This window comes from Lonchura striata, chromosome 5 (assembly GCF_046129695.1).
Source record: "Lonchura striata isolate bLonStr1 chromosome 5, bLonStr1.mat, whole genome shotgun sequence".
NCBI lineage: Eukaryota > Metazoa > Chordata > Aves > Passeriformes > Estrildidae > Lonchura > Lonchura striata.
The window spans coordinates 44955478-45243835 of NC_134607.1; the positions used below are offsets into that span (position 1 = coordinate 44955478).

Consider the following 288358-nt stretch of genomic DNA (forward strand, 5'->3'; position numbering starts at 1 on the left):
TTCAAACTCGGAGCAGATGAGGGATGTCATGGGAGAATCCAGGGGCATTTTAGATCTTTATCCATAATCTCTGCTATAAATGTAGCCCTTTGACAGGGGTCCAGCACAGACTGCTGAATTTGAAGGACTGTTTTCAACTCAGTAGGCGCTGCAGGATGCAGGTTGGGAAGTGCAGCGGGGAGGTAGCCCAGGTCTCAGTTTCCAGACTTCCACTTCCAAGTGTGTTTTGAGGGATTTGAACAGAACAAAGACATCTGCGAGGTGTGAGAGTGCAGAGCTCTCCATGCATCTGCTGTGCCCACCCAGCCCCGGTGCTGCCATCTGGGTTTCCCTGTCTGCAGTTTGCTTCTGGGAATGCTCCTCACTGGGTCAGCTGTGGTGCCATGCCCACAGGAGCAGGTATGTCTACAGAGGGCTGCCACACAGCTCAGCTCATTCCTCACACAGCACAAAAGCATCCATCAAATGTGTGTTATCCCGTCAGAGTCCAGCTGGGAAATGTGGAAGGGGAAACACTGGTCAATGTTTAAAACCTTTTAATAGATAAAGTGGTAGAGCTTCAGTATTCTTGAAGAAGTGTCTAATTGAAAAATGAAGACTATTTAAAATTGGCAATGGGTATGATCTTACAGATCAACAGTGTGGATTGCCTGTGAGCAGAGGGGAAGTGCTGTGCAAGAATCTTTGCTCAGCACTGCAAATACGGGAGCTGCCTGTCAAATCAGGGCTTCTGCAAACTTTAGTCTAAATGGCCAAAGTATCAAGAGCAAGCACATGGAAGAGGAGACACCTAAACCAGTGTTTAATCAGAAAAGAAAAACACTCCTGCCATGGCTTATATTTCAATAATCAGATGAGAGACAGCACAGCTGAATTTCTAATTATGACACCTATTATATCATGCAAATACGGTCTTTCAATCCCTGATAGAAATCCCATAGCCAGGGTTATCAAAAAATCAGCTTATTCCCATGTGTGGCTTTCCCTGAGAATCAAAGCCTGTTTGGTTTGGGGTTTTTTTGCCCCTCAGCGTGGAACAGCTGCTGTTCCTCCATTAACTTTCAATCAGAAACCAACCGCTTCCCTTTCTGGCATCTTAAGAGGCTGCTGTGCTGATCTGTCAAGCTAACAATCTTTGCTGCAGAAAGCATGAGCAGGAAAACCTCTGAGGGAATATGTGTGCAATTAATCATACTGCCTTGTCAGGTCACAGACCCACTGAATGAATCAGCCCCAAAGTTTGGTATTTGAGAGACTGCACAATTGCCCTTCTGGTTTGATAGGTGAGCCCAAATGCTTAATTCACAACTCTTTGGTGGTCTAATGGTTTGAAGTCTGGTAAGCCAAAAAATCACTCTGTCTGCATTGGATACATGACTAGAGATGCTATAAAAAGAAAAGAGAATAGCTTATTACACTGTATAGCTGCAATTTGCATGTAAAATTAAATTATAAAATGTGTTAGCGTGGCTGTAAAATTGCATACACACCTACAGTACACAGTCTCCAAACAGCACATACAGCAATCAATCAAAAATAACTCTTCCAGAAATTCAATAATACTTCTGACACTGCAAAGCAAATGCTGTAATTTAATTTAATGAGCTAATGGAGCTCAAACCTTACTTTTAATAATATAACTTGTTCCTAATGTTTCAGCTAGCATAAGTTCTATCCTTGTTTTTATTTGCATGCCAATTGCCATCTACTAAAAGCAGTTGGAAAAAAATCAACCCATAAGCTCCTTCACATAACTGCTTGCTCAGCAACTGAGGGTTTCTGGACAAAACACTTCAAATATTTGGACCCCATACAGCAGAATCAGTTCCTTTCCCCTCTTGCAGCAGGCTGGTTTGTTTTGTGGTACCCACAGGAGAGGGAGCAGGGCAGCCACCCTCTCTCCACTGCTGAGTCCATCCAACAGCATCTCTAGGATGTAACATCTGGCATTTGCCAGGGGCCTGGATATCAGGAGCACTGCTGGGGTGTCGACAGTGGGGAGGGAGCATGACCCAGGGGCATCAGGGAGAGAGCTCCTGCCTAAGGCAAATGGGAAATTTTGGAAGGGGCATGGGTTTGGCAAAGAATGAAATCTTCCATGGAATCCAAAGGGCTGAACTATATTTTCCTGCTCTATTCCTCTGAAGAATTGTTTGAGATTATTTAAAAATTACTCTGAAATTTTCAGGAAATCTGTTCATAGGTAGGGGGAGAGTACTTTAGAAGGACCAAGTACACAACAGCACACCTAAAGAGCAGGAAGTCTAGAGGCTTACTATTTTTTTTCTGAAAAATCATTAAAAATGGGTCTGATACAAAAGGAAAAAATATATGGAGATTATGGAGTTAGCTAGTGTCTCTTCCTTTTGTTGGAATAATTTTAAATCCTTATAAAAAATACAGAGCATATGTTATGAATCTGCAAGTATCTGGAAAAGTGAATCTCAGGCAGTAAATGATTCTGCTTTATTAAACATAAATAGTGTCCTCTGAACTTCCCTGCTTTTTTGCTAATGGGACATGTACGAGAAGCAATAAATCATGAGAAGCATTTAAAATATTATCTCAAGATCTTATTGATAAAGTTAATTTAGTTCAGGCTGGCAACAACAGAGCAGACACTGAAAATGGGCTGCAGAATTGTCAACAGAAAGCAATAATGAAGAGCAAGCTGCCAAGCACAGGTGTGGGATGAGGTGTCTCAGTAACTATTTTTCATGATATCAAATGGCAAGATAAAGGGCAAATTAATTGCATTTTTAAAAATATGCCAGATCAGGACATTTATGAGCTTCAGTTTGATGGGCAGGTGATTCAATAACAAATATAAGGAGCTAAGAATACTAGCAGAATAATAAAATGTCTTGTCTATTCTTGGAAAATATAAGGTAATAAATAAAGATAAAAGGTACAGACCAAATGTTTTGGTGGGAGGAAACATCTCAGCAAGCAAAACTGTGACTGTAAAACCTTCAGATAGCTGCTAAAAACCACACTGGTGCTAGCTCACCCTGGGGTTTGATGGTATTTAGCTGATGTTTTGGGGCTGGAACTGTAGCCTTTTCTCCAGTAGCTGTCACTAGGTGACATTTTGGGGACATGTGCGGGTGCCATGTTTTTTAACCTATTTCAACCTGCTTTTTGACCTCTTTTGCTTAGAGAAATATATTTCCCATTCTTTTTTGTGTTGAAGTTTCTGGTAAGTTGAGAGCAGTGTTGCATATTTTGCAGCAATTTGGATGTTTTTTGGTGCCTGAGGAAGGATGTGAAGCAGATAGAACCCAATGGAAATAGCCTCATCCTGTCTGGGTTCAGGTAAAGCAGAGTAGCAACTTCTACTACCAGCTTCAAGCTCTGCCAATGCAGCATCAGAACCACCACACTGATTTTTGTTTCCAAAAAGCAACACAATTCTGCTGCAAACCCATGCATGGCCAGAGGACCCCTGCCTAAACTCTTGCCAGGGTAAGGAAGCTTGCACAACTGGATGCAGCAAGCAGGACCTTGCTGGGGGTGAACATCTCATTGTTCACTGGTGTCAGTGTCAACAGGTTTGGTGCTAGGTGGGGTTTTCCTCCCAACTTATTTTGGGCATAAGCCATATATTCATGCACACAAGCTACTCAACAGTAACCTGTCTTCCTCACTGACAGGACATGCATGTGTGCCCACAGAATTCTTGCTATGCCAATCAAAACAAAATTGAAAATGATTTAGGCAATACTCCATGTTTCAAGTCAGTTTCTAAATTATGCCTTGACCTATACTGAAACTTTGTGGGAATTATTTGTTTCTGTTTATAGTACCTATATATACAGCCCATTTTATAGGAATAGAGCAACTAATGCACAGTGGAAGCTCATTGCAGGGCTAACTGTGCCTCAAAGTAAGATGGATTGGAAGTTCTTCCTTCCCTGCATCCTGCTTTTGGAGTGAGACACACATGCTTTACTTTCCCTCCATTGCTTCCTTGTTAAGCACCCTCTCTCCAGGCACACAAATACATATGTATTGTGCAGTAAGTGTTTACCAGACTCATCATTATTCTGCATTCATGCACACTGAGCTGTCTTTCTCAATAATTAGCTTTGTAATGATCAAAGACATTCTGTGCCGACTAGCATTCCTCCTTGTTTTATTGTTCCTCCATCGCTCCTCTCTAACTCGTCTTATGTTACATTTTCAAGGTTGCTTTTATTGATAGCCAAAACAAAATGGCAAAATTAAAAATGAAAAGCCAGATTGATTACCTTTATATTTATTTTGCAAAGACATATTAAAATGAACTTTTTTTTTTTGGATGTACATTCTGTGCTTTGCTAAATAACCTTGAAGACTGTGCTGCCAAGTCAAGAATCAAGAATGGCTATTAGCAATACTCATTATGTGGTTCAAAAGTGTTTTGATAATTTGTCCCTCTACATTTTTGAGGAAAAAACTACATAAGAGCTGCAGTCTTGTTGACCATGAAGCATTCACTTCCTCTTTCACAAGAGTAAATTTCTGGCAAATGTATCATATTAAAATGTGCTCTGTCCTTGTATGAGTAAGAGGGCTGGTAGTAGAGTTATTAATTAGAGTTGGGTCTCCTCACAACCCCAAGAAGCCAGAATTTTTTACAGGAAGTTGAATTGCTACATGCAGAGGTTAGATTTTATATGCAAGTCTGGACACTGAAACAGACAGATATGAACTGCAGGGATCCTGATTCCTCAACCTCTGCCTCAGAGACTAGCCCAGTTCGTGTCCCTTGCTGGAAATATCTGTGGGAAGACTCAGGTTTTGTGGAGCAATTCAGTGTTTCTGCACATCAGCAGCCCAGTTAGGTGCCTAAAGTGCTCTGGGGAAACCAGCTGTGCAGGCCAGGGTGTGAGGCTATGAGTGGCAGGGCTTGCTGCTACTTCCACTGGATGCTAGCTTGACAATGCAGATGTGGTTCTCCATGTTGGCAGGGGTTGGTGCTCACACATCTGAGGGAAGGGAGACAGCTTTTCCTCCCTTTCCATCCCTCCCCCCCTTGCTTTACCCCTTACTGTTCCTCTGAACAATATCCTCGCAGTTTGAACTAATTTTCTTTGAACTGCAGGCACTGCATAACTCATGCTTCTGCCTGTTATTCCATCCCTAAACATCTGCCATTATTTATCTGGATGGTTTAAACTCTTTATGTTCAATTTATTAATCTCTCTGAGAATTACCTCCAGCTTTGTGTGGAAATATGTTCAGCAGTGGAAACAGCTGCAGGGCTCCCCAGCTCCTCTTGTGAGGGATTCCATTACGAGGAGACCTCCACCATTCAGAGGGTGGGATTTGATGACTGTGCCATTTTCCTGGACAGAGGCCATAGCCCCATCCAACACAAGCTAGAGCAACCTCTTTTACCACCTACGTGTTGAGTAAAGATGCTCTTAAAGCAGATCCAGAGGCAAATGTTATTGGTGAACACCTTTCCTCAGTTATGTTGGCAAAAGAGCTCCTGTTCTGTCCTGCTGGACGTGCTGCAGTGGGCTCCCACTGCACAGAGCTCCTCCAGCATGTCTGGGGACATGGCATCTGTGCTGCCAGCAGCTGTGGCAGCTTGTCCTCACCCAGCCTTGCCCACCGTGGTCTTAAATGTAAGTGAGATGGGGAGAAGGGGCTTAGAGCCTCACACAGATTAATGATCTCTTGTTTTCGGTGTATTTTCCCTTTACATTTCAGACTTGTGCCAGGCTGAAATGCTTGCTTCAGGGCTCCATCTTGTACAGATCCCATATTTCCTACCATTGTCAGTTACCAAGGACCAGGTTAGGTCACACTATATTCTGCGGCAGATTAGACCAGCTACAATGGTCATGGAATAACTTGATTTGGATACTTAATTGTGAGTATCAAGTTGAGGGCTGGAGGGCCATACATTCCTTCTGCTTAAAGGTCATTGCAGAAGCAGCCTTTGAAGTTCAATTACTTCAGAGCCCATATACCACCCAAATCTGTCTGTGTCTCTGCTGTAAGGTTTAAAATGCACCACTGTTTTCTCTAGCATCTTGCATGCCATCTGTTTTCCAAATCACTTTCCTAAGCTGTATAATTTAATTACTGAAGATAAGAACTGGGGGGGGGGGAGGATATGGAGAAAAATGGGAAATTTGTTTGTGAATCCTCTGCATTCAATTCTCCCTTTCAGTGTGTGGGTACTAGAAGATGTAAAGTAGCACTTCAGGAACAAAGGGGACTTGGTCACACTAACAAGGCTCTCAGCTTCCCCAGAAGGTTGATGCAGGGAACAAAGTCTCACCATGCCAGGATTTCATGTGCCTGGCATAATACAGGGCATGAACCAGTATCCATTCTCCTCCTTCGATCCAGAGCTTTTCCTTCACTTTCGCTGGTCCTTTCCTCTTCGAGGCTGGTCATACTGTGACCAATGGGAAAGTCAGTGTTAAACTAGCCTTTTTCAAGCCCATCATTCCTGTTCCTCATGGGGATAGGTGACAGTCTGGAGGCTGAGGTGGGCTGGAGTCTCATTTTCTGGGGACAGCCTGGAGGGACTTGTGAATGGAGATCATGTTTGGCCAGAGCAGCTGGACTAATGGAGTGGGAAATGATCTCAGAAATGAAGAGAGTGATATCTGACAACTCATGTCCTGTGAGCCCATGGCTGCGTAAAAACATCTGACTCTCTCCCAGAGCAAACTGGGGAGATTAAAAATAGCTATTTGTTTTTGTTGATGACAAGGTAATTTAACACAGGTCACTTACCCAGTCTGTTGCACTGAGTGGCAACACACAGAGAGATGTGGGAACAAGTGGGCAGCACAAGGGCTGCAAAGGAAGAGGTGGGAGAGAGCCACTTCCTTGGGGACAGCAGCTTCCCACACAGGGAATTCCAGTGCAGCTTTCCCTGGAGGCTGAGCAAGGAAGGAGAAATGGGCCTCCCCTTGGTGCAAGGATCTCATGGGAGAGGTGAGTGTGCTCCTGCACTGTGTGAGCTTGTCAGCTGAGCCCCCCACTCAGAGCACAACAGAGACTGTCCCCTGTGATCAACCATATGGTCCTTCACAGGCTTTTCTTTTCAGAGAAGAGGAAATAAATAAAAGATGTCACCACAATACTGCTGGAGGTCTTTGGTGGCTTTATCCTTCTTCTTAGCTGCCTTCCTATCCCAGCATGGATACATGTGTGTTTTCCCCCACTGAAATGGATCAATCTTCCCTAGACAAGAACAGAAAAATTCACACACCATCTTTTCTGTCTTCTCTTTTTTTTTCTGTCATGGACTCAGTGCAATAAGATGGCTAGATCTAATCCCAGCAAAGAAAACACAAATCCATGGTGAAGAATATTGCCAGGTCAAGGATCTGAATACATACTCGACACTACCACTTCTTTTTGGTTTTTCCCTTTTCCAGTTTTGTAATTGAAAGCTATGGCATTTTAGAGGCAAGATTTCACCCTGGGAACTGCTGGAGGATGCTGGGGGAGTTTCTTGTTCATCAGAATGTTTACAGAAAATTTGTCACAGCCTGACCAGATCTAATTGGCTTGATGTGTAAAGAAACAGGCTCCTTGGATATTTTTAGTACTCTTCAACCTTTCTAGCACAGAACTGTTGGGCGTTAATTAATTCCAGTTGTCTGACAGTTCATTCTTTCAAAGTTGAATTCTGACAAATAATTTAGCTCCAGGTGTCTTTCAGATCCAATGATAAGACAACAGGATGCTGGCATTTATCATGTGCAGTATCTTGAGCATACATTTTCTCATGTTTGATACTTTGGACATTATATATCTCTTTATTGCCTTTGCAACTATCCATCTTTTTCTCCTAGTTGTTTCATTACTGGAGCTTTAGTCATTGACAGGCAGGAGAAATGCCCCCAATTAACACATGGACCTTTTGGTAGCTGTCTTTTATTTGTACATTTTTTCCCTAGCTAAGATGCATGGAGCATTCTGAACATCTTCACTTTGCTTTCTGCATCCAATTATTTTTACTCTGTGTTTTTACAGTGTAGCTCCATTCATACCAAACCTATTTGGGTAGCTTTACTACAGGCCATATGGTCTCTATTTGATTTTCCAGGACGTCTGGATGTTCTTATCCAGAATGCCCCATGTCTCTTCTTTAATTTCAAGATTCTTTACCCTCTGTGGTATGGAAAACAGAATTGGAGGGCCTTCTTCCTATGCTGGCCACACTACAGCCTCAAGCTCAATTTGGGCAAAAACTAGATACATTTATCTTATGTATCCAACAAGACTCAGATTTTGTGATTACAGTGGAAAGAGTTAATTTTTAAAAATTCTATTACTAAGTTTTCAAAGTAAAAATTTCTGAGCTGGAACAGGAGACAAGGATTTAAAAAGAAAGAAAGAAGTACCAGATCAAAGCCAAATTTATGCTCCTGATAACTCACCAAAGGGTGGTTTTTTTATGATGCTGTTACAGTAGCCTCATATTCAGCTTTGTTTAGCCCAAGTTTTGGACCTATGAATGAGGATGCACTTGGGCATTGCTTAGTAAAACATAGATAGTTTTAATGCTTTGTGCAAACCAGCTCAGCCTAGACAGATACATAGAAAAACATCCATGAGATCCAACCTTTGAAAAAGGGCTGCTGGGATACATGGACCCCCAGGAGGGGTTCACCCCTTTATGCCTGCCCTGTCCTTTGGAAAGAACAGTTCCTCTTATTGAAAAAAAGGTTAAGATTTGTACGGGCAGAAATACCCAGGTTCGGGACCCTTCCTGTCCTGAGAGGACTAAAATTGCAGGTCTCAGGTGTCCCCTGTGAACAAGGTTTTGTGGCCTCATGGATGTTGGGAAATCTCTGCCTTTATCCTTGGTAAGAAGCAGCTGCTCCACCTGCTACTGGTTTGGTTTGGCACATCAGCAAACAACCACCAAAGGCAAGCAAGGACACTGTGTGATTTGGCAGGGATTTTGGCATGAGTGTGCAAAAAGCTGTGTGTACAATGATGTCTGGCCAAGCTGCCACAGCACTTGCCAGCGGTGCTTGGAGCCTGGCATTCGGCTGCTGCACAAGGCCATGGCTGTTGTCTTCTTGGCCTGGCTCTTGGCACTGAGCACGTGCTTTGGGCCTCCGGAGCGTAAGATCCCTGTGAGCCTTGGGATGGGGACACTATAGAGCTGGTGTGTCCCCACCACGCGCCTCTGCAGTCCCCACCATGCGCTCAGTCACTGAAGGTCTCAGCATGGAGGGAGGAACACACCAGTGCTGAATGCCAGCTGGGCTACCTCAGTTTCCTCTCTCCTTGAGCCCTGAAACTATGTGCACCAACCTGGAGCACTCTGTTGGCCAGGACATACTTCTGCCACCCTTTCTGACTGGGAATTTGAGTCAGGAAGGGTGGGGAGGGCATCATCCAATTGGGCTTGGAGCATACTCTCCCTATGCTGACAGTGGGGACCCTTCCTGGTCAGTGAGAGCCCTCAGGGGAATTTTAGCCTCTTTGGGAGGCCTTGGGACCTCTGCAACAGCAAAGCTGTGGGTGCTGAGGTGATGCTTTCCCTGGAGACTTAAAGGCTTTGAGGTTCACAAAATACTTTGCCCTCTTGGACCAAGGTGCCTTTGTGCCTGCTCCATGCTGCTGACTACTACTCCAGATCTCTGCAAGCTGGGACCACCTCTCATCCCAAGAAAAGCTGCTCATTGTAGCGAGGTTCTACACAATGCAGTAAGCACCCAGCTGGGGTATAAAGAGGATGCCAGGCACCTGCAGGAGCCAGACCCCAAGAAGCTGCAGCTTTGGCCTGAGGAGAACCAACAGCTGGTCAGTTCCAGGTGGAGGCCATGGGTGGCTCAGTGACCAATCCAACCCAGCCACGCCATGGCTGCCTCCCGACCTGCCCACGGCCTGTGCAGCCACTGCAAAGCATCCCCCAGCCCCACAGAGCACTGACCCTGGCAACAGGAGTTCCTGCTTTGGAACATCTCCACAAATTGACTGAAATGCTTTTCCCCCTCTTTTTCTCCTGTGGTGTTTTTGTTGCTGTTGATGTTGTTGTTGTAGTTTTTACCACTCCAGGTTGGGAGTGGTATTGTACCAGAGTGATGTGCAAAGCCTTGGCTAGTAACATCGGAAATTTTCACTTGTGGCATTTGCTGACATTCCAGCATTGCTATGTCCTGCCTGCCATAAGCAGCTAAGCATCCTGCCTAAGCAGCTATTTCTAGGGCTTAATAAAGCAACTGATAGTGAAGACAAGCAGGGACAGAAAACTGAGATTAGGGTACAGGAGATGACTTTATCAGACTAAACCACCAGCTCGTAGGTATGAAGCCCAGGTACAAATCAAGTGCATGTAAAAATATCAGAGTTAAAAATTAGATTCTGGGGATATTTAAACAGGAATCAACCATGCTCTTGTTGAACTAGAAGAGACTATTTAGTTTCCTTTCTGTACCTCGTCAAAACATTCTTATCTATCCTTGTCTGCAATGTTGGCCTTGCTTTTCTTGTGTGGAGATAGTAACTGTACATTATTTTATCTTTATCACTTCTCTTTTGTGTCTACATTGGTTTCACGACAGAGCAGAACTCAGAGATAAACTTTTATATCACAAAGAAAATATCTCACAACTGCCTCCGCCTTCGCTACACATCCCTTCAGCAAATAGTTCACAGTACAAGTCAATAAATCATCCCTTCTTTTAAGTAAACTTGACTTAAACACTTCTGTGACCAATAAGGAGTAACTGAGACAGAGCATTAGCAGTAAACACACTACTGCCAAGCACCCTGACCCCACAAGGATGGTTATGCTAATGGTTAAGATCTGTGGAGAGCAGGAGGAGAAGAAATACATTTGTTAAAAAGCATGGCTCAGATCCTCGAGGGGCAGGCAGTGATGGAGCTGCAGTGTGGTGCTAATTGGTACAACTGCCTGGAAAAATGTCTCTAAAACAACAGGCACTCAAGTTCAAGACCCACTGTGGTTTCAAATATCCACTGTGTAACCAAGACAGTACCTGGCTTATTAAAGGAGGGCATAAAACCAGGGAGGAGAAGAGAACAACGGTATCTTTCCACATGGACACTAATCTGGCCAGTGGGCAAAAAGAGGCCAGAGCCTCTTTTTCCCCAACAGGCTGAGGCTTCTGATGAATTTAATGTTCTCTGAAGACTGTCTAATTTGAAATCAAACTCACTTATGACCTTTTCTCTGAGCAGCAGGACAACAAAATCCATAATGAAAAGCCAGTCAAACAGAAGACAAGAATGTGATTTTTTAAATGAATGTTTTATTCATGAAGTATTTATAAAAATGTGTAAAATACACTCAAATATTTGATTTTTTGACTGTAGCTAAAAATATAAAAATATACTTAAATGCATAAATTAAACTGACAATAGTAGCACAGTTTTGTGCTCACCCAGTGTTTGTTAGGAACACAATTATAAGTAATTATATTGCATATGAGCAAGGAATAAATACTGAAAATGTTTTTCAGACACTTTACTCCAGGCACTGGCAAAGAATTTATGGCTAGCCACATTTCAAAATGGTGGGGTTTTCTTTATAGTGTACTGTCCTGCTCTAGAACAATATATATTTAACTTCCTAATGTTACTTACAGTATTTCTCTAGCTTTCAAATAAACCAACAAAAAATTAAACTGTCATGGATATTAGACTACTGGCATTGCTGACACTTTCTGTGTCCCGATTCCACAGTTTTTTCTCAATTAGCTAGTCCCTAGTCTCCAGTATTTCCTGCTAGCCTTAAAAAAAAACAAAACAAAATCCCAGTTTGAACCAGCTGTTGATCTGTGAGGTCACTGATAACAAATCAGTTTGCTTTGCCCATAGAAGTGCTACCAACAGGTTGAGAGTTTGATTTTATCAGTGTGAGGGAGAGAGTTGAGGGCATGGGTTCTACAGAAAGTTGCCCAAGTGCCCAGCTAGGGTGAGCACTCATTTCAATTGAGAGTTATGGCATCCTGGGGTTACAGGTCCCAGAGCTCACAGCTCCAGAGCCCAGACATCTGTGACAAGGCCATGAAGGAGTGGTGGTCATTCTGTATTGCATTTTATTTACATAAACTGTACGTCTGAAGTACTGAAAGAAATCTGAATAAATGTTAGGCACCTGCCAAGGCACACCTTGGAGCTGTGGCTGTGGTAGGCTGTATCTCTGACCATCAGATGCATTTCTTGGAGAGAGATGCTGACAGAGTGATTTGATGGCTATTGTTCTCATCCCTCTAGTCCACATATTAAATTCCAGGCTGAGGAGCACAGCTAAGTGCTCATGCTCTATCTAGTGTTTAAGTTTGTGCTTTCAAAGTCAAAGTGTAAATAACCATATACAATACATAATATAAACTTAAAGCTCACACATTTTCTTTTCTCTGTTCTACAATTGGAAGGAAATTCATAGCATATTATGGCACAAAATAATATTTATGGTATTTTAGGCATTATTTATTGCTAAATAACTATAGCAGCAGAGAAAAATGTATAAAGTTGCACTTTTTGACATCTTCACAGTATGCCTATTTCTCTCACCCACTTTTCTGTTCCATTAGTAATAAAAAATATCATTTATCAACTCCAGCTATGTAAAATCTATTTTTTCCCTACAATCACTAGTGGATCTTGTAATTTTATTGCACAGATTAAAAAATACTTATTACGATTTTTTCATTATTAAATAACTTTCAATACAAAAATTTGAATTAACCTAAAAGCCCAACCCTGCAAGTGCTTCAGAAGTGGAATGGTATTTTCTTGAGGCAAGCATTCCAGTTGACTTTCATGAAAGTACTCAGGTAGCTTTGTGGACAATGCAAAAATTCAAAGGATGGGCTTCAAGTGTGCAAATCTTAGCTTATGGATCAGCAACAACATTAGCCTTGCTTTCTAACATTATTATTGGGAAACATCAAGAAAGGGAATTCTGAACATCATCAAGGACATTCAAAAGATGTCTTTTTCCTTAAGAGCTGTCTTTGTTCAGCACACAAACTCCCTCAAATGTATTCTTGTTACATTAACAATTTCCCATCAGTCCTGTCATTCAGCTTAGAGGCACAGTAAATACAACTACTTATACTGATAAGTAGGTGTTGAATATTAACAAAATGCTACATAGATACTTTTTTACTTTTTCTCATTGGATTTACACTGGTTTCATATGAGCAGAATTGGCTAGAGAGCAGAACCAGAGCAATAATGTGTGTATAGTCTCACGTGTGACCTACTTGGGCAGAAATGTAAAGCTGCTCGAGAACATTGTGCCAGAGTGTTTAAGGTCATCTGTCATGTTATGAAGTGATGAGGAGGAAGAGGCTTATGAACTGTGTCCATTATTAGCTGAAAGAAAAGATTAAACTAGCTGTCTGCTATGAGATAATTTTGGGTATGCACTATAAACTCTGTAGCTGCAGACAAGGGAGCTGAGAAAGATAAAATAAACCGTAGAATGATGTGTGTCTTTCTGAAAATGAGGAACAACATGCATACAGAGCATACAATCAGACTTTTGCCCTCAGATCATATAGTATTGAGTGAGCTCCATTTCCCTCAGCAGTAAAAAATGACACAGTGATATAGAGTGTGAGGTAATTTATAGGGTACACTTGGTGTGTGTTAACAGTGTAATTGTACTGCTGGTAACTAACATGGTGATCTTCGTTCCTTGGCTACCCCTGCAAAAAATAAAGGACCAAATGCAGTGCATGTAACACAACAGCAGTTTTCACAGTGCCTTAAGGGCACAAGTTATTAGCCTGATCAAGAGTTGATCTAAAGCTGCCATGCTTGTTTGTCCTTGCTTGCTAACCTAGCCATCTAGCAAAAGGAAATAGAGAAAAGAAAGCATCTAAAGAAAATGTTCACATTTTTTTGTGGTTTTGCTTAGACTTTCCTCTTTGAAAATGTCTTCCACTCCAACACTAGTTCTCTTCTTCTTCAGTTTCCATTAACGGTGGTGAATTTAAGGTTTGTGTGGTACCAACGAGCATGTGCAGGAGGGAATGAGCAGTATTTTTATTCAGAAACACCTAAAAAGAATAAACAAGTTTACATGTTCTAAGCAGCTGTAACAGCTGATTTGAAGGGTGGCTTCTGAGGCATGTGAGGGTATTTGGTCAAGAAAGGATGAGATCCCAGATGGAGTAGGAAGAGTGATTATCAGGCTGTTACCTTCTCTAGGAAAACTAGAATAACATGGATATGCACAGTCCTGCTGTGGCACTGGAGTTCCTCAGTTAGGCACTCAGGCACTCAGTTTGCTACTTACTGATTCTCAGAAGGCCTTCAGAAATATTTATCTTTCTCCAAAACAGAAGTGGAATTTAAGTACTTATCTTCAGCAATAAGCTAAGTTTTCTCTATGAAGAGTATGGGTAGATATATGAGAAAAGAACTATGAAGCCCTTCCTTCATGGTGTAGACAAACTATGTATTGTCTCTTCACTATTTATTTGAGGAGCATTTTATAAAGATAAGTAATAGCTCAACAGTGTTTAGACCCTTGAATAAGATGCCTCTATGCAGAGGAGAGAGAGGCTGCGCATAATCCACTTGGCTGGGGCTAGGCAGGATACCTGGTAAGAGCTCTTTGACTGTACTTCTTGCTATCATTCAGTTCTTTTATTCATACAAAATTAAGTTGATATGTTTTGAATTTTAAACATGTTTTCAGTAATAAGCCCCTGCCTGGGGGCATGGGGGTTGGAACTAGATGATTTTTAATGTCTCTTCCAACCCAAAACACTGGGTGATTCTATGATCAGGACAGCCCTGCCAGCCTACATTCCTTGATGAGCCTTCTTCCATTCCAACTGCCCCTGTGGTGGTGACATCAGGTAACATTCCACATGCTGGGGCCAAGCTGTCCCTTTATGAAAGCAAGTGGCATTTGAAGGATACCACCACTTGGGGCAAAGTGCAGCTTTACTCCAGGTAAGTATACTGTGGGATATATACATTTACATGTCTTTGTTTCAATGTTTGCGATCTCTCTATTTTTTTTGGCTGTCATGGTACGGCATTGTTTCTGATGAGCTATGGAAGCTGCCATACTTCACATCTTCACAGGCCTGTTAACAAAAATGTCTCAGGAGCATTTTTGAACACCTTTCTTAATTAAAATTTTACACATGTTAAAGTGCATAGACACAAGTTGTGGTCTGATTCTGCTCTCTTAAACCAGTGTAAAGAAATCATGATGCGACCTGTCTCCCCTCAAAGTATTTGGTCAGAGAAAGGTTTGCTAGACTTCACCGCAGCGTGAAGTTGTTTGCTATTTTTCTACTATGTCACACTAAACTGAAACAGTTGCTTCTAGTGAGGTGAACCCTGTTTGACTCAGTTGTTAATGAGTTCTGTAAAAGGTATGCCACTGTGATATGGGTTACTCCCATTTTTGTCAGATGAAAAGCAGTAAGTTTAAAGTGTAGAGTAGCATTGTAATTCCTACACAGGACTACTGTTCCCTTGCTTAATAGTAGCTTATTTCATCTCACAAACAAAGAAATATTTTTTAAAAATGAGGTTCTCTGTATAGGACTTTTTCCGTGTCATGCCAATAGCGCCCCAAATGCAGCAGTCCTGTTAGCCATACAATTTAAAATAGTTTATGTAGAACAGTTTTTTATAAACTGTGATAAGAAAAAATAGTATTATCTGAAGCATAATATTAATATAAACAACATAGAAAAAATACATATTTACATAATGCCAAAATACAATTATATACATTAATATCTATTACATTTAAATTATATATATTTAAAAAAATTTACCAGACCAATAAATTATACAGTGTCAACCAAAAGGTCTGGCACCTTTCTGGTGCATGAAATACATACATAAAAAAACCAAAACAAGATCCCTAGTTAACAAATGTGTTCATAAAAGCAGGTATCTCTAACATTCTTAGTGTCTTGAATAAACAGCATCTGAAAGCAAGGAAAAATGAGATTAGAAAAAGTAAACCAACACAGATTCAGCAGTGCTCTGAAAGGTAGCTGTGTGGCAGCAGCACTGGCTAGTGATGGATATGACAGCTAAATTCAGATCCCACATCTGCTTTGTCTCCTCCAAGCCTGTTCTACCTGTATATGACAAATCCTACAGGCTAGATCAAGAAAATTATTCGTATTTCTTACTATATAATCCTAATTCCTAACATCCAAATTTGTAGAATTACTGAGATCCTTCTGTCTGGACCCTAAAAACTTCTACATCCCTTAAGAATCAGCTCTACAAGGCACAAGGTCACCACTGCTTACAGCTTCTCCACACTGGTCCTCTGGCCATGGGCCCAGGAAGTGAAGGGAAGTGCTGGTGCCAGGTTTGCTACTCCTGCCACTCTCATCAGCAAGGGACTGGATGTAGGCTAGGAAAAGGAGCCTACAAGAATGGGGAGTCTGGGGATAAAGAAAGAGCACAGCTTAGGGCACCTATATTTTCCAGTCAAAGCAGATAGGAAATCTTCCAAGGCTGCCTGTATTGTCAACAGCAGATGAGGGTGATGCAGACAGAAATTGAATTCCATGCATGACAGAAAAGCCCAGTAAGTGCTGTCAGTTTTCTCAGTTGCTTATGGATAGTGAGAGCATAAAGGTAAGGTGGGAGCAGGAAGTGATGTTGTAATAACTATTAATGGAGAAAATAAAGACACAACTGCAAGAATGAAAAGAGCAGAGGGAACAAATGAAGGTCCAGGAAGTAAAGAAATATCAATAGTTAAAGACAGAAAAATTCCCCCTCGATTATACTGTCAGTGAGCTACTACATTTGACACATTTTACAATTTGATAAACTTGCAGTTACCTCTGTGATACTCTGGATTCACATTTTCATATATTGGAAATAAGGGATTTTCTTGTTCACTGCGAAGTTTTCTGGCTCTTAGCACATCTCTCACACATTGATGTAGATACACATATTGACACTGCAAAAAATTTGTTTTTAAGACACTGAGGAATTTTGTAATTTAATTTTCTGTACTGCAAAAATCGTTACAAGCTAGCTCCCTCAAAAAATTAAGGGTGGTGCTAAAAATTAAAATATCATTCTAAAATCAATCTCCTTTTCACTCTAGTAATACAGTAAACTTTTGTGATCACCTCTTGTTAGAAATAACACCAGTAAAACATAAATAACACAGTATGTTTTGACAAATCATGCCATTAGTGAAAGCTTTAACAACTGTAAAGTACAATTTCACATGGTGCTGTGTTGGATAGATACTATTTCTGAATGCCTTGGTATAAAGTATATGTAGAAGAATTAATATGCACAGGGAAGCATGCAGGAAAAACAGACTATCTCCTCATTTTTCTTTTTGTTCTGAAAAGAAATATTTTCCACAGAATTTTATAATAACATAAATATTTCAGACAACAGTGAGAAACCTAAATCTCAGAAAAAATCAGAAAAATCTCTGAAAAAACTATTTTTTTCAGATCCAGCATAAGTTTTAAGATTGTTTCTGATTATATAGCAAATGACAGTCTTTTCTGAAGATTGCCTTTCATAGAATGGAGCTAAGATGACATTCACAACCAAAGTAAGGAGGGTCAGCATGTTATTGACTGCTGATTAGTCACCAAACTATCTTGACAGAATAGATTATTAAACTTTCATGCTTTGCTACTCTTTGTGTTTTGTGACATAGGTCATAATAATCTTTTGATTAGTTAACATGGTACCCAAAAGTCAGGCCAAGCATGTTTATATATCAAGGTGTACCTTTTTAACATTATCTCAAATACATAGTTTCTCCAATAAGTAGATGTATTTTCTCCCCTCATATCTTTGGCCATTGCTCTGTGTCTTTCAGTGTTCTGGCTCTGGGAAAATGAGGATATCTGCCTTTATGCACATGCAGCTGCTCTCTCTGCAGAGCAGAATCCTGCACCCCACCCACCAATACACTGGAAAGTTGGCCAAGCATGGAGACTTTCTTTGGCACAGACATTTTCAACTGGAATGGTTACAGCTGCTGTAGCGTGCTGTCTTTTGAGCTGATGCACAGTTTTCCCTTGCCTGTCTTCACTTCCAATCCCTTGCCTTAAACAATGTTGAGCCAAGTCTGAAGCAGAGGCATTGTTTTATTGCTGCTGTTTTTCTGTGACTGAATAATGTCACAGAAAATATTGTCACAGTATGATGGTACTCTGTGGCCTTTGACTTTTGTGTGGATCTGGCTGCCTTTTAGACATCATGTCAAGCTCAAAGCATGCCAAAGTAAGGTTTTGTACCACACAACTTTACTTGTTCCTAAGTCAAATTTAGGCTCTTGAGGTAGTTGCCTCTTTTTTCCAGATAGGGAAAAAGAGCCATCCTCCTGAGATGTCTGTCTGCCTTTGCAGAATATGGATGATGGGAATGTAGGTGAAAATGCAAAGACTAGGCTGGGAACCTGTCTCCCCTCCAACAGAAGGTCTTCTGTGATTAAAATATTTCCAGGAGCCCCTTAGTTTTGTGTTCCCAGCTGGGCCTCTCTTTATACCCATATTAGACTTTTACATCTATCAGAAAACGCTGTCACTGACATATTGGTTTCCAAATTGCAGCAAAGAGCTCCATTAGTATCAAGCTACAGGCAGATGCATCAAACTTGTTCTCATTCTTCCATTAACGGTTCACAGGGAAAATGTACAGAGTAACTCCACAAAACTTTATTAAATCAGCTCCTAAATATTTACCTCCTATCAGTATAACATTATTTTCTTACCATTTAAAAGCACGGAAAGAAATACAAAATTTTTATTTTACAAATGTACTTGCTTTTCCATAGCATGTTAGAAGAATGCCAATCAACTTTCCAAAATCATTGTAATGAAAATGACAGAGCAGCTCAATAAAACATAAACTGCAAAGGCACAAGGTCACAGTGGCCAGAGTTTTAAAATCACATACATCTAATTTTCTGTCCTGCATTCCTCTTTCCCATTATGTCAACCTATCTGTCTGGTTTAGGCTTGTCTTCCAAACCCACCCCTGAAGGACTTACCTTCACTTAAAGCTCATTTACTGGGCTCTGCAGTGAAGCAACTGTGAGCCGTTATGTGCCTGATGCATAATGCTGCTGGGATGATTATAGGCCAGGGCACAAAAAGAGGAGAAATCTACAGGAAGCATAACTGCAACTTGCTATGGTTTGGACCTTTCTAAGAGAGCCAATGGAAAAAATCCTGAACTGGAAGTTCTCACAGAGCTAAAATACATCTAGCTCATATTTCACAGTGGAGTAAGTGCAAAGTGCTTTGAGAGCCTTTAAGATAAGACTGATTATTACATACTGTAGCTGTTGTTGCTGCATAGCAGGCTATCCAAACCTTACCTCTGTCTGAACCATGTGAATGCGGTGAAGCCTTAGATCATGGACTGCTGCATAAATGTCAACAGTGTCCTTCGAATCCAGCTGTTGCAGGATTCGGTCCAGTGCAATGAATGTGCCAGTCCTGCCAACACCAGCACTGGAAAAAAAAACAACCCAAGAGATTTGAAAGCATATGGATCAAAACATTCACTATCTTCAGGTGATACTTCACTATCTTCATGTGTAAATTTCAGATCTCCAGGGTGAGAAGCAAATTGTTCAAATGGCACCTTTGGGCCTTTATAATACTTTATAATAGAATTTATTTAGGAAGGAGGAAAGAATAGTAATGGTAGAGGGATCTCTGCTACTTCCTGCTTTGCTTTCTGCTTTGGATTAACCCAGTCATTGAGATACACTGAAAGACTGCACCTGACTCTAACTTTGAAACCTCTTCTCTCCAGAGATGCAGCTGTGGGACACAGTAGACATCTGACATGCTGCAGCACATGCTGTACAGGCAGACATAGGCAGAGTCATGTAAGACACAAGCCTCAGCCCATATAATGGTGGAGGTGTCAGATACTACATTCAGGTACTTCCAGTGAACATATGGGTTTATCAGAATACACAGTACCGACTGCACTCTTTCCCTCTCTGTAGCCCTATACTCTGCTGCAACTGGCCAGTGGATAAGACAACAGGCAGTTCAATTTTATCATTTTTTATGCAGGTGTAGGGCTGGACGACAGAACTGATGGAAAACTGCAGCCCTGTGACTGCCAAAGATGGAAAAAGCAGAAGAGCATGAAAAGGAAGTAAGAAAAGGGAGTCTCAGTCAGAATGAGGGAAGGATGGATCCATCAGCTAGTCTCAACATCCACATATATTCAGATTCACCCGTGTCTTACCTCTGAAATGCCCCTTTGTGATTCAAATGTTGGGTCACAACAGCAGCACATGGGCATTTAAGAATGCAAATGTTAATGAGCAGTGGTAGCTGCTGACACTTTTGTGCTCTGCAGTGGTACCAAAGAGACACAGTGGCTCCCTAAGAATAATTTTCAAGCCATCTCCAGGGTGAAGTTGTGGGTGAATGCATGTGCCTTAGCACTACTGCTCTGATGTATCTGGAAACTTAAGACCATCAACTATCTCCCAGAAACTGTGGCTGCCCATAATCTAACAGTGATGAAGATTTGGGATCTTCCCAAGGGCAAGCACGAAGGCTCTGTGTCACTGACCTTTTGCTGCTGCACATACCTGCAGTGTACAATACTTGGTCCTGTATCTGGGGTCCTGTTGATATAATCTCTTACAGTTCTGACAAACTGGATCAGGGACTGGGTGGTCTCTGGCACACCATGATCTGGCCATACAGTGTAGTGGAAGTGACGAATGAGCCTCGTTGAGTCAAGCTGCTCTTCCTGTTGGGATTCAAAAGTATGGGTCATCAGGACAAAAGAGAAAGGGACACATAGAACAGGTACCTTCAGAGAAAATGCTATAACTTCGACCAGCAGGGAGTCAGGCATGATGCAACTGTAGTACAGCAAAAAAAACCTTCCTAACTTAGCCTTGCAAGTGTTTTAAGCCAATTAATCAGGAAATAAAAAAATGCAAACATACACTGCAGATTTTAAACTCTCGTATTGTCCACTCTGGGAGCACTGATTCAGACAGCATCTCAACAATCAGGTCTCCATAGTACAAGGAATCCTGGTCATGGGGCCAGTACTGATCACACTTTACCTGCAGGGACACAAGGAAAGACAGATTTAGTGGTCAAAACAGCTACAAACAATGCCACCATCCTGCACTGGCAGAAGCAGGTTTCAGACCTCTTGTGCCTGAGGATGAAGGAAGAAAGGCAGCAGCTGAATTCAGAGAGAGATGCCACTCTCTGCCATATCAACAAACAGGGTCTGGCATGGGAATGGGTTAGCATAGGGATGGGAAGTGGAAATTCCCATAATTCATTTGTGATGGGGGGAATGGGAAGCACTTCACTGATACCTTCTTATAGGGCATATCTTCTGTGCCAACTCTTCTCAAATCTCTGCTGGAATGAGAGCTGTGCCTCCAGTGCCCCTTGCTCACCTCTTGCTGAGACATTGCAGTAGGGTCCCACTTGGAACCAATGAGATGCAGAAGGATACAGATCCTATCCTGTGTCAGCTTTCACCCTCTCCTCAGGAAAAAATGGTAAGCTGAGAGGAAGTGACCCTGTATGAGCCACTAGAGGATCACTACTTCAAGTTTGTTTAATCTTCTTACAGATCTAGTTGCTGTCTTATGAAGGGACAGGACATGGTCATACCTGGGGAGGTATGCTACACCTGCACTTAGGAAGAGTGTAAGTGCATGAGTGGTCTCTTTGCTAACTACATCACGGCTTATATATCAGAGATAATTTGGTTTATTTACTGATTAACATTTGCTCTCCAGAGCTTATATTTAAAGTAGAAGTTGATCAGACTTGATGTGATAAACAGGCAGTTTTTTTTGGTGGATGTCCTTCTGCGTGCTGAAGAGAATTGTCTAATGAACAAAGTCCTGGATTAGAGACAAGAATCACTCTGTTCCTAATTCTAGCCTTGACATGCTGCATGAGGATACACAGCCTGTGTATCCTCACTTCACAGCCTTAATCTATCTCCAGTCTTTATATTATACCTTTTCCTTCATGCTGTGTATCTCCATGACTGGGCTCTTTTTGGCTTTAGTGTGATGAAAGTAAGAAGCAAGTAAGTTTTAACAGATGTTAAAATAGACATTTGACAGACATTAAAACAGACAAAGAAGAGTCACCACTTACCCGGCCCTTCTCAACACACTGGGTTACCATGACAATATTGTGAACGTTTTGCTCCCATGCCATCTTCCAGAACTCATCTTTGGTTCCAGGTAAAGGGCCCTGAGTTGCTATGTATTCCCTGCGGAAATTATTGCCCTGCAAATAAAAGAACTCTATTAGTTTCCAAAAAGGCAGAAAAAAAATCTTCTAACAACTGAAAAAGCCTTGGGGTTGCAGACAGGGCACTGCAGCAACCCTTGCTGGGACAATAGTTTTGAAAGCTAAATTGTTACCTTAGACCTGAAAGCAAATTACTGATTGGAACAGAGAGAAGGAAGAGAATGTGGCAGTTTACCTAAATACTGCTCCTTTTGTGACAGTCAAAGCTTTCCATTGTTCTTTTACGTTCAGCATATTCTCAAGCAATTTTAAAACTGCTAGGGGTTTTCATTTTATTTATCATTTTTAATAAACTAGCTGAGTTCTGGCTTGAAATCTGTATTGCTAAAGCCACTGCTATTATCGATCATAACTCTTTGGCAAAAGGGCATTATTTTAATTTCAGCCAGTTTTATCACCCCGCAAGGTGCCAATGCTGTCAGGATGAGCTACAGCTCCACAGTGAGGATGCCACCTGCAATGATAGCTACAGTTGTTGTGGACACTGTATAAAATCAGAGACCTTTAAAAATATGTCCTTGGCCAATTAGACTTGCTATCATACATAACTACAGCAATGCAAGAAGGAGTCCTTAAGTGCTGGGTAAATCACTCACAGTTAACTTAATGGTAGTCAGACAGAGTCTTTCAGCACACCCACAAAATGAGTTCTTAGTTTTTTAGCTCAAGTGAATCAAGGAAGGGGGAAGGGAGCCTTGACCATCCAGCTTTATATTCAGATTTAGATGAAGGAAAAATTATGACTGGAAGGAGGACTGTAAAACACCACCTTTGAGTCACTTACTGGTATGTAGCTTGCATTAATGTAGTCTGAGCAAGGGTCATCATCCACATTGGAAAGCTTCACTCTTGATGTATCATCTAGCAAGAAATTGATTACAAGAGGCTTAGGGCTAGGTCTTTATTTTCAGTCCCTCTCAGCACTTACAGAAATGCGTTTGTGAAAGGACTGCCAGCACTATTACAAGATTTTATATGAAGAGTTAATTTATAAGGAGTAACTGCTGGTTTTATTGCCTCTTTAATCTGTGAGTCCTATGGAGTGTTCCAGAGTCTAGGAGACAGATGGGAAAGAAGGATGCAGTAAATATACTGAATTTCCTCTGCTGAGCTGTGTAGGATTTGTTATGACAACAAAAGGGCCAAAACAGCATCCTCCTTTGATCCTAACAGCAGTATGCTGTACTGGAAAGCAGAGCCCATCTCTGCCCTTGAAAGAACAGTTGCACTTCAGTGATATTATGAACTAATGCTGAGCAGGCCAAACATCTTCTGTAGGTGAAGGGCCCGCTGTATAGAAACACAGAGTGCCTGAGCTGCCAGGACAGTGATTTGTGAGATAATGCCATGTTGGATCTCAGTCAGGTGTCATTGCTGGCATGAGCAGCCAGGACACAGGAGAGGATGGGCTGCCAGCACATGCCACATGCATTAGTGGGGATGTGGAGCAGTGAGTTATGTGGTAGTCCTTATCAATGTTCTACCTCCAAAATGACAGGAAGGAGATTAAAGGGGGAATCTCAATGAGAGACAGGTCTTGCCTGAGAAGAACAGGGTTAACTTGACACATGTGTCTTACCATACAGAATCACACAAGCTCAACATTGTATAGTAGGTTTGATGTGTACTCTGAAGAACAAAGATTTGGCAAGGTTGTCAAAGAGCACTGAATGGATGATACCATGTATGTAAAAAACTCTACTGTTATTTCTACTATCCTTGTTATCAGCAGTGACTGAATGCCCCTAATAGCTGGAGCTTTTTCTCCCTGGACTGAATGCTAGTCATTACACCTCTAGTGTGAAATTAAATTACTGGGCTGTGTGAAGCCATTCAGGGCCATGCATCATCTACCTTCTAGCACAAGAACCTGAGCTGGCAGAGATATTTCATCTAGGACGGACAGGAGGGAAGGGATTGGCTGCACTCTTTTCCACTAGGCTTGATGAAAGCAAAGTGAAAAATAGCTGGTGTGATGCAATATTACACAACCAAAGCTAAAACTCACAGGGCAATATATTATTGTATCGATTTTTCCCCCTGTTCTCTGGCAGAAGTGCTATGTCACATGTCTGGTTTCGACCCACATCTTTCAAGTCCTGCAAAAAAGGAATAGGAATAAAATGTGAGGTTAAAATAATTAAAGGACAAAACAACACAAAGGGAAATAGTGCTCATCAGCTCTCAAAGGCCATGGACAAAAAACAGGTACTTCTTTATAAAAAAATCAAACTGAAATTACATAAGTAATCATACTGTTCTAAAGCAAGTGCATGGCTGTCAGGTACCTTCCATACTTTATCACACAGATGTGCCATACAAACAAATGCTCCTAATCTCAGCCAGACATGTATCAGGCAGAGGCTGCCAAATAGAAGATGCCAAATGAAGAGCTGGTTTCTAAACAAAGACAAGTGGAGTTCAAATTAAATGCTCCACCTTTTTGGATTTGTGAGAATAAGACAAACAAATGCAGGCCTTTCTAATACATTAACCAGTTGACTCAGTCAGCCCACCCCTTCACAAGGCAAGTCCTTTGCCTAGGTTAGGATCCCACCTCATACTCCTTGGACAGAAGGTAGTTGGAGTCTGCTTGAAGTTTGGTGAAGTGTGCTTCAAAGTGGCTGACTTTGATCGGACTGAAATATGCAATAGGAGGAAGAAAATCACAGGATGAATCACGGTCATAATTTATCCAGTTGGTTACTAAGAAGTTTTTTTAGGTATTAATTTTTTCTTTTTTACCTGGAAGTTTTCCGGTACCTGGAAATTATTTCAAAAGAAAAATAAACACTTCATCAGTAAGTGATCAGATGGGTCTGTTGTACCATAATGCTATGTTAAAAAATCAAACTTTTTACATTACCCTTTCTGCCCCAAGTTCAAATGGACTGACAGTGGCCTGTCTCGGCGAATGTTCAGCCTTGCTGTAGGTCTCTCATGGCCATTGCTGGAACAAAAAGGAAGGTATTCTGTTATATCATTAAGTTTTGAAAATGGTAAGAGTTGGCACTAAGTTATACTTTCTTAAATTTATTTCTCACAGTTTTGCTGTATTTTAGCTTGGCAATAGTGATGTGGGGTGCATGCATGGCACAGGTAGTAAGACATTTTTCTTGTTCTGAAACACATGCAGCCTGATCCATCACTAAGGAGGGTGGCCTGTGCTAAGACGGACCCTAAATCTATTGATTTTCTACATGCAGAGGAACACAGAGATAGATTTTCAGAGCTGTAAAATGTCTACAGCTTCCAGCACATTCACTCTGCAGACCAGGCCTGTAGCAGATGACCACATTCATGGCAGGAATAAGTGGCATAACCACAGCAGGCTTTGGGAAAGCCACAGAAGTGGTACTTACTCCACACAGCTAGTGTTGCCTTTCATCTTTTTACTGCCATCTCCTCCTTAAAGACATCTCTCTTAGAGAACACTTTGTCTTTATGTCTGATGTGGGAAAACCATACCAGTATGACTGTCATCCTTCTGGGTGTATAACTTACAATGAGAAACCATATTCTATAATGAAGTTTATACATTTTGGCTAAAAGCTGTGACTAGTCAGAAAACAGGGTTTTTTCAATCTGAAATTCTGGCATATGAAAAGCAAATTCAAAAACATATCAGCTTAATTGTATCAGTAAAAGATCTGAATTTCAGACTTGCAGTGTTTCTTATGCACTGGAAATGTTGAGGGTTTTTTTCTAATTTCAGAAACTACAAAGAATTTCACATCTCTCAGTCATGCAAAATAGTTTAAGTGGATAAAGATCTTTTCAGTTGACATACTGTTTAATTTTTGAAAAAGATGCAAATTCACTATTTAAGATTCATCTGTAATGTGAAATATACAACTATAACTGACAAAAAATCAGAAGCAAAGTTTGAGCTAATCTTTTGGACAGTAAGGTAATGCTACATCTCAGTATTTTTGAATTGAAATGATAAAGTCTAAATGATCAGCTCCCCATATACAATGCAGATGCAATTAATCTGAAACACTTCATTTTTTGATAAAAGACATTTTTTTCCCAGAAGATAAAAGTTTGAATGATAAACCATTTGTTATTCAGAACTATTCAGATTTCTACTGCAAACTAAAAGTTACAAGGATACTCTATGACATAATTTTGACCCCATTTGAATTAAGTATATATCGATTTCTTAATATGCACGTCATTAGTTTTATACTTAGTGTGTACAATATTTGGGGAAACATAGATTTTATCTGTTGAACAATTCAGTGCATCCATCCAATTTTTAGCTATGCCTAATCAATTTTATTACTTAAATGAATATGATTTGACATGCCTTCAATAACAGAGACTGACAAAGGGAGTCAGCTTACCCAACTTTTTGTCTGCAGACAAATAAAGCAGTAACAGCCACCAACATCACGATCAGAAACAAGCCAGCACTCACACCTTCAATAACTCCAAAGAGAGGCTCTAAAAACAAAACAGTGTATTTATATATCTTGAGGAAAGAATCAAAACAATCAGAGAATCAATAACTTTCAGGGATTCTGTTATTATCAGCTGAAGAAAATGGCAAAATACAAGAAAATGTAAGGCATTAAAACACTTAGCTAAAACCTGGCCTTGATCTTCTGTCCTCATTTTTTCAAACCATTAAAATTTTTCACCCTCAACCACAGTAAAAGAAAGTAAAAACTCCATCATATGGGAGTGGTTCTCTTGCTGTTAGAAGCTTTCTTGGTGGTAGCCTCACTAAGCATTTTTCCTGTTCTCTACTTTCAGCAGCTCTGTCAAACAGTCCTCTGAATTTTCCAGTAAAGGTAGATAAGCCAAGTCAGCTTCCTCTCAGAGCAGCCCTCACGAAATCCACAAGTTTTGTTCCACTCCTTACAAATAGCTCTAGATGCCAGAATATTCTTAGGCACAATATATAATCACACGACACAGTCACTGACAACAGCCTGCAACTAACCTGCCTCTGTAGTGATCGGTAAGGAGAAGAAGGTGTCTGCAAAGAGCGGTTTAGGGAGTTCCTTTGGGTCTTCACTGAAAAGCTGAGTAAAAGCTCGTATGCTGATTCTAAAAAATACAGTAAAAAAAATGGCTCTTCAAATGTTCAGAACCAACAGCAGAAAAGTAAAAACTCATTTGCCCCTTTGAGACAACAAAAACCTTTCTACTGACCACAGATAATTCTTAGACACCTGAGTTAATCGATCTTCTACTTAATTAATAATACTCATCCCTGAGTTAGATACAGGGGAGCCCAGCTAGTGCAGGTGGAGGGCTCTGAGGTACCCTGGCAGAGGTAACAGATGGGGCTGTGGCTGCTGGCACACACAGCCTGACCGTGTCTAAAGGCAGGACTAGCAGAAGCTGCACAGGAGAGAGGACTCAGAAATGCTTCTCAGAGGGGACAATGCTTCTCTTCATTTGGCAGGGCACGACTGTGATAATGGATAAATGTTATCGCCCTCTTTGTTCTCCTGGTAACGTGGGTATTTTCCAGACTGTTGTTTTGGGAAATGTGCCCTAATGAGAACAGTAGTAGCCTATAGTAGGCTAGCACTGTTTTATTGATGACGAAGAAGCTGAGAAGCACAATGGGCGCTCCTTGGCATGTGCCTTCTGTTCATGTGGCTTTTCAGTGAGCAGCTTGCAGATCTCTTGGGACAGTATTTGCCTGTGGGAGGGGGTGTCACTGAACCATACTGGAGCTCATGTTTGGTCTCACAGCCAGTGTAACTGCAGAGGCTGGTCTTGGCAACCATCCTCTTCTATACCCTACAGATAACCTGGACCTAGCTCTGGAGCCTGAAAATGGTGCTACAGGATAAAATGGTCTCCAGGTTTTTCTAGCTTGTTCCAAAAGAACAAGTGGGGTAATTCTGCCAGACTGAGTGAAGCATGCTTGTCTTCTTCTGTTAAGTACTCTTCTAACTTAGCCAATCATCTTCAGTCTTTCCAAAGAAATGTTGAGCAGTGATAGGAGAGCTTCCCATCAAGCTGAGGTAAATAAATAAACCTATTCACTGCACAGAGTTTTGTTCATAATTAAGCATATCATTCCCATGTTAGTGAATGACTGGTTCTTACCTATGGAACAGGGGTATGGATGAAGCTTTTATAAATTTGCAGTGAAACACAAAGAACATTATACAGTGCAGTTACTAATCTATTGAAGCTCAAGTGGATCAGGCACCCAGATGACACCAATAATGCGACAGAGCACAACTACCAGTATAAGTCTAACCTATACGCAGTTCGAGGCTTTAGAGGTCCATCGCAGAATTTCTGGTGATCTGGATCACACTTTCCTCCCAGATTTTCCATTTCTCCTCCAAGCTTAATGTCAAAGCTTTTATAGTCACTGTCAGGGTTTTCAGCACAGCTACTGGCAAAATAATTTGTCTGGTAGATGCGTATAGAGTCATTGTGTTTGTACTCCAGGTAGGAAGGTAATGGGTGCTGCTCATCAGGCTTTGGTCCTTCACTACCTATGTCATGTGCAGAGAAAGACAGACGGTTTAGATGCCACAGCAATTAATGTGATGAGGTTTACAGGCTCAAGCTCTTGACAGACATGTTCTTATCCAACTTTCTATTACATGGAGGCTACCTCATGAATACAAAGCTACAATGGTTAGGGTACCTTGTTTCTCATATCAACTTTTCCATTATTTTTTAGGCAGATTTCCTCACAAGTCCTCAGTGCAGCTTCTGCTGCAATAGGCATGCACACATCAAATGTGATGACATTTTTTCCTGTGCTGTTGGTGGGAGTTTTTGTGATCCAGACCCCTGGATCCTACCACTAGCTATATCAAAAAGCAAGTAAAGAAACCCCATAAACTGACAATTCTACTGTATATAGAGAAAAACTACAGGAAATTACAGGGGCCCCTGAATGTAAATTCACAATATTGGAAGAGACTCAGCTAGGAAACGCTATGGCAATGAGTAGTGTCTTTCTCAAGGAGCTTTATAGTTTGCCCAAACATCACAAAGCAGACAGGGGAAATATTATCTGTTTTTTTTTCTAAGGGCTGATGGACAGAGAGATTAAGAAACTTTCAAAAAGGTCACAAAATATATCCTGGTATGCCAGTGAATGAAGCCACTTCTAAAAACACAAACTATAAATTCTTGAGACATGTATCTTATTTGCCAGACACGTCTCAACAACAGGTCAGCTGCAGAAAGGGAGCATGTCCATGCATGTCACAAGGACTATTTCTGTTCTGTTTCATAGTACTGCATGCAAAGTCATTTTCTTCAGTTAGCAAACATCACCTGGCAGACCTGTGGCTTCTCAGCATGGCTGAGACTTTCCAAAGTGGTTGCCTTTTAGTGTTTCCACCTAACATTTAAACTACCTTTAGAAATCTGTGCACAGCGAGGCACAGGTCTCTGTTCACTGGCACTGGCAATCAACATAAGCCTTCGACTACAAAAATTGTCTGAACATACATGACAGTGTAATCTAGAGTACTGCTTCTGTCTGAGCTCTGTAGTTGCTACAGACTCTATGAGAATAGGACTCCCTACATCCTCCAGCTAGGGAGGAAGTAGGGATCCAAAACCTGTGCGACACTCAGCCATTAGACGAGGAGGAACTCTTTGCTGTGCAGTGATAAGGGATGTACTTCCCCATGTAAATTTTATTGGCTACATAGAGAGAATAGCATTAAATCATGACACTTACCATCAGCCTCCCTCACAACCACGGTAAAATACTTCACAGCTCCATTAGTATCACTAAACCAGCTGCAGTTAAAAGTAAAGTTGATGGAGGATTTGGTAATCAGCACCTCTTTTTTGTTCACTCGTACATCTGGAGGTGGCTGAGGAGGACCTGAGTAATTAAACAAATAGAAAATAAATACAAAATAAAGAAAAAACACCTATGTATTTGCTGTGAGCTAGAAATAATAAGGAAAATGCAATTTGTAATAAATCTCAGTTGCCTGGACCCAAGTCTCTGATTCCATTCTCTTTGCAATCAAAAAAGTGTCTTCACCTCGCACAGTGAAACTGCCAGAACATGAAACAAGCCAGCAGTGTGTTCACCATAATAAGAATGACACCTCCTCAGTATGAATTCCTGCAGAAGCCCACATGGAAATGCATTAAAGTCATGTCAAGCCTATGAAAATAGAAACTGTAGCTGCTGAAAACAACACAGGTTTAAGCCAAGTATGTGAAGGCCACTTAACACCCTCACTACAGAAGTTACCTATCTTAAGCATCTATATTTCTGCTTTCTTTTCCAGAGGAACAGCCAAGGTTAGCAGACAAAGCACTCAACTACAGAGTACCATTTTCTAGACTGACTGCAAAATTTCCATAGAAACATCCTTTGTATGATACAAAACCATACCTTGAACAGTGACACAGTAGAAGTAAACTGGAAAGTGAAGTACACAGGTAAGAAAGTGCAGCAAAAGTGGGGATTTTAAGGATCTACATTGCAGATTCTTTTAAAAATCTGTAGTACTGAAACTATATTGCACATACAGGAAACATAAAAACCGTAAGCAGGTGGCTAAATTTCAAAAGCTTTTAGAATGCCAAAAGAACCAAAAATTCATACATTTATATGATTTTTAGCTTGACCTCTTACATCTACAAAGTCTAGCTGCAATTTTTTGTGTTCCCTTGAGGTAGGGCATCCAGTGTTAAACAGGGAGAGCAGCAGTGTCCAAAACAAGTAAGTGACAATAAAGAAACATTAACATAAACCGAGTAAGAATAAACATGATCAGCAAACCTTCAAACAGGACTCAGTCTCACTTCTTGTGACATGAATAACTAGGTCTTACATCTGGATTTGTAGTGTCCTTTGTGATAGATGAAAGAGATTAAAAGGCAACTGATGGGCAAAGGAGAAGGTAGTTTGGTGACTGAACTCTAGCTTAGCTCAATAGCTCCCAAAGCAAGCACAATTTTTATGGTCTAGCATTTCACACAAACATGGCTTTTAATAAGCAGCTACAGAGGCATCCCTGAATATAGGACTCCTGGCCATCCTCTAATTTTTCAGTTTACCCCTGGAACAGTGCAGGCCTCTGTATTGTGCTGTGTCACTGAACCCTGAGGTAGTGCAAAATCTGGGGCACCTCTAGGGTCAGCAATGGCAGGCTATTGACTGCAGTGATGCCTGGCAGTGCAGAGATACCAGCAGATGCTACTGATACACTCCAGTCAGAGAAACTGAAGAATTTGTTTCAAAGCACATGCTATAGAAATCTGGATCCTCCCTCAGGTAAAAGTCCTACAGGTGATTCGGTCAGGTAGCACCTCAGAAGAGTCTATAGACACTAAAAGAGAATGCAGTACTATAATCCAATATCCTTATTGATGGATATTTGTGCTGAGGATGGCTACCACCAATGAGGGGAAACAACCAGATACAGAAAGCCAAGCAGTGAGCATGAAGACAACTGAGGAAGACAAGGCATGTGATGATGAGGACAAAGTATTTATGTTTCTCAGCCTATATTTCATGAATGAGCCAAATAATTGGGTCTGGCAATGTAATGAGAGGCAATGTAGTTAAAATCCTGCATTGTCTGTCACAATGGGGACAAAAGGATGGCTTCAAAGTCTACTTTGGCCACCACTCCATACATTGGCAATTGTGGAGTTCAGAACTCCTTTTACTGTCTAAGCAACATGAGCAATTGCTTATTGCTTCTCAATGCCTGTCTTCAGGGCAACTCTAAATTCCACTTACGATCAATCATTGTGATGGTGCTGTCTTCAACCACTTCACTTGTCATGTCTGCAGAATGCACCTTGATGGATACCAGATATCGCTTGTGGGGAACAAGGGTCATAATATTAAGTAGAGATTTGTCTTTTTCTATCCTTTTAGAAAATTCCACTTCACGGGTGTCCATCTTCTTGCACTCAACGCTATACCCATCAAAGTCAGAATCGGGAGGAGTCCAGGAACACGCGATGGCAGTAGAGGTCTGGGGCCGACAGTGAAGGCTTTGTATCTTGTCTGGCTCTAGAGAAATGTTTAGAAGTTGAAACTCAGTGGGAAAAGGGACAGGTGTCATACACTCTCTGCTCCCACTACAGCTCCTAGATTCTACATCAACCATCAGATTAGAGCGGAGGCTGGGAGTCAGAATTCCCAGTTATCCTGCAAATGTGTACTGCCTGATTATTATGTAAGGCTGTCTAACTCATTTTAGCCATCTGAAATCAGATCTAGTGACTTCCGCCCCATCAGCATTGTGAAGCTCCAGTAATTAATTGTGAAAAGAAGGAAAAAACTCCTAATTGATGAAGTCTTAACATGAACAGCAATACCACAAAGAAATGGATTTCTAGAAAGTTGTTACAACTTATTTGAGGGCTCCATGTGGTCACTTCTATCAGTCAGTACTGATATTGTCATCTCAGGATTGGTTTCCTGGGCAGCATGCGATGTGTCCATATTACTAAAACATAGCATAGAAATATGCTTCTTCCATGTAATACGGGAGCACCTTTTATATTATACAACATGTAACAAAGACAGGATTTCACTCTCAGATGGCAGGCATCTACAATTAAGTGATTAAATACAGGTGAAATTTTAATTTTTATGCTCTATTAAAGAGTACATAGCTTACTAAACACAGATGTCAATTTAGAGTTGAATCCCATCCCAAATGACATGAGGATTTGCCACAACTCAGTTATCATGTCACTTTTTCAATTCAGCCTGTTACTGAAGTTACTAGAGACAGCTAGAGATGAAACAGATCCACAGATAAGGGCAGAAATGCAGAGCAGTGAAACACTGATTCCAGTTCCAAATCTAGTACAGCACAGTTTCTTTCATCCTTCCTGTCTTATCATTCAGAAACATGATTATTTCAATATACTACCATCAAAGAAGTTTGGATATTCAGCCTTATCTTACCCCTGAAACTGATTCATTCAGGCTCTGCAACCAAACAGCTTGACTCTGGATGTGAAGATTATAAATGTATGTCCATTATCAGTCTTTAAACAGCTGACCTTGCACACAGCAAGGGCTTAGAATCTAGCTGAATTCATCATTGTCATTCACAAATTTATTAATAGAAATTACTGATTGCATAAGGAATTGGTAATATTTTACAGATTTGCATCTTCTTCAGCTGAGTGCTAGGGTGCAACAGAAATTTTTACTTACTTGTTCTCACACTTGCAGACTGTGACTGACTGTATGTCTTCCAGCTGTCGCCACTGACAGTTCTGACACTGAACTCATAGAGTCTCCCTGGTCGCAGGCCATAGATGATGCGTACTTTAGATCTGCTGCTGCTGTAGGGATTGAATACTGTGAGGGGATCCTTTGGAAGCCACTGCACCTCAAAATCATCATAGTCTGTCCAGTCTGGAGGACCCAGCCAAGTGATTGATAAAGAAGTGTTTGCAACATCAGTAAATGACACAGTGTTAGGAGGGCTGGGTGCTATGCAGAAAGTGGGGAAAAAAGGAGAGAAAAAAAAAATTCTTACCAAATTTTTACAGAAGACAAATAAAATGAAACATGGATAATTTTCTTCATGCATCACAAAGTAGTTTGCATTATCTTGTATACACAGCCAGTTAATGCACCTTTGCTGATGATGGTGACTTTCACAGTTGTAACATATTCCTGAGCCTTTGAAAGAAAAACAGTGCTGACTGCTTTTCTTTCATATTCCATTGTTTTAATGCACTTAAGATTATCTTTCATCTTTATACCTTCAATGACTCTTACAATAAATCCTCCCTTAAAACAAGTCTGTTACATAGTTGTGAACTAATTAATTCAAACAGATGGGACAAAAAATCCCATACCTGTTCTTCCTTCAGCATTTGCTGTGTTGGTCAGGTCACCACTGTGAGTCGCAACAACTAAAGTATACTTTCTGCCAGGAATGAGCCCCTGGAAATGCCACTCTTCCAGGTCTTTCCTTTGCTCAGTTTCTTTCTGTGTCCCATTTGGGTTGTAAAGATTCAGCTCATAGAAGTCAACATCTCCTGCTGCTGGACCCCAAGTGAACCACAGACTGTCCGTCATGTTTCGGTTGGATGCCTTGAGACCAACAACTGGGGCTGGTACTGAAAAAAGGAGGAATGAATATTACTTTATGTAGAACATCCTTTGGGTGAGAAGAAGCAAAAAGGTCAAGCAGACCTTGTACTTGTCCTGTAATGATAGTCATTTTATAAACTAGACAGCCACCACAGCTGGCTGAAAAGCAGAAAGCATATCTCAGTAGCTTCCTTTATTATTCTGAACTGCCACTGTTACCAAAAGAGGTTGCAATGTTTATAATTGATAGTTTTGCAAATGTTAAACAGCTTTTTTCTAGTCAGTTTTTGGAAACCCATTTCTGAGGTAGCTGAAAAAGTGCACCACTGTGCAGATGTAATCCCACAGATGGGATCCTATATGGTGCCACAGGGGAATAAAGAAAGTTTTCACAGTGTCAGAGCTGCTGGAGCTTCTTAGAAAACTCTGCTTCCCACATGTGGCTGAACAAACACAGAGCTGCAGCCATAGCTTCCCATGGGAAACAAGTTTTATTTCAGTGGTAGACTGCCTATCCCATTATCCCTACTTGCTTTGCTTTTCTGCTTTTTCCACTCAGGCCAATATTGCTTTTAGAACAGGAGACAGCCATTTTTCTGCTTAAGGAGCATACACTGGGATGTCTTTCTTCTGACATGAGCTCCTGGGAACTGTTGTAGGGTTCTTCACTTTATGTTTCCTGCTGTAACTGCATCATTCAGAATTTATCTTTTTATATATCTAATGCTTTTTACATATTAAGAGCTGATTCTGATACTTCTAGCAGTTGCTCTAATCTAGTATGAGCATCAGACTCAGACCAGCTCACTGGTGTCCCCCATGAGTACCACACTGGAGACAGATGGTTTTCTTAGATGTTCTTGCCTGTTCTTCCATAGACAGATGACTCGTTAGTGAGGTCTCCACTGTGTGTAACAATCACCATTCGATACATCCTGCCTTGACGCAGGTTCTGGAATGAACACTGCTGGAGATGCTGCCCTCCTGAAATCCTGTCATGAAGGGACTTGTCTGGATTGTATAGGAAGATGTCATACGAATCAAGCTCCCCTTGAGAGGTGGTCCAACTGAAGGACAGTCGGTCAGTGGTGTTCTCTGTGACTTTCAGATTTGTAACAGCTGCTGGAACTGAAAAGAAGGATAAATGTAAGAGTAAATATCAGAGTCTAGGCACTAAGCTGAACCTTTAATAAACTCATGGCTGTTACACATTTCAATTAAGCCACAAGTAGCTAAGTAATATCAACAGCAACTGTCAGAAACGGAGGAAAGTATTTATGAAATGACACTGAGTCTCTCCAATACAATATTTTAATGAATGCCTGATCCTTTAAACTGTGCTCACACAGAGCTGTCCTCTAGCTTCTATATGAAACTATAAATCAGTAAAGACTACAAGCAAGACTTGGCCTTGAGTTTCGAAGTGTGTATTCGCATCAAATTCTGCACCAAGAACCTTGAGACTGTGAATTAAAAACTTGGTGACAATAAAGCATTCAGATATTTCCACAAAAGACAGAGGGAAGCATTCAGCATTTTGGTTTAATTTCCTTATTATGAACCATGGTCACATTATTATTATAATAACTTTCAGATTCACATGCAAAGCATGCATCAGGAAAAATGATGCATAAACATCCAGAGTTTGTACCTTACTAGAATTTTTGTAGAATCAAAATATACAGATGGTTCATGTATTTAATGATATCTGACTGAGGGAAGTATAAGTAAGCCAAGATGTTCTAATTACCCGTTCGGCCAACAGTTTCTGCACGCTTACTGAAGAGTCCACCACTGACTGTCAAAACTTGTATTTTATACTTCTTGCCAGCTAGTAAATCTTCAAATTTGTGCTGTTTGGCAGTAGCTGGCTCTGATTTGTTACTCAGGAGGATTCCTTGCTCATTCAAGAGCAGAATGTCATATCTTTCGGCTACACCAGGAGCTTTCTGCCAGGTTACTAACAAGGAATGACTGCTGTAAGCATGATGGGCTAATAATTCCTGGACAGAGGCTGGAACTGGAAGCAACAATTAAAGGCAGAATATTACCAGGTGAAACACAGATCATTCAATACACAAATCTGAATAAAGTAATTAACAGAAAAGAACTCTAAATCTTTTCAGGTTCACTTGCCGGAAAATAAATATCTATGCATATGTTTATGCAAACAACTAATTCCTGGACATAAATACAAACAGATGAAGTTGTAGAGCACCATGGATATCTGAACTGGGAATGGAGAAGCAACATATATATATATACAGACTACCATGAAAAGATGGAGAAGGAGAGTGCAATGAACTAACTGAAACAGTTAAGAAAGGAATATGAAAAATAAAGGAGGGGTAAATTGGTGCAAAACAGTAGCCCAGAATAGAAAATGTTAGCCAGCTGCTGCTGCACAAAAGTCAAGGCCATAGATAACAAATGCAGGTGCTAAAGAGAGAGGATACATTAAAAACAAGGCATTGCATTGTTTCATTCTGACACCCTGGATACTGGGGTTCTGCTAGAACACAATACTTGCCTACATGGAGTGGATGTATGTGTCAGATGGGTACAGGCATAGGAAATGAGAGGGATGGGAACTGCATTCATCCTATGAAGGAAGACACTGGGCTGGACTAGAATTCCATGCACATTCACCCAGGTAAAGCTACTGAAATGACACATCTCACTGGTATTAACAGACCCATGCTGACATCATGACACGTGCTTCAAGATAAAAACTTCCCATGAGTGTGAATTTCCCCATGCCCTATGGTACATTATTAAGCAATATTAAAACAGGGTAAGTCTCTGGAAGATATAATGCAACTTTCTTGTTGTCTCAAGAAAAACATACTTGTTCTCCCAAAAGCTGCTAAACTGTTGTGCAAGGTGCCACTGTTAGATTGCACCACCACCTGGTACTGCTCCCCAGCTTCCAACTTGTGAAACATGTGCTCAGAGATGTGTTTGGAGACACTCTGAGAATCCAGCTGATGGTTTTGTTGAAATATAGTCACTGTATAGGAATCAACATCTCCACCTCCAGGGGTCCAGCTCACTTTCAGACTGTTTGTCATGCCATTAGGTGACACATGAATGTTTCGGACCTTGCTTGGAACTGGAAAAAAAACAGGGAACAAAAAGACACCTGTTCACTAATTTCCTGTTCGACTCAGGCTTCCTAATTTCTACCTATTTTATGGCCACAGAAAAATGATTCAAAAGAGAAAGATCATTTACAGGTACTAGTCATGTCATTTGTGGGTAAACACAAGTAAAGTAAACATTTGTGTGGGATTATTAGAAACACAATTCTATGTATTACCTCCCTCTTGTCCACATGATGCACTAAAAACACCTCAAAATATGAAAGCTTTTTAGGTACCCTCAGTTAGTTAGCCATTTTTCCATTAATAACTCAATCATTCACTTCAGGTAGGTAAACAGAGGTGTAAAAAAGGTAAATGATTTAACTAGAGACACTAAGCAAACAACTGGCATGCATGGGAATAACAGAAACCTAAATGCTGATATCTCAATACAGTTCCCATGCAACAAACCAGATTTTCTGCCAAAAATCAGGTATTAGTAAATATTTTTATTAAGCATGGGTGTTGGCTAAGTACTAGTGTGATTTCCAATGAAATCTGCTGTCTCTGAGCCACTGTTACATAAGCCTTGAATATAATAACAGCTCACACTTGATCTTCAGTGGTTCATTCTAGAAAAGCCTAAACACATTTTAAATACCACATTATATCTTACTTGTCAGGCCTTCTATGAAAGTAGCCCGCTGTGCATCTCCACTGATGGTCAAAACAAGAATTTTGTATAGACGTCCTGGAGTCAGAGCTGTGAACCAATATTCCTCTATGGTGTTCCCAAGGAAAATGGGTGGGAAGATCTTCATATCGTTGAAGAGGAGCTGAATCTCATACTTATCAACATCCCCCTCAGCTTTTGACCAAGTTACCTGCAGATCTTCTGTGCTCCTGTTACTAAGAGTCAGTTCCTTTACTGACTCTGGCACTGAAGAAGTGAGAAGAAAGATGGGAAACTTCTCAGTACTTACTAACAGATCACAGCAAAAAGCTAGCAGCTCTTAAGTCATGCTTCTGAGCTACAATTTTTCATTCAGTTCCCCTGAGAAAGCAGTAGATAGCACTTATTTGGGTAGTTTACACCTGAATCTAACACTGGAAGGTCCTATTTCAGAACAGATGTTCACAATTTATCAGCATAAAAATAACAAAATAATAATGGAGCCTGCAGGGAGTTTATCTAGCCAACAAAAACTGAGTAAGATCTGCATGTACAACAAATAGAGAAAAAAGAGGCCTGAGCTAGTGTCAAATCAAGGCAATCCAGCTGCATGATGTAGCACCACAATGCAGTTTCCAACTTGTGCCAGACACAGGTGAGTTATTTTTGCCCCATGCTACATCTTTGTTAATAAACTGCTGAGTTTCTCAGCATGAGTCCTTAACTTACATACGGTGCTAGGTGAAAATTGCACCCAGATCCCTGCTGGTTCCCAACTAGCCACCTTACCACTCTTGCCCCATGCTCTCCAATTCCAGTGCATGAGGTAGTGTGAATAGAGGGAGGTCTAGCCTATCTTCTGTCCTATATATTTCCATGACCAGAAAAAAACTGTTCAGTACATTCTGGCATAATTTAATGATAAATACTAAACTCCTGTGGAAAACTGCACAACTGTTTCTTTGGCTTTCTGTGTTTCAAGATCTGCTTTCCAATTTAATAGCACAGGTCTCTCACTTTTTGCTTGTTTGTAACTTAAACAGTGGTCTTAAACGAAATACTGTTTTCTCTATTTTAAATAATACACATTCAAAGAGTCAGAGTCAACATTCTACATTAAAAATCATATGAGATTTTTGTTCCTGGGTATGATAAATAAAAAAAATACCCTGGGTTGTCTTAGAATGTTTCCAGGGTGCTTACTTACTTGTTCTGCCATAGACTCTTTCACTAGTTTCGTATTTCCCACTCCTTGTGCTGACTGTGACACTGTACTGCCTCCCAGGGACCAGACGGGTGAACACACATTCATTTTCATCCTTTGGGACACTTTTTGTTTGGATGAAATCATTATTGTTACTGATGATCACTTCATAATTATCAAAATATCCAGATGCATGTAACCAGGACACCTTCAAGTAGTCACTTCTGGCTGAATTGCTGACAGTAAGTCCCTGGACACTTGAAGGGACTGAAAGAATAAAAGATGCAGAAACTTCCTGAAGTAACCAGAGTTGTGGCAGAGAACTGTATTTCTGGTAGTTACCAGAGTTTCGTGAGGAAGTTGCAAAAAGACAACAGTGTGGATTTAAGTAATAAAGTAGTATCTGCAGTTTCCAGGCTGCTTTACATCTTATGACAATACAATGGTTTGCCTTTCTAATTTTTGGAACTTGCTCGGTAAGAGTAGTGAGTGCCACAGACAAACACTGATCCAAAATTTGGTTCTTGTTCTTTCATGGCTGTCCCTTGGATTTTCACATAGATAATGAAAAGACTAAAACCGCACTAACTTGATACTCTTTGTTACTTTTTTAACACCCCATACAATCTTTCTTTTGTTCTACTGGTTTACCAAGTGTAAAGTCTCAGTTTTTGCCAGTTTTGAGAAAGTTTTAAAAGGTTCTCCTCATTATTGCCATCCCTTTCTGAGATTTCTCCATTCCTCTTATAATATCCCTGAAAATTGCATGACCAAAACCACAGATGTGTGTTACATTACCAAAACCAACTGACATGGGTGTTACTCATAATTGTGACACCTCACTAATATTTTACTAATTAGCCTATCTGATGTTCCCCCCCCACCTCAGCCCCCTGAATTATCAGGCTAGCCCAGAGATCCAAGGCTTTGAGGGCAGGAATATCAGGAGATGGCAAAGATTTTCAAAAGAGGCTCTTACCCCGATATATGTTGGTTCAGCTCTCTTTATTCTGTGGTGTCCATGTGGAGAGCGGGCCAAAAGAGAGTGAACAGGAAATGTCAGGGGTCTGTATAGACTTTGGACAGGGGGGGCTTCCCTGGTCTCCGCCAACCCCGTTGGGGCAGGAAGGAGGGGTCCAGGGTTATCTTGATCAGAGACACAGGGTCCCGGGGAAGGGGGCACAGAGTGCCCATGAGCTCATTTTAACACCTATCCTTTTCTGTTCTTTCAGTGCCTGAGTAACTTTCTGAGGAGATGCTCTGCAGGATGTACTTGAAGGGCCACATAGAGGCATTAAGGGCAGGACAATACATTTGAGCCAAAACTGATACATAATTTCTGTTCACTCATAAGGACTGACATGACTTTTATTCATGCTAAAGCATTTTTTGCATGAAATAAAGCAGCAACAAGGGCATAAGAGTAAAACTAATAAAGCTGTAATTTTATGGTTTGATCCTCCAACCTCTACTTTCATCCCAGTTTGGTCAGATATTGATAAATCATTGGTAATGGTTATACATTAGCCATTACCAACACAACAATGGTTACAGTGACTGTACTTGCCCAGAGCCACTCTTTACCTGTTCGTTCCTGGCTGAGGGAATAGTTTTCATACTTTCCACTCTTTGTGGTTATCATCACATCGTAAAGCGTCCCAGGAGTAAGGCTGCTGAAGGAGCATTCACTGAATGATTTGGAAATGGTGAGAGTCTGAACAATCTTGTCATCATGAGAGAGTGTTACCAAATAACTGTCTACATCTCCAGAAGCTGGCAGCCAAGAAACACTGAGGTAGTCACTCCGACCTGAGTTATTTACTGTTACTCCAGTTACACTGGAAGGAACTGTGCAATAAAGAGGAAAAAAACAAAAAAAGCATTAACTAGCTAATTCTTATTTTTGTGAGTATCCCTATAATGCCATCCCCTGCAATAAGCAGTCTCCTCCAACTCCTGAGAAGTTCTGCACTGACTGCCTCTCAGCAACATTCACCTGCTTTTTTAAATACAGTGAAGGAAATTTTCCTTGGTGGCCTGATCCCAGCTCTTCTAAAATCCTAGAAGCTGAGTTATCCTCTCAAATTGCCATTCCCAGTAACAACAATAACTGGTGAGGCTGGTAAGAGACTGAGGCCCACAGCTGCATCTTTCATTTCCAGCGGGTTCTCTGACGCCTAGTGGACAAAACATGAATGCCTCTTGTTTTTCAAGCCAGCAAGGTGAACTCAAAGGCTCTGCATTGCCAGAATTGTCATCACTCAGGTACAAAACTCAGTTGTTACAGGGGCAGAATTTAGGCATAATGAACTTCCAAATGTTCACTGGACTCTGCTGCACTAAACTTATTTATCTCAACAGAGAGGCTGGTAAACAGCTGTCAGAATTAAACCTGCCCCCCCCCCCCCCGATTTTACAAAATACACTTATATACTTTAAGCCTTTTAGTATTATTCTTCTCCTTTTTTTTTTTTTTTCCCCCAGGTTTGTTTTGCTTTTTCACCTTGAAAATAGTGGTTTTCAAGGAGAACATTGCAGAAAACTGCAGAATGCCTGGCACTTGCCAAATTCACATAATGGGTGAAATTGCACTATATCGCCAAATTTCTCCTTTAAATATCCACTTAGCTAGTATTACATTTCATGACTCTTTAAATCTAAAGAATTTGATGTAACAGTAAATCTTGCTCTATGAAGTACAGAAGGACCTCATAATAACTAATTAGCCCTGGTGGACATTCTTTGATGCTGGATTAAAGAAAAAGAATGGGTTGTGAGAGGCTGAGACACAAATTCACCCCACTACCTTTAGGCAGGTTCTTGACACACATAAGTAAGGAGCAATCACACTACACCACCACTACATAGCCAATGGAACAAGAAAGTCCCTTCCAAGGAGTGATTTGCCCAGACAGTTGTTCATTACTCTCAGGGCATATTTTTGTCTTTGTTCTAGAGTGATCCTGCTGTAGAGTTCCCACTGTAGTTAGAGCAGTTAGCTCTCTAAAGCTATATTTACACAAATCTGGACAGACAGTGTGCACATATGGAGCTATATGGACGAAACTCTCATTTTTCTGAATTTTCAGTGCAGTGGCTTAAACACAAGACCATTCTTTCAGATAAATTCAACTACTAAAAAGCATTCTGGAGTGCTTTCCTTTTTACCTGTTCTTTCCTCTGCAATTGTTTGCCTTGAAGATATCCCTCCACTGACAGTGGTGACAACAACTGAATAGAGTCCTCCAGGTTTCAGGGGATAGAAGTGATATCTGTTAGTTTCACTGGGAACAGTTTCATTTTTAATGACAACATTCTCATGAATCAGTAGCACTTGGTATGAGTCTACATCTCCCAGTGCTCTTGTCCAGTTGGTGAACAAGCTGTTGGTTGATCCCTGACTTGACACAGTCAGACCTGTCACTTGGGCTGGCACTGAAAAGGAAATTGTCACACTGTTACTGAGGAGAAACAAAATTAAACAAAACAGAATCCCCCAAAGAACACAAGTTTAGTCACACTGAGGAAGTGCATCAAAAGAACATTCCAATTTGCAGCCAGACTCAACAGGACTAAAAATACTTTAACTGGGGACTGCTTCCTGTCTGGGATGTGGTCTATGGGAAACTAAGGCTCAGAAAGGTCTTTCAGCCTTTAGCACAACTTTTCCCAGTCAGATGAAAATGATTCAAGATGAGGGAACTGAAAGAGATGGCATTTTATAAATACCATCAAATAAAAGCCATCAATTAAGGAAATAATTCAGGGTTTTTGATGACTACTTCAAATATAGTCTGTGTCTTTAATTTTCCCTTTCCTCTCCCATTCCCAATCTTTAATTTCTAATAAATGGCAAACTTGTTTGAAGAATACCTCAGGCACAGTAATCTCTACTATGCCAGACTCTTTAATTTTGGGGATAACTGAGATGCATGGTTATAGTTTAACTTTTTATGTAAGAACATCTGCAGGATACCAACTTTTATAGCATCAAAAGATGAATTGTTAAACATAACATTTATCTAAGCATAAGCTCATGAACTTAGCAAGACCAAAAAGGATAAAGAAATAACAAAGGAATGCAATATGGAGCACAAAGTTTACTCCAAATCCTTCTTTTTACTTCTTTTTACTTCCTCTTTACTTCTAAAGATTTCTGTTTACATGACCAAGTACAAACTGAAATAAAGAAGACTAACTTCATAAAATGTGAATGCACTCTTCTGTTGTTTTTTATCAGCCTTTTTGCACACATAGTACTGGTTTAGTAATCATTAACAAAAGCTTTAAAGTTAGGCACAAAGCTGAAGAAAATACAAAGTTGACAATAAACTCGATCAGAAATCCTTCCTGTTTTATAATGTTCTCATAACATAGTTAGCTCAAACAAGACACTAAAGTGCCACATTTCTGTTCTAAATGCTCATTTCAGTGCTCTTTGCAGGTTTCACTGGATGCTGACCAGTCTGGGATGGAAGTAAGACCTACTTCTGTCATGTTTACAGCAATATTTTTCAAGCTTAGTAAGCTGTCCTGCTTCAGGGAAGATTCAGAGGTCTGGAACACTTATTAAAACCTATGTTCTAGTTAAATAATGTTTGTTCTTTATAACTCAATTTCAATGTAATATTGACACAGAAACAGTGCCTAATGTGTTTTCAAGTGAAACTAGTGAAATGGGACCTTTATGCCTGAATAGGTCCCCTAAAGGGGTGTAAGTCAGATGGAAGTGAAATTCCAGCTATCTAAAAACATAACAGGGAAATCAAAGTACAAGCTAAACTTCTTAGGAAGTTACAAAGGAGTTACAAAATTTAAATAAGGACCAACATCAGCCCTAAGCATGCTTTGATTCAGACACAAGCAGCTTGTTTTTCCCTGTGCTGTGCAAGGCCAGAGCTGCATTTGAAAACTTTGCTTGCACTGGAGATGTTTAAGTCAGTACTTAAACAGAGTAAAGCAACCTGTATGGTTTAAAACTTGCACATGTGCACAAATCACAGCCTGCAGGGGGTAAGAATGGGACCTTCCTTTTGACAGTCATCATCCTCAGTAACAAACACATATTCTGGAATCAGAAGAGCAAAAAGATTCAAAACACATCTTTCAGGTCACATATGTGACCTTGTGCCTGTTAACCTTGAAATGTTTCCCCTAAAGTAACATTTTCCTGTGTGGTGATGTTTCTCTTTTTCCCAGATGATGAATGCTTTGCATCAAGGAAGTGACCCTCCTGAAAATACACAATGAAAATTATTCTTCTTATATGGAATCTTGTGCTAATGTAGACTGATTAGATATGACATAATACTTCAGAAAACTGTTTTGCCAGGAATTACACATCTATTTCCCAAAAATCTTAAATAAATACAGCAAGATAACTGACAGTCAGAAATGAGATTCAGACATATAACTTTTTTACTGAGGAAACAAACTTAAGATCAAGACTTAGACACTGAGTTAATTAAGTTCACTACAAAGCAAAAAAAAAGTTGTTAATAAAAAAGTTGACAGAAGTAAAGATTAAAACAGTTTGACAAGATGATACCTGTTCTTCCTTCTACTGAAGTCCAGTTGCTTAAAGTCCCACTAATAGTAGTGATAGTAGCTGTATATTTCCTTCCAGGTATCAAGTCAGTGAAAGTAAATTCCTTAGCTTCTTTTGCAAGTCCCTTTTTTACAATAGGGAGCTCACTGACTTCCAGAGAAACCACATAGCTGTCCCATTCTGCAGCAGGGGTCATCCACATGACACTAAGTGAAGATTCATTAGCATGCTTCACACGGAGCTGGAGAACAGGCTCTGGAGCTGGAAAAACACACAGATATCACAACAAAAACAGGACTGTGTAGTGAGCACACGTCCTATCAAGCTGTTGTAAGAAATGTATTCTGTAAGACATAAATGTGACAGCAACAGAGTATCTGCAATCAAGAAGAGATTTGTTACCTTTCTCTAAGAAGTCATTCTTACAAACCTAGTATTTGTGCCCCTCTTCCAGTAAAGGACTATTAGCAGCAGACTTTAGCAATGCACTATGGCTGTAATGCTTAGGTTTAAACTTACATCAGGATATATATTTTAGTGCAAATGGAAAGCAGGGAAGGCGGTGAACTTCCTCTTGAACTCTGGGTGCTGAACAGGGATATAAGACATTTGTACCATAAATCAGATCTACAGCAATGCACTTCTAACAAACAAAGATGCAAATTAGAATCAGAGTGACATTGATTTTGCATTGATTTATACCTAAGTCATGCTAAGAGACACTTCAAACTTACAGGGGCATAAAAGAAAGAATCCAATCAGTGAATTTCTCTGTGTGTTTGTGTGTGTGTGCCTGCATACCCAGCAAGGATGTCTTGCCTAATATAGTCCCTGATCTGATTTTGTCCCTGTCACATTGAAATACAACTTATTTTCCAAGTCGGTGAGTTAATGCAAGAGAAAACTGAGTCACAACGAGATCTAATACCTACACTTCATAACAGACACATTATTCACCTTACTGTGGGTCAAACACAGTCATGATACACCCACTGCTGAATATTATTAAATGGACCATGTTCTAATCACAGAATCATAGAATCACTTAGGTTGGAAAAGACCTCTAAAATAATTGGGTTCAACTATTAATCGCTTAGCTGAGTCAATTAAAAGTAACACCATAAAGTTAGATTACTTGCAACATATGTCAAAGTAAGGAAGATGAGAATGTATCTTGCTCTGATCAAGTTTGCTACAAGTCAGAGAAAGCTTCAGTTCTGTAGATTCTACTGGTCTTGCTGTTGTGCAAAATTAACAAAATTAAGTCCTCAGGGAATGACAGAGAAGGGTATAGTAGAAAAGGCAGGACCCAGGAAGGGTGAGGATAAAGTAGAATGGCATTATCCTGTCTCAAGGTAGACTTGAGTATTGCCTGTTATTCCTACTCCAAGTCTTCCTTTCCTCTGAATTGCACTTATTCTGCATTCACTGAGCAGAAATTCTAACAATTATATGAGAATTATTTTTTAAAATTTGAAGTAAATCAGATGTGGTTTTAACTAACACACTGCAAAAGAATTCCACTCAGGTCCCTGCAGTATATATGGATTTCCTTTGGAAACAGACTTGGAACAGACTAACCCATTTTCTTTATGGAGCACAAAAACAAGAACTGGGATGTTAAAGGGCAGCCATACTAAGATACACCTTAGCCATATGGCTAATATTCTTTACACAGACTGGCAAGGAAACATACTGATGAACAATACAGGAAAGTCTATAGTGCTTTCTTTAAGACCTTAACAGGGTGCCCTACAATCAGCTACAAAATATAGCAGTGAAATGAACATGTAATGTAACACCTGAGTTGTGACAGAATCATGATATAGTTCCCAAAGCCTTCACTAACAAAACATTTACTACTAAAGTAATCCCGAAAGCTCTCACAGAACTGCTAAAATTATTTCTGTAGTTTACAAAGGGAGCTCCTTTTTACTGTATTAATAGTGAAATTAATTTGTGGATTCTCAAGTTCTCTTCCACTGTTCACGGGGCTGAACACTTTGCACTCTCACAGTACCTAGGCAAGCATACCTGTTCTCCCCGCACAACTAGTCTTGCTCTGCAAATCGCCGCTCTCCACAATGACTTCCACGCCGTACTCCCTCCCTGGGATGAGGCCCGCATCACGGATGAGGTACTCGGTGGTGTCCTTCTCGAGGGTGGTGTTGAGCACCAGGGCTGAGCGGTTCCACAGGAGCAGGTGGTACCTCTCCCAGTCTCCCGCAGGGGGCACCCAGGTCACTCGCAGAGACCGCACCCAGCCACTAGCACCCGCCTGCAGCTCCGAAACTTTCTGGGGAACTGGACAAAGTGAAAAAGCAGTTCTGAAGTGCGGTATTTCTGGTGAGATGTAAATGTACTGGCAAAACCTGTCCCGCAGCACAGCTATTGTACGTGTGCTTGGATGCTTGGACCAGCTAGAGCAATGTGAGCTATCTTGTTGCAAAGGTCGGCTTTCATTTTAAAGACAATTTTTACTCTTTCCCACACAAACCACTCACTTATTTTCCTGCTGGTTTCTGACATCATAAATGGGCAACCCCTCTAAGGGCAGGCAAAATCTCCCCTGTACACTTCCTGGATGCATCTTGCAGTTTTCAGTCAGGTTCCCTGTTGTTTCCTGCACTTAAGCTCACTTAGAAACTGTCTATCAATTTTTCACTGCTAAGGTTGAAACTTCAGTCTCCATAGTCCCAATTCTGGTATCAGCAGCAGAAATGCAAAACCTAATGGCTTCTTTCACAGAAACAGCTTCGACTTTGTATGCCCTAATTCCTCCCAGCTGTAAAAGGCACTGAGTTTAAGACAGAGTCCATTAAAGCATCCACTTGATCCTGTCCTGCACTTCAAGGATCCTGAATTTACATACCTAACCTTCTCCTCCCTAACCCTTTACTCCTGCAGGTCACATTGGACCACTGAAGCTTTTCTGATTTTCATGGAATAATTTAATATTAGCCAGGCCAAGCAGAGACTAGAAGACAGATGCAGACCCTTAGGAGAGTATACATGTAATTCATATTGTAGATACTCAAGAGGTCAGCACTGGAGCCCTGAGACATCCACAAGTATTAGCTGATAACTTAAAGGATAGCATCATGTTCTTATCTAGCTTAGTTAATACTTAATTGATCAGTATCTAGCAGAGGATTGAAACCTCTTTACCAGCACCATAAAATACTCATCGGTTTCACTTCCCAGAGGCATAGCTGGCTACCAGACCTAGAACCCCCATATGCCAGTAAATATGGAAAATGTGTTTAAATTTCTGAGTGGATAAAAGCACACAGTGCATTGTTAGGAAGTACAGATTAACTTACATCATAACAAATAAAGATCAGCCTCGTCAGGCTGACTGGACATCATTACAACTTAATGGCATGAAGTTTCAGTCTCTGAGATGTCCACACTTCTTACCACAACATTTCTTGGCTGGTTCTGCTGCACCCTCTCAAAACACAGTAATGTGCATTATGTTCTTGGGCACCTGGCTCTCTCTGTGAGTTACAGAGGGACCCTAAGAGTCTAATCCCTTCAGCATCTGTAGACCTGACAGTCTGGACTTATGAATTTATCTTTACTCCACAGAGCTTCTGCTGAAGTGAATGTTTTCAAAGCTCTTGATGTCTGTGGTAAAGGAAGGAATTGCTTATGATTAGCATCCTTGGAAATAGGACTTGTAATCCCCAACTTTAAAAGCACTGGGTCTAGGTCACAAAGCTGGGGATCGGTGGTGTTGAGTGAGGGCCTGAAGTCCTCCCTTTAGATTGAAATGGTAATCTTAAAGGACTTTAATAGTAGGCTAAACAAACAAAACAGACATGTATGTAAACCAGCCCAGTTTTGTACTTTCTGGACATGAAAGACTTCTACGGCTCTTCCAGCCTGCACTGAGAATGGGGTATCAGCTAGGTATGTCAAGGATGTGACTTTCACAAGAGATGTTTAATTGTAGACAATAAATATTTTCTAAAACAAATACTCTGATCTCTTACACAAACATTTTCTACCATTTGGTTCTGAGTCTGCTAATAATTTATGTATGCATTCTTCACCAAGTTAGAGATTTTTTTACCATCTAACTTTTGCTCAGGCTAGGCTGGTGTGGAAAAGATGGCACACCTCTAAGGCATTATCACTTCTGAAAGAAGATAAACTCATAGCTCTATCCCAGCTGCCACATGCTTTTATTAATCCATGCTGTTTATAGTAAAGAAATCTGAGATGTCAGCTTTTCTGGTTTGCAGATTTGTGTCTGGAAGAAGGAATAAGACTAGACCTTGCAAAATTACTTTAAAGACTATTAATAATTTGACTACATGCACACTTCCCCATACTGTAACTCAATTTATGTAGTATGCTGAGCTGAATTTAAGACAACAAAGTTGGTCAGAAGTGCAGCAGTATGGAACAGCGCTGTAACAGACTAATTCAACTATAAGATCCAAAAGAAATTCACGACTGTTGCCTGATCACAAGATAAACTGGAGCTGCTTTTGGCTGTCAAATTAACTGTTGCCAGAGAGTCAGCAGGGGGTATTCCTGAAACAGTATTGTGCTCTTAATCTCATTTTGTCTGGAATCCAAACAACTTTGTCTCTTACAATGATTTGCTACAAGGCCAGTGTAGGCAAAAATTAGTTACAATGTTCTTACTGAAGCAGAAGACTTACATGTCCTGCCAGTTGCCGTCCGATCGGTGAACAGTTCACCACTGACGGTGCGGGCAGTAATCTCATAAAGACGTCCTGGAGTTAGCTTGTCAAACTGCGTCTCTGTGACTGGTGGCTGCAAAGTTTTGACTTCTTTAACTGATCCAAGATGAGACAGAGTGATATTATAGAAATTGAAGTTTCCTGAAGGTCTTCTCCACCTAACTTTTAAAGCATCTAAGCTGCCATCGTTAGTCACCATCAAATCTAAGACTTCAGCTGGAGCTAAAAAAAAAATTAGAAAGAGAATAAAATACATCCACCACAAAACATACAAGACTTGCTGCCTCTCAAACTCCCATAGTTAAGTTTTGATTTTGAATAATTATATGAGATGGAGTATGATTGATTTTGCCTGAACAGTGAAGTCTAGTCACAGTGCACATCACTTCCCTAAATTACTTCCATTCCCTAAATCACTTCCCTAAATGCCTCCCATGCAAAACCACCACATTTTATAAGATTTCTCTAGAAGAAATTGTATATTACTCTTCCCAGAAGTTAAGGAGTGAAGGCATGACCCCCTTTTTTCCCTACATAAGTGTTTTAACCATTGGACCCTAGGAGGATGCCATCTTATCATTATCTCTATGACCACAGAACTCCAGCCCAAAAAATATTCCTGAAAAAAAAAAAATTCTATAACTCTAGTTCTGTGAATCAGTATTTCTTCGTGAAAAAAAAAACCAAAACAAAACAACAAATCCACAAAAACCCATACCAAACCAACCAAACAGACAAAAAAAAAACAACCAAAAACTGAAACAACCCAAACCACCATTTAATTTTAAAATTCTTAAGCTACTTTACATTTATTTCCACTTCCCTTTCACACTTTTTCTACTTTCATTTTAGCCTCTAAGTTTGCTGCAGTGGTAACTTAGGGAATTAAATAAGCTTATGGTGTCTCTAACTTGGAACACAAATAACTTATTATTCTGAAATATGTCCTATAATACTATTAGATTGTGGTCTTATCTTCTTGTTTGTTGTGATGAATTCTGAAATCATACCTGTCCTGACTGTCTGAAAACTGCTGCTCTCCAATCCTGCAGCCTGGGTTATGATAGAGAGGTTATATAGATGGCCTGCTGTAAGTCCTGAAAAGGTGTAGGAGGTCAGGGAACCTTCCTGGTGAATCTCGTGAACTGGTACATGATTATCCAGCAACAGCAGCCTGTAACGTTCCACATGTCCAGAGCCAGAAGACCACGAAACGTGGATAATGTCTGTCTTGACACTGACCTGAAGATTTTTCACAGGAGATGGCACTGTTGGTATAAAAAGAACATATGCTCAAGGCCTAATGGTTATCTCCTTCATTTCTGCAATTTTGAATTACTCTTGGAATATGCTGGGTTTCTTTAGGGTTACTGAAAACCCAATCCCAAATACACAATAAAAATGAGACTCTATTCTTAGCAAACAATTTTTTATGTCAGTAAGGGATTAATATTTAATTTCTACTTATAATCAATAGATACTTCATATATATCTATATATCTATATATATATAGTAATATAGAAGAATTGTACCAATTTGCTAATTTCACAATGCAGAAGTACAGAATACTGTAAGTGGTTTTACTTAAATGAACTACAGGAAAAGAAGTCTTACCAGTGGATCCACTTATGTGAAGTTCTGGTGTAGTCTTATTTCCAGCAACAGCACTGAGGACAATGTTGTACTTATTCCCAGGAATGAGACTGGAAAATGTATTTTCTGTTTTTGAAATTCTTCCTGGTATGGAGACTTCTTGTATCTTTTTATTATCACGATCAAGTAATACTAGGTTATACACGTCCACCTTTCCTGAGGAAGGATTCCATTGAACATGCAAGCTTGTGAGTGTAGTTTTTTCCTTATTAATTTCCAAATGAGATGGTGGCAAGGGATCTGTAGTTCGGAAAAAACCCAGAAAACATAAACCACTTCTTGCTTTGGGATCGTCTGAAATTTTACACAGCAGCACGAGAAATTTTCCAAAACTCTCATTTTATCATCATGCTGCCAATACTTTTCAAAAAGTTTTTTCTTTTTATTTATAAACACTGTGCATTGAAGCCATTCTACAAGAGAGCCTGGAAGAACTCAGAAATATTACTTTTATGTATTTGCACACACTCACACACACAGACATATATATAGCAAAACACTTCCACTGTGGGTGTATATTGCAAGCTTGGAAATTTGCTGATAATAAAACTGTAACAACTTTAACAAGAAACAGCAAACATGTAAACCCAGTGCTTCAGTGTAATGTAGCTTTATAGATGGCAGCAACAGCTTTCATTTACTAGCACTCACCCTAAACATTTTATTAGTTATGGGCATGAGCATTTATACAATTTAAAGGGCAATGATCTTTTGTCTTTAGTATTAGCTTCAACAACTTCAAATTCTGATAGAATATGCTTCTGCTTTGTTGTTGTTCTGTTCATAAAAATTTTAAAAAATCCAAACAGTACATTAGATAAACCTTAAGGAAACAACATTGGGATTACTTCTCTGAAACTCTCAGCACTCATTATGTTGCTTTTTAAGAAGCTCTCCAGTAAAATCACCTGTGAAATTAAGATACACTCTAAAGGAAAGGCAAAGTGACCAAACCTATAGAATCTGGTTGATTTTATACTCCAGGTGCATTTCATCACTCACAAGACTTCATGCATACCACACAAAATATAGATGTACTAAGGTATTGACATTTATGTCTTCTAATAAGGTTAAGAAAATCCTTATTAAGAAGGTTATCATGAAATAACCCAAAGCAGTGCAATCAAGCCTTCCTAAGTTGGGACATAAAGTTTCCCAACAATTTAGGAATAAATTTGCCTACCACAGAGTACACTCTATGCTACTCTTTCCTAGCATTAGACCAAGAGTATAAAGTGCATCCAGACTGAGAACTGTGGTCTCTGTAGGAACAGCACCTCAGCACACAAAAGAATAAGATTTTTCCAATACAGTCATTGCTGCTTGGTTCCCTGAACAAAGAAGATGAAAAAGTGTCAACCACATAATTAAAATATGCAATGTAAAGGCTGAAAGGATGAAGCTGAACCTACCCCCCACATACAAATACATAAGTAGGAGGGTCTTAGGAGCCCTTATGCTGCTTTTTCTTCAAATTCTGGATGGTTTAATCAATTCCTACAAAGCTCTGCTGAGAACAGAGTAGTGCCAAGTTTTGGTGGTATACTTTGTCAATCAAATACATTAGGAATGTCAAGGAAGCAACTCCTTCCTTGGAAACATTCAAAAACTGACTAGAGATGGTCCTGGGCAACCAGATCCAGGTGGCCCTGCCTGAGCCAGGCTCTTGGACCAGATGACCTCCAGAGGTCCCTTTCAACCTCAACCTTTCAGTATTCTGAAAAATACTGTGTCCCTTTGAACCTATGTCTCTGCTTAAATTCAAGTTCTTTATTTGGACTACAAAGATGTTAGTGCTCTTCAGAAAAAGAAATGAAAATTAAACAAATTGATTTACATAATCAATCAATAAAACTATATTTTCGTGACTGCTTTCTTAAAGGCCAAACTAAGTCTGCTTAAATATGAAAAAAAATCTGAAAAAAAAAAAAAAGTACTATTAAAAATCAATTAAAAGACCAAGCACATCAAACTTCAGGCCAAATAGTTAAAACTTTACCCAGTTACAGCAACTGAACCATGAGGTTTTAATGAAAAGTGTCAGGAAATCTTAACAATAGGCTTGACTACCAGCTCCACCTAAAATATATACTAAGCCACTAAAGACTATTATCTTGGCAAAAGTGAATAGTGGAGGTATAATCTTGTTCCTTGAAGGCAATTGTTCTAATCTGAAAGGTCAGACTTTGGAAGTCAGAAATAAATTCCAGCACTATATATGGTCAGATGCACAGCCAGCTGAAAAAGTTTTATTTGACTGACATTGAGAGAACAGTCATGATAACTATCAAGAAGTTTAACCCTCTTTCTGACTAAGTTAGAACAAAGTCGACTGTTCTTTAGTCCTGTAAAAGTAATCACCATTGTCATCTGTATTATTTGCCAAATTTGACAAAAAAAGATAGCTGCATTTTTAGAAGCGCTTTTACTGTCCTGGGTAATCTGTCTTCTAAGGTGCATGAGCAAAGAAGAAAGTTGCGTGCCTAGAAGGTGAAGTTCAGAAATTCAGACTTTATCTAATCTATCTGGTCCAGAAAACAAAACACTCAGTGCTTTTTACATCCGCTAGAACAAAGGAACAATGAGACTGGGAAGTGCCTGGGCTGAAAGAGCCCTGGATGGAAACAAACACTTAAAAAACCATTTACATTGTTATACAAGTCTCTGTTGGCAATGATACAACACCGATATATCACAGAAATAAAATATTTTCATCAAGATATTTTTATACCATTTGACACTATACAAATTAATGTCCCCTGGTTTACAAAGGCATCTTCCAGAGACTTAATGATCTTTGAATTCTATTGCAACTCTATTTTCACTTTTGGGGAAGATGATATGCTTTCTCTGCACAGCTGCTGCAGATCCAATTTATAGATATGGCTATGTCAAACTGCAGTTTGACATGACTCCCAGATACAGACTGTAAGCACAGAAACACACCTGCCTTATACAGGAGAAAACAAAAACAACTGGGAGATATGAGCCCAGGACTTAATAATGTGCCAGTCTCAGTTACCTTCCTACCATATTATCCATTTTTCCTAGCTTTCCCTCTTCATAAAACAGTAACCTACTTCATAAAGATTTTTCTGAAGATTAAGTAAAGAGGTTGATTTCATTGTCTTTACTAAACACAAATATGCATTTCTTTGGGATGATATGCAACTTAGAGAATCTTTAAAATACGGTTATTTATTTTCTTCTTGTACTATGTCTTTGAAATGATGACCATAACCATTACATGATTACGGATGATAGGTTTATACAGCCTACAGTTAGAGCCATGTCACGTGTTGTTCCAACAGATGGCTAATAAATCAAATTTGTCCCAAATAACTTAAAATTTACAGGAGTGAACACATAGCCTGGGTATGCTTCTGCCATTTAGAGAGTTACATATTAGAATAAAAAAACACTCCAACAGTCTGTGTCTTGGAAGATGAAGTTCTATCTTCTTTTCATTCAAATGTTTAATGGATTTTCTAACAAAAAATTATTTACCTGTAGTTCTCTCAGTACAGGAGCTTGGATTGGGTAGCAACATAACATAGTACTGCAATATTTTTATTTGTTTGTAGAGAAAGATTTTGAAAATGGCATTTATAAGTCTATTTTAGAAGATATAATTGAAAGTGGGGTAATTGCCAAATTGTTTTCCATGGCTCTCTAGACCAGCATCTCTAATCTGCATTTCAATTCTGAATTGAAATTCATAAATTTAACTGTATTTTAGGATCTATTAATATACTACTGTTTTTAACTAGACCTAGTCATTCGTTGAAATAGTTATAGCAATGCATAGACATTTGGAGGTTTGAGAACTTAAAATGTATCTTACTTGTAACTGGGAAAGACAAAAACCTACCTCTTTTGCCATACATCAATTCTTAATAACAGAAATAGTTTTACTGAGAAAATGAAGAATATAACGTGAAATGACTGACAGGTGCATAGCCCAGCTTTACAATGTCTGCAGCATGCTGACTAGTATGGTTTTATGTGCTGTTTAATGTACATATGTATATCTATATCTATATATGTGTGTATCTTAGAAAAACCCCAACAAATTGTAAATATTAATATGAAGCAAATATGCATTCTTGTGCCTACTAACATCTGTAATCTCAGTTTTGCAGTGGAGAATTTCTCTGTAACTCCAAGCTGATAAATGATGTTATCATATTTTTCTTCCTTTCCTATTCCACCAAAATAGCACAAATGTCCCCACTGTGTGTGTTTCCATGTCTATGCATACATGGCTTATGAAGTGCATATGTGACAGTATTTTCCATTTTTGATTACCTATTTTAATTCTGCTCTACTAGATAAAATACTTGCTGTTTTAAATTTACAATCCACAGATCACAACTTCTTGAGTAAAGAGAGTCACTTTAGAGAACTAGTCTGGATTCTTGTACCACTATTTCATACATCATTAGACTTTAGATCTAGGTATCCACGAGTGAAATAGAAGCTGCTTCTCCATGAAAGATTCACAAGGGTGAATCTGGTGTTACTTGAGAGTTTATGGAATCTTCACAAGCTGCACAGTTATTCTATTGGAAATATCAAACTTGCAAACAATAGATCATTATTTTAACTTGACATTATATATCTAAAAGGCTAATATGGTCCTCTCCAAGCTTTTACATTACCACTGCAACTGTGGCATGCATTATTCCTTGCTTTCACCATGAGTTCCTAGTCAGAAAAGATCACATTCAAAATTTAACCAAATGTTTTGGATTTTAAGTGCTTAGCTACTCAAGTACTTTGTATAAGAAACTTGATGAAACCTGAACTCAGAACTGGCACACAAAAATTTTTACAGGATTGAGTATGAGCAAAAAGCTAGTTTCTGAACTAGGTATATAAACAAACCTGTAACTTTCTCACACTTTCTCATGTGTATTTATTGCATCAAGATGATACAGATACTCAAACATCGTTTTGCAAAAATAAAACACATGAGATGGGATTCCTTTCCCTTCAACCAACTACACTTCAGCTTCCTGGTCTAACCTAGTCTCCTCTGATAGCCAGTGGAGAAAGCACCTTCAATGACCATCTTAGCCCATCTTCCTTAGGAAGGGAGCCTCACTGACCAAGGTCAGACTTCATGGTTTTAGATAGTCCATGATAAATCAGTTCCAATACCATTGAAATTGGTGGAAATTCTGTTTACAATATGGCTGGAAAGACTGCTTATACTTCCATATTCACAGGACAATTTCCAGGAATGCATGCCTATGGACATTCAGCCTTAGTAGATAGTAAACTAAAACTACTGTCATCAAGTTACAAAGGAACAGGTGAAAAAGAGCTTGCATGAAATTGGTTTAAAATGCTGCCCCTAGTGGAAACATAAGAGGAATATCCTCCCTCATTCTGCATTGAAAAGCTTAGAATAGACAATACAATACTGGTTGTTCACAGGCATAATGTAGAAAAATTCTTTAAAAAAAATGTTAGGGCTAATTGTGTATTTTGAACACCATCAAGCAGTTCAACTCAAGGAAAGCAAGGAACCACAGAGCAATCCGAGTAGCTCTCTGCAGGAAACATTCATGGCTCCTCTATTCTTATTTCGTGCTTTTGACTGACCTCTGCTATCCAAAATCTAAATGTAAACCTCACTTCAACTATGGTATACCAATTATCAGTATTTCAACTTAAACTTCAATCAGACTTTTCACATTGATGTCAGCTTCATAATATGACTCTAATGATCAGCTGTTTTCAATCACTTTAATCATATAGCCTTGAAAAAAATCTATTTAGTGATAAAAAAGTCAAAAATGGTATGTAAAAGCTTCTGTGTTAATGGTTATGCATTAATCAAAATGTGCTCTAAAGTGGTATCTTCTCACCTTCTATGCATGTGTTCAATAATAGAACTATACAGAAACGATGATGATTTATACCTGTCTCTCCAATAACGGCTAATCTATTATTTCAATGTTCACATTACAAGTCATCAGTATCAATATTAAAAACAATCAGCATGATGCACAACAAATTTAAATCACTGTCTACACAGAAACTATTACTCAAGGACGTGGTATAAGAAACTTGATGAAACCTGAACTCAGAACTGACACACAAAAATTTTTACTAATTGACATGACTTGTACTTAGTGTATAGATATGACACCAGCAGACTTGTCAATAGATTTTTTTAAACTTGAGTTACCACAGCAAATTAATGGAGAGTATTTAGTGCATTTGTATGGTTAATGCAGGAAAAAGGCTCTGACAGAAAGCAACATCTCTAAACAGGTAATTGTGAATTACTTGGCTGCTGTAATCCTCAATACTAATATTAAGTACCTCTCTAAAATTAACACCTTAGGAGCAAATCAGAGAGATATTTCATGATGGACTTTATTTAAGATATCTTTGTTTTGGGTCTTGAACTACTATCATTAAGAGGTTGAACAGTATTATATTTTATCATCTTCAAAAAAGCACAAATACAGGTAGAAAGAGGCCAGTTGTACCACTGCAGCTGTTGTCACTCAATGTTGTCCATTGCTTCACAGCTGAATTGTTCACATGCCCACACAAACACGAATGCAGAAAGGGGCTTTCCTTGGCAGTCCTCTGTCAGGCTGCTGGACCATTCCCTACAGCCAGCCATGGATGTGTCACTGTAAGTGCTCTGTACACAACTGTGTATCATAACACCTCACTGGTGATATCCAAGGAAAATATATAAGAGTGACGTTTCAGCCTTACTTTCCGACTTTCAGACTCTGGTTAGAGAGAATAAAAGTATGGAAATGGGCTGAAACAGTAAGTTATCCTTAAAGAAGATTTACCTGCTATGAAATAGATTGTATTTTAAACACAGTAAATAAACTGCCAGCTGAGGAACTATGAATACAATGCATTTACATGAGCACAAAGGATGTTATGGGCTACTACTCAAAAAAACTTTTTTTTTTATCTTAATATCCTCACAGCCCCTCTTTTTTCAAGCCTGCTGAGTCAACTGTCGGTAGGAGTTACTTCTGGCAGCGGGCTAAAGAGAACTCAAGCGCAGGGCTGCTATGTTCAGCAAACAGTGTCTACTTTCAGTAGCTGTAAATGCACCGCCCTCCTCCTCCTCTCGGAGCCGGCCGGAGCAAGGGGAAGAAAGAGAAAAGCCGGGCGTCCCTCCCCGCGCACCTGCCGCGCCCGTACCTGTCTGCAGGGAGATGTTGAGAGCCTCGCCGCCGGCGAGGGGCTGGATGCGCAGGTGGTACCAGGTCCCGGCCTCCAGCCCCCGCAGGGTGCAGCCGTAGGTGCGGTTGCCCGCGGGGAAGGGCTGGCAGCCGGCCGCCTCCCCGTCCTCCGAGCGCCCGCTCAGGCTGAAGTTGCAGGCGCGGCCCGCGGCGCCCCAGCGCAGCCGAACGCTCTGCCCGGCGACGCTCCGCTCCGTCAGGTTGGCGCTGCATCCCGCTGCCTGCTCCGGCGCGGCCTGCGGAGAGCGGGAGAGATCTGAGCGCCCCACCAGTGCCCCCGAGCTCCGCTCCCAGCCCGTCCCCGCTGTGCCGCTGCGGGGCGAACCTGCCCGTGTCCCCCCGGCTCGCCTGCGACCTGCGAGGGACCCTACACCGCCCCCCTCCTCCCGGCCGCTCACCTTGGTCAGGGCCAGCGCGGTCCACAGGGCGAATCCTGCCCCATAGCTCAGCATCGCCGACAGTTTTTAACGCCAAAAGCCCTCGCGGGGAGGGGAAAAGGGGAAGGCACGGCGGCGCTGGGGGGATCCGAAGAAGCGAAGTGGCGGCGGCGGGCCCCGGGGGCCCCCGCTCCCCGCCGGGCTGCGAGCCCTGTGCCGGGCCGCCCGCCTGCTGCATGCGCTCGGGGCTGCCCGGCCGCCGAGCCGCCTCCCTGACACCGGCGTGGGGTGGGGGGGCTGCCCGCCCGCGGCTGAGGAGGAGCGGAGGAGGCGGGGGAGGCGGCCGCCGCTTCCCACGCTGCCATTCTGACCCGAGCTGACTTTCCCGCAGCCCTTCCCGCCGACTTCCGCAATCAAGAGGCGATTTCCTCGCGTCCCGCTGCGGGGGCGAAGCTCGGCGGCTCGGGACCTGCCGCCCACCGGGCAGGCCACCGGCCCCGGGGTGCCGCCCCTCTCTCCTTAAGGATCCCACCTTCCTCCCGGCTCCTCTCCCACCCCACCTCCTTTCCTTCCTCGCTGCTGCTTCCTCATGTCGTTTTCCCCGTGTCTCGTCTTCCCCAGCGCTCCCCCCGGCGCACGGGGCCCTTCGGCGGTGCCGCTGTTGGGGGCGGCGCTCTTGTCTGCTGGCTGCGCCTCACCTAGCGCTGCCTTGCCTTGGCTCACGGCTGCACCGCCTCGCAGTGTCTTCTTGCCTCTGCCTCAACCTCGCGGCTGCCTTGTCTCATGCTGGTCTTGCCTCATTCCCACCGTGCCTGCCTTACCTCACGGCCCTTTGCCTCCTGTGGTTCTTTCTCCTCCTACCTACCACTGCTCTTGAGCACCTTGCCTCACGCTTTCTTCATTCCATGGCCTCCATTCACCTCGCACCTGCCACCCTTCACAGCCGTCCCACCACCCGGCCCACCCTCCTCTTGGCCTCAGCTGTCAGTAACCCACCAGTCCAGCTCCCGTGTCCCAAACTGATGTTTTTAAAGGTTAACTTCAGACCACCAAGGCCTCCATTCTCTCACTGGCCATGTGGCTCTGCAACCAGAGGCCTTGCATCCAGGAGAGTCCAGCAGAGCCCAGCTGAGCTCCTGCCTGCAGCAGCAGTCTGTCTGTGAGCGGCCAAGTCATCTCTGTTTTCTGTTTCAACTTGTCCTTGAAACTATTCCTTCCCACATCCCCTGAATAACTCCCAAGCTAAAATTACACATGCCATGGAAAGTGAGAAAGTCTCCCTGTTTTCAGACTGCACCACTAAAGCTGTGTGCAACTACAAGTTGGCTACTGCCAAAATGAAAACTTTCCATTTCTGTCATGCATACCCATTTCCTTCTTGCTTACATTTCAGCCTCTGAGAACTCACATGTCAGTGTGTACATGGGGAGACAGAGAAGAAGTGTAGACAGAAGCATTTTTGCACCTCAGATATTAAAATACACAATAGCAGCCATGGAGTGAATTTGGGGGTGCACAAAAGAGAAATGGACATTTAATTTCTTCAAAGGGAATGGTATTTTTCTGCAACTTTCTTTGCTGCATTATGCGTGTGGGGTTTTAACTTTTAAAAACAGTACCTCAACCAAATTCAACACCATCTCTGTATCACTTTTGCCTTCTTTGAGGGAGAAAAAGGTTCTAGGTTCTACAAACTTTAGTCTGCCTTTTAGGGGAGCTGCTGCTCTAGGATTTTTCTGGGCACTAGCCTGTCAAACAAGATGCAAATATCTGTAAAACCTTAGCTGTCCTTCTGTTATGAAACCAAAAGTCTGAGCGCTCAAGGGTGCTACCTGCACCTACAGAAAACTTCATCTGTCCCAGTGGAGCTCCACGCTTGGTCCTAGGGACATGGTACTCAAAGTGTTGTGCTGTACTTTGCAAAACTGAGGGTAGTTAATAACTTTATGATCATTACCTTAAGTGGCAATAAAAATCTGTGTTGGTTATTACGCCACAGAAGAAAATCTCCTTAGGAAGAGATGCTTTACATACTTCAGACAGAAGGAGGAACCAAACCTCAAAGATAATTATGCCATTGATAGGAAACACAAGGTGTGTTTCTTAGAGCTAAACTGGGACTAAAATGACATAGATGTTTTGTAATCATTTAAGGTAAGAATTTTACAGTGTGATTTCTTCTTTTGGTGATAGTGATTTGAGCTTAACAGCATAAACCACACCAATACTTTTCCACCACTGGAAAAGTGCAAATCTGAAGGCTTATTGGGATGTTTGGATTACTTCAAAACCCTCTCTGAAGATTAAAACATTCAGGGTAATCTGCTTTTTCTTGAAAAGTAGCTCACATTATTCTAAGTATTTTTTAAAATATCAATGACCTGAACTTCCAGGGAAGATATGATTTGGATATTTAGAAGTAAGTTGTTTAAGTAGATATAATAAGTAAAAGGAAAGAGAAGCATAATCAACACCGCAAACATAAAATTCAGGACAAAAAGTGGAGCCTACCACAAAGAAAACTAAGATTTTTGGAAATAAATACGTGTTTATCTCTCCTAGCTAGCATAAGATAATTTGTGCTGGAAAATTATATTACTGCTTCTTAGAAGTGCTTATAATTCAGAAGTTCCTGCTTTATTACTCTTATTCTTGCTATCATAAAATCTTTAATTTTCTGTATTAGTAGGAAAGTACTGGTTTATTACAGGTTTTGAGACCTCCTTCTGTATGTTATCCTGCAAAAGTTGCTACATGGTTAAGGTCTGACACAGATGTCTATGCCAACACTGGAATAAAACATGAGGGGTCCAGCATTCACTGGGGGCAATGTATTTATATAGTATAGTCAACATAATGCAAGTAATTATTTCCAGACTGTTATTGAATAAATGGGCTTTTAGTAAGTCAGCAGTTACACAGCCTTTAACACTTACTGACCTGTGTGGCAAGCCAAGAAATTAATTAAACTGAAAAAAGAACTGGAAGTGAGTTTTGGGAGTTACCGGACATGTCTCTAATAGCAGGCTCCAAAGTCCCTTTCAGACACTTTCCCAAGGTTTCCTGACTTTTTTTTTTTTAACACCAACCTCTCTGTCTCTCTAATCAAGAGGAAATGGGCTTTGCATAGCTTTTGTCATGGATTCAAAGTGCAAGCTGCAGTTATACTTGAAATCCATGGCAGCTCTAAACCAAACATTTTGTTCAATTGAAATGTCACTATTGTCCCCCCCAAAATGGGTATGTGCACAGCCAAATAACAACATGGCTTTACTTCTGCAAACAAGAGGCCCCAGCCTGGGCAAATGGAGTTCATAGGAGGTATTGTCTTCCTCACAACAATATTCAGCACTTAGTCTATGTATTTTCAAAGTATTGTGTTAAATCCAGTTAATACTTTAAACATCCCTGAAATTTGAAAAAAAATGTTTTTAATTCTATTCTAAAGACTGGGAAACAGAGAGGGAGGCCAAAGATTTTAAGTTTGTGTGTCTAAATTGGTATATCTAGATTCAAATGTCCAGAGCCAGTTGGAAGCTACAAGAGAAAGTTATTACTGATTTTTTTTTCATAAATATGCTTAGAAAGCTTATCATCACAATTCTGTTTTGAAAGTTTTGACCTAAGCAGCTTGTTCAGTGCAGATGATGCTATTCAGGAGGTGAAGTGGGGTAGAAACACAAATGGCAGTAGTTTCTGTTAAAATGGTGACATTTGTCTTGCTTTGGCAGGATTATGTGGTAGTGTTGGAGGCAGTTTGGGGAATACCTCTTTTTATAGGACATTTCCATTTGGAAGGAACAAGTATTCTGTGGGGAGGTATGCAAATGAACAGAGGCCATGAGGAAACAAGCTCAGCCTGCATGCACTGAGCCAGAAAGATCACATTTAAAAAGATCTGCATCAGTTGTGGAATGGGGTGCAGTGTGCCATCCTTGGCTCAGTCCCTTGCCCTCATCAGCATCAGAACAGCAGTGTTGGGGTCCATAAACCATCACCTTTGTGGACTCTGACATTCTATCCACAGCCTTCCTAAACATAAAACACATTTCTTAGTCTTATCCACTTCAACACACAGTAGTTACTGAAGCATATTTGCCTGCCCCAATACATTGAGTGTAGCGTGGTCCTCTGCAAGATAAGCTCACAGGGGATTTAGGGATTTTCAGTTCTAAACCACTATGTGATAACAGTGATACAGGGACCAATAATGTCCTGCATGCTTTAGTTCTAACTGCCTGTACACATTTTGCCAGTCATGATTCCAGATTTGCTCTCACATTACTGAACTGAGTCTTGCAGAAAAGGAAGACTGGAAATTGATTTGGAGCAAATGGCCTGCCAGGTGCTCCTTCTACAGCTGGGGCTGGTAGCCTATTCACCTTCTCTGCCAGGACAGTTAGAGCAGAGACCAAGTGTCTGTGTGTTTCCACTCTGCCTATGAGCCAGTAAATAAGCTCACCATGGCCAAGTCTAGGGTTCCTTTTGAGGCCAGTTAAAACATTTGTATTTCTCTTGCTTTGATCTGTAAACAATGTATATAATTATCTGTAAATAAGGTCATTGCATGCTGTAATTCTTAGCATGTAATTAAAGCTAAACTATCACATCATGCAACAAATAATACCAGAGCCTAAGTCCCTGAGAGCAGATACCCAGGCTCCTGTGAGTCCTGCCACATCCAGGAACTTTCCATTGCTTCTCACATATCCTGCTAATACTTCTCCCAGTGCAACATGTGCACCAGGATTGGGCTGTACAGAAGAAGCAGAATTTTTCTGCAGCTGTGCTTCTAGCAAAGGACACTGTCAGCATGAACATCAAAGCAAAGCATCCCACCAAAAAAAGAACAAAGCTTAGTCTTTTAACTGATTTTTTTCAGATTTGGTTTGTTGTTTTCTTAAGCCCACTTGTAATAGCTATCAGGCTCCACAGAGTGGAGCAGGCTTTGTAAAAATCAGTAGTTCTGTCCTACCTCTTCTGTAGTGCTAGAGTATTGAAGAGTGGTTGTTGGAATCCAGGCTTTCTCTGTTACTGCAGATTTCAAGACTAAGTAGAGGTTTTCGACGGAATTTTTACTGAAGTGTTCAGTCACATTTTTGATGAACATCTCTGTGCTACTTTTCAACACATTTTCAGGCCTAGAAGTTACAGCATTTGAAGAGGGGGATGTAGTTATAGTACTCCGCACAGAAGTGTCTGCATCTTGGAGATCTAAAACAAACAAAGGAATATGATTAAATTCACCTCAACATTTTTATAAAGAATTCATTAACTTCAATAAACGTGGGTGATACAATTTCCAAGTAGTTGAAGTGCACCTGTCAATTCTATAATTTTTTTGTTTTCAGTGCAAATGTGTTCTTGCATTAATACCAAAACCTACAAAACACAACCAAAAAAAAAATAATGTCCCCAAACACTCCCATACCATTAATTTTACATGTAGTCTCTCAGTGATTCTGAAGGGAAGAGAAAGGTTGTACTTTGTCATTAATGGCACAAGTTTTTTCATTTGCAACTTTTTCACTTGCTTGTATTTATCAAATGGCACACAGTACCAGCTTTATGACCCTCTCCCCTCCTTTCTAAGTGCATTGGCCAGATTCAGATCTGCATTTTTTTGGTGTAAGTTTAAAACATGGCTTTGTTCAGTATAATTTTTCAAGATATTTTTTTGTCTCAACATAAGTGCTCAAGTTAAGTTTCTTGTGCCCACATGAACATTTCTCTTGCTCTCTAAAATCAGTCCTATGCTGACCCCATGCTAATCCCTGACTGCTGCCTTCCCAAGGCTCAGCTAATGATCTGTCACTTAACTGAAGTATCTGTAAATATGGCAATGGGTTCGCTTTTTTAGTCACGTATCCTTCAGAGAAAGCCAAAGTTGCAATTAGAGCTCAGGAAAGATTTTACTACACATTTTTCCTCCACATTTTCATGGCTCTTCCTCCCCATTGGTATGTATTTAATATCCTTTCTTTGTGGCAGTGAGGGCAGGGTTCAAGCTGTGGTGGCCTCTACATCTGGTAGCATCACATTTCAGCTAAACTATTGGAATTACTCACTGGCCCCTGCCCTGCCATTGCTGTAACACAGCTAATGTGTATTGGCCCGATGCCCAAGATTCTTTGTCTGTCCTTGAACTGGGATCTCCAGCATGACAGAACCTTGTTTGGCTGCTGAGCCACTGGGCTGGTTGCCATTTACAACAATTTTAGCCCACAAATCCTTTAAAAACAAAATAGTGACTGGGTTAAATTGCAGCAGAAGCTTTCAAATGCAATTACTTGGTGTGCAATTATGATGTCGTAGCTGAGCAATGTGTGATTACTTCTTACCCAAAGGAGCAGTGGGTGAGCTTCCACAAAATCAACATTATCAGTTTTTTCTGTATATGTGTAAATATATGTGTTAACATGTTTATGTAAAAAAAATTGCAGCACTTTGATTTGCACAGAAAAAGTGAGATTGTTAATCCTAGTAGGAAGCATTTCCATGCAAATGTTTGCTGTGCTTGACAGCACAGCGCATTCACCTGGGACATGGTTCTGGAACTTTTTGAAAAGTAGTGGTTTACTGGAATAGGTTGGTATCCAGAGTAGAGAATTTCCTTCCTTTTATCTAATTGTGCTTCTCTGGAAATAAAAATTCCAAGTCTCCATTAAATTACAAAAATAGTTGACTAAATATTTTTTCAAATCAAGGCAGTGAAAGCAATACTACAGATCTAATTCTTCTCTCACACTTGTGCAAATGGTTTCATCGAAACCTCAGGTCTTGTCCAATTCTGCACAATCATCTTCATGCTGCTGCCTCTGCATAAACTCCCTGTAGAGAGCCTGAGGTGCAGACTCTGCTGTGGTCTCATGTCACATACCTTCATGGTTCCCAACAGAAGGACAGGAACCTTGTGCTCAGCTGCTGCAACAAACCCATTAGCTGACAAAAGTCCAGACAGTCTAGATTCCATGACAGTCATTGTTCCTGGAGATCTCCTATTTGTTGATGGTCTCTGAAAGTCTATGGTAGGCAACTAGAAATCCTAGCCCCAAGGACTTGGAAAGAGATCTATGCCTTTCAGATATCTCTGAGATATCTCTCTCCTACTTCAGCAGGAAGTAGAACTTACTGACAGAAAACAAAAAACGGGTATATCTGCAGTCAGCAATCTCATACAGTTGGGCTTCTAAATATATATTTACACACCCAACATGAAAACACACTAAAAAAAATCTTAGCTTAATTTACAGAAAAATAGCAGTGATTCCAGCAGGAAGGCATTTGCATACCAGTGCAATTGTGCTTTAGGAAAGCTGCTCCTCCATAAAAAGAACGCTCGTGCTGCCAGTGACATTTGTGCAATTCAGCAGCCAGGGAATAACTGGCATTCTTGGTGCAGGAGCTGAGGAGGGAGCTCAACAGTCCTGGAAGCAAAACACTTGGTCCTCAGAAAAGTTCCACCATCCCACAAAGGTTCCATGAACAAGGATTTGGTCACTGCATCACCCAACCTTTCATATTAATAAGCTTCAGGCTATTCTGGCTTTCCAGCTAAAAGATCTTTCCCAGAAAATACTGGTTACAATCTGTTGCCTGTAACCTGTGGATAGAAGTGACTTGTGTGCAGAACTATGTCATAGTGGAACTTAGATATATGTACTAGTGTTTTCTATATATCCTACAGTGGACTGACTAATGGGGTTCATATCTGTTACCCATTTTAAGAAAGTCAGAATCCATGTTTATCTTCAAAGTAAAGCCACTATTGTGATCCTAGCATAAGGACCCTCATAGCCCTTCTTCAGTAGCAGGCACTTAAAAAAGAAAACTGCATATTATAAGGCCCATGTAGCAGTTTTCTACACAACTTGAGTTCCAAATTTTTTTAACCAGAAAAAACTCACCTCTTATCTGGACATTTGTGAAGTACACAGAAATCTCAACAGTGGTATTTTTCAGATGTGTTTAGCATTGTTCCAGCAGCCTCTTTGGAAATCAGTCATAAAACTGTTCTTGGGAACAGGACAGCAGCATAGACACTGATGTTGATCACTAGTGGCTGCATGATACACAGTGTGTGAACATAATATTGTAATAATCAGTAGCGCACCCAGGAGAAATGATGATGTTCTAAGTGCATATTTCATCCACAGAGTGTACTGCAAACCACATCCATCTGCACAGCAGCAGACAGCTTACAAGGAAGGGACTTCCAGACTTTTGCATGTATGAATACCAAAAGTTCTGGTTAGTTGTCAAGAACTGAGAACCCTACAGTGGTGCTTTCAGCCTTAGCAGAGCTGGCACAGTGCAGCTTTCTGAAATAGTTCACATTGTACTGATCTGCCTACCCTATTAGAGCACAGCTTCAGAAAACTAAGGCTGAACTGCTAGTGAAACATAATTGAATCAGATATTTAGTGTGTAAGATACAAAATACTCCATAAAACTGCATCTAATTCTCTGCAAGACTTTAAACAAGAAGGGGTTGCTTTAAGATCTCTTAATGTGCAGGACAAAATGAATTTCTTTTACCTAACTACTTGTAAATAAAAAAAACATAATTCAGATTCCTGTTGTATGTTGAAGTATGGCAGAGAAACAAAATCCTCTGAATGTCCTTTCTTTTCCCTTCAACGTGACTTTTAAAACCTGCAAAATCGGTGCTGCTTGAAAATGTTTTCTTTCTTTATTTGAATGTTGTAGAAGTTAGAATAATTTATATCTTATGTCAGAGAAGTCGAATGTCTCCAAACTCCAGTCTAATCCTGAATTGCTCTTATACTTGCTTGTTTTTGAAATGCTGAAGTAGCCACTGAAAGGTTATTTCAGTATCAGTTTTAGCAGAACATCTATATAACTATGATGATAACATCATTGGTGTACCAGCCCTATTTCTGACTCTGTGGGTAGTTCCAGCACACCCTGAAGTGAATTTTTGGTCACTGTAAGGGGCATCTGGATTCCACTAACTCTATAGATCTACTGAAGAGAGCTCAGATACTCAGGAATTACAGAGACACCTAGGTGTGGGCATCCAGGGCACAGGGAATATTTCTCTGTCTGCTTTGAGGGGTTCTGACCCCCAGAGAAATACTGTCTTTATCCTTTGCCCATAGAGAGAACTTCCCAAGACTTTGAGATAGACTAGAGTCTACAAAAGTGTGAAATGGGTAATAGAGAGTAGTATAGCATATCACTTGTGTGAGAAATTTAGGTTTTGGGATTTTTAGTATGGTGTAGATAGGAAGCAAGATGGGGGAATTTGGGTGTAGTCCCTGTCTTCTTCTACTACTCCATTTTCTGCAGTGTTGGTGGCACAGGGTGATTGGTCAAGGAAAGCACAGTGTAGAGGTTACATGGACAGTCAAGGAATGAATTATTGGTAGATAAGAAATAATTTACCTTTTAAGAGTTAATTGGATAAAACCACTTTAAAAGACCTTGAAACTGTACATTTCAGGGCCATTTTGAGGTGCTATTCTAGCGTGCTGAGCCTGTAGTGGACAGCTTGCAAAACTTTAGATAAGATAACAATAAACAAGAAGCTGAAGACTGAAGAAGTCCCATGAGTCTCCTTCTTCCTGGCACAGAACTATTACAGGAGGTTTCCCCCGCCATTTGGGGAGACCCCCAGAAAGGCCCAACATAAAACAAACATCAGTACCTAGGTCTTGGTTCAGTTGCCTAAACCTAGTGGACTCTGAACTGCCCTAGGGCATCTGAAGCGTCTGCTCAGGCTGTCATAACACATACAGGAGACCTGTGTCTTTCTGGGCTGGCAGCCAGAGATCAGGTGGAATATTGTGGAGCATCTTAAATGACAAAAAGCACTTTGTTGAGATAAGTGAAAGAATCACTTCAGATACCTACATTTAGACACATGGAAGTTCAAACCCACTCCAGCTTCTACATGAAGGTCCACACAAAATAAAGGGGGAGAATATAATAATGAAAAACACCAGTATAATTGTTTGGAATTGTTATCTTTGTTAGCACTAGCAGAAGATGAAGTCATAAAGCAGGACATGCCTGATTGCTCTGGGAAGCTGTGCATATTGTTCCATTTTTTTCCCTATGAAGGTAGCTGAGCTGGTTTTGTTCTATATTCTTTGTGCTGTGACTCATTAAGACTTTGAAAATTTACAAAACCCAAAGACCTAGGCTACACTTCAGATTTTTCCCTTTCTTTTTAGAAAACCTAAACCCACATTTATCGTTGAGCTTCTATCAGTATGCTATTGGATTTTGTACAAGGTCTTGTAATTATGTCCAAGGATCTGACATTGATGCCTCTCTTTGTCAAGGTGGAGCTCAGCAAAAGTGGTCAGCCAAAGAAAGAAAACTCAAGAAATTTTTGATATTTCATGGGTTCACATAAATGTTAGCAAACTCTTAAACTTACAACACCCTTTAAAGTAACTTGAGGAGATTAAAATTAATTTCAGTGGATGTATTTTTGGAAAAATATTTTGGGTCAACTTAAGGGTAGAAAGAAAATATTGTTTCTCACTGTTCTAATTTATGCTGAAGAAATTAGTAAAAATTATACGCACAAAAAGCTACAACCGGTAGTGAACTTATGTATCATTATTGCAGCATCTACAAACACTAAAGGTGTAGAAAGCTTAAAGCCTAAAGATATTTAATTTACATTATTTCAAAAATAAGTAAGAGTTTCTGCCTTTTCTGTGCTTCTGCCACCTTTTTTCTGTGCTTTTCCACCTTCCCCAGAGTCCCAAGAAGATGCATTTGTCTTCCCTCCCTATGTTCTGCAGTTGCTACTGCTGCTCCAGTGGTTCAGAGCATGCTTGGAGTGTGCACTGCTCTGGTCTCTTCTGTGCTCCATCTCAGCCACTGAAGCATCAGCAGTGGGATGTGAACTTAGCTGAAGTTCTGATTATGAAGCAGCTAAACTGAAAGGGGGATAAGGGGAAAAGAGAAGCTTATGTGACAGAAATGACCCCAGACAAGAACCAAGGCTAGGAAGGAACAGCATAAACGTCAGATGGCACATCAGACTTCAGCTCATACCTGGTATCTGGTATTTTGTCTATTTCAGGCTGGAAACAAACAAGAGATAGAAAGATGTTCTAGTTGTTATTCAAATTCCTTGTTCAACATGTTTTGTATCTTTGTAGATCCCACTATGGTTCTTCAGTGCTTGGTACACAACTGTAAGTACACCCTCCATAAAATCAGCTACTCTTTTTGAATGTCTTGGTATCCATGGATCTGGCTTGTCCCTACCATGTATGATATGATATAAGAGAAATGCAATGAAGAACATCATATTACAAAACAGGTAGTGTCACCTGCTGTATCCAGACTGCTCTACAGCCTGTGTGACAGTCTCTAGAGCTCAGTGCATAGCTGCAGCATACAGCTTGGCCTTGTGTCTACTCATTTGAAGTAATTCCCTACTTAGTGAATTAATCTTTGCCCAGCAGTGGTTTTGAGGTTTGCTGGTAATATTCAAGGTGCCACATAGCATTGCATCTGTTCTTAGTTGGATATTTTATTGAAATTAACCTACCCAGAACAAAAGCTTGTAAGAATTGCTTATGCACTTTAGGAGTGACATCAGTGTTAGTCTGTCAGCATTAATGGTGGGTATTTGTTCCACAAGTGTTATTTACATGCAACATTCTTTGTTCTTTTCAGTCATCCTGACTCTATCTCTTCACCTGCCCCATCTTTTCCTCTTGCCTGTTTCTATTCCTGGTTTCTGAGCTTAGAAGCTCTGAACCCAACAGTGGGCTGGTGAAAAGCAGGCTTTAGCATTACAGAGATTTTTCTCTCTCTGCCCAGAATGTCTTCATGAATTTGGTGGGAAATGAAGTCTCACTTTCTCTGTTGCTTTATGACCATTCTTCATTTTAGCTGTTTCAATTAGAGAGTGATTCAAACTTGATTTTGTGTGAGAAGGACTGTTTCCTGCTAGATTTGGAATTACCTCTGAGTGAGCAGAGATGGGCTACATTCCCAAATTGATCCTGGTTTCCACAAACAGTCATTTAGATCAGGACTGTTACAAAACATGTAAATCCAAACACATCTCAGATGGCTGATTTGAAATCCAAATCCAAGCTCAGACTTTCCCCAGGCTCAGAAAAATAATGTTTGATATTTGAGTAAGGTCCAGAATAAAAGGTACTTGCAGCTATTGGTTTTGGAGCTTGTACTCTATCTGGGTGATGTTTGAGATGCAATTCAGTAAGCTAGTCCTATGCCAAAATAAAACTCTTTTTATGAGTACTGTGAAAATAGAGGGTAAATTATAACAAAATGTGGTCTTAGTCAGGAGTAGAAAAACTCCAAAGATTTTGTTCATTTTTTTCTATACTAGATAAATATAGACCAAATATGTTATTTTAGGCAGATCCACTTCTGCTTGTATTGAAAGCAGATAGATGTTCTTGGAAGACTAACGTTACACATTTAGCATTGAAGATTTTGACATGCATATGGATGCTATGATCAGAATTGGGGGTATTAGATATTGCTCTCATAGTACTTACTACTATTTGAAAAATTAATCTCTTTGCACTGCTTCCACTTTATATTCCTATATTCCTAAAATTCTTAGTTAGGTATTGAGGATTATAGTGTTTTGTTGATTTTTCAGCAGAACTTCCCAGACCTGTCAAAAATAAGGCAAGTAACACTCTTAGAAAGGATTTGCAGGCCTGAATATGGAGAGAATTTCAGGAAAATCAAGGTAAATTAATTTAAGAACTGAGAACAGTAAACAGATGAGAAGGTGCTTTAATATGCCATGACAATTGTCTTAGTGCTTATTGGTCTTAAATTGCTTCTTCTCTTAGGATGATTAAGAAAAGTGTGTAAGGTTACTTTAACTTGGTTAGGCCACACTCCATCCAGCACACTACCTGTGCACCTCATCTGAACTGTTCCTAGTGTCTTTGAATATGCAAGCCATACACACCCCCAGGGACTTAAAATGATTTTGCCTGTTTAATTTCTAACATATATGGGAGGGCTGGGATGGCATCATGGACACTTTTTCATTTCCCGATTCTGCAAGCTATCCTTTCATACATCCACTCAGATGAGTAGTCCTGGTCCTATGAATAGAGTTCTTCAAGTGCAAATTTGCTGAAAAAAATTATACTCTGCCTTACAATAACTAGGAGTTCAGAAAGGATGAGGATTTGGTTTAAACATTCTTAAAACTTGAACATATGCAACAGTTTTAAGTCACAAAACTGATTTTTAACCCTGTAAAGACAAGAATTGACAGTAAAAAGATGCCTGTAGGTTGTTCTTATTTACTATGAAGAATTACTTAGTAGTGCACAAGAACAGTATTAACAAGTTTGCCAGGAAGGATTGACAATGGGACATTGAAGAAAGCATTATCAAGCAATATTCAAACCACTGTACCTTCCATTTTGCCATGGATATAGTAACCCACAACTACACAGATATACTGCTACATGTCTGTAGATATGTGCACAGACCTTTGCATTTCAAGGTACTATTCCAAGAATTTCTGAGACTTTTTGTTCAACTCATTAATCTCAAGATTTTGAGTGTTCTCATATATATGGCATCTAAGATCAAAATTACACTGAATAAACATGCAAATGTGCTAGCCATGACTGTTCGAATTATGCATTTAGGTTAATCAGAGAAATAATTGTGCATGTGTTGGATTTTCAGATGTCTTCTTGCCCTTGACAGATTGAATCTGGATTTGTATGATAAAATGAATGGGGAGGAGAACTTCTTTGCATCCACATTTTTGAAAAGTACTAGGAATCAGCACCCATAGTTTAGAAATGGAAAAAGGAAATGACACAATGTTAGTGACCTGAGGTTACATATATAAGCACATTGATCCAAAGATTGGGAGTAGACAAAAGGAGAGACATCCTAAAAATATAAAGTGGATTAAAAACAACAGTTGTGAGAAAGACAGCACTAGTCTCAGCTGTTCTTTAATAGTTCTCAAAATGTTTTTCAACTGTGAAAAACATTCTTCTGTATGAATAAAATATCATAATTTTTCACATTTGAGTTAGCATAACAGACATTTTTGTTACCAAAACTCCCAGGATATTTTCTTGAAGGAAAAACTCACCTTGCTTTGAGCACAGATTTACATAAACAGGTTTTCCTGTCTCGCTGGCTTTTAGCTGCATCCACGTATGAAGGTATTTTTTACTCCGCTTGGCCATTACCTTCTGACCTTGTTTTGTGAGGAAAAGGGAGCTGTTGGCCACCTTCAGGAGCCCATCCTCGTGGCAATTCCACCTGACTGCCTGGGGACAATCAATGATGACACTGCGAGATGACAGAGCAGGGCGTGTAGAGATGCTCAGGCACTGGGCAGACTTCACATGGAGGAGCCTGTCATCTGCCATCCACTGCCACTTCTGATTCAGGCTGGTCATATTGCACTTTTCCATAATGACTCCTCTCTTTTCTGAAAGACACTGCTGTTTCTGGACATGGATAATCAGAAACCCTTCTGGAAAAAGAAAATTCCAGAAAAATATGATTGATTTACACTTTTACTTGACAAAAAGCAAATTCTCAATGATTTAAAATAACTGAGCAAATAAATCTTTCTTCCCATTTTCTGTGTGTTGAACATTTAATGAAATTTCCCATAAGTTGAACCTATTTTAAAAAACCTTCCAAACACAACACTTATGTGATGCATGTGCTGGTAATGTAAATAAGAAAAATGCAAAACCCCAAGCTATTGTGGCAAGGTTCTCTTGACATGCATTATATATAAAAATAAGAAAAAATTAAACTGGATATAAAAGAAGTCCAAGAATTATTAACTTCAAACATCAGTTCCTCATTTCCCCTGCTGGAAAGCAAACAGATCTACATGCATTCTCAGTCTCTGTTTCAGTTTTACAACACAGACTTTTAAAAATATAATTTCCTGCCTAAAAGTTGTTTTAGTAAAGTTCATAATGTTTCTAAGGGAAACATATAGGAGGATATTCACAGATCTATGTGTCTCTCAATGTCTGTGTTACAGGAATGGGGGTTCTTTACTGATAGGAAGCACATCTGTTTTACTGGATTTATTCCAATGTCTCTATAGCTGTTAGCTTTGTGACGATTCCAATTCACGTAAGATTAGCTCTCTGTGTCACCACACTTAAAGATCAACACCAGCTACTCAAATGAAGAAAATTACAGAGCATTAATCAAAACCCCACAAAGCTACCAATGCAAAACACATACTTGTAACAGAATGCAGAATTGGTTATTTCAAATGCAGCCTCCTTGCCATATTGTGTTTAGGTTGTTCGTTGTTTTTAGTCGCAGTTACTCAGACATTTCCAGCCCCATTAGTTACAAAGTGCTAAACCAAATGTGCATTTATTTCCCTCAATTGATGTTGTCATTCCCCTGTTTTTACAGACCTGGTAATTTTCTAGCTAAGCATTACAGAAAGTTCTTGTATCTGAAATTTAATGAAGTATGAATAAAAGATAGGAATCTCCTGTCTGAAGCATTTATCCCAAAAACTCAGCTCCTGGATTGTCTATCAGGAGATCTTAAAAAAAGAAGATGTATCTCCAGCATAGAAGAAGACAGTTTATTTTCCTTTGGAAAGGAATCTAAACAGAATGGGCTGTGTTGGCCCTGCCCCTCATTCCTCTGGTACGAAGCCCAGAGTAGAGGTGACTTGGTTTCTGTAAGTCACTGGCTGTGCCGGAGGGCTCTGCTCAGTGGCAGAAAGAGCAATTTGGCAGAGGGGAAGTGGGGAGAGACACTTACCTGAGAATGCCAAGGCAAGACAGGTAGAAACCAGGACGTGAAATAAAGAATCCATTTTCCCTCTAACAACTCCCCATGCTTCTCTTAAAAAAACCCACCTCAGATAAGTGAAGCGAAGGCTAGGAAGGAAATGTGCCTTCACGGGGGAAAAAGTCAGTGACGAGCACTTCCTTCTATTCAATTGTTTAGGGGGGTTTTACAGTACTTTGTCCTTTTAATATGATTCTTCACTTTACTAGTTGGTTTATTTTGGAAAAATACAAGCAAAAGAGAAGTTTTCAAACACCTGGGAAATTAAAAGAGATTTTGTTGAATTTCTTTAGACTAAAAGAAAGGGGATCATACTTTTGTGTTATTTGTTGCATGTGAACTATTACAAATCTACAGGTGCTGACTAAGTATATTCTATATTATTCAGGAAAAAACATGTATTTTTTGTAACTCTACACAATCAAGCAAAATCTCAGTATATTTCTAACTCCACAAGTTCTAAAAGCCAAGTGGAGGGTGGGGAGGAAGGGAAAGAGGAGGAGGCAAAGCTCTGCCATCTGTAGCAAGTCTTACAGAAACTCCCCCTGAGGAATCAAGTGATGCTGGGTTTGCCTTCCCATCAGGTGGTACACCTTGCTCCATGTCAGCTGGGGATTGCCTGTGCCCTCTGGATTGGTTCCCAAGTGGTCAGAAGCCATGGTGCAGGCTGACCAAATTGTGCTGGGCTGAGCCTGTTTATAGGGGTACAAGAGTGTATGTGCATTAATTACTCTAGGCAAGAACAGACACTTCAGTTAATATTTTATATTTAGGGTTGTTTATTAGCAGTATGAAGCGAAGTCAACATCACTGCATTAAAAATCATTACACCCTGTAAACAGATCTCCCAGTGCTGTAAGCCATAATGCCAACTTCGTGTATCTCTTAAAAACAAACTTTTACTGAGCAATAAAGGAAACAGTCATAGCAGCATTTTCTTTCTTGTATAACCTGTCATGGAAGAGTCCATATCACTAAAGGTATCTATCTCTTACTGAAAGAAATAGACCAGATAAACAACATATGCAAAAATTTCTGTATTAACAAAAGACAGACAAATATTTAAAATCCTTACCATTTAATATATGCTACAAAGTTTCTTTTAAAAGTAGAATGACTTACACAATTTACAAATACACTGGATTCAGGTCTGTAGCAGAAGCGTGTTCTAAGACAATCAACAGTTTAGGGTAAATACATATACACTGAATAACAGACATTGTGCTCTGCAACTGCTCTGTAAGACCTACAGTAAGTACACATTTAATAGTTAATAGGATGAAGAACATATATTTCCATATAAAATATTAACTGCTTTTGAATATTTTCAAAAGCAAGATTAAAAAAAAAATTATTATCTCCTTTTTTAAATCCATAGTTGAACACTTGCAATTTTAGCAGCAAGAATATTATGTGGCCAAGGAACAAGCTCACCACATAATCAGTAATAGCACTTTACAGTACAGTTGACAGTCCATTCACAAGACAGTTTGCAAAACGTCAAAGCTTTTATACACTTGTTAAATATTTCTTCTGTAGAAGTCCCAATGTCCATCTGACTGTAGCAGGAGCACATACATACATTCCATATGGCAGATATCAGCATTACAGAATTAAACCCACCTTTAGATACATAGACAAAATCCATGTGTAGTTTCAGTACAGTACCTTCTTTATAAATCATTTTTGGGAAGCTCACAATACATTCATACATAGTAAGGGTCCAGCAATCTCTGTACTTTTGCCAAACCGTCCACAATCTTTTCAGAAGCTGGCCTCAAAGCCGTCTTTCCTACTGCAGTAAACGCCTTGAAGAAGCTGCTGGTAGGTAATGAAATAAATTACCTCAAGAGACTGATATTTGGTTTTACCCTCCTCAGCTTCACTGGACAGCTTCTGCAGAAAGTCTTCTTTCATACAGACTCAGTGCATGGTGCACAAATTCATACTGCTCGCTGGTCTGAACCATTCCACCCCTGGAAAGGAAAAAAACTGCACTGAAATCTTATTTCTTAAGACTGCAATACCCTCTAGCTCCTGCCAGCCCCATGACCACCAGATGACACAAGCCCTTTCTTAGTTTTTGACTTACAGTTTGCTTGAGTAAGTGGAAGATATTTGTCAGAGAAGAATTACATTCCTTATAACTTATGCCATACAGCACATGCCCCACATGAAAAATTCCCAGTTCCATCAGAGTAAGAATTAGAGAAGAAAGCATCTGGCATCTACAGTGTTAAAACCTACATTTCAAATTCAGTATGTTAAAAGAGAATTTTGCTCAATCACATGGGCATGGAAGGCCAGAGACATGGATGCAGCATTACCACTGATGGAGCAAGGAAGTATACAGAATCTGGCCTTTCATTTCTGTCCTTTACTAAAAATGTAACCTTCTGTGACCTGCAGATGGCCTGTGCAGAGAACAGCTCTTCCTGTCCTCTTTCTAACGCCTACAATGCATCCTGTCTGAACAGCCACCACCTACAAAATTTTACAGTGGTGAATCATTTCACCACCAACAATGCAAAAGAGTTTAACCTAACCATACAAAGAACTAGTTGCAGCCAGCTTGGATGAAATGCTTACTTTTTATACATTCACCTGATAACAATCAATTTTTCAGGTCTAAGTATGAGGATCAAGTCTCACATCTCCAGTACCAGTTACAGTGTGGAAGGAAGGGGATGTCTTACAGGAGGCAGATGTGATAGGAGTGTTATCATTAAGCTCTGAAATTAAACTGAGTCTTTCTGTCAATACTGAGGTACTTGAGGTCTCCCTTCTCATGAAGCAAGGCCTCAAGTTTACTTAATTCCACTCCTGTTATCTCATCTGCCAGGGTATTCAAAGCTATCTACTCTGCTTCTAGAAACAAGCCCTTAGTTCATCCTCAGTGTACCATGGAGCAGCCAGCAGCTAGCTAGCATCCCTTTGGGATGATGAAAGACTAAATGGCTTTAGTGAGAATGAAGACATTAAGATACATATCACATCTAGCTTCAGTTAGATCTTAATTGAAACATTTAAATTTGCAAGGTATTTGGATCCAGAGCACTGTTGGAGCCAGATATCTTGCAGGAGCAGGTCTGAAAATCTCATGAGATCCCTAACAACAAATATAGTACTGATATACTAAGCTATTTGAAAAATGGTAAGTAAAACTTCCTCAACAAGCATTGTCCTTCAGAATTAGAGAAGGTCATCTACAACCACAAGGCCCTTTAATTTTCTTCAGTGCTTCTGGATGGCTAAATGGCTATGGCAGGAAAATAATAATTAAAATAGTATCTACTTCTTTAAGCAAGTGACAGTGGTCTGCGTTCCTCCATTGAGCTCATGCAAATATAGAACATCTTCTGGTGAGCCTATTTTGCTATTCCTAGGAATAAAGTCACAGGTCCTTAAATGGTCCCACCCAACCCAAAATGAAACACTCATAGCTTTGCCAACAAAGGCATCCACAAATTTACAACTCTTGGCTGCCTTTTGCCTTCAGCTGCTTTCCTCTGTGCTTGTCCCCTGCCTGGAGATGAAGCGAGATATTAAAGGTGATGGGAGGGCTTTGCTCTAGTCTTCTGTGCTGCCTAGTCTCCTTCCTTCCTCCTTGCTGCTGCATCCTGCTCTGCCCACGCAGCTCCTTCGCAAACAGCTTCCCTCCCTGCCTTCCTCATCAATGTTCCCCCAAGATGTTCTCTAAGGGAGTGCACTTCCCAGGTTAGATGTGCTGTGTAGAAGGGTGGGGGAAGGGAACATATCCAGGGAGAAGAACTTTCTACAAAGGGCAGGTTAAAACAATTCTGGCTGCACTAGGCTGTTTGTGATGGTGATCAGTGCTGAAGCAACACACAAAACCCCAGGAAAGTGTGTGTAAGACTATGGGGGCTGAACCCAGCATCATGGCATCTGACCTGTGTTAGCAATTCAGAGGTTATGATGCTTCTGAACCTTGTATGGACTAACAGTCCATATGTCTGTCAGCTTAAGGGCATATGAGTCTTATTCAGTGGTTTTGACAACTTAGCCTTGTCAGTGCCATTATACATGGGATTTACTGAGCCATAGTACCACAAAATGGTTTGGATTGGTAGGGATCTTAAAGACCACCTAGTACCAAACCCCTGCCATGGACAGGGATACCTTCCCTTAAGATGAGGTTGTTCAGAACCCCATCCAACCTGGCTTTAAATACTTCTAGGGATAGGAAGGTAAAGAATTTCTTCCTAATATCTAATCTCTATTTACTCTTTCTAAGTTTAAAGTCATTATCTCTTGTCCTATCATTGCAGACCCTGGTAGAAAGGCTTTCTCTGTCTTTCCCATAAGCCTCTTTCATACTGAAAGGCAGCAAAAACATATCCCCAGATCCTTTTTCAGGATGAACAGTCTCACCTCTCAGACTTTCTTCATAGGAGAGGTGTTCTGTCCCTCTAACCATTTTCATGTCCCTTCTCTGGATCCACTGTAGCAGGCCCATGCCTTTTTTGTCCTGGGGAGCCCAGAGCTGGATGCAGCTCTCCAGGCAGGGTTTCACCAGAGCAAAGCAGAGGGGCACAGTCCCCTCCATGGACCTGCTGGCCACACGGCTTTAGATGCAGTCCAAGGTACACTTGGCTTTCTGGGCTGTAAGTGTACACTGCCAGCTCATGCCCAATTTTTCATTTACCTATCCCAAGTCCTTCTTAACTTCATTCTTATGCAAGGCTCACATTTCATAGCAGGGAATTATCTGTGATCCCAAGACATTGGTTTGTGGAAATGTTTGTGTGGAAGAGCATTTCAGGAGGAAATTTGCTCAAGGAGGGAGGTTTCCTCTCCTGTGTCCCTAGTGCCTAGAAGGGATGTAGCCACAGCTACAGCACCTGTGAATGTGCAGCCTTTGTCTATTTGCTAGTCCTCACTGCCAGCTACTCTGTGAGCTACTGGGCTCTCTGCTTCTTTGAGACTCTTTGGGCTAGTGCTTGGAAGAAACAGAACCTGGTATCCTGAGGGCTCAGGGACTGTGACCATCTTTGCTTGGGTAGCAGTGAGTGTATAAAAGGTCCTTTACCCTGCCCTCTGGCTTGCTGCTAGTGCAGCTGCATGCAGTCTGCTCCAGAATGAATGTGATGCAGGGTTTGGGATTATTTTTTTTTAACCTGAGGCCATTAGTCAAAACACTTAAACAATGAATTGACGCACACTGGAAACTCTTTTCATCCTGTCTGAGGAGCCAAGAGCAAAGTTATCGGATGTCATTCCAAGAATGTGCCTTTAAGGTTAAGAATGTGCAAAGTTTCTCGATGTCACAGTAAGTCTTGAAGATGCCTCACATCAAATATTTCCTGTTTCTGTTGCAAAATATAAAAAATGAACTGGGAATGAAAGCAAGCTGAGTAGACCTGTGAGTCTGTCTTTTTACAAACTCATGCAGACCATGGCTGTATTTACATCCTGGACCGATATTTTGAGTAGATAGCCAGATTTCCATTCTCTTTCCAAATTTATCTAGGATACTAATATGTAAAAGAAAGTTCATTAGGCAGATCCTCTCAACAAAATTGTGTTGTCAGTCAATAATGCTGAAAATCTGGATTGTTTTTTGTGTCTGAAATAGGGATATTAAAAGAGGCAGCTAAGACCAGAGTTTGCTTTAAAAGCAATGATAAAAAGATTCTTTCATAATAGAAATACTAAAATGGGGAAGAACTCTTCATACCTTTCTCAATAAGACAGCTATTCAGAAAAGAGGTTTGGAAATTTGTAGTTGGTAATTTAAAACAGAGTAAGCATTTTTCCCTCAGCTATTCCTTCTTATTTTTTTGCTGAGATTTTTAGGTCAATAACTCCCCTTGGAGAATTTTACACTCCAAGTGGCTCATGTTGCCCTGTAAAGATCATATTACAATGTTGAGTATGATGCAGTCATACGGGAGGGGAAGGCAGGGGAGATGACCCATAAACACAGTCAACTGTATGGATTCTGGTCTTTCTGTACTTCACAGTTCCAGTACCTTTCAGAGCTCTTCACAACACAAAAAATTCTGTATTAAACCTAAGATCCTTTTCAGCATTTGCACCCTATGTATTTTTTTTTTCATTTAAAGAAGACATGCATGTCAGAAGCAGTTAGGATACTTGCAATGAGAATAAACAATTTATGACCTGTACCTACAGCAGGAGAGGAGATTCCTCTATTCTTGGTGCAATCCTGTCTATTTGCTTTGTACAAAATCCTGTTTTTCCAAGCAGAATAAGAAAGAAAAGTACAACCCAACCAACAGTTTCCATTGTGCACAATACCCACATCCTCCTGTAAAACACAAATCCCTCTTCAGCCATGGTTTCACAAAACAAAGCACTCTGCAACAATATTGGCTTACACTGTTCCTGCTCCCAAGCTGTGAATTCAGTCAGGGAATTGATCTGACTTCAGAAAAGTCTGGAACAAATCCCTTGGTATTTTCTTAGGCTGGGTAAATTTGCCAACTCAATTCAAACGGACCCCCAGCACAGCTGAGGAAATAGCAACAGCACCAGATTTGTCTTTCTCCAGTGCTCAAAGAAGCTACACATTCAGTGAGCCTGAATTTCTTTGTCAACCCAGGCTCAAAGAAAATCCCTTGTCTCCAGATTGCCTCACCTCTCTTGTGTCCCAATGGGATGATGCAGACAGCAAACAGAAAATTTTAGTGGAGGAAAATATACGTTGCAAGTGCCCAGCAACTACATGGTTGTCATTTCAGGGGAATTTCATTCAATGGAAGTTTCACCCAGAAAACAATATGATTCCTTATTCAGGACCTAAATACATATGTTACCTTGATTATTCAGTTAATGTGATCATAAAAGTCATCACAAGCAATGGCAGCCATTTAATGTAAAGTAACATTCAACTGTGGAAATGTTTTCAGAATCATTACAGAATCATTTCTGATCATTACCAAATCATTTTGGTAATGATTTCAGAATCATTGACTGATTTGTTGTTCTTTTGGAACTCACCGATCCACTCGTAGCTGGCAGACAATGCTCAATGCATCTACAACTCCCTCTTCCTTTAACTGCTGACAACCAATGGATGTGGCAATAAAACATCCAGTTCTTCCTATACCAGCACTGAAAAGAAGGCAAAGTTTAATAATGGAATGAAGTTCACAGAAACAGGAATAACATGGAAAACACTAAGTATTATGAAAATAGAAAAAAAAAAAAAAAAAAGAAACTTGGAATTGCTAGAACCCACAGTTCCTGGATGCATGTCCAGCAAGGCTGACTCCTCAGCTCACTTTTATAGAGAGAAATGAAAGTGTGCACTGTTCCAGCAGTCCAGTTGTGGGTAATTGTGAGGCATACATTTTTTTCAGATTGCATACAAGTGTATGGTAAGAAAACCAAGCTTCATTAACACTACAAAATCTGAGCATTCTCTGGCCCAGTCCGAGCAAATGATGAAGGTATGTACTGAAAAGGAGAAGCCAACCTAAAACTAAAATTCAGTAGGTCTTTATGTTTAAAGTCCTGAAAGTATAGAGGGGTTCTGCTAACCATACCTCTAACCTCATGAAGGCAAAAAGGACCTAGATCCATGCTGATGAAGTTAACTCTCCTGTGATTCTGCAGGATGGTGAAGGACTTGGTGCTATAGCTCCCCAGGTTTTCTTGATGCCTACTGGGAAACAGCCAGTTTGGCTTTTTTTTTTAATTGTTTATTCTCAACAATTTTGAGAATCTCTGCCGCACTCTGTTTCTTGCTTAAGTAACGTGGAATGCAGTGCACCTCATGGCTTTCGTGCTGAATGGCAGGAAAATTGGGGGAAAATGTTAAAACATGAATTTGGGGTCCAGGTCTTTATAGCCCTCTCATTCAGACAAAAAAGAGAAAAAACTGACTGGAAAATGGAGTGTGAGATTTGCAGACTTTTAGAGTGAATGTATAGACAGCTGAGTTGTGACTGAAGAACTATGAATTTTAACCACAACTGGGATGATATCTTAATCACAATTGAGCTGATATCTCTCTTAAATCACTAATAAATTCCTGCCCATGCTTACAGACCTTACTGTTATATCATTCATCTCAGAAGACATCCCATTCTTCTGAAGAGCTTTATTGCTGAATAGCCATACTAGAAAAAGGACAATCTCAATAGCTATCCACAGATTTCTGCATTGCTAGGGAAACTACAATCTCTGATAAATACAGCTGCATAAAATTGGGAAAGCTGCTTATTAATCACATTCTAGTTTTCAAAAATTATGGGTGGTTCAAATCTATCTTCCATTTCTCTAAATCTCCTAAATATAGAACTGGAAAGAAGTTGTTCAATATGAAAAGTCCTCATTTAATGTACTTCTAGGAAAAAAAAAAAAAAAAAAAAAAAGTATTATCCCAGCTGTAAGAGAGGTATCATCACCATTATGAGACAAACCAAGTAAGAAAACCCTGATTTTATTTTTACTTTCTGTTTTGCTTCATCTATTTCTTCCCACCAATATAACAAATCCAGTGCTACTTCCTATTATTTAAATTGCAACATGGGGTAATGAACCAATATAATGCAATAAAATAGAATTAAACTAGAACTATTAGAAGGTCATTCTCTGGTGCATTATAATTTGTATGAATAAAGCTCTATTCTTGAGTTCTGAAGAACACTTTGCTCTTGAATATTCAACCAACTGCTTTTGTGAAATTGTTCACAAATTCTATTACTGATGTGTTTTGATCTCCAAATTTGTACCTGATTCTTGCTCCTCAAAACTGACTTGCTTTGCAATATGGTTTGCCTACTGGTCACCAGGCACTGCATCTGAATTAGGCATGTAATCATGGAACAAAACAAAAAAGTAAGCAAATCATAAATAAGAAACAAAAGGAAAATAATTTTTCCAGCTGGTCTTTCAAAAGAAGAGTTCACTAGCAGAAATAAAGAACAGCTCAAAAGCGATCTGCTAACAAGGGAACTCTTTCCAAAACTCATATCCTCAAATATGAACTTAAAAAGTCAATTAACATGAAGAATTTTGCTTTTCCCCAAACACATTTTTTAGGAGGGCTATTTGATGCAATTTGCTGTAGCCTTGCTTTAGGCAGTCACTTGAGAGAAACACTGGCTAATTACCTGCAGTGCACAACAACAGGCCCTCTGCCCAGTGATTGCAGCCTGTCCGCTTCCACATCCAGAATGAGCTGCAGCAGAGGCTGAGCGCTGTCGGGGGTTTTGTGGTCTGGCCAGGATGTGTACCAGTAGTGCTTCACACTGTGGGACTGACTCCCTTGCTGGAAACAACACCAAGATTTTGTATGAACACTTGTATTTGCATTTCTTACATTGTTATGGTAAAAAGACAGTAAAAATATTAAGAGAGATTAAACAACTTTTTATATTAGATTTGGAGGATGCAACTGTGGATGGAACTGATGTGCTTCCAGACACCCAATTATAAGAAGGGTTTGTGCACCTGAAAACTTGGCTATTTCTTAAGTTAAGTTCAGTTTTCTGACTACTGACTTTTCCAGCTGTGTAAGTTCAGTTCATCTGACTACTGACTTCATGACTGTATTGTCAGTCAGGAATTGTCAGATGCCTGTGTTATATCAGCAACAACATCTAGAGATAACAGCTTGATGTGGGCTTCTGAATTTCTAAATTATCATGTATTTCTACCTTTTAAGGTCACGATAAGGTTCTGATACTAAAATTACAAGGGTATTGAAGTTCAAGATGCAGAAGAACTGCCCTTCTAGATTAACAAGATATCCCAGTTTGTTCAGTTATTCTCTCCAAAAGAGTCTGCTACTGCTTACTTCAACAAGGGGCTAAATATGTGCTGGGGTAATTTGTATTGGATGATATAATTCTGCTCACTTCTTAGTGCTGGGGCTGAAACACTAAATGTTCCCAATAATAACTAAATGTTCCCAATACGTTATTTATTGTAATGCTCTTCAGGAGTAGCAGGTCAATCTGATAGAATGAGTGTAATATGGGGAATGTAATTAACTCAGAAGAGGGGCATCTGTCTTATTTTGCACAATTAAAGTTTAGTGAGAACCAGGAAAGTATGGAGATTTCTTTATATACTTCTTTTTAGCTTCTCAGATAGGTTATAGTTGCACTCAACACACAACATGAGCAGCATATCTTTTTTTAGAACAATGCTATGCTAGTTTTGTCATTAAGTAAAATCTCTTTATTTTGCCTTGACAATGCTAAAAGGGCCCCAAAACAAATGCAATTCAAGAGAGTGAAACTTGCACTCTTTTTTGAAGCCTTTTCTATTGCCAGAGACATACAAAGTGGCAATACAATAAGTATTCCGGTACTTTGGTCTCGACCCTACCTTGCAGCTTCATTGCTCCTCCTGTATAAATTTATACCCTTAAAAAAAGCCAACACTTTAACTGCATTTTACAATAAGGAAAAGAGAGCATTGTGAATGATACTTCTCAGATGCAGATGATTACCTTTATTGTAAGCTGACGGACAGTGTAGTTTTTGCATTCTTGCACACTGTTAACAAGGACTTCAACCTTCCCATAGATTCCTCTTTTCTCCGGCCAATAAAGCACACATTTCTGGAAAGCAAGCATCAGTGTCATCAACAAACTGAATTCTGGAGCAATATTCATATCTAATTTTTACACAGAATGTATTTTTCTGCAAAATTCAGATGAGTTCAACTGAAGTGCTATTCATATCAGAAGTATTCCTAGATAAGATTTTGCAGTTTTTACTGTATGACTTAGGCCTGGTTTTCAAGATCTGAGTTTTACAGTATAAAACAATTTGCACAGCTGTTTTTATTCTTAAAAACTCAGTGAAGTTCAGCTATAAGAATTATTTTCCACATTCAAAATTAAAGAGGTTTTTCTTCTAGAAAACTCTAAAGTCCAACTTTTGAAGTTTCGTGTTTCCAAATGGGATTTCCTTCTGAGCAAGAGATTCAGAATTTGTCCCCTGATCACAAGGCTTTTTATTCTATTTACTCTCCTTGGCCCTGATACAAGAAAGCATATAAATGTGTCCTTAGATCTTACTAAACTCAATTTGACTTAATGTGCATGTTAAAGTATTTTGAAGAACCTGAGTTGTTTTACTATATAACTTCCTGGAAATTAGTGTTAGAAAAATTCTTCAGTCTTGCTAGAGCTACACAAAATTGCATGCAAAATTCTCAATTAATCAATAGTTTTACACTATTATGGCAATTTATCTGACAAACTTCTACTAAAAAGGAGATGAAGAACTAGTATGTACAAGACAAATAATTTTATTTTCTCCTTGCAATAGTTTGCTTATATTCAAGTCTTCAGTATTCATTTCAATTAGAGTATCTCCACAGGCTATATGAAAACAATATCTCTGTTGTATAAATACTCCTCTAGAAATGGATGCTTATTCCCTTAAGAATGTAAGGTGTATGAAAGCCACATTTTCTGAAATAATGCTGCCCAACTCATTCATTAAATAAAAAGACTCCCCAACATTTAAAGGAAACCTTCTATTTTAATATCCAATACACATGTATAAAAACCAAACCAACTAACCAAATAAACAAACAAAAAACCCCAAACCCCAAGAGAACAGTTCTACAATAATAGGAATCCTTGAAAGACCTTGCTTTTATTTCCTCACAAACTCTTGCTGAAGCAACTGGTATACATGTAGATAGACAGTAGCCTACATTATGCAGCAAAATGAAACCATGCCTTTAATATAATTAATTTCTATAAAGCATAACTTCCAGTAAATACTGCTAAAAATGACCCAGAAAAACAATCAGTGGAATGCGAGGCTTTACCACCAGATGTGATATTTGAGTTGCTACTCGATAACCCAATAGTGAATTGAACTGAATCACCTCAGTTGTATAAATACTTTCCTAAAAATAGATGCTCGTTACCTTAATAGTGTAAAGTGTGTGAAAGCCACATTTCCTGAAATAATGCTGGCCATTCTCACTGGTTTCGTTCAAATCCTGTCTTTTGCAGAACTACTCGAACATCCTAAATTTGCTGTCTCCCCGAAGAGATCGAGAATGGCAATAAAATACTCAGAAATTTGTATGAAAAAGTGAGTTCACAAGTTCCACAGTCGACCCATGTGACACATATAGTTACTATCATCTGCCAGATCTGCAATTCATGCCCCTCCCTGGGAGTGTAGTTTTCAGTGCTAATATGGGAAAAAGAAAAGTCTAAATACACAATTGTGCCCTGACAATCAACAATAGTTGAGTAAACTCCTGAGACTTCTTGATAAATGTGAGCATGCAACGCTCACTACAAAACCTTTAGGCACTCCAGAAGAGTGTTTTTCTTGACTCTTTCCCAGAACTAGAATTGGCAACTTGTGTTGGGTGGACAATGAACTGTGGCTGTTCATTAAAATAACTTTCATTTAACATTCTGTCCACTTTTAGTGAGATACAATGGATTATTTTTAACACTGTTGCTGTGCATCCTTTAAAAATACTGTTTGTTGCTGTTTTAAAAATAGCCTTGAAAATACAGGTGGAATAACCTCAGGCAAGCACTTCCAAGGAGTGGAGAATTAACATGTTTTTAAAAGTTAACTGAAAAAAGGGAAAAAGATGGTGGTAGGAGGGATAAAGATATCGGGTATATAGAAAATACTATACAAAATCTCAGGACCATAACAAAAAAAAAGTAAACTGCTTCAAGATGTTATTTGTACATAAAAGAAAATTCCTCTCTGGTAGGCACACTTTAAACCCATTCAAACATCTGATATAGTGTATGAAGGGTCTGGTGTCCAGCCTAATGTATGCAAGTAGTAAAATCTCACTGTACACAGTATTTATCAGAAACAACCAAATATGGCCCCTCCCTAACCCGAACTAAACATTCCCTGACAAACAGGAAGTTTTTACAAAAAACATTCTCTCTCATGGCTTTTAATTGATTTCAGCCTTTGTCCTTCCCCCTGCGACAGGGCTGCAGGCCTGGGCTTCCTTCCATTGCCTCTCCTGTCTCCTGGCATGCCCCATCCCTGCCACTGGGTGCCAAGCTTCATGGGACTGCCCCTGAGGTGGATTTCCATAACTGAGTGGGATCTGGCCCTGCTGTGCTCTGGGGCTGGTGCCTGTGGTTTATCACAGTCAATGTTTTCAACTAGCCAGAACTCTGCCTGCTGCAGCCTGGTCCCCAGTTCTGCCAAATGGAGGAAGGCTGCCCCAGGTGACATGATGTTTACTGCTTTACATTCTCTGGATTTGGACCCCAAACAAAATTAATTTTAAAATTCTCAAATATTCATGCAGTTGTTTAACTCCAACTCTTCTTCTGGGATATTTCTCCACATAGAAATTTACACGTTAAAGGTCCCAATAACACAGCAGTAAAGAATAATAACAGCAACGATTCAATTCCAGAATCCCTTTTTACTCCTGCCCTCTATTTGCTGTCACTACTATCTCAAGTATGAGAGGTACACTTTAAGAGGGCTTGCAGGATTTGGCTTCATATGCTGAAATCCTCACAGCACCAAATCTTCCTAAGTTCTTCTAAAACCTATCTATGGTACCAATACTCAACTTAGCTAATAAGTAATCTTCAGAGAGGCTTATATGAAGTATGTAAAAGGTAGGATTCCTGAATTCCAAAATCTACTTGGCTGTACATACATAAGGGTAGGCCATATATAGATCAACCAGGAAAATGTTACATGAGACATGAACTTTAAAGAGTGAGTTAACAAGGTTGTTCTAGATAAGTCCTGACAACAGGATTTGCATTATCTGAGTAATAATGCAAAAGGAGTATTAGTTCTTTCTTCTTGCAGAATGCTGTACAAGGTTATCTACTTATGCTTCCCAAAATATTTTTCCTGTTTAATAGCTAATGTTGCTAGTATGTTTTGAAGGCAGAATAAATGCTTATTATTGATGTAGTAAATAGATCAATGACAAAATCAGCTGATACAACAGAAGTGTATAAATTTCTCTATGAAATAATATATATATGTCTGTGACATTCTTACACCCTATGTATTATCTAAATTTCACTGCTCAGTTGTTCTGACTAAACTCAGTAATATATGAAAATTGTATGTGCCCTGTGTGTAAAGGTTTGGAGGATTGTGTCCTAGAATATTAGTACAGAATTAGAGAGTCTTAAGAGATCACCTTCAGTTAGTGATTTATCTCATTCTCTCAAAGTGATATGATCACCCTCTGGAGCTGACTACTGCTCTTCAGTGACCTCAAAGGGTACCTAGATCACTAGATGAGATGTGATTTTCCTCATACTAATCCCAAAATCATGGCCTAGTTTCCAAGTTTCTCACCAGCTATTCAGGCAGAAGCTCCTTTGCTGTGGACTCTCCTTGCACAGGTAGATTTTCAATTTGTTCAAACATTCTGCAGTTTTAAGGACAGGTTTTACAAATACTGCATGTTTCCTTTGTACAGCTGAAATAAATATTTTTCTCAGCACTCTACACTCATATCTTCATCCATCTTGCAAAAGCTCATACTTACCACAGCAAGTCTACACCATTTTTTCATCTGATACATAGAAATAACCCTATAGTAACCTTTATACACCATAATTTCACACAATTCCCATCAATAATGCAAATTTGTTACATCAATATCTTGAACTAGGACACTAATGTCTCAAATAATTTTTCTTTTGCAAAATAAATTAATTTATTATTGAGATTAAGGTTTTTTATGTGTCTCTCCTTTGAGAGCTCCTACATTATACATTACTTCATACATTACAGCATATCATAGCTCAAATGAAGGCTGACTGGTGTTATAATAACTGAGGAATACAGCCTATACACAAGAGTCAAGTATGGAGGTTTGTTTGTTCAGGGGTGAATGTGGATGAGTGGATAAATATGCTTGCAGATATGTCTGTATGTCTGTATGCTGCAGATATACCTCCCTGAAAATGATGGAAATAAAGCAGACCACAGAAAAGAAAAACTACCAAGAGGTACTATGCTAAATAAAATCTGCTTTCGCCTTCTCTATAGAGAGCAAATATTTTAGCAGTGAAGATCATATGCTGAGCATGGCCACTAAGAGTTTGCTTTCTTTTCAATGGCAAGCAAGGTATCAGGAGGAACCTGCTGACAGTGGGAGAGCTCCTAAGGTTTCTAGACAGGACAGCTTGCACAAACACAGCCTCTCTATATAGCCTGGGAACAACTTGAGATTCCTCACCCTTTCTATGTGGAGGAAATTGCCACTGGCAGGCACAACAATGCCTATAAACACCAATGCCTAGAGCCTGCGTAACTCAGGTAAACACAGAGCTTCCTGACATGATGAAAACCACTGGGCACTTCTTTCAAGTCATTCTTCTTACACAGTGTCAGATGTGAGTGTTTAAACAGTCAGCATTTCCTCAGTGAAATATTTACTCTTTTGTTCTATTAGCCTGGTCAATTGCTATGCTTTCATGATTAATCTTAAATGTAGGATTGTGAACACCTCTTTGAACAGTCTAGTGCAAAATGGCACCTAATTTGGGAATTGGTCTTGGGACATTTTACAGGACCAACCTACTTTTCATATACAGTTTCTTAAAAATCCCCTGGATTTTAGGCTCACATTAGAAGTCCAAACTCATGCTGAGGAAGAGCGAAGCAACAGTTAAGGGCTGAAGAAAGAAGAATATGTCTACTGAGTGCACATTTAAATGGGGCAGTGAATTTGAGCCCTGGGAATGCACTCAGACTCTTGGTCCTTGACCACTCAGACTAGAAACTTTGCCTGAATAAATTCTATTGCTCTACCATCATGCATCTGAGTTTGAACAGCAGGGGTGTGAGTGTAGCAGGGGAAATACAGCCCTGGTGCTTACATGGCTTTGTGCTGAGATTTGATTGAGGCACCGACCTGGAGCTGGGAATCCTTACTAAGTCTGGACTCAAGAAAAAAGTCCATCTCCTTTATTTCTGACTCTCTCTTGTCCACAGGCCCTGTAAACCACTTATTTAACATTCAGTCTTCCATAATAGGTTCTGTATTGACCTTCTACATGGGAGAGTGAAATTTGTTCCTAATTTTTGGTAGTCAGAAATATGGGTGCTGGCACTATCAAGGAAAGCCTGACAAAAATTTACATGATTACTAAATAAAGATATTGAAGATATAGTTCGGAATTGATGCAAAAGTCATGGAATGTATAACAGGCAGTTAGTTGGCCATTTGCCACTAAAATACAATTGTCAAGTCTAATTGATACCAAGGTAAAGAGTATTATTTCCATTCTGTCTAAGTTCCTCTGTGGTGTTGGCATCTGCGACCCCAAACTGTATTTCTGGGATGGTCCAGATTTGTAACATTGGGAATGTTTTGAATCCCTGACATTATAGCAAAGTGCAAACTTCAGCCACGTCAGGCAACTGGTAATCCTAACATTAACCATCTAGTCTTTATATACCAGAAAGTAAAAAGAAGTGACCAACAGTGAAAGTAATAAAAAGGTGACCAACAGAAAAATGAGGTGTTTCTTATAATGTTAGGAACCCAAAACCACAGATCTAGAAAATGGAATTCTACATAATGTCTTACAGTGGCTATGCTGTTGCACTTGATGTATTTAGCTACCCCCTCATTATTTTTCACATATCTTATTAACAGATCATTTAAGAACTAATTATCTGCTAGCTTCCTTCCGTATCTTCTAAAGTCCCTTCTATAGTATGCAGCCATAGGAATAATTTATCAGTTTTGTTACTTGTCATACCTCATTTTTTTCTTTCAGCTTTGTGATCATAACAATGACAGGGCTGTCTTCTTGCCAAACCATCTGCCAGAAATCATTCACGGTATTAATCATGGGTCCCTGAGTTGCAATGAAAGCCTTCTCTTTACCTCCATATCCCTAGTTTAGAAACAGACACAAAAGCATTTACTTTTAATTCATGTGATCAATAAATATTGCAGTTCAATGAAAGAGCAGAAGGGGCAAAAAAATTAGTCTGAAGTTAATAAAAAATTTGAACTGAAAGAAGTTACAACTAAATGTAGAGAAGATCAGAATTTTTTCAGTAAAACAGTTTTTCAGTTTTTTCTCTGGAAACTTATTTGATGAACTTAAATGGTCCTGAGAATACAATCATTCCTCTCAAATTTCTCTGCTTACTTGGCTTCTTTTAACTAACTCCATTCTTCAAGTTATTGGGACTTTCCTCATCCAGTGGTACTTTATAATTTAAATTGTAGCAGTGTTTTCAAGCTAGTTTACAGTCAATAAGCCACAGGAGAGAAAAGAAGAACTATAAAACTGGTATCTACAAAGTTTCATGACAGGAAAATCTTTAAAATACATGATTGCTTGTGGAGTCAAAGACAGCTATGCATGTTTTCTGAGGGAGAAGTGCCTTTATGAGACTTTATAGGAAGGACAACATATATAGGGAGCATAGGGAGTTCCAAGACACATTTGAACATTCAGGATATCAAAGAAAGGTCAGGCAAACAGTGGAGAAGCAGAAGAGAGGGCAACACCGCATTTTTAGGGAAAGACAAGAAGAAATGGAAAAAACAAGACACTCCTTCTTATTTTTTCTGTAAAAAGAAAAAGTTATGATTTTGTGCAGTGATAGTGTGCCCAACAGTAATGAAGGAGAGAGCCTGGCAATGTCTGAAGCGAATGAGTGAACGGAAAGCAGCATAAGGTGGTGTGTCAACCTCTCGCCTTGGGTCTTCCTTTTGGGAGCTTTTCTCCATGACAGCTGTTACTCATTGCAGGAACCAGTGGCACAAACTGTCTTCCAGCCACTCACCAATCTGCCTGAACATACTTTGTTCAAGACAGGTCTGTGAGGACCCGAGCAAGCCCAATGATTTTGTATACATGGATGTGAAATTTCATTTCATTGCTGGGTTGCATTTTTTTCCACAGTTGTTGACAGTTCAGCTGGTGTAATGCATGTGTTTCTTAATTTTTTTAATAAATTATTATTTTTTTTTATTACAACCATTTCTGTACATTCATGACTATGTGGTCTTTGTTAGAAATGGCTTATGAACTATCTCTATCACACATATGTAAACAAAAGGATTTGGAATTATCAATGAAGATGGGTAACAGTAAAACAAGTGACACCTTGGCAAAGCCAGCTATTCACACGGCACATAAAGTATTTTCTCAAAAGTACATGAAGAGTACATTACTTACCCTAATGTAGTTAGCATTTATGTAGGTACTCAAGGAGTCAGACGGATTTTTTGGTTTCAAATACACTCTGCTTAGGGGATCTAAGAGCACAAGGAAGATAGAAATTAATAAGAAAACCCATGTTAGAAGATTTCAAAAGAGAATCAAAGACTTTCTGAAGGGAAAAAACCTATTGTTATTTGTGGCTGTCAAGCAGTAAAGAATTACACACTAAATTCTTCTCTCTGCAAAGGATCATCACATGTAACTAAGGCACCCCTGTGCTGCACAGTGCTGGGCTGTGCAGAACCATCTCAGTGAGCTGTGGGCACTGAAGCAACACTGCCAGACACAGGCAAAGCTCAGCGAGGTCGAGTCTGCCCATGCTGCCTTCGAACTGACCTGCCTACGCTGTCACTGAAACCTGTGTCCTGTCACTGGACAATGGCTCATAATTACACCAAGCACTTTGAACTTGGCTCTGGTACTTTGGCCTGAAGCTGTAGCGTTCAGTGACTGGACAGTTGGATTTAAACTAAGAAAATATTCCTCTGCCTGGGATGAAATAACATATACTGTTTTATACCAATTCATGTTGACTGTAAGGGGCTAGACTAGGTAATCCATAGTGTCCCCTTCAGGCCTGTGTCCTCATCTGACACAATTTGTGACCTTTCATGTGTACTGGAGTAGAGACACAATGCCAAAATAGAGGAACATTTTTTTGTCACACTCTTCTTTCCTTCAGTCTTGGATGTTCTAGAATGGAGTGGGGGCCAGTTCTATTGAGTAAAGAATTGGGAGTTATTAAATCCCTCCTGGAAAGGAAGGTTTTGCTTCTTCATTTGTGATGATGAGACCTCCCCACTCCTCACCCCCACCCCCCTGCCATGTGTTACCATTTTGGAATTAAAGCAGCATATTCTCAAGTATGCACTGTAAGGGGGAATCAGGCAGGGAGCAAGATGCCCATGTTGTGGCTTTCTAGTGACACACTTTGACACACTTTTTCTGAAAAAAATATTCTGCTACTAACAACATGATACAGAAATATTTCTATACTGAAAAAATCTTTTCTTCTGGCAATTTGCTTAAATACTTAGTTATAATCAGCAGGGTTTTTTGACAGTATACAGACACCTATTGGTTTGGAAATAGTGTCTGGATAGCTCCTTTGCTGAGTGCAATCTAGGCAATGTGTTTAAAGATACATAGGTAGGCACTGAGCTGGAAAGAGATAAAAAACACTGCTTAGTGTGTAGCCCTGCCATTTACACAAAAAATATAGAACTGATATATACACATATGCTACAGCAAAACCTAGTATGTTCAGAGTTGCTTCTGGATTTGTTTTGTGACTTTTCATCTTCTTCCTAAGAACATGATAAAAACTTTGCAAATCAAAGGAAGAGGAGGGATGATCCCAAACATACTTTATGTCCTTTTCCCACTGGAGGTCACAGGAGCACCTCAGATACGAGTGGAGCCTTTGTAGAACCCAGGATAATGTTTTGAAAGTATGTTTCTTAAAATATGCAAATGACTGCATAAAAGTCTGTACATGGAAGTCTTATCTACTGTGGTTAATAGCACTAGCGAACCTTAATTAACTTGTGCTAAAATATCTTTGTACTAGCTTTCCAAACTTTTTTCAATTAGAGGTTTGTTTTTTTTTTTCCCCTTAACAATATGAGGACAGGAAACCTCTCATTTCTTTTCAGCACAGAGTGGTTATTAGCCATTTCCACAAATGCCTCAGGCTATGTGGCCTTGAAAAAAACACCCGCTTCCTCTAGCTCACACAATGCCTCTGATTCTGGTGTTGCTTGACCCCTACCTTAAAAAACCTCTTACAAGCAGACCCAACATCCAGTTTAATTACTATGTCTTGAGATAAATCCCTCTGTTACTAGGGAGCAGATAAATTGGCTCCACAATTTCTGAGACCTCCTTCCAACTCCAATCAATGAAACAAACACTGCTTCCGAACAGGAATCTTTTCTAAATTAACAGTCATGATCAGTTATGAAATAGGCAAGTGCTATAAAGTGAACTCTGAGAAGAGGAAAACCTGAGCAATGCTAAAGATCCAAACCCACTAGGCAATAATCAGACACAAATGGAAGTCATTAGCTTCCTCTTGAATGACGAATACCTTGCACATAATAATCTTATCCTTAAGGATGGCAAAGTCTTGGAGTCTGAAGCTACAGCAGGACAGATGTTGACTGCAAGGCTGAATTCATCAATGTCTATAAAACATCTGAAAATGCACTGGTGCTGCTAAGCACTTATAATTATTAATAAAATACAGTTTTAACTGAGGCAAAATGACTGCTGTTTTTTCCCATGTATCTAAGAAGTCTGGAATAGTTCTTTCAGTAGACTAGAAGGTGCCTCTTGTAACTCCTGTTAATGTTGTCCTGAATTTATAATGTTGGAGGAATAGGAGGGTATTAAAGGGACTGTAACTTGCCTCCATGAGAGTGCCTGGTGCAGGGAACAAGCAGGGTTATATGGTACTGGACAACCTCCTGCCATGCCATGACTACTGGAGAATCATTCACTCTGTGAACTCCACTGGTGCTTTCATTAGGGAGTTGCAGTCAGGACTAGGGAGTGAAAGGCAGCTCAAAAATTTCAGCATCAAAACAATGTTTCTTCCAGCATCTGTTTATATGCTTTCACAATAAAGTGCTTTGATCATATAACTTAACTTTCCCCTTGTCTTTAGTGGACTGTCAGAGCCAGTGTTAGCACAAGTACTTCAAGCAATAGATTGTGGAATTCTGGGTCTGACCCCCTAAGTTGTTTCCATCTTCATGTTAGTGTGAACCTGCTGTTCTGCCCAGGATGTTTTCATGCATACTTTTGACTTAAGGTTAGTCTTCAGAGAGGGATAGGGAATGGTAAACTAATGGATGTGTTGCACATACAAAGATACCCACAGAATAGTGATAAACCACTTGCTCCTTTATAAGCAGAAGTCCATGCATACTCTGAAATACCATAGGAATTCTGCTTCTGGTTTGAGATGGAGAAGTGAGACAGGAAGTAGGAAATATATAGACCCAAAGAAGTAGTGGGAGATATATAAGAAGAAGTAGGAAGCTGAGGTCCTGCCGCAGTGACATGTAGTGGGGGGCTGCAGGAGACAAGCAGGCAAAGGTGAAGATGTGGAGTAAGAGGATGAGGAATGAGTAGCAGGGCTGCTATTCTGCCACAGGAATATGGCTGTGGTGAGAGACTGGGAAATTTGTGTGCAGGATTGGAAACCTGCTCAGAGGGTGTGAGAAATACTGTAGACTGGTAGCAGAAGTGATGCAGCTGAAGATACAGAGCAGGGTTTAACAGGAACTATGGTGGGTGGGTGGGGTCACAGAAGGAAGGATGGAGAAACACTGATCTTAAGGAATTTAGCCACTCATCTCTGATCTCACACTGGCCCCTCAGTAGTTGAATTAGAATATTATTGTAATGCAAATAACACTTAGAGAACTTAAAGCGACAGCCTGGTGTTTGCATAAGAGTGTTGGCTATGTTATACTGCAACTAAAACATCTGTCATAGAAATGTAACATCTCCTGTACTTTGTAGTTTTCCATACAGAATAATTTTCAATAGGCATTAGTTGTATTTCACATGAGTGTGTCTGGCTGGGTGATATCTGCTAACATAAACCTGCCCTCATGCAATTATCTGTTGGAATGGATAAGGTCATGGAATTTATCTCTTAGAAAATGAGAATATCCACTGTAGCATAGAGGGTGGAGCTGGCAGGACTGGGCATTTTTAGGACGTGACTTGTCATCACAGGTGCCCCGATTCAGGAGACGCACCCAGTACTGGGAATGGAAAAGCTGATGCGGGTGACAAAGCAGCGGGTGGATATCATCTGAGCAGGAAACCAGGAAAGCTGTTCTATTTAATCACTCAAATAATTTCCAAACCCTCTCAGACTGGGAGTGGGGTGTGCAAATGTTTATTATGAGCATGTGTCTCAATCCTCAAAATATTTTCTTTGAAAAAACCTGGCGCAAACACACAACAAACCTCCTGATTTCTGCCAAGGACAGTTACAAAGCGCCTGTCAGTGGGCAGCGGTGGTGCACACCAGCAGCATGCTTGGATTGAAAATGTGCCATGGAGCTAGCAGCACATCCCAGCTACTGGAGGTGAGGATGCACAGGCACACTGGTTCTCAAAGCTCATCAGCATTGAGCATGGCCTGGCTGTTGTGTCCCAATTCAAAACACTTGCTACAGTGAAACTGGACTCATGACATTTGCAAGGCTTTGCTGGAGGTGAACCTGATGGTGGCTGGGGCAGTCTGGACATGAAATGCTATGGGAAGGGAGAACTCCTTACAAAATCTGCCAGTCAGGCAGAGAGGGGCTGGTGATATCTTGTCTCTCCTGCAGCTGATGGCAAAAGTCCTGCTGTCATCAAAGGGGTCAGGATTTCACTTCTGTGTACATCCTGTTGGCACTGGGCCAGAGTCTAAGGGATGCTGAATTGTCTGATTGTTGGCATCTAACTTGTATTACAGTTACCTTCTGTCTTTAATTTCCTTCAATATTTCTTGACTGAACTCGGGTTCACACAGCTATTGGTTACGATAGATAAACCAACCTTGAACACGGTGAAAATTTTACTGGAAACTAAAGAGAAGCAAGGACTCCACACAAGCTTCTTTCCCAGATAAATACCACATTTCTGAGATTAATCTAGAGGTTGAAGGCCATCAGCTTTCATTAGTTTGACTGCAAGGCATTGGTGTGATAAGAACAAACCATAATGTTTTCAGGTTTGGTGAGAGAAACCTCATAATTGAAGATTTGTGAATTTGAATGACTAACATATAACACAGACCCGCAAGGATATTCTAGAGATGTTTAGAAAGCAAACTTCTAGTTGATAGGATATGCTGTCATTTTAAAAGTATTCTTCATTCCAAACCTAAGCAAGGGATTTACATTTTTCTGTGGGAATGTTCTGTAATATTTTGAATCACTGAACTTTTTCACTTTAGTGATGCCAAAAATTATGAAACTCAACTATTCATGTCTATATTTAGTGTAATGTTAAAACTTCTGCAACCTATTTTGAAACGGAACACAAAACAAAATGTTTAATAAAAGAGAAATGGAATATCTCATTATCCACTAACAAATGTTATGAAAATAGCTGCATTTCAAAGAAACATGTATTTTAAAGGAAAACTATTCCACTGAGAAGTTTTCAATCGCCTCCAATTGTATCAAAGCAATTGTATATGAAAATATATACAATGAAAATACAGAACCAGTATAGCAAGGCAGCAACAAGTTAAGAGCAATGAAGAGGCAGCATCAGGAATGTAAACAGATTCCTGCAAAGAGAGTTTAGTGCATGGAGAAGAAAAAAAGCAATCACCAGAGGACCTTTTAAGACAGAAGCCCACTACAAGACAAGATAGGTTACACCTGCTTTTTGTAGTCTGGGTGTTTTCAGTCCCAAGTATCTTGAATCAACCAGAAGGAATTCAGTGACTGCAAGATGGTTTGGGCTATGATGAGGAGCTACTGCAAAGTATGGCAGACCTCACTGTCCCCATCCACCTGAGCTGCCTTTTAGAGAAAATCAGCATAAGCCAGGCTTGCCCTTCAGCACGTGGCTGGGATGCTGCCAACCTGTGTACCTACTAAGGCATTGAGTGAGAGTTCTGCATTTGCCAGTCCTACAGCACTGGGCTTCTGTTAATTTCTACATGGATTACAAATACAAGTATGAATGAGTACACAACAAGCAAATATAAAGACAGATTTTCACAGCAATACATTCTCAAAGCAGGACTAAATGTCATAGTAGGAAACCATGGGCTAGCTCACTTACTTGGCAAAATTGTTTTATAGCGGTTTTTAGTTCCATGACTTGGGATGTCAATTTCTTTGGGATCCACAAAATTCATTGGTATTTCCTATAAAAAATAAATTAAATCAGACTGATGTTCAAAGGAGACATGCAGGAAATTATCACCAGAAGACCATCTGCTGTTACACAACTGTCTCTTAACATCAAAGTTATTAAGCAAAAAAGTGGTTCCCACCTCAAGCCTGTCAACACCCTTCCTTTAATAAACACAGGGAGATCCATATTGAAGGGGTGACTTCCAAGGAACACTTCTGATGAATTATTTAAAAAAAAAGTTTTTATGGGATTAAGACCAAGGTAAAAATTCACTAAAATTCACTTCAGAAAAATGGAGTTCAAAAGTAAAGTCCTGTGGCAAAAAAGAGCAATACTTTACATAATTGGGGCAGGAACTTTAAAAATAGTGAAATTTTAATATATGGCAAACCTTAAGAAAATTTTGTGTTAAGCCCTTATCAATGAAATTCAAAGACCTCACTTGCCTTTTATTTAAACTACTAGAATGAAGTGCCTTAGTGTTTTGCATTCAGACTCAAAAGTAATAAAATTCTGAAGCTATTTTTTTTCTTAATTTTTCATGTTTTAGTGACTGATTTATATTGCAGATGTGCAAGTAACTAATGTGACAGTTTCCTTTAAGTTTCAAAAATATGCAAATTATAAACTCCTCATAACTTAAAATGACTGGTTTTGAAAGTTTTTGTCATCATGAAAAGTAAAAATCTGCAAAAATTGCAATGAACAAAATATTTAACTTGGTTTAAGGGGGAGTAAGAACAATTTTGATTTTGAGGTCCTGAAAAAATGTTTCTACAGTTGAAAAAAACCAAACCTTTTAAAAAGGCAGGATGAAACATGCAGGGGTTGGTGGGGTTTTTTTCATGATTGTGGGGGATGTTTTACCAACTAAAATAACCTGGCAAAATCACATTAAAAATGCTTCAGTTTACCCAAATCTTCATTACTATGCTGATTTTTTTTTTGTTTGGCCACCATTATTCAAATTGTCTTATAGTCAGCTGGAATTCAATCTTCAGTAAATTAATACTTCTACTTAAAAGAACTAGAAACTTGGAAACATCATGCTAGCCTGGGACATTTAGCCTAAGAGACAGTGACATATTATGTAATTGCCTCTTAGAGACACATAGGAGCATGAGGACGCTCTGTTGGCTTGCATCACTGGAAAATTTACTTAAGGATTTTCCTCCAAAATAATTTGGTTTCTATTCTAGAGGTGCAGGCCTACCCAATACTTTGGTACAGCAGAGATACATGGTCCCTGTCCTTCAGACACAGGCTGTGGTCCTGCCCAGCATGACTGACCTCTGCAGGGATTTTTTTTAAAGGACCAGGGATGAGGACTCTAACAGCTTGTCAAGCAGGCACCCAACAGCGGACTTTTACATGGGTTCACCAAGCAGGGGAAGTTACACTTTCACTTTACTGATTGAAGAGATGGCCAAGTTAAGTAAAATTTAGATGGTTCATATTGAAATGCTGTGATTTTTCTCCACTTCCCAACTTGGCTTCCAAACATCTTACTATGTGAGGTTTCATCTGTGTTGATTTTTATTTTTCTACCTTCTCTGCCTTATGCCCATGCATTTCATGGACCTTCCTTATTCTTCCCCTCTCCCTCACTCAGTTTCTTCCTTGATCTCTTCTTGGTCTTCAGCTGGCTCCTCAAAAGAATGACTTGCTGTGTCAGGCCAACCAAAGTGTTGCTGCTAAGACACACCTTCCTTGCAGGTACTTCACCCAGTCCTTTTTCAGATCGCTGTACTGCCATCCATATGATGGCTGTCCTAAATTCAGGATCTTCTCACTTCTAAGACTTCATTCTTACATAATGAAGACTTTATTCTTACTTCATCCCCACTACCTCAGGCCAAACCATCTCACCTCTGGCCTGCGTCTAATGCTGCTTCCTCATCCACAAAACTACAACATGAGCTCCCATACTCACCTTATATTCACCTCTGACTTCTACTGCTTCCCAACGGTGACCTCTGTCTGAGATTTACCCTTGGCCCTTGGGCTCCCAAATGTTCTAACTGGATGACCCAGAGCTTCCCTAGCTCAGTTCTGGCTTAGTACAAACACCACCAATACATGGCCTCTGAAGGCTTTTGGTGCTAAACTATGCATCAAGTGAGAGAGAGCAAGACACTAAGCTTGTGCTCAATGGGATCTCTGTCTGTCAGCTACAGAGACTGGAAAAAGACGCGTGAGGAAGAGTCCTCTGCCTGCCCAAGTGATGGTGGTTGGTGAGGGTCTTACAGATGAGTGGCTGCCTCCCTTACTATGCCTGCTGAAGTTTTTTAATAGCTCATCATTTGGCGAGTTACTAACAGATGCAAATGCCACCAAGTTGAAAACAGAAACACATTTCTTTGGGCCAACCAGGACCATTAATAACATTAATCACTTACATCCTGTAAACACTTTCTAATCAGTGGTCTCCTCCCAGTAGTAAGTAGTTGTGAGTCCAAGGGCACAGACAGAAATCTGACAATACACCGTGGATCACAGCCACAGACAAGTCACTTATTCTGAAACTGGCTGTGAGAAAAAAGAGATTATTCCAGAAAAAAAGATCAGGATAGTATGGTGATAAGATTCCTGCTAACAGGGAAGCAAATAAGCCCAGCACACTGCAAATAGCAGGAACGTGCAAACTAGTATACAAACTCTGTAGATGTATATAGGCTATATATATATATATATATATATATATATAATTATTTTATTAAACATATATATTTAATTAAATAATTGCAAATAATGCACAAACTGGACACATTCCCGTGCTCAGTCACTTGCATGCAATTATAGATGCATATGCATATTGTTCATGGGCTGGTTTCCCTCTCTGAGTGATACCTTCTAATAGCAGCTATTCTAGCCACATTAGGTTTTACGTGCTATTCATACACTTGAAAAAGTATGATTTGGATCTCTGAAAGCATTCAAGAAAATGTAGTAAAATTTAGGAAAATTCAGGCAGGTAGTCATTATACTCATCCCTCCTATTTTTGAGGACCTTATTTTATAGATTTAATGATCATGGCAGTGTCTCATGCAGGACTGTATTTTTTGATATTTGGGTGTTTTGGGAATGAATTTTATCTTCTATCACCAACTTCCGATATTCTGTCCTTTGAAGAGTAGCAACTCAGGCTACTAAGGAAAACATATATGCTGGGCAAATTATGTTTCTTTCTCCTTGCAAAACAGGTATATTCTCCCAGCCAAATATACCCTTTAATGAAGTAATATCTCTTCAGTTGTTAATTTAAAAAATAAATGAAGAACTAAAAATAACCTGAAACTATTCATATTTTAATTTTCCACTGAAAACTTCAACTCTTTCTCTACTCTTTTCATATTTGGAAGCTTTTCATGAGAGCTAAAAACTCTAGTCTTCAGAAGACTGCCTTTCTGTCTTTCTGTAGCTAGTTAAAATGAGCTGTGTGACCACAATGGCTGAAGTTTATGTACTGCGTTCTTTGCATGCCTCAAGTTCCTACTTGAGCTATTATCTGTGGCAAGGAACATAGCAAACAGATACTGTTCAAGAGCGTCATCTTAAAACACAGTTCTAAAAATGGTTTAAAAACAGAATAGATGAGTCATGACCTTTTCAATAAAATTCTGTGGAAACACTGAATGGCCAAAGCCATGTTGTGCCCCCCTGAGGGACAAATAAAATGTGACTCTGTCTCCCCAAAGCTGTGCACAACTGCTATGTGAGACGATTCGAGTAAACAGGATTCTATGAGGTGCCAATTTGTCTGTACAACCTGTCTCTTAACATGGGGGCTTAGGCATGATGAAGTTATTTCTTCTGACTTTCCTGCCTAAGCAGAAGAACCTATGGCATAACTGGTGAGAAAAGTATGTTGGATGATTGTAATTTTTTTCTGTGTAGACTGTCTGTCCATGTTTTGGTAAAAGAATTGAGGGATTTACTTTTCTTAAGCAGATGACTTTTACAATAAACCTCGGATTTTAAAGGCAATTGAAGGGGCTGCTCCATAGGATGCAATTATTTATAATGAAAAGCTGTTTCTAGAGTAAGATGGAAAACGTCATTGGTTGATTCACATGCACAAATTAGAAACAAAAAGAAACCTAAGGAGTCATGTGCTCTGGCCTGTTTAATTTTAATTCCTTCCAGTTTCTCTGATTTAGACATCAGATTTCTAGACATACATGTCTCTGGATCAATTCTGGAACAATTCTGAAAAACTGCTACTTCTGACCCTCTGGGTCCTCAGCTGCTGCATCACACCTCTCCAGTTAATACATCAGAAAGTGCATATATGGACTCCTTTAGGATTCCTGGATGACTACTAGCTTACTTTTATTAATTTTATTGATTTTTTATAGCATCCTTTCCACTAATGCTTCACTCTCAGACAGAACTTCTAGTGATCTGCTTGAACCTATCCCTGCTATAGATGTAGGAAATTGCTTAAGTTCTTCTAGGGTCAATGCAGATACAAATAATGAAGTCACTTCTCATCTACTGGTTCAATTTCCTCAAATCACTTTTCTAGCATTTTGATCATCAATTGATGATGATTCTTTAGTAAGCGTCGTGCTTTTGATCTGTTTAAACATGAAGTTATGATTTTTTAAATTCAAAATTTTTTGTCCTGCCTTACTTAGCTTTCACATTCAACTGGCATCAGTTTATGCTCTTTTCTATTTCCCTTGTAAAATATGTCTCCTTTTTTCTGACAGCTTCTTTCATCTGAGTGTTTTGGAACACCAGACTTTTTCAGGTCTTCTTAAAGTAATGTGTTATAATGTGTTTTCCCTGACTGAGTTTTTCTGCTCTGACTTTTTTCCACCCGGCTACTTTCTTTATTTTAGATTCTTACCCTTTTTACTAATAAATACACTTGTAAAACACTTAAGGGTTTTTTTTTCTTGAGTATATTAGGCTGCTGTATGGCGTGCTTGTTAAAGGTATTTTGGACCTTGGGAAAAAAGTGTGGATGTCCCTATCTGCTCCAAAAAATAATTTACAGTGACTAAAAATTTAGTGCTCAAATTGCAAACATACATGGTGTTTACCTGGGAATAAACAAAATCTTCAATTATGACTGTGTTTTCATCATAGTCTTTATGATCTCGTTGAAACTGTCACAGTGTTACAGTTCTGACTGTTTGCACTGTAGCTCTATTATAATGCTTAGCCCATCTATGATGGGACTTCAAACCAAGAGGAATCTATATTATCCACGGATAAAACTGATGCCTCTGTCTTTAGTGCACCACCTTGAATCTCTCTAATCTGCCCTTTGGAAACAATTTGTACCTTGGCATTAAAGTGCCACCCGATTATTTTTTCGTAACAGTTTCTGTTGTGCCACAATGTCAAAAATCCTCGTTTCAAGCATGTTGTTAAACTCACCATGAACTCTGTTTGAAGTAAATGAGAACATGCAACCGTGTCTCGGAGCTGCTGCCGTGTCAGGACGCGGCCAGCTGACTGCAGGTATTCCATCGCTACTTTTTCTCGTGGTGTTGGCACAGTGACGAAAGGTTCAACACTTCCCAAGCTGCTCATATCCAAAGTTAGTGAGACATTGGATCCTCGTCTGCATTAGAAAATAATTCAAATGGTTATAGGAGATCTGTGTTACTGTAGATCCCATACTCATGAAGCTGAGCCTGAGTTTTTTATGCACCATGACTTTCTCTATAGTCACTGATGGATTTGGGCATGCAAAGACTCCAAGACTAGTTTCACTGCAACCACTGAGCAGACAGAAAACCAAGTACATTCTATTTCTTCAATCTAACAACCAATGCTGCAAAAATGTGTGCTGGTGGCAACTATTTGAATTCTTCTTAGAAGCAGAAACAGCTCCCTATATGCTCTTTATTGTTACGAATGTCAAATGCAAAAATGTTATTTTGGTAAGGAAGAAATATTTCACAGAGAAAAGTACAGGGGATATATTTCTAACTGAAACACATAACAGTGTGAAATAACTTCACATTTATGTCAGGTGCATGTTGAAGAATTTATTGATATTAAACATACATAATGGAGCAGGAAAATTTTATAAAAACAGCAGAAATAAGTGAAAGGCAGAGTAAACATTGGGACTACCAACACAGTAGACAATGTCTCAATGTAGAAGGGAAGGAAGAGGCAATAAACCACAGTAAATTATCTGTGTCTGAGGAAAAGGAATGGTCACAGACTTAAAAGGGGCTTTTGAAATGCCAAACATCTCTTACATGACTATAAAATTCGTAACATTTCCATTTCTACAGGAAAATAAAGTTGGATTCAGTAACAACCTTCAGCCATGAAAATACAAATAGACCACACTTGTATGGGGCTTGGTATGAGCCCTATTCTTTTTAGAGCTTTCTTAAAACACCACTTAAGACAACTGGCTTTTTTTTTTGTATTTTCAACCCATCAATCAAATATTATCTACTTGACTCTTAACTTTAGGCATATTGATTGCAAAAAATCCATGGTCTGCAAACTGTGATGACTAAACACAAATTTATAGGCATTTATCAAAGCTTTGGTGTTTACTAAGCAGCAATCAGTCTGGCAAGACTGACAGATTCAGCTTGCTGAGCTGGACTACAGATGCTCAGCTCAGTTAGCATTTACCAAGCAGCTATGCACATATAGAGATATGGGAGCACCAGTTTGATTCCTAACTCTGCACATTATTGGCTCTCCATTAAGGTGTGCTTACAAGGAAGTTCTTTGAACTCTTGGTTACTCTACCATGCTTGGTACATTACATGTGATTGTCTCAAGTCTCTCCTAATAGTCATCCTGCCAGATCAGTGTATAACTCTACACCTTGCCCATTTGTAAAATCCCCTATGCCAATGATTAACCATTTATGGTATAATCTATTATCCAGTGATTCTAGTTTTTCTGCTGAAACTCTGCTTGGTTGTGTGCATTTCTCATCTGTAGGAGAACTGCTGGGAGAGTATGACTACACACCCCTCTGAACACTGGATGTTAAGACACAACTGTCCCTTTTATAGTAATAATACAGACATCATCTGACAGTATCTGTGAGGCAAATGCTACTGTTGGGGGAATGCTTTCCTCTACAGAAGCATGGAACTATTAGGGTTGGAAAAGACCTCCAAGACTGGTGAGTCCAACCTTTGATTGAGCACCACCATGCCAATTAAATCACAGCATTAAGTGCCATGTCCAATTGTTTCTTGAACAGGGATGGTGACTCCACCACGTCCCTGGAAAGCCCATTCCAATTCTTGACAAGCCTTTCAGTAAAACAGTTCTCCCTAACTTTCACCCGGAATCTCCCTTGGTGCAGCTTGAAGCCATTTTCTATTGTCTGTTCCTAACGGTGTAGGAGAAGAGGTTGATGCCCTCTCAGGTTGTTGTAGAGAGTAATAATGTTTCCCCTGAGTCTCCTTTTCTCCAGGCTATAGATCCCCAGCTCCCTCATCAGCCTTCCAAAGGACTTGTGCTCCTTCCTCAGCCCCATTGCCTGTCTCTGGACATGCTCCAGCACCTCTATGTCCTTCTTGTAGTGCAGGGCCCAGAAGTGCACGCAGGACTCAAGGTGTGGCCTCACCAGTGCTGAGTGAAGGGGCACAGTCACTGCCCTGATCCTGCCGGCCACACTATTCCTGACACAGTCCAGCATGCCATTGGCCTTCTTGGCCAGCTGGGCACATGCTGGATCATGTTCAGCTCACGTTGACCAGCACCTCTATGTCCTTTTCCACTGGGCAGATTCCTAGCCACTTTGCCCTAGCCTGTGGAGCTGCAAGGAGGTTTTGTGGCCCAAGGGCAGGACCTGGCATTTCACCTCATTGAACTTCATACATTTCAGTAGATGTTTCAGTAATTTTATCTTAAATTGAGCGATTTCTATCATGTCAGTCTACATTAATAGAAATTACTCCAGTCACTCCCCTGTCACTTAGCAAAGCACAAAGCAATAATGTCCAAGAGACAAGACCACCTGGTGGGATAGGTGAATCTCACATCATGTCATTTTGTTCACAAGCCTATTTCAGCTTAGGTGATGAGTGGGTAGGAGCAAGAGCTTTGCTGCCCAGGCCTGCAGATGGGAACAGTGAGTCAGCAGTGGGTGTCTGGCTGCCTCCAGGGGCAGATGGGGACAATTTCTGTTGGTACAGGGAAGTGGGTGGGGTATGAGTCTGTTAATTGTGCTAGAAGGTAGGCAGAAGTGAAATAGCATCCTGAGCAAAAAATGATGGGAAAGTGGTACATGCACAGACTACCAGTAGTGCTCTGTGCCTTGTGGCACAGCCTGCATGGCACTGGAGCCCCAGCCAGCAATACCAGCACTCACACCCAGATCCAGAGCTGTGATAGTCTGGGAAGTGGGCACACCATGGTGGCTGCTCTCAGCTGGACCCTACAGGAGGTTGCTGGCTCATATGCCTATCCCGTTTCCCTGGGGACTGTGCCAGACTGGGGGAAAATCAGTTCTCAGCTCCACACCACCTCTCAAGGAAAACATCCTGTTAGACCTCTCTGTCACAAAACCCCTCCTCTGACCTTTTCTGACCATGACTAGCAACTTATTCCACAGAATTTCTGACCAAAGCACCTCTTCTGACCATGACTAGCAATTTATTCCACGAAAAAAGGCAGTGCTTAAACAGGTGTCTCTGAGTATGTATATTGCAAATCCAGTCTTTTGAAAACCATTCAGAAATCCACAGAAGAGCTGTGCAATGAATCCCTACAAATCTTCTTAAACTACCTATGTTTGAGAAATGGGTAGCAATTCAGATTCAGACATGCTTCTGGGAGAACCTACTGGGATTTCCTAATATAGAAGAAAAGTATTCCCATTGTCCAGTAACAAAGTACAGTGAAAATGTTAATATTTTCTTTGGCTTTTACATTGTTATAACTGACAGTCTTGGCAACATGGCAATTTCCTTTCTAACAACAACAAAAAATATACCTGATCTAATTATAACTGTGAGTTTACAGCTTTTACCATTTATGGGGATTATTGATGAACACTGATCTTTCTTACTTTGCTTTTAGGATCTTACTTACTCTGGAAAGAAGAACCAGTTCTTAGGTGCATATTTAATGCATGAAAAGGTACACATTGAATTAAAACTGAATACAAAGCAATCTTCTTAGAAGTTCATGAGAGGACAAACAATAGATCACAGTTCTAGAGGTAATTCTTCCATAAATATGGGTACCAAAAGAACCTTTTTGAAGAAAATCAATTAATAAATTCTTTAAATAATGTTTACATACATTAGAAATTATATAACCAATATTAGCATTGATCACACAGACTTCTTTATTGCATTCTTTATGCTGAGGAACAGGGCTGAAAACAGAACATTTTGCATTGTCTTGAAAGATGAAGAAGGGCCTGAACTTGATGATGTGTTTGTATGTTCTAATAGAAGATGCTTATAGTCTCAGGTCCTCCTCTAGACTCTTTGGATTCTCAATGCTCCTCTAACAGTTAAATTCCTCACTCTCTGTTAAAGAATCAAAAGCAATAATTCTCTTCTCTTTTGCTACCTGGATGGAAAGAGGTTACCTATTGAGCTCACCTGTTTCCACCTTACTAGGAGGGACTGCACAAGGCTGGCAACAAGGAAGTACCACCTAAAACAAACCCTATTTTTGGTAACTAGCGCTTGCCTACATCAAATTTTGAATAAGGAAATCACAATCAGACCAGTGGCACTTCAAATCAGACAGTTCATTTTACTTGGAGATACACACATACATACATACATATAAATATATATGTATGTATATATATATATATATAAAATTTATCTCCTGACTGGTATTTTTCCACTTCAAATTAGAGTAAGGGACCCATACACATGGGTTTTCCCTTACTTCTCCAAGCCAAGCTTTTTTTTTCTCTTTTAAATAATTTCATATTCTTTACGTTCCCCACGTGAATCATCTAGGCCAAATAAGAGAAGGTTTTGTTATGATACACCTACCCCAGCATCCTCTCAAGGTTGTGTCTTGATGGGGAAGAGTACCATGTGAGGAATCTGAGGAATTGTAAACATTTGTGACAACACTATATTAAAATTGTCAGGAGACTAATTCTTCTGAAATTCCACCAGCTGGGACAGCCACCTCATTGCTGGGTATGTGAATAAGTGCAATCAGGAAACCACTTGTGTCTGTGTATTGTCTGGAATCCCAGAGGGGGGTCTTACTGCATACCCACAAATCTCTTTTCACTTGGATAATAGGAACAAGTCCACTGATGAGAATTCACCAGAGTATTTAAAATAATACATTTATAGAAGTAGATTTTATTACAAGGCATGCTAAAATAAAAATTTTAAAAAGCAATGTTTGTTTGAAAATTCTTAAAAGGAAGCTCCACCTGTCCACTTTGGAGGGCCACCAGGTTACTAAAGCCCTATTAAATTAGTGAGGTCATTTCCAGGCCTTCTCTGACCCTAAAATTAAGACGTAGATTTGATTATGAAAGCCCAATTGCCCTACAAAGCCCAATTTTCCCAGTTGTTTATTTGAACTGAATAATTTATTTAAATACACATGTTTATTCAGCACTCATGGAAAATGCAACACCCAGATTCCTGAGCCTCGGCCTCTCATTGTCTCTCCAGCGGTGATGGCTGCTGCCCTCTAGGATCCCTGCCCTCTGACCCCAGAACTGAGGACAGGAGTGCTTCCTCCTGTGCCACCACCTGGCCAAGCTGCTGTGCAGCTAGGAGAGAGATGTGTGGGTAAAGAAAGCCATCAATTAACATGACGAGCACAGCTGGGTGCAGCTGCTGGGGAGAGTTTGCTTTGGGTCCTCAGATCCTGCCTGTACTGGGAACATCCCACAGGGCTACTCTCCTGGGATTTACTGAAGGGAAAAACACCACAATTCCCCCGTGCCTTTTGTTGCTCTGGTGCTCACAGAGTGGGCCTAGACACGGGTCCTGAGTGTCTCACCTTGTGGCTCCATCTCATCAGCAAGTGCACTGCGTGCAGGTGGGGTTTGCTCTGCTGCACTTGCACTGGGAGAGCACAGACAGCTAGGCACAGCCTTTCCAGCACTTACTCCCTTCCTGCTGCCAGACTTCACATGCATATCTAGTTTTATGTTTCAGTAGAGAAATTCAAAAGGGAAAAAATGTATATTTGGAAAAAAGAATAATGGAAAAAATACAGTTCTTGGCTTTCTTTCTGCTTTTAGCAAAATAGCTAAGAGAAGACATGCTGATATAGATGAATGAAAGTAATATGTAAAACACCAGTGAAGTGTGAAAAGTACAGTAAATTAGAAAAGGATTTAGTATTGTTATTAATCCTCTATACCTATGGAAAATAAATAAAAACAGGAAACTCTGACTTCAACAAAAATCAGTGTTGAAAAAAAAAGGAAAAGTAGGTTAAAATATTTTTTTCAAATGACTGAAAAGATTGCTGTTTTCTTCCTGCCTTGGGCAAATAGTAATATAGATCATCTAATAAACAACTGGGACGTCTTTTCACAAATGAAGACTTATAATATCCATTACAGACAGTCCTGAGAAGGTTAAGAGATGACTTTCATTTGAAGCTATAAATTAATAAGTTTTAAAGTAACATTCACAGTACTATTAAATAATTACTTCTAATGCATAAGGACAATTTATATATTTTTCCAAATCCATATATATATCATTCTGCTCTGTACTTGCTAGCCTGAAATATATATTCACCATGTGCTGCTGATATTACTGGATATCTTGGGAAAGCAGGGGTGAATGAGAGCATGGTTACATTAATGGGTGTGATAATCTCTCGATTTTCTTCTGAGCATCAGCATACTATCTGAAACAAGTCTTCTAAGAATACAATACAAGTCCATTATTGACCAATTTGAAATATGAAGATTCATTTTCCTTATATCTACATTCTTTCCTTGGAAATGTAGAGGTAATAAATTTTAATTTTCTGTTATGCTACAGCACATATTAAAGAATATTCTGATACAAAAACCCATGAGTTCTGATAATATAATGATAATAATATATATTAATATAATTATCCTCCTATTTACTCTTGCTTTCCACAAAGGTTAATCAATATCATCAGTATGAGAAAATAATGAATTAAAAATTTCTAGGTATGTGTATGTCATCCTAACATATTAATATTTGCACACAGTATTTATTGCACTTTTAATTTTTACACTCCCAGGTGCCCTATGAAACACTGATGTACAGGTGCTTGGCATACCCAAAATGAAAACTCAGCCTTCCAAATGCTCTCTGCTTTACCTGCTAACAATTCTGATTTCACTTGAACAAGAGCTGTGGCTTGTATGAACCACTCCAACCTGAGGTAATTGACATTTTCAACAAACCAAACCTGTATCACACCACAGACTGAAGTACTCAAAAATCAGAAGTTGAGATCAACCAACTAACAAGGCCAAACAAGAATTTACTTTGCATTATGACCAGTCTAAATTGATAGAATCTGATACCTTGAAGGATCTATTCTGCTCAGTTCATGTCTGGTTATTTTGCTGCTATTTTATTATGCATAAAAGTAAAAAATTCAGGACCTTAATTCCACCTTCAGCACTTGGGTGAGCAGTAGGTCAAAATTTGACCTTCTCCACTCTCCTGCTATCCCCTGGCATACCAATGCTATTTAAACCACCAGAAATTACCTACTGATTTCTTACCATGCACAGGAACAGTAAACCTCTCTTTTTCCATGGATTTCTGGCCTCATTTCCAAAACCTTATTCCTCTCAGAGATCAACATTCCTCTGACTCTGACTTTTCCTCTCAAGAAGAGATCCTGGACAAGATGGTTCCATAAACATGCTTTACAATTAAATGATTAATATCACTGATATTTATATTGCTTCTACTCTGCCTTGCAGGTTTCTGTACCTGAGACAAATCCTGTAGCCATTAGTGTGAGCAGCCCCATCTCACCAAACCAAAGACCTAATATACAGAGACTAATTGGGTGTAACACTGAAGTTAATACCTATCACCTGAAAGCCATAGATGGAATATATTTAAGCTCAGGACTCTAAAAAAGGCAATAATATTAAGTATGCATCTTCTTGAGAAGAATGCCTGCTATTTCTGTTCATGTTTGCTCTGTCACAGCTCTCCTCACAGTATTCCAGTATTGTATTCTTATTTTTTTCTATTTGTCACTCTTAACAGTGGTGTTTTCTGACTCTGAGGAAGAGGTCTGGAAATGATGACATTAAGATGTGTACCTACTGAAAGAAGAGGGATATATGGCTGCTGTGAAGCAAGACTTCCAATCCTCTGTAGCATCCTAGCAATCTCCTGGCAGCATATTCCATGTCTCTCTGAGTCCACAGAAACAGACCTGGAGCCTCAGCTATGAAGTTTAAATAGTTTTTTCAAGACTTGGAGGCATTTTATGTTCTCTCCAGAGGGTCTGATCTTGTTCCCACAGCTAGTAGTGAGAGGAGGCCAATATATCTAGCACTAAATTGGAAACAATTCTCAGGATCTACTCACAGCTCAGCAGGTCAAAATGAGCTGAGGAAACGGTCTTGACAAGTACTTCTGGATTAAGTTTTAAGCAATCAGTATCTGGTTAGGACAGGAATGGCTCAATATCCTGTAGAGGAAAACAGCTGACATGAGTGTAGTTTTAACTTTCCCTCTTTTAATCAGGCTTTCTAATGTTCTGCCAATTCACTCCTGTTCTGCCCTCGATAAGGCTATGCTGCTCAGCTGCGGGAACTGACTGTTCAAAAACGCAAAGCTTAAACAGCCTCCAATCTTTTCCTGTAGATTATTTCTACAGTCAAATTGCATTTTGTCACGCAAACTTACATCTTCAATAAAATTTGAATGGCAACATAAAGCTCTGTTTCTGCTTCATAGTCACATATAAGTGTCTGCAGCATGAGTGAAAATTGAGGTAATGTTCAGAAGTAAAAATAAATAAAGATGCAAATTTGTTGTGCTTATTTGAGCTGTTTATTCCAAGAGCTGAACAAACATTTACCAATTAGTGGTTAATTTTCTTTATATGGTAGATCTTTAATTGAATGCAGTCTTGTTTATTACGATTCTTATCTGCCTGCATTTCATTTCTATTTCATACAGGTGGCTTCATTGCACAAACTTACTGGATGACCTGTTCTCTCTCTGATTAATGCACATGCTAATTTAAGCTACAATGAGTATAAGCAAAAGGAGTTAAAAGAAGAGGAAAAAAAGAAAAGAGAATGGGGAGTAATAATAATTGACTGCTAGGGCTGCACATATTAAATAAATACAAAACTTAAGGAGCTCAGATAATGTGTTTATTTAGAGTGATCCAGCAAGGACTGTTAAAAAAAAAAACCCACATATTTTGTCTGCTGTATATTTTGCTTAAAATTGAAGAAAAAAAAGCTATTTGCAAAATATTTTTGTCATACATGTATAAGTTTCCCCTCTATGCTTCTAATTCATAAGTACCTCTGTGAGACCTTGGAGAAGCTGTAGCTATGTACCACCATTGCCAATTTAGATATCTTACCCAAGAGCAAAGCCAAATTACTTTTCCCAGAACATGCAAGGCTCACTTCTTCACTGAGCACTACATCATCCCCAGAGGGTGCTTGTCTGCATTATACAGAGAACAGCCTATCTGGGAAAACTGATCTAATCAGTGAGGATGGAGAGGTGCAACAGTACAGCAATAGCTTCAAGGAAGTGTTTTTTTAAGACTACTTAACTGACATTTTCTGCTATTCAGTTGGTCTATAATTAAATAAATGAAAAATTGATCTTAGATTTTTCATCTTTTAGATAAAAAAAAAAGTTGGTTTGTTTTTTTTCATAGGAGGAGCCTTAGGTAAGTGAATTTAGCTTTATGTATGCCATAATAATTAATCTCTTAAGCACAAATTCTACTTCCATCCTACAACTGCTGCTCATTTAAGGAATGTAATTTAAGGAATATAATCTACAACCCTTACATCCAAACAAGTAAATATATAATCTATTTGCACATTAATGTCCATCAATACTTTTTTGAGACTTTAACCAAAACCAGCTGACCTGGAAAAAGAATGGGTGGGAATATTCATAATGTAAATGGGCAGTATCTTCAGACAGTATCAGTAGGAGAAAATTATTTTTTATTGTGACTTAAAGGCTAATCAGTACAATGAGTTCTTTCCTGGTGAGTTCGCCATTTGGGAAAGACAGGAAGGAACATCTGGGAAAAAAGGCGTTTACTACACCCTGTCAACCTTAAGATAATAAAAAAGCACATTCCTTGTTTATTTGACTTGATCCTCATTATCTTTAAACTACTGCAAGTGTCACACGGAAGATTTCTAAGCAGACAAATGAATTGTTAGTGCACTTTGAAGAAATTACTGAACAGCAGCAGTTTCTGAGGAATGCAAAACCTCCAGACGCGCAACGTTGCTCAGCAGAGCTGCGCCGCCTATGGACGTGTCCAAAGGGAGACGGTGGAGCAGCTCCGCTCGGTCACACAGTGGGAAAAGCACCCAGGGCTGCTGTACAGAGCCCAAATCCTGCAGCACATCCACTTTGGAACACAGTTCCATTTCCAGGGTGACTAATGAGCCTAAGCTGTGCAATGAATTGACGGGTTTACGCTCTCAGGGACAGGAGCCATATATGTGCTCCTAGATCTGCCCTTTCTTTAACTGCTTCTAAAGTCTCCAGACCTGATGACCTGACACCTAAGACCTAAGCTTTGTATATAAACCTTTCTCTTTCCAGCTTTTTTTTTTTTTTTTTTTGATCCACTGTCATAGTCTGGCTTTCCAGCCTTGCTTTCTATGGGAAGGCTTGCTCAAACAAGTATATTAATGTGAAAAGTGCCTGCATTACCTTTGAAAAGAAAGTTTAGGAAATACACTTAGGCTTGCAATTTGAAACAGCAATGTTTAAATGCTTTTAAGAGAGCTGCAAATGTCTGCATGCCAAGGTGTACTTTATCTGGCACTTCAGAGGTTAGGTAGACCTTTAAAAGAGATATTGCCAAGCTGTGCAGTCCCATTTAGGGCTGAAAAGCTGATGAGGAAATGACAGGTACGTGATCTGGAGCTCTTTTATACAGACCTCAGCAGATCCCTTAAAGTTCATGGCCTTGGACTGCCTGCCATGATCAGAGACATTCCTATAGGGGGCTGCATAGGCAGGACTCTAAAACAGGGAAATGTATCTGTACCTGTGCCGAGAGATGAAGGCCAGAGCAAAGGCTTTCTGATCTACTCTTTCTCATAGGCACCATCAATGAGTCCAAACAGACTAAAAATTTTGGAGTGACATAATAACAATTGCTTCAGATTCACAGTCCCCTATTAGCGAAGGATTCATGGCATTTAGAAACTTAAACAGCTTGATTTAAATTTACTTCTATGACTTTGAATAAAGGAGGGAAAAGGGAGGAACCTGACAAAAGTAGTATTCCTCTAAATGCACGTTGCATTATGAAATAAAGAGAAAGGGGAGAAGTCATATCTGAAAGATGAACTGAAGTCACTCCCAACCTGACCTGTGGATATTCTTAGTTCAGTCAGAAAGAAAAAGAGAAAGATTTTTCCCAGGCTTAGCCTGGCAGAAATCTTTCTCTTTTTCTCTCTGACCCAACTGAGAATATCCACACTGACCTCCACTCCATCTATCTCAGCACAAATGCTTCCAACACACAGGGCTTCATATAGCTAATGATGTAATATAGGTCAGGCTAACATACATTGAAGTAAAGTAGAAATATGAACATAAATTTGGTGTACTCTGTAAAGCCAAAGGTTGACCAGTATCCTGTTTTCAATAGAAAGAGGAGGTTTAGGGAAAGAACGCAAGAACAAAGCAAGAAGGACTTACTGATTACTTAACACTGTTACTTATTTTCAGTATGTTCTCCTTCTTCTGCCAATCTGTACTTTAGAATGTTCTGAACCAAAGGGTGCCTTCCCATCCTTGTGCCTGGTGTTTCCCTTCCCTTTCCTTCAGACAGCATTCTTAACCCATCTTATGACCTCTGCACTGACCCTAGATGATGAGCTCTGTAGCTGGGAGCCAGGCAATATTGAGTATTATACATGGGGATTAGAGGGTTATTTAAACCATCTACCTTTCTGAAAATCCTTATGATGAAGGAGAAAAAAATATTTCATTATAATCTTATCAGTAAATTGCAAATGCACTCTCTGTAGCTACAGGATTAACTTGAGGATTAATTACAATACCAGCTTTCTGCTTTTCACAATGCTGCCTTCTTTTGCAAACCTATTCAGTATTGTGCTCTGTGGGCCAAACTCTCTTCCCAGATACGTCTACAAATCCACTGAGACCAAACAAGCAAAACAGTCTGGAGTGAAACAAGCTCATGCAAATTGCATTTTTTAACCTTTGTGTACTTTTCTGCCATTCTAATTGTTTTCCTTCTCTTCTTGTAAGACTGTGCTTTTAGATCCACTATCAAATCCAGGGAAAGGAACTGAAAACCTCTGGACTATCCAGCAGTCTCCCAGGGGAATTTTTTACGACTCAGGAAGGATTTGAGACATCTCAAAAACAGGAGATCCTGCTTTCAGGGGATGGTGGGAAGCAGAAGAGTCAGACCTGGCAGAGGGGAAAACCCAGCTGCCTCCTGCTCAGCACCAGCCCCATCTCTTGCTGGCAGCAGTTTTCCAGGGAGCTGCCATTGGTCATCCTGAAGCACTGGGACTGAAGTCCCTAGAGAAACATTGTACTTAACGACATTTTTTGTGTGGGAATTATATACACTACTTCCCTTTCTGATGCCTATCGCATATTTGAGCGGTCATTTGAAGTAGCTGTGTTCTGTTTTGCTCCTGTTATCAAATCACAATATTAACATAACAAGGATAATTATAGATACCATAAATTAATAACAATACTTTCTGTTTGTTACACATCAAAGTACATTCTTTGATAGAGAACATAAGGAAAAGCCCCTGTCCCAGAAAGAAATATTTTTGTAGCTCCCCGGTTAGAGGAATGAATGGAGTGTTCAAAGGCAAGGTATTTCATGAAGATAGGCACTGATTTGCAATACCATATTGGACCACTTAACCAATAAATGTCCCACTTATCTTAGTAGGAAAATCACAAAAAAGTGTTCCTGAAATATCTTGGAAACTCAGCTAAGGTTCAAAGCCTAACCAAATGGGTGCATCAGCTTGGATGTGATGGTATCAAAGCAGACAGCTCTAGCAAGAGCCTGGCTGGAATGTCAGAATTGCATGGAATCAGCTCTGCCTCTGGGCACTATTTCTTTGGCTGAGCCATTCTCATGGTATACTTTGGGCATCCTCATCTCTGCCATGATGCTATTGCTTCTCTGTTTGCTGAGGCACGTCTGGTTGCCCGTATGCATTTACTGCTTTGTCTAATGTCTAGAATGTAAGTCACTTGGTTAGAGGAACTTTGCATTTTTGTGTACATACGGAGTCTTGCACAGAGGGATCCTGATCTGTGACCAAGGCTCTCATGTATAGAGAGAATGCTAAAGAGAATTTCCAGCCAGAGCTGAGAAATACTCTGTCCCATAGATTTACATGCAATATTCCTTGTGCAAAGGTGTATGTGCACACAGGAGACATTTCTGCTAGCTAACAGTGTTAAGCTTTCTGTACATACTAGCTTTAACTATGCAAGAGATCTCTGCTAAATATCCAGAACTGGATTTTTGAAAAAAGAAGTAGTATAATTAGCTGACTCTCATAATTTTGAAGATTTCTCCTAGCACTGCATAGAAGTAAAATTAATTATGATTGCACTCAAAGAAGAGATTCATGGCCTGGACTGTTAACTGATGGCTACAAGATAAGCTGGATGCAAGCACTGCCCAGCACATGGCTTCTTGCAATTCAAATAAATACTTGGATATCTTACATTGCAGTTTTGGAGGCACTTTGATTTTTTCTTTCATTTCTTTAACTGTTTTCTTTGTCCGTTCCTAGCATTTTAAATTAAAAGTAATTGAACATAGTTCAGCTTTAGGCTGCCCTGTAAAATAAATATCTTGAACAGAGATAAATGCATTCCAAAACAAAAGGAAAGGTGAATATTTTTGTTTTAACTTGAAGCACTAGTCTTTTTCAGACATTAAAAAGTGTACCCTTGAGTGGGGACACTCAAGGAAACTTTTCTATACAAACCCCAAATGTGAAAAATCAACCTTCCTTCTAAATATCAGAACTCTGTACATCTGATATGGATGCTTCCTTCTACATTGTTTGGCAGAAAGCAGTACTTGTGGGTACTAGTCAAGGGCTCAGGAGATACTTCCTGCTTACAATCCAATCTCATAGACACTGGTGCCTTTGTCCCTTAGCACAGCACTTCCAACCTACCATTGAGAAAAGGTGATATATTAGGTTGCAAATGTCACAGATGGACACATCCTGCTAAGGGCTGAGACAAGATGCTCAGAGCATTCAAGTCCAGCTAATGTGCATTTCCTTAATTTCCCAGATGTCCCACTCTGCTTGCACATTAGGACAGCTGGTGAAGCAGTCACAGAAACCATGCCTGGATGGTCAAGCACAGAAACAAATTAGAGGCAGAGAGGAGCTGGGGAAATCAGTCACTGGAAAGCTGCATCAGAGTTTAACTCTCTGATTTCCAAACAGCACTTAAAGAGCCAAAACTGCTGCTGAAAAATACAAGGGGATTACTCACATAACTCAAAATATGCATGTGCTCAGGGCAACAGTGGTCCCTGTAAATTCCAGGCTCAAGAAGCACTTAAATTTAACATGGATATGTCCATTTTTTTCAAAAAGGGACTCCTGTGACTTTTCAAAAGATCAGTTGGACAAATCCCTGAAAACCCACCAAAACTGTCTACCAGATGGCAGCCACTGATTAATTTGTCTTAACTTAAGCCAAAAAGGAAGAAAATGTGATGGGTGGAGCCGAAAAGACAAGCACAATCAACATCCGACCAAATAGGGTTTCCTGTCACCTTGGGAACGACACTGATTGGCACTGTGGTTTCCTGTGTACAAGCTAAAACCAGTAGCAACTGGAGTAACAAGAATAAACGCCAGATGAGAGACCTGGGAATACAATAAAATGATTATAAAATTCCTGACTAAACCCCAGAGGACAGTAAAGGCAAAACCAAGGGTAAGCATAGACTGTATATGCTAAGCAGAACATTCCTCTGTACATGAGAGCAGAGGGACATGAAGCTGCATCAGAAGAATTTCTCTAAACAAGGGTAGGTTAATTTGCCTGAATTAACCACTCCCAAAAATGAGAGTCATGTGCTTTGGAAAGCTTATGTCTTTGCAAGGGAAGAAAAAAGGGATGTAGGACAATTGAAAACAGAGATGGAAATAGGAGTGAAAACCTACCATCCACCCACACTTATCTGAAGTAATTTTAAGATGTGCCACAGACATGGGAAAATGGACTGTGGGTGTAAGTTTGGGCAATGGTACACAGTTATTTGCATTTATTTATTTAGATTACAATTCCCACAGAAATTTGCTTCAAAGAGCTCTAAACACAACCAAAACAGCTTCTCAACCAGCCAGGAGTCAAATAGTTAAACCATGGGTTTTAGAGGGTCTTTGTTAGGCTGGTGACTGAGTTCACTTCCTCTCCAGAGAAAGGGGACAATTCACATTCCTGCCCTCTTCCTACACTGCAGATAAGCAAAGACGTCTGTAATGGGTTGGACAGAACAGACATTCATGCAACTCAAAGATCTGGCACTTGCAGAAAGTTTTTAGAGTTACTATGCACTCACAAAAATACTCCACAAATGCAGGCTGGAGGCACACCATTATTCTCTTTCTACAGCACTGAGCAGGAGACTAGTGAAGCTGGATCCCATCTCCTGCTCCCCATTATAATATTTTCTCCCACCTCAGTAGCCCAGATAGCCCAAGGTCCTTGCCTTTACTCTTCATCCAGACTGCAGGTGCCAGAAATCAGTGTGGCCAAGATTACTCCCCTTGTATCAGCTGCTGCAGTCACTGCACACTTCATGTACAAGGTACATCTTGGAAAAAAAAAAATCACAGTGCCAGGAAAACAATCCCAGGCACTGAATGACAGTGCTACATATCAATCATTGCAGCCCTGGTTTGTTTTTAGCCGTTGACAACAAAAGCACTCCAAAGCAATTTACTGTTTGGGAATGATCAGAGGCACAAACCATTCCCAGGAGGAAATCTGTATCCAGGCCCTGCTTCTCTGGAGGCAAAGAGAGCTTAGCAGTAAGGACACAAACCAATCTCTGCTACACAGCCTTAGTGCTGTAAGTGTATCTGGTATACTGAATCTGTAAGTGTGTGCTCCACCCCTGGAGGTGTTCATGGTCAGGTTGGAAGGGATTTTAAGCAACCTAAGTGGAAGGTGACCCTGCTCTTGGCAGTCAGGCTGGAACTAGATCTCTTTCAAAGACCCTTCCAACCCAATCCATTCCATGAGTCTATGATCTTAGAGACCAGAATGGAATATAGGTGCCAAATGAGAGAAATGTATCTTTAGGTCTTTCAGAAAGTATCTGTGTGGGGTTGTAATTGTATTCTCTCATTCTTAAATTATGTGAACAAATTTTAGCAAGTAGGACTTTTAGTGCATCTCAGGTTAAGGTTCTTGTCTTTGCTACATCTCTTCAGATGGACACAACATCCAGCCATCCTCAATCCAGTGGTTAGGAATATGTCTGGAGATTGATTTGACATGCCCAAAGTGCTCTATAGAGCTGGTAGAGGAGACAGATCAGAGCACAGAAATTCCTGCCCCCGCCTCAAACTCAGTTTACTGATCCCTGGTGCTTTGCAAATTCCTTCTGATAGGATATCACCATAAAACTATTCCACAGCTTGTACTTTCGTGTTGGCACATATCTTTGCTTCAAACAATTACACTGACATTTTCCTACAACAATCCCTACAATTTAAATTAAGAATGCAGAAAGCATATTCAGCACGACACAATAGGGAAAATTTATCCTCCAAATCTGTGCAAAGCTACTTTATTTTAGCCAGGAAATCCAAGGCCCCTTCCTGGAAATATATTAAGTTCCCATATTTGTGCAATAAACTATGAAATCTGGCATGTTTACAGTAGCCCAAGTGCAAGGTGCTAACCTCTGAGCATTACTTGATATTATTACTCACAATGGATGGTTTTGTAAAATGATAATGATCAGCAACACCATCACTGTATTTGCAGCAACTGTGCTCTGTGGTCTGGAAATCAGAACAGAGACAGAGGGAATTGTTGGAAATTTTTCTCATCTATTAAAGCAGAGATGTGGTTGAACAGTGATATCATGAGGTGCAGCTGAGGTAATATTAATGAAGAAAAGAGCACATTAGGTTCTTTTCCCTGGCTCTAATGTTTCTTATGAGGTTTTATTCAGTATACTGTATTGTTAAGATGATTCATTTTAATGAATACAGCCTTTCTAAAATAAGGAAAACAGGTATTCGAGTTAGTTTTTGCAGTATTGTCATCCACAGTATTTGTCATCCAGATGGCAATTTACAGTGTACAGAAATTGTGTAAGAGGCTGAAGCTATAGTTTAATAATTTGTGTCTATGCAGAATGACTAATAAAAGAGAATACTTTTCAGTATTAAGAGCAATTTTTTTCCACCTCCAAACATGAAGCCAAATTATACATTATTTTCTTTGTAAAGGTGTAAAATACAGGATGTTTCTAAGGAATGATGCTGAAAACAGAAAGCGAGTAATAATTGCTCTTATTATTTGTCTGTGCACCTTTTGCTAATACATTCCTGTTTAAAAATTTACCTTTTGGCACTGAATTCCATAGATTTCTATGGGTTATCTGAATAATTTTTTAGATTATAAAGAAACATATTGTCTTTCTTTCCCACTAGAATATCTCTTTTTCTCATGTTACAAGGAAGTGGACAGAGATCAGCACTTAGCATTATAATGCATGTTATATTAACTTTTCTTTCATTGTACTTACAGGGAGCTGTACTCACTGCTTGTCTACTGAACAATTCTTAGAGCTGCAGAGAGAATTCTGCTGCCAGTTTACAGGGATCTTCAGGACAGTAAGAGAAATCTCACTGGGGAGAGTCTGTCAACTGTGGCATAAGATTTTTACAGTATTGCTCTGCTTTGTGGGGAAAAGTAGCATCACACAGAGTTCTCACAGTCAGAGTCCAAGCCAAATTTCATTCGTCTGCTATGTTTGTAGAGAGCAATAATTGATTTATTCAGGTGATTGTCTCCATACTGTTTTCTATTCTGATGCCTACTGATTTTCTGTAGAGGTTGTAGAATTGGTTGCACGTTCTCCTGAATGATGCCTGTGAGCAGCCCTCATCCCTCCAAGTTTTGCTCTTGCTGGCTCTTCCCTTTCACAGAGTGTCTTCTATTTTCCTGTGCCACAGCTGTGCCTCCATACCATTGCATAATTATTTTATTTCCCATTTAAAAATGGCTTATTATTTCACTTATCTGATGGCTTTTTGCTTTATTTGCCAAACTGTTTTTCTATTATCATCTTCATTCTCTTGTGCATATTTGCAGATAAGGAAAAAAATCAGCACAAGGCAAATAGTATCTGTTCTGAATAAGAGTCCTGCAAACCCCTGGCATCCTGATAATGAACATGAGGAGCTCGTCCTTTAGACAGAATGATTTTCTGATGAATAAGTAATAGACTAAGAAAACACAGAGCTGTGATTTTTCCCTCTGATTATTAAAATACAATAGTCAATGTTAGGACTTTGTGGCTAGAATGGAATATAAATGCTTGAGAAATTTTTCCAAACCAGTTTGTTTTCAACACACAGTAGAGGAGACATTTCCACATTTTCTTTTCTTCCATATATCTTTGCACAGTAACTAATTTGAACAAAACATCATATTGTCCACTAGTTAGTGGAAATGCAGTTGTCTTAGTCACAAACAACTCACAGCTGCAGTGGCCACAGAAAATGTAAATCCTGTTGTAATACTGTGCTGGTGTAGCAACATTTACATTTATATCTACCATGCTTGTGACTTAACAACTCACTGCTTATACTATGAATTTTAAATGCTTGATATGTCAGAATGAAATTTAAAATACCACATTCCACTTCACCAGATTCTGCTTTTGGCTGGGACCATTCATATCAAGATGAATTTTGGGCCAAGTAACAGAATAAAAGGAAACCTTACTCTGCTGAAGGAAGAGTATATATTATTAATATAAACCTATAAAAGCCTAAGTAGAAAAGTAAACACTGATGCAATATTCATAGATGTGCTCACGGAAGAGAAAACAATTATTTGTATCCAAAAGTCAGGCGTCAGCTCTGTGATATTGTGACAGCTCACCACTGAAGACACCCACAGGAGAACAGCAGCTCTCCTGCTCCTTTGGTCCATAACAGAACAATGTGGGTTGCCAGTGGAGAAGGTCTTGGCTGCAAAGGAGCAGCAGTTGTGAGCACACGAAAAGTGGGCAACCTCAAAGCATTCTGCACTGAATGATCCAGAGGATGCACAGAAATTGTGAAGAAATAGCCTTTCACTGGCCTGTCTCAGTAATTGTAATAGAAAGGGGTAAGTGCCTCTGTTCTGACAGCCCTGTCACCTCCTCACTTTCAGTCTACCCTCTGCTCTTGGCCCCCACTGTTCCACCCCTTTCCAAACTATATGCTGCATGTGAGCACACATCCCTGAGCAGCATGTAGGAAAATCATAGAATCAGAGAATAGTTTGAATTGGGAAAAACCCTTAAAAGTCATCTAGTCCCACTCACTTTCCATGAATAAAGCTTCAATTAGAACAGGTTGTTTAGAGACTCATTCAACGTCACCTCAAATGCTCAAAAACTACTTTCTGATATCTAATCTAAACCTAGCCTCCTTCAGTTTGAAGCCATTACCCCTTATCCCATAGCAACATGCCCTAAAAGAAAGTTTGCCCCCATCGTTTTTACAGGCCTCCTTCAAGTATCAAAAGGCTGCAAAAAGGTCTTCCCAGAGCCTTCTCTTCTCCAGCCTGAACAACCCCAACTCTCTCAGCCTGTCCTCATAGGAGAGGTGCTGCATACATCTGGTAATTTCACGGCCTTCCTCGCTCCAAAAGGCCGACATCCTTCTCAGGCTGGGGACGCTGGAGGCGGTGCTCGCGGCGCAGTCTCCCGGGAGCGGAGCGCGGAGCAGAGCCGGCTCCCGCGGGCGCCGGGCCGCTCACTCCGGGAGCGGAGCGCGGAGCAGAGCCGGCTCCCGCGGGCGCCGGGCCGCTCACTCCGGGAGCGGAGCGCGGAGCAGAGCCGGCTCCCGCGGGCGCCGGGCCGCTCACCCCGGAGCGCGGGGCTGCGGGCGGGGCAGCAGCGCCGCCTGCCGGCTGCGGGCGGCAGCGTCCCGCGCTCCGCCCGCCCGGAGCCGGCGCCGCCGCCCCCGCGGCATCCCGCGCACTGCACAGCGCGAGTTACCGCCGGGAAGCTGGGCTTGTAGAAATAGATGAGTAAGAGCATTTCCAGACACACAGAAAACATGTTCATGGACTTGTCTCTAGTATTCAGAAGCACAATACGTTTTAAGAAGCTGGAAAAACTCCCAGAAATATTTTTATCCATGCACAGTAGTCCATTAACAATTTGTTTACCTCTGCACTGGCCGATGCTATTCCAAATAAAAATGGAAAAGTTCGGAAAGCCAGAGGCTGGTGTGGTGCTTTGTGAAAACTCGTTTCCACTATATTTTTGCATTTAGATCATAGAATCATAAAATATTTTGGGACGGAAAGGGCCTTTAAGGTCACATAGTCCCATTCCCGTGCCACAAGCAGAGACAGCTTCAATTAGATCAGGTTGCTCAGAGCCCTCTCCAACCTGACCATGAATGTTTCCAGGGATGGGGCCCTGGAAACCTTCAGCCACCTCCCTGGGCACACTGTGCCAGTGTTTCATTCTCATTGCAAAAAAAAAAAAAAAAAGGTCTTCCTTATATCTAATCTAAATCTACCCTCCTTTAATTTAAAATAATTACCCCTTGTCCTGTCAAGGCTATGTTTGTCAAAGCATCACCTAGTGTGCAAAGCAAAGAGAACTTGAGAGGCAGGCACAGAATCATGGAATAGTTTGATCTACAAGGTATCTTTTAGGGTCATCTAATCAAACCTCCCTGCAATGAACAGGAACATCTTCAGCTAGATCAGGTTGCATTATTCAATTTTACTGTCCCATCCTTCAGAGAGATTGTCACAAACTTCCCACCTAGATGGCTATGCACAGCTCACTATCTGCTCAAAGAGAAATCAATGGACCATGGCCCAAACCAGGGACAGTTTGATCTGGATCATGCTAGGCATTTCATGACTATGAATCACTTAAGGAATCAAACCAGGGAGTAGTTTGGATACTTAGAAAATATTGCTCAGGAACCACTGTCAAGCCATATGACCAAAGGAAACCCCATGCTAAATTTGTCAAGGAGCCCCCGTATCCAGTCTAGCCTGCCAAGAGCTTCTTCCTGTGGGAGAAACCAAAATCAGCATAGCAGAAATTATTGAAAGGGTGCCCCAAAGCTGTGCTATGAGCAGGATGGGACCTTCGGGCTTGATTGACTCCAAAAGAAGGGCTGCCAGTAGACTGTTTTGAGCATGGTTTGCTTCTCCTTGCAGTGGGCAGATCCATGCCGTAAGGTCCACTTCTCCCACATGTAATGAGGCTAGCCTGAGGCTGCCTACTGCAAGGGTTTTTTGGGGCAGAAAGGTGGAGAGGAGTTTTAAACTGACCACTTACCTAGTCACTAGATTATATCTGGGGCAGAATGTGTCAGCGCATTATTACTTTTTGCTTCCAACACTGCTGAGTGTTAGAATACATACAAATTTGTTCATAGTAAAGGTTATAGCAAATAAATAAGAAATAGACATAATAATAGCTGCTTATGTCAGAAAATAAATTATTCCCTAAAGTTCTCTCCCTCATATCCCCAGACCTTTGTACACTGAGCTTGAAATAAATTTAAACCACCATTTCTTAGGAGTGGACTTGGGCTGATGGAGTCTGTGTTAAACATGGCAAAAAAGAACTGCACAATGGGATGTTATCACAATGGTTTTTTCACTTTTTCACAACAGTGTTCTTTTACAGTGGAAACTAAAGCACTCAATTCCTTCAAGTTCTTTTTCCTTAGTAATAACCTAAATGTCTGGTTTATTTGGTCAAACATCAGGTTTAGTTTTCTCTTTGCATCTCAGCTGCGCATTTTGTCATATCTGACTCAGAACTTTGTCCTTCCCAAGGATGCAATTAGGTTTAGGAGAACTGAATGCAAAGTTCCTTTCTGTGGTGGAAATTAATATCCTAAATAAATTGTTTTTACTGTCTTTGTTTGAGAAATGGAAAAGTTTCTTCTCCTTATGTACAAAAAGTTTCTTGTCCGTAAGTACAAAATCCTTCTACAAATTCCTTTCCTGTCGCTACAGGTCACGTGAAAGCACAACGCAAGCCACCTGCTATTTGCAAGGTAAAGAAGAAAGTTTATTTCTCTGACTCCAATTTTATGCTTTCCCAAAGGTGACATTGGATTGGAGAGTGAATGGGCCACCTCTCCAAAGACATTGGACAAACCACTAGTACATCAAGTTTCTCCACCCCCATAAAGGAATGCAAAACAATATGTTGTTTATAGAAATTGTGTGGGAAAGTTCTCCAACAGAATGTAAACTCAGAAGGCTTTAGAAAATCTTAAGAATCAGGGTGACACTTTCCCTTAATTCCTCTCAACTATTGCATATACTATGTTAGGTACTAAGTATAAATTAGCTGTGTGATTCCCATGCTTGTGGGCTTTATTTTTAGGGTCTTGTGGAATGACAGAAACTATCAAAATGTATTTACTTGCTTCCTCCATTCCTTTTTTTTTTTTTTCTGCAGTGATATCACTACATTTTTTATGACAGCCCTGCCTTTAAGCCTCTTTTACTCACAGAAGAATCAATCCCCCTCCCTGAGCTCTGTCTGTCAAAAATCCATTGATAAAATCTCTGCCATTGAAATCCCCATGGCTGAAGCTGAATCAGGGTTACAGCTCAGCTGAGTCCTCACAGATGAGGCTCTTCTTGGTCTCCACATGGCGTCTGTTCTTTCATTTATCATCTGTGCTGGGGCAGGAGAGTTCAGTTGCACAGCTGCATGCTATGTGAGCTATTCAAAACACTGATGCTTTATGAAAGCAGCCTGCAGCCATCAGACAAGAAATTATACAGGTTTCTAACACAGGGGAGACAGATGTCAGTGTGCATTCTCTTGTGGGAAGAATAACTAGTTTTATAAAAAGAGCGCTGGCCTAGTTTTTGAAAGGTACAATGAATGACAGGGTTTGGTGCCCAAGTATTTCTGAGGAACTGCACACAAGAGTTGGTTTCATTACTCATCACTTCTTCCTTTTGGTAAAGCCTGTTGACTTTGCACTATATCCTGACCATCATGGAAAGATGCATTTAAGAAAAAAAGGTATCTAAAGGTGATAATGGAAACACTGTATGAGATTGCTAAATACACTCGGTGTAAATATTTCTTCTAAGTTTTCCAGGTGCTAGGGACTCCCTGAGAATGAGAATGTCCTTTTTTGACAATACATAACCAGCCCCTGAACTCTCTTCCATTATCTCCAGGATCAAAACAGGCAAAAATCAATGAAAAATGAAAAAAATATTTATTTGGAGTATGGGAAAAATATAAACAGCAAAAAGAATGCTACTAATGCAGTTAATCTCAGCCTAAAGCAGAACATTTTCATATGACCGGAATCTTTGGTCATATGTAAAGAAAAGGATAGGAGAGAATACCTGTGAGACAGATGTTAACACAGCAAAATCCCACTTCTCAGATGTCTGTATGGCAAAGTCTCCCATTCATTGACAGAAGAGAAACATATGAAATCATGAAGCATAAGTATAAAAAAGCAGAATAAATCCTGAGTATACCAGGCACCATCCTACCTTTCCTGGAGTCCCACAGGTTTCATTCTGAAAGGAGATGGACTGGCACACAGGGGAGGTTTGAGCTCAGGAACACATTGGCCTTGAGAGTCCACTACAACATTGATAACCTTTGGAGCCTGTTGAGGCTGGACCATGCTGTTGGTGGTCTTATACTCAGTCTGAGATGTCTGCAGGGGAAGGGGTGAGAGGTGGATCTCCTGCTTCTTTTCCTTCTCTTGCCTTAGTGACAACTGGATCTTCTCCTTTAATCTGTACAGAACCTACAGAAATAAAGAGAACAGATCAACCTCAATTACCTGGTAAACAAGGCAAGGAAGGTATCACAGATGCTGGATAAGATTGTCATACATGGCTTTCATTCATAGAAGGTAAGTCACAAGTTGTGCTACACAGCATTTCCCACAACAAGATAAATACATAAACTGCATTACATAAACTGCAGAGTGTACACAGTAGAGATTTTCACAGTTCTTACTGTGAGTCAGTAGTTATTTGTAATACCTGCAGTAGTATTATTAAAAGAGCAAATAACACACAATGGAAATTAGTTACAGAAGATGTTGTGAGGAAAGAAATAATGATAGAGTAACTGTAGAATAAATTTTAAGCATTTTAACACAAGAAAGACAATGGCACAAAATAAAATAGATGTTTATGACTTAGCCAGATACAAGTCTCTAATTACAATAGCCTCAATTTTTTTTAGAGCAGATGTTCCTAAAAGCCCTTACTCATCTGGCATGGAGCTGATAGTTGAACAGACTAACATTACTAGGTCACTTTGGTAACAGAAGGCTCCTATTGCTCTGAAATACTCCTCCAGGTAGTGATAGGCTTCAATATCCTCAGAGAAACATTAACTATTCTGAAATAAAGCTGAAGTGATGAGTGGCCAATGAAGTTGCTTAACCATCTGTTCAGAAAAGTGTGCTTTATAATCACCAAGAAATTGACTTCTGAGCACACTGTAATACCAGGATTATCTGCCCACATATTGCTTATGAACGTGGACATCGAGTATGTGCAACAAAAGCAGAAGTTGTACTGACCTTCTTCCATCAAACTCTACTGATGCTGCTGAACCCTAGCTTGGTGAGGGCAGACAGGTAGCTTGTGCTCAGTAATGTCACTCCAGAGGTACCCATGTTACACCTGTTTAACACATCTTATTTCTTTGGAGGGCAATGCGAAAAAACAGTTTCTGAGCCATAGCTGTTCAATTTTCAAAACATGCCTTACAAGCTATGAAATTTATGAGAATTGTAAATATTGTGTATGGAGATGGAAGGCACTTACACAGTTTTTTTGGAGGTGTCTGCAGATACCCTTGTACTTTCCATTTTGTTTTATCTGTTCCTGTAAAGCATTTGATTTGGATCCTTGAGTAAGACAAAACCTAGACCAGAGCATTTTTATCTCTGAAAGTCAGAAGCTCTTTGACAGCTGTTGCCCCTGCTAGCACCACATAAAGATCTATCACTCCCTAGCTTTCCAGTGATGACTAGATATATTTGATAGGTTTGTTTGTTCAAGGATTAGCAACAGAGGTTTAGCTGGGAACTGATATAATGTCATTAGCAATACACACATTAAACAAGACTTAGCTAGGCAAACCATCTGTTCATTCTGAAGGGTTTAGAATTACTAGGATAAGATCTCTTCCTCATAATTTTGCAGAAAAACAAGCCCTCTTGGGGGTACCTGTGAAGCAAGGGCACTGGTACCAATAAAGATAAAAGAGGGACTTGAAATATTTTAACTGTCTTTTTCTCCAGTGAGTGCTTTCAGCTAATTTTTTTCTGATAACCAGCAGATAAACAGCTCAGAGATTCATGGCCATGACAATGCTCACCATACCTTCTTGTCACTAATGTTTTGACATAGTTTTTCTCCCTGGGGAGCCAAGGAATTATGGTTTTGACTTCTAAAATGTGGACAAGTATTATTTATTATACTGTTTAATAATCTATTATTAAGACCCTAGGGAAAAAAGACAGCTTGACCCTAGGAGAAACTGAAAAAAAATCTAACCAACAACTTTTGTTCTAAGCACTTATACTTTTCCTCAGATAGTGTTACAGGGCTATAACAGTTTTAATTAAAGTAAAGTAAAATAAAAAACAGAACTGGCCAAAAATATAGTGACCAACCCAACCTGCCACTCTGACACACATTAAATGGGATAAAAACCAACATGAGCTGTTTGTTAGCTTTATAGATTGCACATACCCATATATTATCAGATCCTGACAAAATCTGAGACCGTGTCCATTTGCACAGTCTAAACAGTAGCACATGCAAAGATACAAGTTGGACCTGGGAGGAACAGAAAGGGGAATACCTGCAGAAAAGACCACAGCATAATAGCAATTTCATCTGGAAGGAATTCAAGGAGTCTACTAGTATTGACCTCTGCCCTAACTTCAGATCAGCTACACCCAAACTATTTCTGACAGATGTTTGTCTAAAATCTTAATGGGTGAAAACTTCCTCAAGCTTCCCAAGCTTCCTCAAGCAATGCAATCCAGGATCTAGTGACACATAGGATAGCTAAGATCTTTCTAATGAGTCAACCAAATCACCCTGTGAAAATTTTTCTTTTTTTCCAGTCCCCAATGGAAAAAGTATTATCTTCTTCCTTACAATAGCCTTTGAAATCTTTCCATATTTGAGAACTATCATGTTTCTGCTTCCCCCTTTTCCCTGTCATAAATAAACCAAATTATTTCATGTCATCTGTGTCTCTGATCACTCTTGCATCTCCTTCCTCCTATAATTGCCCGAAATTTTTCACAAATGTGGTAGAGACAATAGAAAATGAGTAAGACATGACAGGCAAATTACCATAGCAGAGATAAATTCAGATCTTAGAGATCATATCCTCATTTATATACACCAGGCTAAGAAGTGTATTTTTGCAACATTTTTGTTGCTTATCTCCGTATCTACTTCTGTGATACTGTTCTGTGATACTGCTGGAACTGTTTCCTACAGAACTGTTGTTTTGCCACATATTTCCTACATTGTATTAATGCACATGATTAGTTCTTGTCCCTGCCAAGCAGAATTCTTGTTCTTTCCCATATTTTCTCTGGAACCCTAAGAATATTTGAAGTTCTGATACTGTTATACAGAATGCTTACAATTTCCAATATTGTCAATGCATTCCAGATCATGAATGAAAATATTGTGTGGTACCAGGACAAGGATAGACAGCATTTTTTATACTCTTCCAGTTAAATAGTCAGTAATGACCAAAATATCTGTTCTCCAAAACAAAGGGTAGAGAAGAGATTTCTAGAGTTATACTCCTCTTTTTGAGTGAAATGGCATGGCAAGATGGAGACAAGAAGAAAGTAGTAATTGAATAAAGCAACAATTTCCTGTGAGAAATTGCTTTTCAAGTGCTTTTCAAATCTTAGGGAGCCCTTAAAGATTAAATAACATTTTGTTACAAATTTTTTGTGAACATTTGTATAATTGTGAACATATTTAATATCTTCAGATTAAACACACTTTCCATCTTAAGGCTTTAAGTGGTTTAAGAAAATTAAATGTGTTTGAGAGAAAAATATCTTAACAGATCTCAAGATACTGTGTGTTCATAAATGCTTATAATTGTCAGAGATAATTCAGTTAACAATTTTATGTGTGCACTTAAGAAGTATCACACAATTTAAAGAAGGAAAACATATAAGATACAACATCGGACAAAAATAATAAAACTACCCTGAAAAAGTCAGTAGTGGTATAATGATCTTCATCTTCTCTGTGACCATTGCACTTTTCATATTCAGCATATTAGAATTGTGCCTAGTGCTCCGAAACCTGGCCACAGGGCTCATACAATGTGAATAGCAAAGTTGCTCAAAAATATGATTATTCCTTCATGTACTTACTAGTTATTTCAATTTAATATTTGTGTATTTGATACACAAATACACCTTAACAACTCTCCACTGACAACATTCTATCAATGTGGTGCTGCTTTTACTATTGAATCAAACTGAAATAAAGGCAGGCAAGAGGATTTCAGGGATCCTGGGACCTCAGAAGGTTGAGAAGTCATCACTCATATCCCTACACAGCCACCCTGTAGATTTAAGAACCTATTTATTTTTTCACCTTCCTTCTAGTTACATTCTTCATTCAACTCAAAATACATCAAGAAATGTGACTCTTCAAACTTTGGTTTCCCAGCACTATGAGAGTGACCAATTCTTACCTTGGAGTTGAGTTTTTACTGGCCTTGAGAAAACACCTGTCAGGTAAAGAATGTGCAATCCTATCCTTCAGACTAAGAAAAGTATGAAATTAAAAACAAAATAAAGGTAAAAGGAAAACTTACCATTAAACAAGTCACTAGAATGACAAAGATGCTGAGGAATATGACAACAGCATAAAATCCTTCTTTGCTCCAGATTTTGTCTGTTTCACGCTGGCCTTGCAAAACATTTTTCTTTTTTAAGCAATGAAACAGAAACAGAAAGAGAAAAAAAGTTATAAGAGTGGCATGTGCAGGTTAAATAGCTCTCACTGGGCATTAATCACTCTCCTCAGCTTTGTCAGCATTGAAATTCCACAGCACATGGCATGACTTTGAACACTGCTATTGGCACCCCTGCCCACGCCCAGCCCGTGGAGCAGAGCCGCCCCGCGCTCCCGGCACTGCGTGGGGATCTACAGGATTCTCCACCAGCCGCCACACCGCCTGAATGTAACACAAACAAGACCCAGCACCTTTCCTGGAAACCACCTGCCTGCTCAGGTCCGAGGGCTGAGCTCCCACACGGCCTTTGGGAAGCGCTGGCCCGGCCTCTTTCTTCCCAGTGCTTATCTCCAGCCCCAGTACCCACACCCAGCCTTCCCAGTGTTTACACCTGACACGGAGCAAAGAGCAGGCAACTTGGTTTGCCTTCATGAGCTGGGAAGCTCCCACACTGTCACCTCTAGATTACACACACAAATACGTAAAAAATATTCGTTTTGCTGAAAATAATATCATTATCTGTCTATCTATAATTCTGATTATGCTTAATCTCATTATCTTTGGCTTCCTACCGATAGAACATTTCTGAAACAGCTGTGCACGCTAAAATTTCCAGAACTCCTGGGGATTACGAAATAATAATGATTGTAAAAGCACTTATTTTTGTCTTTATTGCAGCACTGGGACTTGGTTGGAGTATTAAATCACCAGAATTTCACTATGTTTTCAAATACTGATTTTGTAGCAGAAACAAAGTATATGTACCCTTAGCCTAAATGCAATATATTATTTAGAATAAAGTATGTTGTCTGACGTTTCTGGGACCACAGTAGACATTGCCCTTCCAATTTTCAGCTACTTGCCTTTATTTTCTTAATTGTGTCTTTTCAGTAGAATTCTCAGACTGAGTAAAACCAACTCTTCAAAATTCTGGTTTCCATCGTAAATTGTCAAGGTCTTTGTGTTTCCCTCTTGCTGAAATTCTCTAAAGGTTTTGAATGAACCTCTAGTTTAAATACTGAGCTGTCTTCCTATCCCAGTGTGGCCCTTTTTCCTCTCTGGGGATGTCGTGTTCATCACTGAGTTTATCACAAAGGAAAGAGTTTCTCCATACAAAGATGAGTGGCTGCTCAATAGGCATGCAAAACTCTAGGGACTCTAACACTTTTGCTCAGCCACCCATTAGTCTGCTCTTTTGCACAGCTAATGTATCAAGGCAACTTTGTCTTCCAAAAAGGCAAAGCCTCCCAAAACCAAGCTTCTTCAGCCTCGCAGAAATAGAAAGTCTGGGTGATGGTGAATTCATGTGGGAAAGCTTCCTGAGGAGTGGGAGATGATGGCCTGAGAAAGGGAACAAGCTGACAAAAAATGCTGGGTTCTGGATCCCGATATAGTTTTCATGGTCCTCTTTTCATCACAGGATTAGGCAATGCTTGTTTTTAAACTAGTCAGGACAATGCAAGACAATTCACAGATACAATTACCACAAAATGCAAACATTTAGAGAGGAATTTGGTAGCATGGCTAATTTAAAGAGACTTGCTTGCTTGAAGAAATGTCTGTATTTAACTGGGAGTCAGCAGCTTTAGAACTCAAAGCAAAATAAAGAAGAGTTTTCTTTGGAAGTAATAGTCCTGGGGACCAGAATGGAAATCCTTCAACAAAACTACAGAAACCAATCTTGTAAAATTAGTATATTTGTGTGTGTGTGTGTAATTATGTATCGTTTCATGGTCTCAGCTTTAAAATGTTGCAGCTATTGACATTTTAAAAAGACTCATAAAGTGTCAGTTTGATGTTTAATGAGCAACTTAAAACCCAGGGCTTTCAAAGAGAAGCTGTAAATCTTGCCTGCAAGATTTATATTTCTGCAAAAATTGTTCCTAGACATATTTAAACACTGCTGCTACTGTAGTGGGGTACAGCTCTCTCTGCAATCTGCTACCTCAGCACAGCAAGGTCATTCTGCTGTGCTCACGGCACAGGATTTGGGTCCCAGTACTGGCTCAGAGCCCAAACCTGCAGCTGCTCCACATCCAAGACTGCTCCCGTTGAGCTCCATGGGAATCCCATGGTGACAGCAGCAGCTGCAGCTGTGGCCTATTAGCTGCAAACCCAATGTTTGACCCTGAGTGGGTTACCTGATGGCTTTCCGGTGTTTCATATCTCTCAGGAGGAAATTTAGATAAAAAGCAGGAGCTAAAGGAGACTGTGCTGACCTTCTCTAAGTGAGTAAATGGGATGGTTTAATACCTCTTTACTGAAAGGACAAATACACTAAAAAGTAAATGAAGAGTTAGTAGGATTTTTTGTCACAATGGATGAGAGACTTATATAAACTTTAATTCAATGGTGTTACAAAACTTTAAAAATATTTTATAATAGACTTCATAGATATAACAGACTGAAGAGAATAAAAGAAGAGAAGATTTTAAGAGAATTAATCTCCGTGATGTCTGTCTAGTGCTATGTGTGTTCAGGATATGTCTTTGCCTGATTTGTCTTTTTAACAATAATGTTCAAAGAATATTAACAAATGCTATAAAAAGGGTAAAAAAGTATACCACAACTTAAAGTTACTTGACATACCATTTTGAAGCACTTTAGTAGTACATTCACCTACTCAAGACAATCTCTCTCCCATATCTAATTGGTGGAGAGCAAAATCATTGGTGAAGCTGCTTCCTAATGACAGAAGAAGCTGTGACCTCCAGTAACTGAGTCATCTCACACCCACGATAAGGAATTGCTTTTTGAAATGTCAATGCAGATCATTCAGAACTTTGCTCCTTTGTCTGGGAAAACTGATAAGAGGGATAGCAACTGCCATGCTCACTACAAATTGCTGACGCCCAGGAAAGAAGCTAATAGGATGGCCAAATGCAAGGCAGAAAGGAGAGGATTCTTGTCCTTCAGATAGTTTTTGAGCAATAAGCTTGCAGATGCTCAGACTAATTTGCAAAGATCTGCAGCTAATAAAAGTGGGGGAATATCAGAGCAGATGGAGTGGCAAGGGAATTTCAGTCTCTCAGGGAGCACCAGATCCTAGAGCAAACAGTGAGGAAGGTGTCATTTCCTAGTATTTCCTTTACCTAATGAGTCTCCAATAAGGCAAGTTTTTCAGGCAGAATGAGCCAGGTTAATTTAAACTGTTTGAATTCAGCATAATTCAATGTGTGGAAGAATCAAATGTATTCTTACAATGTTATTCAATCATTAACTTTACTGAAGAGTGCCTGCACACAAGGGTATCTGCTAAACTGGAACAAATGTGATTTTTCGGAACAATTTTTATAAACATTTTTTTAAAGACACTAAAAATCCACTATGGCTTTTATTGTCTTATTATTATGGGGAAAATAGCGGAGTATTTCTACAAGCAAGTAAAATAAGCAGCCAGTTTTTGATAATAACAAGAGAGACATTGACCTGAAGTAGTCAGTGTAAAATCTGTGACTGAAAGATTCTGCTGCAGTATCAGGACCTTCCAGAAAAGGTAAATTTTCAGTGGAAACCAGGTGAATTTGCAAATTGGGTCAGTTAACTCCAATTAGTCTCTTAGGCTGGAACACTAATGAGAGCATAGAAAACTATCGTTTTGAGCTCAGAGGAAAGCTTACAGGGTGCTGGGGGTAGAATTCAAGATCAAAAAGGGTTCATGGAAGTTCACACTGAATAGCTTTGGGTTTTTTCTGCTATTTTAACTATGTTAGCTGAGGCACATTAGGAAAGGCTGCCACGAAATCACTTCCACCCCCAATGAAAACATATAGGAATGTGTGTGACCTCTCAGGCTCACAGGACACTGGATAATAGCCACTTAATTGTGTCTCTCATGACACAGTCACCCCAAAAGTTCTAGCTTAGCTTAGCTCTAGCACATGTATGATGAAGTGCTGTGATTCCACATCCACACTGGCAGTCAGAAGGGCTCCTGTTTCTGTTGGGTGCTCTGGGTGCAGCCATGCAGGTTTTACACTACAGCTGCCTTGCCTGATCACTGGAGCATGTCCTTGTGCTCTGCTTTGTTCCCAGGTACCTCTGTCAGTCCAGGCCGTTGTAATTTCTAAGATCCTGGTTTTGATCACTTGCCCTTTACAACAACTTACAGTTTCTGTGTACTTTAAGTATGTGATTGCCTCCTTTTATTTCTGCTCTAGTATGTTATTATCACATACTTCAAAGGTAACCGCTTTGTGCAAGGAGGCTATAATGCTACATTTTGGGATTGCATAATATTGGTATGAACTCTGCAAATTTCATCTTCAGTGACACATTTCTAGCTGGCAGTTGGCTTAGCTCTCAAAACATAGCAACCCTAACTTTATTTACTGTATCTTCATTTATTTTTGTCACTCAAAACCACTTCAAGTTCTCTTCCAATAAATTCTGAAATCCAGTAGTGTTTTATTTTAATCCAAGCAATTTAAAGACATTAGAAAGCCAGGATTCCCACACCATAACACAGACTTCCTAAGTCACTGAATTTTGTCCTACCACTAAGAACCAATTTGGTTCTTTGTTCTGGAGAAGCCTGCTCCTGACTGTGGTACATCCCATGGAGCAGAACTCAGTCTGAAATCCCACTTCAGATATAAACTTTAGACCATAATAAAAGAGCAAGTGCTACAACTACGATAAGCCATTGGAAAATCAAAGACATATGAAAGGTATAGACATTGCCTTCAAATGGCAAGGACTCCTTTAAATTTACACATTCCCACTGGTACACATCTCATTGTATACCAGGCAGTAAAGTACTCTCGTGCTTCCTACAATAAGGACATATAGGGAAACTGCTCTTTCAGCAACTGCAGAATAAGAAATAATATAATTTTGAGATAGGCAATATACTTGAAAATAGATCAAGAAGTGATCAATGCATCAGCAGATGTGAACAAGCAAATTATTTCTGTAATGAATGGAAATGTAGTTCCAGATACTGATAGCCACTGGGATTTTTGCTGTTTATGGTACAGTATGGGCTGAGACTTTGAGCTGAGCAGTTTTCCATGTGGATTTTCCTACATAAACTTAGTAAAATTTCTTTGGACAGGCTAATCTCCCACAGCATTAACCCTCTGGGGATCTAGTTTACACTAAACCTTTTTAAAAAGGGTCAACCAAACAATCTCAGGAGAGGTGTCCTACAGATGTGATGAACTGCCTGTCAAACATATCTCTTTTTGTCAGCCACAAGATTTTCAAGCCTTAGGCAGCTCATACTGAAAATAGCTGAAAAAGGAGACAAATTCCAACCCTAACACCTCTGTGTCTGCCACCCACCTGGAAAGATGAGAGTAATGCTTCCTTTATGCACAGATACACTGATAATGTACATACAATACTGGTTGTGAAGCATTCATACTTTTGATAGAAGAGTGTACAATTTTAGCTCATGATTTAATCAGGATTGATAGCTCAGGAGTACACACACAGATCATTTTACAATGGGTAAAATAATGCATCAAAGCTATGTAAGGCTTTGTATAACAATACCTTCCTTCAAAGTTTGCCTGTTTTGTTTGGGTTCACTGTTACTTTGTTTGGAGCAATTTGTTCTTAGAGCAAGTTGAGGGAAAAATATGTGGTTGGCAGCTGACCAAGTAAAGATTGTATGTTGCTGTTTCTTAGATGATGTTTTCTGGGTGATCTTAAACATGTAAACTATTTATTGAGATCCATAAGGAATACCTATTAGTGTAAAGCTGCATTATTTTTCAGGATCAATGCCTTAGCTGTACAATCTGCTATCAATTAAAATATTAAAATAATCTCTTGTGTCCCCAACAGTATTAGGTGTTAAGAGACTGCACAGCTTTCATTCTAATTTATTCTAAGAATAATCCTGTTCTAAATTATTATCTACATTTTTTTACAGAAAGAAAATACAAATATCTGAACACTCTAGATTATTTAAATGTATCTAGCTCAAGATGAGCTCTTGAGTTCAAGGTTTGGCTTTTTTCCATCATCTCTTCACAACTTGATGACATTTCTCTGTTCATATATTATTCAGATAAGTTCTTGCCCCATGTCTACCTGAAGTGTTATTTGTAACTGAAGTACTAGCAATAGATAATTGCCTCTATCCCAACTGTCAGACTCATGTGCTTCAGATACAAAGGAAATTCTGACCTAAGGGAAGCTTCACTCAGGTTGCTGATGGGTGATATAAAGACTTGATTTGACATTTGGAAACCACTGCTTTGTTATGTTTTGTATTAGAACAGCTAAAACTTGAGAATCTGAATTTTGATAGTGGCAGGTTGCTGTAGTAGAACATGAACTGGCATTGTTTTATATTTCTTTTTTTTTTTTTTTATAACAAAGACATCTAGATTCTTAGAATACTTAAAGTTAGCAAAACATTTTCTAATCAGTAGAAATACAGGTAGGCATAACAGCCCAATGGCTCAAACACCAGTGTCTCAAACACAGATTTGGAAACAGGAACACAGGAACTTTTTTATCCATAGAGGGAAACATAGCTCATCAGAATAATTAAATTTTTTTCCCATTTTTTTGGACACGGATGCCTCCTCTGCCAAACTGGGAGATTCCACTGAAAATCTTGATTCTTGACAACATGATTGAAGAGGTTTGCCCCCAAACTGTATCCTGTGGGTTTTTATACATATGTAAGGGCTTCAGGTAAGACACAAAATAAAAAGTAGTGTGATATGACCATGTCCATGAGCTCCCTGGCTTTTTACCCTTAAGGCTTTTTTGCTTTCTTTCATTTTCTGGGTACAGTTTAAATGGTTGGCCCAGAATTAGATGTCCATCACACTGATAATGTCTCAGACAAGCTGTGGAGATGACAGTGTTATCTCTGCTTTGAAATGGATTTTTTTTTCCAAAAAATGGATGAAGTCATACAAATAATAGCTACAAGTTTTATTTTTACCCTCTTTTTGGAACACATAAAGAAAATAAATCTCTTGCTAATGCTAAAAATAGAAAGAAGCATAGGTGTAATGTATAGATTCAGTTTTTCAAAATCATGTCAGACAAAAGTTACATGGGTAGTAATGGTGACACCCAGCATCTGCGTTCTGTTTATTTCTCTATTGAAATTGTTATGTCTTCCTACCCTGGTTAATAGACTGGAATTCTTTATGTCCATTTCCTTTAAGGCAATTAGCGCATGCTTAGGATCTAATCTCTGATTTCAATGGTAGCTCATCTGTGCGATGAAGACATGGATGTTAAAGAGTAAATAGCCTAATAAAGCACTATTAAGGTAATTTAACAGAGCTAGTTGGATGGGGCTCTGAGCAATCCAGACTAGTGAAAGGTACAACAGACCATGGCAGAAGGGTTGTAACTAGGTGATCTTTAAAATCCTTTCCAAGTCAGACTATTTGAGGATTCTATGATAATTGCCTTATGTCGAAGACCACCCTAGGTTGCGGGGTGGCTTCGTGTGGTGGAAAAACTTCTCCTCCAACCCATGCTTCCAAAGAAAGGCTCAGCAGTCTCTTGTTCGGTCTCATGGCTGTTTATTGCAAGTTATCTAAAGGATTGTCTTCTCAGGGTGCTGCGGTTTGCTCAGCAGCTCAGGCAGAGGCACACACACACCCTGATATCCTCTCTGTCTGCTGTCTTCTTCTTTCTCCCCGCCCAGGGCTGCTCTATTTTTATATGATAGATTACGTGATACATGTTCGCAGTTTTTCCCCAATGCCTACTACCTATATTAAATGGTGCTTTTCTACTCTAAACCAACCTGTGAGTGCCAACATCACCAAAAACATGGACGTCAGGAAGAAGAAAGAGGGAGGACAGGGGAGGCCCAAATCCCTCCATCTTAAAACCTCTGACCCCCATGTACAAAACTAAAACCCCCCTGTACAGCACTAAAAAACTTTTCCCTCTACTTTGTGACTACTTCTACTATAATATCTGAACTTTTGTGACTTCTTGTTCCACCCTCAAAGTTGGTAAATCATTCCATGGCTCAAACTCAAAATCACAGCTGTTTCCAGCTGCCTGCCGGGGTCTAAAATGCTTCTGACCAGGGCCTGGAACCTCCAAAAATGTCTGAGGGACATTTTTTTGTTCCCACAGCCTTACACTAGTGATGCTCTCTAAGCCCACACATTTTCTGCCTCATGCTTGAGAACCTCAGCCGGAATACTACCAAGAATGTAAGTGCCTAATCTGTATCAAAATAATACAGGTTAGAAAATTGATAACCAACCTCAGGGGAGACTTCTGTTATTCCAAACTGGGATAAACTCTGATGCAAAATGTTGATATTAAGGGAACGCAGTACTTCTTCAGATGGGAGCGCCTCAGAAATTCCTGGCTTTGTGTTCAGTGGGGACACAAACAGTTCCACACAGTTCTTCTTCCCCTAGGGAAAAAAAAATAAATACTAAAATCATAGGAGGTGTCTGGCATTAATCTCTGCTGTCTGTAGATCGCAACTACAATTCCAAAGAAAAAACCATGGAATATAAAGGTTCCAACCTGCTCTGTGAGCATAGCATACATTTTGCCTGTCTCTGTAAATCCCAGCAGACTACGGAAGAAAATGAAAATCCTATATGTGGGCATAAGTGCTTTGTCTTAATCAATATCGACAAGGTAGACTTTTCCTGAGTCTAGTATCATTAAACAATCAATATAACATAGTGATAGGAGGAGCCACATGATGGGGTCAATGCAAATGTGTCAGCAGGGATTTTAGCAAATAGTTCATCTGAGCTGAACTGAAATAGGAATGCTTAGCATAATGCTGTGATATTTGGAAATTACTTTCTAGTCCCTTCTCAATGCAATGCAAACATACCACAATAAAGTCCTCTTAGCTGACTGCAGTGCAACTTAATATGGTCCAATGATATCAAAGCACCAGGAGTTTTTTTAGCACTTAATGGGTAACCTGAGAATGTCCACTCCCTTATCTATTAATTCTTGTCCTGGTGTCTTTGATGCAGTCCTGGCAGCCTAAGAGGTTCTTTATTAGAAATGTCAGCGATGCCCACTCTGTTTCAAGGTAGAAAAAGGAAAGAGTTTCTCTGTTGTGATAGACTTGAACTGCTCATGAGACAACTCTGATGTCCAAAGAGGATGTGGGAACCCTATCTCCCCAAGGCTCCACACACATGAGGTAGGCATGGAGCTGCTCCCTGCATTGCTGCCTGAGCAGGCAAGAACCTCACCAACCTGGTTATTTGCTATTCATCATTATGGGATAGGAGACATCAGCTCAAACTGGGATCATCCTGATTTCCCCCATCTCCTTTCCATCACCATGAATGTGCATCATTATCTCTACTGAAGTGAACAAAAATATATCTTTTGCTATTCTTAAAATACCTTTGCATAAAATATTCCTTGCATTCAAAATAGATCTGCAAAGAAAGGGACTCCTTCAAACATGTTTGCCCTAAATCCATCCTCTGTGCTCTCACATGTGCTGCTGGTCCATCCGCTCAGCCAGAATGGTAAGGACACTGGCTCCTGGTAGGAGCTGAAGAAAGTGATTTGAGGCTGGGGTTGTACTCAGTCTCTGACATGGGAAGGGGACTGCTGCTGTGTGCAGGTCACAGGCATCAGGCAAGGCTTGGTGGGTATGCAGCATTCCCAGTGTTTTGTACCTCCTCTGTTTATGAGTTTCTCGATCCCATTAAAGGACCTTTATAGGAGGAGGATTTACTGGAAAGGTCAAGCAGACAGTGGAAATACAGAGTTAATATTTCCTGGCTCACTGTGTGTTGTTACATGTAAGAGGTTAGCAGGCTGTCTGCTCCCTCTGTGCCCATCCAAATCCTGGCTCACCTCGCCTCACTTCAGTCAGCAGAGAGGGACTGGCATCTCTTAATCCATCCTAATATAATCGGGACAGGTCTCAGTGCCTCTTCTCCTACAGTTACCATTCTCTCTGCTGCTTTTACAGGGAGCCTAGATGAGTAGGTTAGAAACAATGCACTGAAACAAGGCAAGATGAATTTTAATGTTCTCTGCTTGCTTGCCTGCTCTCTGTCTGAGAGGAACTGTCTCATGTTAGAAAGATGAAAAGTGGGAATAATGTCTCATAAGGTGTCTTTTTCTTCATTGTGAATTTTGACTGTGTGATTTTTAGAGCAAATAGGAGAAAAGTTTGCTTTCTTTCTTACATAGCTGAAATATTGACTCAAAGAACTTTTACAGATGTTGAAAAGACTAATTAAATAATAGTACTTGCTGTATTCTGGGCTATATGCAGGTGCAAAATGACATTATCTCTTCCCTTAAATCATAAATGTGAGGAGAAAGCAAAAAGTGGAACCAGTGGGAAAATAAACAGCATATTTCTTCTGTTTATTTACATAATTTCCAAGGAGCTTAGTAAGAAAGCTACTAGATAATTCAGTATATTGAAATACACATCTCAGACTTCAAAACATTTCTCATTTAATTGTGCTTTTCTTTGCATATGTCTTTAAACCTTTCATTCTGGTCAATGCAGGGGACAAATGAAATATAGCATCACTTGTCAAGAATGAGTGAGATTCCTGAAGAACATGGAAAGGGCTGCAGTGCATTCCTATTGATCCTTCTTGCTGCATTATTTGTGAGATCTTTTCTGACAGAGACATTTCTTGAAGGAATTTTATAATCCTTTTTGATGTATACAATCCTATCAAGCTTTCAAGGCAGAAAATACTTTTTTGCTGAACCTGTCAGTTTTCTTCCCTAATATTCAACCTGCACATAGAATAAAAAGCCTCTTCTTCCCTCTGCAATGTGAATGAAAGGCTAGCAATACATACATGATATTGGTTTTTTTTGCTTCATGGTAAAATTGTCATAAAAAGACAAATGTGTTATTAAGTATGCATACCCCAAAAAAACCCCATACAATGGCAGTTGATTAAAAAAAGTATTTTTTGCTAGAAGCAAATTTATTGCCATCTTTTGCCAATAGGATACCGTAGTCTACAAGATAATTTCTGAGGACAGATTATTATAGCAGAATAACAAATCATGAATATTAATATTGTAGATGACATTTAATTTACTAATTGAAAGTCTGAGGATAAATTATGAAGATGCCTTTGAAAGGATGAATCACGCGGTTTTTTGAGCAATATTCATCCTTTGAGAAACAAAACGTGGATAAGGTGTGAACATGAAAAGAACTGCATTGGAATGAAAACTAAGGGATAAGCAATCTGCTTATGAATAGGACAAAAAAGAGATTTATCTGGCTTAGCTGAGAATGGTGTATTTTCAAAGGAAAATTTAAATAATTTTGTAATGGGAATCTATTTTTCTGTAGTGCAGTTGAAGAAATGGAATAATAAGTATTTTTCTGTCCCATTTAATTGCACTCTTCCATAGTGACAGGAAAATTAATTTAAGAGAACTTACATAAACAGGTACACTTTAATACACAGACTTTTGGCACTTACAATGAGTCTGTTGATATGAACTTGCTGAGGTAACAGTCCCAGTGCTGCTGCCACTCCTTGGCGAAATATACGAAGCAATGTGATATTCAGCTTGTTTACATCCATTTGCAGTGTCTGAAAAACAAAATCAGTTCAAATGAACTCCTTGTCCAAGACATTTAATTCTAAAGATGACTTATCTTTTCACTAACTGTTGTTGGTTTTTTTCTCCTGTAACAATAATCTGTGTAATCTATGTGCATCACAATATACAATAGGTCCAAAGGTACATTTCAGTACCTTAAATGCTATACATTCGCAAAGTGCCACCTTTGCCCAAGTACACTCAGAATGGGTTCTAGATAGTTTTGGCTTAATTCCTTGGGCAAGTCACAGTGTTAAAGATAATACAATTACTATATTAGAAATTAAAGTTAAGCATTAAACATCAATGCATCCTTAAAGAATGAGATGTTGAATTTGCACAAGATTCTTTTGGAATATTGTCTTAGCATGTCTCCCTGAAGGTGAAGAATGAATCAGACATAGTGAAATCATACAATTTTAATTTTGATTAGCAGTTTCTGAGATCAGAAATGAAACATTCTGAAAACATTCCCCATGCTTCCTCATCCAAGTCAGGATGAGACAATCTGTAGAACTGAAGTATTTTTCTTTCCCTTAGTTAGAATTATAGTGAAATTTAGAAGTTTCCTCAAGTTCAAATCATTTTTGTGAAGTCAGTGGTATTTTATCCAAGAAACTATTTAGGCTCAAATCTTGTGTCCAAGAAGACCCAGATATTGGGTTTTCAAAGGATGCCTGATAGACAGTACTTCCCTGTGGTACTTTGGGGTCTGCTTCTTTGCTTTCATACCCCTTCTGCAGACAATGTATTTTGGAGAAGAGAGGAAAGATGGCTATATCAGACAGCCACAGAATTCCAATGCTTCTGGCAACTTCTGACATAGGAAGTTACTAAGTTCAACTTGAGCCAGTTGACTCAAGATAAAAAAGATTTTTATTTTAAATTTCCTATTTAGAGCCATGGGCCAGCTTCCTGCTCTGAGGATCCAAACAGGTATTCTTCCTTCCTAATCAGAGTTGCATAAAGAGAATTAAATATCCATGGGTCAGATATCACACTGGGAATATAGTTATGGTTCAAAAAGGAAACATTTATCTCAAAGAAAAGCAACACCACACATTTTGACTGCTGTTCTTTATCAGTGTTTATAGGTTATAATGTAAAACCATAAAACATTGCTTTCCTTTTGCAATATTGATTTGATTTTTCTGTCATTACTGTTTTTCTTTCTTTTCCTCCCTTTTTCTCATTTTTTTTTACACTACTGGGATTGTCAGGTCTTGATGCATGAGATCTTCTCTTACCACACAACTGAGCTTTAATTCAATTGGAAATGTTACAGTATTATTCCACTTAAAATACCCTTTCTACCCTGACAGTTTCAAAATATTCTTTTTGCTTCTTCTTGAATTTGACAGACATCCTCAATGGTTACAAAACTGCTCGAACTTTAGCACTGAAGTAGAGAGATGTCTTGATAGGGGACATGTGGAGGTCCAACATATGTGAGCACTTTTTCTTCTGTGCCACAGACTGATACATGGAACACCAGACAAGAATTGGTTTGGAGTTTTGAAGCTGTCACTACACTGGGACAGCCTGGTCTGAAGGTCTTGAGTAAATGAGAAAGGGAGTTACTCCTGAAATAGCAAGACTGCCATGAGGTTCCCTGGAGGTACATTAGGATGGCATAAAGAGTGTCCAGGCTGGTGACCCTGAGTTATGGGGTTAATAATAACTGTTGTTACTGAGCAAAAATAGCAGGCATAAAATCAAAATACATTCATTTAAACATACTTGAGCCAGGTATCATAACACATTAATAGAGATATTGTTAAACAGTGTGTAAAAACCTCACTGATAAAGATATGGAAATGAAACAGCCAGAAGAATATCTAGCTTCAGAGAAAATAGAGGACCTTGAAGAGGCTATAAAAAGATAATAAATTCTCATCAATTTAGTATTCTGGGATTGTGGTTCATCATACCAGGCACAGTAAAATGTGGTGAAACTCCATTATTTTCAGGAGAATCACATTTCCGCCTACCAGGTCTGAATTCTGTCCACTGTGCTCTTTTACAAATATTCATCCACAGCTGCAGTGTGTGTGTCTCTGTAACAGCTACGTTGTCCTTCATGGCCCTGGGGGAAGACTGAAGACTCCATCTTTCTGTCAGTCTGGCATCAGCCTGCTTAAAAATCTCACCTGCACTTGCACAGAGATTACAGGATCCTTTTAGAAAACTTCTTAAGAAATTTGACCTTAAGCTTTATTTCAGGATGTATCTTCTGCAGCCGTAAAGATTTTTTCTTCTTTTTTTTTTTTTTTTTTTTTTACTTTTCATCCCAAAAAATGTCCAAGAAATATCTAAGAAGAATCTCACAATGATTATAAGAACCTTGCTGCTGCTCACTGAAGGGATCTGCTTCTCCTTTTCTGCTGTCAGTGTGAATCTTAGCTCCTTGGCAATTATAGCAAAAAATTAAGTAAGAGAATTACAGGTCGCCTTTTTCTACTTCAGACAACTCAAGGGAGTTCATTTGACTCTTCCTGTCAAAAGGAAAGTAAGCAATCCAGAATCTGTCACTTTAGGAATGGAATTTCTAACTCAATCAGTGAAAGGTAATTTACAAAAATGCTTGCTGGAATCCCAAGAGCACCAACTTTAGAATGAGGAGAACATCACAAATATGCTCTGTGCTCTCTATTATCCCTTTTTTCATATTGTATTCATAAAAGCATAAAGCAGAAGTGGACTAGATTGAAGATGTATCAGTTCATTACACTGTGGAGAACTCTGGGCGCTTACAGTAAATGACAGGAATAGGGCAGGATTACACTCGTTTCCCAAGCTCCTTCTGACAAGATCACAGCTAATTTATATTTATTCAGCATAGGCATTGGGTTTTCTCAATAACAACAACGTTATCAGACTGGTCTGGGATGAAGGCAGCACTTAGGGGCATTATATTCTTGACTCTGACATGTGCCTCCTGGAAGTGACTGAAATTTAAGTCTGACCTGAGGGTCTGGTGTAAAATTGCCTTTCTGCAAATTCTTAAGTACAACAATTTTTTGTTGAGAAAAGTTAGTCAGAGAAAAAAAATAAAAAGAAAACAAAGAACATAGAAAAGAGAAAGGGGAAAAAAGCCTTAAGTGCTACTATCAGAAAATGATCAAAATGTTATTAATATTTAAATATTTTAATATTATTGTGCCATTCTGATGGGATGCTTAGATATCTTTTTGACTGTAGTCCATGAAGGTAAGAGATGCTAATGGATGAAGTACAAAAGCAATAATACCTGTACTTAGACAAACAGTATGACGTGTCATTATTAAGAGACTCACTTTTACAATGGAAACCTGACAAGTTATTTACAGGTTATAACTACAAAAATGAAATCCTTGAGTTCTAATACCACCTGCAAAAAACCTTGAAATTAACATCTGTAAAGTAATTCATCTAAATAAATAAAACGTTAACATAGATACACAAGTTATGTCTTACTGTGTTCCTCTAGCTGCTCCTTTTGCTTTGGAAAAGAAAAGGCTGAAACATCCCAGTAAAGCAGCACTAATCCTTTCCCTTCGCTCATCTGCAGTGTTTATCATGGATTGCAACCACCTCCCCAGGGAGGTTATAATTTTGAATCTGCTGCCTCTGTTGGCAATAGTGACTTGTTGAGCCCAGAGGCAAACACCCTGGACGGCTCATTTCCCTCAGCAATTACCCACCTGGATATTGCAACTGTGGCGACGGTTTCTAGGTTCCTCTGATCCAAGTAAAAAAAGGTAGTTTGAAGTGAAGGAGTTTTCTGTTTGTAGTGGAAAACTTGGGAAGACAGAGTTCCAGAAAGGGAAACTCAGCACAGAAGTCCACCAAAGATCATTCACAACTGACATCCTACAGCGGCTTTTTAATAAAGATCTTCATGTTAAAGGGACAAGAAAATCTCTAACATGAAAGGGAATGTGTCACACAGTCTGAAATAGTATTTTTAGGATATTACAATAAAACTTAATTTGCCAGGTCAGGTTCTGCTTCTCAAGAAAAAATCAGAGAAGCACCTCTTTCTTACACTTTCCTTATCATCAATTTTCTTACATTTTCCTTATCATCAATTATATGCTTTCTGCAATGAGTTTCAAATATATGATTCCATTTCTATGCATTGTTGCTCCCCGCAAAAACTCCTTCTGATCCTACCACCACAGATGTTTTCTCAAACCTCCAGCTAAACTGATTATGCAGAACAAAAATAATCAAAGACAGGAAGATTAAAGATGAAAGTATACATCTTAACAACACTTTTATGAAAAAAAGATGAAAACTAAATCAACAAATTATACATGCTAAGAATTTTACATACTTAAGGGCCACTGGGTAGTGGTTCTATTTTATGCTAAAAAAAAAAACCAAACAAACAAAAAACACACTTATTTAGTTGAGCCAAGCAAATGAGAGCACCCAGAAAAGTTTTTTTACCTGCCTGTGCTCCAGTTATTTATATATGGTTTTAAAAATTCAATAAAAATGCTATAAAATGGGAGGGTTTACTGCACTAAACCAAATACTGCACTATGGCCAAGCTGTGGTTTCCTCTATCTGAGCACCCTGATCTGCTGCCTGCACAGTGAGTGTCTACAGTTCATCAGTGCCACAGTGCTTCATACTGTCACCCTCATCAGAAAGCCTCAGTGTATAACCAAAATAAGGATGAATTTATCAGGAAGGAAGTTGAAAGTGTTAAAAATTTATTTGAACAGCTTTGGTGCAGGACTACAACAAATATGGCAAAAAATCATGAAAATACCTTCATTTCTTTCTTTTTCTCCCCCTAAACACATTAGATTTTCCTTCCTGTCACTGTTCAATATTTGAGATTGCAGCTGCACTGGGCATCAGGTGAGCCCCTTTGTCTGGCTCAGGTGCCTGATACATACCCAAAGAAGATTTTGGCTAAAATTATGTGAGTCGTGTCACATCAACTTCAGTGTCTCAGGTAGTCCATGAATCACATGGGAGGCAGTATATCCCTAGCCAGAATTATGCAACTACAACAATGTATTTTGCCAAGTGCCATTCCAAACAGACTTTGCCCTAAGCCAAAGAGGCATCTGGGGTGCATTCACTCTTCTCCCATTTACCTCTCCCACTACCATATGATTTTCTCCAAGAGGAAAGACCTGCCCTGTTATGAGGTCCACATTAAACTCTGAATTATGTCTGTAAACCAAGATAAAATTCTCGTGAGTATAATATCAATTATTCTTAGTGATTAATTAACGTAGCTTTGCATTTCTGTGAATCAGTGGTTGTCTGCAGTGACCTACTCAAACTTTCATACATAATATATTTGTGCTAAAACACAATATGACTAGAAATATCAGTCTTGGGACATTTAAATACTTCCAATGTCAGGGAGCACTTATTGAATAAAGTGTAGTGAAAATCACCAGAAATAGCAGAAAAATTACAGGTATACACTTGAGTTTATAAGAATCAGTGAAAAGCAATGAGAAACACTCGACATATAACATGCTTCTGTTTAAGTCATCCATTTTCTAACGAGGAGACACTGAGGCTGCAGAATATGCAAATCTGCCAAACAATCCCAAATGTCATATGTAAACTGCAAAAATATAAGAGATTGTCCAAATAGCATTTGGGTGATAAGAAAATAGAACTCTAAGTTGGGTCTGTATAAAAAAGTGATAGGAATAGGTTACTTTGCTTCAAGTCCTGATTAGTCCAGGAAAGTTTAATATATTTGTATGTTGCTTTTCAAGATGTGACAATATAAAAATTCACTCATATTTTTGCTAGGAAAAAAACCCAACTCACATCTATTTTATTAAAAGATTTTATGAAAAATCTTTGTTTTAAGTAAGCATACTATTTCCTGGAATTATGCATTTCTCATATAGTATTAAATAACAATTTTGGCTCTTGATCAATTTTTCATGAAAGCATATGCATTCAAATATTTATTCATGTTATGAGCTCTGTGGAATAAATCAAAGACTGAAGTAACAATGATGGGGTAATATGGGGTTAATCCAATTAGTCCAAATAGCTGTATGGCCTCCCCTCAAAGTGATTTTCAAGTGAATGTTAATTAAAATATGAGAAAGTGAAAATGTATGGATCAAAGCAGTTTATTCCACACTGTGATTAATCCAGACTCCATCACAGGAAGTTGCAGAGGCCAAAGACTGAATATGAGATAGGAATAGGGCTGAAAGTCACAAATGACCCTGGAAACTGTACAGAAGACATACTACACACTTTGTACAGTTGACTATCATACTCTAACTATCAGAAACTAAGATGAACCCCAGTGCAACAACAGAAGAATGTTCTCAGTCTGCTGTTGCAAGGTTTGAGTGCTGCCCACCATCCTGGGCTAGAAACTGGGCTTCACTCTAGTTATGTTTGCACAGGTAGCTACCAGCTGAAGACAATCCTAGAGACTGCTGCATCACAGAGGTTGAAGACACCACACCAGCTCTTGAGGTGATGCCAGGGCACTCCACTGGCATCCACTGCTCAGACTAGCAAAACTTTCCTGGAGGTGGGTGTATGATATGACTAAACTGGTTTGCCTCAGCTGTGTGACAGATTTACATTTCTTTTTCTAGAGAGAAAAAGTAATTTCTCAAATGAGATCAGCTGATTTGGGGCTGATTTGATCAATTCAGTAGGAAGCATCAACATAAGAGTGAGAAACATTCCATCTGTGAGGTCTGGCTCTTGGCCATGATTCCCTAAATTCCCTCACTGAGCTTCCTTGCACTTGCACAGTGAGTCAGACAGCTATAGCAAGACTTTATGACCTTCACTGATGCTTGAAGTGTACAAGAATGAAATTCAGCCCAGGATAAGTTTTGTTAATGTTAATGCCTGTCTTCAAGACGTGCACATTGATTTCTATCAGTTCTATGTTTGCATTAGCATCTGGGCTTGCAGTGTCTAAGAAAAGCTAAAAGCCAGCTCTTCCAGTGTGGAGCCACAAAGTAACGTGGATTGACTGATTACATCTAATGAGAAGACTCAGAATAGTCTTCTTTATTCCAAAGGAAATCTCAGAAGGTATTTCATTATTTCATTCTCCTGGCTTCTGAGTTGTGTGGGTCGTTCCTGTACCACAATGTGAGGCAGTTAGTGGGGCGAGTCTGAAACCATATATTACTGTCCTCACAATGCTCAGTGTACTCAGTTCCCTTTACCTCTTTCCTGTGGTGTCATTAATGCATCAATCATTAACCACATATTGGAAATCAGAAAGTGTGTACAGGTTCCAAGCACCAAATGAACTTCAGATTTTAAGAAACTACCATTCCATAGCCCCTACAACTCAGTAGAGGAATAACCTTATTTAGAGCCCAGTAAAGTTAATATGACCTGTCCTGAGTAAGAGCGTTGCAGAATTTCATTTCCTAAATGCCCATGGGATGCATGCTTGTCATTGTTGAGGGGCTGTAGGAGAGGAAAAGTTATCTACTGTCCATGGGACACCAGTTTGATACAGTCTCACTATTAAATTATACCAATACCAGCAGGTCTCTGTATGCTGGGAGCCCTTTGGAAGGGAAAGGAGAGGAGCAGGAGGCTACAGTAGTTCTCTTGTTCTACATGGCTATTTTTAAAAACAATGACAACTATTTTTAAAAATATTAAACTGGGAGCACTTGCAATTACTGGCAATTTATTGCTAGTATGGATGAGAGGCTGAAATGTTGCTATGCCTCTCACCTTAGTTATACTGCTTCAGTTCTATGCCTATAAATGGGAATAAGAGATTTTGACTCTTCATAGAATTTTTTATATTTTAGTAAGATATTTTAGTCAGGTATATAGAATACAACTTTTCACCCTCTTCCACAGACAACTTTAATGTAGCCCCCAACAGTTACTTACCATTTTCTTAATCACAAACTATTTCAGTTTTCTTAAAATAACAGTTGAAGTTCATTTCAAAGCTCTGATAGTTTTCTAGGCTTTTTTCTGCATTCATCCACGTCTCCCTGCCCTCCTCGCTCATAGGAGACATTTGCAAAGGACATGATGATGGAAAAGCACAAGACAATGCAGAGATTTGGAAACACAAAGAGAGCTGGGAGAGCTCAGCTGAACACTATTTCAACCTTTTGTTCTTTGAGAGGCATGTATAATGAGCTCCATGAAACTGTCCTATCTGTCCTTATTCAATATTGGCAAAAAAAAAAAAAAAATGTATTCCTTGCATTGCAAAAGAAATTCATGGTGCTATTATGTCCAGTAAAACTTTTATGCACAGCATGACTGTACCAGACCCATCCTATTTCATCATTCCAAAGCCAGCTGTAATCCTTAGAGCAAACAGATCTTTTTGAGCCTCTTCAGCACAGCACTTTAGAATATGTTTGGCTCTTTCTGTCCAATTATTAAACTTCTAGGTAAAGACAGTGTAAAGTTCTAAATGCCAGAAAGCCAGTATTGTTTCTTCTTGCTCTTTTTGTAGAACCGTCATTTCAGCTATTTTTTTCTAAATAATTTTTAGTTACTGAAGTTTGAATTCCCATTACAATTTTGTATAATGGTCCTTATTACAAAAGACAATCAAAATGCCTTCTAGAAAAAAATGTCAGACATAAAACCCCATCCCAAAATTATCCTTTTCTTTTTATCTTCAGATTTTTAGATTTCATTTGTAGCAGGCATGGATATAAACATATATATAAGCTTACAAACTAAAGAAAAACAAAAGTAGAAACATATGATAAACAGCAACTTTGACATCTTTCAGGAACTAATGTGGCCAAAAGACTCCCACTGACTTACTCTTCTTCATAAACTTTCTCTCTGCTTTGAAAATCAAAGTAAGATTTCAATACTGCTGACATCCTAGCTTTCTCATGCATTTATTTTCAGAGACAATTTTTATTGCTAGTTTCCCATGAACACAATCTACCTGAACTCAGACATAATGAGAATGTTATAAAAATAGGCAAATGCTTTCCCTTTCTTTTCAGAATCATAGTTCACTGCAGATCCTGGGCCCAGGAAGAAGAAAATTTGAAATATATCTAGAGGGGGAAAAAAAAAAGTCTTAAAATACATTGACTCAACTGGAATTGAGGTATTTACATAACAAGGCTGTTCTTGTGAGATTCCTGAATAAGGCTCATGTCCCAGGGCAGGCTGGATTAATGGTCTAGCAGAGCCAAGACTTTTAAAGCAAAAAGTGATTCTTAGCCTTCAATTCTTGGGAGATCAGAATCCCATTTTCAAGAAAGAAACATTCAATAATAAGGGCTGTTTAGCATGATGCAATTCATTGGTACGTTTTGGATCCTTATCAGTTTTCAGCCTTTTAGTCTTAAGAAGTCTGTTTATAGAATTATCACCACCATAATCACAAATTATTGAAATAAAGATTGTATTACTGATTTTACCCTTCCTACTTTAGCATTCCAAAGCAACATGAACCAAGGACAGACAATACAAGACAACCTTGTCATTCTGGACTTATGTCCCTTTTACCATTTTGCACTTTTTTTAAAAGAAAGTTTAAGCAAAATGAAGCAAAACGCTTAGGGGACTGCAACATTTTTCTTCGATAAAACCTGAATTACTTTGGGTTTTATTATGTCATGGAATCACATGACTGATGGACTCATAAAACTGAACATGTCACTTTGTCCCAAGTTTTAGCAAAATTATCACTGTAAGTTCAGAAATAAGAAAGCAGATGAAAAGACAATCTCATCATTTTGGCAACTGTCTCAGGAACTTTGACCTTCTGAAGATGCTAATACTGAATGTATTTCAGAAGATTTTAATTCTCTTCCCCATGATCAGCTGAGCAGACTGGATTTTCCTCTTCTGTCTAGTGCTAAAGAGAAGAGATACAGGTGAAGGGAAAACATTAACACCAAATCCTCAATGATTTAAGGAAAGTTTTACCTCAACAATTCCTATTAATATTAATAACAATATTGTATTTTTGACTAGCAGATTTCTGGCTTTGATAATACTATCCATTCACTATGAATACAGTCCTAATGCAGGACAAGATTTCTGACTCAACTAGTAAAGAAAAAGTTTTCTAAAATGGCTTTCAGGCTAATTTGGGGGAACTTTTCTTTAAAGGGGACTCCACTTGTGAGGTCAAAATGAGGAAATTAGGTCAATTATGAAGAAGCTGTGCTGCCCTGTACTACTGGATGTTACGTCTCTAAAATGACAGGGGAGACAGGGCCTAATTCATGGATCTTTAATCTCTTTCCTTTATACTCAGATCAGAAGATCATTCTGTGTTCATTTTTTTTTTTAAAGCAACACATCTGTCAAAGCCAAACTCAGATGTTTAGAATAAGAAAAATGCATGTTTTTTCCTTTTATTCTTAGAATTGATTACCCTTAAAAGAGAATATTGAAAAGTATTTGCATATAGTCCTCTCATTCTCATACATATACAAAGTAAAACAATTTATAATTCTTTCAGTGAGAAATAGCAGTTAAGGATTTGGAGCTCCTTTTTTTTTCCTTTTTTTTTCCTTTTTTCTCTTTTCTTTTCTTTCTTTTCTTTTCTTTTCTTTTCTTTTCTTTTCTTTTCTTTTCTTTTCTTTTCTTTTCTTTTCTTTTCTTTTCTTTTCTTTTCTTTTCTTTTCTTTTCTTTTCTTTTCTTTTCTTTTCTTTTCTTTTCTTTTCTTTTCTTTTTCTTTCTTTTCTTCTTTTCTATTTGTTTTTTTTTTTGCTTTTCTTTTCTATATTATTTCTTTCTAATATTCTTCAAACATACAAGAAGCAATCTCCCAAATTCCTGCAAGTGATCACAACCAATGCCATTTTTGTTTGAGAGGTTCTGCTCCCCTATATGAATGCCACAAGTGTTCCTTTATGTACACTTCCTGCCTCTTTCCTGCACTCAGGAAACCCGGGAGGTTCTCAGTGGTTCTGTGGCTGCTGTTGTGTGTGAGCAGGAAGAGATGCCTGTGAACAAACACTCAGCTTCTCAGACACTGAGTGTATGGCTCTGATCCAGAGAATATCTGTTTTATATCTGTCATCTCAAAGCAAAAGTCCTGCACATGATGGCAAGAGGACTTCTATATTTCATTAAAAACCCCAGCAAACAGGACATCTACCTTATATCCAAAGAAAGAGACAACAATAGCATCTATGCTTGTTAATAAAAGGCTGTATTGTTTCTTTCTTGGTTGTATACAGATAAAATTTACGGCCTAACCTACCAGTGGAGTTGTGTTACTTTAACAAGTCCAGAAGTTAATTGGAAAAACAAAATTAAAAGAAAAGCTACAAAGCCTTAGGAAAAGTGGAAGAGCATTACTTAAATTTGTATATTCCTGTTACACTTTTTTACACAGTATCATGCAGACAAAGAAAGGAATTTCATTGGAGCCTATGGTTACTGTTGTCTGTGTTTTATACATAATGTCTAACTGATCTTTAGCTTGTTTGGAAAAAAATATCTCAATCCTTTAAAGATCTTGTTCCCATTAGCTACAATAAGATAGAAAACCATTTTGCAAATGGTCCTAATCAGCAAAGGTTTCTGGGAAGAAAATCCACTGACATTATCCCACTGAAACTCAGCAGAACACAGACATGCCAGGTCTGCACAGCCTTGGGTCAGTGCACAGGAGTAAACTCAGTGGATCCAATCCATGTTAGATTAAACATGTACTGTATTTTCAAAGCTGTAGATGTGAATTTACTGGAGAACTTTAAAGAGCTTTATTTCCTGCATTATCCTCACTTCCCACTTCCCTGCTGTGTTTTATTTTCTCACACCATGCTGGCAAATTGTATATTTTGGACAGTTTATGTGTCCCATCTTTTACTCCTTCAAAAGAAAGAAATATCACAGTGTTGTGCAGCAGTCTAAATGTATATATTATATCCATTCATCCCCTCTCTTGTCAGCCCTGCACAGCAGAGCCCTTATCATACAACTCAGTATGTTGAGGGTGCAGTCCCACTTCACCACCTAACAGAATGGTAAGACAGAGTACCAGAGGTATACATACAGCAATGGGCTCAGCCCCATCTCTAGCATAATTTTACTATCATGGCTTTGCATACAGCAAATTGCCCTACATCCAGAAACCATTGTTACACTACAAAGCAGCAGGGTATCATGTTAACTCAATGAAAAATGTGGTAGGTTACTGCACATGGAGTACCTGATTGCCAATGCCATTAGGGTTGGCAGGGTTCATCCTCAGCTTGCCAACTAATCCCTCTTTCACCCTTTTTTCGAGATAGAACTAAAACCAACAAACCTGCCTACCAGTCTCATTGTTATACTGTGTCTGCAGTAGTGGAGGAATGTTCATTTCACTATCCAAAACAATGCTGAACAAAAAATAATGGACCATCAAAGGAATACCTCCATGCTGGGATGAACAAAGAAACAAAAGACTAACTAAACGGCTCTTCCAGCTTCTCATTTCTACAACCTTTTCCCCATTAAATATAAAATTCCCAGAAAAACTTCCAGAAATTGCCTGATTCAATGTGTGAAGGGGAAAGAGTAGGACCTGTGTTCAGCAAGAGCTCACTTAGCCCCATGAGGACTGACGAAACTTGTGCTGAATTCCTTGGAATGTATTTCTTCAGAGGTATTTTGGACAGCTGCTACACTACATAACCAACAACATGGGTTTCTAAAATTCAGAATTGCTATTATTTATAGAATCATCTCTTGACCATCCATATGGTGATTTTATTTCTTCCTTTACTACTGCATACATCGTATTTATTGGTTGGGTCTTTTTTGCCAGGCAGGTACAACATGGTCCAGGATGCTGCTGTCTCATCTGTTAAAGGTAGAGCTCCTTCTGTTTTTTCTAAACAATTTCAACAACATGGTGAAGGTTTATGTCATGCTGGGTGACAGAGAATGCATGGACAAGGAAAACTTTAGCAAAAAATAGTAATTCTCAGTTTACATTTGTAGTTCTTTTCACATGGACATATAGTTATTTTCATGGGTCTACTAACAGGGGACTGTGGCTTTCGGGGGTCACTCGCCGCTGTCCCCCGTCCCTCCCCGGCCCCCCGGGACCCTCCGGCTAGCTGTCCCCTCTCGGGGCCGGGGTTTTCCTTGGTCCTGCTGCCCCGGGCTCACCAGGCAGCGCTGGGTTGGCACGGTCCGAGCTGCGGCGCTGCCTCAGTCGCCGCTAGGATTCGAGATAAAGAGACCAAGAGAGACCAATGGTATGCTTGTCCAGAGAGATTGTATTGCCTGAACGGTTGCAGGGACAAAAGACCCTGGGCTACTGCCCAGATACAGTTTTATACAGCAAAATGAAGAGATAAGGTCTAAACAATGGGGATACTGTTCAGCTAAGGCACATCAGAACCACCCCAGGGGCCGAGTCCAATGGGAACTGCTCAGGGGTGGGGAGAAGGGGGTTCACAGAGAAATACTGAAGCGAAACTTTCCTGAAACAATGGGGCATACAGAAATGTATCTTTTCGTCAGTTTCCCATTCCCAAGGTCTTTCTAAAACCCTTCCTCCACACTATCATGCCAGCATGATAGTAACATCGGACTACAAATATTCATTAGGTCTGAATAACCAAAAGTGCACCAAGGCCAAGTGCTGCTTATCTTAGAAACACGAAAAAGTATATAATATCATTGCTGTAAGTAAAAATATTTGGACACCCAACACAGAATTTTGGCCAACATGCCTCACTATCTCTTTTTCTGTGTTTTTGGAGATATTCTTTATATTTATGTCAGAAAATCTTAGTGTTCTAACCCTAACAAAGTTTGGGTTGTCAAAGTTCTTTTTATGTAATATCTTATGAGTTCATCAAGTCATGGAATATAAAATCTTAGAATAGCTTGAGTTGGAAGAGAAAACAGAATCAATTAATACAGAATCAACACCCTGCCCTAGGCAGGGACACTTCCCCCTAGGGTGCTTAGTCTCATCCAACCTCTCCTTGAACATTTCCAAGGAGGGGATATCCACAATTTCTCTGGCAATGTTTTCCTGTGCCTCACAGAGAAGAATTTTTATTTTGATATCTAATTTAAAGCTACTCTCTTTCAGCTTGAAGTTATCACCCTTTATCCTGCCACTACATGGCCTTGTAAAAAAAGTTTGTCTCCATCCTTTTTGTGGGCTCCCTTCAGGTACTAGAAGGTCACCCCAAAACCTTATCTTTTTCAGGCTGAACAATCCCAGTTCTCTCAGCCTTCCCTCATAGTAGAGAAGCTTGGAGAAGACTCAGAATCAGGGATTGGGGAGTAATTAGGTAGGTCAGACACATGGGGTAATTCAGGTGAAGTTCACCTGAACATCATATACTTAATATGACTAAACTCATAATAATAAAAATTTTAGGACAGCATATGGGTTTAACTTCAAAGAAATGTATTTTTAAAATGAGTGATTGATTAAGTGAATCAGGGTTCATATCCAAAAAACAAATGAACAGATACATCCAGGAAAACATGGAGGAGTTATGTAAATACAATCCCTATTTAACCTCTGAACTGACTGAATGATGTACAGCCACATCAGGGAGGTGGTAAAATTCAGTTATTGTATCTTTTATCTTGGTAATCAACAGAAAGAATTACAAGCATGATGTCATTTTCTACCACTTTTCAATTCATTAATGTCTTGCTCATGGTGGTGATCAGGAGCAGGACCATGACCACGACTGCACACATTCACAACACACAGCTTTTATGTGATGTAATGATTTTCTAATTCTCCAGCTGCTTCCAGTTCTGTAAACACTTATTGACTTTGTTTCTGCTAATGAGCTGAGACTCACCCGGTGACACAAAACACCTGAGGGGCAACCTGCGCAGACTGCAATTAACTCCTGGTTCCTGTTTCTGTTATTTAATTAGTAACATCAATTTTGAACACTACACATACTGGTCCCAGAACATACAGGCAATTACCAACAGCCATTAAATCCTATTTTCTAAATTACATGCCAAGGATAAATTATTTCAAAATATAAAAATAATGTAACCAAAACATTTTTACACCGTGTCTCTGCTAGATAAGCTTAATAGTTCCTCACATTACATGATTATTCCTACTTCTGTCTAGTATCAGTGGACCCAGGATAGAATGTTTCACAGGAGTTGTTCTGCTCTGCAGAAGTCTCAGAACATGTTCTCCTACAGAATGATGCAAAGATGTAGAGTGTGCTCAGAAGTGAGTTCAGTCCTGGAGTATCATGTACCTTTTCCTACTCTACACAGATGTACACTGAAGAGGGTTAAGTGTTCAGTGGCTACTCAGGGTTTCAATGTCTCTGTTTTATTTTGGATCCTGTTTCATCCACCTGCAGCTAATGTGCATAACCCTGAAGTGAGTATCTATGCCAGGAAAAGCTCTACTTTCAATCCTATGATTATATAACATGGGAAGCCTGGGAACCAGGTGTATGCCTACAGGACTATACTGCCTTCCTTCTATGTCACCAAGATGAAGAAAACTAGGTTTCTCAGGTTAGCTCTAGCCCTTACACCCTATAGAGGCTAGCCACTGTAAATCAGCAATTGCTCCAGGTTTCTGTTGAGCCTGAAATAAGCCATACCTGAGGAAGAAATACAGATGCCTTTAGCAGTGGCGGAGGTTGGATTTGGGCAAAAGCTTGAGGCTTCTGCTGAACTGAGACTATGATGGTATTCCCAATGAAGTTCAAATAGACAGAGACCTGTGATCACTGCTGCTCATACAAGCTCCAAAGTAAACATCACCACTGTGAAGACAGTGGCTCCAAAGCAGTTGCTGGAATTTGATGTGGAATTGCTTAGACTGGAGAAGAGAAGGTACAGGTGCATAAATATCTGATGGGACGGGAGCAGAGAAGAAAGACAGCTCCAGGCTCCTCTCAGCCCAGTGACAGGACAGGGAGGCAATATGCAAATTATGTGAGTTTGCAGATACTGACCTCAGTAGCAGAGCCCCCAGCAGCTTCTGTAGTACAGGCTTCTACCCTGAACCTTGCTTCATCCATGAGGAATAGCAGGAGAGCATATGGAAGATAGAGGAAGGGTTCCTCTTTAAGTATAGTTATTTTTTTTAAAAAAACCTTTTTCCCCCCATAGAATTTGCTAGCCATCAAAGCACTCTTGCAGAAGCTGTCAGATTTGGATACGTTTTTAAGTCTAAATATGGTTTAAACTTTACTCAGTGTTTCTGGGTGCCTTCTCACCTGCCTAGTGTTTCTCTATGGCAGGGTCATAAAGGTGCCATGCAAGCATATGGTTTCAGAGTTTTCCTGCTTGATTTTTTCTGATGAAGTCCTTTCCCTTTATAGTTCACGAAATATGAAATTGAACCTAGTCCCGGAATATTAAAGACAATTGCCTATGCTGATGCTTGTTCTAATTCAAGCATTACACTAAGTCTGCTTTGTTGCAGCAGAGTTACTATCATTGCAAGGCAGAACACAAACATTTTTTTTCCTTCTGGAAAGGACACAATTAGGCACACAGAACTTTTAGACAAAGGATGAAGAGTCCTACAGGATGTGGTTTGAAGGAAAGAATTCTGCACATGTGATAAAAGCTATCCCCTTATTTTGGTAGCTTCATCTTACTCTTCCTTGCCTCCTCACCAGCTGTTATTTTTCTGTATGTGAAATGCATCCAAACCATTTCACACATAGAAAACCAAAAATACCTCCAAATCAAGTTAAGAATACAGTAATTCAAATATATGACAACATGATATCTAAAAAAACAGTCACTTTAGTCATTCAACTTGGTAAGTTAAATACCACATTATTAGAATTTAATTAGCAGCCATTGCAGAGATTGACAAATGGCACAATGGAGTGGAAAATCTTGGCTGGGAGATGATAACAGAGCTGTAGTGTCTGATGTTGTCTATCCTCTCTCTCCACATCCACAATTTGTTAGGGTAATGCAGATTACTGTGGGAAATCACTCATGCTTTAAATGCAGAGAAAATTATTCACAACTATAGCAACATCTTTGCAAAAATCATAAAATGGACTGGATAAGATGTGTATTATCTTACTCTAAATAAGCTGAAGTAATGATAAAAAATAGTTTTGGTTTGATGGTGTTTGATAACAGCACTCCATCATTAGCATGTATATTTGTTATGGACCTATTATCACTTAACTCCTACTGCTCAGCTGTCTCTCTGTATGAGGTACATGGAACACATACTAACAAATTAATCTCCATAACAAATGGAGTTTTTTCCTTCTGTCAGTATCGTGGAGGGAAAACCACATGGTTTGAGAGAGATAATCTTCAAAAATTAGTTGATTGAATCATAAAATATGAATTGAACAGGGAGAAGAGTTGAGACATTCTCTTTTTTAGCAGTGGTACAGACCTTCCAGCATTTAAATTAACATAACATGCAGGGTGAGGAAAAGAAAGACAAGGAAAATTATTAAAAGAGTGAGAAGTTTAATTATAGAAGGTTTTGATTTAATGATATAGAAATTAAATAGAACTCCTGAGATGCCTTGTTTTTCTAAAAGTGCAAGGTGTGGGAGGAAAGTGATTTATGGCAAAAAGTTTCTGTCTCACTGTGACAGAAGCCTGTTATTCACAGAGATAATGGTGAGTACCTTTCATCTAAAACGATGTTTAAGTACATTACAAACTGATTCACAAACTATACACAGCATTATATACACATATACAAAATCCTGCCATTTTACACAGAAATTTAGCTATCAGGAGGAGACAGAACAAATAAAGAAGGCAGGAAATTCAAACCACATGTTCTCTCACCTCTGTTGTCACAAACCCACCCTCTAGGTTTTCCAGTGAATCTTTCTCTTTTTATAATGGTCATGGTGAATAATGCCTGCAGGATATTTAAGTTCTGCAAAACAGAGCTCAGCAGGCGTACAAGATGCCCTCTTTTCTGACACATTGCAAGTAACAAATGACAAACTGTTTGCCACATCCCCCCAGTTTGCTTTCTGCCACCAAATAATGGATGCCTGCTGTTATTGATACCATGACAGCAGTTATCCTTCCTGCTCAGGTGGGAGAGATATATTTTGGAGGACAGTATTTCTTTTCCAGCCCTTACTTACTGTAGGGCTGCAGAAATACTCAAATCTTTCATCTCTCTGACAAACTGCATCTATGAAGCAAAGCTATAAGTTTTGACTTCCCATTAAAATGAAGATCCAAAAAAAAAAAAAAAAAAAAAATCAGTTGATACTAACCAACATTTTCCACTTGGCATTTCACATTTGGGCACATACAGAAAAAGTAAAGACTATGAAAATGTAGATTTGGTCAATGTTTCCACCTCTGCAGAAAGAGCATGGCAGTCAGAAGCCTCTGTGGAAATTACAGGATGTAAGGTCTGCTACTCTGCTCCCCTTGTGACTGGGGGAACTAATTGCCATCCCCAGGCCTGCAGGAGGAAGAGACCCCACAGGGTCAATTGGCACCCTTAGCAAAGGAAATCCTAATTTCTCTTTCAGAAATACTTCTATTTTATATAAAACACATCCAGTCAGTAAAAGGTAGAGAAACACAATCTAGCCTAGTGGTTAGGATGCTACAGATGCTATTCTAGCAAATTGCTAATTAGCTCAGATTGGGTAAAAATTTGTCAAGGTAAGGCAATGAAAACAACCAATGCAGAAACCCAGAAAAACAGGCACTAACTTAAATATTCAATTCTAGAACACAAATCAGTTTCATATTAGAAGGATTGAACATGCACAAAAGAAAAAAAAAAGAAATATCTGTATTAAAAAAAACTAGCTTTTTCTACAAAATTTCTATTTCATTTCAAGATAGTGCTGCTAACTTGAATACTCCCTTCAGGTGAATTATAAAACGTCTCTGAATAGGACCTGAATCTAGAATATATTGACTTCTCTTTTGTTACTTAACTCCTACATTATTATCTCAGAAAGATATGTCCCTTTACATTTGCATGCTACTTTTATCTATTATCTTTAATTGCCTGGCTCATTTAAATTATTAGCCTGGGAAATTCTGGTGATATTGAAGAAGACTCTCTTAAAACAGTACCTGTGCTAAAAAACCCAAGGTTTCATTAGCTGTCAGTTCATTAAAACCACTTCCTGCAATTATTTAATCCCTTTTGACTTTGTTTTTAAAAACATACTTTTTGGACTTACAAGGTCAAGAACAATTCCCCTCAAACATGAAAGAATTTCAAATCTTTCAGAGTTGTCTTCTTGCATCTTGCAAATATTACTATTTCTTTGGGAAACATGAACTGCTATATTTATCTTTTCTAGAACTGAATAGTCATTACCAATATCATTAAGTACTGCTAAAATTTTATTTTCTTGCTAATATATTGAAGTCAACATGCCCATGTTCCTGCATGTATTTTAGATACCAAAACCCATTCTTCTCTCTAGCTGTTCCATAAATTCTGAGATAAGTCTACACAATATTCTTAAACTTCTTTATATAAAGAATGAGAATGACTTAAACAGAAAGAAATGGCAAATGAAAACAACAGAGATGATGTTGTGATGATCATTTTACCCCTCCTGAAGAAAAATGAATATTAAAAAATCTGAGGGTACAGTTCCAGAGTTATCTGCTTGCTTTCATGTGATGCAGAATCTGGCCTTGCTACTGGCTTTCCACACATTATCTGCCACTTTGGCTACACTGAGCTTGAAAGATGAGACTGAAAAAAACAAAACGATCCTTTCCTCCATGACTTATTAAATCTGCTCAGATCACTTGGCCCCATCTTTGGATAATAAAAATTGACATGGAATCATTGATCAGAGCTTGCTGATTTACACTGGGAAATTCTTTTTCTTCAGTTATGCTAAAGCACAGACCATCTCAGTGCCCCACATGGCTTCTCTACCTCATCTAGACTCCAAAAGCTAGTTCTAGGCCAGTGTGCAAAGCACTTTTTTCCTTCATTCTAGACATCTTCAGAATTATATCTACCAGTGTCGACTTAATAAAAGATATTAAAATGAAGATCTGCCAGTATTCTGAAGGAAAATGTAAAAAATTTGTCAAGTATGGTAAGCTCAAACATGTATCCCTGAGTAACTGGTTTATTTTTTTCAAAGTTCTTCACTGTGCATTTCCTCTCTGGTCTTACCCCATAACTTCACACATATCTTCTTTTTCCTCTGTAAGTGCCTGTCTCAAGCTGCCATTCTGTGTGCTACTTTGTGGGCAATGTGTGGGGTTGTTTTGTGACAGCTCTAATTTAGAATTTAAATCACTTTTGCGTAGACCTCCTGTAGTCTACTGGTTCATGAGCTAAGGAATAAGCAATAGGCTGTTGGTGGATGATGTTATGCTACATGTCCTCATGTAGCCTAATGGGGCAGAATCTGTGTAGGGGTGACATATATAATATAAAAAATAGTATCTAAATATAGATTTTAGAGAAATGGTTTTTCTTTAATACCCTTTAATAACAGAGACTTAATAAAAGCAGTGTCCCTGAGAATAAAAGGACAGTTTTACTTATAAGAGAGCAAGCAGAAACTCAGAACATCTTGCTAGATTCAATTAAAACCCCACAGAGGATGCTATTATGAAAGAGTTATATACCAGATGAGCTCAATTTCTTCATAAACTGAGAGGTAAAAAACAGAGCAGTGATTTTTCAATTAGTTTCAGAATCATTTTGGAAGCTCTCTAGGAGCAGAAAAGAACCCCTCAACTGCACTGATATAACAGTGAACCATAATGAAATGATAAACAAGTACAAATAGGTGTCTGAAAATAGATATACCTCTTAGGCCACTGGGCTTGTTTTGTTGCTAGTACAATTTCTCTGAAGTCAATAGTGCTGTACAGACATGTAATTCATTCATCATATTTTACCATCTACACTTCATTTTTTTTGAATGCTCAGACATATTGTGCGTGGTGGGCATATGGGGTAGTTGCAAACCAGAAGATCCACCCTGAAACTATTTTTGGTTATTTCCCTATTTCCTGTCACAAAATCAGAAATCTGTAACAACAAATACTTCACTGAAAGGCTATGTCTACTGCTGTAGCAATTATGCTGAAGTAGCCAGGAATATTAATTCAGTACACACACTAAAAATCCTGTTTAGTATTTGTCACAACACTAGATGGTAGTGGCAATTCATAAAAAATGGTTCTATCTATTGTGCTCAATAGGAAAACACAAGACTGGCAAATGAGCAGGGACAGTCATCTAGCTCTTACTTACCACTGGCAAATAATAGAACAGTAGATTTTTTTAACCCCTTTCTAGCTTAAAGCAGTAAACTATCCCAATTAATTATTGAAATGTGTCAGAAGAAAAGCTTTCCATGAATCCTTAGTGTATCTTTTTAAATTTTTGTGTTTAAGAAGGATAATATAAAAATTCTTTTAACGTGACAATTAAACAAGTATACTATTACCAGCTACTCATTGGTAAAACCAGTTTCCAATAAACCAGATTGTATCATAGCACTGATCTTCTGCATAAGTCAGGGTGTTTTAAATTTTGAGGTTGTTTTATGAACCATAAAACCACACCCCTGTTAGAGAGAAATTTAACTATTCCCTCCCCTTATGTCCAGCTATGATCATCCCTGCTCTTCCAGATTTATCTAATATTTAACAACACCTTTGCCCTGTGCATTCCCTATCCCATCTGCTGCTTAATTGTATTTTTTCCTTGTAACAGGGAGATAAAAGCACCTCTGTGCCAAATAGTTTTGCAGGCCTTTTTTGGTAAGGGAATCAAGGCTAATCACTCTGACAGCTGGCTTGCAGCCAGTAATGTCAACACTAAGAAGGGGGAGAGGTAACAGATCAGTCCTTACTGAATAGGCAGAGGCACTCTAATAATCACTCTAATAATCTAATAGTATCCCTGTGTAGCATCTCATCACAGTTCTTCATAGTTTGGTGAAGTAACTATTTTTTGCTAGAAATGGAAATGTATGTTAGAATGTTTATCCATATTATTTATTTTAATAAAGAACCCTAGAAAATAAAGTATTCACATACAAATAATCTTTCCACTGCTAGGGAAGGATCACTGATAAAAGTTCCTTGTTTCCTTACAACTCTTGACTTCTTCGAATTTGGGAAGTTCTTGGAAAGGCTTAAACCCCTTATAATCTCAGAAGAAACCAGGTTTAGAAATGGTTATAATATAAATCAAATAAGCTGTTGAAGGAGAGGCAGTTCAAGGCTACTGTCTCCGAGCTGGAAGATGTTGTGAAGGGTAATCAGAATCTCTGTTTCCCATCAACATGTCTTTTTTTGCTCGTCATCATAATCTCAAACATGATACAATTACAGCTGAGTGCCTGATGTTTTCTTCTGCATGGGATCACCTTTCCCATTACTGACAGCAGCCTAACCAGCAACTTCCAGACAAGTTCAGACTAGTTCATTTGTATTATCCTCTGATTTTTGAAGCTGTCAGTTCAGGAAAAGCTGGAAAGCCACAAGCAAGTCAGGAAATGGGCATCTGCCTTTAAAGGAATTTTTCTTTCTTTCTGTCTCAGGCACTTTCAGGCACAGCATGAACTATGTGCCAAAGCAGAAAAGCTGATGACTTCTTCACATTCCATTTTATCCAGGATCATCAGAGATGTTCCTATTATTTATTGAAGGATCAGGTATGCAAGACTAGAATAACTGATCATTTGCTAACAAGAAGAGCTCATTTCATTTACTTCATTCTCTGATAATACCTGTGCCCTTCTCATTATCACCCACATTGTCCGAAGGCTGGTGGGAGGATTGCACCAGTCAGATGGGAGATACTGACCTATATCTCATCGTTAATAGACTTGATCTGCCACAAGAGAAAAGAGAACTCATTCACTGATGCAGGAAGCATTTGCATGTGGCATTATATCATCTATAGAGAATGAACTTCATCAACACAACCAATACACAATCAAAACCCAAGATGTTTAAAATGTTTCTAAATATCCAATCTCCTTTTTTTTTTTAATGAAACATTATAATTGATTTAATTTCCTAGATATACATATTCTTTGTCAAAGTCTTATGGCCATCTTTAGTGTTTTACAGTAAGAAGAAAAAATTTAAGTTTTATTTCTTAGAGGACTACATTTATTGGCACATTTTTTCCCAGGATTTTTCCTTTTTCTCCAATAATTCCAGCACATGTCATAAAGAATAATATCTGTCCAATAATAATATATGAAATGCCTTATAAGTAAGACATTATTCGGTTAACAATTAACTATCAATGGAAGTGAAGATTCAACGTTTATTTACTCTTTTTATTTCTGCTTCAGTGCAGTCATGCTAAATTCAGTAATAAGTGAGAACAGCTCAGCTTGTGCTGGGAGGGTAAGACAACTTCTTATCCAGGTTTTTATGAAAAATATATCAAGAGAACACAGTGATAAGTGCACAACTACAATTTTTCATAGTATGACACACAAAATGTGATGGAAACAACAGACAGTCCAATCATGACACAATCTGGAATGATAACGGAAGCTTTTTTCACAGGGGTAAATGGGGAAGACTGAAGACTGGATTTCTCAAATATGTCCTCCTGTGATGTCAGCAAAGGAAGAAGTAAATTTCCTCAGAAAAGGTCTTCTGTAGAGAAGAAAGAAGGGACAAAATGAATCACTTTTGGAAACGGAGAACGTGGATGGACTGACTACCTCCACTCATTTACTTTCAGCTGTCAATCTGTGTGGTAAAGTGGAAGATCTAGAAATTTAGCATTAATCATTAGGGAAACAGTATAAATGAGTCACATGAATAAATCTAAAGTCAAGGAGAAATACTACTAGAAATAACCACTATTCCCTTTCCCCTCCACCATGACCTATGAAATGAGTAAAAAAGAGGAATGAAATGAGGCAGTAAGAAAACCCATAAGATAAAATGTAACATGGGAGAGAGATGATAGAAAAGGACTAGAAAGAAGTGATCTTTAATCAACAATGAGTAACACAAAACCAACTAAACTCCTACTACCTTATATTCAGTGAAGAAGCCAAACAAGAAATCTCACACTCCCAAAGTGACAGTTTTTGGATGCTGTCTGTTATTTTTTCCTTCTGTTACTTCCTTCCCAGCACTGTCACACAGCTTCTTTCCTGCCATACCTGCCTCAACACCAGTTCACACTTACACGTAACTACTCCTGCCAGCCTTGGAACCCTGAGACACCTCCATGAGGATATGACCTCCTCAAACATCAGTGGAGTGATGAATTGCTAAATAAAATCCCAAAGGCACAGGAGATCACCACACCTTGCAGGACACCTTGCAGTATTGTATGCCACTAATGCCATCAGGACATTTCCCACTGAATTCAGAGAGTAATGAAACAAATCCTATAAAAATGAGATTCGTAAATGCACTTTTTACAGAAGTTTGTCCCATATCAGGGAGAAGATACATTTCTGGCAGATGTACAGTAATTAAATTTTTCCATGACCTTTTACTCTGTCTCTTTACATTACAAATAAATGTTAACATCCTACTAATTTGTATCAGTCTGGACTTCCTAGCCAATATTACAGCCAATATATTTAAAGTTTCTATGATGACACAGCCTGGGTGGTTTTCTTTGTTCTGAAGCAGTCTATTTTCCAAATAATTATTCACTCTGACTCATCATCCTACCAATGAGATAAGCAGATACTGCCTGTAGCTGTTTATTTAGCTTTATTACAGGTGAAACAACCAGCAATAAGTGAACTAATATTTGCTGAGGCTGTTATGGTTACTGTGTAAGTGTTCGTGATCACAACCACGAAGACATATGAACTTTAACCACATAAAGGCATGGGAATGGAGATTATATATTAATAGAACTAAATTACCCATGAGGCTGTTAATTTCATTCAGAGTATGCTAGGAAAGTTCTACACATGTGTTCCATAAAAGTATTTGCAATACATATACAAATGTTTTTTAAAAATTCAAAGAAATTATTTGTCTCCTAAGAAAGATTTTCACCAGAATTTTCAGTTTTCTCTCAATTTTCTGTAAAGAACTTGTGGAAGAATAGTTTGACTCATCTTGGAGGATAGGAAGTGCATGCCAACAGATTTAGAGCTAGTTTAGCTACTGGCCAAAAGATTTTGCTACATTTTTGTCCTAGTTTCAGTCAAAAAGAACCTAAAAATTTTGTCAAAACTCTCTGACATAACAAGTCATGATTATAAAAGGCTGTTTCTGTAAAATACATTGCTTTAGTAGATTCCCCTCCTTTCCCCCCGCTGCAATTATCTACAACTCTTAATACTATAGAGACATAATTCTTTATTCAGAGTGACAATTTCATGCTTCCACCAGCTTTAGGGTTGAAGATTAATGATTTTATCTTTAATGACCTATTTGGAGACCTCAGTTATCAATACCTTTTATCTATGCCCAGATAAAAGGCCTTGTTTCCAGTTTTTCTGCAACTTACCAATTATATCTACAACAGCAGAGCATTCCATTGTCCCTCACTGCCTTCAAGAAGGCGAGAAAAATATCTGTATGCTTTTGAGAGAGGGGCTTTTTCTAGATCAGCTCTACTGCTGCCACTGCTGTCCTCTGAAATTATTGCAGCATGGATAACACAATTCAATAGCCCTAGATCAAAAGCATTCATATTTTCGGATTATTTTGTTTCACTCCACATGATTTAATGCATGAAGGATAAAATAAAGGCCTTGGGGAACACTCCTATCTCCTTGGTGCTTGTGTGATACTTGCTGTAAGGGTAGTGAGAGTTACATATGTGCACCCAGTGAAGAATACACCATGGTTTTTAATAAGATAAACAAGCAGTAACCTAGAAATAACTCAGTTTTTACCTCAGTGCAATTCTGCAGTGTATATTTGAAGCACATACACAGCAATAGGTTTTTAAAACAATCACTACTCATTGAGAATTGTGGCTGCAAAATTCTCTACCCCTAAATAATTAGGCAGCATGAAATCTGACGTGACAGACTTGTTTTATGAAAATTAAGTTTATTAATTATTTTTAAATTTTTATTTTAGATATTTGTACCATAACAACCATTCCTAGCTATAAAAACATTTACATATGAGATAGATTTTATAAATATATATCTATAAATATAAAAAAGGTGCATAGCTATATATACATACATGTGTATCTGGGGATCTACACGGGGCAGGACAATTAGGTGCTATTTTCTGCATGAAGACTTTATGCTACTTTGAAGAAAACATGCTGTCAAACCATACATATGGGAAACTTTGGAGAATGGTTTCAAAATGGGTTATACCACTGAACGATACCATGTGCAAGTATGTATGCATAGTAGAGAAAGAACATATAAAATATTGCCTGAATTGCTTTGAATGATGAACTCTTTTCCCTAAAATGCTGGAAACTCTATTTTTATTATTCCAGCATGCCTGGTTTTCAGGCATGCTGACATTTTCTAATTATAATCTTCCAACTTGAAGCGACTATACTGTAACTCGGATACACTCACATGCACAGGTAAAACTAGAAAGCAACTGTATGCTTTGAAAATATTAAATATATTGAGTATAATTTATATGACAGAAAAAATCTAAAGTAAAAAATACACTGTGGGAGACTAGCTTTGATTCAAATTTTTTCATCCAGTTACCAAAGCAAGGTCAAGGGTTAACAAGATAATGTGACTTCCTCTGCTTCTGAGAGAATTATTTTCTCTGAAAGATAAAACTACTTTTAATTTAATCCATTGTTAAGTTCTTACCATTCTGTTAGAGAATTAGAAATAGGATCACAAGGCTATTAACAACAACAAAATAAAAATATTAATGAGAATGTCTACTAATCTAAAACATAAATGTGTGCATTCTTTTTAAAAAATCAAAACTGCCTTTTCACTACAAATTTTTTGCTCAAGAGACATTGACCTGAATCATTCCTGTGAAGATAACCTGCAGAGCAATAGCCTAAGTACACAACCTGCAAGTGCACATTCCTCAGTGGCCACACACAGTCTGTAACTTCACAGTGCTGCCTTTTCACTCGTGAAATCTCACCCTTGCACTGCCCTTCTTCACCATCATATTGTTAGATAATGTAGAGTTGACTACATAGTTGGTAGATACAATTAATAAATCTTGGGAAAGGTAGAAATGTCCAGAGCTGCTGGGAGACTTAGAACTTCACTGGTTTCTCCACAACAGACTCAGCAAGATAAGCTACACTTTAAAGTGTGTTTTCTTGTAGGATGCTTCTTTCTTTCATATGAGACAGCATACAAAGTCTAATATTTCTAAGTTTGATATAGATGAGAATATTTTCTTACCAACAGAGATTTAATTTTTAGTCCCGAACAATGCATCATCTACATACAATATCATTATGTCAAATAGGGTGCAATGCACAACAATGTAAATCACACACAGAATCACAAGGTTGGAAGGGAACTTCAAAATCATCAAGTCTAATCCAACCCTAACACCTTAAATAAACCATGGCATCAAGTGCCAAATCCAGTCTTTTTTTAAACACGTTCAGGGATGGTGACTCCACCACCTCCCTGGGCAGATCATTCCAGTACTTTATCACTCTTTCCATACCAAACTTTTTCCTAATATGCAACCTATATTTTCCTTGGCACAGCTTAAGACTGTGTCCTCTCATGAAATGAAACCTGGAAATTCCTTTTGCCCAGCTGATTCAGCTGATGATCAATGGACTGCTGGCACTGATGTTTGTAAATTCTCAGAACTGCAACTTGATCCTTGGCAGTTTGGGGGTGCTTCTGAGATCACTGCAAAGAGAACAGTTTGTAAACTTTTCCATATCATGACTGTAATTCACAGGAGTAAAAGAGCTGTCAGCCCCAGAAGGACTGAATGACATATTCTGTCTAAAAATTTACCCACTGCAAAATAACATTGTCTTATTTTTTATCAAAGAAAGTAACATTTGAATGTTCTTAATATGAAATTTATAAGTAACACCCACCCAACAAACATATTGGCAAATTTGACATTATTCCTGTTGGAATTCCTACATCAATTCCATTTTGGAATACAAAAAGTATGATACATCTTTTTTCTCCTCTAATTCTTCATCCCTGATCCAAGTTTTTTTTGCCATCTACTGGAATAGAATAAATTATTTCCAGCTTTTTTATTTATTTTCATTTCCTTTCCAGTTTTCCTATTTTTTGTGTGTGTGCTATTTTCTTTTGTCACTGTTTATTTAACTTACCCAACATCAAGTTTTTAAGAATTACAGAATGCAAAATGAAAAAAAAAAAGATTAATAAAAAACAACCATAAAAAAAGCAAGGTACAATTAACTTAATGAAAAACAAAACAGCAAAAGAGAAAAATAAGAAGATATGTAAAACTGGAAGGGGTGTTGAAAACGAAAAAAAATTAATTTTGACCTAATGAATTAATGTAATTTTTTATAGAATATAGAAAATATTACAGTGTTGGACAAAAATGCAAGGAATAAATTTCCATCTATTTTCCTTTAAATAGGAAAAAAAATTGAAAAAGAAAAATGTAAATGTGTACAGGAGTTTAAAAGTATGCCTCATTACCTTTAGAACTAATATTCTTTGCAAAGGAATTATTGTCATTCACTACCACTATGGCTTCCAGTTTCTACAGTTTAGGATGACTACCTGCAGTGTAGACAACCAACATCTGCAAAATACTGAAAGACATCTAATAACACAAATAGAGCCTTACCAATCATCCCTTTCTCACAGCCTTCTCTTTCCAAAGAAAATATATTGGATGATGCAAGTTTTCTGAAATCAAGGTACTAAGAATGAGGAGAAGGATTTCCCTGCTTGTGTAGGGCTACAAAAGATAAACTTTGACCTACCTGATCTGCCTTGTTTGCTGAAGTAGAATTCAGTGCTGAACAGTTTGTCATTCAACAGTTCACACTGAGCACCACACATTAATCCTGACTTTTAAATTTTGATTTCAGAACTAAAAATTTGTTAAAATGCAAACCTGTAATTACTTGCACTACTTTTGCATTACCTGCTATATCTGCAAATTAGGTCTTTCACTTAAAATCCCAAAACATATTTATAGACTGATTCACAGTTTTACTGATAGTTTCACTAAAATTATTTCTTTGCATTGTCATAGAAGTAAATGTAGATTTATTTCTACTAGATACATATCCCCCTATCACATCATGTCAGGTTCTTTATGATTGTATAAATGCCATGAGGGTTTTTGTAAGAGATGGATTAGTAAGAAATTAGTAAGAAATTATCCATGTTTAGTAGATAAAGCCAGATCAAAACTAGTGAATGTGTAACCTGTGACATAATACCAACAAGCTTGTATTTTGATTTTTTGTGTTTTCATTGTTGCAGCTTTAAGGAGATATCCCATGTATAATGAATGTATATTTGTAGCCATCTTGGTATGTGTCAAAATCAAATAATACTTTACCTAAAAAGAAGGGAAACCAAGGCATAGACATGCACAAAGCCCGTGCTGGAGGTGATGACTAAACCAAGATCACTGTTGACAGTGAGTGGTCTAACTCCTAGTCCAGAGGTCTGGGGCAGAACTCTGTTTACTTACACTTAGCCACTTTCTTACTCAGGATAATACAAGACTTCTCATACCCTTTCTCCCTCCTTCTAGTAAGTTTGAGATTAGGGAGGTAATTCAAAGTAAAAAATATATGGTTCAAATGTTCTCCATTTTAAAAGGAGACTTCAAACCAGTTTTCCCAAGAATGAGTGTTGTCTAACAAGCCTGAGGTCATCCTAGGACTTCCAGCATTCTCCATCTACCCTATTGAAGCCAGTTAAGTGTAGAAAAGTTCAGACTTGTGAGGCAAGAGTGACTATGACTCTGGAATTTAGTGACTGCTTTAGGTACAGGAGGATGCAAGTCCTGTCTTCTGTTCCCTGATGTTTATCTAGCAAATATTTAATTATACCAGTATTTGATAATTTTTACTTAGCTACCAACAATTAGTAATTATTTTAGAAAATTACAACCAAACACATTAAAAAGTACTCATTTTCATTTAAAACAAGAAACCATCTCCCACTGAGTACCTCATCTCATTTTATGCTGAAGTTCCTAAAGAGAATTTCATTCCATCTTTCAATTTCAGAGAATTAAGAATTAATTTAACTCTCATTCATGATATTAATAAACATATACCATTTAGCATATATATATATAATGCACCAAATTTGACATACTGTTTATGACAGAGTCCTTATTTTATCAACTATTTTATGATCTTGCATTTCAGAGGACATTTGCTGGACACCATTCACACTTGGGTTAAGGAACCAGAAGAAAAGTGTTTTATGGCTACATGGTCCCTGTTCATCAAATGTCTACCGATGCCACCTCCTAAGTCATGGCATTTTGAGATGCAGTGTAGAGAAATCCAAATAGCTTCCTGAAGCTTACAAGTTGACCATGATTATGGCTACTATGTAATGATGACACACTGTTTCCAACACCTGATATGGCTCATTTACAGCCAATTCTTAATGATATGTGCTTATATCATGATATATCTTACATATTTAGATGTATGATATATCCTTATTTGCATCTCTAGTTTCCAAGAGGGCTATGTGATCAACACAGAAATCAGCCACTCATGAGAATGCTCTTTATAGAGGCTGAAAATATGGAAATTTCTAAGAGTGTGGTAGTTTCTTAAAGATGAGTGCACCTTAGCATATCTGTGGCTGTGGTCAGAAAAAAATGTGCGTTGGGAAGCTGCCTTGCTCCAAAGGCAGAAGATTCCAGCACAGATCTTCAACCTCTCCAAAGATCATTTTTCCCTCAGGCTGAATCAAACAAGCAGTTTGACATGGCCAAGTTTATCCAGAAAAACTACTGTTCTTCCTCTCTTTCCTGCCAACCTCTTTGGTACTACCTCTGTCACAAGTATTCCACCTCTATTATTCTAGCAAGAGAAGTACAATCAAAAGGAAAAGGTTAAAATTGAAGTACGTGGGAGTTAAGCTTGAATGAGTATTACAAGATCAGACAGATGTACTTTTGTTGTATTTGACATTATATGTGATATTTCAAGTCATAGAAAGAAAAGCAATTAAAGAATCAGAAACATTTTTGTTCATTTATGCTACTCTGCTGAAGGAAAGTTTTTTTCCTGGATCTTTGCCTTTGTGAATATATTACATCTATCTTGGACTGCAATCCAAATGCTTAGAGAAATAACTAATATGCTAAGTTCGGAGAATTGCCTTTTTCCTTGTGTAAACAACCTTCAAGCACTGTTTTGTAGAACTTATGCACAAATGCTCTAAAATACCAGAGTACCATTTAATAGACTTAATATTGTTTGTCATTGATGGAGCCAAGCCAAATGTAAACAGATTAGTTCTCTGAAAATCTCTCAGGAGTTAGGTTTGTCCTCAAAAAAAAAAAAAAAAAAAAAAAAAAAGATATCATGAGCACTATAAACCCTCATGGGAACAAACAAAGGACAAGATGTGAAACAAAATATAGTTACATTCTGGGCAGCTCTAGTGGCCTGAGTATCAGTCAGGGAGGTCTTAGGCAGAGCTTAGTGTCAAAATGACTAAGCAAGTTCAGTAACTATCAGAAAAATATTCTGGAACCACAGATGTACAGATGAACCCGACAGCTATTCAAAACAAAAATGTAGCTGTCCATGCTTGCTGAGATCTGAAAGCTTCAAGATGACATACTCATGGTCATTTTAATAAGACTCAAGATGACAAGGTATAACCAGACAGGACTCATTCAGTCCCTTCTACATTCCTCATGCATTTGCTGTGCTGTAATAGTGCCCTGCTGGATGGTAGCTGTCATTCTCCTACATCCTGAGATGTCAATCCTCTCCAGGCAGAAATCTACACTGAACTTGACCCTTTTCTTTTCTCATGAAAGTAGAAATTAACACAGTGCGATGTCCTGTGAAGCAGTTTATCTAAGGCATGTTCAGTTTGAGAAAGTGACCATAGGTTCCTTTGCCCATAGGGACCTTTGGCTCCCTTCTTTCAGTGAGAGAGGCAGAGATGCCAAACATTTCAGCAGATCCCCACATCACAGAGCAGATCTGGGTACAACCTAGAACAGAAACACAACAAGCTCAAGGAACACACAGGTATTTTTCACACACCTACTGAGGAAATAGAAAAACATAATCCACACCAAGGGAATAGGAAAACATACAGTCATGGAAGTACACTAAGCATGAAAAAAAGGGTAGTAATAGTTTAAACATTATCTAAGATCTTTTTTCCATTTTACAAATATCTTACAGATAATACTTCAGAGCTGCTTAATTGTTTCACAATCTTCTAGCCATGGTTTGACTTTAAAATAGTACATAAAATAGTGTTGAGCAAATGCATATATATGTACATACATATACATACAGACACACACATATATATATTTATAGACAGGTGTTACTGTCACTAAACACAATTCATAGAAATCATAATAGGATTTTGACTTCTCTAAAAAGAGTATTAATGAAGAAATTTTATTTTAAAAGGCCATCGCTCAACAAAACTCATCCATATTTGTATGAAATATACTTTATAGAACTTCAGCACAAGTACTGTAATATTTCATGACTATCACAGTAGAAATAATCAGTGCTACATTGTTTGTAAACTGAAATTTAGGTAATTAAAAGTACAAGATGTAATGAGCAGTCAAACATCATTCTATTGCAGCATTAACAACATATTTCTAAAATAGAGCTAAGTCACACCTTGGTTACTATAGCTTTGTCTATTTTATACCATTCATAATGGTTTCAAGCATAAAATCTATTTAACAATTACAAGTATTTACATAATCACACTTCATTACTGCCTTTACAGTAGGGGGTGTACATTCCTACATTCAAATTAATAAAGTTGTGCAAGAAGACATCTCTATTTCTTTTTCAGCCAATGCTTTCCTGAACATATGCAAGCAGTTTTATTAAGTACAATATTGCATGAGATTTATGAGCTAGAGATTAATCCAGGAAGCTGCAAAAAAAGAAAAACAAGATTAAGTTATAGTTAGCCCAGTGGAAGAGAATTTAGCTCACTATGTTGGGCTGAAATGCATGTAAGAGCTTTTACTTTCACTAAACCTTATTCCTTAAAGCTTCTTTACATTAATATCATAGTATATCACAAATTGAAAATATGTTAATAAAAATAAATATATCTAGGATGGAAAAATGGATTTAAAAAATAAATTACATTTTGATTGGCCTATGGAGTTGGTAATCAGAGTAGCATTTTCTAATACTCAGACTTGGAATAATCTTTCATGCCATGTTTACTGGGCTATTGCACTTTTTATTGTTCGTTTGTTTGATAGCAGTTCACCAGAGACAATAATGTTGCACAGAAACAGAAAGCTTTGCAACCAGGAAGTCAAAAGAAAATACTTTAATTTCCATGCAATACACTATCTTGACATACATATGCACACATATACATAAATATAAGATATATTTTCAAATAATAAATATGAAGTGTTAGTTGATGTCTTAATACAGGAAAGCCAAACTCTTGGCACATCCACCAAGATAAGGATGCATGCTTCTTTCAAAAGTGCACTGTTTTCTCCAAATTAGTTAGAATTGTGTTCTGTGACGTTCCCTTCCTGCCTCTTTGGCTCCTACTGATTTTGCTTTACTTTGTAAAGCTTACAGTGCTTAGGCAAAAGACAGCAGACCTTTCCTTAAGACAGAATTCCTACTGATTAAGCAGTTGTCAGAGACTGACATGGTTGATGCTTTAAAGATGGTTATGAATGGTTTTGTCCATTGTAGCAAAATAGCCCACCCCTGCCTGAAGATGCCTCTGGACTGTGAGTTAAGCTGCCTAGATAAGATAAAGGAGACACCATCATTCAGTCCTCTCAGGTCTAGGGAGAACTCAACAAGGCTGAGGGAGAAGAATGCATCCACAAGAAAGCCAAACCCCTCAGAAAATCGTCCCTGGCTGGGTTTAGGGTTTGGGAGGCCATAGACCACAGAGGCCAGGTTTGCACAGACTTCCCCCAAAGCCCCAACAAAGCAGGGAAGAGGAGAGTTTGGGGTGTGTGGTGTAACCTCTGCTCAGAGGCAGTGATCCTCCCACCCAGATGTGATACCCCAGCCCTGGGAAGGCCACATCCATGGGACATTCATGTGAGAGGCAGCTGGGTGGATGTCAGAATCCATCAAAGATGCACCTGAGGGAGGTACCTGGGCATTCCCACCTGGCCTGGACATACCTTAATCCACTGGATTCTGTGTTTTTCAAGGGTACCTTCATCACCAAGAAGACCAGATGGAGAGGATGCTGGTGGGATCCATGGAGTGGTAACATTTTCTTTTATCTGTCTCTGTCACTCTCTTTCTGTCCCCCCCACTTCTTTTCCTTCTCCCCCCCCCCCCCCCCCCCGCCCTTTGTCTCTCTCACATTTACTGTTAAATAAAACCCTTACTTGGCATCTGGTCTCATTTACACCTTAATTTGGGCAGAGCCATTTCTCATAATTTTAAGAACAGGACCATAACATCAATCTATGTTATCTTGTAGGAAAACTCACATAACTTCTCACTGATCAGGAGAGTCACATGCATATAATAAAAGAAGGAATCACGAACACATTGAAAAATAAAGAAACTGTATCATTTGCTCTATAATCATTATCAGAAGGCACTGAGACACTAAGAGGCAATCCAAATTTACCTAGTTTTGATAAGGAATTTTTAGATACCATTTTTTTAAAGAAGCAAACATTAACAACAGAAATACCCATAAACACATTTATGCACATTCAACAGAAATCTTAAAGGCTATGCATCTTGCAAAACTTTCTGACTACAGTTGAAAAGCAGAAGATTGGTTATTGGACCATCATTAAAATTAAACATTCTAATTGAGTAATATGTTGCCAAACTCAGAAATATCTGATGGGTCACAATTACAACTATAAATAAATAATTTTGTAAAATTTAATCTCTATAATTTGAGTTAACTTAAAACAGAGAAAAACAAAAGGAAGACTTGGATATAGGTTCTGCCAGCAATGTTTGATGCCTCTCTGTCCAAGTATTTCTCCCCATGTAGACCTGACAAAGTGAGTGTCTGGGGTTGGATCTCTCAGTCATGCCAGGGCCTTGTTCCCAGCATGGATTCAGCTGCCCTTCTGGCAGCATAGTTATGCCAGGGAGAAAGTGGACAAGGTGTCCTTTCCATGCTGTGGCTTCACCAAAAATTCAAGTTGTCTTCAAATTGGCCATGATGCTTATGTGCACAGGCATTGGCAGACCCACCCAGGCCCCACCGTGGGTATGGTCAGGTATATGGTTATTTACAAATTTGAGGGCAGCAGCCTAAGTCCCCACTAGTGAAGGGATGCCTTCAGCTGCTGTAGCCACTGAACATGCATGGACAGCTGGTAGCCAAGCATTTGGCTGGAACACGCTGCTCAGCAAGCCAAGGGAGCAGCTGACAGAAATGAAACACATGGCATGAATACAGGTGCCATGATCAAAGTCTGCTCCAATAGCTAGCAAAGTTAAAAAAAATCTCCACAAAATCCACAACCCTTCAACTCACTAGTTCTTCAGTTCTAGTTACTTAAGTCTTTTATTGATAGGCAGATAGATGAAAACCTATTCCTTGGTAATATTTATATGACTAGTGTATTTAAATGGATAAATTTATATCAATGACAAATATAAGAGATTATTACTTTTTATTACTTTTACCATGTAATACATTATAAAGGTAGACTGTTTTCCAAGAGAAGAAAAGCACACAAACCTGAGCGGCAAGTAGAAACTTCACAGTGAATTCCTGTAATTTATTTTCATAACTACAGCTCTCAAATACTGCTAATAAAATTTCCAGTTATTCATGGTCTTATTATACAGGGTTAACAGAGACTTGGGAAATGCATACACTATGTGCAACTTGCCTTTAATAAAAGCAATTAGATAGCTGAATGACTATTAGGTCCATTACCACCTATGAGTACAGGGACATCTGGTGGACAGTATTGTTACTTGAAGTACATTTTTCCTCCAAAACTCTACAGAGTACAAATTCAACCTATTAAATGACTACATTTAAGAAATGCGGAATACTTTTATGTTGATAAGTGACCTTTGACATGTACACCATATAACAAAGTGAAAATATATTTATTCTGTAACATTTTGTCAAGACCAGCAAAATTTTATCTTGGACTTCAAGGTATATTTTGGTCATGTGTTTAAATAGGATCTTTCAGGAATCAGTTATACCATAATTTAATTTAAAGGCTGTAAGTACTTGACTGTAAGTGCTTCACAATAATCCCTATAGGTACTGGAATCCAGAAGTCCATGCAACACTGCAATAGCAAAGCAACACTATATCAAATACCGAGAATACTCTATAGTTGTTGTATTCCAGCTTAACACAAATAAGAAAATAGGTGCACTTACAGTGAACCAAAGCAGTTATTTGCCATAAACAAGATAAATTAAAAAAAACCCAAAAACTCAATTACAAAACCACAAACAAACCAACCAACAAGAAAACCAAAACAACACCAGATCAAAAAAACCTAATTAAAATCAGACTTGAGAACACTTGCCATATTGTCTTAGTATAGGGTGAGAAAATGGATATTACAGTTCAGGAAGCCAAGTTCAGGAAAATTTCCAGTACCTACAGCATTGTCAGAGATCTAGTAAAAGAACAGCTCTGGGCAAAAAGGAGCATTCAAGGTAAAGAGGAAGACTATCAAGGGAACTGTTTTGGTTTAGGAAAAATTTAGGATTAAATGTGTTGAAAAAGTTGTTTTTTTAAACAAAGAGTAGGTTTTTATAGATTTAATTTAAATAGGTTTTTTTAAACAATTTTTGACATATATTACTGGGAGAACAGAGAGAAGTGTGGGCTACAAAACATGTAAAAATTGAGAGGAAGACAGTAAAGTGGTTTGAGACTTCAAGACTAAAGGAAGGACCAAAAGACAAAAGTGAAAAGACAGACAGAAGTAGAAGGTGATTAAGAAGCAAATGCAAGCCAAGACCCTGGTAATAGCCTGAGGAAAGCTGCCACACTTACGGAAGTTAAAAGAGTAGAGCATGAGAAGAATGAGAATGTGTGAGAAAAAGGGATGAGTTCACAGGCAGAAGTGTGCAGAAGAGCAATAAGGCATTCCAAGGAGGAAAGAAGAGCTAAACTTCCAATGGCTTTATGGGGGCCTGACCAAGGAAGATGTGCTATTTAAGGCATTTTTCCAAGTTTGAATCTATTATGAAAGATTTTGGATAAGATTAGATATTTGCCCTATCATAGCCTGAAACACAAACACATTAGAAAAAAAAAGACAGAAGTGTTGGCTGAGAAAAGGATATGACTTGCACACAGCAGTTAGAGAGAGAGTAGATGAAGGAACAGAATCATTGGGGATTCGTTGAATGGATGGTGAGACAAATGTTTTAAGTAGGCACTACAGACTAGATAGTATGGGGACAAGAACTCCAGCAAACCTATTACAGGAATGTAAAAGAATTGTAAAAAGGGGTAGAGAATACTGCATGGGAAGCACCAAAGGGTTGGCTAAAACAGAAAAGAATGAAATAAAGAAGGATGTATGAAAAATGCAGCAATGTTCTGAACCATTGCTTTTGAATACATTACATGCCTGATTAACTAGAAATATAAAAAAAAAATACAGGTTTTATGCTGGGCAACACAAAGCAGTTTCAAGCAGTTAGGATTTTTATTCTCATAAGTTTCATAGCAATTCACATCAGAAGTATTACATTGTAAGTCCCAGTAGAAAATATCATTCAGGAAAGAATGAACAATGCAGAATTAATGCAATGCAAGTTTGGCTGAAATGATTGTCTAGTTGACAATGAAATAACTCCTGAATATACATTCAATTTTTAAAAGACAGAGAATAACAGAGTGTACAAAATTAAAAACAGTAAAGTTTTATTCATTCCCTTCTGTTTATGTAATTTATCTGTGTTGCCTCTGAAAAACAACTTCTGCCTTTCCTCTTCACCGGAGAAAGCACATGGACTGCATGTGGTCTTGCCTCCCTGTACAAAAACACATGCCTGAATTTTTACTTTACAGTGTTTCCTTAATTTTGTTTTTTCTCTAGCAATTGTGCAGAAACTCCTTACTATCAGTATCTTGCATGAGCAGCTCAGTATAAATTTATCAAGATAATCTGTGTTGAGACTTGTGCTGATACACTGCCTCCTGATTTTGTACACACTGTTAGCAAAAGAACAGCTAAGAATAGCTTCTTTCTCCTGTTCCTGTCCCCAGAATTTGTCAGATATTTAGTTTTATACTGCTGAGAGATAATACATTGCTGATAATCCTACTGAGGGACAACATACTGAAGACCTTAACAAGACCGATTTACTTCAGAATAAGCAACAGATATGTGGCAGAGCTTTATATTGCATGTGGCCGATCCCAGCTCAGGCCCCTGATCTGTATATGCTTCAGGATGAAGAGTTAGTGCTTTGTCCTCATATGCCACATGATAAATGGAATGACTAGACTTCCAGACAAACCTTTTTCCAACAACACTACAGATTCCACTCAGCTGAACTAATTAAATAAAATCTAATCTGGAAAGAAAATCAAAACATTTCAGTGTCTAAAAGAGACTTGGCCTTGCAAAGGCAAGACCAATCTCAAATGCACTGAAAATACCCCTTCCTTAAGTCCATCTCACCTCCATCCTACAATGTAAATAAAAGACACCAAATAACCTGACTTGGATGATTTAACCAATTTCCCCTGTGACTCTCAGCTCCAACCAGGATGTGACAAAAGAGGTGCTGGAAACTGAGCACCCATTGTAACCTTGAGCATTGGGATTTTTGTGATACATGACTTACATTTCCTCCTTACCTCCCAGTTAAAGGGTTTAAATGGCTTCATTTTATCCAAGTGATTTTTTTTTTTTACCTCAAAATTCTCTAAAAAGGGAATTAATTCTCAACCTCTGCCTTAAGTTTTTTAACTCAGAAGACTTCATTCATTTCAGTGGCTCTTGATCAGCAGCTCATACAGCTCAATTGCTACAAGGAATGTGTTATCCACTCTATTACTAATGAGCTGTTAGAGAGTTGTTTTACGGTTGATGTGATATGAAAGTGAAGGTATTTTTGTCTTGCAACACCATCAAAGTAATTTTAAAAGAAATACACAATTACAGAAAAGGGCAAGAAAAATAAAGAGTCAGCTAGCCTCCAGGCAGAATAATATTTAGGAAAGCAAAGATGTAGTGCCTATGTTAAAGTAGACAAGCCAAGAAAAGAAATTGCTATGTATTGGAGCCAAAGATTATAGAAAATTCCTTTCTATTACAACTGAAGAAACTACAATAGTAGTAATGTGGCCAAAAGAGCAAAGATCAATAGCAGAAGACTATTGGATGGTGAGGGTTATAACAATATTATGACAAAGAAAAGCTAGCAGCATTTGCCAAACTTTGCTTGACAAAGGCTAGGATCACTGGGACTGGCAACACATAAGACATTAATGAGGCCACAGTAATTCAACAGTCCTTTTAAGCATCACATATGACTTTCTGAAGCATTTAATCTCTTCAGTGATTGATCAGAAAATATTAATATGCACTGGATTTTTTGTTTCGGCATAGGTTGGACTTGATGATCTTAAAGGTCTCTTCCAACCTCATTATTCTGTGATTCTGTGATTCTGTTTAAAGTCTCTTACCTTTAATGAAATTAATTTATAGGGCTGTGCTCATAACAGAGGACTGGACAAGTGGCAGACCTTGAGTCAAACAGGGCATGCAAGGAAATTCTGACTAGCCCCTGGAACATCCTGCTGCTTTATGCTAAGCCAATTTTACAACCCACTATAAACTAATGGTGGAAAGCAAAAGTTAATTTGATGTAAGCCAAAAAAAAGCATTGAGAAACATTGAACAAACTTGGCTGGCCAGCCAAATGAACTGGTGGCATTGCAGAAGAAGAAAGATAAATTACATGAGAACAAGAGAAAGGGCTTGACTGCGGCATGGACAGTTGGGAACATTCAAGTCTGGCCTGGAAATACAGTCAGTGTTCAAGTTGTCCTTGTTCATCAGTTTAATAGCACATGAATATGGAAATGCCAAAGTTGCCCTTAGGTACTAGTAGCTCAGATCAGAGGATTACAATAACTCAGCATTGATCTTGATATTCCTCACACTCTGCAATATGTTCCTCAGCACTGGAACTCTAAGGGATTTTTTTGTTAGAGGCGGCCTGCTTTGTGTATTTGTGCTATGCCTTAGATAGCAAGCCCTGAAAGATGCAAGCTAACTCAGTGCCCAGGACAGCTGCTTCATGTGCCTTGCTCTCTACACCTACTTGACAGGAGGCTGCAGCCAGGTGGGTGTTGGTCTCTTCTCCCAGGCAACCAGCAACAGGACAAGAGGATACAGCCTTAAGCTGCACCAGGGCAAGGTTAGGAAAAAGTTCATCACAGAAAGAGTGACTGGGCACTGGAATATCCTGTCAAGGGAGGTGGTGGACTCACTGTCCCTGGAAGTGTTTAAGGAAAGACTGGATGTGGCACTCAGTGTCATGGTCTGGTTGACAAGGTGGTGTTATGTCATAGGTTGGACTCGATGATCTCAAAGCTCCTTTCCAACCTAGCTAATTCTGTGATAGTCTTAATATGTTCTATCATAGTTTTACATGACATTAGAAGAGTTTTTTCATTATCTACAACATTCTTTAGTCCTTTACTTTGAATAAAGAAAAACTGAATATAAAAACATCCTACTTGTAGCACATGAACAGAAATAAATATGGCACTTGAAAATAAACTGCCTCTCTCTACTTTTTCTTATCATATTTATCACCACAACAAAGATGCACTGTTCTAACTACATAATATTATTGTCAGACTGAGTCTTGTATATTTTGAGAACCGATAGTGTAAATTCATTTCCTGGTTAAAATCTTTCCTGAAGTATTTTATTAAAAAAACCCTCATCATTTTGCCATAGGTGTACCTCTTTGGCAGAATAAGTTTATAGCTCAAGTCTCACATTAATTTCAGAATTTATAAAATGCTCTCATTTTGTAATGCAAAAATTTATTATGGCCATCTTAGTAATGAAATAGATCACTATTAAAGACTATAAAATGCAAATATAAATTATTAGGTTTAAATGCAAGAAAAGTGGAAAAAACCCTTCAGTGTTCCCTTGCTCCTACCTGACATGAAGGACTGGGCATAGAATGAACTGCCTAAAAAAGGTCCACAGAATCTCTGCCTTTGAAAGAGGAAACAGGATCACTGACAGTCACTGTAAATAACAGACTACCTTATTTTTGTAACTACCATACAGCCATTTTAAGCATTTGGAATTGTCTGGGAAATTCAATAGTTAATTCTATAAACGCCATAGTATTCCATCATGCTTACTGAGCAAGCTGAAGTAGAACACAACTTGCATTGACCAGAGGAAGAAAGTAATTAAAATAGAAAAAAACCCCAAACATTACTAAAGTAGCACTGTTCTGCAAGTATTTTTAATGGATCAGGCCCTCAGTCTTCTAAAATTAATTAATGCTTTAATGAAAGTTGTCTATTATCAAATCTAGTTTTTCTAATATCCAGCTAACCTGTATTTCAATTAAGACTCAAAGAGCCAAGAACTGATGAAGAGCACATCATAAATGATTTATGATGTCCTACTTTTGTGTATGGTACATTAATTATTCTGCTTAATTCAGCCATATGCTTTTTTAATTCATTCATTACCAAAAGCCTCACATTATAGTTATTTAATTAAATTTTATATCTATTTTCAGGCAGATTCTTACAAAGTATATTTAAAAATTAAAGCCACAATCAGATTTTTTATTCAGTCTATGGATTTCAAATCATATATCTACCTATTCAATTATTGCCCTATTACGTATTTCTTGAGGAGTCAGTTAATGTTATTTTGTTGGGTTTTTTTAAATTAATATATTGATTATCATTCTAGAGATTTCTTGCTATTTCATTATTTATGTGGTCTTTTACATATGCAGTTTATCTTTCCCTCTTTGCCCAACTCCAGCCATTTGTGCCCAACCACAAATGTATACAGCATGCCAGAGGGGTGTTCCTACAGCTATTAGCCATCTTCCCTTCTCCCACAACAGCCCTCCTTTAGCAGGGATTCTACCAGGGTCAGAAATTAAGCATATGTCAGAGTAGCCAAGGGAGGAAGGGGAGAGATCTTTAACTAATGTAGCTACATTTTAAACAGAAAGGAGGGGGGAAAGGGGAGTATTTCTAATTTTCAATTTAGTTTCCATTGCAGGTACACACTCTTATTGTAGCTAATTAGGCAGAGCCATGGCATCCTGTAACCCCATTTTAGAGAAAGCTTTTGAGAAAGGTTTTGGGGACAATGTCTGCTTATTTTTCAATCATCAGCTTAAAACAAGGAATATAATTTCTACACTGTTGCAGCTTTACTTGGCCTAAAGAATAGAAAGGCTCTAAGAGTGCAGTATTTAAGGTCATTCTTCCACTCACTCAAAACATCCATGTTTTAAAGGACTCACAGCTCAGAAAACTGCACTACTATAAGACTATGTGTTACAGTACTGGAAAATAAACTGTTATAACATGAAATTACTTTTCTACAAGAAATTGAAATATCATATACATTTGTAAAGAGTAGCCTCCAGAGCAGTGTTCTTAGTTAGACAGCATACCATGTGTCACACAAAGAAAGCATACCAGCAACAATTTGGCTAAACAAAGCAGAAAGCTGTAAGTGGTGTCAGAACAACACAGGACCATAAAAGAAGTGATCCTTACTTCCCTGAGTGTGTTTTTAAAAAGAAAAGAAGATTACTGGTACAATTACTACCAGCAAAAAGATAACATTTATTCACACACAGAATCACTAGGTTGGAAAAGAACTTCAAGATCATCGAATCCAACCCAGCCCTAACACCTCAACTAGATCATGGCACTGAGTGCAATATCCAGTCTTTTTTTAAACACATCCAGGGATGGTGACTCTACCACCTACTCAGGCAGACAGTTCTAGTACTTTATCACCCTTTCTGTAAAAAAAGTTTTTCCTAATATCCAAACTATATTTCCCTTGGTGCAGCTTGAGACTGTGTCCTCTTGTTCTGTCAGTTGTTGCCTGGTGAATGAGACCAATCCCACCTGACTACAGCCAGGGACTACTCCTTTCAGGGAGCTGTAGAGAGTGATTAGGTTACCTCTAAGTCTCCTTTTCTCCCAGCTCCTTTAGTTGTTCCCCATAGGGTTTGTGTTCCAATCCCCTCCCCAGCCTTGTTGCCCTCCTCTGGACATACTCAAGGTACTTCTGAAAGTACCAACAGAAAAATGGGCAAAAAAATGAAATAAATGATATTAAATTCAATCATTGATATTGTAGAAATTTAGTGTAGCATATTTTAAATGTGAAAAAAAAATTTACATTGTCATTGATTTCTAAGCTACAGTTTACTAACAATGACTATTCCCAAGGAGAACACGTGATCTCAGCCAGATTTGTACAAAGCAGACGTTCCACTATTATTCTCCAACAGCTAAAAAAGGTTGAAATGTAAATCTGTTAAAATTAATGTTTAAATAAATATTGACATAATATACAGTCAACCACCTTTCTACACTATTAAACACTATTATTTTAGCAGTCTTGATATATAGCAGTCTTGATACATACCCCTGACACTCTTCATGATGCAACTATCCTATACTCAATTTAAAGCATTGTATCCACTAAAGGTATTTTCCACCAGTTTATTGTGGTGCAGAGAAAAGCAAGAATTAGCTCCATTACAAATCATGAGTCATGGCTGACCTTCAAAGGAAGGACAGTGAAACACCACTTAAATGCTTTCAGCAACAAGACAAAAGACAGACAAGAATTTGTACCTCTCTGCTTACTTCCCTGGATTATTCCCCTTTCCATTAACCATTTTGATTTTGAGGTGACTGAAAAAACAAACATGATTAACCTGAGAGCTATGCTATCACATTTAAACCCCAGTATCATCTGAGCCTGTGGATTTAATTTAAGAATCCATTATTTATTCTTCACAAAAGAGATGCCAAAGTGCAGAAACACCAAATCTAAGAAGCATTTTAAAAGGTAAATTCAGATTATAATCTTCTCCTCCAAGATATTGTTTGGCTGATTCAAATACTGATTGGCTTATTCAAAATTTTAAAACTGTGTTTTAAAAATTACATATTAATGTCATGATGATATAAAAATAATGTGGCTTTTAATTTTTCAAAAGCAGTTTTTAGAAGGCTTAATATTTAAGGGGTTACATACAAGAACACATTATGAACCATCTATTAAGGAACTTTATAGAAACTGTCACTTTTCCTGACAACAAAGTCAGAAGTGAAGAACCAGAAGGATTATTCCAGAGCCTGAATGGCCAGATCCAAAAAAACATTGACTGATAAGGAAACATATACTGTCTTGCTGTCTTTTATCTGAGTGCCCTTTATCTGCCTTTTAAATGTTTCTGTAGGGGACTTGGTTTTCACAAACACAGGTTCTGAGGGTACTAAAAGAATTTTTAAGTGTTTCTGGATTCTTTATTCCTGAACATTATCAACACAATGCACAGATTTATTGTGGAAGTTGTCACTGATTTTCTATTCAGGTGTCTCATGCTCCCAATAGGGCCATCTAGATTATTTATGATTTTGAACATAAAGCATGTGTGATTCTAGTGATGGCACCTGTAACTCTGCATGCCAGGAATTTTTTGCTTTCTTTAGTCCAATTTAGACAGTCATAGGTTTCCACTCACTTGTAAGAGGAAAAGAGAACATTGATAGAGGTAGAGCAATCTCCTGAACTTCTGAAGTACAAGCCTGTCTGTACTGCTCTAGGTAATGAAGTCAGTGCAATTCCAACCAGTGAGGAGTCCTCTGAACTCAAACACCAAAACAACCAAAGTGCAGTTTGGATATTGTCATTAAAAAGCAAAAGACTTTACACTACTGTCTAAATCTCTGTGTCTTTTCTTCTTTTTTTCTGGAATTCAATACAACATGGCGTAGAAACAGTATAGAAACATTCTCCAGTCAGAGGAATAAATGGGACCATGTAAGAAATAAGGGGGTGGGGGGGTGAGTGTCTCTGGGGGTTTTGTTGTTTGTTTGTGGGGTGGGGGGGGAATCCCTCTTTTGGACAACAAAACACATACAAGACATTTGTACTGGATCAGCCCAAGAACAACACTTCTTTGAATTTTCAGTTACTCGAAACAATGTCATTTGGGTCAAACTAATAATTTCATCTGCGAGTTTGAGAAAAGTGATGCTTTCTACCCCTTAGTTCAGCAACTAGATCACATGAAATGAGAAAAAGCTCAAATTCAGTTTTCTCCCCTACCTCCTTTAGAGCAAGGCTTTGAGCCAGATCTCCCACACCTGGGTATACAGCTTAAGTAACACTGAAGACCTTTGCTTTGTCTGCAACTGTATCTGAATTTGATTTCGTGGAAATGCTTTAAAAAATTTAAAATTATCAATTAATAAAGATTTTTCCTAGAAGACAAAATTCACATATTTGAAAAATAGGACAACATAAGTAGATTCTGTTCTGCTACACACAGGTATTTAATTTATAGTTGGGATTGGCCACTAACATGAATACACAGTTGAAAGAAATACGGAACAGCTGGCACCTCCTTTTGAGATAAACTGTTCAAGGCTAACTGTCAATAAAACCTTAGGCTTTAGCTTAAAAACATATAACATGCCTGCTCCTGAAATCCTGTTTTCATTTAAACAGTGTAGCTTATGAAAAAAATTAAATTACTTCAAGAAGTATCTTCACTAAAAATGCAGGAAAAGGAACTCTGTGATTAAAGAGGATATGGGCAATTTGTGAAAGATATGACCAGCTTTTGTGCAAGTGTAACATCCCACTGAATGTTATAAAAGCACCCCCTAAGTTGCCGTCAGTAAGATAATCAATCAAAGCACTATGTTGAATATCCTACTAACATTCTTTTAGCATTTTGAAAATGAGATGAAAAGAAGTGCCCTAAGGAGATTTTAGTGCATGTTACAACCAACCTAATGCAATCATTCCTGTTTTCCACAAAGACTGACAGCAAACACAATACCATGCTAATGGTTCAGTATGCAATTAATCCTGCTGAAGTGCACAGAAGGAAGCAGAAAGCAAATGAGGCCAACTAATGCAGACTCTCTAGATTTCTTTGTGCAAACAAAATCCAGAATGACAGAGCTGCAGGCTACTAGGTCTATTTGGAGGGCTTGCTGCAGATATGTTATGTCAAGTATAATAACTTAAGGAGTAATGGTGAGCATCAATCTCTTACTAGAAGGTGGATTTGAGTCTAGAAGCCAAATACTGTGAAGACCTGATATTTGAGGTCACAATGTAAAATGTAAAAAGACAAAACGGAGATTAGAACTATCACACTAAGTGTATTGACTGATACTGCCTACTCTTGAAATGTGTGACTAACATTTAGAGCTTGTTAACAATTCAGCACTGTTATTATAATAAGATCTTAAAATTTCACTAACAGCATGGCACTAGTCCTCTGCTATTCCAAGCATTGCACAAATACATGACCTGGAAATGGAGATGGATACAGTTTATACTTCACTAAGTTCTAAGATCTTTCACCTCAGAAAGCTCCTTTGAGAAGTCACTGCAGAGATATGATTTTCTATTTATGCCTTCTTGTCCTGGGCTAGTGCCAACCCCTTTCTTTGGCCAGCAATAACAGATGTTCAGTGACAAAACATGACATTTGACTTTTTGTTATATTTCATAGATAGTTAACTTGGATGTTTGCCCCAGCACTGTTTGATTGACCTGTCATTTATGGACTACTTTTTCTCCTCACTCATATTTTTTTCCTTATTTTAATAGTTTTATCTTAATATACTTTCAAAAGTATTTTGACCATGTCTTCACAAGGTCTACAGAGGGAGTGAGCTTAGGGTACTCTTACCAGCCAGGAGGAGTAAGATGCAAAGAGCCCTCTGAGTTGCAGCACTAAACTGTGTATGATCTTCCCACACACACAGGTAAATGAGGGTTTTTTTGAGTCAGAATTGACAGACTTGGGGCTGTGCCCTGGGTCAGGCACAGTATTCAAAAAAGCATCTCCTTAGTCACTTCTATGATTGAAATATAGCATAATTACATCTAGAAATACATAGAACTACATATACATGCATCTACACCTATCCCAGTGAAAATCAGGGCATTGCTGTACAGGGTGTGATGGGATGATAAACATATCATTTTGAATAACTTTTAAATTGACCGTAGTATAATATATCATGCAACACATGATGCAAAGCATCAAGTCACTTGCTTCAGAAACTGTGCCTCTTCTTTTTTAAGAACATCCCCAATCCTTTCTACTTTTCTAGGTCCCAAAGAAAATTACTTTTATTCTGTGGTCTCCTGAAAGTAATCCTAAATTTCTGTCTAGTGGATCATGCTTAGCTATCGACACTTCTCACAGACTTCTATGCATATTTATCAGACTGAGACGGTAACATTGCAAGATACCTTTACTGATTGTTCAGCATGGCCTTACTGGGCCACTTAACTGGGTGGATGCTGAGCCAGAAGAGGCTGACACAAGGATTTGAGAGATGAAAAAGTTCCTAACGAAGAGAACTGAAGAAAGGAAGAGATTTCATCTTATGTATTCAGCATCAGGAAAAAGAATAATTAGAGATTCTGGAAAAACAGTCAGTCAAGTGGACAGCTGGGGGAAAAGTGAAAAAGGCTATAAGTGAAAAAACATTATCAGAGCATCTTCTTGTCTTGCAAGGGATTCTTAGAAGGTCATTTACCTTCTGGCGTGCAGAAAGATCACACACAACTTGATGCTGTGACTCAGACTCTCTCTGTCCTACTCCTCTCATTCAGTAAGACTCAGTGACTTACCCTTGAAAAAGAAGACATCTTGTATTTACCAAATTGCCAGTGAGAAGAAACATCCATTTTTAATTTAAAGAAAAGTAAAAAATAAATTCTACAAAATTTAGAAAATTACCTAGTGCTCTTTGTTCATGAAGGGAAATCTACATTAAATGTCTTCACAAAAGAGGCAGCTATAGGGAAAACATTTTTTGGACTAAAAATAATTGTAAGCATTGGATGCCCCCACCTTTTTATCAGAATCTTTTCATAGAGTTCTTCTTATGGCCCCCCAACAAAACTAGTCAGTGGAGAGAACTGCAACACTCAGAAGACAGGGTATATGGTAGACCGGCTCCCATTGTTTCACTGGTCTTTTCAAGGAAGAAGCAAGTGGATGTCTTGTGTGCTCCTAGAGGAACTTAGAGACAACATTTCACATGGAAGCCATGACTTCATAAAGCATACAAAGAATCAGAAAAATAGACATTTCCAGCAGAAAAGGGGTGTGGGAAGGTAAAATAAAATTTAGTAACAAATAATTTAGACATATTCTGCTTTTTGATGCTGGAAATTAAACCTGGCACATCAGGATATGGGGAATTAAAGGAGAAATAAACTTATACATCTAAGGCCAAGTCATCAAGTGAGCAAAAGATGTGTCTTTTCTGAGTATGTAGTATGAAGAAAGTTATATAAGAGAATACAGCAGTACTTATGAGATGAATTTAACATAAGTGCAAAAGCAGTTCTGCTGTGGTATCACAGCCACATGGTTTTCAGCTACCCAAACCCAAGAAGCCCACTTATTTGAACTGTGCCTAGATTTGGAAAGGATTTACACATTATTTCAACATAAAATGTGTTGTTTAAGGTGGGATCAGATCCAGATTAAGATGTCACTAAATGTACATGTCTGTGTGTGAGTATGAGTATATATAAATAGGTAGTCAGTGTGCAGTTGTGCCAAAGCACCCATTATCATCAATATGAATCTTGTCATTATGGCCATTTGGAATTAGGGAACTCACCCTGAAGCAGATATCAAGGCTGTATTATGCTAGGAGATTAAATGCATCTGGAACTATTTTCTGGCTTGTGAGAAAACTGATGTGGAAATGGTCTATGTCAGTAGTAATCTCCAAATCAGGATGATCACATCTAGTCTGCTTATTGGATATGATCTCTGATTACTATATTAACGCCCTAGTAATCCAGAAAGCACTTAGAAACATGCTAGATATCTTAATAGAACCAGCTTGAATATCTCATTCCCACATGAATACCTACTTATAGATACATATATTGTTGTGCTTTATTCTTCCACTGAATCCTCTCTCAAAGTAGTAGCACCTGAAGTTCCTCCTTGTGCTCTTCAGCATGCTTGAAAGTAAATAGTTGAAATATTGGAGACAAAATAGACGTGATATTATGGGAAAGCTATAGCTCTGAGGGTTACAGCCCTACACAAAATGCCATGGAAAAGGCAAAGAAAGCTCTATGTGGCTGTCGGTGAATCATATGTCCCATTGACATTAGCTGAAGGAGACTAATTAAATAAATTCAGTTCAGTAACACTCATGTAAATCAAACAAAAATTAAGAGATGAGCTTAATTTTAGGCTACAAAACAGCACTGTGAAATTTCTAAGCAACAGAAAAAGGAACAGATTTCATGTTTATATAAGAAGGTGTATAGTAAGAGTGAGGTGTGAAAGGGAAAATTTTGATATATTGAGCAAGTTTATTACCTTTATATCCCTGAAACACTTCACAGGATGGAAGTGAAAGTGCCTCGGTCCAGTCTTGGTAGAATACACTTTTGTGCCTGCGGGAGGCTTTGGACAGACCAAACTACATCAGGTTACAAGGGATGATGTTTTAGCATATCCAAGAGGTGATAATTTAGACCTAGTCTGAGCTGTAACCTTTACTACAAGTCCTTCTGCTTTTCACTCAAGTTCAGCCACACTTATATATGTTTGTATGTGTTTTGGTTTTTTTATTAGACAATATTTTCTATCATAAGTAATTATCCACATTCTCTTCCCACTTTCCACGTACTGTCTTGACCTTTGTGGTTCTTACATTCAGAATTGGAAAGACTTGGAATAAAGACAAATAAACATTTTGAGAACTTGTTCACTGCACTACTAATTCTCTAAAACCTTCAAAGAGTATATGGTTTCTGAAATGCAAGATAAAAGCTTACAAATAGAAAACCCAAGTATTACAAAAAATTATGTAATTCTGTATGTTATCCAAGCAATTTTCAGATGATTTAGTCTCACATCATCTAGGGAGACAGCTAAACATAACATATGGGTAAGCACTAAGGCATTTTTAGAACAGTCAAAATGTCTCTAAGAGCTCTGAATTATCCTCACTTCCTTCAATAAACAAGGTGAACTGAAAACACACACACACACACACACACACACACCTCAACAACAGGAACTTAATATCAGGTAACGTGATTGCCTTTAATTATATAAAACTCCCTCCCAGAAAATAAATACCTCCTCTTCCTCACTTAGGCAAACAAGCACAACAGTATCCCATTTCAGTAAAATTATTCTTAATGTGTTCTTTATTGTTAGAGTCACAAAACATCACTTTTTGACATAATACCTGCAGAATTCTTGGCTTCATAGCACTCTGCTGTGCATTGGCAATATTTTCCTTGTCAGATGGTTTAGTCCTTAGCACGAAATGTAATCTTGTATTAGTTCTGCATTAGGCATCCATTCACCTTACCTTTCCACCTTAATCATTAATAAAATGGACCTTAAGTCACTGAAATTAGCTTGAATTCAGTTTCCTCTCCTCTGCAGAGCCAACAGAGCATAGATTTATTAAAAAAAAAAAATGTCGCTGGCTTTCACACTAAATCACAATGTGCACCCGTCATGTAACTGGATTATAGGAAGCACTAACAGTAGCACCTGCCCTTTCAAGTTGAGCAACCAACAACATTGCTAAAGGCTGGAACAAAAAGGGTCAGCCAGGGCAAAACAACAAACATTGACACTTGGTCTATATATTAAAAACCAGAAAGCAACAACAGGCAGTAAGTGCTAATTCAAAACAAAGAGGGAGGAATATACATGCAATTCAAAACAAACCAGCTTCCCTTGGTAATTACATTAACACTACAATCCACTTCTGGTGATATTCAAGAGGGAGAAACAGTATGTTGAAATGCAGAAGCCTGGAAAGAGCAGAGTGTGCTTGGATGATGGCAACCACCCTGTTGAGGGACAGCTGCCCTTTTAAAGGAGGCATCTTCAAAATTTTGATGGCGGGATTAGTCCAATGAACTGTCTGACTCACAGCATTTTGGCTTCAAACATACACTTCCCCAAAGGCTTTTTCTGAAAGGATGACATTAGAAATAAACCAAAACCACTGTCCTTCAGCACATCCAGAGACAGCTGAAGAACCTAAGCAATAAACATCTTTCATGTCATGATTAGCTCATGCAGTTATATCTCCCTTTAAAACACATATGGTTCTCAGCCAGAACAGAAGGATTCAGAGCAGCAGCTCCATCCTAGAAATGCAGTAGCAAAGCCTCAGACCAAAGTCACTTAATGAGAACTTAATATAGATTTAATGGACCTTTTTTTAATGTGAATTTATCTGCCAATTGAAAATCTGCCTCATTTAGCTTTTAATGCAGGCACAGAGGCAGTCAGCTAAAATAAGGGCAGCCCTAGAATATTTTGCAGGATTCTTCCACTATTAGTTGAGAACCAGGTCTCCAAAACTGTGCAAAACCCTACTAAAATAACAATTCATAGGTAACAGTGTCATCTAATTAAAAAAAAGCAAGGTCATGCCTATTCTGAGTTCCCTTCCTAATAGAAAGGTTTCACCTTAAGCAGAAGTGAAATAATGCTTGCAATGGAAAGAAGAGAGCAGGTACCTTCACTACAGAGTTGGCCCTGCTGGCTTAGGCTAGCTTTGAGGATAGATACACCCAGCTTGCTTGGCATCTCCTTCCCTTGATCAATAGCATTCAGTATTGGGACTCTGTTTGCAGTTGACCTGTCCCCAGTAAAGCAAGACTGACAGTCCCTTAATTTGCTCTGATATGGGTACTTCCACATAGCTAGTTCACTAACAATGCTAGCCATCAGATAAGGAGGTCTTGTTTGTATGGGATGCAACAAGTCCAGAGCACAGCTTTTTGAGCCTAGTTCCCTGACAGTACTTTTTATCTGCTCAAATTAATAATGGGCAAATAAAACTTCTACTGTCTCTTTTTTACCCTGATTATTCTTTTCATTGTCACTACTCTATTGCATTTGGTGCATTTATGAGGGCAGATCTCTAGAGTACCATACAGGGAACTCGTATGGTATTCTGAAACACTTGGTGTGCTAACATGCTCTTGTGTTCTGTGCTCTATTTTCCTTGTTTGTAAGGTCCATTCTCCTTTAATCTATCATCTTCCTCTGAAATGAGCAATTTGAAGATTTCACTTTAATCTTTATTAGTTCACTGTAATAAGTGCACAAGTCATTATAAGTGGCTCTTCTTCCCTCCAAGAATCAAGGAGAGCTGCCTACATGTGGGGGTGAGGAAAGCGGTGCTTGTGCAGAACACATACAGACTGTACCATACACCCCACCAAGGACAGCTCTCCTGACAGCAGTCTGCTCCACTGGCACAAAGGGTGAGGATGCAGCAGAGCAGCATCAGTATATGGTTAAACTGACATGCCCTTCAGTGCAGGAAGGAGCACTGCCTTCACCATCTTCAGAATGGGAAAGGTCACACACTGAGTTAACTGACAGTGGAGGGTCCCCAGTCCATATGTCCCAGAAGACGTGCATACACCAACAAAAACAAAGTTCTTGTTCTTTGCAAGAAACAGGATTTTTTTTCCAAACAGCTAAGTAAGCATAATGGTGGATTTACCAGAGGAACAGAAGTGAATGAAACCATTATGTTACCCTTTAAAATCTCACTGCCTCTGTAGAATAGAACCCTGAAGTACATTTTCTTGTGACCTATGCAGAATACATTTAAAGCTTACCCAGTATAAACTGTGCAAACATCAGTCAAGACAAGAGGATCAACAGTATCTGAGGCAAAGGCAAGGTCTTTACCTGCAGAGAGACTATATTCTGTACTGGTTCACCAGATTGTTTATTAATCCGGGTGTGATTATATGAATGTAAATTCCACCAAAGTGAAGAAATTCAAGACAAGTGGTCATTATTTAGATTTAGATGATCAGTCAGGCTACCCAAAGTTGCAACCCATCTTTATTTAAATACAGGCTATTCTAAGAAATAAAAGTTTATTCTAAAAAAAATTATTCTTAAAAAAAGCTTTCCAAAACCCAGAAAAAGTCACTTACCACAATAATCACATTCGTTGTAGGAATGGGAAGATTCTCCACTTCCAAATCTTGACCAGTCATTGCTAAGAGATTGAGGGATGGGTCATAAACAGACCTAGGGAAGGCTGATTTAACAATTATTGCAGGGTGCAACTTGCTTATTTTGGTGTGGGAAGAAGAACGGAAATTTTGTTTGGAATCCTTATAGCTGTCTGTATCCAAACTTTTCTCCACACTCTCCACATGGTGATAAATAAACACAGGTTTTCCACTCTTTCGCTGATGAATTGCCAAAAAGTGATCACTATCTCCAGAAAAGCAGCCTGTAGAAAGAGAAGAGTAAGTTTAGAACGTCTCTCTTGGCTATTCTGTAGATGGCACTGGAATTTCAATGAGATCTTTGCATTCTGAGAAATTTGGAAAAATACTTTTTGAATACAAGAATTCACTTTAAATCTTACAATGTGTTTTCAATAGCAATAGATTAACAGGACTACAGAGTCTACTAAGCATGTGAACTGTACCACATTCTTAAGCTCATTTTCACAGGGCTTTAAAAATGTTATTTATATTTCCAGCCATGGCTACATTTAAAAAAATTATATGCAAAAGCAGAACACATGCTGAGTCAAGTTCAACTTCTGTATTGATATCAACTTCAGTTGGAAAACTTATGCAGTCAACTTCCTGATGCATTTTATCACCCAGTAATATCAAAGATGATAATAGCAGTGATCATCTGTTATAAATGGGCCCTTAAGGAGAAAAGGTAAAGAACCTGATCAAAAAATCAGATTTAAACAGGTGAGAAAATTCAGATGAGTCCATAATCCAAATTCTGCAGTCCTTGTTCAGCTGCTTGTATCAGGAGACCTTTTAGCCCCTTATGCCAACTCTTATTATGACCCAAACTTCACTCAAGGACTGTCTGGCTAGCCAATGGATCATCTGGCCCTCTGCAAAGGAGATACTGGTGTGTGGCCATACCTTGCATACCTTGGTGCTGGGCACAAAGAACTCTCTTAGATTAGGGAACTGGAGACAGGGGACTCAAGCATTGCTAATGAGGAGTTAGAGTTGCGCTTGTTCAGCCTCAAGAAAAGATGGCTGAGAGGGGACCTCATCAATGTCTATCAGTATCTGAAGACAAGGTGTAAAGAGGGTGAATCCAGGCTCTTTTCAGTGGTGACCAGCAACAGGTCAAGAGGCAATGGGCAGAAACTGAAGCATAGGAAGTTCCACCTGAATATCAGGAAGAACATCTTTACTGTGTAAGTGACTGAGCATCGGAACAGATTGCCCAGAGAGGTTGTGGAGTCTCCCTCACTGGAGACACTCAAGAAAGATCTGGATGAAATCTGAAAGTGTTTTCAGATGACCCTACTTAAGCAGGGAGGTTGGACCATGTGGGATGGGACCCACTGGTCCCTTCCAATCATACCCATTATGTGGTTCTGTAATTACATGGGTTTAACTAATTATGTGTTAGTAAAAAAAAATGCTATCTTTTGAAAGACAAAATACTTTCTGATGATGCTTTTATAAGAGGAACTAACACTAAATTTTTATTTGGTTTTCAGTTTTGTTTTCTTTTTTGTTTTTTTTTTTGTTTTTTTTTTTTTTTTTTTGTGGATGAAAAATAGTGAATCTTCAGTGCCTTTTTGCTGAACAGAATAGCTACAGTTCAGCTCCCAGTCTGGAAGGCAGTCTATCTGACCAGAAAAATAGTCAAGGATCAGCTGCCTCACAGATACTGAAGCTCACAGTAACTGAAGCTGCATTAGCCACCTCCAGAAAAAAACGCTAAGAAACCTGTTATGGTAGAAAAGGGACTTTGTGTTCTGAGAGAAGTGAACCCAGAAAGCTCAGTCTGATCAGCCTGATATTTCCTCTTCAGATGCTGCTGGAGTTAATGGCAGTGTTAAATTTCAGAGCTTTATTTTTAGTTAAAAAAATATAAAATAAATCTTATTTTAATTCTCATAATGAGCTATGAAGACCAGCTTAGCACCAACATTTCAATTCAGGGTGAACAAGAAATCAATTTGTTCTATTCAAACTGAATTTTTCTTCTGATTTTTTTTTTTTTTTTTGCTCCTGTAAGCAAATCAAAATAATCAGTCATTTGCAGAGCTCTACCCAGTGCCCTTAGGAGGTTTCAGTGTAGGTAATTACATTCTGTTGACCTAATTTCCTCATGAAATTTCAGTCAGGGAAATCAAGGACAATACCTTATCTGTGCTATCGTATTGTTTTGCATCATTGAAAAATGCATTCTCTGTCAGTAGGCAGTGAAGCAATTTATAATATACATGAACAGAAAATCAATAGTAAAAAGACAGAACACAGATCATCTATTATAAAGTAAAATGCTAAACCTAAGACTACTCTTTCAAATGGCTGAAACAAACACAATCTCCTAGATGACCACGGAGGTCACATGCTTTCAGCTCTTGTCAGGTTTTTGACTGGGAAGACATTTGAAAGCAGGAGACAAAAAAGAGAAATTGCAGATTATAGTCTTAAAGACAGCTGAATTTCAAAACTTTTTAAACTTGCTGGGTTCTCATTAAGCTTTGTGGGTGTTGGCTTCATTGATAAAATCCTGAGGGCTGGTCTTAACTAGCAATTTAGAGAGTTGTGTCAGTGACAAAATAAAAATAAGGAAGCATCAGCACTTCTCGTCATCACCTACTTCTCACAGTCATCTCTTTGCGATATTTATTTTCAAGTCTCCTTCACAGAAAACCAGTATTTCAAAACTGATCATACATAAGACAAAGGAATGTATCCACCAACACATTTGGTGAATCTTCTTTGCTTCCTTCATTCCTGCTCCCTTCTGAGGGTATCAAAGAAACTGTGATTCTCCTTGAATTCTTCGTATTGCATTTTCTACCCACTTCAATATTCCAACTTTTCCTCTTATTTCATTATTTTCACTGAATGAAGCAGAAAGTATTACAATTAACTACCAGCTTAAATTCTTCCCTGAATATTTTGGATTGAAAAAATAGTTAAAGGAACTACAGAAAAAGCTCATTTGTCCTTGAATCGCAATACTTTTTAATGGCAGAATCACCATTTGCTTCTAAATGCCAGACTTGCTTGTATTAGAATGCTAAATATCACATCAGTAGCACCAGTCCCTGCATTGGTCCAAACAACGTCCATTGTAGTAGATTTTCAACATGGACAACAAAATATATTGTCTAACCTGCAGTAATGATAAATCAAAAGTCTAATTACATAACATCACACTTTATACTCACACAAATTCTTTTTCATCAGCTAAGCACTCAGATGTTTAAATATGTTCCAAGAAAATTACTACACTGAATTTATCTGAGAAGCCCACACAGCCCAGGTATCTTAAGTAGGTTACAAACATCCACAGTGCTCCATGTGAAAAACTTCACTAAATTGTGTATAAATCCCTAACTACTACCAGACTTTGGCTCCCAGATTGCCATGGATGCCTCAGGTGACCCTCACGAAAGGGCCACCCTTGATACTACCAGGGAACCTAAACTTCCTCTCAATCTGATGAAGTGATAATGTATTCCTTCTTGACCCTCCAGACTTCAGCTCCAAACACAAGCAGTTAGGCACCAACCAGACACTTGGAGAATTAATGGTTAGAAATACCAGCACTTCTGCTACATAACACCTTCAAATATTTCCACTCTCTAACCCTCAAGGGAGAGAAGACTGTGATTCCTATATCAAACTCTCTACTTGTACAAAAAAGGAATATGCTTCTCTGCAGACACCAGGGAAACTGTCAGAAGCTATGAATAACTGATTTTGGTACCTTTTAAGCTTCAGATATTCCAACATACACAAAAATTCAGTAAATATGGTTTACGAAAAGGCTCCAAAAATATCATTCCTAGAGGTTTCTCTTCAATAAGCTTAGCAAGCTTTAGCCACAATTATGTTCTGATATTCTCTTCACACTACTCTGTTTGAACTCTACTTCAGGATGTAGAGTTATTTATGACTCACTTGAAATATTCACTCACTTGAAGTATAGTGCTCCTATTATCCATTAACTATAATAATTTTATTCCTTCTCCTAAAATTGTCTCCCCTCAAGTGTATTTACAAAGAATTATGTTTTATTCTGCCTCAGCACTGAGAACAGACTAGATGTTAGATTGTGATTTCATGCTGTTTCTTTTATACAAAAAAATGCTGAGTCCTCACCTATCTCTCAGCTAAATGTAGCTATCTTCATGTCAAGATAAATTTTATTTGTTCCAAAGTGAACAATAATCAATGGTTAATTTCAAACCCACGTCAGAACTTCTCTGAGCAGCAGGTTTGTTTTGTTCCTAGAAAACAACCAGTCCTATCTTCATGCAGATCACCTGAAGTAATAACCATTCCAGCTTCCTTTAGTAACAGAATCTGCACTATGATTCTCTACTAATCTGAACTGTTCATTCCACCCTCCAGTTTTTCTGTCTGTACAATGTAGTGACTGGTCACTACTCTTTAAGAGATTTCAGCTCCTGATGAATATTGCTCTTTCTTCCTCTGCTCTTTACCCATAGGTTAACTTTTCCTTCCTTGAAACTCCTCCGTGTTGCTGCTTTTCGTTAGATTTTTTTTTAACATGCTTCCAGCTTCCATGTTTATCCACTGTAAGCCCCTTCTTTAATTTAGCTGCTCTTGTACAAGAGTATTCTCTTTCCAGATATTCTCAAATTTAGTTGCATTTCCAATCCCTGGAGCTGTGCTTCTAGAACCTCTACCAAGTGTAACACTACATATTAAAGTGCAACAAGATGCTCTGGAGTGATGTAGAATGCATACTTTCTAAATCTGAACATCTTCACCACTTGTACTAGTTTCAGTATTTCTGTCATTGCCACCATTTGCCATCTCCTGAAAGGAAAATTGGACATGAAATTCCCTGTTCTGCAGAATCCAGCTGTTCTGCTTAATAGTCCAAAATATGTGTTCACATCGTCTTAGTTATCTGCATAAACATACAAGATAAAACTATTTGTCATAAACTAAAAAGAGAAAAAATAATCTAATCTACAGAAGACTGATGGAGAATGGGACAGTAGAATTCCATATCAAATACACACACCATCCCAGTATATGGGAAGTATAAAATTTCCTCATGAAAAGAGATGGGTAAATCACAAGGATCCTTCTGAGCATTCTGAGCTCATGCTTCTGAGCCTGTCTCACACTACAAAGTTGCATTATATATGCAGAAAGGAAAGCCCATAATAAATAGTAAATCTGATGTGCTTGATATTCTGGGCACTTTTGACTGTTCCAGCTGGCCTCTGCTTGATAGAGAAAAACCTAAGGTTTCTTTAGACTGTCTTCACTCTCTAAATAGTTTCAGACAATTGACATTTTATCTCAAAGCAACCTGTCAGAAAATTATTAGACTCCCAATTCCCAAACACCTTCACTTTCACTAAAACAGACAGATAAAAAACTTCAAAGATAGTCAAGATCCATAAATCAGCCAGTAACACAGCAGCATGGTTTTTATCTCCTTAAAACATAAAAATATCAGAGGTTTACAGATATTTTATCTCTCATCCTCATTAAGGAAATGATGACTTGACTCCCTATTCACTCCACTCTCAGTCAGACAAGTTTTCTTTGCCAGCTCAGACCCAGGTTTCCCATAGCAGAGTCTCAGACCTCTGGTTCCTTTAAGTTTAACATGATACTTCAACACAAAACCACTCAAGCTGGGTGCTTCCCCTTTGACATCCTCTACAGCCAGAAACTAGAAATTTATTTGACTGGAAAACAAAAAAGAAAAGTCCCACTGGGACAACATAAACCTGACAGGGCCACGATAATGGTGTCTAAAGCAATGATGTGTGTCTGGAAAAACAACTTGAGGTAATTTCTTAAGTCTTATTATTTATCTTAATATGAATAAATCTGGTAACAAGTAATGCTCCTGAACAGTCATATTTTTCTATAATGAGATACATACTGTATATTTGTAAGCAGCGCAACCACCCCAAATCCACTGACAAAAGTGCTGTGCTGTATCTGACTAGTAAGTAAAATGCACAAATGAATATAGACACTGAATGCATTTATTTTAAACATCAAAATAGTACTTAATACTCTAGCACTATAATAACACTGAAGTCTTTTTATAGTTAAAAAAAAAACTTGGTATATTACACAGCTTGAGGTTTTTATGCTAAAAGCTGGAAATTGAAGGAAAAGAACCATAAAATGCAAATTCATTTCATAAGGGAACAACATGCTGAAACTTGATGGATTGCTTTCAAAGATAAATTTAATTTAAATGCAATTTGAGTTACAGTACTTAATGCTGTTGCCAACTTCTCATTTTCAGTAACAAAAATACTTACCAAATTTTGGTAATTAAATTTCGTACCCTGAGCTCCCCATGCTTTTTTCCTTTCTGTTTTGCACACCACTCTGAAAGAAGCTCTTTGTCCCATACAAACTTCCTTCAAACCTATAAATCAGCCCCAGACTGGACAGGCTTGGCTTTACCATCTCTTGCACGGTGGTTTATTATCTCTTGAGCAGCTACCCTAGTCACTGTGAGATGCAGGTCAATGTACTTATGCAGACCAATAATCAATCCTCTCCAATAACACCAAAGTTCTCACAGCTGGGAGATTCATTCCCTGCCTCTTTTTAGAACATCGAGATAGAAATGGATTCCCATTCAGAGCAGAGTTTGCAGCTCTCTCTTGTCTATACAAGGGCCAAGGAAGTGTTGGCCCACAGAAAGGAAAAAATAATTGCTTAAATTCCAAAATGCTTACTATCATGCTGGTCATTTATAAGAATGATTCTAACTCTCAGGAGTTAAAACAGCAATGATACTAAAGGGAATGCTAACTGCTGATAATTCTAGACATAGTACAAACACTGCTGTAGGTTTAGAAGACTTCTGTTCTGACTGTGAAAGTTGTCTCTTCTGGTGCATGGAACAAGACCTTCCTTTGGTTTTGCCTTCAAAAGACAAAATCTATTGCTTTATCCCTATTTAATCTACATTATCAAGTGAAAAGAAAAAAAAGCTAAGAAAAAACCCAAGCAAACCAACAAACATATTAAAAGGAGTCAACATATCTGGTGGAAAATATAAAGGTTTTAAATGCTGTTGAAAGCAAAAATGAAAACAAAAGCTGTCTGGAGGCAATATGCTTTGCATCTGTACCATCTAGCTAACAATATATCTTACTGTCAGCAAAATAGTACATCAATCAAATCTAAATCTCATATGGATAAAGTTATGCACTTTTAGCCAAACATAAACTGCTGTTGAACTTTAGCATGGTGCACCAAAAATTGTTGCCAATAAAATGCAGTTAAAACAGTGACTAAAATATGACTTGAACATTAGCTGGGCAACAGAATATATTTTGTGCTTTTGTGAGGTACACCAGGGAAAACTGAAAAGGAAAAAATACAAATCCACTTGCTGCTTTGGTCATACATGAAGTTTTGAATTGACAAAAGAATTCACTTAGGAAACTACTTTGCATAAATATCAGAGAGACTTTCAGGCTATGACTGTTCTCGTCGTTCAGAGACTTATGCCAAAACACAGGCACTCACATCAATACTTTGTCTTTAGCCAAAACCTGTTAGAGCAATACAAATGAAGCTATTCTTTACTCAGAGTAGACTGCTACACCTAATGATCAGGCATGCTGCTGTATAGCTTCTCACAGCGTCCTTCAGGCAGATGAATTCCTCCTTTACTTTCAAAGCCTTGTTTATAAACAAAGACGAAGCACACCTTATACATGTGAAGCCAAGAGTTTAATGTTAGCATAGTGAAAATCTTAACAAACTAATTCAAGACGTGTTGTTAGTCTAAATCAAACTTTTATAGAAAAACAAGGAATACAGAAAAAGCCACAATTATAGAAACAGTACAATTAAATTGTCTATCCTTTCCCTGGTATTACTCTAACTCCATGCTTCCCTGGGTCCTCGGGTCAATTGTTTCCCGCTGCTGTTAGTGATGGGCATTGTTATGAGGAGTTGTCAGCACCTGGAATCCTTCATCAGGAGGGATATGATGTTAATGCTGATGGATTTTTCTTCCTCCTCTGTTCCTCCTTCCTCTTATGAAGCTACATTTACCTGTGTTTTCTAACATGCATTTATACTTCCTCTTTTTTCAGTTAGTGTGCAGCTCCAGGTTATATTTGAACTTACTATAAACAGTGCCACATATGTATGTTAGATACAATCTCTGTTTTGTTCATTAATGCCTAAAATCAGTTTCTCAAGCTCCAGGTCTACATTTTTACCTTTTACTGAGCTTTTTCTAGCATGGAGTATTCAATGCCAAGACTGTGCCCCATCTCTTATCATCCCACACCTGCACTCCTCTAATGAAACACCCTGTGTCTCCACTCTTCAAGCCTCTGCTGTTCTACCAAGCCTTTGTTACTGCTCCTGTGTGTATACTATAGTTGTACCACACATTAAAAATAGATTAAAACAGATATAAATGTTTGCTTAAGTAGAAAAACTGCTGTCAGAGCTAACCCAAGCAAAACAGGCAGGTCAGGGGAAGTTTGGACAGAGCAGGTGTCCCGAACAAGCGTGCTTGAGATTGGTCCAAAAATCACCAGCAAAGGTATGAGCACAAGTCAGATGTAATATTAAATATGTCAGATCCTAATCATCAGGCCTTGCAAAATCAGGGCAAAATTTACAGCTTTGCTATTAGCAGTGGCTACATCCCATTACAGGACTAGTAGGTCACATTCCTCCATAGGAAGGGTTCTGTGGTTTCCTAGCTAGGTCCAGTAACCAAATGCCAGGCCTTTTCCAGCATAGGAACAGTACCCATGATGAGTCAAAATTCAGAGCACAAAAACTACATCAGAGCTAAGCAAAAACAGGATAGGACAATTGTAAATATTCAGAAAAATATTTTGGTTTGCCCCTAAAAACAATGTTTGGAACTTTTGACCAAATATTTCAGACAAAATCAAGTAGTACAAAATGTATGCATATATGTCAGCAGGTATATACATGATTCTTTATGCATGTATTTGTGGGAGCAAGGAAGCACATGCACACATGCATGTGTGGTGAGGGTGGAGCAGCAGGACTGAGGAAGGGTGGGAGTACACACAAGAGAGGGAGGAGGGGAGGGAGATGATTGCAAGGATTTTTCCCTTTCTAATAAGCAATCTGCTGAAAATAGACACAACTGGAAATTTATTTTTGCTAAATTTGTTCTTTTCTGTTGGAAAAAAAATGCCCTGGCCAAAAATATCCACAGCTACAGTGAATCAGGATTAAGCATGTGAGAGATATCTTTTTCAAAAAGATGCTTTGCATCTCATTTCATGGGCTTGTTGGCTGATACATCAATACTGAAACTAGATACCATAGACCATTGATTTCACTAGGTCTACTCATGTGAATTAAGAGATGAGCTAGTGGTCCCAAAGGCACTTAAGTATTCTGCCATACTTATGCCAGGGCACTAATGTACCACATAGACTCCTGTCAGATTTTTTTTTTTTCCCAGAAGGTGCAAGAAATTGATGCAATGATTTTCCAGTTTTGTGATTACTGCTCTGCATAAGATGGATGTAAATACATAGCATTTCAAGGAAATAAATTGTATCTCCATGAAAATCTATAGCTGTTGTGAAGCAAATTCAACTCCAGTCTTAAAGTTTTGGCTTTCTTTTATAGCAGTATTGTTCTAAAAAAATTCCACTAAGGATTTCTAAGCAGATCTTATTAACTTCTCCAAGTATTTATTCTGAAGCCATGCTGAAAATTGTACAGCACAATAACTGTGTTTTATGGAGTAAGAGCCCTATGCTTCCATGTAATTTCTCACAGCAATCATTGTGAGATCCCTGTGGAGGGAGGGCCACCACCAAAGAGAGCCCCACAGCTACGTCATTAGCCTCCTTCTAGTGAGACATAGTCCCACAAGAGCCTAGTTCATGGACTTTCAGCAACTCTCCTACTTTGCTCTCCAGAGAAGCTCAAACAAGCCTTCACTGTCTAAGATATTTCAGTCTTCTTTATAATACAACAAATGGAATTAGTCAGAGATTCCAAGACCACAAACCTCGATAATTTCCTAATGGATGTACTCAACATAAATCTCTCATGGAAGATGATGTCTTTTAAAATTATGAATAGCAAGAATTTCCACATGGAAAAATACGATGAGTCCCTTTTCGAACTAAATACTTCCCCAAAATGATGAAGTCAGATAGTGAATTATAAAACTGTTTTTCCCCCAACAGAACCTTTGAAGAGACAGATGACTACCCTCTGATTATCCATGAGTCCTACTTATAAAAGACAGTAAAGACTCTTCTAGTAAAAACACCCACTCATAGCCAGCAATGTGTTTTTAAAGAAGGCAATTATAAGAACCAGCTTCATTTAGATTATGTTAGTATAATGAAGCAGCACCCTTATTCATTTTTTAAATCAATAGCTCCTTCACTTTCACTCTAAATGTATTTGGAACCTAGAATTATTCATTCATTAGTATGAGTTTACTAAAATGGATCTGATGGCAAATGCATTTTGTGCAGATCTCACCTCAACCCTAAAAGTAGTCTCCAGACTCTTACTTTTGTGACAGAGCTTGTGCATTTTATAGAAAATAGGCCTGCCCAACATCTAAGTAGAAACTGCAGTGCACTCAATCAATTTCCAGCCATGAGAATATCACACAGTGCATGTTTGACCAGGAAAGCTGAACTCAGCAGAACTTAGTAAGGCTACCCTGTGAGCTGTGTGACAACCAGTCTAGCATATTTGTAACACACATTTCTACCTAGCAAATTCTACCCAAAGGAGTGTTAGTTTGTGGTCAAAGAAACTTCAGGTTTGATACAAGCAATCCTCCTGTTACTACAGCATTGCCCAAAAAAAGATAAAATGTGATTCCTCTGAGGGGCTGGAAGAATGGATCCATCAACAAGTTGAGAAAGGATCTACACACTTCCTCTCTGAAAAGGCTAGCAGGAAAGTACTGGTTCATATTGATTTAAGGCTGGTAATGCATGTCTTCACTGATGGAGAGAATAATAAAATGAGGTAATAGAAGCTCTTAGCAAGCTATTAAGGCCTTTCTCAAGAAATCATGACATAGATGACCTGACCAAATAATCAGTTGTTAACTTTTTGCCTTTTCAGGACCAGGATTTGTTTATTCTAAAAGCCAATTCTGCAAAAATGCTCTATTTAAGAGAGATTTTTTATGCAAGGCAGGTGATGAGTCAATACCATAATTGTTAACTGTGTAAGTTTTTTCCAGTCAGGTTGTTTTTCTTCTCTGTTTCACAGAATCACAGATGTACTGGTTTTCCCCACAATTCTCCAGTAACTGGATACTTAATTTATCATATATTTTAATTTCATTAACAAAATCTGCTAAAAAAGAAAATTAGGTGAAAGAGGTAATTAATTGAGTAATGTGCATGACTCAAATGGCTCTCTAATTACAAGTTAGTCAAATGCATCACTTTGTGTTTTTCCTACTACCTGCCATTCTTTTACAAGGAGACAGTGCCTCCTAGTCACCTTGGGATACACTAGGTTGTTATTGCAAGAACATGTGTATTAGATCATACATACTAAAAGAGAGTATAACCTACGCTGTCATGCACTCTCTCATGAAATGCATAATGTAAGTGGAAGGTTCATGCTGACCTGTAATCACTCACTACAAATTTAGGTCTTCCTGCAACAGCAAGCTCTATATAGGTTGATTACTTCACCTGCTGCACTCAGCAGAAGAGCCTAATTCTGTTTCAGAGATGCACACACAAGTGTCTTATTTTAGGTAGCACAATCATATTTAATTTTCTGATAACATTACTGTCATGCTATATTGGAATTGGTATCTAAGTCAACTCAGTAAAATGGTACCTTATTGAGCACATGAAAATCTCGGATCACATTTTTGACAAGAACATTGCCTTTTTTTGTAGAAAATTTTACTACAATGGTAGTAGAAGTGTAGTTCCAAAGGAAACTAGATTTGCTATATGAGCACTACGTAAACACATTAACTCTTTATGCTGTAGCATTAGCTGAAATAAATGTAGACTTACGTCTTCTCTAAAATCTATTACCACCAACTGATATCAAGGGAGATTTTCCTAATACCTTCAGCATTCTCTAGAAACATGTCTCATAAAAATTCTGCCTCAGAACAAAAACCCAAGCAGCTTCCAACACATTACATAAAAACTGACATTTGGGATATAATTTGTGACATAGCAAGCAGAATGCATCTTGTGATTTCACACGAATCAAAGCTTCAAAATCACCATAAATAATTCAAAAGTCTAGGCTATACATAAAAGATAGTGGTAGCCTGTGTAAGACCAAATTTTCTACTTCTATCAGATGAAACAGAGATATCTTAGGATGTTAAGATTCCTTTGTTATTTCACTGTTGTGTCATCTTCAATGACTTCCAGTAAGAACAAGTTGTATGCAGCCCTGCCTCAGGAAGCACAGCTCTTGTGCTCAGTGTAAACTGTGCCCAACTGTGCAAAGGTTGAATTCAGCTCCTGTACATCCTCCCCCTCTTCTTCTCTGAAATAATTATTTTCCATGATTACTCAGGCAAAACAGTAGCACCATATAAACATCTATTTTCCTCTCTTTTTCTTATGATTAGAGACATTTGCATAATGAAGACCAAGATCTCTTTCCAAGAATTCCCACTAACTTAATGAAACAAGCAGAACTTAGTAAGGAAAGTGAACATCTTACTGGCAGAATATATACCTAGTTTTCATTAGCAGGATAGAAAAATGAAGCAAAATAAAACTCATGTAAATTCCATTGTTAATAGAGGATATGCTGAGATTAGATGGCATGTTATGTCAAATAGAGGCTATACTCTAATTTTGTACAGATGGTCAATTTAATACATGTTGTAAAAGAACAATTTAAAAGCAGCTTAAGGCTTTTATTAAAACAGATCATGAAATGCTCCCATCTTTCAGTCAATAAGCTCTTGCACATATGAATATAAGGCAAAAGAGCATGAGCATCCTAACTATAGATTTATAGGAAAGATGTTCCATAAATTTTATGAAGTGTAGCCTAATATTACAAGGAATTAAAATACTAGTAACCGAGACAAAGTTATTTCTCCTGACAACTGTAAAAAAAAAAACAAACAAACAAAAAAAGCAGTTATTTTCATAATAGATCTTATTTGGGATGTTCATACAATTCTTCTGTATTAAGAAACATGATGTTCAATTGTTCCTTTCAATGATTCTGCAGTAAGACAATGCAAATTTGTTGCATCTTAAAAATCTCTCCTAAAAACAACATTCTCAGGACCAAAAGAATCAGTACCTGTGCATTTAATTGTAGTTCTTAGTTAAACTTCATAGAACTTGCAAGCATTTACTACTTGTGGCTAAGCTTGTCATAAATGACAAAACAAAGAAACTCTTCAACTTTACTAAGTGAGAACTTAATTAAATTATACAGCTACCCCAGATTTTATTTCCTTATTTAGATAATATATGCTGAAGTCTGCACAGGATAAACGGAGGCTCTGAACGATGCGCAGTTGTTCACGGCTTAAAGGAAGCCTGAGATTTATGCCAGAAATATAAGCTCTGACTACAGGAACGAAACCGGCAGTGGAATTTCACATATATACTAGGGCGCTCATCGCTCGCTGCATTTCTGAATGAGGCACACATTTTGCCAGCAAAGCAGAGAGAGGATTTATTATCACCGCTAACAGCCGAAATGCCTGCTGCTGTCGCAGCTGAAATTTCCCTTTCTAAAACCACTGCTGCCACGAGCACACACAAGTAGCGACGCCTCCTCACCAGTATCTAAAAATAAATAAATAAATAAAATAAGAAGAAGGACTATAGGGAGTCCCGATTTTCCCTCGCTGTCATAGCCCCGGCCAGGTCCTCGCGATGCGGGGCCGCAGCGCGGCCGCTCCGCGGGGCGCGCAGCGCGGGGCTCGCCCGCCCGGGGCCGCCGCTGTCCGCGGTGCTGACAGCGCTCCCGCCGCCCCGGGGCCGGCAGGCTTCGGAGCCGGGCGGCCGCCGCCGCGCCGGGCACCCGCCGCCTCCCGCCTCCCGCCACAACAGGTGCGCCGCCGGGTCCCCGCCGCCGTCCCGCCCGCCCCGCCGTCCGGCCGCGGCCGCCCCCGCTCACCTGCGGCGCGGAGGTGGAGCAGGAGGCAGAGCGCCCGGAGGCAGGCGGCCGCCCGCCGCCGCATGGTGCGAGCCGAGGGCAGCCGAGGGCAGCCGAGCGCAGGGAGGCGAGGGCAGCCGCGGGAGCCGAGGGCAGCCGGGCAGCGCCGCGCACCGCGTCCCGCTCCCCCCGCCCCCGGCAGTGAGCATGCCTGGGAGCGCGCTGCGCATGCGCAACGCCGCGCGGGCAGGCGGCCGCCCTCACCTGCCCGCTCGCCTGGCGCGGGGTGAGGCGAGGGGCGAGCACGGGCGGCGGGATGCGGCGGGAGATGGGGCCGCGCAGTAGCCGCGGGAAGCCGCAAGGTCCAATAGGAGAGGCAAAAAGAGAGATATCTAGTCCCAGCGGCATGTTCTGGGAGGAGGCGAGAATGGGCGGCGGGGCTCCTCGGCTTCCAGCCGAGCAACATTCGGGGCTCCCGCTGCAGCGGAACGGTGGAGGTTGCGTCTCCCAGTCTTGCAGCGCCAAGGAGGCGATCTCAGGAGTTTGGGCATTTCTGGCAGGATTTTGAGGATATGTGGGTTTATGGTACAGGTAATCCTCCTCTTCAGTGTGTTGTGAAACACGTGTTGTAAAATAAGCAGTTTGCAGAAACTGCTTTGTGAAAAATCACGGCTGATACATAAATGAAAACAGAACCACTGAACTCCAGGCAGTGGTTCAGACCAGGCTGATGCAACACCTCCTCAAGAGACACTTCGGGAATTTGATTGCACGGCTACCAGAGCAATGCAAAGAGGCCAAACATGATGCAGCCTTGTAACAAGGTAATTTTCTGAAGTTGAGTTTAATTGATCAAAAGATTTTCTGGAGGGCAACCTTGAGAGCCAGTGGCAGATGTGTCACCCAACAAGTGATCCATCTACAGGAGTCTGTTACTGGATATGGCAAGCAATGTACATGCATGGTCAGGTCTGCAACTGAAGTGATGTGCCCAATGTAAAAAACAGCAAAGGAAATTGACAGAGCTTGCTTGGCTGTAACTGGCTTTGAATGAGCCTTTGTGCAGAAATTTTCTTCATCCAGAGATGGGAAGGACTGCGCAGGCCCTGATACCTAGATGCAATTGCATGTGTGACTGTACATATGCAAACGAGCTTCCTTTGCCAGCCCCCACACGGCTGTTCATGCACGTATAGGCAGTCAGGTCGTTCTCTTGACAGCAATATAAGTGAGAAAAGGCTTGGGCTGGAAGACAGCACTCAGTCGTGAGCTCTGCCAGAAACAGGGAATTAATATGATCAAGGATCCTTGAACAAGGAGTGGTATTTTAGCCCTGTCATTTCAGACAAATCTTTTGTAAGTATTGTGCCTCAGATGTCCTGCTAAACCATGAGATTTCTGCTGCTTTCTCTACTGTGATGATAATTTGCTGTGGGTATATACAAATTACAGCACATCCTGTTACACTTTAATCCTTTTAGCCCTGACTAGAAGAGGTGAAAGCTAAAATAAGTGAAAGAAATAAGTCTTGTCTGTATAGTGCACCACACTTGTGCCCCTATAACTTCAGTTCCTACATGCCCAGGCCTCAGAGCATGTAGCAAAAACAGGTAGAGGACTGTATTTGCTTCTCTCAGTGAGTTGTGCAATACCAATTACAATTTAGCCAACTCCTAGGAAGAGATTAAAAATTTACTTTCAGTCCTCTGATGTTTTGTATTTTTTGTCCACTAGTCCTCACCCTTGTGTGTTCTAAGTAAGGATTTAGGATCAAGTATGTCAAGAGGATAACCACTGAAGCTAATGGTATTGATTTTCCCCATGTGGTTACAGATGAGGCAACCATGGTTTGAGTGCTGTAGCAATATGTACTTACCTTGCTTGCAGAGCCCTAAGGCACAAAGACCAGATGACTCACCACTACCCTGTTAAGGAAATTATTTTCCACTGGGGAAATCTCTTAAGATACTGTTCTGAGCCCACATCCAAGAAAACATTTAAACTTCATAAACATAAGACATCCAACTCATGCATAGGTTGAATTCAATGGGAAGCTAAGACTAGACTAAATAATTTGATGAATTTTTTATCAATGCATCCTTTTAAAAGGGCAGTCTTGTAAATGCAGGATGGAAGCATTACTAGGAGTGGGAAGCTGTTACACAGAAAGTAAGCTAAAACATGTTGCATCAGTTTGAATTCTCTAGTTTCACTGCTTTTTAAATTTATTTTGACGTGTAGAAAACTATATTCACAGAGTGGAGATCATTAGTGAATGACTTAGTTAAAGTGTATTCAAAGTGTAGAGTTGAAATAAATGTTCAGCTGAATATTGCCAATAATTTTAAGTGAGGTAAATGCTGTGGGATATGGCCAATTCTTTCCAATATTTTTCCATAGTACATTAATCTCTGATAAGACATGTTGAATGTGCTGCTACAAAGTCACGCTTAATGTTATCAAATTGGGTAGACCATCTTCCTTGTCTGGGAGTCATTTTACACTAGGCTTTCATTGACAAATTGCTTTAAGAGGAAGCTAAAACAATGTAAGCCAAATTCAAAACTGATCTTTAGTTTAAGAGGCAGCAATATGCAGATACTCAAACAGGGAATATATCTGAAGGAGAGAGAATCACACATTTCTCTGACGTGAATAATAAGGATCCTCATATCTCTTGTCCCTTGACAAGCTTCAGAAAAACACTGAAGCAGTGTTTTTTAATAAATGAAAACAGGTTGGAGAAGGAGGAGGAGGGGTGAAGAGAAGGTTATATGTGTAGATCAAAGGATTCTTTTGAGATATTAATGAAAATCAGAAAAATTACTTCTTTTTGGTGAGTGCTTGTGTGAATATACAGCAATCTCAGCAGAGGAAAGCTCATGGCATGTACAATTAGGTCTCACACTAAATGATGTTGCCAGGATGGGAAGAAGGCTTATTTTTACACAGTGCAGAAAGGTAAATGCTACAGGAAATGCATCAGGGAATAGCATGTGTCCTGGGAGAGTGCCACTGGGCAAAGTCATAATTGCACCAATGCAAATGTATCATATTCCCCAATGAGTACTGTCAGTATAGGATTACAGCCTTCTAAAGTGGTCTGAGACCCTCCGAAGTATTTTTGGCACAATCTCTAATACAGACATGCAAAACTGACATTGACTCAGCTGTGAGTACAAAAACCTTGATAGCGAGGAGGAGGAGGGAAGAGAGGATGCAAGGGTATTTTAATCTCTGAACTATTAATTTGTGACTATGTCTGTAGAACTGAAACTTCAAGACCATTATTCAGAATTTTGCAAGACCGTATTATTTTTATATTTTATATATAACTTCTAAAAAATTTTTACTTAAGATGTTGACTATAGCTCAGAAGGAAACAATTCAGTCCTGTTTGATGGAGCTGTTGGGAAAGAATCAAACAGATTCAGGCATACCTGACTAAAATCTGCCTGTTAAAGACACAAGGCTGACAAGTCTTAATCTGCAGCACGAGGAGCTAAGTACTAAATGAAACCTGTAAGGGGCTGGTATATTCCTAACCAGCACTGAGTATCTAACAAATACATGAGTACCTAGCAAATGGATTTAGCCGTGGCTCTCTGTGCAGGTCCATTCAAAGCAAGTATGTGGAGCAGGCCAGGTACCATGTCATAATTTTCTCAGATTTCAAGTTTTTCTGTCTTTTATGCTTTTTGTACCATAGGGTAGTAATCATCCTCCAATAATCTACAAGGGGCATCAGGATTTATAAAGTCAGGTGCTTTAAATTACAACACAGCCAGAAAAGGATAGAAAGAAGTTTCAGATTATCCTTAAAAGACCTTTAGTCAAGGCTAGGAATATCTCTCTTGAAATATACTTATTTGTACAGTCAGTTATTTTATGTCAAAGTAATTTGATATGATATGGCTTTCTCATGAAATACTGGTAAAATACCCATATATGTGCCTGTGTGTACACTAATACGTATTTAAATATGGAAGCAAGTTATCCTTGGTTACTAATAACTATGTAGTACGCCTCTAAATGATGCAGTAACTAAAGTAAATTGTACAGTACTATTTATATGCTAAATGTAAACTTCTCAACACAGAAGTAACCAAATTTGTGAAAAGATAAGTGAATCAAAACTTGAGCAACTCTGATCAAACCCGTGGATGTCAGCTTTAGGTTAAAGTCAGCTTCAGGTTAAAGTCAGCTTCAGATAAAATGAGGGAATCTGGGAATTTGACTATTTTCAATATTAGCTTCAGATGGTTTACTTTGATGTTCTATTTCAAGAAGAGTAGCATGCCTTGAAATCAGTCAAAATCTTATTAATTGAATATGCAATTTTATGCAAAGTTGTCTTTCTCATCCTAGCTCAAGACCAAACTGCTAGTCATCTCTTTCAGACTGATTTAACATTCAGTTAAATCAAAAAGGTTTTACTGTTTTTTTACTGTTTTTTTTATTTGCCTGTTGTCTTTTCACTCAATGTTTCTAGAATATATTTGCAGCAGGAGAAGAGGTTTCAGTGCATCAGAAACTGAAGCACCTTGAACTGGAAGACACGAACATAAACAGGAAACTGTCATCTGTCAGTATCTAATTGATATTCACGGATTATTAAAGGACAGGAGTCATAGCAGTTGTCCTCAGCAAATAACAAGTAAACATCTTGTATAATTAATATTCAGCCTAACACTGTTCAGAGATTCAGTGGGTAGAAGATTTTTTCCATTAATTATTTTTCTTTAGGGTACAATTTGATTAATTTTTTTTTTTTAGGCACATGGCGTACTGTAATTGTAAGATCAAAGTAATTGCTCTAGCCGGAAAATTTAGGTAATTGGTAGGATTTTGTTACCTGTTCATGTCCAGTGAAGTTATACATGCCTTTGCTAAGGGAGAAGGTACGTGATAACTCCAAGATTTCTCAAGTTGGGCCTGATTAAATCTCTGGATAAATTCCATCTACCTTTGGATATTTTTTAAAAGGTTGATAGTTGTTTTAAAGTATCAGATCTTCACCTTTCTACTCACACAGTTCCTTATACTCAGACAACCCCCTGAAGTTCATGGGTGCCTTAAAAACAGTCTTTTTCAGTAGCCAGTGAAAATCTTGGAATGAAATTCCACAGGGATTAAGAGACATTTTAGAGCAAAAGCTAATTTACTTTCATTACAAGTCTAAGACATATTTTTTCAACCTTCCTTTATCCAGGATAAACCCACAGAATAATACACATAATATTTGTTCTAAAATCTCTTTCAAACAATTTCCCTCTGGGAAAGAAGGTGGGTAAATGAATAATATCAGGAAGATGTTGCTTAATATGATTCTGGAAGAAAGACCAGTCTCACATCAGTGAATTCATATAAACTGAACAGTGTGCGTTTATGAACCTGCCTTAATATTTAATGAAGACACATATTTTCTTATTAAAAATGCTCTTTCTTAGGGGGTGGTTTGTTGGTTTGGGGTTTTTTGGGATTTGGGGGAACAGCAGAGGGGTTTGCCTGCTTTTTTTAGAAGTATAAACTGGAAAGTAATAAATTAATATCTCACTTCAATAATACATATAAAATATTTATAATATAATATTTAAATTGTGTTTACAGTTAAATGTGCTTTTGAAGAGAGCAATAATGGAATCATCTAAGGGATAAAAATCTAGTGTGCACATTTTTTAAAAAATTAATTATTTATAGCAAAACATGACTCAGGTTTCCATCTACAGTTTTGGAAGTATTTTTATGAATTAAGAGGACTGTATGACAATTTCCTAGCAAGCCTTGATACCCAATTGCACATAGTTTTGTTGATAGTTGGAAGTGTTCTGATTCAGAAATAAAACACGATTTCTTCCTTAAGTAAGAGAGCACAAATAAAAATTTCAGAACATCTGCAATTTCTAAATGTCTAAGATTTCCTAGCATCCTCCACTAGAGAGTGCTTTTCTCCTCCAGCTTCTCCTAAGGCCTATAATTTTTAAAAATTTTATACTAAACTTTCCATGTTTCTTTTAAAGCATTTGTCTAATTTTATTGTAACAAAGTTGACTCTACCTAATAATGCCAAGTGGTACCCATTGAAATGATACTGTCTCTCATGTGTCCAAGTTTTCAATGGAATGTAAGAACCATTCTGATATCATCATGTATCTATTGTTATTACTGTAAAATGTTGATCCATATTTGACAAAGTTTTGGCTGTGTGTACTTGAGGGTTTATGGAGGCAGTAACTGCTGTTTGTTTTGAGTTGAAAGGAAAATTTTCTCAAAATTTCATCTGCTCTGAATATATTCAATTCTAGTTGCTGTCTGGAATGCTCATGGGCCATTCCATCAGATCAAAAATGTATGATTTATTGCAAAAGTAGGAGGGCATCCTTGGAACTTCCGTTCTTAGCAGCAGGGAGTCATAATGTGTCAGGATGGAACACAGGGAACTTCCTCTTCTACCTATTCCTGTTTAAAAGGGAAGCTCAAAAGGAAATACTGAAACAGGTATGAGTGAAAAGGAAAATACTAGTTACATGAGACAGAACAGGCATTAATACCCTGATTCAGTCTGACTGCGAAAGGAATAACTGAAGTACAGCAGTCAAAGGGGAAAAACATGAGACTAGACAAAAAGTGGTCAGGGAAACAGGAGGAGATGGCAGTAGAAGAATGAGGGTCTGTGGACAGTAAAGTAAACATTCTAGTTTGGAAAAGAATGTTAAATACTTTGTGGGTTGAAAAAAACATGTTCAATTTGCTGAGCAGCACGTAATTTAATTCAAACCAAGAAGTAAATTAAACTCCCCTCTGCAATTTATAATCTGGAGAAATAAAAATGAGAGGCCAACATTTAGTAATTGTTTCTCTTAATGCTACTTCAGGGACTCCAGTCCTTCTCTCCTAGTCACATGGAGTCCCTCACCAGCACCTAGGGGACACAATGATTAAAGGCAAGGAAAATAATTGTGCTAATTAACCATGACTTTTTAATTGATAAAAAAGAGGAAAAGACAAATCAAAAACAGAGCACAAACAAAAGGAATGGCTATTTCATTTTAATTGTTTTTATTTATCATTTTGTGGAAAGGATTTAGTAGAGACTTCATCACTGTGTGTGGTCTAACCATATGGAGAATATCTACTTCTGAGTGGGAACAAGTCTTTTCTTAGCATAAGTAACAAAGATGGCTTCTAGGTGGATCAGCAATTCCAGCTAAGGATTGATCAGGTCTGTCTAATGTATCACAGACACGCTAGCCTGTAGAATTATAGATTATTAATTGACAGAAACTTTAAGTCTTACAAAATCTGGAAAGTGGTTCTATAAAAACTATTTGGGTAGTTGTCAGTCTTGGTTTCAGCCAGAGTTAATTTGTCCACAGTTGCTCTGAAGAAGCAAACCTGGATCTGTGTGGGCATTCTAGGTAGTTATTCTATACCATCTCATGTAATTGCTGGGGAGCAGAAATGAGGGACTCTAGCTTCCAAGGAGTGTGGCTTGCAGTCGGGGAAAAGCGTGGTGTACAGAGGCCATGTCTGCCATTGTGTTTTACTGTTCTGGGCCTGGCGAGCATGTGTGCATGGAAATCACCCTCTCTTTGTACACTTTTGTTATTAGTATTGTTGCTGTTACTGTTTGTTTTCCTGTCTCATGGCTGTTTCCATTAAATTGTTCTTATCTCAACACATAATCTCTGCCTTTTGTCTCCCACCGGAGGGAGGGAAGGGGAGCAGCTTGTGGTTTTCTTTTTAGTGGGAGTATGAAATTGGAGAGTGCCATTCCTAAAACATGACCTTGTCAAAAATAATAATCACATAGATACATCTCACTAGTTCTATGAAAAAATTAGTCTCTCTAATGTTCTCACTTCCCCTTAATATTGACATTTAAATAGTAAATCAATATCCTGGTAAGTAATTTAAAATAGGTCTGTCAGTGGATAAGAAATTGTCAGGATTGTCAACTCAAGGAGCTGTGTCAATGGTTCAATATCCAAATGGAGATCAGAGGCAAGTGGCATTCCTGGTGGTTTGGTATCGGAATTTGTGCTGTTTAACATCATCAGTGGTGACACGGGCAGTGGGATTGAGTGCACCTTCAGTGAAGTTGCTGGTCACACTGAGCTGCATGGTGTGGTCACCATGCTGGAGGGATGGGATGCCATCCAGAGGAACCTTGACAGGATTGAGAGCCTGTTGGATTGTGCAAACCTTGTGAAGTTCAACAGGGCCAGCTTAAAGGTGCAGTTGACAAGAAGCCCATTGCAGCCCAGAAAGCCGGCCATATCCTGGGCTGCATCAAAAGAAGTGTGGTCATCAGGTCAGGGCAGGTGATTCTTCCCCTCTATTCTGCTCTGGTAGACTCCACATTGTGAGACACCCATCTGGAGTACTGTATCCTGCTCAGGAGAATATGGATCAGTTGGAGCAAGTCTAGAGGAAGGCTACAAAGATGATTACGGGGCTGGAGCACCTCTTCTATGAGCACATGTTAAGACACTTGAGGTTATTCAGCCTCGAGAACAGAAGGGTCCAGGGAGACTTTAGAGCAGCCTTTTAAGGGGCTACAAGAGAGCCAAAGAGGGACTTTTTACTAGGGTGATAGGACAAGGGGGAATGGCTTCAGACTGAAAAAAAATAGGTTTAGGTTAGATACAAAGAAATTGTATGCTGTCTATATAGTGAGGTACTGGAACAGGTTGCCCAGAGAACTTGTGGTGACCCCATCCCTGGAGATGTTCCAGGCCAGTTTGTATGTGGCTCTGAGCAACCTAGTCTAGTCAAAGGTGTCCCTGCCCATGTCAGCAGGGTTGTAGCAAACAGATCTTTTTCTAAAAAATCAATTTTGCTCCCTTTGTCCTCCAAACATGGCTATGGCTGACCCCCATATCCTGGCTGTCACACAGTCTGACTCCTGTGTCATGTTTCCAGTGATGTGTAACAGCTCATTCTCTCCTTATAGCAAACTCTTCATCGGATCTCTGCAGAAAAACCCTTCTTCCAAGAGGAACTTGAGAGCCAGTGTCAGTGTTGGTGACAGTGTGGTTATGACAGTCAGCAGTCCTCTTCTAAGAAGTCCTGTTGTGCCTATCCAATAAGATGCAGATGCCTTGAGATGTCCACATACTGTGCTTTTCCTTGAGATAAGAAGAAGAGCTGTAACACAATGGGGTAGTGTTTAGATTCCATTCTTGACATTTGAGATATTTGCACAAGTTTTCCTCAAATGTGTGCGCTCTTCCAACATTTGCTGCGAGGAAAAAAAGAAAAAAACCAGCACTGTAAATGCCATGACACAGAAAATGGTCAAAAACTCATGTTGCAGTGGGAATTTTACTATTCAAGTAGCAACATTTATGTAAAATAAACTTCTCATCCTCCAGTTCTAGCAACTACATAGCAGATAAGGTAAAGATTTAATTACCTTTAGTTTTCCACCAGTCTAGGCCTTATCATACCTTTTTGAGTTTCTTCAGATGTTGGCAGGTAAATATATGGGATATAATAATCTAGATGTAAAAGGATTGTGCCTTTTTAAAGTAACATAGTTACAGAAAACCTGTTTCTTAGATTGCTTTAAGACAAACTGCTGAATCTGACCCAGTATCCTTCATAATACTAATAAAGTATATGTAATTTATGTAATAAAAGGGATGTTTCCAGACTGGACAGATAGGATTGGATATAATGGTCATTTATCACACAGGTGAAAGATCCCCTCTCTTGATACTAATGAAGTACTGAAAACTTCCAGTTTGGTGTATGCATATCACAAAACAATTTGTAAACCCCAAGATCATAGTGTGATTCACTGCAATCTTTGAGATATTTTCCTTCTCATTTCCAATTCCTTTTGACGCCCTTTCCTCTGTCTGCAGGTCCTTGGAGTATCATCCCTCTCCTCACTTATTCATAGTGCTACAATGTAAAATGAATGGAATTTTCAGTTCCAAAAACATTTTATTTCAAAGCTCTAACATCTTTGCTTCTTCATGGATGTGTCCACACGCTATCATAGTCCTGGGCTGAACCCCAGGATAGGAGACAGGCTTTACCTCATGGATGAATTCAGACTAGTGTCTGGGGAAGTCCACCTGGCTACAAGTGGAAGTGAGTATGACTACTTGCCCTGGGATCTCCAGCAGTTATGAACTCTGCTGTGAGCTTCCCAGGAGTCCAGGAACAGAAAATCTACCAGGGAAGTGCTGAACTAATGAACCACTCACACTTTGTGATTTCTGGCTGTTGTGATACCAGCTCCTGACCATTGACAGTTTGATGCTTGTTGCCTAGGCAACTCTGCTACCACCGTAATTCCTCTGCTGCAACAAATCTGTCCCAGGCCACATACCCACACATTCCTTGCCACGCTTCTCTTCAAAGTCACCCCACTTCCTCACCATACTGTGTCACAGCTACTTTGCTGTTTATGTTCATTAGACCTTGCCAGAGATGAGCAGCACATGCAGTTCTGATTCCAGGTACTGTGAAGTTCAAGTAGTAGAAAAAGAAGCTAAATCCAGGTAGAAGGCTCAGTCCTAAAGACCCCAGGGAATGCTCCGTTTCAGTCCAGATGCTCACTAGGTGTCACTGTTTTCCAGAAATAAACGTGTGAGCAGTTTTTCTGCCTGCAAATATAGTAGGTCTTTAGCCATGTGCAGCAACTCATATTTTCAGAAACTGAGCTCATCTAAAAAACTTCCATAGTTCAGCAAAAGGTTCCCAAACTCCTTACTTCACTTGCACTGTCTGATTTTCCAGTCACTAATATCAGAGTAAACAAAGAACAACTTCTCTTAAATTTGAATAGTGGTCCTGGTTCCTGGCAATAGAGGAATTCTGACATTTTCAGTCTTTTACCTAACCATACTTTATAGTATATGACTTTAGAAATAGAATGATCTCAAAATGAACAATGCATCCTTTTATACTATATGGCTGCTTGTGTTCTTAACATTTTTTCACTCTGCAGATAAAGAAAATATTTGATGACACTTTTCTCCAAGTACTTAATTCTGGGCACTAAATTTCCTATGTATAAATTATAAGTTCATTTTCTTAGGCTTTTTATATGATGTTTAGGGAGTAGCTGTGTCACCTGCTGTGGTTCAGAAAGGAAGAACAATTCACACGCTTCTGGAAGAAGCTTTTCTTTTTCCTGTGAGTAGACCTACAGCTCAGAGGAAGCTGGTTTTCTATACCTGAGGACATAAATTTACGTGATTAAATTTTGCCAGTTTGAGTGCCCCTAGACATACTGGAGTATGTCGCATCCATGTATTTTAAATAAGAAATTATGCTATGAGCAAGAAAACAGGTATGAAGAAGAGACAGATTAGTTACTACAGAGGTAATCATCTGCGAAGAGGGTAATGTGGTGAATAATTCTGTTTTAAACTAGGCTCTTTGGAAAATATTTCAGAACATTGTATGTTTGCAAGCAGGCTACAGCATGGAGTCACTAATAATTGCCAGATTTGTCAGTCCTTTCTTCACATTTGCTAAATCAATAAACATTGCAGAAAAAAGCCCAACCCACCAGTCACCCAAGTGTGTCCAAAACATCATTACTGCATAACAGCATATTTCAACGTGGGGGGTCAGGCTGCTGACTTGAAGCAGTTAGCTTAGGTGCTCCAACTTGCCTCATGCAGAGCCTACTGCTCTCTAGAGACTCCTTTATTTTTTATATAGAGAAACTAGGCTGTGAATTGTCCTCAAGAGTGCAGTTCAACAGCATTTTAAGCTGATCTAAATCAGTGGTGTGGCAAATCCCACCTCCACCTCCAGCTGTACGTTTCTGCTCTTTCTCCCTTGTGTCTGGTAGGTAGTGAATTGGCTCTGTAAAAAAATCAATCCAGAAGAAAAAAATCAGCATAATTTTCTGCCTTGGATAAGCTTCCTGAAGAGATGTGGTGTTTGACCACATTGTTAGTGAAGGGGTAACATGATAATGTGCCACCAGGATGACAGAAGATCCCAGTCATTGTAGCTTGTGTTTGCTCATGCTGCTGGGGTCCCTCCCCCTTAAGGAGATACTTGAATCAGTCTGTTCCAAGCCATGGGAGTTCCACTCTCACTCACAGAATCATAGAATGGTTCACATTGAAAAGGACCTTAAAGATCATCTAGTTCCAGCCCCCCTGCCACGGTCAGGGGCACCTTGCACTTGACCAGGTTGCTTAAAGACTCCTCCAACCTGGCCTTGCAGACTCCTCTCCTTGTAGTCCTTGTCCCAAACACACCTGAAAAGTAAAGCTTCCGGGGCAGATTCTGGCTCCTGGCTCTAATGAGGTAACAAGTCTTCCTTCAGCACAGCATGGAAAGGGTTTCTGTCAGTGAAGAGAGGCTGGGAGGGGGTGGAGGGGACACTCATCTTCCCTTGTGAGTACAACATTGAAGAACAGATAAGCTATAAGACAAGGAAAACTAAAAGAGCAGTGATGCATTTTTCTGAGTCGCTACAGCTTTCTCAGGGGTGTCTTGGTTTCCACTTTGATTACAAACTAGGAAGATCACAAATGGCTTGGAGTAATCTTCTTTTTTTAAGCCCCACTTATAACCAAGTACATCTTGCACAGATCAAGGGAACTCTTTCTACATATTTTAAATTATGCAAAGCAATTAGTCTTCATTAACAGCTTGTCTAATTTAATTTCAAAAGATCAAACTGTTTCCCTGTTAGATTACCAAAGTGAAAAACAAAAACCCAAACAAAAAAAACAACCATCAAAAAAACCCCTTCAAACTTGTATGTGACTGCCAAGTGTATATAGCAACTAAACTCTGGAGTCATTACTATTACCTCAGCTTGTCATCTGCTCGCATTTTATCCACACAATTTCTATCACTCTTGGCACCAAATCAGAACACTTAATGGATGGTCTTTTGCACTACAAAGTACCAAGTACTATGGGAGATTGATTCTTTATTTCCCTAGAAGCAACTAGGAAAAGGACAGAAATCAAAGCCTTTCCACTAGCCCATAGCATAAGCATCTTACATAAATTGAAATTCTTGTAATGTGGAATTTCTCAAAGAAATTCAGAGATTTCACTGAAATTCCTTAGGATTAAGCTAATACAGCCATCTTTAAATAAACCATTTGGATTGGTGGGTACCTTCACCTCTAGGTTTTGTCTGTGGGATGCTCGTTTCAAAGATCACATATTCACAGTAGCATTAATTGATAGGCTACAAACAATTCTCTACTCTTCTTATCAATGTCTGGGAGTTTATGCTACTTAAAGATATTCAGTCTAGGACTGTTTGTCTCCTTGGTTACCCTTCAATTGCTATGAGAATGAAGAGAGAGAGAAATAAATGCTAAATTCAGAGATTTTGAAGGCCTGCAAGCATTTGCCAGAGACTTACAATACTCTGTAGTCTGTGATGGAGGTATTTATCCTTGCCTGCATTTAAGAAGGCTAAAAATCAAATAAATGCTGGGAGGTTTTTTTCCAAGTAAGCCATTTCTGGTTTCCCTGCTCTGATATAACTGTATTCATATAAAACTATATCTAATGAAATGGAAGGCACTCAATAAATAGGCATAAGGAGGGGTGGAAGACAATATAGTTTCTGACTGTGGTTCACATTCAAAGGAAATGGATGATCTTTCTTTATTATCTTAATCTTATTTATTTTTAGAGAGGTGGAAACCTTCTCATATTCAGGGGGCTGGAGAGTGCAGGAAATTGATAGAAATGTAAATTTGGGTCAAGATTTGCCAGAGTTTATAAGACTGGAGAATCAGGAGAAAAGGAAGTAAGACAGAAAGCAGGGTGGTCTTGAAATGCCAGTTGGGATGTGAAGGTCATGATCTAAATCCCTTTGATTTTCATTCCCATCACAGATTTGATCCAAATTCTTCCATTTCTCTAGACAGTGCCCTGACCAAGGATATCTTTCCTCTCTTTTGCTGAAATAGGTTCTTTCTGTAAAAATACTGCACTTTTCATGAGTGCATCTCTCCAGGCCCTCATTTGCAAACAGAATATTTGATGGGGTTTTAAAAATTCTTTTCCGTTCAACATAATAAAATACATAAATGATGTGTGAGCATTGCAATTATGTTCCTTACCCGAGTTTTCTGTCTGTTCTTAGACTGCATTTAGTCAGACTTTTGGTACACCTTGCTGTTTCAAAACTTTTTTTTTAAGAAAAGCTAAGTATTTAGTTGCTGTGTGAATAAGTAGCTGTTCAGCAGCCAAAGAGTTCCTGCTTGTTTTCAGCTTGTCATCTAAGGTGCGGTTCAGAAAGTTGAGAGGTTGTTACTGGCAGAACCTTGACAAAAATATTGCTTCAGACATCTCATAAAAAACATTTTAGGAAAAAAAGTACGGAGAGCATTGAATTTGTGAGAACTGTAGATACAGGGCCTTTAAGGCTTTGTGGTCTCCTTGTAGTCAGATGATGCCATGCATAAGACGTGTTTTTCTCTACACTAGTTCTTGGGAAACAGTCTAGCTATGGAGCTTGACCCATGAAACACAAAGAAAGAAGTTACCAACTCTTCTGGAGGAGGTCATATCAGCATGGGTGGTGAGGGGGAAGAGAGATAACTTTTTGGCCAACCAGGTATGCCAAATGGTGTATATGGAGTTTGGTCACTCTAAGTTTCCTCTGCTATGAATGCATGAAAACTGGTACCACTAAACGACCATTCTGGCCATAGCTGGATCACATTTAATGTCAAAGGAGCTTCTTATTCTCCTGCTCTGGCTATAGAGAGAGCTTGAAACAACCATTTTCCTCACTTGGATTCTCTGTCAGATGAGAATCTACACCACATTAGCTGCCCTTCAATAATTGCAAAACAACAAGTTCAAAGGGAGTATTTTCTTTCTGTATTGAAGTAAAGTGAGTATTGAAGTATTGAAGCAAAGTGAGATTTAATAACTCATCCAGGGTCACCCAAGGAGTCTGTGACTGAGACAGAAATTTAGGCAATACAAACCCTATTTCAGCACTTTAAATATAAAGAGATTTTACCTTTCCCTGTAAAGCTTTCTTGTTCTGTTCTATTTTTATATCACTTAAATGGAAGATTTTGAAAGTAGACTTATTTATTAGAACTCATCTGAAAAGAATAAGTTTGACAAACTAAATTAATTTCTGAATATCAGTTTTGATGTTTCTTATGCATTTACCATCTTAAAATCATGGCACTACTTCACAATAGAACAAAGATTTCCTTTTTTCCCAGTAAATCAATGCAGATGATTGCTGAATATGTTTCATTGGCATTTCAATTTTATTTTAAAAATATTCATACTTTGGTCTTGTGGGAGAAGAAAGTTGTGACTGAGAGATTATTTGCTTGGCAAACCAGCAGATTCTCCATACTGCAATTTTTCCTTCTTAAAGCCCAGATGCTTTTAAGACTTTACAGTGCTGTCTCACGAATATGAAAAGGCATATTCTTTCATTACAGACTCCTTGTGCTCCTCATCCATTGATCTAAGTACCCCTGCTCTTTACTCCAGACTGAAGGCTTCCTTTGACAGTGATTGATGGCCACCCTCTCACAGGAAGAATGACTAACTCCGACCTGTGAGTATTGGAGGCGCTACAGAATATATCTGCTGTGCTATTTATTTTGGGAGGCGGATGTGTGCCCACATTTTTATTCTTGGAATAAACATTCTGACATTTTCTGGCAGGTGTGAATGCTGTTACATACCAGCAGGCAGAAAAAAACCCTAAAATGACAGCTTCTAGCCTCTCTGATGGAAACAAACTGACTGTTACTAATGTGAAAATTTTACACCGTCACCAGATTTCATATGAATCGTATCACTTAGAAAGACAAATTTTGATCTTAAAGGTCCCCTGGCAGCCCAAAAGATATGAATATTTTTTAAATGGTGCCTACGTGCTCTTCAAAACCAAATCCAAACCAGAAGACAACTGCATAATGAATTATGTAAATTTTTAACCTCAACCTGATTGTGGCCAACTCGTTTTGCCAATTGTCTTAAAAGATTATCCCTAATGTGTAAGTGACAGCATGCAGAACCCTTCTGAAACCTCTTTCAGCTGTTGTCTCATCAAAAGTGCATTGGTGTAGCCGGCCTGATGCAAAGAGACAATATCACTTTCTATTTAGTTAAAGATCAGCAAAAATTAGTCTTAATTTTACATTGCTTTATTTCAACACTTGCGTAGAAATTTACATAAGAATTTTTGAAATAAATATGTAAGAAAACCTGTTACAATAATAGTTCCTTCCACATTATTTAATAAGACATGTCTTGACTGTGCTGTCTTAGAAGCTAACAGTATATATATATATATATATATATATATATATATATATAAAATGTATATAATTTTCAAAATCAGTGATGGGACAGATCCCTTTTACCCTGAATCCCACATATGCATAATTGTATATTATAAACAGTAGCTATTTTGATTGTCATTGGTCCATTGAGAGATAATCTCAAATTTGGAATTAAATGAAATCTTGGTATAGCGCAAATCTTCTGGTGTCAACCAGGACAACATAAAAGAAATAGGAACATATAGGAGTCAAAATGGGAAAATTATAATAAATTACAGTATATAGGACACAATAAAAAGAGTTCTGGATGTATTGCAAGAAACTCTTAGATAAATTAAGATTTTCCCTTAATGATATGTGCTGTAGTTATATCTACTTCGAAGAACATTTTGGTTGTGAAAAATTGCAGCTTAAAAATTAATCTATCCCATATGAGTCCAGCAATATAAGTCAATAGTTACCCATTTTGGACAAGTACACACAGAACCATTTGTCCAAGAAAATGTCCATTAAATCATCTCAGTGCTTTAACACTACCACAAGAACTGAGTATCCTGAGAAGCCAAGGTTGAGGTGTCTGGCTGAATGCATAAAAGACTCTGTCACTGACCTATTTCAGTGCTTCAGAAGTTGCTTCACTGCCCTGTGCCTCAGTTCCCATTTCTGTAATCATCATGCCTTTTTACTGTGCTAGTCTTCAAGACCTGAGTTATAGTTTTAATCAAACAAATATTTGAGGTTTAGTTTGGAGACGGGTGAAGTCCTGTTTATATAGCATTTCTGGAACAATACCATTTCCAGAATATGTTGCTATTCATATGTGACTGAATAATAAATAATCAAATGTGAATAACTATGGCTAAGAACAAATAGGCTCATCTCTGCACAGATGCCTTGCTCGTAAGCAAATTGTTCATATGCACAAATGTCTGAGAGCACAACTGAGATGAAAAATATTTAGCATTTGAATGAATGTAGGACTGCCAAACCACAGTGTCAGACCACCAACATTCATGGCATTGGTATAAAATCCAAATATTAAGAAATACTACATTTTTGTTTCTTTTTATTGGTCTTCTGGTTTTTGAGCCTGACATGATCTTTTTTTCCATCTTTCTTCAACAACTAGAGCTATTCATAAATGAAATTTTGATCCTCAATGCAAAAAACCATTAGATTATTAAAAAGTTCTTTGGAAAGAAAAAAATGAAAGTAGGTATGAAAACATAGGCATATTTCATTCTGATAACATTTAAATACTTAAATAATTTGAAGTCCAGATGAACTTTTTCAACTTCACCAAAATAGGAAAGTGCAAATTATTTTCTCTAAGCAATAATCATTAATCTTTGATGATGATGATGTGGAGAAAAACATATGGGTAAATATTTTCCTATCTATGTGTATGAGATTTTGAGGTGGATTTTTAAAAGTAAAACTGACATTTTCACTTTCATGATAACAGTCTGTGTAAACCAGAAGAATTTTCCATATTAGTGAGATCCGTAGCACTGCTGAACCTTCATATACTCCCTTACTGCACTTCAATATTGCTCTGAGAGTACAATTGCCACGAGGTCAGATGTAGATATGCAATGGAGAAGAGCAATACATTGTCCTCTTTCCTATTGCCATCATTTACACTAGTGGTGGGCACTGTCTCCCACATCATAGGATATGTCTACAGGCAGTGCAGCACCTGTCATTTAGGTCTGTGCTGGTTCTTGTTGGGACAACTATGCAGCCAGATATAGGTGATCACAGCACAGTTTTATGTCAGGTCACTCACTCAACTACATGATATTGAGCAATTTTGTGCACTGCCTCTGCAACAGTCAGCCACCTTAATAAGTCATCCTTTATTTTTCAAAGCTCCTGGGATGACTTCTTTCAGTACAGCAGCAAATGTGTGAAACTGTTTTCTCATCAACACTCTGAATCAGTGCTGCCTATGGAGCCAATGGAAGGAAACATCTACATCTAATTAGAAGGATTAAACTACAGGAGTTATAATGGCCTAGACTGTCTTGCCTTGCTGTGTTATCTCTCTCATCTCCCATTCCTCACTTGCATAGGGATCCAAATGTGATGCCCTGGAGAGTGGAAAGTTTGAGTTACTCTTTGTTCTCTTTAATGCAAAATCTATGTTATGGTAAGGTAAGATATGTGGTAAGTCAGGCATGAGGGCCATCTGCATACATCCTGCTAAGACTTCACTCTCTCAAAAAAAGTGGAAATAATACTCCTTTCCTTTCTTAAGAGTGAACATGCATGAGTACATTTTCTCTGTCTATATTCTGCATGTGCTGGAGTGGTACTCTGTTCTTAGAGATTATTGTCAAAGGAAGACATCCAGCCTGAAACACAGAAGGATGTGTGGCTAACACTGAAGACAGAGCTCAAGCAGTTTTCCCCAGGAACAAGTTATGCCTCTAGCAGTTCTTATTGAATACTGTAAAGCAAACATTTATACTGGCTTTTCTTTTGCATCTACATGGGTTGTGTATTCTCCCATGTGCACTACAGCCAGCTAATCTGAATGGAACAAAAACATTTGTTTTTCCTCACATTTCTCTATGTACCAAGTCCTTCCAAATGAATATTCAGCTGAAACCTCTTGTGCTATTAGGGAAAACAAATAAATCAAATTAATGAATTGATTTGAATGCCAAAAAGATCCATCATTTCTGTGTTCTAAGAATATCCTACAAACAATTAAACATTCGTGAAACAGAGGCAAGACTGATAAAATGATGAGTCTCTCTGGCGCCAGCAAAGGGCCTGGCTGAAAGCCAGCAACAGACTTAGCATTTCCAGCCCTACAGAAAGCATAAGTGACCCCAGAATGGATAAACTAAGAGCTTTCCTTAGCAGTTTACCATGCTTAATGTTCCTTTAGTCTTTGGCTTCGTTGCCTGGCTCAAACTTGCAGATTAATAACCAGACGTCTTTTGTGGGTCTTTACAACCCAGCAAAAATTAACCAGACATTTCAATTTTGATTTAATGATTTTTGGCTTTTGAGTCAGTGTTCATTGAACTGATAAAAAGTGATAAGGTGATGTAGAGGTGAACATTTTCAGTGCATCAGTAGAAATGATACTGGGCACTGTAAAATGTATTTCTTATGCCATCATTACCATTAGCCCTTTGGGTCCCAAAAATGGGCCATTCCACAATGAAGCAGGAGGCAGAAATGAGCTTCTGCCTTCACAGCCTGCTCCAAGTTGTGTTGTGATTTGGCCTGTGGTCAAGGGATCAAGAAACACAGGAGATTTTCAGAACAGAATGGATTTAAAAAATCATCTATCTTTTGGGATGTGCATCCCCCACTAAACCAATTTGATGTATTTTAAACTAGATTTACAGGCTTAAACTTTCTGATAACGTAAATTATAGTAAGCAATAGGATTGAAGAAGCTGTTTTTTTCCTTTAAGGCATTCTTAATTGCCCTCTGCTACCAATGGTACTATCATTAAGATAGTTGAAGTAAGCCAAGATTATTATACTGCTGTAAAAAGGAAAAAAAAAATTACCCAAAGAGGCTAAGAAAATTTCTTTTCACCCCTATTAAACAGGCATCACTTCTAAATATCCCCAGATTCACCCCTAGTAAACAGGCATCACTTCTAAATATCCCCAGACTGGTATAAAAAAAAAATCTTGAATCTATGACGTAAGCAAAACTGAATATTTTTAATATGTACAATGCATTAATTACACACCTGTCAATTTTAATTTAAAAAGAAAAATCTGTGCTCCAGTTACTGAACTGAAACTTTAAGCTCATTTGAAATGCTCTAGCTTTAGAGATTATACTCTTTCTTCTACCTTTTTACTTCCTTCCTAATTTATTTTATTTCAATGGAGCCATCTCCCTCTTTCTCTGGTTTTGCTCAGGAGAGACACCCTCTGAGTAATGGGCAGAGCAGAGCTTTTGCTGATGCATCCATGTGAGCTGGAAATACAGATGAAACCCTAGCATAGGATGCCACTGCAGTTTCCTTCTGTAATTCCATGGGGAAAAGAGTAAAATATCTAGGTTTGATGAAAGGATTGCATAACTACTGTAGTAGAAAATTTCTGAATAATGTCACCCTTTAATTGCACCCTTTAATTTTATGTGACTGGGGCAGCCATCACAAAATGTGTTAGAGCTGTGGACTGTTCAGTTCAAGCAGAGCAACGTGCAAGCAACTAGTGACTCTGTGGCTCCTACATACCCACACTCCCTGTAAGTACAGCTGGTCCTGCAGATCACAACTGAGTGACTAACACCTCTATGGAGCCCTGTTCTTGCAATTAATTTATCTTGTCTTGAGAATCCTGCCCTTTCTCCTTTCAAATATAGTGTAAACTCAGGGATAACTGCTGCTTCACTCATTGATAATCTGCACATAAGAGCAAGCACACAAGTGTTTGGGAGTTCTTCCATGCTGCAGAAGGTTGCTGTGTGTGATGGGACTACTTCATAATAAAATGCCTTGAAACAGTGTCTGATAAACAGAAATTATATTTTTTAATGTCCAAGTTTCTTATAAATCACATCAAATGTGTTTCAGGCACTTCACCTTCAGTCTGCCATGAACCCTAATGTTCAGACACAAATCAGAATTCTTGTGAGGATCCTACAGCAGAGATCATATGCCCTTTCCCTGAGGGACATGCCTCTTCAATGTGAAGAGGACATTCCAAATAAAAAAATAAAATAACTCGTAATTGTGTTTGTGTATATTCTATCTGGAAACAATGGCTGGATCACAATCAGCACTTTCTTGTTTGGTACACCCTGTTGTCTGACAAGGTAGAACAGTGGTATTTTGGATCTTTGGAGTTAAGACCCAAGACCCAGTGCTTTTTTCTTTGAAAGTGGGAGAAATCTTACAATTCAATCAACACTTCCTTTTTTTTTTTTTTTTTTTTTTTTTTTTTTTTTTTTTTTTCAGATTATCAGTGTAGTTTACTTGGAATGATTATTGAAAACCTGGTTTCGGACATTTTGTGTTTACAAGTGCGTGACCAATTTGTGCAGTTTTTTATCTTGGCACATAGAAAGGTATCTGAAACACAGATAATAATCAGCAAATATAAATTGCTGCAAACCTGAGCATTAGACTCCTCAAAAGGAAAAAAAAAAATCTGAATATTTTGTTAGCTTCAGAGATGAAAAATACATCCTATATGCTGCAACTTGCAGGACTACCATCCTATGGCTCAAGTAATACTTGCTTGTAAATACTGGTAATATTTCTTAGAGTCATATGCAGTTAGTGTAAATGATCACACACTAAGGAGACTTTTAAAGTAAGCTCTGTTGTTTTTTAACATCTGCCTGAAAATTATGAACTATGTTAGCTTTAGTTTACATTAAAGCAAAAAGAAGAGGATCAATTTAAACTGCTCACTGCAGGTAGCATCTTGGTTAGTGTGACATACTGTAGTAGCTGAAAGAAAATAGAGTTTTGGAGATGATGTAGTGCCCTCAGGAATTCTAAAAGAATGGATAAAGGTTCCAGTGTTGCACTGAGTGAGACAAATCCATAAATAGGTAAGATTTTTCATGACATAATACTGTAAGGTAGAACCCGTAATACTTCCAGTTACCTCAGTTTGCTGCTACATATACTGTACTTGTTTTTCCTTACTGCCCACAAATGTGGATATATTTTTCATGCAATATTTAACAAGTGGTAGTGTTTTCACAAGAGAGTTGTACTTACTATAAAAACAAAGTGTAGTAATGCTGCATACTCTCAAATTTTAAAAAACCTAAAACATAATACTGCCTAACAGAATTGGTGCTGCTTTTTTTTTTTTTTTAATCAAGAGGGAAATATTGTTTGCAGTTACAACATTTCTTCAAGGTTATTTAAGTATTTGAGTGTTCTGTTTATTGTACTGATTATGACTTGCTTTGCCAAACCCAACAAATTTTAAGTCACTGCTTTGATAGCCTACCATTCCTTCTGTTGGACATGTGGTTTTTCTAGCATATGGATGTAATATTTCATATTCCACTTCATACGTCTTGTTAAAACTCCAGTTCTTCTGCAAATCTTGGTTCTTTTGCCTTCTATCTGTTCTGCTACATCAAATGCAGCCAATTTATGACATGCCCAAGGCTGTCATAATAGTCTGTTCGAAATCCTCCTGTTAAACCTTTATTCAGATCTGGTGAGATTTTCTGCATTTTTAAGAACTTAGCTATGTGTGTATCAACTTATTTCAAAAAGAGCTAGCATTAAAAAAAAAAAAAGTTACACTGGTGCTTTTCTGCCTAAATCTAGTAGGTACCAACAGTATGATATGCGATGTCTTCCAGATGTTTTGATTTTTTTTGTGATTGTTGAGCCAATTCTATGACATCCCAAATGATAAAATCCAGAAATTCATATTCTGAATACTTCCTTGTGGCATTACTTAAGGGCCTGATCTTGCAACATATTGAGCATGTCATGACAGGTTATAAATGCCCTGAAATCCCACTGAACTCAGAACTTTAGAATTAAATTTTGAAACTGTATAAGATATTTGAGCTTTAAGAAGTTAAACTCTGGAACATTGGTAATTGAGGATACTCTTGTTTGAAGACATATGTTACACATAGTCACAACAGTTGAGGAAATCTGTATATTTAGAACAGGAAATCCCTTTATTACATATGCCAATTAGATCAAAATTCTCACTGAGAAAAAACATAGCTAGTTTAAGAAACTTTGATTTCCAATGGTCTTGATTCTTGAGCAAAAGCATCTGCTAAGAATACTAATCATAGTAGAAAGAACATCTTAATTAAAAATGCATTTGACATCCAAAAGTTAAAACACAGTCAGATTCTGAAGGTTTTTTTAATCACTTGGAAGAAAAAGGCATTTATCCCTTACATGATGTCCTGATTCAAAACCAAAAGCCCATATAATTCTTTACCTTGACATGGATACACACTTTTTTCCCCCAATAAAAGCAGAAATTAGTTGTGTGTATTAACCTAATAAATTAAATGAAACTCGTTGTGTAGTGGCAATTGCTCTCACTTTTTTTTGCCTGTGTAGCTTTCACATATAAGGTGCAATTTTCTTAACTGTCCAAATGGCTGCCTCTATGTGTATCTATTTTTGTGACACAAATTTAAGTAGGAATAGATGCTTCTGCCATTCTCAGAGATTGATTTTCTCAAGTGATCCATCAGAAACATGCTTTCCAATCTTTGGTCCCAGAGATAACTTGATAAAATTGATAGCAAATTTAGTCACTTTCTGACAGTTCACCCTGAAATATTTAGCAAGTGTTTATGCAGAGAAGAAAGTGGCAGATTTTTTATTCTTTAAACTCTTGTATGTTTGATCCATCTCATCATTTGCAATTTCTCAGGTGACTGCAAAATCATCAGGGCAATTTCACCTGTGAATTTTTATTCCTGTATATTCTTCTCTTAGATGTGCATCATAAATATTTCAGCATTTATTTAAATGATGGCTGATGTTCAACATTCTGAGTTTGCCCTGTTGATAATTCCCTTGGTCTTCATCCATGTAAAATACAAACAAAAAGTATGGTTGTATTCTATGTTTAGTTACCTCCCAGTTTTCCTGTATGTATTTTATGTAACCTCATTCTTTTCTGAATTTCTAGAAATTAATATATTTCACTATCGGCTACTTCATTATACAAGCCTGTCAAGGTTTTCTCTAATTGCTATCTTACTATGATTAAATATTATTCTGCACTGTAAGCCTTTCAAAAAAGTAGGAGCAAAAAAAGAGATTTTATTAGTTTATGAGATTCACAAGAACATAAGACTTGCTCTGGCAATTTCCATCTCAAAAATATGGGAGACTACATATACTTAATCATCCAAAACTATAACCATAAATGGCTAGCTCTTTAAATTTGAGAAAAGTTTTACATTTCAGAAGTGTTTCATGCTTCATTTTCTAGAGTTTAAAATAATTTTGAAAACTACAGGTGATCTGTAGTACTTCAATTTTATCCCTGAGCTTTTTTCTTCATGGCTTCCAAGCATGAGTGCCTGTCAACCTATTTGTACACACTCTCCTTGCTGCATTTTGGCAAGCAGGCAAGTAGATAAAATTTTTAAGTAGTTTCCATCATCCAACATTTGTATAGTTAGTAAAGGAGGGAAAAGTACTTTCCCAGAAATACGACATTTTACATTCAGATCTTTACATTATCTGTGGTTTTTAAATGTAATATATTACCAAAACATGAAATTACTTTTGACATTAGCTTTGGACTGACTGTCCACAGAAAAGCATGAAGGAAAGTTGCATCATTACATTTTACCAGAACAAAATTAATCTACTCAAATGCCTGAAGCAGGCAAGCTGGGGGTGTATTATCTTACACTGGTAGAATGACCTTCTAGTATTGACAGAATAGTAGGAGCTCCTTCATAGCATCAAAGAGCTGTAAAATTAACAAAGAATTTAACAAGGTGAGAAGTATAACTCCTAAAAAGGCAAAACCTCAAATCATTGATCCTGACTATCCCTCTGATAGGAGCAGAGCAGATCACCCATGCTGGTAACAGATGTGAGAAATATGATCTGCTTCCTACTAGACAAGGGACTACGCAGGGCTTCATCTGTTTTCATTTCTTCTGAGGATATGGGAAGGCTTCTCTGGCAACTCAATGAGAAATAGCCCTATGGTTTTTGTCTGCTAAATTATTGCTGCCTCCTCCCTTTGGGTTGCAATTTTTACATGTAAAATGCTACATTTATTTAAGTACTTGTTAGCATGTCAAAAGTAGTATAAAATTTGAAACAAACATGATTTTTTTTTCCTTACATTAAAGACATGAAATTTTCGTATTTGCTGAATGTTAGATATGGATCCTTCTTTTTTGATCAACAGGATCCATTTTCACCTCTTAGTATTTTCTTTCCAGAGACTCAGTGTCCCACTTCAGAAACAGTGAACTGCAGAATTTTGATAGACAGTGGTTATGCTTATGAAGCACTATGAGAGGGATGCCTCCAGGAAGCTGAAGGACTGTATAGTAGGATTGATTACAGTGTTTTCCAGAAAAAGTCAAGAAAAAGAAAGGAAAACACAGGTCAGAGACCTTTACTTTTGACATTACTTGTTCTTTTCATAAGTAATGCAGGTTTTTTTCCCTACACTCAAATTTAAGAGGCAGCATTCAGTATTCACAGTCACATTCTTGAGTTTGCCTGTTGTTCACTATTCATGGTCTATCTGTGGTTCTTCCTAAATACTTTGGCCTTTCCAAACATAGCTAATATGACATGGCTGCTAGTGCTGTGCAGGAGTTCCTGGACTCTCTGGTGGATTGCCTTCTTTGACCACTGCTTACAGAAGCTATAACCCAGCAAGTCAAACACAGATTCAGTGAACAGCCTCACTTGACTAAAAAAAGGCATAATGCTGTCTAGGTTGCTATAAAACAGTCACTTGGGCCTGTCAGTACCTGTAGAAGATCCTTATTCACCTACACACTAAACAGGACATCCTTAAAAATTGAAATGAGCACAAGATGCCTATGTTTTGGCAACTGATTTTTTAAATATGTGCTTTCTCCTCTTCTGAAAATGTTGCAGTAAGAAGTAAAAAAGTATTTGCTCAAGATTTTAAACATCTAGCTTCTACTTATGAAGAAAAGATGACATCAACTCAAATACTAGAGGAGAAGGTGAACATAACTTTAGCCAAAGCCTTTGGACTGGATCTCTAACTCATGGACAGTCTAGAGGTGTGGTAGTCTGTTCTTCTGTAGTATGTTTTAATATTCCTTGTTATAAGTTTTTAATGCTTTGTTCTCTGTACCCCATTTGGCTTCCCTAATGGTTCAGTCCTGAGTTGTTTACCACAGTTTTCCCTGCCAAAATGTGTGTCAATCCACATGTATATCTCCCTTGTTCCTTTGTCTTACCCCGTCTGTCTGTCCTTTGGTTCTGGAGTGTTCCCTGTCTTTCACCCCTTCCTCCAAGCAGAACTGGATTGTGGGGTTTGCTCCCTCCTTGTGTTGGCTTCTATTGGGGAGCCCTTACCCTGCACCCCTCCCCTAATGCCCCCCTCTTGGTCACAGGTTGTGTCCTCCCTGTGTTCCCCTACCCTTTAAAGTAGCCCCTTCAGGTTCAGATGTGTCACTTGCTCTGCCCCACTTTGAGGTTAAATCTTTGGACAGTCGGACAAGTGTCCTTCCCTTATTGCTGTGCCTCAGTTTCCCCATGCTCTGTCCCTGCTGTGCTCCCCACACTGCAGCGATCCCCGCCCCCCTCACCCGGCTGGGCACAGACTCGGGGCGGCCGCTCGGTGTCTGCCCTGTGGCCAAGCGGGACAGCTGCTGGGAACCTCCATCCTGTGGCTGCTGAGGGCCAGGGGCATAGAGGGGTAGATAGGCTTTGAAATACATAATGCCCTTAAGAAAAGACACTTTTGAACTTGTTTCACTGAAGCAATATACTACTTGGCAGGGTTTTGGTGTCCAAGGACTACAGCTAAATGTTGAGCCTCTATCACTGATCCAACCCTTGAAAAGGCTTCTCAGTTCTGGAAAACAAACTTCCTCTGCTTGCTCTTCCAGTTTATGTCCAGCCTTGATGGACTCTGCTGGGTGGTTTCTTCAATGTCTCCTCCGTCTTTAGCACATCCATGCCTGGAAAGCTTTGGTAATTTGGGCACAGCAACAACTTGGGCTGATTCAACTCTCACAAGTGTCTCTTGTTCACTTGGTTCAGCACATGAAGTAATGCTGATCTGTAGGCGAGTCCAGTGCAGGAAGGCTCAAGTTGGTCCTGTGTGAACCAATTCAGGGCTGGAAAGTATTGCACTGCCTAGGTTTCTTGGTGCCAGAGTGCAGTAACACCCAGATTATCCTGGGAAACAGAGAGCTGATGTCAGTGATGTTATATTGACTTAAAACAGATGAAAATCTAGTTCTTCATGTGTGATGGCAGAATGAAAATATGGAATAAAGCTTCAGAAGAGATTAAATTAATCTAGAGTCTAACCACACTTTAGAAATTTTGCCAGCCCCATATATTTGATAGAGTACATTTTATCATAACCAGAACATCTCTTATTCTTTTCCTAAAGAACATTTCATGGCAAAGAGAGTTTTATAGAACAGAAAAAGGAGAAGAGACAGAAAATCCGTGAGGTCTGTCATAGATTTCACTGTTGCCCTCTAAGTTACACAGAAAGGGTTCAGGTAATACCGTGGCTAACAGCAACATTTCTAAAATAAGATTTATGCTATACTTCAATGGAGGAAAGGAGTTAGAGGTACAGATAACAGAAGTGCTAAACTTAGAAATCAAAAAACCAGCACAACAATCATCTTCCACAAATAATTACATGCTCTTGAAATGTTAGATTGATCACAACACTGATGGGTCTCTTATGTAGCTAGTGTGCAATGCTCCAAATATAATAACAACACTACTGCTGTGATCTCCACCAGTGTCTTCACTGTCATTGATGCTTTCCTCTACTTCAGACTAAGGTCCTACTGCCATACTATTCCTTAAAAGTTATTTGTCCCTATCTCCTCTTCTGGATGCTTTCATTACCCAAGAACAAATCCCAAATTCTTATTCCTATCCAGTAAGATCACATTCATTGTTCTACATACTAAAAAAAGTGTTGGTGGGAAGAAAAGATTTGTCTGAAATGTTCCTGTTTCCAATGAGAATGTAATTTAATTTATTGAGAAGCAAATTAAATGAAAGAAAACAGTATGTGATGAGAAGCTTAAATAATGATGAAACATAAAAAGGGAAATTTCAATCCACCCCGCCCCCCTGTTGTTTTTCAGAAAAGCAGCTCCAGATCAGAGTTTGCATTCATCTCACCTAATCATCAATGCCTGTGTCAAAGCTTAATGTCTGAACTTGTTTTGTCACCAGTGGGGAAAAATAACAACCCAGCTCAATGCAGAAATATAGGCTGGAAGTTCTTTGCAGGAAATCTAGTTCAGGATTGGCAGCAGCACTAGTGCTGCCTTTGTCTTGAAAAATCCCAGGAATGGAAGGCTGAGTTGGATGGGACTTTGAGAAACTCATACTAGTGGCAGGTGTCCCTGCCCTTATCAGGGGATTGGAACTTGATCTTTAAGGCATCTTCTAATACAAACTCTTCCACAATTTTATGATTCTATGGAGATGTTGCAACCTTTCTAGGAAGATTTTTTCCAGAAAATGTAGCCTGTGTGGGTTTATGGAATTAGGTAGCTCCTCCAACCTCTTTTAAGTGATCATTGTGGAATAAAGGAATGGCACCTCACACTGGGAGCCTTCCAGGGATTTTGTCAGATGTGGGTGGCCAACATTTGACATTTGGCATTGCAGGCATATGGTAGCACATCATCTGTGAGTAAGACTCAGCTCTCCTCATTTTAGATATCGAAAAGTTGGAGTGTTGAGTTTAAGACCATCACACAGACTCCTTCCTTGATCAGTGGAGAAATGTTTCCAAACAGTAATTCATCCCATCCTAAAGCAGATGCTTCTGAGGTGGAATAAACTTCCTTCAGGAGATTTGCCCTTTTTTTCAGCTATGGTGGGAGAGTAGGTGAACAATTTTGACAATAGATATACACTCCAGATTGCAGATATTTAGGTATTTTCAAATCAGATAGCCTAAAATTCAGGAATGAAAACTTCTCTTCCACCTACAGATATATATGCACACATATATAAATCTCCAACAAACATCTCAAATAAATTCTGGTTATAATATCATAAAAATTATTGCATTTTAACAATACTTTTCATCCACAGAAAGAATTCTTATGCTAAAATACTGCTCAGACCTCAATTTTTCAAAAATATCTCTCTAAAGAGACAATAATAAAAAATAAATTCTTTGAGGTTTAATTTATATTTTCTACTTTTTCCATTTATGGGAAAAATACCAAAGGCATAAATGGTTTTTCTCTATAATTATTTAGGATGATGCACAAATTTTTTATGGAATTATATTTCAGTGTGTGTAGACTGTGTAGCTAAAAGAATCCAGTGTTCAATGAAACATAAACAATGCATGCTGAGATTCACAATTTTGTCTATATATAAACATATAATTTAACTTTTTAAAAATTCAGTCAGAGAAAGCAAATGCTTTTCTTGCAGCCTATGTCACTCAACTGGGAATAATCTAGTTAAAGAAAGTGCATTCAATATAGCTAGTGAAGATTTTTTAAAAGGGTCACCAAGCAAAAAGACAAATCATTACTTTTTAAAATAAAAATGTTACCATCCTCTTCATCTTAACTGCCCCATGACTGAATGGTGCTACTGCTATTTGTGACCTCTGTCTCTTTAAGTGAAGATAATGCAAAATATTTTAAGTAAAACAGGACCAGTTCATGACTTCAAGGAGTGGGGGAGAGAGAGAATTTAGACGGTTTTAAAAAGGATGCTGATAAAACAAGCAACAGCAGCATAGCTGTGACACGTCTGTTGTAGGCTGGAAATACTGTGCAGTGTCTAAATGATAATGCTGTTTTAAGGAAGAAGCTCCCAACAGCATATATTTTATGACTGTAGTACTGCTTAGTGCTCCTTTCCCTTTATGCCCAACGTTTGTTCATATAAAATGAAGATGACTAGATCAAACATAATTTAAAAGATTTTAAATTCTTCCTAAAATATTTCTTCTGCCAATCGAGTACTATTTTTTTTTTTCCAGCTAATATGGACAAATAGGCTGTGTGTAACCCTGGTCTTGGCTGGCAGTATGTACCCTTGGATTAATGACTCTTGATGGAAACAGGACATGCAGCAGCATCCCTATCACAAACCATAAAGATCTGCTACTCAGTGGAATGAGCAACAGAGTAAAACATTATTTCATGCAGTCATTTTAAAGGGATGTAGTGTTTTGGACGCTTATATGTGGTGAGCTGTTGCCTGTATATGGTGTGACAAGCTCAGTCACTGAGCAGAGGACAGATATGTGGTATATTCAGAATTACTTTGTAGAGAGATGTTAACTCCCTTGGGCCTCTCCTTAAGTACAGTGGTAGAATCCAAGTCACTAGAGTTTGGAAAGTTGAACTCTTGGTTCAGAAAGGTCTTCAGTGAACCCTTCACCTTTATCCTAGGCCTCTTTTGGCCTGTAAATTAGTACTGAAGATTTATCAGCCAGCCCTGCTGACCATGCACTGGCATAGAAAAACCTCAAAATATTATATTATTATATCCTTTTATTTACATTATTAAATAAATACATATCTTCTGTTTTTCATGGTCTGCTTAAGTATATATTTTTCTCTATTTTCTATGACTAGAGTAAACATCATAACTGCAATCTCAATCGTCTAGCTCTGAACAAGATATTAAAACAAGGAGAGCATTACTTTCTCTGTTGCTACTTTTATCTCCTCCCTACTAAACTTTCCTGGGGGTTTACCAGAAACCTATCAAACAATACCACAATAACCACCCCTGAGCATAGTAAAAACCAAAGGTCTGGCTGAAAAATAGTAATTCCATCTCATGAAACACATTGAGGTTTCAAAGCCTGTTCTAACAGGAACAAAACCACTACCTTCTTTTAAATCAGGAGGAAGGAAAGAAATCTAACCCAGGAGACAAGCTGGAATATGATCTATAACCTACAGATTGGTTACATGCCTTAGGCCAAAAAAGAGCTGAACTTGATGCTCAGCAAGGAACCAGGCAGTGAAGAAGTTTATTTTAAGCTTCCCTTCTTCCAGGCAGACACTTTTCTCTCTCTCTCCTGAACCTGAGAAATTTTCAGAGAATACCCATATGTTTTACAAAACATTTTGGTTTTAATGAAATCACTGTAATGGGAAAAAAGTGCTAATTGAATCTTTGAAGCAAATACAACTGCAGACAGCAGAATAAACTGCCCCTCAGAGCTTTGGTCTCCTATTCTGCATGTGGTTGTCCATGTCAAAAGAGTCATAGAGGGTTACTGGTTTCAGTCAGACAGGCATCAACATTTCAGAGCACACAGGATATGTGGGGCTTTTACAAGCATAAGTACTTTGGGATGCCAGCTCAGCCCTCTGTCTTTCCTTATTTCAGATTTATGGTCAGCAAACCTAGCCACAAATGAAGCCTCTTTCAGCCAGGCAAGTATTCACACCTGATGTCTCACTACTAAATACAGCTACACTTCCAGGCTTTAATTTACTTTTGACCTTAACTACACAGGAGTTCCCAGCACTACAAATCATTGGCTTTTTTGACAAAGGCAGGCTTAGCATTTTCATGTTCTGTATCTCTGGCTTTTCCTTTTAAGAAGCTCTGGTAAAATGGGATGACAACTGAATATTTTAGAACGCGAAGAAGGAAGTGAGAATATGGGACTCAAATTACTCCACCACAAAACTTTATCATGTTAATAGAAATATAAAATTTACCTATCCTTAGCTGATATCCTAAAGGAGGCATTGTTTTCAGGTTCATTCAGTCTTCTTCTTTTCCTTTTCTAGAGTGTTCAAACCAGCTATAACCTAGTCTGATATTAAATAAAGATTTCAAAAGATAGAAGAATATGTTGCCAGATGTAGGAAAAAAGATCATTGTATTCTAACTGATGATAGTCCATATGAATTCCCCAGTTCATAATAAAGTATAAGCTTTTTTTTCATGTAACTTATTGAAATATTTAGTCAGCTGTAAGAGTACTGTGATTGGAAACTGGGCTTTCAGAACTCTGGTAATAAAAAAACTGTGTAGATTTTTCATTAAAAAGATCAAGAAGCCATGCAGGTAAGGTGCTGCTACACTGAGAGTTTACAGACTATCTGCATAGGAATCTTTGATTAAATATAAATTCTTTAGCAGTAACACTTAATACACTCAAAATTTGCATGAAAGCAAATTTTACCCAAGAAAGCAGTGACAGCACTGAACTGCTTAGAGCTTTGTATGGCCTAATCACCCAATTTATAAGACATTATTTCTAAAAGGAAAAAAAAAAGCTATGTGATATTATTTATGCATATATTTATACCAGGGAAGCTGTGTGATTTCATTTTCTCTATATCTGAGAGACTACATCTCCTGGAATGCAAGATAGTCCACCACCTCACCAGTCCTCCTGGCTGCAATGCAAAGCCAAAAGACAGCTCAGCTGGGGGAATGAACCATAGTCAGAAGTGGACAGTCACACTACTTTTCTCCTAATCCATTGTCTTATTTTAACTGATGTCCTGTGGTTCTGATCAACACTTTCCATACCATTCAATTTGGACGTTTTTTATCAAGCAAAAGTTCACATTTTTCTATTACACTTTTCATCAATAATATAGTTCAACACCAACTCCTGATTCTCATCTAAAATAATTCCAGCAGCAAACATAAAATCTGCTATGAAAATCAGATCCCTAAGTTTGGACTCTGAAATAAAATTAAATTCAGGATTTTGAGAAACAATTTTTCAAATGCAAATAATAATAATACAGAAATGGGGTACAAGAAATAGAAAATAGAGTATCTCTAGTAGAGTATGTTAAAATCCTCTGTTTTGTTTTTCTATAGTTTTGAACAATAATATTTGTCAGCAGAAATCTGTGAATAAATGTAATTAATCCAAACTGTACTTTTAATTGGTCTGCTAAATACCTTGTGTTTTTATAATTAAGGAAATTAAAGGTAGGAAATATTTTTCCAACATTTAAGGCACTCATAATGCTTTGTAACTCACAAAAACTGACAAGGATTTATGCAAATTTAATTTTTATTTAGTGTTTAGCCGTTTTTCCCCTTTCTCTTATAAGAATTACATCCTCACATGCTTTTAACAGTTTTTAAATTATATCACATTCTAACATGAAATCAAAGTAAATTCTTGACCATTATAGTTGTAAACACAGAATTTTCATGACATGATGCATATTGTGGATTTGATTTTAGTATGTAAGCAAAACCACATTTGCTTCTGGGTCACTTTCTTAGACAAAGAAGTGGCCATTATGCAAGACTAGGTGTATTATGCCTCAGCCTAAAGATGATTTGAATTTCTTTGTGTTCATAGTTTATCTAAAAAGCATATTTTGTTACTTTTTTGATTTTTTTGTTTGTTTTTGAAATGTCCTCCTGCTATCTATGTTATGCAATAGATTAGTTGCTAATATAAATGAGTTTCATTCAGCCAAGAAGGTAGTGAGGTAGTTGCTGTTGAGCTTTCACTGAAAGTTTTAGTTCCCAGGCCTCCAGTCAATTCAGACTAAGCAGATTATATGGGTACATTGCTCAGTGTTGATGAAAGATGGGAAAAGGTCATAGTAATCTCTTCTTTTCTCTTTCTAACATAAACATGCAATTGATAGGTCTTCAAATGCCAAGAAATACAGCAACAGGATATCACAAACTCTCAGCTCCCTCCTAAACAGCCTTCATCACCTAGAACCAGGTTATGTGCAAGCTTCCACATTGAGAAGTAGCTCCCTTGTTTAGTGCACAGTATAATTGCATCAGTCCTACTTTGTAGGAGTGTGCAATGGTGAGGTGGAATTTCCAAACTCCAGCTGAATCTTTTCAAGCAGTAGGAACCCGTGCTTTTCTCAGTTGGCAGGTCTAGCACATCCTTGTGCATACTTGGGGAACACCATCGGTACAGCTGTGTTGGCTGCCAGCCATCAGCTGCCTAATTCACAGGAGAGGGTTGATGAACTCTCTTGGATTCTATCTGAACATGACTTTAATCCCAGTAAAGTCAGTGGTGCTTATACATATACAGAAAGCTAAGCATGTGTTGGAAAAACAAAGACGGTTACAGGAGAAGAACTTAATCTTTTCTACTGCCTTCTGCTTTGGCTCCTCAACATTCAACCAGGTGGGTCCAACAAGAGCTTCCAAATTTTTGGCCAACTCTCCATTCCTCTCTTGGAGAAAGCTTGCATTTATTTTGTGTTCATTGCCAAATCAGAGTAGTTAAATTTGAAATGGCAAAGTACTGCATGAAATGGAATTTCCTTTTTCTGCCCAGTTCTAATAACAATTTAGAGTTGAGTTTAAGTAAAAGATAATTATATTTTTATTAAACTAAGTCAAATTCGTTAGCAACACTAAAGAGTCAGACTAGAAATTGTGTTGCTCCATGATACCCAAATGGGTAATAAAATGCTATTATTTCCCTTTCAAAGTGCTGTGATTACTTTTTTCCATTCATTTATGTGGTATCCCATTATATGTTCCCTGAATGTGCACAGCAGGGTCATTCTGCTGAAATTCTTGCCAAGAGATTCCATGAAAATTCACACTTATCTATAACATAAATATTTCTTTCATTCATTGCTAAAAGTACAGTATTTAGTGCACTTCTCTGATGAAAGTAAAGAGGCCTTGTGACATGAGGAGAATATGTGGTTGCTGTTGGAAATATGTTGTCAGTTGAACTTTCCACCCTAATTAAGGAAATATATTTATGAATTAAGGCAGTAGAATAATATAACCACATTGCATTTCTCATCTTAACTGATTAGGTAAATAGTCTTCAAGACTGATTATAGAAAAAATGAATATATGTACATTGCTATCAGGCTGTTCTTGATCAGAATAATTTATTATAAGGTAATATCGACTACTGATCTTCATCTTTCATACCATTCAGAATGCGGTAGAATAGCTTGTGGATTGTAGCCTAATTCAACCCACCCTTTAGGTTGTATATGATGAGTCTTTAAATTAAGAAAAAGTTTGTTCAGATTACAGGATTTTTTTTTCTTTTTTTTTTTTTTTTTTTTTTTTTTTTTTTTTTTTGTGGTGGGTCTTTAATCCTTCTTTTGAAGGGAGGGGAGAGAAGAAAGTGGGAAAATTGCACAACATCACTTTCCTACAACTCAGGCCTTCTCCCTGTCTTCTTCAGCCCCACTGCTGTGAGATACTTTCTACCCCCAGAGCTGAACTGTAGTTAACCCTTTGGGACAACACAAACCATCTCCTACTGAATGTACTGTCATCATCTTTCTTTGTCATCATCTTCAGAGAAAAACAAACAAAAAACTCCCCCTGCAACCAATCAACCAGAAATAACAAGACCTGTTGTTCCCAGACTTCATATATTCTCATTTTGCCTGATTTTCACACGTATGAAGCAGCTCAGCTCTGTCAAGTTTCTGATATTTCTTGGTGTGCATAAGCAGTTACTCCCTGTGATAGTACTGCTTAATTATTCATAAGTTTAAATAATTTCCCCCTTCTTCCTTCCATAAATGCCTTTCCTAAAGTCATTTCCTAACTTAAAAATCTATTTCAAAGTTTCAGTTGGTCACGTGCCATTGTCCTTCTAGTGATTTTTTGCATTGACTTTTGTTACATTTGCACTGAGTTATACATACAAATACACACATTTTGTGTTTTATTGTGTTTTATTTTAGTTATTAAAAAACCCCAACAAAAGGAAATAAAAATGGGACATCTATACTGGAGAATACCATCAGCTATATGCTACAGATTGGTAAGACCCTGATTTCTCTTATGATACTTAGTACTTTACAGAAATCTTTGCTTTAACAGCAGCACAATCTCATATTAAATTCTTGCTTAATTTGTTGTGCAGGATTATCCCCCCATTCCCATTTCACCACTCTCAGCACACCCTTGCGTGTCCTGCCTTTAAGCAAGCATTGGTGTTGTCAGAGGTCTTTATTCTCAGTCCCTCCCCTGTGAAGCAGAGATCAGGCTGCTGGCTGGGAAAACACAGGAAAGACACAGCACTTGGTCAGATGGATCTATGGGAAGGAATGGAAAAGACCAGTTATGTCACCTGCCCGACTTTAGCATCCACAGCTGGAGCATCCTATTCAGCTAGGTTTCTTTCCTTTCAGGGAATATGTGCATCTAGCACAGGGTAAAAGCTAGTAGCCAGTTTTCTGACAGAGTGGATTTTACTTGGAAAATGCTGGCTCACCCAAAATACAGCTTTGTACAGTGTGTGCCAGATTCAATGAAACAGTGATTGGGAAAGTGTTTTCTGCCCAAGAATGAAATTTCTTCTCTTAACTACAGACAGAGGTCCTCCCCCAAGTAGCCAAAAATCTAGCTCTCAGAGTTGTCTCCTAAAATGTGGGAGGTCTGGGGCTAAAACACTTACTCCAGCCTAGGTTCTAGTCACCAAGCATGAAGATTTGCAGGTCCAAAAGCCAAAAAATTATATGATGTCTGAAATTCAAACATCTATTTTTCTATGCTTGTCATCATAGCCTACTGTGGAAATTTTTCACTCAAAAGGGTCCGATAATGACTTTCGCTTGACAATTTATGTAAAATTTAATTTGTGATAACTACACATGCACTTGGTTCATTTGAATTAATAGTTTATATATTGAAACTATGTATTGATGCTATAGTGCTAGAATGTGCTTCCTTGTTCAACACTGGAATGCATTGTTAAATATGAGAATATGAGAATATTTCTAAATAACTGGCATAAAAGCAACTATATTAAGCTACTCAAGCACTGATCCGTTTGTTTGCTTTAGAGTCTTTAAAGGGATGTGAAACACACTTTGATATAAAATAAAATCTGAAACCCCACTGTACTGCAATAACCCCACAGACATATCAAACACAGCCATTTCTGCTAAATGACTCCATGGCTCCTGTGCCTTCCAAGTTTGTAAAAAAGATTCTGGAGGATATTTTTGTGAGATTATAGCCCAGAATTACAGGCTCTAGGAAGGAAAACCTTTCTCTTGGTATGTCACTCCAGCAGTAGTCCCAGCCCTGTGCTCACACAGAAATTATACTGCAGTGTGAGTAAAAGGAAGAGAGACTGAGAACTCTTGGGGCAGCCTGAAAAGCTTTTTGCTGCAAGTCTGGGGTTTGTTGCATATATTGTTATATACACTGAATTCATTTTATTGAGTTGTGGATAAATTTTCTTCTCTGTCTAGCAACTTCATGAACTAGAGATAGAAATAACATAATTTGTTACCTTGTGTTTGCCCATGAGCCTCACTCAAACTGAGATAGATTGGAGCATGTCTCTCAGTCAGTTTAGAAGAAAGACATTTTTGCAAAATATGGACCTTTGATGAGAATGGAGCAATCTGAATGGCTATGTCTTGTGTAGATGTTTTACCTAAATCTTGGTGGTTTCCATTTAGGCACTACTACCTAAAAGAAGATAAAATCTGACTCAGCCATAGAGCTAAAGATGTAAAACTGCACAGCAGTAATGATCTTTTGTGTATAGGCCACCTTTTATCCAGGGCAATTATATACACAAAACTGTGTTTGTGTTTACAAACTTCACCCATTACAAGGCTGCAAATCCCCCAGGAGTGGAGATCTGCAGTAGTTCAAAAATGCTCAGCAGTATCAAGCAGTTCAGATAGGAAGAGGTTTTCAGGCTGAGGTTGGAGCAGTAGTTTAGACCCAAGATATGTTAACCCTCCAGAAAGTTTGGTTGCAGAGGTGTAGCCAAGCGCCAGCTTCACAAAGGAACCTGAGTGGCAGCACCTTTATCATCTGACTTGACCTTTCTGTGTCCTGTCTCTGAAATGCAGTAAAGTGGTTCTTACAGATCTCTTGTGAGCTAGCTTCCTCAGAGCAGACTTAACATGGTAAAAATGGCTTTCTAATTTTACTCTCAAATACCTGGTTGCAGACTGCCAGGTTTGTGTACAGACAAGATAAAACACACCTGAGGATTAAGGGAATTGCTAACAAAGTATTCCTGCTATTCTACTATATACTACATCTCATGATTATACAAGTAGGACTAGACTGATGAAGTCATCAGAGGAAGGAAGAATGGGAGATTAATCCCTGGAGTTTATTCAAGCTAAGGTCCCAATTCTGCAAACAAACTCCCTAGAGCTTTTAGTGTTTCTGCTTGCACTTCTGTTAGCAAATGGGGGCTTAGTTATACACTTCTGTTAGAATGAAACAGAATTTGACAATGCAAACTTTTCCTTATGCTAGAAACCTAAAAATGTGTGCCATATATGCAAGATAAAATAATATAATAGAACTGACACAGTATAAAAATATTTTACAGTAAGCATACATTTTTGTAGCTACATATTTTTCCAATTGTTCCCACCCAGTCCATCTTTCTTCAAATAATCGTCATTAATCAAATACAAATATAGGCCCCGTGGGTCTAACGCAGATTTAAAGCTAAGCACATGTGTATTTGTTGGTCTGGACTCTTGGTTTTCCCTGTTATATTGAAAAACATTCTACAATAGGTTTTTTCCTTCCACATCCCACTCCTTCCACCCAACAAATCAAAGCACAGAGGAAGAAATTTAATTATTTTGAAAAATGTTTTCATTTAATAAAATATAGTCTCACTCTCTCCCCCCACCCCCGCAAAAAAAGCCAGAAAAAAAATCTGCTTTTTCTATTGTCCATAGTACCTGCAGTCAAGTCTTGCTGTAAATCTTGCAGGTGGACAGCAGCTTCAGTCCCATGCAGAGCAGCAATGGTTACAGAGAAAGCAAGTTCACAAAGCATCAGCTCACACAAGTCAGAGAAGGCAAAAGCAAAAGTTCAGGTACACTAGAGGTGCAGCAGCCTTCTGACAAACAGCAAGTGCCTGGATTTGAGCTTAGAAAAAAGAGTCAATCTGTACTCTCAGCTGTCAAAATGTACCCCAGGCATCTGCTATTGCTGGAAAAAAAGCTCATTGATTTCAGACATGAATATGTGGCTGTGCTTTTGCACAACTCAGTATACAAATGGCTTTATTCCTAAAGAAGTTTTCAGATGTATGTATGTTCATATCTTTAGATCTATACACATACTCTGGTTCTGTATATACATACATAAGCTACATTCACATGGATACATAGAGGAAAATTATTTCTCAAACCACAACTACAAAGGAACAAACAAAAAACCCAAAGCCTGATAACCCTTGGCACTCCAACAAACTCAACCTAAGAAAGCAGAAAGAAACAACAGAGCAGAATGTGGCCTCCCCCACCCATCATGAGAAGTCTGGAGTATACCATTACCAAGGTCCTAGACTGTAGTAGCACCCTCAAACGCATCTTTTTGTGAAAGCCTCATTTCTACAACGGGCTCCAGCACTTCAAATTCCTCCTTTCCACAAAACAGCCTTTGGACATACAAAATCAACCAGCACTTGTCATTTTTCTTTCCATCTCAAACATCCTGTGGCATGTATTTTGTTCCCTGCTGCCCCATGACTGACTGTAGCAGGAAGATCTGCCACTTTTTAATATCCCTGTGATAAACCTTTCAGGGAACTGCATTTTGGACATTCTGTTTGTACTGAAGTAGGCTTTTAACACTTTGGGGGGAACAAGACACGTTCAATCACAGCCTTGAAGAAGGATTTGTGCAGGGAGCATTTCAGCATAGAGTAAACCCTCCACCTTTCCTTTTAGGGATGTAACATCAGATTGAGAGCAGGGATGTGGATTTCCAGACAAATAACAAGTGAGTTGGCAGGTTCATGTGATCTGTTTTCCACACACCTTGTGCAAACCTCAGACATTGCTGGAATGGAAGATTAATTACTCAGGTTCTGTGAGAGCAAGCAGCAAGGCCCTCCATAAGGAAAAATTGTATAGAGGCTAAGGGTCAAGGTATGCTTCAAATGTTCCCAGTTATCTATTTTACTATGAACAAAAGACAAAAGCAGAAAAGGATTTCTTAATTCCACTCTTCTTCCCCTTTCTTGTAGTAGGGGGATTTGCTTAATTCTTTACAGCTGACCCAGCCCTTCCTTTCTGACAGTCTTTGTGCAGAGTTTACAGCCTGCAGCTGCGGTCCTCCTGCTCAGGGCAGGAGTGTTAACCCTTCCCCTGACAATCCTTGAACTGGTTATTATATACAATTCAACACATGAATCTGATTTGAGACACTGCCAGATGGTTGTTATTTAGGTGAAAGCAGACCTAGAATAATTGTCAAAAACACAAACACTACAGGCTGATTTTCTAAACTACTAATTTGTGATCAGAAGTTGGAAGGAAGAAATATGTTGGCATGAAGAAGAGGCATGGATGAGAACTGTATGTTCTTTCAGCCCTTTGCCTTCCTCCTCTTGAAGAACTTTCAAACTGCAGTCAACAGCTTTTCCTTCCTTTAACTGTCTTGTTTTAGGTCTTGGGTGAGTTTGTTGGGGTTTTTCATGTTGAGGTCTTTTTGTTGACTATTTTTTAAATTAGTTGTTCTGAAATTCAAATCCTTTTTGGGAAATTTTGAACTTAATGTACAGTGAGCCAGAAAAAGAGAGCCAACCTTCTGCTGGCACTTCTGCAACAGAACAAAAATTGTCACCTAGAAATGCTGACATTCTGGAAAACAAATCTGATACATTTTGAGGATGCTGGCAAACAAGAATACATTGAAGTAGGAAGAATGCAGGAAAACTTACAGAAAAAAAAAAACTGAGAGGAGTTTTTAAAAACAAATAAATAATAAGTGTGTTTAATTTGTATCATCATATTTCAGGTCATGGAAAGAGCCTGGTAGCCCCTGCTTAACCCTTCCCTCATAACAGCTGCAGAGATATTAACAGTAATGCCTGAAGTAGCCTAGTGAAACTGTTGGATTTATACTGGTATGCATCAAATCAGCATGACAATTCATGTCACAGTTTTGCAGCCAGTAGGCCTGGATGAAAAAGCCCAACACACTTCCTTCTCTGCATCTTAGCAGAGGATTCCTTTCAATGCTGGAATCCTTATACTCCCTTATATACCATTCTTCAGGTATGTTCTTTTTTAGGTTAGTTTATAACATGCTCAAGGACTGATTTTTAAGGGATAATGTGTTATAATAGATCCATGATACCTATATAAAAAAGATCTATTACAATGTTTGGAAAGAGGTGAATAAAAAGGCCCCAAACATTAGTGTATATTAGTTCAAGCAGAATAAAATTGGACTTAATTTAGTTCTTAAACTTTAGTATATCATAAATGTATATAAAAGGAATACTTGTAAAGCAAAAACAGTTTGCAAGGAAAAAAAAATTAAATAGGAACAAACCTGCAGCGCTCTGGTGCATGTATTTTAGTCTCAGGTCTCTAACCTTGGTTGTTAGTATTTGGTTTGGCTTTTTTTTTTAATTTTCTGTTCTACTGTACCTAATCTGTTCTTTTTAATAGAAAATTCAAGTAAGCACGGGTTGTAGGAGGTTTTCCTATTGTAGCAAACAACGAAGCATCATCACAATAATTTTGGGCCTGTCAGCTTAAATTTATGCTGGTTATTTTAAAATACACAGCCTTTTGTAAATAAAGTAATATACTGCTAAGGTTTTCAGTGTCTGATCTTTTATGGGTCATAACACAATAACAATCTTTCCCCTGAACCTGTTTTTCTCTATCAAGTTATTGGGTTTTCATCTAGCTATTTACTGAAAAAACAACCAGAATCCTCCAAGACTGTCACTGGAGACCACTTTCCCAACTCAATTGAAAGGTAGTTGTATCTGTGAGACTGAAACTTCTGCAAGGATAAAGGCTTTGGTTCGTTTCTTAAAAGATGGGATTATAGTGGAAAATAGTGTTAGACTAAAGTAATAGCATTGGTGGTATAATTTGGCAGAAAAATAAAGGCCATCCAAACAAAAGGGTTTGCATTTCTGGAAATATAATTTTAGTTTTGTGCCAACACAGTCTGGATGGAGCAAAAATATGATTTACACCTTTCTAAAACCTTGAACCCACTGCCAGATATATGTAAGAAAAGACAAAATCCTGAGGAGTAAATTTCTTGGTCTGACATTTCCAATGAGTAACTTTGATAAATAAAACTTCATTTTTACATCTGCCATAGATTCTGTGGTATGATTAATAGCTTGAACATTGTGGCCAGTAGCCAATACATGTATGTGATTACAGCAATCTTAAATATAGTACATTTTGAATAAATATGCCAAATAAAGAGTAGAAAAAACACTCCATGCATGCTTGGAAAAAATCTTGTCATGGTGTCAAATATTAAATCCTTATGGAAGTTAAATACCACAGGCATCATTAGGCATAATCACAGAATCATGGGTTACCACTGGCATCAGCTCAGCTTTGGGAGCTCAGTCATAGAAACCCAATTTCTGTTCATCTTGTTTTCTACATTCAGTTTGTGCGGATTTGCTATGTATTGAAGTGGGGGGGGGGAAATGGAGGGGAAAGGAAACCACCTGAACACCCCTGCTTTGCCTGAAGTACCATATTAAGCTGCTTGTCTTTCATTTACCTAAAAATAGTTTTTAATTTAAAAACTATACTCTGCTAACTTGGATTCACATTTTGTGATCAGCAGGTTTCCCTCTCCACTTCAAGGGTGTCAGAGACTGAAACGGTTCATACCTTACACATTGTTATGGAGGAGCTTGCCTTATACAGTAAAAATTGTATAAAGAGTTTGTGGCTACCAAAGCCCACCCCTCCCTGAAGATGCCTCTGGACTGTGAGTTAAGCTGCCTAGATAAGATAAAGGAGACACCATCATTCAGTCCTCTCAGGTCTAGGGAGAACTCAACAAGGCTGAGGGAGAAGAATGCATCCACAAGAAAGCCAAACCCCTCAGAAAATCGTCCCTGGCTGGGTTTGGGGTGTGGAGGCCATAGACCACAGAGGCCAGGTTTGCACAGACTTCCCCCAAAGCCCCAACAAAGCAGGGAAGAGGAGAGTTTGGGGTGTGTGGTGTAACCTCTGCTCAGAGGCAGTGAACACCCATCCTCCCACCCAGATGTGATACCCCAGCCCTGGGAAGGCCACATCCATGGGACATTCATGTGAGAGGCAGCTGGGTGGGTGTCAGAATCCATCAAAGATGCCCCTGAGGGAGGTGCCTGGACATACCTTAATCCACTGGATTCTGTGTTTTTCAAGGGTACCTTCATCACCAAGAAGACCAGACGGAGAGGATCATTGGGATGTTGATGGGATCCATAGAGTGGTGACATTTTCTTTTATCTGTCTCTGTCACTTTCTGTCGTTCCCCACCTCTTTTCTCTTTTTCTCATTCTCTCAAACACACACATTTACTGTGAAATAAAATCCATACTATTGAGTTTGACATATGGTCTCATTTGCACCTTAATTCAGGCAGAGGCATTTCTCATAATTTTAAGAACCAGACTGCAACAAAGGGGCATCATGTTCTCTTGTGCGCTGGCAGGAGGATCAAAGAGATCATTAAACTCCCCTATGCTTGCACCACTCATTTAATGGAATTTTTGCAGGGGAGCATTCACTGGGATTTCAAACAAATATAGGTTTTCCTCTAAATCTGTATATTGGCAGGACAGAGAATTTTTATTCCTTCTCTCTCCTTACCTTCATGCCATGGCCTGTCCTGCTTTTGCAGATGGTTCTTCCTTTAGCACTTCCACCCTCTTCTCTGCAGAGCAAAACTCTGCACCAGGGTTGGTTTTAGGTAGACACAAAAGCTATATAAAGCCTTGGAATTTCAAAGTTTAACTAAGACTTGTTCAAGCCAATCAGTAATTTTAGCCATGTGGTCTTAGAAATTTTTTCAATTAAAATTATTGAGCACCAGATTTCAAGTGCCTGAATTCTGTAGGTCTCTCTAAAAATTGGAAAATAATGTTGAACTGATTTTATTTAGAATACTTTATCTATATTTAGTAGAAATTTTATACACCAAGTTCCCAATTCTGGCAAACACTTCAGGGTAGAAAGCATCATCTATGTAATGGAAGTATAATTGCAAACTTTTCAGGAATAGGAGAAAGCAGTGCCTTTATAATTAAAGGTTGTCCTCTCCCTACCACCAAATGGGTGAGGCTCACTTGCTATAATTATATTCCTTACCTAATTTTGTTCTGTAACAATAATCACACCTAAAAAGACGGCTTGCTCTGCTCTAAGCAGTGAGTTTAGAGCCAACAATTGTATTACACAGTATTGACATCCAGTGGAGAGTTAGAATAATTACAGGCCTGCAGATAACCAAGTGCTACTGTCTGGTTTGAATCCTGAGTTCAGCTTGGACAGAGCAGTCTACTTGCCTTGATCTATCAATACTATCTTCTTATAAAATCTTCTATCTTCTTCTTCTTCATCTTAGTGTGTTCTCTTTTTTAAGAAAAATTGGAATAAAATATTACACAAAGACTCCTATTTCTCTGTGAAGAGATTTTCTTCTGAATAGAATTTTCTTCCACTTGTATATGCTAGCTCAGGCTCCAGTCATTTATTGAGCATCTTGTCCTGGTGTAACTGCTTAAAAGTGCAGAAGTATCCTGCAGCAGCAGATTTTGGGAAGTTGTATATTCTCTCCCAGTGTGTGCTTCAGAGAAAGAAAATGAGGAAAAACCAGCTATATGAAGAAGCTATGCTCTCTAAAGGTGCTGATGGTTTCCACAGGCTCCTGCAACTCCAAGGCCTATGAGTACCTTAGTCTTGGACAATATCTTGTGGAATTCATAATAAAATGTGATTGCTGAGAAGGAAACCTCTGGTTCAGATGCTCAGGTACCCTCAAGGGTAAGGGTGTGATCCCTTACACTGTCCATGTGACTCCACCATTAGCAGCTGTCCCCAAGGACAACTTGAGTAAGGCTGTGTTTACCCCAAAGCTCAAGACATTCAGTGAGATTTTCTTTCCAAAGACTTGATAATACATGTGAAGCATGGAGCTATTGTGCTTTTGAGACTACTGCTATCAGGAGCACCTACCTCACACAAGAGAGTCTCATAGCAGGATCTCATCAAAGAAAATCTACCTGCAAAGAAGACTAGAGAGCTACTTCTGCTCTGCTGTAGGGGTACTATGTGACCTGATAGGTACAGCTCCAGGTAGACCATGGAGGTACATGAGAAAGGCTGCTCACAGCTAATGTCAAGCTGCTGGGCAGTACTAGCAGGTAGCATAGGCAGCATTTCTCAAGTAGGTGAGGAAAGTAGTCAAAAGGGCATTTCAAAATACTGTGACTCTTGGGTGATGCACGTAATACATACAAGAGAGACTCTGAATGAATCACCAAGACTTAAAGTGCAGATTGCCATAGAAGATCCTTACTGGGGGAGTCTTTGAAAATAAACTAAGAGAATACTTCTTCATAACATGGTGATATGGCCCAAACCCACTATTCTTTGAAATAAGGCCAAGTCTGTGAGATCCTTTGCAGAACAGAGTGCAATATGTATCTGTATTTATAGGTGAGTGTGAAAGGTCACTCTTTTTGTGAAATTCAAGTAACACCACCAGATATTTTCACTTGTAAGGGTGTACATGCTGCTGTTTAGTTCTCATGCAGTCATCTGGTGGGTTAGATCATGACTTTCAGTTAATCATTTGCTTTGTTCCAAGATTTTGCAAATGAATTGCCTGCATAATTTAATTCTTCCATGTACCGTTTACCTCAGCATTTATTGTTGTAGCACTAATTGGTCCCTACTCTTAATTATGTCTACATTTTCTGCAAGAAAAAAAAAAATTAACTGACTCTAATGTATTCATTATTTGTTGCATAATTGCTGTTGCTTTTCCCTGCTTGTCTTGTAACTGTTCTGACTGCTATTGACTTCTCCCAGTTAGCTGATTTCCCTGGGACACTTTGAAGTGCACATGACAGGAAATGCACTATAAAGACCTGTATTAATAGAATTTCAGGTCTCTGATTAATTTGTTGCATTTTGAAGGAAAAATTGCCACAAATTTCAGGATTTGTAAAACACAAAAGTAAAACTTGATGCAGCAAAGTTTTTAAAAACACAGAAATATTTGAGAAAGAATAGAAAGCCACAAATAATTTTTCTTTTCATTTCTAAAACCAAATATAACTGTTATAAGGTGTGTACAAAATGACAGCTAATTTTTGTGAAATACACACTAGTTAACTAGCAGAAACATACTGAGGTCTGACCACCACAAGAGGTCCGTATCGCTCATTGCAGACCCAGGCTGCAGTGCTGTCCACCAGAATGAATTGTCCTACGTGCTCTACTTATTTTTCTAATCCTTCCTTCTTCATCAGTCCTGCAATGTGCCAGAGATTCTGACTGAGAGCTTCTCAGTGGAAGAGACAATAACTGTTCACATTATAAGAAATTTTTTTCTCACCCAGCATCTGCACTGATATTGCAGCAGCATGGCTAAAGAACAAAAGACATTGTCTGCTTCCTTACTTTGGGGAGCTGTTAGATATTAGCAGCACTGCAGTACTAAAAGGCCCTACGTCTGGTTTTGTGATGTTTCAAGTAGGAGAGGTCATATTCAGCTCTTTACCTCAAGCCATTGAAGAAATATATGCATTTTGTTTTGGTCTTGCTTTTTTAATAGCAAAATTATCCTATTGTCTTTGCAGTTAAATATATATCCAAGAAAAAACTATCTGATGAGTCTATGTAATATTTTTTTTCAAAATGCACGGATTGCCACAGTGAGAACTACCTCTTTGCTTTAAAGCCCATGCTTGTACAACCATTGGGACTGCATGCTTAGGAATGGGTGGTTTATTCTGTAACCGATATTTATGTATTTCTTAACCTGTTGGCAGTTGTCAGAGATTTGCTTATAATCTAAATAAACCTAGGAACTCACCCATTTGTCCTTGTTGTAGACAATCATTATTATTATTAATAACTTACTGCTTTGAGTCAAATGTGAGAGCTGTAAGGAATCACAGGACTTCACTAAGTGAAGACAAAGTGTCACAAAATAACTTCCCAATTCTATGTACATAAATTTCACAGTGGATCCCTTTGGCAAATAAGAGACTTGTTCACAAAAGCTAAATTCTAAAATATCTCACAGTTATTCAGAAGTTCAGTTTAACCCTAGACACTGGGGAAGAGTATCATTTCTGGTTATAGTCCCTCTCTTGTGTCCATTCATCTTCTTTTCAAATCTTATGAGAATAAGTTAACTCCTGAGCACAATTCCCCTTGGATTCCTCAGAGCTAGAGAGAGTTTGTTCACAATACTGCAGAGAGAGGTTTTGTTCACTGTACTTCATTATCCCCTTGAAACTGAGGTCCTCTGACCTGTCTTAGACCTCAGAATTTTAAAGCACTTCACCAAAAAGAAAGAATTGAAGATTGTATTCTTGACTTCTTTTAGTCTTATCATAAATCCTGATGTTTGATAAATGCTTAGCCTATTCTTTTCCTTCATGAGTCATACATTTAAAGTACCAGAAAAAAAAATTATTACTCTATTCCACTGCTTTCTTGCCAGACTGTTTGAAGTTTTCAGAGCATCTATGAAATATATGAGGCACCACCTCTACACACAGAGAAGGCTTTGAGATACTGTCAGATAGCCTATCTGATATAGCTAAAATAATCAAAAGTCATTTGATCAGGCTTCACTTAGAGCCCATATGGGCAATGCAGCTTTTCCTCTGGGGACTTCTCTTAAAGAACAAATGAAATTAGATCCATAAACACAGGAAATTATCTGTAAGTCCTTCCAACATGAAAATACCACCTTATCCTACCTGTCAGTTTTGAGCCTCTGGTCTTTTGCTGCTAAAATAAGTGCTTTCACTATTAACTATGTTTTTAAGGATAAAGCCTCTTGACTGAGTCTATTCTAATAAACAAGAAGCAGGCAGGGCATGCCTCACACCCTGGCTCACAGCTATGATGAGACAAGCAGCACACTCCTGCCTGTTTCTGGCCAGTGCCTATTAGTGCTGCCCCAGGCGATGCTCCAGCCTGGTGCCTGACAGGGACCCGTCCTGCAAAGCTGCCTGACATTTCTGTCTTGAGAGAGCATGGCATTCAGGTCTGTGGGCAGCATCAATGCCATGCCTTTAGTACAGAGAGTGATCTCTGGCAGCCTTTGGTTGTCTGAAAGGCACTGCCTTTCAGACAACACCAAAATATTTACTAAAAGTTACACAAGAATGCATTATGTTCTTCAGATGGGTGCACAGCCTGAATAAGTGGGACACTACAATACCAACCTCACCTGTTTTTTTTTCATAACAGACAGCATGGAAGATTGTTTTCAGTGGATTTGATTACAGCACTCAAATTGACTTATCCAAAACTCCTGAGTTTAGAAGAGGTGACCCACTCCCAATATGTAACAATTTCTCTGCATGCATAGGGGAAATAGCTTAGCTTTTGACACCAAGCTTGACACAGCTAGAATAGGATCTCTGGAATTTGAAGCTCCCTTTTGTTGAAGTAAGAAAGGAAATCCTAGCATTGATGTTGGTATAAATCTTTTGCAGCATTTAGCGATGGCACAACGGTTCACTCAGTGGGCCAAGACTTGATGGTTTTGTGATCTTGTTCTGCTTACTTGCTCAAAGCAGCCTCCTAATTTATTAGAATGAGTGGAGTGAGGAAAAGTCTCCTTACACACCCTGCTAGAGGTTGTTCAGAGCAAAGAGACTTTTGTACTTTTCATATGTCAGCCACCTTGTTAAAATTCTCTTCAAGAACTGCAACTATTACTAATTAACCTTCCTTAACATCAAAGTAGCTACATAAATCAGCCACACAATAAAGGTTCTATGAAAAATACTTTATCAAGCCTTCTGAGCACACTAATGCAGTGCAACTGAAGAGTAACAGATCAACAACTTTTTTCCTCTGGTCAAATACTAAGTTGAAAGCAACTTAAGTTGAAAGCAAATTATATTTTATACCTATTGCTTTAATTCAACCAACAATCTTGAATGACATAAGTATATGCAAATAGCCTTAACATCATTCTTATTTCTGTAAAAATCATATCTTGCTTTCAAATGCCACTCTCAGATGTGCAGAGTAGAAAGAACCTGCAATGCTAGTGTTGTATTAGGTGATTTTTTCATTCATATTACTTTTTATAATTTCTATTGGTTGTTATAGACCCCTTTCTTCATTCTCTTGGCTTTTATTTCTATTCACAATTTCTGCAGATCAAAACTATGAGTTTTCCGTAACACCCATGCCTGCAGAGTTTTGGATTCATAACTACTTAGAACTGATATACTATTTAAATTAAAATTAACTTTGGCTCTGACTCTTCTGTGGTTGGCCTGTGGCTCTCCTAGTCTTGAGCACCATCACTGTCCTAATGTAGATTCCCACTGCATGTCTCTCTTTCTGCCTGTTCTGTGCTATTGCATATTGCTGATATCTCTAATGAAAAGTGGGTATAAATTAAATTAATTAAATTCTGTTGAAAACAGAATAGTTTAAATACGCCCACAAGTGTTTTACTTACCTCTACTTAAGAGCCAGCTACTAGAATGAGCAAATGAAGACAACTGGGTTTTGGGTTTCTTTTCATTCTGATTAATGCACTTTCTCATTTGACAGAGATCAAGGCAGCTGATCTGGTTTCTTATCTGCAGATACATAAAGCATCTTAATCTTCTCTGTTACCTATTTTGTGTGGTTCCAGTGTCTGTATCTTCAGAGGATTCCCATATGCACAGTGGTACAGTGACAAAAGCAATACTGTCTTGAGTTAAGGCATCTAGACAAGTACCATTTAAATTAACAAGGAAACATCTATTCCCAGCTTGACACTGTGTAAGAAAGTAGAGGTTGAGAAACTCTCTAGTGAGAAAATTCTTTGAAGATCTACACTCTGGCATAATATTACTGAAGAAAAGCTTAGACTCTGTGAAGTACATGTCAACATAGTTGCTGATTTCCGTCAGCCCAGAGCTGCTTCCAATGTCTTCAATAGAACAAAGGATTTGGGGCCCGGGAGATTTTTTTTTTTAATAATAAAAATGGAATTTTGGCTGCCTCTTCTGCACAGAGACAGTCATACCAGCAGGTGAAAAGGAAGTCAGAGATGTTTAGCAAATGGAAAAATTATACACAGAAACTTTCACAACATTCAGAGATGTGCTAGATCTTTCTTGATATACACACAGGCTATGGAAAATTAACCTTCTTCCTGCCTTTGGATGCTATAGGTGTGTTTTGGCAAGGGAAGCACTGAATAGCACAGTATACTAGCTGATAGAACTGCTGAAATCAACACCAATAATTTCTGGAAAGCAGACAGACTTGTGGGATGACAGATATAACAGGGATTGCAATGATACTGATTTGATCTCCACCCATCCGGCCTCTGTAACTATAAAATAAACCAAAAGAGAAAACCAAAGCAAATTGGCTGCGAGAGCTGTGGGATTTCTTCTTTAGACCAGTGCCAGCTAACAGACCCCCACAAGAAAACAAAAGAATTTTTTATCGTTTTAAAAATAATTTCCATTGTTCAAATTACTTACAAATGAATTTTCTAAAAGGCAAAAAAAAGACAGAGAAGAACAGATTAGGCAAGCTAAACTTAAAGTAAAACTAAGAGCAAAACCTCCAGCTATAGTGAGATGAAAAAATATTCCCAGAAATGTAAGAGATTGTAACTTCAGATTTTTCTCTTGCAATAATTTCTGTAACAAGCCCATAGCCAAATCCATAGCATTTTCACCATCTAGCAATACTTTGCAGCCCTTGGGGCAAATTTGAACATATGTTTGAGGGACAGAGTAGCACCTACATCTCACTTTTCCCCCAGAAGCATACTCTGACATTCCATCCGGTTAACCAGTACTGAGCTGATGAAGATTTAAAGAGGCCACTCTTTGACAAGGCCCAAATAATTCTAGCTAATCTGAGACCCCAAATAGACCGTCCTGATTTACAGATGTCTTAAAAGCAACAACAACTTTGTAGCAGAGTCTCAAGTCTCTCCACCTTCCTGCTAGTTGAACTTTCAGTAGCCCATTTCCCTCTGAAGTTTCACACTTGAGGTATAAATGCCCACTTTCGCCACTTGAGCAATGACCAGAAGTAACACTATCCATTACTAAGGCCCCACACAGCTCATGAGAAATTCCTCCGGTTCTGTCCTGCGGGAAGGATGATGGAATGCACCAGAAGGAATATTTAAATTAAAGGAGCATCTGAGCTCATGGATCCTCCTTCTGCTTGTGCCACACAATTGATTGGCTCCTGTGTTTATGAAGATGTGGGTTCTGCTGCAGCTTTTTACACACTCGGGGCAGTCTTAAGTGTCTCTCTCTTTCTTTGTGAATTCTCAAAGATATGTAAGTCCTCAATAGCACTGAAATCAACCAAAATATTCAAAAGATAGGGAACAAACAATACCCAATGAGAAAGATTATGAACCCTGTTCTCTCCAAAAATTGGCTAAAAATGTTTCCCTTTGAATGAACTGAAAAGTACATTGAAAGAAGGACTTCATTCTCATTGCAACACTTCGTTCATTTGTACATCCATAGGCTGCAGGTTAGTGCACTACCCCACCTGGGTAGTGTACCCCACAGGCAATCACAAGTGATTTCAAGCTGTAGGCATCCAAGGGGCTGAAAGCCCCCTTCCTGCTGTGCAGCATGTGCTAAGCCTGGCACAACGGGAGACCTGCTGCCGCCACTGCCTGCACCCTGCTTCTAAAACGTTCTTGCAGTTTCTCAGATTTCTCTTCAATAGATCTGATTTTTTCCACTCCAAGGAACAGAGAATGATCAAGGGAATCATGTTTCTTTGAAAAGAGATGTGATTAGTCACTCAGAGAGGAAAAAACTCACATCAGGACTCATTCTTTGCAGAGAGAGAGACTGGGCTGAATGCCAGACTGCTATTAATTCTACCTGGAAACAGATTAAATCCTAGGTCACTGTTCTGGATATGGAAACCTTTTGCTTCTTCCATGTTTTCAGCAGGGCTCTGGAGCTTTTGGCAGTGTTTTGAGCATTGTGGTCTATAAAGCAGTGCTAAATACTGCACATTTATAGTCAGGAAACACCTCCAAATCCCCTAATGTCAATTAGCTACTTCCTCTGCAAAGCTGTAAGCAGATGCACAAGAGCAGCTCTACAGGAATATATTTGCTAACAGGTGCACCATCAGGAAGGAAAGAAGGTTGTTTCTATTAATGGGAAGGAAGTCCCCTTCAAAATTGCTCATCCAGTGTTTTCTGGCTGCTTCTGGCCCTGCTGTTGCCTCTCACTTTTCACCCACATGTGTTGGGTAATTAGGGGTTCAAATGATGCATGAAGAGCCTCTGCTTCTAGTGACTCATGGCTTCAGGGATTATCCATGATTTCTAAAAGGCTTAAGATTCCCTTATGATTCCCTTAGGTGTGCATAACACATTGGTCTTCTTAGGTGTTATAAGATTAAAATTACAGGAACTCCTGACAGTAATGATAAATTATACCAGGACAGGTCTTCCAGTGGTATAAAATGGGGCAACTTCACTGAAGGCAGCAGAGCTTTGCCAAACTAACCATGCTGATGAACTAGCCCATTGCAAACAACTGCTGCACAATGTTTTCTCTCCTTTCCACTACAATAATACTGTTTCTTTCTCACTGTTTATCTCTCAGCATACAGAGGGCCAGTTACAGTTTTATCCCCTGGTTTTAGATTACCAAATTCATAGATTTACACAAACCTAAGTCAGAATCCCCAGCTATATTGACTTGGATGCATTTTTTAGTGAGATCTGTTTTGGCATGGGACCAATAACCACGCATTTGTAATCAACCCATACATTTTAGTACACAAAGTCCATTGAGATCATAGATGATGTTCTCATGCCAAAAAAACATTCCTATTTCTAGCTCTGCCATCAATGGGTAATAAAGCACTCAAACAGTTAGAGATCCATTATAAACACTACACTTGAAAAAAAAAACCCTGGGTGAAAACCAGTGTTTGCAAGGATCTCTTTCTAAACTTGGAGTAAATTGGTGTGAAAAAAATGCAGCTTGCCTTGAGAAATACACTGACACAATCATCTGCTGTTCTGAGGAAGAGAGGGACATTCTGCCTTGGTCTCATTTCACAGAGGCAGTGAATTAAAACAAATGAAAATGCTTGTACTGGCTTCAAGTTACTTGTTGGTGATATCTATACACAAATTGCTATGCAAGCAATTTGAAGGTACATTTAGAATTAGAGAATGAGTTCATCTGCCAGCTCAGATGATCCAAAAGCCCTTTAAAGTGCCATGGGTGCACAAAACAAGTGCACAGGGACACGATTTGATCCTGTTACCACTTATGTGCTGTATTAAACATACTTTAGATCAGCATGGATGCTCTTTTTTTGGAAGAAGGCTACTTGGCCCTTTCCCTTTAGGGACAACAAATGCTTGATACAGCTTGTATCATATATATGATACAGCTCACCTCATTTGGAGTATCCTAACACATTGCATACTTAATGGAAAAGGCACAGTGTGTCAGAACCGTACCAGATGAGGGCTTTCCTTCAAGGGAAAACATTTGGCCCTCCTGTTTTCCATGCACATTTCGCAAATTTCCCATTAATTAAGGAGACTAGGTCTCATTTAAAAACTGACTCACAGTAGATCTACACCATGCAAGAACACACAGTATGCAGATAACAAAACCAGTACTCAAGCTACGATGCAGAAACATGTGTGGACACCAGCCCTAGTCTCCGGCATGCTGCAACCAGGTCAACAATGTGCAGCTGAGCTGAAATGCTCTGCCCTGAGCTGGGGTACAGCACAGATGAGATGCCCAGACTCCTGCTGCTGCTGAAGTGATGCGCTTTCCACCGTGTCAGGTGACTGCTCATCATTCTGTGTGGCATGACACAAGTGTAATTTTAGGTTTCTGAATTTCAGGGAAGAGGTCCTAGAATCACTGTCATGCTTTTGCAAATGTTGCTTTTCTGCCTTAATTAGGCAAGCTGTATCACTGCTTCAGCAACAGACATAGGGACTGAGTAAAGGAAGGAATATGGAATCTAGCCCAGAGCCCTTTTAAATGCACTTCTACGTGTAATTTAATAGCTGTATTATAAACATTAATGTTAGTATAAAAATCTGGGGAATTTCAGGCCCAAACCGGGTTAACTTTTTTCTTTTACCTTCTTTCCTCTTGAGAAGCTTGTTTTCTTTTTATTGCATTCCAATAACGAGAGACCATTTCACACAGGTACATCTGCAACATGTTACAGGCAGCATAGAATATTAAAAAAACCTGTGCTACTGCTAGTGAAACTAATAAGGGAGGTAAAACTTTTCTCAGGCTGAGAGGATAAAGGTGCCTATAGCAGGAACTCCATTAGAAAACTCCATTACTGAAGGGACTGCACTGAATGCTAAAGTCATTTTTAATTTAAAGTCCTGTTTCAAATGGCAACTCTAATACTCAAAGAGGGGAGCCAGGCTACAGTGAAGTGGTGGTGGTGGTGGTGGTGGCCAGGTAGTTCACATGAGGTTGTGTTTAGATATGGATCAGGGGTTTAAAACAAAATGGCACATTAAGATAATAAAACTGAGGAGACTATAAAGCAGAGAGAGAGGAAGTTTATACATTAACCTTGCTTTATAAAGAGGGGTAAACCTGTCTACCCTAATCCTCTGAATCCACACAAGTGTGAAAGTTCACCTCCAGTGTTACTGAGTTCATGCTCAGCAAAGGATCAGCTGTGAAATAGATTGCAAAGCCAGGAGAGAGAGAACAGTTCAGCTGAGAAATGGAACAGTGAAAGGAGAAAAATGAGCAGAAGGAACAAAAAAGGGGAACAGGAAGGGTAGCTGAGTAAGAGAAGCCAGAGAAACAGAGAGGAAGAGCCAAATGGAAAAACAAACAAATAGTTTATTCTTTGGTTAAGGCTTAGGAATTCCTGCTCCACAGAAAAAATACCATTTCCAGATTTGATTTATTTTTTATTTCAAATTGGAAGGGAAAGGCAGAAATACAAAAGAAATGCATAATGAAATATATATTGGGGTTCTGGCCACCCACCTGCTTACCAGACTGGCTCTCAGCACAAATTCTGACAGAATCAACACATTCCACCAAAATGTCACTGTCCATTGGACAGTGGCTCCACTGGAAATCCTCTGTCCAGCTATATATCCTGTCACTGCTTTTTTAAGCTGTATAGATACCCAAGGGGACCTTGGCTTCAAGGATAATAACACAATATGGTATGCTAGTGCACATAATTTTTCAGTTTAGATTTCAAAAGGGAAGTTACTAATGTGCAGTGGGTTTTTCCAAGGACAGAAAAAGAAAATCTGCTTTATTGTTGTATCTCTACTGGTAGAGGAAGAGGGAGGGAAATGTGGAGGAAGAGGACAAGACATTTTCATGTTCATGGAAATAATTTGTCTATGTGTGTGAGAGGAAATTCACTGAATTTATTCTGTGGCTCCACAAAAGACTTATAGCTCCATATTTGGTTCTCCCAACCACAGCTATCCTAGACATTGTCATATTAATTGTAAGTTTGGTAACAGCTTACTATTACCAATTTATTGTTTGATAAACAACTACTAGTTCTTTGACGGTGGACTCAAGTCTCGGATAACGCACATCCTTGTAACTGGCTCCTACTTCATGTTCCTCCCCCATGAAACTGGTACCTGACATGTTGGGAGAGCCATGACATTTTCCTAGTTTTTCATCCAAAGCAAAGTCATGTCCCTCTATGACCTCTTGCACCCTCATGGTGCAGCTCTGGAAGGCTCTTCATAGCTGCAGACTGTCACCAGGTTCTTAAAGTTCCATGTTTCTCCAGGGGCAATCAGGGTATGGATTTGACCTAGCTAGGATGGAAGAGAAGTAGTGGATGTGGACAGAGGTGGGGATGGAACAAATCTAAGGGGAGGGATATCATCCAAAAAACAAGCTGGCTTTACAGAGGGGACATATGCATGGGCAGTAGGAGACCAGGCACAAGGAGGTCTGGAAATACAAGACTCCAGGATGGTTTGCAGATGGGGAGGAGCGAAAGGGGCTAGAGACCTGCAGATTTCTGGAGGGGTGAGGTTGAAAAGATGAGCAGAAGAGCACTGGATGAGAAGAGGTGGGAACTTGTGGTGGGCAGGACTGAGAAATATCTTGGGGCAGTTTACCACCATCTCACCATGTAAGACTTTTTGTTCTTTTTTCTTTGCTTCATTCCTTTTGAGTTTAATTTTCTGGTAATTAAATGTCAAATCTATCTGCTTGGCTTGATCTTAAATCTGCCAAATTTGCTACTCAGGCCTGAGGTCTCTTAGGGCAGGGGAAAGGCTGTGGACCAATACTGTAACCTGGACCCCATATTCAGAACCTGTGCCCTTATCATGTGGTTCATCAAAGTATATGTGCCTCCTCACATAACTCCATGCAGATGTAGCTGGCCTTGGGGAAATTTGTACTAGTGTATGTGAAACTCGGGGGGAAAAAAGGCTACAAAGAGGGTCACATTACTTTGACTTGGGAACCTATATGTCTACATCCCTGCCTCTGAAAGCAATCCAGGTTCTGTGAATTCATTATAGATATTTGGCAGATCCATCAGAGAAAAATATGTGACTCCATCATATATCATTAGTAGGTTAGTTTATCTAAGGTAAGGGACATAATACTGGCTAAGAGGGCCTTTCCATTCTGTATCAGTTCTTTGAAACAGATTTGAAAGCAATTCAGATCTTAATTCAGACTCAGTGTTCATTTCCAATAAATTTATTTTCAGTGCCCTTTGTATTTATGCTTCTTTCAGCCTGTTTTCTTTCCATTTGGCAATCTGAATATGCAAGTCTAGCTGTTAGTTTTTGGACCTGGTTGCTGCAATTGGAACTGGCTGAAGTCTTAAATTATGTTTGAGAGTTTGATCCCACTTGAATAAAATCATAGAGTGCTTTCCATTAAATTTAACATGAACAACAGAAATCAGAAATGAGGAATATTTTGCTTCTTAAAAATATCCAGGAAGTTCCACAGCTCAAAACTTCAGTAGATGTGTACAAACAGGATGCAAAGATGGCATATAAAGTTGATTTATCAGAATCCAGGTTTTCAAATTAAATTAGTAGCTATATTACCATCAGTGGGACATATCTACTCTTTAACACATATTCTTCCTAGCAAGTCTATTGCACTCAAATTTTGCACTGTGTATCAGAACAAACTACTAGTTTGTTAGGTTTTGTCTTCTTATAATTCCCTCACAGTTCTAGAACTTCTCAGGTGCAAAATAGACATTTCTGCACAGATAACGGGTGTGTTCTGGGAAAATTGCCTTTCTGTACTAACAGAACAAGTCAGAGACATCCTAAGATACATGCTGGTGAAATGCTGTTCTGTGGCATCCTGCTGATTCGGACAAAAAATAAAACTTCAAACCTTGGCTGATTCCCTTTGGATTTTTTGACCTTCAGCTTGAAATCCCTGGAGGCAAGGACCCTCTCCTTTTAACTGCATGGAAACTCATTAGCCCAAAAGAAATGCTACTATGAGCAAAGGACAATTTTGAAACTTTGCGAAGCTGCAAATGTTAGGTGGCAAAACCTCTCCCTGTGGTGATGTGTGCTTTCTCACACAAATGGTCCCCCCAAAATTTGCCTGGACTCCTGCTAAGAATAAATGTGTACCGTTGAAAATAAAAACTGTGTTTGAGGCCTTACATCTTTATTGTTAGCCAGCCAGACAATAATTCATTTGTACTTGATTTTTCATTAACTCCTTTTTTGCTGTTTAAGGGAATCTTCCCAGGGCTTTTTCTAGCTGTAGTAACCCTAAGATCTTTATCTTCCATGTGCTTTTCTTCTATATGAATGGAAAAAATTAAACCACATGAAACCGGGCAATGCACCAGAAAACATTTATGAAATTTCTGGTGAAGTGTTTTGGCATAACTACATAACAATAACATACTATTTTCATTAACTTGAACAAACAAATCCAATAGATTATTAAAAAAACAAAACAAAGAAGAAAGTACAGATGCGGTGTAACTTTGCAATTTGACAATGCAGGGGACAGATTTACCAGTTTATTTACTGCTTCTCTTGACAAAGGAGAAGAGCTAACCCAAAAGCCATAGGCAGGATCTACAGCAAAGAACGTGGGGGAAATGCCAGATGATCTAGGTCTCACTGGTGACAGTAAGCCAGCAAGATTCACAGCACTGTTCAGGATACAACATTTGCATTCTTTTAACTGTCATTTAGTTAAGCTTAATGACCATAAAGGTAATGGATGCTTAGCAGAGCACTGTGTGCTTCCAAAGAGATAGGAATATATTCCCTGTTTATGCTCCTGCATGCACAGACTAATAATTGGTCTAGAAACATTCTTCTCTCATTTATTTCAGAAATTACATGGTTGCTTAATAGTATAAGAAGTATTTTGGTGTCATACAGCACACAAGACCATATGTTCTGTGCAGCATTTGGAGAAACTCACTTGAGTGACTGATCAATCCAAACATCCTCTACTGCTGAGCTGAATTTGAGTCATGTAGCTGGTGTCACACAAATCACTGCCATATGAACAATCCTTCTTGAACAGAAGCAAGCTAGCTTGGACAGTAGAAGTAGTTAAGCCCAATTAATATTGCAGTTCAGGGAGACCATTTTATTGTACTTTGAAAGATAAATTTATCTTCAGGGAAACACTGCAGGCTGATTTATTTTACAAAGACCTCTGTGCTGTGTTGCCTGTGCTTGGTAACACAAAGCTTTCTCAGGCCATCTTTTTGCAGGAACACACCGTGGGACACCACAGAAATATCCTAAATGTACATGCTCTCCTGGAGAAAGAACACAGCAAACAGGAGGCAGAAGAAAGAAGAATGGAGGAAGAAGCATCAGTGCCAGACAGCTCTGGCCCAAAGTCACAACAGGAGAGGAACTAGAAAGAAGGATAACTAGGAGTTCAAAACTGTTTAGATGAAGACTAATGCACCAATTAAATGACAATCAAACTGTTCAGAGATGAATGCCTCACAGTCGTGAATAAGGGGAGAAAAGAAACCCTGAGGGTTACAGCTCATCTGCTGTTATGTAAGGGGCAATGTACCCACCTTAACCCTCCCAGTAAATCCTTCTCAGAGTTTTGAAAGACATTTTTTTATGCTTGTTTCAGAGCACTGAGTCTCATGAGACAATTAAAAAAGTCTTACAGAGTGCTTCTAAAAGTCCAACAGCTATTTCAAATATGAGAGAACAAAGAGTAGGCTGGGATTCAGGGATCTCACAGAGTAAGAAAGCATTCACAGTGAAGGAAGAGCAAGTGGGCTGTGTTTCCTACATTAAAGCAGATTAGTTGTGAAAGAGTGAGGGGGTTTGTGCATTTTTTATTTCTTCTCTTGTGAACTTGTACATCTGTTAGGCGTCTGTGTACTAGTTTATAAGTAGTGGTGCTATTTAAGCTTGTAGGACATACAAATACCCCAAAGGGAACAAGTATGTTCCCATATACTGCTGTTATGAAACTGGGATTTTCTGTGCTAGGCCAAAGAATGACCATCTTTGTGGCATTTCCATAATTCAGAATTAATATAAATGTTGAAAATATTGTTTTATTTCTCTAACAATAGATTTTTTTTTCTTTTAAATATAGATGGTGTTAAGCTCACCATTGTGCTTCATCCCACTGGTTCCTCCTGAGTGAAGTCTTATATCTTGTGGAATACCCTGATTTAATCCAATTCCAAGGAATAATTTGCCATTCTTATGCATGGAGGTATTTTGGAAGAGGTTTTTGTTTTTCTTTTAAATGCAGTCCTGCTGTTCCAGCTCGTGTTTTATTTTCCCTATCTGCCCTTTAACTAATTACTGTGTTGCAGAGCCTGGTGATGCTTGACAAGGAGCTGAAGTGAGCTGACTATCGTGAAGGAAAAAAGGCTGACAACAGCAGACAATGTAAAAAATGGTAATGCATGAGGGTGAGAGGCAGAAAAAAGCCATGAGCAAATTTAATCACCAAGTCCAGCCCAGTGGGTCCTCTGACCTCTCCAACCCAAAGTGCATGCACTTTGCTCAGTGACCTTTAAGGAAGCCTTGCAATATTGTGAAAGAACAAGACCTGTCCCTTAAAACAGAGGTGTGCCTCTAGGCTCCTGAGTAGAGCTCTTAGACTCTGAACCCCATGTGTGCAAGCAGGATCCCTCTGCAGGGCCACGGTATCCCCTGCTATCCCACTAGGATACCACATGGGCTGTGGCCATCCATGCCCTTACAGCCCTCATGCTCCACTCAGGGTACAACTGACTGGGACCCCTGACATGGGTTTATGTATTGCTCTTCACCCCATACCCTGGCACAGCATCCTGATGCTCAGCCCATTGGGGTACATGTCCTAAAAAGAATTAGAAAACCTTTCCACAAGGGTGAGGTTCAGAGGCAGGTGTAGGAAGGCCTGCCTTTGCATTGTGCTGTCTGTGATGGTCTCCCACCCCAAAGGAAGAGGCTGCCAGCTGGTTATAGAGATGTGCAGAGAGGCTCATCCTGCTGAAGTTTTTAATCTCTCAGCATTCATTGTGTCACCAGCTCAAGACTTCCAGAGGAAAGCCCTGAGCTCCTGCCTTCCTCATTAATGGGAAAATACAGAAAATTCTGGAGAGAGATTTGGCTTACCTGAGGTTGGGATGGATCTGAGCTGAGCTGTTGCCAAAGCTCCTAGAGCCATGGTTTTCCTTCAGCCTTTGCTCCTAACAACTGGCAGGGAACAGGCAGCAGGGACCACAGGCCACAGGGTAATTGGCCCCTGCCAAACAAGTTGGAAGAAAGTGAGAGATTTTGTGATGGAAATTTTTCTGCTTCCCAGCCATTCCCCAAAAATTCAGGCCATCCATGTGGAAAGTTTTGTGAGCAGTCAATGAAGAAATATGTCATTGAGTATGTTTTGATCTGGCTTTATTTGCAGCTGTTGTCCTGAAATGCAGCTTTTTTTTTGAAAATTAATAGGAAAGCAGACTTATAAGTCTAATGTGACCAGTGGGAGTGAAAAATTTAACTGTCTGAGCTTGTCTTTATGACGTGTAGCTGTAACTTTGATAAGGTATTGTGACCCCCCCCCCTTTTTCTATCTGTCTGCTTCTACCATCCCCCATTTCCATCTGTGGACTAACAGATTTCTGGAAGTGAGAGATACTCACCCAAACCAAAAAAGAGACATCAGAAAGAAACTGGATTAATACTGAGAAGGGGAGGTTTACTTTTTAGAAGATGCTTGTGCTTGTCACAGTGGAATTAAGAAATCTTATTCCTCTCACTTGATATATGGCATATTCCTATTCTTCCACATCTGTCCGGATACATGCCTAAGCAGCACACTTTCAAAGTGTCCTTAAGAATGGCTCATCTTTTTTTTCATGAGCTACAGGATGATAAAGTCTCTGTAATAATCATTTATTGTTTCCAATTTCCATCTGTATCCGGGTGTAATGTTCACAGATTCAAAAAGCTGGAACAGGCAGGTATTGGCTAAGTAGCCCACCTGGCTCCACTTATCCCCCTTTCAAATTAGAGGCAATGTAACCCAAAACCTCTATCTTCTGCTTTTTAACATTTCACACAAACTCATTTGGGAAATTTATTGTGACTTTAAAAAGATCTGACTTTTTTATTTGGTGTGTCACACTGCAGGAACAGTACAGTACCTGTTAGCCAGATGGTATAGGAAAAACATGCCAAAAGGTACCAGATTTCTTATTTAGAGTCTACTGTGAAACATGCATATCAGATTCAGGTGATATTGATGAAAAAAATAATGTTGGAAAAGTTACGAGCCATTATTCCATACAGAAATGGCATTTTTTCCCTTTTACAAGCACTCTCGAGTTAAATAAGCTTTGAACTTTCAGATCTTTCTGTTTGCAGGGGTTTGCTTATAACAGTCATGTAGCCAATATGACGACAAGTTTGGAACAGGCCCAGGTATTTTTAATCAGTGAAACCCTGCTGCAATGTATGAAACAGATTTAAACTGCTTTTGCCTTTACATGAGCAAAATTTTCTCTAACTTAATATAAAATCAATGTAACCAACTGACCAAATTCCCAGAAAATTTACTGCTCCTCAGCAGTCTTGGCTGCATTATAATTTTAATTGTCAATCCTAATATAATCTCACAAGGGTTTTATGAAAACCAATTTAGTTTTAGAGATTGTAAATGGTGTGGTGGTTCTGTCAGCGTGAGCACTAGCAAACTGCTTTACTATCATATCAAAATTAATATCCAGTTTTCTTTCTTGGTATTAAACCAGACCAGATGTTTGCTCTGAGTCTGTAAACCCCTGGTAACAGTGACAAACAGGATGAAAGTCATAGGAGAAAACAAGGCCAGCACTGGCACTTGGAGCCAGTTGGTTCCCGCCCCACTTTGCTCCCACTGTGCTCGAATAAGCCATCCCTCCCACGGGGTTGTTTGTTTGTTTGGAGGGAACTGGGTTAGAGTAGCTCAACTTCAAATGAAAAACACATCCTAATCTAGTGGGACCTGCATTGGAAACTATGCATCAGAGCATCCTGGCTCTTTTTGAGTGCTGATCTGCACTAAAGCCTGACTGCTGGACCTGTGCGTCAGTTAGGAGTTTCCAGACTTGCTTACATAGTCATGCCAGCAGAGCCTTAGCTGTTTCCAAGGGTCTGCATGGAAACAGCTTGTCTTGGTCATCTTGTGTAGTTCTTTTGAGGAATGCTCTCTACTTTTCTACTTTCTACTTTTTTATGTGCCATAAGATCCTTCCAGGCCCAGGCAGCACCAAGGCTCACCATGTCCTCACCCACTCTGACCTTTCTCCCATTCCTATTCATGGTGGCAATCCCAAATGACATGACTGGATGCATGGAGTCATGTCTTCTGATTGCAAGGTCGCACTGAACCCAGGCTATAAGGAGGTTTTCAGCCATGGCCACAGGGTCAATAAGAAAAGATTACAAAGGTGCAGGGAAATTTGAAACCATGAGCTTCCTCTTTAGGTAGATCTGCTCCAAGAGGTTTGATCCTCTCTCATGTCCCTCTCAAATAATCCAGCACAACATTTCATGCACAAGTATGTGAATATCTCCAAACTACTGCCACCATTTTTTCCTTCCTGTCTCCTACAGAAGACCTTTGGTATTCAGACCCCCAGTTCAGTATCACCAACAGGGACCTGACTCCCTGTTGGCGATACTGGGTACCTCAAAGCCTTCTTTCATTGGAACTTAAGCCCTTCATGGGCAGGTCCTTCTCAACACAGGGGCTGACTCTCAGGTTGTTTCCTTCTCTCACAAGCTTCACACAAACCTTGCTTGTTGGTCTTCAGTAACATTCACCTCCGGACTGAATTCACCACTGAGGAAGCATCCTGTTGTAGGTGAAGCACACACGTGAAAGACTGGAATTTTTAGGGACACCGTAACACATACAGAATGAAATGAATGCACTGACCTACTTGATACCTCAATTACTAAAAAAGTTTTCTCTAGTGATGGCAGAGGTATGAAAAATAACTGCAAAACTTAGCACAGCAAGAGGAAGTCTGCAGCACTCCTGACTTCAGCTACCATTAAAGTCTGTGTAGGATGTTCTCACTATGAAACATGGAAAATTGTAATTCCTATGATTTTCCTGTTAATTTCAGTAAGGACAAAAGCATATCTCTAACTGTGAACTTATAGTGTTCTGCAAGTTTAAGAAAGGCCACTTTAAACATGACCAAAGAAAAAAAAATGAAAAGGGTGCTTTTCTAACTTAAAATAATATTGACATAATGTTCTTGGATTTTTGCATTATTTTGAGTAGGCTTTCAAAGCAGAACAGTTAAAATATTATTAATGAGATGTAAAATGTCTCACATGCTAACTTTCTTCACATTTCAAATTTAAAAGCGAGGAAAAAAAAGAAACTGTTTCAACAACATAAATTTAGCCTAAGTGCATTTTTATTTTTTCAGCAAAATGGGTCATTGGCGTAACCTTTGAACATTTCTCGGTTTGCCATGGTTTGATGAAAATTAGACATATTACATTAAATTCATGTGATGAATATGCAAAATAATCTGAAACAGAATTTAAAAAACACATCAGAGTGGGCTTTTTGCAACAAGATTTAAACTATACACAACTTCAGTCAGAAAACTTGGAAGGCAGCTTAATTTCTTTGAGCTATGAGACACAAGGGCAAAGCCCTCAGCTCAAGTAAATTGCTGTTGCTCCATCAAACATATTGAAGCCATGCTAATGGCAAAGGAATCATGCTGATTGACATCAGATGAGGATTTGGTCTTGTTTCGTCTCCTGGGTAAATGAATTTTTGGTGTTAAAGAGAGCACTATTACTCCACAAATGACACAGCACTGTTGCCCTAAACACTAACTTGCTTTTGTAATCTGTTGATTCCCAAAGATTCCTTAGTCTTAATCAGAGTAAATAGAACAAAACTGTTTTCTGTTCTCTAAGGTTTTGATGTGGTGCTCTTTGTTGCTAACTGTGAGATTGCACAAATTCACTGAATCTGCTTGAACATTGACTCCTGTTTGCAAATCTTGTCTGGTCACCAGCTTGATACTCTTCAAGTTTTGTTAGAAAAAATAGATATATTTTTCAAAAGCTTGGTGGTTTAGCAATTTAAGTGTTTATAGCTAATAAGTACCATCGTCTGCAGAATTCTGCAGTTTCAGCATAGAGTAATCAGGTGGTTTAAAATAACAACATGGTTTAAAAATCTGTAAAAGCATGCTGTTATCTTATTAGTTCACTGTTCTGCAAATCTGCTACCACCTCACCTACCCCCTCAGCGTCTCTAACTCTTAGTTCTGGTGTCTAACAAAATCATACAGAAAAGTTCAAATTATAAAGTAGAAACTGACTGTGAAGGCTTATTTTCCATACACTGCTAATCCATACTCCAGTGGGGTGGACATTTCTTGGCAGGCAAATGCTAAACTTCAAAGTGTAGCTCTGGTGCTGAGCTGTGTCTTGTGCTTGACAGCAGGTGCTGACACCGAAGCTGCTCTAACCTATATCCCTAGTCATGCCTTGCATGTTTTCATGCATCTGGGCCTTCATAACTGTACAGATTCTTGCTAGAATTTGTCCCGTGCTAGGCTATGTATGACCCCCAAGCCCTGCAAAATGTGTAGCCACACATTGGGCAGAGCAATAAGACACATTAGCATACAAAATACAAGGTAAACATACTCCCTGGAGAGACAATTGAAGTTAGTATCCTGGGGCCACAATTTTTGTGTGTTCTGCAGTTCTAATGGCTGAGAAAACTGTCCCTAGCATGTGGACAAGCTGCAGGACAACCCATGAACCTTAATTAAAGTAGTGGTTGCTGCCTTGCTTTCTACTATCACCCCTGTTCAGACTGCCCAGCATTTTCCATACCAATATAACTTTGCTCCTAGGTGCATGATGAAGTCTCAGAAGAGGAAGTGTAACTGAACTGCACTTTGCAGCCTTAAAACATTTTCGTTTTAAGATGTAACTAGATGTAATACAGGACAGAGACTATACATGCTCTCATCAAGCAGCAGTGGGAGCCCAAGCAGAAGTCTATAAGACACAAATTACATTGCTAGGTGACTGAATCACCCTTAATTTTCCAATCTTATTTCAATAAACAGAGCCACTGAAATTCAGAACAGATAACTTCTATATTTACTCTTTATGTAGACTTTAGCATATTTGTTATGTGATGGTCAGGTTCTGTAATATGCAGTATATGAAGTTTGCTACCCTGTGAAATACTCTAAATATTCAGCCTAGTGGCTTGTCATTTCTTGGGAAAAATGTCAATATTCATTTCTGTTTTCATTTCTTTGTGCACATTTTTAATTTCTGCTAACACAGTTCCAGGCTTTCTAATACATTTATATTCCAATATAACTCAAAGTGATAGCCATCAGACAACAGCCATAAATTCATATCATGAATCTACAAGAACAGAAGGCTTATACTAACTTTCTCACCTATCGTTTCAAGCTTCAGGAATGGCTGCCATATGACCAGAAATACCTTGAGTATCCCTCTTGGAAGATATAAAATCCACTTCACCTGCAAAAAAAAGTAAGAAGTTCATGGCAGTTGTTCCTTTCATATAATATTGTTGTGGTTATTGCAGTTAAAGCCACACATTATTAGAATTTACTTGCATTATTAGCATCAACTTATGGTCACTACTATCCAAAGAAAATTAGTCTTTCAAGAATACTTGAAGCAGAGCCAATTTCAGCTTGAAAAAACTGCTCTTGAAGTCTTTTGTCCACAACTTTTCTCATCTGTAGCACATCTCTTATGTTAAAGCCACAGGCAATTATTTTTCTCAGACGGTTTGTGTATTTCCTTGTGTATATGTTTTAAAAATTATGTTTAAACAAGTTAATCACAATGTATTCTAGAATGGCCTCTTTATTCTATTGATTCAAATCCTTTTTCCCCTGACTGAAAGAGTGAGGAATGAGAATATGAGAAAGGTAATACCAGAAAGTTCCCCATGTCCCTGTAACAGTCCATGTGTAGAATGAGAGCAGAATCTTAAATCACAGGCAGAAGGTAATCCATCATAATTGTGCTACAGAGTATTAAGCATATCAGAGATAGTGCATCTGGATATTTTATACTTTGACCACAGTACCCAAACTCATATCTGACAGACAATTTCCTGTATTTAATGTGATGAACCCTTACTCAATCTGGAATGTCTGTTAGAGCAGAGGACCATATTGAAATCCAACCATTACAAAACAAGACTTCTTGTTTTATAAACAATTCTTCCTCTTTCAGCACACTGTTGTGTTCAGTAATCTGTAATTTCTCATTTGTGCTGACAAACATCCCAGTCCATGATCAGTTTGCAAGATGCTGCAGGGATCCATTGCACTTCCAATCAGGATTGAGTTGTAAACTTGTCACTCACTCCTATTGCACTCCAGCTCATGTAATACACATTCTGGCTCCCTGAATTCCTCTCCCAGTTGCAATTAAGTATGTTATAAAATCACAGAATTTAAAAAAATCATAAAATAATTTAGGTTGGAAAATATGTTTAAGATCATTGAGTCCAGTGATAAACCCAATACTGCCAAGTCCATCACTAAAAATCGTCCTTGAGCCTACTCATCTTTTAAATATCTTCAGGGATGATGACTCAGCCACTTCCCTGGAAAGATTCTTGTTGCTTGACAACCCTTTCTGATGGCTGATAGGCTAAAACTTAGTTTGAAAGGTCACTTAGTCCATTTTCAAGCACATTAGGAAATTTCTCATTCAGACCTTCAATATTGAAGGTGACTAAAATTCACAGTTAATGTTTCCTAATATCCAATCTAAATGGCCTCAGGCACAACATGAGGCCATTCCTTCTTATCCAAACTAGCTCAGCTTTTTGTCTCACCTGCGCCTTTCAGCTATTGTTGTTATCATTCACTTTTGTTTCTGATCTTTTGAGCCTTGTTTTCACATGATCCTTACTCTTCACCCATCTGTTTGACTGTCTATAAACATGTTCAAAAGTACAATAGTCAAAATACCAAGGCAGTGTGCTCCCAACTCCATTCCTATGGGAATGGAGAAGTGGCAATGGGAGAAGTGATTGTAATTCCCTTCCAACACATCAATGCAGTGCTGGTATATTGCTTTGGTATATCCATTTCTATTCCTGTTCACACCATTACTCTACACCTTCTAGTAACCAGCTTCCTCAGTCACTGGCTTTTCTTGAAAGAGTCTATTTTAATTCTGTTCTAAAGGATCTCAACAGTCTTTGCAGTAGACACTCATCCAAGAAGGAAACAGAAGTAAATAATGGAGGCCCCAATGAACATGACACATTCATTTGCATGGCTCCACTTCCTAATATTTGTTATTCTTAATACTTCTTAATACTATTCTTAATTCTATGCTATTTGTTATTCTTAATACTTCTAATGATAGAGATAATAAGCTTTGACTAAGCTATGTTATCAATGGTTTTGAAGGAAAACCATTGATCAAACCAATTTTTTTTAGACAAAATTAAGTACATTCTAAAAGACAGTTTTTTAACAGAGACAATAGAAAGTAATTTAAATTCTTTCTTTTCCCCAACAAATCAAATCTGCAAAAGATCCTCCCTGGTCTGCATTAACTGTAATAGCGAAAAACTTAATGTCAGGTTGAATAATGATAGACTCCATATTTCAGAGAGTTGCTGCTACTTTAACTCATTAGTATAATGAAATAGGGTATAGAAAACATTTTTATTAAAGCAAAGGTATATATTCAGCTGAAACTTTAGGAAGAAAATGCAATACAGCAGTGAAATAGTCAATATTCATATATCAGCTGATCTGACAAATCTTTTAGATAACAAACAACATAAAAGCAGTTTCAAATAGTTTAGAAACACATTATGTTCACTTAATAGCAGATGTGAAACAGTATACTGACACTTTGGACCTTTTACTGCAACCTCTGTAAACCACTAATTCATCTTCTTATGTTAGCAAGGTCACAGACTTTCAGTATAAAGGGCTGGTGTACTGAAATACCTTGAAATTGTTTTATGAAGTTGTCTGAGAGTGCCCTTGTGTTTGTCCACAGTTTTTGTTGGGTTGTTTTAACCAGTTTCTTCCATAGCTTTGAGTGTGTAAGTCCATTAACACAGTTTACTTTAATTTTCATGAAAAAATAGGGCAAACAGTCTTTTCCAGTCTTTCACAGGTTAATGCAGATGAAGAAACTGGAGTCTCTCTAATGACTTATATTAGCTGAATTTGAGCTCATCACACATTAGGAAAGAAGAGTCTCTTCTGTCTCTTATAGCTCTTAATGCACAAGGACCTCTTTTGCCTTTTATTCCTCCATGCCTTTTCTATGTCTCTATTTCCTGTCTTTTAAAGAGTTCTGGACTGCTCAGCAAATGTTATAAAGTCTAGGAGTGAGTGGAGACTTGTATTTCTCTACAAAGAGGAAAAAAAAATTGTAAGTGGATTTTAGACAGAAAGGAAGAGGAATGATTTTCCCATTCCTCCCCAGTGTCCAAGTTCAAATAGATAAAGGATTCAGCCTTATCAAGTGTTGAATGACATCACCCTTTTATCTCCCCAAGAAACCCAAGCAGGTTGAGCATTTTGCAAAACACATCAAGGGCTCAACTTTCAGCTCAAAAAAGAACAAAAGGGAATTTGAAAACTTGAAAAGAACAAAAGGGAATTTAATCCAAACCACTGCACAAAAAAAAAAAAAAAAAAAAAAAAAATTGTCCAGGCAGATTCTTCAGCCTGAATCTTTGCAAGGGTAGGTTTTGATTCTAGCCTGGAGTGATATTAGGTGTTTGCTCTCTAACTGACCTCCCCAAACAACCCAAAGTCAAACATCCCCTCAGCTGAGGAGGGCTGAATCCAATCTAAATCAGCTGAATTTCTCCCGTGCCCAAAAACTTTGGGCTAAGCAGTTAGGACAGATTTTGTGGTTCCAATCCTATTTCAAAACTTAAACTGATAACCCTCTGTCTTAATTTTAAAATAAACCCTGCTGCCTCATTTAATCATGTCTCCAAAAATGCTTCGGCCAGATCCATGGTGTCCTTTCCAGAAGGAAAGTTAGCTGTTTCACCTCCTCAGTTTCATTCTCCAGGCATGCCCAGAGGACATACAACTACCACAGCTGTCTCTTGGTGTACCTTTTGGCTACCAGCTATGCTCTGATGAGGCCCAGCTTCTCAGAGGCCTGGATAGTCAGATAGATTTGGGGCAGATTTGGCACTGATTTAAAAACAGGTTGAATTGGCTTTCAACATGGCATCCAGGACACAAAGGTGGACTGGGGCCAAATTCTCCTCATGCTAAGTTGAGTGCAGCAAATTCTTGGATCTTGATTATATTTAATTTTTTTGTTCTTTCAAATTGACCTGTCCTGTTTTGCTTCATTCTTCTTCTATTTTTTAAACATCATATTTCTTTTTCTCAATCTGCCTCTGTCTTTCTCTTCCTTATTTTTGGTTTCCAATAACAAAAAAGGCTTAATAATGTTCCCGTCATTGTCTCTGACATTGCTTTACTGACTCATATTTTGTCATAAATTATAACTTTTTTCTTTTTGGGCTGCATTTCCCCACAAATACAATCCTTTCTGAGAAAAATACGTTCACCCCCTCCCCCAAATCCCTTAAATGATGTAAAAAATTCTTCTTTGAAGAACTCTTGGCCCATGTGTGATGTCTTATCCATTGCCATTAAATAGATGTTTGGTTTTGACATGATAAACCACCAGTGTGTTTTAAATAGACTTGGTTTTAAGGTGGAATTTAGCTCCATTGTCAAAGGCAGGGATACACTGTCTTTGTTCTTACCACTCCTTATTTATACCATTTAAAACTATAATGATAAATGCTTTTTCTCCCTTTGATATTTTAAAGAACTAAGGTCTTGGACATGTGTCTTTCCTCTATATGTTTGATTTTATTGGGTAACACTGAGATGAACATAACCTTCCATTAGATGGTTGTGAAAAACCAAAAATAACCTACCCCAACACCCCACAAAAGAAAACCCTTACAAATTTATTTTTCTGTCAAGGATTTATTGTCAAATTCCATTTCAGCAATTCCAGACATCAGGATTAAAAAGCGTTTGTGGGCTCAGAAAATGTCCCATTGCTATTTTGAGTCAACAGCTAACTATAAATGTTCTTAGATAAGAATACAGAGGGGACTTCATGAAGGAATGGTGCTGGGATCTCTGTTACAACATTGCACACACCAGATGAATCTTATCCTACCAGCCTAGAGAGTAGGCAGGGCTCATTTCCTAGCAGGCTGGATTATGACTGAGCAAAAGTGTCAATGCATCAATGAATAATCAGTGCACATTCATATTAATTCTCTTTCCTGTCTGATCAGTGCTTCTAATGTTTTCAGCAAGTTCCATATTGTGGAGTGGGATTCATTGACTTCAATTTCACCTATTTGCAATGAAAATCACTCTTCTCACCTCTTTGGACATCTATTTGAGAATGAGATGGCTCAAATCCTAGATGTGTTTTTTTTCCTCATTGATTATAGGGAGAGTTCAAACTAATAGCTCAGATATGGCAATGGGGGTGGACTTTAAAGATGGTCTTTAAAGGTACCTTCCAATCCAAACCATTTCATAATTCTATTATATGAGTTTATAATCTGTTGTTTTGTGAATGGCCAGATGAATCTTACCCAGACAGACTTCTTTTTGTTTTATGCTGAGCATTTTGCTGCTTCCATTGAAAAAAGGAAGAAGAAAACTTCAGGAGGCGATAGAACATTAGAAGAAAGTAAGTTTTGCAACATCAAAGGCAATGGGCATGTTTTAGTGGCAAACCCACTCCACCAGCAAGCCGATAGTATTCTGACTTGCTTCATTGGCTCAATCCCATTTAAACAGTCATGGTAGCATATAATCATATGCTTTACTTTTATTCCTTAGAGCTTTACATAATAGAGACAAATTGCATAAATAAACAGAGTAACTGCTCACCTTAGCTCCAGATAAAATTCCGGTGTCAAAGTTCCTCCCTGAAGGCAACATTTTGATGCTGGTTTTAATATCAACAGTTTTAACTGTTTTAACAAAAAGTCTAATGTATCATACATCATTATTATTATGCAAGCAAAGATTATTTTGAGGATTATATCCAAAACCGGGCAATATACAATCAAAATTTACATGTATTACAGCTTGGTTTTACACATCTGAATCCCCAGAGCAGCAAACAGGACCAGACTGGTGTCTGAGCCAGTATACATTGTCAGTCTCATCTCAATGCTCATTGCAAATTCATGCCAGTAATACTCAAGTTTACAGATTCCTGAAGTTGACTCCTCCTGGCAGCAAGGATGAGCTATAATTTTTCCATCATGTCCATCCATTAGGCATCCACAGCTCTAAGACCCCTCTCTATGAGAGTCCCTCTGGTCCTTCATTCAAGCAGGAGAGCAGTCCTTCTAATAGGAAAGAGGAGGAAGAAGAAGAAGGTGCAATTATCTTTGCATGTTGCCCTTATATTTTCAATATTTTTCTGTAGTGATAATCCAGGACTCCAGCTGCCATATCATGATCTGGATGATTCAGGCTCAGCTCCCAGGACTTCAGAACATGGATAAGATTTGCACAGAAAAAAAAAAACACTCTTGGGAGAAGGAGGAACTAGAAGCCAGCATTTCTTTTTCCAGTTCATACAGCTGGGTTATGGAGTCATGGTTCTTCTCTGGTCCAACAAAGTTTGAATTCTTCTGGCACAGCTTCTGAGATTCAGCAGAGGGAAGGACAAATGCCAGAACTGTCTGGTAGCTAGATGACTTTCCTGGGAGACACATGTATTACTGAAAGCAGGATCACTGCTTGGCCCAATGGTCTGAGTGCTAGGGAAGGATGGGGGATGGGACAGAAACTTCCTCTGGTTGAGTTTTAAAAAAAAAACCTCGTTGCTGCAGATTAATTTTACCTTAATCCAGTTCTGCTGGAATAAGACATGGACAAGGGTCTCTGCTCAGAGGAAGTTTTTAATGCATTTGTAAGCAAGTTTGCATTGCTTTGTCAAGATGGGAGCAGTCAGGGTGTGCTTCGAGACAGTCAAGGGCACCCAAGGGGTGCCCTCAAAAAAGGAGCATGATATGTGGTTTTCTCTTAAGAGCAGCTGTGAGAGGTGTTTAAAGTTGCTCCTGTAATGGAGATGAGGGTCCAGCAGGGCTGGATAAATCAGCTAATTCCAACATACAGCAGGGAGGCCATCAGCCTGCTGTGAAAAACCTCAGCCAGTCCTTGTGGGCATCACTAGACAACCTCATACCTTAAAAACCTTGTCCCCAATGCCATTTCTGTTAGAAGGCAACCTAGGCCAGCAGATCCACAGGGTTTGGGACCACCTGTGGTTCTGCTGGGGTGGCAAGGCAAAGCCTGACCCAGTCAGGAGTGGGGCAGGGCAGGGCACCAGGGCAGCCCCAGCCCCTAGCATCACACTCTTCCTGGGCATGGACTGAGGCCACAGGAGGACACATGGGGAGGTCCAGCTTGGTGGGACTCCATGACCAGGCAGGGGAGCTGGAGACCAGCCCTACTGTGACATTGGTGGGGCAGGGACCAACTGGCCCAGGAGGCTGATGTGGTGTCCTCGTCATGGGAGTGTGAAGGGAAACCGGGATGGCTGGGCAGGGACCATCAATGCTGTCAGTACCTCAGGGCCCAAACACCTGCATGCACTGGTCAGTCCAAAGGCAGGCAGGCTTTATATGGCTGCTGCTGTGCAGCCAGCCATGCCCTGTGTTTGTCCTTCCACTTGCCTTAGTTACTCTGGGCTAAGCTTACCTGCATGACTTCTGTGTACACCTTGCCTCCACATGGACTTGGATTTCACCATTGATGCTTATTTGCAACATCAAAGCATCATTAAATCCATCTCATTTACACAGCCTAAGCATCATTTGGGCCCAAGAGCAACCATCTCAGCTGCCAAGATAAAATATCCCTGATTTAAACATCCCTGAAAGGAAACATGGCTTTCCTACTTGCTTGCAAGTTAGCTGCCCTTTCCACAGGTAACAAAACCCTGACTCACAATTCTCATAATGAAAACATCCTCCTCCACAAGCAGAGCTAACCAGGGACCCGAGTTCCCTGGAGCAGTCATCCTCTGCATGATGGTTTGCAGCTGTTTATGGTGACTCTGCTGTGGGTGGTTTAACACTCATGAGGGCACACCACATGGTGAACTCACCCTCAACATGACATAATTGCTATCTTCGGACAAAATAAACACCTCAGAAACATAAACAAAGATGTTTATTGCAAATAAAAAATCATATTCACATCATTAAATCTTATGAAATATAAAGAGGTCGTTTTGCAAGTTGTCAAGCATCCATGAACACAAGAGCTGCCATTTTCATCAGAACAGCTGCCTGGGACATGCATATATTTATCTGAATGTGGCCAGCCAAATCTCTATCTCTCTTTCTAGAAAGATCTTTATTTGACTGGTGACATCTTTCTGACATTTTCACAGTTTCATTTTCTCCCAATCTGGCAGTAGAGGGTCATAGAAAACACCAAACCAAGAATCTGGAAAACAAAGATATTTCTGGTATTACTTGGCAATTCTGGAAATCCCAGGATAAAACTGATACGCAATGGGAATATTTTGTTCGCAAATATCTTGGATTTACATGCAGGATAAATCTGCTATGATGAAGACTTTTTCCAATGTGCCTCTTACAGAATACAGACATTTTAATGAAGTCAGTATATACCACAGGTAAGACTGCAGATACCATGGAGAAGTTACATTTGTTTAAAAGATGGATTGCCTTTGTGCATGAGAACCCCTGTAGCTCTATGTGTTTAAAATGCAGTTGTTAGCTGTAGTGAAACAGCAATTACAGAGAAGTTAAAGAAATTTGTACAAAAATTGAGCATTTTATTTTCTGATAAACTTAGAGGAATGTTCACTGTGTATTCTAAGGATTGTCTCCCTTTCGAATCTCTCTTATTTTCCACTATCACTCTCTTCTGTGTAAACATATGTGTGAAGTGTATGTATACAGGTATACATATACATCTGTATACTGTATACAGGTATACATCTATAAACCTACCTCACTGTTTTGAGTTGCAAATGATCATGCAACAAATATTTTATATTTATCAGTAATGCACTTAGGATAGAAACAATAGTGAGTTCACTGAAGAAGCTGTTACAAGAAATAGAAAATTCAGTAGAGTCACCTTCTGTATTGGGAATTACTGTGTACAATTCCATGACTCTTGGCAGACAGCTGGTGAGATAGATCAGAAAGCTTCCTTCAGAATTTAAAGTTAACCAGTCTGTGAAGGTGCTCCACAAAAATGGAAAGCGCCCAACACCTTTGAAACCAGGAACACTGACATACTTTATTTACTTAAGGAAGAGATAGAGAGGAGCATATATAGCACAGAGATACAGCTAAGACAAAGGGATGGACCCACACCTGGAGTAAACTGACAAGGCTTCCCTGACATACCATGTCCACATTTTCACTTGCGTCCAAATGAAATTGGGCCCTTCTTATCTGTATAATTTTCACTAGAAGGATGAGCTGTGGACCCTTCTTATCTGTATAATTTTCACTAGAAGGATGAGCTGAAAGCAGTAACAGTTCACAATTGGCATAATGAAGCAGAGGGGGGAAAAGCACCTTTTTTTAACTGGGATTTCCTAGAGCAGAGAGGTGGTTAAGCAAGTGGCCTTTGATTTGCAATTGCTTGAGCTAATGTGGAAACGCTAAATGTTTATCAAGTGTAAATTGCCATCTGACAATTTGTGCTGAGTCTCATATTGTTTATTCATGTTGTTTTCTAATCCTTTTATGACTGAGAGAGGCAGCCAGCACAGAAAATGCCAGCTGGAGAACAGGAAAGAATGATGGCCAATGAACTAAAAGGCTACAACTCACATAGCTGCAGTAACTAGAGCAAAGTGACTTATAATTTGCTTTAGGGATACAGATGCAATTTTACACTTAAATTATATTTTAAGGCCATCTAATATCAGTGTATTTCACGTATTTTTCCTTCAAAGTAAACATATGGGTGAGAGACCTGACCACCCACATATAGCCCTTTAAATACCAGAAAGCCTGTGCTGAGTAAGAAGTTGGTGGCCTGTCCTCTTCCAGTGTTGCAGATACATAATTCTTCCCCACTTACTACTGTTTTCCTAGAAACACAGTTTTGAGTTGGGGCTCTTTCCCACTCTTCTACCATGAGGAGAAATCCTCTGCCAATGATGTTAAGAAGCTTTTGCTTTGAGTAATAGACTGAACTTTTCACAGCAATCTTTTTCAGTTCTGTTTTTCCCTCAAACATCCACTGGTGGAGAGTGACGGTCGAGGAAAACCAAGGAGAAAGAGTGAAAAGAAAAAAAAAAAGACTGAAGAAAGCATCATGATGAAATCCCCTGTTTCTTTATAATTTTCTCTTATTCAAATCAAAATCAAGTGACTGACTGGATAGCCTCAGTTATTTTCCTCCTCTCTTCAGAGAAAATCTTGCATGTTATTCTTCAGTGTATGGTGAGGAAATTGAAAGAAACAGTCCACATACTCTGTGTTTTTCTATACACAGGAATATATGGAGCATCACACGTGCACTCAGACACATTAATGCGTCATCTTGAGGCGTAAAATTTTAATGCATCAGAATTATAATTTTGTACCAAAATTTATTAATGATAAAATTATGTACGCTAGAGGCTAGATTTTCTTAGGAGATTAATTTTTCCTCAAGAAAAGATGAGAAAGAAGAGGAAAATCTGGCTGTTCTGCCTCATGTCTCCCAACACTGTGTATTCGCACACATCTCTGTACACAGGGCTCAGTGTCAAGGCACAGCCTGGCTTCAGAACTGGCAATTTTTTTGAAGGAAATATCCTATGTGATATACTTATATGAGCAGCAGGGTGGTCTGATCTCACCTGAAGTTTGCAGCTCAACAACCATATACTTTAATGAAATATGTTTATATGAATAACAGTAATGTTATAGCTAAGGTGAGAGGTGGTTTTCCCTTGTCTATTAATTGAGCAAGCCATGTGTTTTAATCCCATTCCCAATGTATTTCCAAGTAGAACATACTGCTTGTCAGCTACTAAGTATTTTAACAGTGTACAGTGGTACCTCAACAACAGCCAGTCCAAAGGCGATCCCCATAATTATGACCAGATGGTTTTTAATTTGTTGCATAATCAGTTCTCCACAAGACTGAAAAAGAAAACAAAATTATTAATTATAGGTAAGCAATATTATCTTATGGTTATATAAGAATGCATCTTCTAAAATAACTCTCAAACTCTCTCCTCTTTAGCTCTGTGCTAAAAAAAGGCTATTTAAATTTACTCTGGCTTGTTGCTAATGAACACAAAACACACAACTATGTGTACCTTATTCTCTGCAGAAACCTTTGCCTTTCCAAGTATGAAGATTTAGTAGCTGACCATGAAAGGTTACTATTTTAAAGGAAGACATACAGCTGTAATGCCTAATGTTTGCATTAACACGGAAAGAAGTGTTTGTTCTTACTTTCATTTGGTAATTATTTGCTACTAGGAAAGAGTCAATGCAGCCAGCCATGACCAGGTCTGAAAGGGAGCTTGTTTCCCACCAATCTAATCTTTGGATTTGAGACTTCAAGGTTTATTATTACACTTGGCATTAACTAAAAATATTTGGTTATAAAACCTAGCTTCAAAATTAATTTTGTCATGTGTTTGATGGTGTTTGGATGGGGCTGGAAGGAAGAGAATAATCAGTATGGCTTCATGAGGGGAAAGTCCTGCTTGTTGAAATTGATTCCTTCTATGACAGAGTAGCCCACCTAACTGATCTTGGAAAGCCAGTAGATGTAAACCTTTTGGACTTCAGCAAAGATTTTGGCGATGT

At 38.8% G+C, this 288358-nt stretch overlaps 3 protein-coding genes across 5 annotated transcripts in view; all 3 read right to left on the minus strand.

Moving 5' to 3' along the window:
- Positions 1-11227: 11227 nt before the first annotated feature.
- On the minus strand, positions 11228-75261 carry PTPRB (protein tyrosine phosphatase receptor type B). Of its 3 annotated transcripts, XM_021528962.3 has the most exons (34): positions 74578-75261; positions 72911-73300; positions 63776-64014; positions 58383-58659; positions 51153-51431; positions 50548-50805; positions 49496-49759; positions 46854-47123; positions 44820-45080; positions 42440-42706; positions 40856-41119; positions 39275-39538; positions 38071-38334; positions 37160-37423; positions 36062-36331; positions 35176-35439; positions 34074-34337; positions 33421-33702; positions 31981-32259; positions 29950-30099; positions 28498-28741; positions 27217-27323; positions 26615-26714; positions 25132-25215; positions 25011-25028; positions 24823-24904; positions 24274-24364; positions 23050-23126; positions 22107-22241; positions 20918-21040; positions 20552-20715; positions 19310-19445; positions 16792-16912; positions 11228-15914 (listed from the first exon to the last, which is right to left on the minus strand). In XM_021528962.3, the coding sequence occupies exons 1-34, from the start codon at positions 74630-74632 to the stop codon at positions 15892-15894; spliced, it is 6630 nt and encodes a 2209-aa protein (XP_021384637.2). In that variant the 5' UTR covers positions 74633-75261; the 3' UTR covers positions 11228-15891. The 3 variants fall into 3 exon arrangements, with proteins under 3 accessions (XP_021384637.2, XP_021384636.2, XP_021384638.2); XM_021528961.3 differs by lacking the exon at positions 11228-15914 and having other exon boundaries at positions 15936-16912; XM_021528963.2 differs by lacking the exons at positions 11228-15914; positions 63776-64014; positions 72911-73300; positions 74578-75261 and adding an exon at positions 58822-58887 and having other exon boundaries at positions 15937-16912.
- A 107-nt stretch (positions 75262-75368) lies between these two features.
- On the minus strand, positions 75369-211250 carry PTPRR (protein tyrosine phosphatase receptor type R). Its single transcript, XM_021528964.3, has 14 exons — positions 211069-211250; positions 196888-197192; positions 143531-143644; positions 140329-140484; positions 131982-132092; positions 127631-127893; positions 104079-104265; positions 98612-98696; positions 92759-92838; positions 91322-91459; positions 85058-85168; positions 83712-83869; positions 81592-81705; positions 75369-76583 (listed from the first exon to the last, which is right to left on the minus strand). The coding sequence occupies exons 1-14, from the start codon at positions 211130-211132 to the stop codon at positions 76490-76492; spliced, it is 1980 nt and encodes a 659-aa protein (XP_021384639.2). The 5' UTR covers positions 211133-211250; the 3' UTR covers positions 75369-76489.
- Positions 211251-284951: 73701 nt separating this feature from the next.
- The window catches only part of TSPAN8 (tetraspanin 8), a 14659-nt gene continuing 11252 nt past the window's right edge, over positions 284952-288358 (minus strand). Inside the window, exons 7-8 of the mRNA XM_021528985.1 lie at positions 287597-287680; positions 284952-285005 (exon numbers count right to left, since the gene is read on the minus strand). Of these exons, the coding sequence (XP_021384660.1) occupies positions 284952-285005; positions 287597-287680 (138 nt within the window). The remainder of the gene's footprint in view (positions 285006-287596; positions 287681-288358) is intronic.

Excerpts from the sequence above, each read along its gene's own strand:
- PTPRB (XM_021528961.3), bottom strand. The coding sequence starts at position 74,632 with ATGGATTCTTTATTTCACGTCCTGGTTTCTACCTGTCTTGCCTTGGCA. Across the intron at positions 50,806-51,152 it reads TCACATAAGTGGATCCACTG|TGCCATCTCCTGTGAAAAAT; the intron begins GTAAGACTTCTT and ends TTATACCAACAG. Across the intron at positions 32,260-33,420 it reads GTCTGCAAGTGTGAGAACAA|AGCCAGACAAGATACAAAGC; the intron begins GTAAGTAAAAAT and ends ACATTTCTCTAG.
- PTPRR (XM_021528964.3), bottom strand. The coding sequence starts at position 211,132 with ATGCGGCGGCGGGCGGCCGCCTGCCTCCGGGCGCTCTGCCTCCTGCTC. Across the intron at positions 143,645-196,887 it reads CAACGAATGTGATTATTGTG|ACACTGCAAATGGATGTAAA; the intron begins GTAAGTGACTTT and ends TTTGTTTTTCAG. Across the intron at positions 81,706-83,711 it reads CCTGTTGTTGTGCACTGCAG|TGCTGGTATAGGAAGAACTG; the intron begins GTAATTAGCCAG and ends CCTTCTTTTCAG.